Genomic DNA, 273,577 nt, shown 5'->3' with positions numbered 1-273,577 from the left:
ATCCCATCCCACTGCTGACACCAATGTAGCACTCTCGCATTCACATGGGTATGCGCCCTCGCCGCTGGTGCCTCAGGTCGGCCCCCCACTGCGGACTCGAACCCGGGCCTCCGGCGTTACTTAACAGGGACCCAGCCAGTTGAGCTAAAGGGAAATCTCCCATCATTACTAATTATGCAATATGTAATTATGCATTACAATATAAACTCCACACAGACAGCACCCCAGGTCCAGAATTCAAGCCAATGAGACAGCAATGCTAACCACTGCACCACCAGTCCGCCCTTTCAGATTAATTCAAACTCTATAAATGTTTTCAGTTCCTAAACGCACAATAAAGTACTTTAACTGCTTACACAAGTATATAAAGATATATCTCCAAACTTAAAAAAACACACATCTTGAAAAGGTTCCTATCGAGAAGAGTTCTAGTTCATTTAAGGATTCAATCTAGCACAGAGCTAAGATGGAATGAAAACTAGCAGGTATGTGTGTGGTTCCCAAGGAAACATGGCTGGGAGCCACTGGTACCATTATTTCTTCTAGTACTGCCTGCTAAATAAAGATTTTGTTTTTCTTTCAGTATCCTAGATCAGAACTCCTTAACTTCAAATCCGTGCCATTGAAGAATTTTGTGATTTTTGGTGAAATTTATGAATTTTTAGCAGTTGTGAGGCCCTGAGCAGGAACACCCTACAAGGTCTTTTTTTAAAAATAAGGTTATCGAAATGTTTTTCCAACAGGTCTCTGGGAACGATAACAGTAAAATAACACTGGAAGAAAAATAGAGCTTTTTCCATAGACAATAGGAAAATACTGTAGGTATAACACTGCCCTTCAGTCTGAGCTGTAAAGGAAAATAAGAGCAACAGTGTGGAGGTGGGGAAAAATATTAATTAGAAACAAGCTTTCACAGGAGGGGCAGATTCAATCTCTGTTGTCTAAAGGTTGGGCAATCTGACAGGGCTCCTCCTTGGATTTGATTCCATTTTAACACCATCTTCTTCCCTGCTTGGCACTCCATTTGTACTGTCTGGATCAGGATGCTCAGCTGATCCTTCTGTAGTGTGATTGCTGGTGTGCTGTTAACCAGCCTGTGATTAGTGTGCCACCACAAGCAAGGAGGAAGCATTGAAAAAGACCAATCTAAAGCATGGGAAAATACTACACCTCACCACACACATCCCCATGTGGCATCACACAGGGTTAGTCTAATTGCAGTGAAGTACTGAGTCGATTGGATGGGCCTCATGTTGAGTACTCTAAACCCTAAGTGGACCCAACCCTGATCCCTGCTTCTACTCATTTCTGTTTCACCTGAGTTTTGCATCTCCACTGATAATTGATTACTTTTCAGTAGTTTTGGTTAGATACCAGAATTAATGTGATACCAAAGTTCAGGGCTTAAATCCATTAATAATAATTGCTTACACTTATATAGCGCTTTTCTGGACACTCCACTCAAAGCGCTTTACAGGTAATGGGGATCCCCTCCACCACCACCAGTGTGTAGCCCCACCTGGATGCAACGGCAGCCATAGTGTGCCAGTGCTCTCCCCACGTACCAGCTCTCAGTGGGGAGGAGAGCAGAGTGATTAAGCCAGTTCAGAAATGGGGTTTATTAGGAGGCCATGATTGGTAAGGGCCTGGGGGATATTGGGGTTAATGCCCCTACTCTTTTCGAGAAACACCTTGGGAGTCAGTACCTCGGTTTTACGTCTCATCCGAAAGACGGCACCTATTTTACAGTATAGTGTCCCCATCACTATACTGGGGCATTAGGACCCCTATAGACCACAGGGTGAGTGCCCCCTGCTGGCCCCACTGAAACCTCTTCCAGCTGCAACCTGGTGTCTGTCTTTGTGGAATTAGAGTGTAGCAGTCTTTCCCTGCCACCCAAAGAAATGCTGGCTTGGACCGATTTGGCTTTCTCAGCTCTGGACTAGCATCCTGTCCAGGGGAAGAGCAGTTGTATAATCTCAGTCCCATCATGTACCTTATATTTCTGCAGTGGACAACCCACATTGAGTCTCTCTTAAGGAATGTACTTATAATGGATGAATGGAGAATTCTCCCAGACCAGCTGGTATGGTTTCTAGGATCTGAAGAAATTGTATTTTAAGTTCAAAATTTGAGATCAATACATACAGTATATTACTGGCATCAAGCTGTTGGCGAATAGAAACAGCTTGAACTCTATCAGGCTTCTACCTCCATAAAATAGTAGATATGCAATATAACAACTAAGAAAGAGACAAATTATTCAAACTTAATGATTTAAAATAGAGGTTGTGTAGTGAAATGCATACAGTTGGGTTTTGCAATTCTTGTGTACTATAGTGCGTTTGATGTATGGAACATTTTTTCTTTCTGTATTTGCTAGCTTTTGCATTTTGGCTTTTATTAACAAATTTTTAAGTTTGTTTTATGTATTATGCAAGTGGGTCTTGACTCAAAGGACTCCCAGCATGACCTGTTTGCACACTGTGGTTCATGTAAAATGTCGACCCCCCTTGTCAATATTTGGATATGCTTTTTCCCTATGAAGGAAATTTCTTAAACTTCCCCTGAGTGAGTTTTTCTGTGCCGGTTCAAGTTAGTTATTAAGCTAATAAGCAACCTTTGGAGGTGAGAGGTTTATAGTCCTGGCTGTCACTAAATTCAAGGTAGCACAATTGGAAGGCTTTTTTTTTATTTGAAAATTCCAGTGTTGTAGTGGAAATGGCTCTTGTGCCCAAGCAACTCTCCATCTGATCTGGTCTGCTTTAAATCCGGTGAGCTCTTGTGTTGCCAAGTGAATTTAAAGGACAGTCCTTAAAAAAATAAGAGGTCCAATTTCAGCTGTGATCGTCATAAGTTAAACAGAGAAGTCTAACTTGTTAATGGAAAAAAAATCCAGTGGCTTCAATGAGACGTTCGTTTTGAAATGTTGCACAAAGGGAAACAAAAGCTAAGTGAAAGGGAGCCCACAAGCCCCTTTTCACCCTGGGGAGGTAAGGAGGTTGTGTGCACCCTCAAACCACAGAGCCGGTCCTTGTGCTGTCATCCATGTGGAAGAAAACTGGATGAGTCTGTGAAGAAAGAAGGTAACTGCATGAAAGATGCTCTTGTCGAGTAGGCTTAGAGTCATGATTGATCTAGACCACCAAACTGGACTGTCCAGTACACTGTTGTCCTCTCTTATTGGAGCATCTCTGTATTTCCAGCCTTCTCACAGCTGGCTTTAAAAGGCTGAAAGGATTGTGTCTTTCACACTTGGGTCATGGTTGAGGACCTCCTGCGTGGAACACTTCACGTCCTTCAAAGTTTTTTCCAGTGTTTTCAGGGTATTGTCTCTGTTTTTTTTTTTTCTGAGGTGGGATACTTCTTAATATAATGCCAGTGGCAGTTTGTTGATAAAAAAAAATGCCGATCCCATAAAATCGATACAAGGGAAGAGGAAAAAAAAGGGAAAAGAGATCCGTGGTGGTTTGAAATAAACACGGCTTGTCACAGGAGTTAGCATTGCTGCCTCGCAGTGCTGGGGCCCTAGGGTACTGTCTGTGTGGAGTCTGTATGTTCTCCCTCGTTAACATGACTTGATTCCAGGTTCTCAGGTTTCCTCTCATGATCCAACTAACAGGTTAATTGACTTCTGGTTTACAAATGGCCTTCAGTATCAGTTTGTGTCTGTATATACCTCGTGATGGACTGGAGTCCCATCTAAGGTGCAACCTTCCTTGTGCCTGTTGCTCGATCTGGCCCCCCTGAGACCCGGAACTGAAAGGAGAGGTTCAAACGTGGTTGGGATGCTTATTCCACTCATCCATATTTTTAAAATTTGTAGCAATATAATCCGTGGTTCAGATCATCTGCTGGGCTTTTCTAGTTCTCTTCTTACATTTAATGGGAGCAAGGCTACACTACTCTCGATACTGTATATCTTTTAGATCAGGGAGGCTACTGCTTTTCTAAAAGGAGACAAATATGCTCTCCATTGGACCACCAAACTCCCCATCTTGCATCTTCTCCCTTACCTTGAATGATGTTATGTCAATTGCTGTATGCCAAGCATACTGTAATAAACACAATTCCTGTTTTGTTGTTCACTCTTTTCATTAACCTTCCATCTGCAATTATTCATACATATGCATTGCTAACAAAGCATATACAGTACATATACACATGATGAAATATATAATTGTCAGATTTTTGGATCATTAAAGTATATGCAGTTAAACAAGAGGTTGGATATTGTGTGTGCGTGCTTGTAACCCTTCATAGTCTCTAAGCAGATTCATTTTGAGTGGTTTTTTTTTAACATTGGATCCAATAGGGCTGTGTAGTGGTTCTGTGGCTAAGGATCTGCGCCTATGGCTGGAAGGTTGCTGGTTTAAATCCTGCAGCTGGCGGAGGAATCTTACTCCATTGGGCCCCTGAGCAAGGCCCTTAACCCCAACTCTAGGGGTGCCGTTTAAATGGCTGACCCTGCGCTCTGACCCCAAGCTTCTCTCTCACCACCTGTGTGTCTCATGGAGAGCAAGCTGGGGTATGCAAAAAGACAAACTCCTAATACAAGAACTTGTATATGGCCAATAAAGTGTGATTACTTGTAAAACATTCTCTATTTTAATTACTTGAAAGAGTTCTCTACTATTAATAAAAGATCAGTACTTCCATTTGCATTTGGAAATTTTGCTGTTCAAGTCTTGAATGAAAAATGTTAATACAACAAAAGAATTGATGCAAATATTTTGCAAGGATAAGTGTCTTATTTCTTTAGATTTTAAGAAATGATGTTATTAGCCAATAAATAATTGAAATAAAATAATGGGCTGCAGTTACAAAATCAAACATCAGAGAGAGGAAAATAGCTTCTTTTAACTAATATAAAAGTGCTCACTTAGGATGGGATAGGAGACGAAGAAACTTGGTGAAAAGCTTCTAATTGAGGTACTTCAAATTTTTGGATGCGTGACGGCAGTCATCCTTGTGAAATTTTATGGATATTTTATTTTGAACTTGTAATTCAGTTACTTCATATTTTTATTTATTGCAGTTATTGCAGATAGGCCAGGGTTTCTTTTGGATAATCACAATAGCTTTATAGAAAGTGCAAGACTCCTAAGAATAAAATAAATGCAGTAATGTATGCTAACTTCGACACCATTGAGTTGTGAAAGGAAAAGTTGAAAATGATTCAGTAGCATAAGCATTGTTAATAAAGATCAGGTTTTTCAGAACAAGAGTTGTAGTGATATAACAGAACTTTACTAACAGGCACGACTAAAATGTAGTTTTTTAATTACTAGGTATAGAAAAAAACAAAACCAACTTCCATGTAATAAACTCCAATTCAAACTACAGTTTTATAAAAATTATAAATCTTTCTCATACATTATAAACAAAAGCAGATGGAACTAAGAAAGATTAAAAACATCTGGATCTGAGTAAACAATTACAGAAATATGACAATATAAAAAAAATCAAAAAGAACTATTGGCATAGATACTGAAGATTTTTCTCTTTTGTCCTCCATGGAGGGGAATTTTAAATTAAAAATGTTGTAACTATTTTTGCCATTGAAGGATTATGCAAAGTAATTAACAAGTAAATGTTCCCAGAACACGATCTTGCCCCCTCCCAACTTTATCCGTGTTGTGTAGTCAGTTTAATTAGCAGCTGAAATCAAATGAGATGGAGTTTTAAATGTCCTTTGGGCATTCTTGTGCTTGGAAAAACAAGTAACACATACTGTAAAGGTAAAGAATCTGTCAGAACGTTTACAGTATCAATTTTCTATCCTACATTACACTTTCAATACATACAGTTAACATAATTATGTATAATATACATATTTATAATAAAGACATACTGTATAACAACTTCAATACCTTAAGAACAGAATGCACATGAGGAAGTACTAGTGTCTGATAACAAAATAAACTTTATTTTAACACACTTTTCAGTATACAAAGGCATTTTGATATTAATTGGGCTGTTTTTAACTGTATGTAGAGAGAAAGTTGACGAGGGCAGATATGCAACTGCTGACTTATTCTCTTTAGATGTATGCACTACTAAATACTTTTTTTGTATTTTTTTGGACTTGTGAAAATGTTTAGGATAATGCAGATGTACCTTGAGAGTCTTCACAGTATGAACAGTCAATTAAAAAAAGAAAGAAAAGGAAGTATTCATTTTTTCCAACCGGATAGAATTTAGCACAGAGGATGAATCATTAAAACATAAAAAATTAAAGTTTGTATCTTTTTTTTGCATAGTGCATCAATTTATCCTCAGAAAATCATCTTTTCAGAGGAAGTGTTTTCTGGATTTAGCACAACATGTTTCCAGATGCAATTAGATGATAGTTGCTTTAAGTTGAGATGTCTGTTAGTTATAATATGTATTAGTGTGGAGTTCTAGATTGGCATTTGACTCCCAATAAAGGTCTTTATTTAACACACAAGTTCATGAGGTCAAAATGTAATCTCACAGTGGTGCTCTCTTGTGTAGCAATACTGCAAACGACTCTGCACATCTTTTCAAGCTCCCCTCTCTCCATGCCAACCTAGCTTTTGCAACTGCATCCCTAGTTCATTCCTTGAAAGTGAGTGGGGTTCTGACAGCACCAATGAGCCTGGTGAGTTAAAGCCAAAGTATTAAGTTGTCTTTCCCCTTATATTTATCATTCTTAGAACTTGACTAGCTACCTTATTCAGAATATTATGATAACCTTTCTTATTTCTTTTAATCTACGGAACTAAGTGCTGAAATCTCCCTGGAAAGTCACAGCACTTTTCTTAATAGCAAAAAAAGAGAAAAGAATTCTGCTCTGCTACAGACTGGAGTCCTGTCAAGGTTGTATCCTGCCTTGTACCCACTGCTTGCTGGGTTGGGCTGCAGCTTCCTTGCCACCCTAAAATGGATGGATGAGTGGAGAAAGGAATTTTAAATTGGGTTGTTCAACTACCATCTTTGGTGGAATGTCTAAGGCTACTGAAGCAAACTAATGATTAACTCTATCAAATCAGTTTTTCCTAGGACCCAAGCCTAAAAAAACTACTGACAGAGCAAACATACCTATAGGGAGAATGGACAAGCAATACAAAAGGTTTCCCTTAAGAAAACTTGTATAATTTACAAGTGTTATTAATTTAAAGTCCTATTTAAATGTTCATCATGACACAAACTCTGAATCTAGGGTTTAAAACTAGGTTGCCACTCCTAGTACTTTCCATAAATGTAATGTTTGGGGCGAAAGTAATCTCTTCCTGATTACTGTGTGGTGTAGATGTAACTAGAATTACAGATTATCAAAAAAACATGCTTGCATTGTTTGTTGTGATGTCAAATTAATCTTTAAAAAAACAAAGCTTGAAAGAACCCTAGAAACCTAACCAAGTGACACATTTCAAAACAAACAGCAGCGCGAACAGAACCAAAGATCTCCGAGCATTTGTGCTTTTATTCCAGATAAAAAATAACAGCTGTTCTTCCTGCCCTTTTATCAGTCAAAATATTTTGTAGATGAAAGTAAAAGGAGAGAACACCCCCCCTACCTTTACCAACAGAAACAAAAATACCTAAAAAAAAGGAGAGAGGAGGGGAGGAACAGTTTCGGGAGAGAAATCTTCTCTAGGATGTTGAATCTTGTGAGCACTGACTGGTTGATATCATTGGATCATTTGTCTACCGAAAAGCAAGCAAAATTTGGTGCTTGAAAGATGAATAGTATCTTAAGAATTGGCATTGAAAAGGATCTGTGGGGGGGTTCAACAGCACAGTGTCTCCTGTCACATCCAAAAGCATGTGGTACAGTAAGTTACATAAAGTATGTATCGGATCGAGTCTAAGTGCATCTGTGTCCTAGATGGCCGTTGTGTACATTCTACTGTATGTGCAAGTATCAAAACGACAAACGGGTAAAATGTTAGAGGAAGAGCAAAGAAATTGTAACAGTCAGGACTCCCATCCAATTTGTTGTTTCCTCTATAACATATAAAGGAAACGGGGAGCAGACTGATTTATAGATGAGGGAAGAAAGTTGTACAGTGCAGTGGGTGACCACTGAAACAATTGGACCAGGCTCAATGGGGAAGATAAATTAGAGACCCATCGCACGTTGTAAGGTCTGAGTGGAGTCTGGAATTTCTACAATAGGAAGATGAAGAGAGAGAGCATATGTCCCTCAGATCCTGAAACAATTGCAGGCAACAACTGCATTATCATCAAAGATGTAAGAAAGAGTAGGGATATCCCTTGTACAGTAGGTCAGGGATGTGAAGAGATCCGAACCAGTCAGTAAGAAGAGGGCATTCCAGATAGTAGAAAGCTTATTTTGGGAAGCTGCCTTGATAGCCATTGATAAATATTTGTTTTTCTCCTTCAAAATGTCCTGTGAGTTTACAATTTCTGTGCCCATTTAAAGAGAGACAGGCCTGGCCTTGGGTGTAGAGCATAAACTTTTCCCCGGTGGTTTCTTTCATTTAACATCTCAAAGAACTACCTAAAAATGCCCATGCTAATGGCTGCTCGTCAATATAAAGATCACCTGAATAACTGACCACTTCACAGGCCTCTGTTATAATTCAGTTCTCCTAATTTCTAAACTGTAAAATCAATTTGGTGCAAGGGGACACGGGTCAGAGTGCGTTGCGGCCTTGAACACCTTCACATCAAGATTCATACACTGGATCATGCGGTGAAAGTCCAATAGTTAGCCAGGAAAGACTTAAACCTCTTACAAAGTTGGTGATTCTTTCGGAACACATACTGTATGGTGTTCACACATTGGCTTTTATAGAAAAAATTAACTAGTTTCATTTATTCAAGGTGTGACGGCTCATTTGTTATTGACTGCTGTGATCAATGAGGCGCAAAACCTTCATACCATAACCATTCTTCGTATCTGCCATACAGCATAAGCATTCCCCTGACTTCTCTCGGTAAAGCTGTTTTTCACACAATGTACAGCGCAGTTCATATGCTCAGTTAATTTGCCTCAGGCAGTCTCTTTTCCCTTTGAGGCACAATGAAGGGAAGCTCAAAGCCTTTAATTCCAGAATGACATAAGGAACATTTATCCAACCAGTGAAACCACATCTTCATTTACACATATTTTCCCTGTTTTTGTTACACAAGACTGCATTAAAATCAATAGAATAGAATCTTATTGACTCTATGCTCTTTGCATGTTTTTTTACTTTAGAACCCTAATCTGTTTAGATTGTGTAGGTTCATCTAGGTTCATCTAAGTTTCTCCACCTGAATGCTCTATTCAAAGTGTAATTCTACATCTCTATCTCTTCTTTTTTTCCTGTTTAACTTCAGGCTCGGTGCCCAGTAATGCTGTATTTGTCACCATAGTTCTGTTAGCCATGTGTCAGTGATTCGTGTCGCATGGTAACGCAGTAGCTTCTATCACTTGTATTTTGTTGCAGAATTTACTGTAGGTATAAGCCTGTAATTAACTATGGCTTCGATTGTTTTGTTTTTCCTTTCTGACTCGATTTCTACCTTATCTCCGAACTGCTTAAATATATCTCCTTCACATCATGTGGTGTGAGGTGAAATATACTGTATCTAGGTAAGTGGCAGCTTGAGTTAAGGTCATGTGGAGTTCCTGGTGTTGGGTAGATACCAAGATGAGGCACAAATTTCGGGACCGTTTGTAGTTTGTACAGTGGGTGGGGAATGGAAAATTTGCAAGCCTGAGTTGCTGCGTAGAGACTGTTACTAAGCTAACAGTTGATGGGAGAGGGTGGTGTTGGTAGCTCTGGTTAGGTATTGGACTTACTAGGATCCTAAAAACCTAATCAATATTTGTAGATCATATTTCTCAAGACAGGGAAAACCCAGCTGAGAATTGAGATCACAGATCAGCCACAGGTCATTAGTTTTCCTTGTGAGCACTGAGGAAAGTAGAAAACTGCATCCTCCCGTGTATATTTTTTAGCTGCAATGCAAACAACAGTGGGCAGCATGGAGGTACTGCTGTATGTATTGAGGCTTCACAGTGCTGGGGCCCTGGGTTCAATTCTTGGGGTGCTATCTGTGTGGAGTTTGCATGTTCTCCCTGTGTGTGCTTGGGTTTCCTCTGGGTGCTTTGATTTCCTCTCATAGTAGTGCAAAGCCAAAGAAAATTGGCCCCAGTGTGAGTGTGTGTGTGTGTATCTATGTGTATGTCTGTCTGTCTACCCTGTTGTGGACTGGTGTCCCATCCAGGGTGTACCCTGCCTTGTGTCTATTGTGTGCAGGGCTAGACTCCAGCTCCCTTTTGACCCTGTATTGGATAAAGAGGTTAGAAAATGGATGGGAAAACAACAGGAGGGTGATAAGAACCGCAGCTACACAAATGTGATAAAAAGACAGTTTTATTTCCTCCTTGAAAACTGTTATTTTACTTTTGCTTTTGCACCAGTGGAGGATGTTGATGAAACAGCCAGTGGACTGAAGCTGAAAACGCAGGCCGATATATTGTTAGAGGTTCCAAATCCCAAGCATAAGGACATAGTTGTGCTCTTCTCCCAGGTCACTGGGATTTTGGAGAATCTTTGGGCTATGTTTTTAAACATCGTATAGATATAATGCTGGACTATTTTGAATGCAGAGCCAAGCTGTAGTGTGGAAGGTCAGCCAGTTACATAACTGTAATGATCAGTTCTCAGCTGGAATTTCCATCATGTGGTTGTGTTCACGTTCACGTGAGAGAAGCAGGGAAGGGTGTCTTAAGACTTAGGAGACCAGTTTTTGTTTGGTTGACAAGGGTAAGGAATCGATCAAGCATGATGGATTCACAACTCCTGGCCTTCTAGAAAGAAAGAAGCAATAAAGATTTAAAGTTGGGGGAAAGAAAAACACCAACACAGCTGTAACTAGAAAAAGGGAGTCGGCTGTAGTATGATGAAGTGAAGACACAAAAAGAAAGTAATACTTTGTCTTAACAGGGAAACATCTTTAGATTCTAAGGTTTATCGTAATTCAAATCCTGCTACAACAAAATTCCTCATCAAATCCTGACATTGTTTGAGAAACCTTTGGATGTATTATTGAAGCTGTACTGTACATGTGATTTTTTTCACTACAGTGAGATTTCAGGACTTCCAGACTTTGTCAGAAAAATTGAAAGAGAATCTTCAGCTGTAACTGTTCCAACTGAAATTAAAATTATGTGGAACTGAAAAGTGTCTTTGACAATTTAAAATTAATCATATCCTTATATTGGCTCATTCTTAAATCATAAACATTGAAAAATTTTGACAAATGTCCCAGCATTGCTAATGAGCATTTTTGTGATAAATGAGAGAAATGAAAATGTAATCTTTTAACTGAAGCCACTTTATAACCCATATACCAGTATAAACACCTATCAGTTGATGACATTGACTTTAAATACTGTTATACTGTATGTGAAAGAGCTAGCACATTTGATTTATAGTCTCTTAAGGGGATACAATACAAGAACAATTTCTTAAGCATTGAAATAGACTTGTTTCTCAATTCAAGAAGTTGTTTCTTTCTATTCCTTTTACTGTATCTTATTAATACTTTGCAAAAAGCATGTTTACCAACTGAAACATGTGCAAGACGTTCAGCTAGCATGATTTGTAATGTTCCCAAAGGGTTTGTAATGTTCTGAGTGTATGTCCTGTCCTAGGTTTTGGCAAACAGCTGCTTATTAAAACACAAGCTGGCTTTGTAGTGTCTCTAATAGATCCCCTCTCCTTGGCCTCCAACACAAAGAGTCTAGTTTAATAAGTTGCACTCTTACTGTTTTCTTGAGAAGCTGTCATGCCCTTTCCAGGTCTTGAGGGGAGTTCAAGATGCATTTATACAGTAGTAGCATCTCGATTGCAATCTGTAAAATACAATGTAGAGCTCTTTGTATTTGTACCATATTAGCTCTGTGAGAAAACAGTACTTTTAACTATCTGGCAGGTACAGAATTTGTTGACGGTTATTTGGCAGTTTTGATAAAGGAGTGTAATTTGGGTAGTGTGATTATACTTATTTTCTGATACATTGGTTAAACTGTATTTCTTGCTGTAACGTGGCTTCAGAAATAGAACAAGTAATAGGTTTATTCCATGCTGAAAAAAGAAGAAAGAAAACGCAGCGTTTCGGCTGTGGAGCCTTCTTCAGGTGTGCAGACCTGAAGCATACCTGAAGAAGGCTGCAGAGCCGAAACGCTGTGTTTTCTTTCTTCTTTTTTTCAGATTGGAATAAACCTATTACTTGATCCTTTGCAACCTAAGCGTGCTGATGCAGCTACCCACCTGAACTACTTCAAAAAAGTTGCAAAATGGCTTTTAGTGGCAAAGGTAGTGTGCATACAGTATAACTAGGATTGCAAACATTTTTCTTTAAATTTCCTTTTTTGTTGTTGTTGATTGTTTTTATTGCAAAGACCCATGCTTGATCATAGTGCTGCTAACAATTCAGTAAAGTCAGAAAAATGCCATTTCTTTGTTGAACATGTCAGGCAAGCAAGACAATCATGCAGCAGGGGACTGAAGAGGTTGTTGCAGATTCCGCAATTGCTGGTTTTCCCAACCATCCACTCATTGGCAGACTTGTTCCTGGAAAACGTTCTCTCAAACCTGACTATCCTGCAATGTAGGGCACAATGAATTACTTAACCCTGTTCTGTCCATTTAGACCCCGCAAATAATTGGGTTCGTGTGTCTTCGGAAGGTACTGAGGAAAAGACAGGAGGACAACATGCAAATGTTGCAAGAATTTGCAAGACAGCAGTACAAACTACCATGCTACTGTCCCTCCCTTTTACTATATTCATTATTAAATGAGTATTTGTTGATTTGTTTTTTTTTTAAAGCTAATCTTGGTTTCCTGCCATTGGTGCATGAAATCCAGTACTAAGCAATGCTTATTGCTTCCACTTCCAAGTAAATAAATTCCGAACGGATGACCTTGTCGTGGAAAAAACAGACAAGCCAGACCTTCTGGAGTCAAGGGGGAAACGTTCGGATCTCCAGTCTCTCCTCCCACCCAACAGCGGGGGACAGAGAACTCCCTGGCAAAGGTCTGTGCCGACATCTCTCATTGCTGACGCTTCTCCATTGTAAATTTTGACAGATGTGTCGTGCGCCAGGACAAAATGTTTGACAAAAAAAACGTGAAATCCTAGAACACGATTTGTTTTTGGGGGGAGAACCTAGAACGTGAGCTCTGCATTTATCTTTTTTTCTTGCCATTTGAATCCTGTGTGTTGGGGAAAACGATCATTCGAACGCAAGCTTGCCAAAAGGCGCATGAAGGATTTGCCAGTGCCTCTATATCTTGCTCATCAGGAGCCACACACAGTGCTGTCGGATGTGGGCCCATTCTGGGGCAAGGACACTGTGCAAATCCTGTGGGGCATTCAAATATGCCATTGCTCACCAATTACATTTGATGATTACATGTTCTTTCTATTTTTTTTTCAAAAAATAACAAAAGGAAATAATACATAATGGCCAGCACTGGTATGTCATGAAGACATTTTGGAGCCACTGTAAATGTGCAGCGCTTTTAAAAATGCTGGCATGTTGGGGAAACAAAAGGTTGTCAAAAACATTTTCTTTCACAATGTTTAACAACACTTCATTCCAAAGAATACATCATTTTGCTTAATATCAAAATTTGACACTAGCACCACATTATATTTAACGAAATACTTAGTTTGACAAATATCAAGCTGACCAGAAATCTGATTAGACAGGATTCAAGTAACAAGAGGTTAGGCCTCACAGTTTTACGTTGCCAAACTATATTTCATTCTGAAGGTTATGAAAATGAAATTTCACTGAAGTGCCAGTTGCAGATTTCTGACTTAAATGCTACATGAACTGCACCTCTATGTACACATTGCTTTCTCAGAGGCTGTATTCTCCATCCTGCATTCACGCAGCAGTGTGAGAAATAATTACAGTATGACCCAGTGTTGCATGTTATAAATGCGATTAAAGTCAGTTCACCTGTATTCTGCCCAGTTATGTTGATCAAATATACAGTAGCTATTTATTGTAGCTTAGCATAAGGCAGTATAGTAGTTGGAGTGCCTAAGATTAGTTTTAACTATAATTTATACCAAATTTAAATGAATTACGTAGGCTTGCATTTACATTTCACTGTGTATTGAATGCTTTTCCTGAATCCTGTAACAACCGACAAGAATATCCTTACCTGGTCATGCACTGTAGGTACAGACTTTTCCGAATTATTGGGAGAACTTGTCTGAAAAAGTTACTCGGGTTAACAAGAGTTTCTCTGCGCAACCTCCCATTACTTTTATTAATGCTAAGAAATAAGAGAAAAAGCCATTTTTACTGTTAATGAAGGCCTCATACTGTTAAGGTGGATGTGTTTCTGTATTGTGCTCCTAACTGATGAGGTTATTTACAGGATCTTTAGCATCTAATGAAACAATCTCTGTGTACAGTATATGGCTTCAAATGAACAATTCTGACAGCCTAGGAGCTGGAAAAAAACTTTTTGTTTTTTGGTAGAACTCCTCAATATACACACATTTTGTGTGTTCAATATAGTATGCTGCTCAGATTCTTCATGCTGGTGAATCCTTTCCATCGCATGATCCCATCTGACTTGTCGATTCTCCATAATTACGCAGATTCCATGTCCAGATTTGTTAAGCTTTTTATCTTTTCAGTTTCAGCAAGTTCTGCATCGTTTCTTGACGTTAAAGATGAGATGCACTAATGTTGATGTCCTCTTTTTTGCTCCAGTGCTGGTGACAGCTTCTCCACGGTCGTTTTGTTGCTACCAGAAGTAAAACGAACTGTAGATGATGACTGTAGTGTGTTTTATTTTCCTGTAGGACTGGTTTTTCTGTTGTGTACGAGTAAACCTGTGGTTATCTCCCAAACAAGAACAAAGTAAAAATACATTCATCCCTGCTTTAACGTGCAGAAATATTTGGGGTGCTCGACCCCCTGCACGCACTTACACACAAGACCCACAAGGCTCATCACCCCTTCCGAAACCATCCTCGGTAGTGAGATTGCTCTTACTCAACTGGAAAACCAGGTCTCCAAAAAACAAGTGCAAAAGTTATCAAAAAGTCATCTATACTTTATTCGACTTTCTGACATTGATTTTTGTGAGGGGTGAAAGTTTCATCAATACCTCAGTATTGGTTACATTCTGTTAATGATGTTTTATAATGTTCTGTCTCAGCTCTCCCCCTTGTTTTTTCGTATCTTTAGTTACTGACAAATGTGCTACCACCAGAGAGAAAAGATGTCTTTGTCCAAAGAGTTGGAGTGTGGAACAAGCTACCAAGCCATGCTGTTATACACCTGTTTCTTTAAAAGAAGTTTCCTTGGCTCAATTAAAACCTCTTACTCCCAAATGGGCAAGATTGGCAGAATGGCCCCGTGACTATTTTACCTTTCTTGTGTCTACAGAACCAACTACAGAAAAACATAAGACGAAGCCACCAAGCAGATACAGGTAGTTCTGAGATGTCTTGTATATTAACAAGTTATTATGCGTGATGGAAGTGGGTTGTAGTGACTGGTGTACATGATGAACATCACAATGCTGGACATCACAATGCTGTACAATGCTGGACATTGTGTAAGGTGCTTGTATTAACTCTGAAGGGTAATTGGGAAGGATGAAGAGGTGCAAGGAGATCATGGGATGCACCTCTGGATTCCACTACGTTTTCCCAGAAGCAGCTTGGAAGCTTTGACTTCTTCTTGGCCTGTTCCTTCTCCCAATGTCCAATAAGAACACTGTGATTCTTAGTTACACTAGGATGACCTTTGATCTGTGTGGCACTGCTTGTTTCTTTTATCTTGTCTTTTATTCAGATTTCTGTGGCTGTCCGTGGATATTATTAAATTGCTTTACTGTTGCATCGTGGTGCCCTTTGAAGCTTTTGTTTTGCTGTGCCTAGGCTGTCAGAATTGTACATTTTGTTTTTGTTTTCTTCTTCAGTTCCTCCAAAGTTTACCTGATTAGGTCATCTGGGAGGATCACACAGCCCTCCTCCTGTGTGAGGCAGATTAACCTGTGAACTGGAAACCTCTCTGGTCTTGAAGGTGTCCAACTGCATAGTGCATATTCAGGAAATGCTTGCCTCTCTCGCGATCTTCATTTCCTCTGCTGCTTTCTTTTTTCCATATCTTCTGCTTGTGTGCGTGCCTCCTCGTCCTCTCTAGTATGGTCTGCTCCATGATCATGATGGAGATTTTGGGAGAATACACATGGTTTTCTGCAACTGATTGTGACACTTTAGAAAACGCTTGGCGTGCTGGGTCAGACTGAAAGTATTCATTTTGCTGGATGTTTCACTGTTCTTCCCTATGCCTGTATTTGCGATGACAGGAGAGCTACCCTCTTCCGTCCTGAGAGGCAGATATTGTTTCTGGGAGAAGATCACATATTTCAAAACTCTGTAATTGGGAGTAAATGAGAAAGAGAACCTTTAATTGGAAGTTGTTTCTCTATTGGTTTAGCCTGAAAAGAATGGAAGAATGTGTGTTCTACCACCACCAAGCAGAGAAAATGTATTTTCCATCCATTATATGCTTACCATTACAGTATTTATTGATGTTCCTTCAAAACTAGGATGAAATTTTTAGATTCATTTTTTTAATGATGTGCATGGGTCCATATTTTCCTATGAGGGCAACCTGCCCACACCATGAAAAATTAATTAGATGGGAAGTTTGACCACAGTTTGCCCAGAATAGAAAAAGAGGCCAGTCTTGTTTTAGTACTTGAGAAACACTATACTATGATTCCAGGTCCTTTTAAAAACAACGGAGTGATTTTGTGCTGTGTCAGTCTTTATAATTATTTCTGTTTGTCAGTCAATTCAACTGACAGTTGAGTGTGAGGGTTGAGGTAAGGATTGTGATCAGTAGCATTCCAATCGTCATAAGGTAGGCAACGAACCACTCTGAAAAATAGAGGGTGCAGAGAAAGAAATGGAGAAATTATTCTAAATTTCCCCCAGACTAACTGAATAGCTGGAAGAACATCAAGATCTTTCTAGATTTTCTATTTACTGTACCTGTAGGCTGCACCATGTTTTTTTGACTATGCTAAAGTTAAAAAAAATCTTACTTTTCATTAACATTTTTGTTTTACTGTAGTGTCAATGTAGGATTTATGGTATTAGCATTGATTCAATGAAGTTCTGTCGGCTTATGTCACCGAACCTTATAGGGGAATACCCTATTCAAAGGCTGTAACATACATTTTAAGTTAAAAATCTTAGAAAAATCTATAATTTCAAACTTTTATTTTGCTACAGTACGAAAAATGATTGTTGTTCTGAGCATCAAGGCTTAATTTTAAAAAAGGAATTTATGATGTCAAAGGTCCTAAAATAGCAAGATTGTAACCTGAGTTTTATTTACTCCATAAAACACTGATGTATGGGCATTACAGACTTCATTCTGAAGAATTTAAGGTTTTACGATTGCTTTTCTAATTCACCTTTTATGTTAGCTCTGAACACTGGTCTAAACACACAACAGACTGAGCAAGGTGGAAAGGAGGCAAGACTAATTAGGTGCAGTATTAGCAAGTAACAAACGTGCCCAGCTATTGCTGAAATTTTTGTTCTAGTATTTTCTATAAAAGAAAAACATTGATTGCTGAAGTAAGGACTTGAAACGTGAGGAAACTCGTGTCCTTTTTGATTACAAGTTATTTTGATTTTCATAGTTACCCTGGTTTTTAAAGAACATCGGCAGCAATAATTAGCAAGCTAATGACAAATTAGAAGATGCAGAAGACTCAGGAGGAGGTTTGTCTAACTGGAAGAGCATATATTGTTTTGCTCTGCGTGGGGGGGGGGAGAGATGCATTTTAAAATTAAGTAGTGTATTTTTTTTTATTCCCATGGATAACACATGCTAGAGGAAATTTCACCTCTCTTCCTTCTTAATCAGTGAAATTGTAGAACCGCTCATACCGATGGCAGTCACTCTCTGTGACTTCACTGTGCCAAAGCTGGGACTGTAGGTAGATAGATAATACTTGATTAATCCTGTAGGGAAATTGATGAGGCTTCACCGAATCCCCCGAACTAAAGAAACTTGGCTTGCCAACCACTGAAAACCATACAGGCAGGATAACGTGTGGCAAAAGAAAAAAACTAAAAAAGCACCACATTTCTCAGTTACTGTTATTGAATATCTCAATGTATTAAAAAAAAAAACTGTGATATTGCTCCGTGATTATTTATGCTCAAAGTTTAAAGGGTAAAACTTGACTGTAATTTGTATTTTGCTGGTTGCTAGCCAAGCGAATGTAAGATCATATCGGGGCCACGGTTTTGGTTTTTGTCATATATTATATATCCTGTCTGTTTTTTTAAAGAACCTTAGGCAGTCCTTTCCAGGCCTCTCAAACACTTGCCATTGACTCTACAGTAAATGACATTGTGCACAAAGAGACAGTGTCTGGTGGGGGGGAGAAGAAAAATTCTTGGCAAAGCTGTTGACGATGATCATCTGGGAATCTTCAGCAAATGACTGCATGGGATTCTTGGATGAGCATTTTGCAGCTTGGTTTCGATCATGTTTAGCAGCTCTAGTAAAAACAGACACCATGCTCTTCAATTTAAAAAAAAAGATTTTCTCCCTCAGTACTTCTGAGACGAGTACCGTCCGGCAAGTTATAGTATTGATTGCACTGTATAGGGATATGGCTGTATAGGGCTTTTACATACACAACAAATTCTTAATAAATTACAATCTGAAGTCCAGTCTTGGTTTCTTTTTTTTAGGACATGTTTCACAAGGTATACGCTAGTAATGTTAACTGGTTCCATTCTTCACCCCTCTGCTCTTCTTAATACCACCTTCCATGGTCTCCTCTATTGTTATTGTTGTAATTATAATTGTCCTATCTTGTGAAATCTTCTTATTTATTATTGTCATCCTGTAAAGCGCTTTGAGAAGCCACCTCTAAAGGTGCTATACAAAATAGTTTATTTTTATTATTAATGTTTGTACTTGGAACCATGGTGATGTTGTTTATAGACTGGCATAAAAAAAATGTTCCTGGGGAAACTTGATATCTCATACTGCATGTTTCTGCCTTAGCATTGTGATCTCTACTCCTTGATTGACTGGTACAAATGTCCTTCAGCATTCAGAGGCGACCAGATTACAAATGTTTAATGGGGGAAACTGCTTTTTATTCTCTTAGCTGAGCACAGTACTCCCTGCCGTTCTGCAATGCCTGAAAGGGACCCTCCCTGGATCATCAACCCATTCTGGGCTCAAATCATTTCAGTTTTCCACTGACAGTGGGGAAATCTACAAGGCAAGGTAACTCATTTCTGTGGTGTTCTTTTCTTTCATTCAGAACTTTATTGCATAAGCCATTTATAAATGCTTTACTTACCTATGCTGGTCAGGAAAAGAGGCAGGTTAGTTTTCAATTATCACAGCAGCCTCGGCATTCCTGTCAGTCTTTTTCCTTGCACAACCTTGATCGGCAATAGCTACCTCTCGTGACTCTCGGGGAAGTGTTCCGGTACAGCAGTTCGGGCAGGCTGCCGACTTCAAACTCCAGATGTGCCTGCAGAAAGTCTTCAATGTTGGAGCGCACCTGGTAAATAAAGAAGCTGGGGTGAGGATGGACAGGGGAAAGTGTGCTGGAACCTGCCATTGAAAGCACATTTTTCCTGTACATCAGGGGAGACATTTTGAGAGTAAGAGGGTAGGACACTGTTTTCACCAGGCCCTGGTGCTTTTCCTCTTGTTTTTATAAAGGTAAGATCACTTGATTGGCCAAATACAATTTCTTGCATTAGGAATTTGTCCTTTCGCGTACCCCAGCTTGCTCTCCATGAGGCACACGGGCACACAGACTGGGAGAGAGAAACTTGGGGTCAGAGTGCAGGGTCAGCCATTTCTACAGCGCCCCTGGAGCAGTTGGGGTTTAGGGCCTTGCTCAGGGGCCCAACAGAGTAGGATTCCTCTGCCGGATTCCTTCCAGCCACAGGCGCAGATCCTTGTATTGTATTATACAGTAATATTTCTAGTTCCGAATGCATTTTGCTTGTCATTGCTGATTATAAGCTCCAGAGCCCATAATGCCTTGAACTTGATGGGCTCGTCTACCTCTTTAATCCTCATCTCCACCTTCCGGTCACATTCCTGGCCCTTCTTCCTCTGCGGGATGATAAATCTGCTCCCGCCTGACTCCAGATGACGGAACTTTGGGAAATGCAAAGCGATCGGGGGAAAAACAAAACAAATAACTATACAGTACCTATGAGAATGCCAAAAAAAATTTTAAACAGAAAAACCTCTCCTTTTCCTTGTCATGCAGTAACAAAGACAGGCAAAGGACCGGGCCCATCATAGGGTTCTGTTTTATCTATGCCAAAGGTACATGTTTAATAGCCAAATACATCTGCTAGCATTTGTGTTAACTAGCATGTTACATGTATTCATACTTATATTTAAAAGGTGTCACCTTAGCACGTCATCTCTTATCTAAGTTCATTGAAACAGGGCAAACTTCAGGGAAAAGAAAAAGCTGTGATTTCCTTTTTATTTTGTCAAGCACATCTACAGCGGTGCATTGAGGCAAGATTCTCTTTGGAACTAGCAGGGGGTTCATCTTCAGTAAACCATCTTTGTTCTCACCTCCTGGTACAGTGTGTCTGTAATGTTATCAGACATCATCTAACTGTATCGTAAGAGCTGTGCACCCTGGTCATAGAAAATGTGGTACACGTACTGTATATCGTACATGATGTCATTTCAAGCAGGCTTCAAAATATAAATATAGTAACCCTTGAATAACATTGTGTAGTTGTGTACCATATCATTCCATGCATAGAAGCCAACATGGAATATAAATATGGTGACATTACACTGACATGGGGTCTGATAACTAACTGATACGGTCTACTGGATCAGTTCACTTGTGTTCCCCAGATTTCAGTTTCACTGTGAAGTTGAATTAATTGGCTAACGTTATGTATGCCCACTTATACTGTACAGAGAAGCGAGTTAATTAAGTGTTTTTCTTCCTGTATTTGTTTAATTTTCCCTTTGCTTCCTTAACACTTCCACCATGGAAAGCTGGGAATATGCCCCAGTCTTTGGACTTTCGGGCCGATGAAATCCAGATGAATGCTGGCTGCTGCTATTGGCTTCGTGGTCAGTCAGAGTGATCTGCTTGCTGTCAGCAGAGATCCCCTTGGCCTCACAGCCCGGGTCAGTCAGCTGGGCTTCAGGTAGAGAGGATGTGACCACTGGCTTCCTGGTTGCACGTGTTGGATAGAAAGTCCATCCTCAACTTCAGACTCTGATCCGGTCTGTGAAAGCCTAGGGAAGCAAACCAAGATGTGTCCCAGAAACACAGAAAAGGCAACTAGAAAGAGTTTCAAAATGAAGACGACGATTTTTTTTTTATGCGATAACTAACTAACCCAGTTCCACACAATGCTGTTTTCCCCTGGTTCTGGAAATGGGGTGGACTGTTTTAGCCTTAACAAGTCACAGAATGTGTCCTTAAAAAGGAGTTCTTCTTCATGTAACTGCTGGGCTTCAAAATGCAGTGCCTGCAGCTCCTCCCAGGACTTTCTTATATCTTTGTCACTCAGGCTCAGACAGGAGGCCAGCCCTTTGTCATCCAAGAATTTAATATTACTGGTTGTTCCAGGAGTTTGTCTCCATAACTGTCTCACATTTGGAGATGTTACATTATTTTTTTTTGCGTCAGTGTGACCATTAGTACTTTGTTTCATATTTCTTATTCCGAATCTTTTAACCTATACAGTATATTTGTTACAGAAAATATTCCAATGTAACAACAAGAAATATACTAAGTTTCAAAGAGCATTTAGCACTTTATACCCGTGTTTTCAGGAACATAAATGTAATCGATATCAAAATGGCATGTGTTGTTAACATTTTTATTAATTGGGCATTCACGACAAACTGTGATTCTCATCATTGATAGAGCTGACTGGACACAGGTGATGAGGCAATTTAACTTGTTCAATGTGAAACCTGGAGAAAAACCAAGGAAGAAAACACAGGAAGGAACCAATATGCACCCCACATCAGTGGAAACAGTCCTCTTTGGTGACACCTCATGTTTTTGTGAAAATGCAACCGAGATTTCCCATGAGCCTCTGATGGCTTTCTAAAATTGTCACAACTGTAATTCATGGGCTTCTTTTGATCCTCGGTACATTAATCAGACCCAAAGCAATCGCTTGCAGCTGGAAATGAAACTCGCCATAGACCATGAAGCTGAACTGCTTGTTGTAATTGGCTCCCCCAGTCTGGTGAGAGACAGAGCAGTGATATTCTCCGCTGAAGGCGGGCTCGGAGCCTGTGAAACCCATTTGTCCCTTTGGGGTTATCTCCAGACTGCCTGTGACTGAGGAAATGGTGGTGGAAAAAGAAATAAGAAAGAATTCAACCGAGACATTTCGCTCAGTTCTGAGGATCTTGTACTACCGTTTCATGAAAGATGCCAGGGTATACTCTTCCACAGTATGGCTAGATTTGTTCCAGACTCCTATAGCCTCGGCATTTGTAAACAAGAGCTTCCTTTTCTTAGTTTCAATTACATTTCCCTTTAGTTTGCCTTTTTGTCCATTTGCGTTTCATGGGGTGCTTCAGAAGTCCGTGGGCGTTGCCTTTATTAATACCTCGGAGGATTTTGAATACTTGGATTAGATCATCTTATACACGTCCCCTTTCAAGCCTAAAAATCTCTGTTTTTTCTAGCGTTTTCTGGTGGCTCTTCTCTGGAGTGATTCAAGAACACCGATAATTCTTTGTGCAATGTGGTGACCAGAGTGGCATTCTCGATGAGGTCTTTCTGGTGTATCAATCAATTCTGACATACAGCAAATGTCTTCACTCTTAACTATACTAGCCTGACATGTTGCTTACTTTATTATTCCTTCTCTGTATTGTCAAGATGTGTCGAGATATAAGTAGCCTCTTCAAGTTTGGTGATTCCAATCTTATAGTATAACTTATTATACAAACAGCCATATCACCCTGCAACTCACAACTGGTAACCCCCTGAAGCTAAGCGGGTGTGAGCCTGGTCGGTACCTGGATGGGAGACCTCCTGGGAAAAACTAAGGTTGCTGCTGGAAGAGGTGTTAGTGGGGCCAGCAGGGGGTGCTCACCCTGTAGTCCATGTGGATCCTAATGGCCCACTATAGTGACGGGGGCACTATACTGTAAACAGGCGCTGTCCTTCGGATGAGACGTAAAACCGAGGTCCTGACTCTCTGTGGTCATTAAAAATCCCAGGGTGTTTCTTGAAAAGAGTAGGGGTGTAACCCCAGTGTCCTGGCAAAAGTTCCCAGTGGCCCTTATCAATCATGGCCTCCTAATAATCCCCCTCTATGAATTGGCTACATTACTCTGCTCTCTTCCCCATTGATAGCTGATGTGTGGTGAGTGTTCTGGTGCACTATGGCTGCCACTGCATCATCCAGGTGGGGCTGCACATTGCTGGTGGTGGAGGGGAGTCCCCATTACCTATAAGGAGCTTTGAGTGGAGTGTCCAGAAAAGCACTATATAAGTGTAAGCAATTATTATTATTATTAAACCTTATAGTTTATAGTCCTTATAGTTTGTTTTCATTACCTGCATGTAACATTCTGAACTTACATTAAACATCAGTCTGGTGCCTGCCTGCTTTTAAGTTCTATCTAAATGTTTTTCAATCTTTGTAGCTTTTACAAAGTATGTGAATCAATTTTGCTATCGGCGGTGAATTTGACTAGTTAACTAACTATCCAAGAATCTTAATCATTGATATAAGTTACTGTAGGAAGAGCAGTGGTCCTTGTACAGATTCCTGTGGTGCCATGTTAAGCTGATGAGTTTTTAGTTTTCATACATGCTTTACCTTGGAAACAATTGGCGAATTAATCTTCTGAGGAGGAAAGGAGGAAATTATAACATGTCATATGCAAAGACGAACAAGATGTCACTTTACCCTCTAAAATTAAATTGTCTAACACACGATTCTCTGGTTTAGTTGTAATTAGGAATTCCATAGAAGTGAAACCTATAGGTCTATATATAGTAATTACTTGGTTTTAAGTACCCACATGGATGATGTGATGGCAGCCAAAGTGACCCAGTACTCTCACCACACACCAGCTATCAGTGGGGAGAAGAACAGAGTGATGAAGCCAGTTCAGAGATGACATGAGTCAAGACCTCAGTTTTACTTCTCATTTGAAGGGCAGTGCATTTTATTTTCGTACTATAGGGTCCTCATTACTATACTGTGGTATTAGGCCACACACAGGCCACAGGATGAGAGCGCCCCCTTCTGGTCCCACTGACACCACCTTAGCTTGGGGGTTTCTTGATTTAATACATTAATGCATAGTAAGAGCAATTCTACTTAGATCTACACTTTGATCAGTGGTTTTCAACAGCATGTGAAAAAGTCCTTTGCTGAAACATTGAATCCTCAAAATCACAGCACCACACCCTGCTGGTACAGCTATACAATTTAGAAATGGTACTGTGGCATTCTGTTGGACTGTTGACTTTCCACATGGGAGACAGTCAGGTATGTCAGCGATTGCTGACATTACTGGTATGCTCACTAGTCCATCTACACAAGGAGCTCTTTGTACTGCATCTAGATATGAAGTGTAGCAACAGCCTTTCCCATGCTAATATGCAGATCTAAGGCTTAGTTGTAAAGTTCAGAATATTAAATCCGAAAATGGTTTCAGATTTCAGAGAAAGCTTATTCTTTTGACCTAAGCAAGATGATATCTTTATTTTAACTAATACATAACTCTCAGAGCAATTCATTTAATGACATAAATGCCAGAAATGAAGTCTAATAGATGAGATCACTTTATTGGTCATATACAATTTCTTGTATTAGGAGTTTGTCTTTTCGCGTACCCTAGCTTGCCCTCCATGAGACGCACAGACAGGGAGAGACGCTTGGGGTCAGAGTGCAGGGTCAGCCGTTTATACAGTGCCCCTGCAGCAGCTGGGGTGAAGGGCCTTACTCAGGGGCCCAATGGAGTAGGATTCCTCTGTCAGCCATGGGATACGACCCGGCAACCTTCCAGCCACAGGCGCAGATCCTTAGCTACAGAGCCACCGCACCGCCCCAAAAGCTCCCTGTCTCCCTGTTGGGGAATCAAACCCCAGGCTCCCACATGACAGGCAGGGATCCTCACCACTATAATGCAATCAAGTATGAGCTGCAGCATGTTCAACAGTTCAAAGGTTAGTCGCTACCGGCAGTCATTTATGATTTATGAACATTAATTTTCTCGTTTACTCTACCTGTTCCGTACTCTTTGCCAAAGGTAACTTCCTTTAGGTCATGTAGACTCCTGTTTTCACTGAGAACATCTCCTTAGGAATTGCAATCATTAGTATCCTTTTTCCCAGTAGGAAAAAGGGGCTGGATTATGTCATCTGTAATTTATTGTTAATCCCTTGGTTATCTGTCCAGTTATTGTCATGATTGCTTTTACATTTTAAGTGCTGTAGCTGAAATCCAGTAGCTTGTGGATTGATTTCATTGTAAGAGGAAAAACGAGCTTCTTCCATTAAACAGGCCTGATTTGTTCTTGGGTTGGCTTTTTAGTAAGGACCTAAATTGCAGGACATGTCTCCCAACTAGTCGCACCTAGCACTGCTCTCTCCCAGCACTAGTTCCTATCCGGGGCATCCTTTGTGTGGAGTTTGCATGGTCTCCTTGTGATCATGAGTTTTCTCCAGGATCTCAGATTTCCTCCACCTGGTCCCAATATTGTCCGTCTGCATTAATTTGCATTTCTAAAATATGCCCATTGTGTGGATGTGCACACCCTGGGCTGGACTAGCAAACCTGAATGTACCTTGCCTTATGCTCATTATCAACCTGGTTTGGATCTACTTCACCATGACCCTAAACTGGACTGAACAGTTTCTAAAACTGGATGGATTAGCATCATAAAAAAAAACCCATGGTGCTCTCCTATTGTAATTTGAACACTGGTGTTTTATCTTGAGAAGAACAAAATACTATAGTCATACAGTGGATATCCCTTGGGAAGAACATGGATTTGAATTCCATACCACAAAAAGGCCATAGTTTTCTTTGGCACATATTTTTCTTTTCATACAATGCCATGATTTCCTGTAACTCTGTAATTCTAGGTGGTTCATAATTTCACGGAACCACCATTCGAAATCCATTGAAGTACAGTCATGTGTCTTTCTGTGTTATAATTTACATGCACATTGTAAGCTGTCCAGGCTCAAGCAAGAGAGAGTGGTTGAGGAAAAAAAGACCAGCAAGTTTTACATACTGTTTTAAGTACAACATATTGCAACACCAAAATGAAAAGAAATCCTTAAAAAACAGAGCAAACCTTTCCTTTTGTCTCCAGCTAAAATCGTTTTCAAACTTTTTTTAATTTTCAAAACATTTCAATTATGTTGTGCTAAATCACTTAAAACCTAAACTATGCTACATTTGCCATTTTAGTAACATTTAAAGTATTTTTTTTTGCAATATTTACAGTTAAGGAGTTTCATCTGAATGCTCAATGTCATAATATTATTTCGGTGATCTCAGCAATCATTGCGGATTGTTCCTCTGTGAGGTCAGGACCTCTGAATCCATGATGCATATTACATCATTCAGTCTTGTGGTTACCATAGACACAGATTTGGCCATCTCACTTAACAATTGGTAATTCCATTGCAGAATTAATTGGTAATAAAGCAAACGTTATTACATGTTTTTAAACAAAAATCTTTGTTTGTGAACTTTATAGAATAAAGTATTGTTGGAGATTGTGAATTTCTTTTAGACATATGTATAAATGTCTTTTTTGGATGGAAATCAACATACAGCTGCAATAAAAAACATTGCTGGTGGTTCTTGTTCTGCTATAAATGCTGAAATTCAGAATGTTAAGTGGAATTAGGATTTTAAAAATCTAAGTAAATAAGTTGTCTATAAAACTTTCGTTAGAAATATATAAAATCAAATTAGAAACTGAGGAATGCATCAAAATTAACTTTTGAAAACATTTGTTTCATTATCCAGACTTAATCTCCTGCTCATTTATTTTAGATTAACAAAAGATGCAAGACAAATGGCACAAAGTGAAATTAATTAGCAATTGTTTAAATTCGTTCTGTTTATTTAAAGCTTCAAAACAATTTAGTATTTAAAATTAATAGTTAAATTAAAGCAAAAATTCTAATCACCTTTGAAAACCGTAGTTTTCATTATCAGGATATTTATGCCTTCCGTTTTTACAGGTACACTGTCGTTGTTACAACTGCTTCACATTTATGGAAAGATCATTTAAAAAAGAAAAGTCTTTCCTCTCTCTCGTTTTTTTCTGACCAGTCACCGCTTTTAAAAGTGAGAAGACTGCAGTTTTTGAAAACTACACCGATGTTTGCTAAACAAAGCCTCTTGCAGAACTTCGGCAAGAATTTGATGTTCCACTTGAGCCTGTTGGTCCACAGTATTTTCTTCATAATTTAGAGTTGTACTCATTTGGCAAAATCGAATGGATGTAATTACAGTGGAGAGATTTTGCCCTCATATCATGTTTTTTTCATACTACGAATCATTTTTACTGCAAAGAAAAAAACTGTAATTCCCCTAGATGGCGACAAAGGTCCAGGAAAAATCAGCCTGGTTGCAGAAAACAATTGTAGATGCTTATTGACCTGCAACTGTACGGCAGAGGGCAGTACGTAAACGTATTGCGCGAAGGTTTACGCGAACACATCTTCATGAACTTCATGAACGCCAGGTAACGGAACTCAAATGCGTTCGCAAACTACAGAGATTTCTCCTCACAGCAGCTTCCAAACCACGAGAAATGAGAGCGTTATTTACCCAGTTTCATGATAACCTGGCTCTTCTTTTATGTGATATTAGCAAAGAAAAACAACTGGACTTTCTGTGCTTAACTGAAAGCTGGCACGGACAAAACGACTGGACTGCTGTTTAACCAGCTAGTCCCTCCTGGGTATGGTTTGTTTGTCTCTCAGGCAGAGGCGGGGGCATCATTGTTTTTTACAACCTTTTTTACCATTTACGTTCCATTACTATGCCTCCTCCCTCTTCTTTTGTGTGCCTTGTTTTAAACGTCTCTATCACCCCAATCTACTATCATTACCACGGATAAACTGATTTGTTTATAGCCCAACAAAGCCTTTTTAGGAGAGTATGCTGATTTATTCTTATTTTTCTGACTTAAGTTTAAAAGGATCCTTATTCTGGGGGACTTTAATATACACATTCACTCAAGGTCATCCAGTCTGGCTCAAGACTTCCTTTCTCTACTGGGATGTTTTGATGTCACTCCGTTTGTTTGTACCCATAAACATAACAAAGGACACCCTGGATTTAATCATTGCAAACATCTCTTTTATTTCCAATTGCCCTTCTCTTAATCTAGGCCCCTCTGAGCACCTAGCTATTCTCTTCAATCTGGAATAACCCGTTTCTAACACCTCCCTCTTAACACTCTGTAAATTTCCGCAACTGGCGATCCATTGATCAGCCAAGGTTGGCGAATTGTGTTCTGTCCTCCTTATCTTGTTTCTCATCCTCTGATCCTCTAGAGGACAAAATACAGTTCCTTGACCAGTGCTCTTGTATCTACCCTTAACACCTTTGCTCCTCTAAAAACTCGAAGCATCTCCTCCATATATAAAACTTTTTATTTTTTAAGTTTATTACCTACTCTCCTTTGAACTATCCATAAGAGCGCATACAGTAGTCGCCTTTCATTATCAACCAAATCGGATCTCTCTGAACATTCTCTCGGATTTATTAAAATATGATTTGATATGCTCTTTATTTTTTTTTACAATTATTTGAAATACACGTTTTATATGTTTGTTTCAAACAGCGCACACAGGCTTTCAATTTAGTCAATTAAAATTTTAACAGCTATTGTATAAGTCGTAGGTTACTGTATACTGCATGTTTCACATGTATATTAATTTGTATTTTCAATAATTTTAGTGGTGCACCGCTATATTCGTTGGAATCGCTTGCGATCGACAGTGTAGATTTTTTGCTTAATATTTCTTTAGAACACGTAAAATTGTAATTTCACACTGAAAGGGCGAAAGATAAAACAACGCAAGCTGACTTATCTCTTCATCATATTTAATTGTTCTCATTGGATTTTGGATATTGGATTTCGGTTCTTATTGACTGTGGTTCTGCTTCTTATCATCTTTCTGGTCGTGTATGTTTGCAACCCAAACTCACTGCATTTTAAAATGTAACGAAATGCGTTCTTTAAAAAAAAATGACTTCAGTGTAACCAGCGGTTTTTCCACGATCATACAAACTATTTTTAAGACATTTGGATATCTATTTTTTTTCTTGCTTGATTTGTATTGCTTGATGTCGCTTTTCCTCCCACAAATAAATAAATCATAAATGAAATAAAAGTCCAATATCCACGAAATGGAGCAACCTTATAATATTACTCATTTTAGTTGTTTTTGAACATTTTCCCGCTTCAGATAAATGTTTTCCTATTGATAAAGCTTTCCTCTTACCATTTCCTCATAACAAATAACTCAAATTGATCATGTGCATGTAGAGATGAAGCAGATAGAAGGGTATTGAAATATTCAAATTCGTAAGAGCTGTCGAAAAATAGCAAGGACAAGATGCTAGGATGCGGAAAGACAACGTTTTATTTTACAGGCGTGGATCTCGCATGATTTTATCGGCATCCCGGACTCACTGTCTGGGAGCGCATCCATTTACGAACGTTAGTCTTGTCCCACCCATAACACGTTCAATTGGATTTTCTCAGCTGAAAGTTTCACGGCGCTGACAATGGACTACCAATTTCCTCTGTGTTCTGGTCACTTAAAATTTTGACTTGCAATTAATGGCTGTTCCTATACGGTTTTCTTTCGCAATTAAAAAAAGAATTCCAAGACGATGCTAACGACGGCCTCCATCCTGGAAATTTGTATAGCTGAGTTGGCTCCAGTTTATAAATGACTGAAAAAAAAAATAGAAAAGGTCGTGACAAAATGAGACCAAAACCACGGGCAATAGATAGGCAACTGCTTTACTGGAGCCATCTGTTTATAAATTAGTTCTAGTTCTCCGCATTTAAAATCTATATTCATTCAAGGCATTTATGGAATGGGGGGTGTGTTCTTTTGTACAGTACATGGAAAATTCCAGAAGATAAAACGAAATGTTACACAAATCATCTAAAGTGTATCTTTGCAAAACTCATTCCCGTCTCCACACAGGACAAAACATGATTTTTTAAAATTAAATAATAGGCGCCCCGGCATGTCCCATATTAATATTGTGACAGATTCCGCCTAATTGATCAAGCTTAATTACAAAGTATCTTCTAAAAAATATCCACTAGAGGGCTACAAGCGCTAGAAATAAAGTATGTTGGAAGGTGAAAAGCCCTGTAAATAGGAAATGTTCAAATGGTGATCTAGTACAAGAAAGATTTGCTGCTGTGAAAGAGTTCTGTGACAGACGTTTTACAAGAATGGTTTCAGATGTCTTTCGGGAAATTTCTGGTGTGAGTGTGTGCTCTGGTGTGAGTGTGTGCCCTGTGATAAACTGGTATCCCGTCCACAGGGTGCCCTGCCTTGTGACCACTGCTTGCTGGGGTAGGCCCTGGCTCCCCCATGACCCTGAACTGGGTTTAATGGTTCGAAAATGGATGAATGACTTCTTCGAAGGCAGATCTAGGTTGAGCAAAACAGTGTGCAGAAACACAATGTTTGGTGGTCAGAAGACTGCAGTTTTTGGCCAGGTGGCGATAGCGTAATCCCATGTTTCAGAAAAGCGCAGGCAATCAATACTCAAAAAGTGGAATTTATTTTTTTGTGTGCCTTTACTGCATCTCCTCTAGTTGTTCTTGATGGAAATGGTGGTTCTATCCAGAATTTAAGGCCTTATCACCTAAATAATAGTTTTGTGGGATGAAATCACTGAAAAAAAAAAACTTTCAAAATTAATATCTTTCTACCTGTGTGTCTGAATTCTGATGGTACTGTATGGGTACTTGTCAATATTTTTTCACCTAAAAATGAAATGCTTCTCCTTAATCTCATAAGGCTAAGAGAAAAGAGACCGCTCTTATATCAATCTCCTATTATTGTACCTACCTTCCTATTGGTGAACTTTTTTTTCATTGTCATTTTTGTATCATATTTAATAGTTGTTGCTTGACATCTTTTAAGTGTATTACAAGCAGTAAAAAATCTCCCACAACCGTTCAGTTCAGTTCTAAAAGTGGCTTTTCTTTTCCCAGCTTGATTATAGCTTGCTAATTATTTCCAAAGCCAACTTTAAGCCACCAGCTGCTCTCTCTATGCTGAATGTAAACTGCTCTGCACATGTGCATATTGTTAATAAGTTAATTAGGGACTGCTTTCTATTAAAAGAGACAGTGAGTTCCTGACTCAAAATGCTCCAAACTGGATAGGAAACATGTCACAAGTTCAACTCCAGTCAATTTTGTCATTTTTACTTTTTTGATATTAAGGACATCTCAAGGGTTCTTTGTTGAGAAAAGTACGCAAGGTTTTTCGAGATGTGCATTCATGTAAAAAGTTCAAATTTTTCTTTTCAGCATGTGTTTCGGTTTGTTCTGCCAGCGATCACAACTTTACAATATGTGCTACACATCCTCACTGGCTGCTTCTGAAAATCGAGCCACTTCTCAGTAGGTTGAAATTATGCCAATTTGATGGTGAAACAAAATTGCAGACAATGAGATCCTCAACAGAGAAAATTTATCAGCCATAATGGTAATGATGGGACAGGTGCCGAGGGTTACAGGAGATAAATAAGACTTTATTGATCCTGAAGGGAAATTGATGCAAGTGCTTCTTTCTACAACAGAGCCCGCAACAGCATTTTTCTTAAACCTGAGATCGACTCCCCTGGTGGTCAGTGCAAATGGTAGATGAGTTGTGTCTGCAGAAAATGTGAAGGAAGCAAATAACATCTTGACAAGATGACACAATGATGCCACAAGGAACCAGATCCAAGAAGTGATAAGCAGAAATGATTTGTGGTGGGATAGCAGAGATTGAAACGCATTTGTGTCCAGCGAGGTAAAAACACATTCTCAGTGGGAACAGGAACTGGAAACAAATCAGATTAAAATCAACATATTGTACATTTTCCCTGTGGGCCCCCAAAAACACCCTTGGAAATTTACTGATTAAAACCTAACAATTAAAGCTATCAGAGCTATCATCATAAACCACAGTTAAAGACCAATTGTCGCCTATCAATTGTGATTTCGCCTGATTTGCACATCTGTAACAAAACTGTTGTCTTCCCACCCTGTGCTTCAATATCACTGCCCTCCTTACAGAAAGGTATACTACAAATAGTCTTGATTAGGAAAGACATTTTTTCCAATTTTGGAAAGAACCCCCATGCCCTCCATGAAAGAAATTCATTATTTTATCATTTTCCATCCTGATGTGGACCCTGGACAATTATTCTGCCATTTTTTCTGCTTCTCTCAAAATACATCAATGCAAGAAAAATAAAGTGACAAAAGTTGGGAGTCTCTGCATCACAGTACCAATTTGCTGCAGAAAAGAGTATATATGTACAGTTTAAAGTATAATGTATGCATAGTGTGTAATCTATAGTTCCCAAGCCTATTTTATGATTCTATATTGTATGTATAATGTGTAAGCTATAGTTCTTAGGCCTTTCATCACAGTGCTTGTACTGTATGTCGTATAATACAAGCAGGTTATTAATTGCCATTACTCCGGGTATTGTGAAAACCAGCATTGAGATGTTGACGAATAAAGGGACAAACTATATTTCGGAGGCTTTTTCTGCAAGGTTTTGTCCTGCATACGGATCATGTGTGTCCTCCTAGCGTGCGAGAGGATGCAGCCTGTCGTTGGCAGGCAGGACAGCATGAGGCAGAGCCTGTTGGATCCCAGCAGATGTGGATGACATCATGCCGAGCTGAAAGAGGGTGGTGACAGCGGGGAAGGAGGGCAGTGGATGGACGGTGCTTTTGTGAAGATCTAGTTCAGATGGTCAGAGAAGAGGATGGAGGGAGTTTATACCAGACAGAAACAATCAATGGCGACTGTGATTTCCCTAACACTGAGACCCTACTGGTACGATGAAGATATTAACAGTAAAAACAGCAGTAGTTATAATAATGGGAATTTTTAGAGGAGGCTTGACTGTAATGTACAAATGATTGAGAAAGAAAAGGGAGTGTTTTTTCGTATGCAAGTTTAAAATCTCTTCCAGGGTGTTTTGGATTAAAGTCTTTCTACAGATTTATATACTGTACAGTGATAAGATGATATGGTCTTTATAAAAACTGAAAAAGGATGTTTGTCCAAAAAAGCCCTAAAGCAAAATATGTTGTAAGCATTTCAACCTTGTGTTCAACACACTTCCTTGTCTCTTCTTAGATATATGCATTTCCTTTAGAACTTAAATAATACACAGCCAATCAGAGCTAGCATCCGGCTTGGTTTGTCTCCTTCAACCCCCCCAAAAAACATTTTCCTTTCATGAGGATTGCTTGGGATACATAATATTGAGGATAGTGGTAGGAAGCTTTTTGGGAAAAAACTCATTTAGAATAAATTTAGAATTTAGAATAAACAAACAGTTTGCACAGCCTGTGGGAATCTCCTACTGCAGCACAGCCAAATACATTATACTCACTGAAATGGTGAGTTTGAATGCTTGTGAGAGATCATGGGGAGTCATGTCAGTGCAATTGTTTTATGCTAGGAGACATGAGATACGTATAACACTTGCCACAGGTTTTTGAAACTATGCACTGCCTTCTATTTCAGAGATAATTTCTTCTCCCTTATGCATTTTTATTCATCTTCAGATTTACTTTGCTCAGCTGTCTTCTCTGCATTTTAAAGAAAACCTCCCACTTTGATTGCTCCCCCAATTCTCTTGTAAATTAAATTTTGGGGATTGGAAATGTACAGTATCTTCAGTCTTAAAGGTTGGGTACTTTCAAGTCCTAATGTCTGCTCCATTATTGTTTTAAGTTAGATTGCTAATGATGTATCACTGTGACAGAAAGATGGCAAATTAAACCTAAATCTAATTAAATTAGGGGTGGAGTGGTGGCACTGTGGCTAAGAATCTGCGCCTGTGCCAAGATCCTGGTTCAAATCCCGCAGCCGGCAGAGGAATCCTACTCCATTTGGCCCCTGAGCAAGGCCCTTTACTCCAGCTGCTCCAGGGGCGCCGTATAAATGGCTGACCCTGCACTCTGACCCCCAGCTTCTCTCTCCCTGTCTGTGTGTCTCAAGGAGAGCAAGCTGGGGTATGCGAAAAGACAAATTCCTAATGCAAGAAATTGTATATGGCCCATAAAGTGATCTTACAGTATCTCATCTGTGTTTCTCTGCCAAGCCAAAAAAAAAAAATCTTCCTCTATCTATTGTTGTTTTCTAGAGCTGTACTGTGGGTATGGATCCAGATTTACCTGCCTCTCTGCTTGATTTGTTTAGTTTTCAGGATGAGTTTTCCACGTCAGGTGAGAAGGTCGCTAATTAGAATGCATGCTTCATTTTTGCCTAAGACATGACATATTTGGCAAATGGTGATTTTATTTCTTGTATCCTTTGGCCTGAATACCATAGGGATCTGTAGCTTGAGTTTTTTCTTTGCTGCTTTCACATGATTGTTGCGAGTACTGTACAGTAGCGATTTAGGTTTAGGGTATTTTTGTGAAGTTACTTTTCTTATGACTTTTTCGCCCTTGAATCCCTTGTTTTGTGCAGCTGCATGTTGGCATGATTTTCTTTATCTTGTTTTTCACCTTTTTTAACGATTTAGCCTGTGCAAAACAATTGTGTACTCTTATTCAGAAATATTGTGTAGCTGTGTAACTTATGCTGCTTCCTCATCACAGTTCAGTCCTGTGTGTGTAGGATTTAGGTCTCATTAAACCAGAAACACAGCTGAGAGGGGCGGTTATATTGGATCAATTAAGACATTAACGAGCCGATTAAGCTCTTTAATAGCTAAATTGGAAAGAAGACACCAGTATTGGGTAACCTTTCTTTATTATTAAGGATATATAAGAGAAAAACATTATCAATTTTTCTAAATTTGCTTTTCACTGTAAGACACAAGATCCTAAATCTTTAAATTGGCTAAATAAGTTGGCTAAATATTGCTGTCTTTGTTTGTTACTTTTAGCAATATACAGTGCTTGGCTCCTTTATTGTAAAAATCCCATTATTCTGTTGGTGTACTGTATAATACACGTGAGATTTGTTAACACAACCTCAGTAGTTTGTGGTTTACTTAATTGGCCAATTATCCAATGTGAGCTCTACGGATATTGCAATGAATTTTAAAATCCATTTAAATTTTAACCTATTTATGTTCACATTTACTAGATTGCACTCATCCATCTAAACAGATATTGGTACCGAGGAGGATGGTAATTCAGAAGTTATGGTTTCCAAGTTGCCTTTACGTGACTCGGTAAGCGATACAGCAAAGTTAATTGTTGTAAAACTATTCATCGACAGCGAATGTTTGTGGTGGTCTGGAAGAAAATGAGTAGGTACAGTAATCTTATTGTATGTTTCCCTGTGCATAGCATGATTAATTATTTTTGAAGGGTCACATTAGGGGCAGAATATATTTGGTCAGGGCATAAATCCATTGATTGTTGCAACATGTGTCTGGCTAAGACGAGGGGAAGGGACAAAAAAAGGTGAAACTGAATAAGATCAACTTCAAATCTGTAGCTGGAAGGTTAGGCGGAGATGAGAAAATTGTGTATTGTCCATTAAAGAGAACAAAAGCCAAGTTAAAGAGGGTTCAAGTGGTAGAGAAAAAGATAACTAAATGAGCTATATTATGTGCAGTTCAAAACGAAGAAGGCATCTGTTTCAAAGAGATGGGAGAAGGTGTTAAATTGATCCAGTTAAGTGATGTAGCTACGGGTACACCAGAGATGTGTATCTCATACACTTGAAACACAAGTTTTTTACCTGCCCTGTATGTATTGTAAACTGTACCCTGTATGTAATTATAGTTAGTAAATTTAAAGAGTAGGTTGCCCATAGTTTGTCAGCAGCAGGAGATCAAAAGCATTATTCCACAAGAAAGATAAATATAAATAGGACACCCGAAGACACAGACACTCACAGACTCGCACCAGGGCCAGTTTTCCCCACCTATGAGTATGTCTTTGAGCTTTGGGAGCAAACTGGAGCACCTGGAGGAAATCCAGGCAAACTCAGGGAGAACATACAAGCTCCACACAGATAGCATCCTAGTGATTGACCCCAGGCACTGCAAGGCAGCAATGCTAAGGACTGTGCCACCGTACCACCCAATCCTAAAACATATTTTTCAAATATATTGCTACATTATATGCAGCTGCTGTATTTTGTTCAGCAGCTTTATCACCCTGTCAACCCCACTGAAGCTCAGCAGGTGTGAGCCTGGTCAGTACCTAGATGGGAGACCTCCTGGGGAAAAACTAAGGTTGCTGCTGGAAGAGATGTTGGTGGGACCAGTAGAGGGTGCTCACCCTGCAATCTGTGTGCGTCCTAATGCCCCAGTACACGGGGACACTATACTGTAAAAAGTCACAGTCCTCCGGATGAGATGTAAAACCAAGGTCCTGACTCTGTGGTCATTTAAATCCCAAAGTGTTTCTCAAAGAGTAGGGGTGTTACCCAGGCATCCTGGCCAAATTTCCCATTGGCCTTTACCAATCATTTGCACACCTGAAGAAGGCTCCACAGCCGAAACGTTGTGTTCTCTTTCTTCTTTTTTTCAGCATGGAATAAACCTATTACTTGTTCCTTTGCAGCCTACGCATGCTGACGCAGCTACTCACCTGAACTTTACCAATCACGGTCTCCTAATAAACCCCATCTCTGAACTGGCTTTATCACTCTGCTCTCCTCCCCACTGATAACTGATGTGTGTTGAGTGTAGTGGTGTACTATGGCTGCCGTCGTATCATTCAGGTAGGGCTGAACATTAGTGGTTGTGGAGAGGAGTCCCCATGACCTGTAAAGAGTGGAGTGTCCAGAAAACCGCTATATAAGTGTAAGGAATTATTATTAAAAATGAACTGATGCAGCTTTAGGTCATGATTAACTGCTTGGGCTTAGTAATAGATCAATTTCACACCCAGTGCCTTGGAATCCATAACTTTCTGGCACACAATGTAGAGCCTTTGTAGTGTAGCTTTCTTATCTCATCAATGAGCTGATAATGACCTGCGTAAAAAAAAATTTAGCATTAGCATGAGATTAACAAGTTTTCAGTAATAACCTTGCATCCCTCTCACCGAATTCACTTTTAAAAAATACCGGGTGTCAGCCTAATTCCTTGTACAGTTTTGAATTCCACATCCTTACCTGCTCCTGAAACTAAAGAGACGTAGTCTCTTTATTCTGCTTTTGTAAGTAGTCGTCTTAACCCTCTAAATGAGTCGAATACCTCTTCCTTTGATATACTGCATGTTTGTTTGTGGTACCCTAATTAAAGAACTGTACAGTATGTAGTATTCCTGATCTGTTTAGGGAACTGCAGTTTTTTATCCCTGCTAAGCATCCAAGTATCCTATTGTTTTTACTTTTTATTGCCTTTGTGCTTTCGCTTGAAGACCATGATGAACCTGCTAAATGCCCATGTTTATTATTGTATACATTCTTTTTCTGTGTACACATGGAAAATTTTCCCCTTCACTTTATTTAGCTTTAAGCAAAACACCACAGGTATTTATCTAAAAATTGCATTTGGCATGTATTTGTCCATTTCTCAAGCTTATCATTTTGTATTGTTTTAATATACTGTGTTATGTGAATGCAGTCATCTGATATAGCAAAGCAGCTCAGCTATTTTGACATCAGTACCCTGCTCTATTCAGCTTTTAACATTATCCAGGTTCTTCTTCTCTTTCAGTGTATAGGCTTAAATTCATTCCACTTCTGAATCCATTATTATATGTACAGAGTTGCTTGCCAGAGACAGTTTTTTCTGAAAACTCAAAAAGGAGGTCACTTTCACCAGCTTCACTAGACTTTAGCATGAACTCGACCTTTTAGATTGAGTTATCTTCCAAAACCATGAATTGTAGCTTATTGTAAAAAAATGTGAGGGTGTTCACAGGATGCAAGTATGACTTGCAGTAATTGGCAAAGAACTTACTGTATGTTGAAGTTCTGCTTCAGTTTGGTTCTTTAAAAACATTTTTTCGTCTTGTTCTTGGGATTCAGGTGTTAGTCTTTAAAATTTGAACGCCAATCATAAGTGAATGGTAATAAAATTAAGAATGTCAATGTTCACTGAAACTTTAATCCTGGGAAGCAGAGAAATTTTTATGGAAATGAGAAATTCTGAAGGCTTTGTGTTGCAAATTAGCTCAGTTAATCAAACGGCACAACACTCTGTTTTTAGGTCAGTGTTACAGTTCTGTGATTATAGAGCACACAAAACAGACCTGTACACAGCAATACAGTGAAACGGCTTTGCTTCCTTGTGCACAGGAGCTCTTACTGTAGTTTTGATAGCACGGCCTAGTTATGCAGTGTTCATTCCACTCTTCCCATGACAAGTTTTAAAACTGTACCCCTACTTGAAAAATACAATCTACTCAATTAAAAGGACAGTATCTTTCAAAATCTCCATGAAAACAAGAGCCTATTTTTCTTCAGTCTTGATTACTCTTGTCACCTTGTCAAAGCAAAGGTACTTTATAAAGCAAATATTTTTCACTTTTGTCTGTATTAGCATATGATTAAAAGGAATAGACATTGGCAGTCTAATACGATTTACCACCTACAGGACAAAAGAACTAAAGAGGTTCTCATTTCCTTGTTTTAGAGTTAAGATGTTATGCCTGGATAACTTTTTTAGTTGTAGTCCAATCAGGCAAATGCACTCCTTTATTTTAACCATCCGCTTGGCTTAGGAAATCAAGGTGTGTAATTCAAATTCCTTTACATTTCCATTTGATGCATCTACTGGCGATTTTTCATCTCATTATCCACACATACACACGCAAATTTCAATACCTCTCCAACAAAGAGGATTTTCACTCTGTGCCATATTATTGAAAGGACAGTTTAGTGTTGAAGTACCATTGAATCTTTGGAAGGGAATGTTTATCAAGTCATTTGTTGGGGTTTGTAAAAAATCCAGACATTAATACTGACAAAAGAAATGGAAACAGCAGATTGATGGATAGTGATAACTGCCACACCTGTACCATTCTTCTGATGCAGGATTTTAAAGGAACACGCCATTTTTCAGATGTATTGTGGGTAGATTCGGAACCTATTACTCAAGACAGACTTCCTAGATCTCCTGTAAGGTGATGGGGAATGACAATAGATATTTTATGAATCCTCAATTTGCCATAAACTAAAGTTCCGTAGAATGTTAAGAAAGCATTTGTAGATATTGGGGGTGGGGGGGAGCGGAATTGCTACTGTCAAGAGGAATGTGCAGGAGAAGGAACTAAAAGATATGTCGCATTTTTATGGACACTCCACTCAAAGAGCTTTACAGGTAATGGGGACTCTCCACCACAACCTACTGTATAAGCCTTTCAAGTTTTGAACAGGGAAAACTACGAGGGGACTACAAAAAGTCTGCTTTTTTTTACCATAAAAGTAAGACAAACTGTGATTAATACATGGGGTGGGGGGTTAAAGTTGTTTTCCCGTTTTCCCGAGTCAAACAGGGAATGGGATTGTCTTAGCTATCGGGAGAGGCCCTCAGCAGTCTTCAGATTTTCATCTGCGTCCGTTTCTGGCAGGGGGGAGGTGGAAGGCAGGAGCAAAAAAAGGCGAGTAAAACGTTTGGCGGCACACACCCTGGAGTCTTCCCCTAATTAGGTCAAAGGGAGGGAACACCGACAGGCCAGTGTGAACGCAAGAGCTGTATATTCTGGTTTTCATGGCCTTGGCTTGTAACAGTAGGGGCTCTTTCTTTACTTGGTTTTCAGTAGTGCAGACTCCTTGTACACTACATTAAAAACAGGCATGCACAGAAGCAGACTCCCTGTTTACTCTCTCATAAGGAATTGTTGAGGAGGGGGGGGGTTGATTGGAGGAGCTGAATGCCTGTTTCTGTGGCTCGACATAAAGGAAAGGTCAAAGAGGTCACCCGGCTTTTATTTCCAAGGACAAAGCCAGTTTTGTTATCATCACATTGCCATTAATTCTCCGCATATTCTCAGAATTTGTGTTAACGATTTTTTTCCCCCCAACACTGAATAATTTACACACGCACACAATGGTGTACAAAAACCATTCATTGTGCCGCTGACGGCAAACATTTTCATATGGCAAACTTTAAAACATACAAATAGTGCTATTCATGCTGCAATAGCACTTAAAAAGGGCAAGCTTTGGGTTTGGCATACAAAAGAAGATTTATTTTCCATGCTGTAATCCTGATTATTGAGCCTCATTGGGGTTTTTGTCTTCTGTTTTTCAGTTTCATTTTTGGATTAAGAGGATGGGTTTGCATCAGCTTTTTAAATGGCTTTTCAAAAGACAATGTTTAAGATTACAAGCTCTTCTACTGGTTCTGTGTTTGTTTAGAGGCCTAGTCAGACCTTACGGGCAGTTGAAGCATTACTAGGCTACCTAAAATGCCTAAACTTATCTCTGTTTTCTAAGCTTTTTTTTTCTCCTCACATGCTCCATGAAGCTATGTTTTGAACGATCAGGTCCGAGTGTCTTGTGCTTTGGCTTTTTGAGCAATCGTAGCTTGAGAGTCTTGTCTTGGTGCTTTGTTATTTCTCTGGAAAAGTAGAGGGTGATGACATTTCACAAAAAGAAGCTTTGTTTTGACGTTGTGTCCAGATGCAACAGTGTGGTGCGCGTGTATCAGAGGAAAACATTTGCTTCAGGACTCGAAAGAAAACACATTTAATTCCAACTTACCCTCCCAACAGGTTACTACAGTGATTTTGGACAGTATTTCTTGTTTTTCCACTGAATTACCATTCTTATATCATACCTTGTGTTAACTGTGGGTGTATTATGGCTGTTTTTACCTCATTTATTTTATTTTTACACGTTCCCTGCATTTATCATGATATCACTAAGCTTTCTTGAAATTTACCCTGCTTTTAAGTTGGTATATCACAGCAAGGAACATCAAGAAGGGTAACAAACAAAAAGAGTCTGTTCAAGCCATCAAGGCCTTCTGGCCAGTGGTCCAACGGTCTCATCCTTCCTCTTCTTGAAAGAAACCAAGGTATTGGCTTCAACCAAATGGCTGGCTGGGTAGCTTATTCCACACTCCCACAATCCTTTGGGTTAAGACGTGCTCTTTGTTCTCGGACTAAAATGCACTTCCACAGAGTTTCCGTTTGTGTTCTCTGGTTCATGTTTCACTGTTCATTTTGAAGAAGTCCTCGAGGTTAACTTTGTGGATGCCTTTGAGAGTTTTGAATGCTTTCTTCAGGCTTCCTTGTAGTCTTCTTTGTTCCAAAAAAAGGAACCAAACCAAGCAAGGCGTGGAGTGTACTATTTGCCATTCTGCCACACGGTATAATACAAATTGCCCTTATCCAGAAAGATCCTGCTCTGTCAAACAGTATTTCAGGTAAGGCAACTTGTTTATAACTTTACGACATTGTGTGGGGCTTTCTTTATCACTGTACCACTGCTCTTTAATAAAGACCAGCAACATTTCTTGGGAGCATGTAGAATTAAGGGGGCCAAGTTGACCCCAAATCAGTGTTCTCTGCTTGTACATCCAGCTAATCAACAGTACAATGTTAAGGATGATGACCAGAGAAAAATATACTTCTATTTCATCCAGAGGGGGAGCGTCACAGAGCATTCCACCCAGGTTATTTGGGTGGAGGGAGCTGCTGTGAGGTGAGAATACAATGAGCACTTAGCTGTACTGGACTGCATAAAATACAACCAACACACATCAGTAATTTGAGTTTTGAGTTAACTTAACCTACACTGGATATAAAAGGCAGTGTCAATCCAAAAAGAACTTAAATGAAAATGAGATCTCTGATAAGCTACTGTATTTCAGATTTTGCTAGCTGAACTTAGAGTAAAGCATTGTGAGACGGAAATATCGATGGTTAATTTGTCTGTGGAGCCGACACTTTTTTTAATGTCAATGCTAAAAAGCGCATGAGGAATATAAAAATAAACTTCTTGTTAAATCTAAACCCAATAAAAAGTGTATGTTTATACTTAAGTATATTTTTACAAGGAAAAGGGAATGAAAATACAACCACACTGGTGCATGCGAAGTCAGGAAACCTATAATAAATTACAGAAGCGTTCCAATCAGGAAATAGTGTAAATAAGCAATGACTTGGGTCTGATCTACTTTCATTGAGGAGGCTGCTTGTTTTGGCACGCAGCATACTAATTATTTGAGCAGCTATCACAGCGGCCTTTGAAAATGGCAAATGATTGTGGGGTTTATGGATTGTTCGTTATCTGTCACTGCTGTGAGATACATTTAAATCGGGATACATTCATGTGTGTGTCCTTTAGTTTCAAGGCAGCACCAGTTTTCTTTGATTTAAAATATCAAAAAAGACAGGGAAGACAACTGATTTACTAATTGACTTGACCTCAAAGAAAAAGAAGGTAGACAAGTGGAGTCTGGTAACCCCAGAAAAAGAGTTCCATACTTCATGGCTGTAAAAATGTTATATAGTAAGATTAATAATTTGAATTATGATTTATTAAGGGAACAGATGTCAACTAGTGTAACAGCTAATAAACAGCCCTGTACACCAAAATAAAATCCACTGCATTTAATATGAACGACAATGATATTAAGAATCTGATTAATTACACGACAGCACATGCAACGGAAAACTGCACAGTAAATTCCATTTGTGAACAATCTTTGAATTATCCACATAATTGTTCCTCCTTGCTAACGGTTGCTACTTATTTTTTAAACTGTCTGTTTCTACATTTACAGATGTTTTTCCCAAAATAGAATATTTGAGCACCTTTCTGTGAGGAAACAATATTGAGTATTTGTTCACGATGAAATGTCATCAAGTTTTGTAATCCTCATAACACAAGGTGATGCCTCATACGGTCTGCTGTACTCCATAATTTGTGTATTATCATCAGAAGGAATTTAACTATAGAAACTTTTTTGAGCTCACATAAAGTTACATATTGTGCATGTATATTTGTATGTATTCTGCTTTGCAATCAAAGATTTTTTATGTTCTGTTGAGTTAATGAATAAGGCCACGAGATGCTTTAAAGTAAGTTGAATTAGTTACGCTTGAACTCGCTGTGAATAATGCATGAGACTAATGAATTCATGGGGATATCTTGACGACACCAAATGTGTTTTCACATGAACTCTCCACGGATGAATAAGCAGAAGCCTGCAACTACTGCCTCTTACTTTACTGTAGTTCTGCTTAAATTATTTGCCCCTGTTACTTAAATACTGATGGGGCAACATGTTTCATGACGGCACAACGAACCATACATCATGCAAACGGTGAGCAAGACCTTCAAAATGGAAATAATGCCAAAACCAAGAAAATAAATTCTTTTTGAAGTGTTCTCCTGCTACGTTTTTGCCCAAGGAATATATTTTCAAAGTTCAAATCCTAGTTTTTGTTTTCCTTTTCAAACAATTCTATTTGCGGGTTTTCTCGATCTATCCTTTGTCTTTGTTTCTCATTGCCTCTTGAGGCACCTTTGAAATCCCTGTGATTAAAACTGCAACAAATACTGAACTAAATCTTGAATATCTCCATATAAATGAATCTTCAATAGACAAAAGTAAAATGATAACTCTACATTCTTCATCCACAAAACCTATTAATTCTGAATCTGTGCATTACATATTAGTGGTCAAATTCAAAGATTCCATGCAGTGCAAGCCTATAATTCCTTTGGTTTTGACAATAACTCATGGGAACATGATGAGACATAAAATGAGGGGTGCAAAAAATTGCAAATACCAAAATGCACGACAGTATGAGTTTTTATCTGAAAGCCGTGTGTATCATACATCTTTAAATGAATACATAATGAATAGTCATCTTAAGAAAGTGAACTTAAGATTGCAAAGGATGTAGTCGCATTATTTGACATTCTCAAGAAGGAAATTCCATTTTATTTGCCCTTTTGTACGTATGGGAAGATATATTCACCTGTGTGGCACTGAATCGTGCTTATGACCTTTTATTTCATGATAAATGGCTTAAGTGCATGAGAAAAGCTGTCTCCGTCTACTATACACAAGCGCCTACTATAAAGAAGTCAAGCGCTTTGTTTCCGACTGCAGAAAGGTAGGCCAGAGCCAGATGCACTGAACTCTGGGACACCGCCAGCCAGTGGCCATCTGTGCAGTGCCCTCGTGCTGAAGAAAGGCTGTCTGTGTGAGTCGTGGGAAAGGTAGAGAGAGGCAGGCTCACCAATGTGCGGCCATGAATTGAACTAATTGAAGATTATGCTTTAGAGTCCGCCATGCCTCACGGAGGGGATAATCCTTCATCAGCTGCCGTCTCTGCCAGTAATTGGAGTTTATTACGAGGAGGAATCCCCCCACAGAGCAGGAGAAACTGAGAGGCTCGCTGTTTAATTACCAACAGAGGAGTGACGCTAAAATACAAGGTGGGGAGGCTGTGAACGGAGGGTAGAGGGTCTCTGGAGGAAGAGTCGTCAAGGCACAAGCATGTAAAGGAAAAAAAAAAGGGCGATTTTGTTTGGGTTGTGGGCTCTGAGGCTTTTTTCGCATGTTGCAAGTTAGGGGACACGGGCTGTCGTGAATTGAATCTTTTCCGTTTTCCGCTTTGAATACAGTAAACTCCTCAGCGCAAAGAGGCTGTGATCTCCTGTTGTTGCATGCCGTTTCTGGTACCGCACAAATGTGCTGTGCTCGCATCCAGCCATTTTGGGCTGTTTTGTTTCCCCACAAGATGAGCAAGGTCCTGTATTTTTTTTTTCCATATCCTGGCAATTAGTCCTCTGAGGTTTACGTTCTTTACAAGCACTAGGTCACTTTTGGGTAGCTTTTCAATTCTTTAAGATGTTAACAGCTCATCATATGACTGTGTTCTGAGATATGGAACACAGAGTCCTATTACATCTATTTATTGTGTCAAGTGTTTTTTTTTACTTTTACACCTGTAGTAATACCCCCTTAAGTGGAAAGCGTACAAAATCCTTACAGCAGCTACTTTCAGACACTCACTGCACTGTATGCTAGTACATTCTAACTTTGCTTTTGGACTCGGACAGACATTATTTGCAGCTGGTCCTGCAGGCTGTACCCCACTATGGGTTACTAAGCAGGGTCTGGCCCTTTAACGCATTGTGTCTGAGAAATACAAGGGCCCTTTGAGTTGAAACTGAAACTGTCTTTAGAAGAGATGGGTTACAGAAAGATGATTTCCTAATCACAGACTTTGTCATGGGATTGGAGGAAGGTTAGTGGGAGTATTGGCAGCGACCAACAAAACCTTTTGATACACGAGTGCCACATTATTAGGCCAACGTTCTTAAATGAAATTCGTCCGGGAAGAGTGCGCCCAGAGCGATCTTGCCCCAAAACAATAATTGTTCCCGACGTCATTTCTCCAAGCTATAAAATGAGCAAATCCCTCTTCTTTTCACATTTTGTCTCCCACAGTCCTCTTCCAGAGTCACAGCCCAGTCCAGTGAAAATTTGAAAGAGGTTTATTTAGCTACAAAGAGACCGAAAGAATGATTCTCTCCCTATCTGATCTGCTTACCATTGTTCACAAGCATCCATTCATACTTTAAAACACCTCCTCTATGTACCCAACAGGTATTGGAGAAGCACTTATTTTAGGATCAATATATTTAGTGTTCACCTCTGATCCTTTCTATAGACGCCCATATATGCGAGAGAACAATATGCTTGTTCAGCCCGTCTTTCAGCTTGTCTGAGGCAACAACAGGTGTCTGTACGGCACGTCCTTCACACAACAAAATCTTGAACATGGGGCAGAACTTACAGTTACACGCAGAGAAATCCTATAGAGAAAACGTTACACCTCCTTTGTAGCTGTGCCTTGGTTCACTCGTCTGCATGAGGGTCCCAGTTTCCTCATTCTGTAGCCAGGGGTCAGGTGAGCTGGATAAGCCAACTGCACTAATACCTAATGTTCCAATAATCACCCTAAAGCCCCATCGAATTTCTGGGTGTTGTTAGTCCTAGTGAATTACAAAATAAGCGTACCAAACCCCTTGGACTGACAAAAGTTGAAGTTTCCTGTTCTGGTGACTAAGGTTAATAGTTGGATCGTGAGTCATAATGATTTCTTGTTTTTATCTCCCTACTGTGGAACCTATCTTCGGGGGGGGGGAGGCGAGTGTTTGTGTACACGCCAGCTGCTATATGGCAGGCTTCAGCCCAGGCTCTGGGGCTTCTGTCACTGAATCCGGCCTTCCTTCTGCTGTGACTTCTTGGATCCCACACAGCCGCTTGTCAAAGACGGCTCAGTCTGAAAACCGAGAAGGCCACTCGGAGAAAAGCAGCTTTGTTTCGGCAGCTATTTCAGTTGTATGGGGAGAGAAGAAAAAAAAAACGAAGACAGTGTCTAATTAGAAATTAGCATGCTTTGGTGTGAAAGGGAATCTCTCAAATGTCTGTTGTTGTGGGGACGGGAGTTCTAAATAAAGGTCTGGCAGAGCACGCAGCCTGTCGTCTGATGCTGTCGAAACAAACGACTGAAAGAGAAACTATACACCACAGGTGAAGGGAGGCAGCTCTGACAGAATAAAGACCTTAGTCTGTGGGATTTTATATGATGCTATATACTGTACTATATATCCTATATACTATATCCAAATGGAGATCTTTTTTTCTTTGAAATCTAGTAGTCTAATTCAGTAAGGTTTGAAATTGTAGTTTTTGTTGCTGAAACCTTAGTGTTTTTTTCAGCAATCTGGATTAGGCCCACTTGATTTGAAATCAGTGTGTGATTGTTTGGAGGCTGTGTTCTTATGGCAACAGCTCTTGCACCTATCAGGAGAGACCGACACAAGCAAATGCTTCTCTGATATTTTTCCACCCCCAGAAGTATGTGTTTTACATTATGCAAGCTCCAAAGCGCCCAACAGGGTAGTTAACTCCGACTGGAGGAGTAACACCTCCCTCGATGACATCACAAGCTTGCGGGTGTTCACTGTCACTGCTTTGTTAAAAAGTCAAGCCTGATGAGTCTCTGCACTGTTGTGTACTGGAGATTGGAGAATCCTGTTCCTAACTGGGGGGAGACCTGACTTAGACTTGGACTAGTAACATGGGGATCATAGGGCTTGATCTGTGCTCTACGTAATCAACTTTATTAGTTGAGCCACTGGGATCTTTAGGCTTTAGACTTGCATCTTTTGGAAGCTTTGTCCACAATCCACATGATTCTAGTCTGATATTCCGGTTAGAAAATATAGAAATGGAAGAAAACTAGTTCTACTAGTGTCATGTAAAATGTATTTAAAGAAAGTAGTTATTGCAATAAGCAAAAGGTTTTCAATACAAGCCATTATATTAAGTCATGTACCAAGGTCCTTTTCCCTCTAGGAGCTGTTTTTATTCCTTGCTATGCACCTTGAGTGATTTTAATTTTGATGTAACGAACTGTAATGCTGCTTTCAGGGCATGTTTTTGGTGAAGGACACAGGACTTGTGGGGAAGTAAGTAACAGAGGTTATGGGTCTCCACTTAGTTTTCCCATATACATGCCTCCACAGAAAAAGAGCAAAGAGTGAGGCTCTGGTTTGAGCTATAATTAAGATGTGGAGCATCTCCCCTTACCCATTTTTAGATAACCACAGTATTAGCGATTTTCTGCTGTATGTTTGTATATGTTACTGATGCCACAGTAAGCCAATCTGACATCTTTGTATGGATCACAGTAACAGTGGACAATGCGGTTTGGTTAAGACACATGACACATACTCTGTGGGGCTCTTGATGTTGACTTCCTCTGCACTGCTTATGCCAGCATTTCGGGAATTCCCAATCCCTCCAACATCTGCTGAAAAGGACACTGAGGCTGAGGCTTAAAATGACTGTTCTCAGAAAAGCCAGGCCTTGGATTTCTAAGTTAAAGGCAGAGGTCTCTCTATATATATGTATGTATAAACGTACGAAAACAAGGATCGGCACAGTGTTACTGAAACTGGGGACCATGTGTAATTTAATTAAACAGAAATGTGACAATACAAGAAATGCTTTATACTGTTTTTTTCTTTCAGAAAAGCCTAACTGAAAAGAGAGTGGTATTATACACTTAACCACACCATTTAATCAATGTTTAAAAAAAGGAACATGACACTTAGGAGGCAAATATGGCAGGTGTTTGATACTCCTGGCAGTAAAGCAACATCAATTATTAAGAAGCACTAATGGTAACAGGTGCATCCAGGACACTTGCCAGACATCGGAGACCTGTTAAACATTATGTAAACCCAGCAAGATGAATGAATAGTCACTGCCTTTAAAAGCTGTAGTCCAGGGTCAGGCAACTTTCTAGTGTAAGTCATCCTTAAAAACGTTCAGGTACTCTTCGACAATGGGATCTATAAGGAAATGAATTACTTGTTCTACAATCGTGAAGGTTTCTTACTTTTGCTGGAGTCTCATGGACAAAATAGTGAAGAATTGGAATAGGGTAGAGTGGGACAGCAACATTTGACGAAACAGGAGAATGAGACCATCACCGTTTCTTCGACAAGTTGCATGTCTCTTCCAAAGATAAGCTTGTGTGCGTGATTCCAGAATGTACAACAGCAAGGCGGGAACATGCTAAGGCATCTTTTGGCAAAGTTATGGATTTTGTGGCTAACTGGGAACAAGAGAAGAAGCAGGTGCTTGTAACAAGTCAGTCGTGCCTAGTGTATGGAGTCGGTTTGGTCATAATAGGGTCTGCTTTAGCTCTTAAAGAACTGGAGCTGTGGGATTAAATGGAAACGCTGTAGAGTGATATAATAAAGAGTTGCCATATGATCACTGGAAATGGTATTTCGGGGAAACGGCAATCTAACATAGGCAGCCAAGTCAACAACAAAACGCCATTCTGAGATGCCAGGTTTTTAGGTCACGCTTTCAATGAAGGAGAGTCAGCCATTCCAGGTCTTGTTCCAGTGTTTGTTTTTTAAACAAAGACCCCCCTTGGTTGGATATGATTTGTCACTGAAAGCTGAACTTGCCATCATGCTCCATCGATTGGGCTTAAGTGCATGGATCTCTTGATGTCCTTCTTAATAAATGGTTAACAGATGTAACATTGGTCCTCAGCACATTCAGAGAGGGACAAATACTGTTGGTTTTTTTTTAAAACATTCAACACTCATTTTATGAACCCTCACACACTCACACTGGAGCTTGTGAAAATATTCTGTTGACATCCTAGCTCCTGCTGGATGTTTTTCTTACTTATATTGCTACTCTACCCAGGTGGGGCTACACACTGGTGGTGGTGGAGGAGATCCCCATTACCTTTAAAGCGCTTTGAGTGGAGTGTCCAGAAAAGCGCTATATAAGTGTAAGCAATTATTATTATTATATATTTGTCCATCCATTTTCTGCCACCTAATTCAATACATGGTTGCAGCTGAACCAGAGCCCATCCTGGCAAGCAATGGGCACAAGGCAGGAAACATGCTGGATAGCACTCCAGTACATTGCAGGGCAGACTCACAGACCCAAACACTCACACCAGGGCCAGTTTTCCCAGAAGCAAATTAACCAACCAGTATGTCTTTGAACTGCGTGACGAAACCCATACAATCACAGGTTGAACATACAAACTCCACACAGACAGTTCCCTAGGTCCGAAAGTGAACGTAGGGCCTCAATACTGTGAGGCAGCAATGTTGACCACTGCATCACTGTTCCACTCCTGCTGTATTCATCTTTAAGTTAAATCTCATGTAACAAGTTGAATTTGGTCCTTGCTGCACGGCAAAATCTTAATTTCGCACAACTTTCAGAGGAAGGAAACTATTTTGGGTTTTGCTAGGATGTTACTATGTTCTGGCATTACAAAAAAAACAACAACAGCGTGAGAGATGCTCATCCAGTTGAGTCCAGCACAGTAAATGAAAGAAGGTTGATCCTTTTTAACGGGAAGTGGCAAGATTCTCTGTGGCACTATAAAATTAAAGGTCATCTCTTAGGATGTTCTTTGCCCATCCTCATGCTTCAAAGAACGAACATTTTCATACTCAAAGCAACCAAAGCCTAGGTCTCTGTAAGTGGTAAGTTGTATTTGTATATAAATATAAACGTGCCTCGAGCTCTAAATACCATTTTTAAAAAGATCTCTAATTATTTTGGCTATCCCACAATCCCAATTTTCCATCTAATTTGAAACCTTTGAATATATTCTCTGTTTTAGCTGTTGTTCAAAACTGAGGCAAAGTTTGCTTATCTACTCTTCGGTCCTTATTGTCCACCTAGAATTTTCATTTGACCTGATGAGTTTAGAGTTTGTTAGGGCCAGGACAGAGGTCAGTGAAGGGAAATAGTTGACCTCATGCTGATAGGCAATACATCTATAGACCATTGCTATGACATTTCCACATGAAATATTATAATTTTAATCTTGCTAATAATACCATGACCACCATTTATGTTCTGGTAAGTTTACAATGAAATGTGTGCTTCATGAGGAAAAAGACTATTCACTTACACATGCATATTTTAAGAACAGATGAAAATGAATTAAATTCACTAATCTGTACTTGACATCTCTTTTCTCACTTTCCGCTTTAACTTAGACATATTTAATTAGAGAGATGAAGTGCCATGGAGGCAGTTTCTATGTCTCCAATTCAAGATCCTAATGAAAGCGATAGAGGGAAGAAATACGTACAATAGTGATTGGCGTGACTCTCCTATCTGAGGGAATGGCAGTCCAGCTGTGAGGATTACTCTACCCAACCCCCCCCCCCCCATTCACTATTGTGAGGAATGAGCTAGGGAGCTGCTACAAGGGTGTAGATGGGGTGGCAGGTGGAATGCAATATAAACTCCATGAATTGAGACCTCTACAGTGGTCCAGGTAAAGGATTATCCTGTATTTTGTGGTGCTTCCATGTAAAGACCTCTTTTAAAAAGTACTTTGTTCTGACATTATGAGAAAAACAGGGTGAGATATTTGTTTTAGTTATTCGTACTACTGTTCTGTCAAAAGTCTTACTAATTTTACTAATGGAACAAATATATTGCTAAACAAATTCTATAAGGCAAGTGTGCAACCCAGAATTGCTCTGGCTAAAAACGGGTGGACTGCATAGAACAGTGGATTTTATTTTTACTTAGACTCAGCAATTGACTATTCCCTTGCTGGTATAATCTTTATCATCTTGTTATTCAGTAACAGGACTGACATCTGATTAGTTGGCGACTCCCAAAGCAGATAGGTTTGCATGACTTTCAGGATTTTACCAGGTGGGGGTCTTCAGGCAGGTTCTGTTCCTTTAAACTAGTGTTTCCATGATTAAGTGGTGGGTGGCACAGTTGTCAGCAATGCTGCCTTACAGCGCGGGGGCCCTGGATTCAATTTCAGACCTGTGGGGCTGTCTGGGTGGAGTTTCTAAGTTCGCCCCATGTTTGTGTGGGTTTCTGGGTGCTCTGGTTTCCTCCTGCAGTCTAAAGGCATACTGGTACTGCTTCTGAGGGAAACTGGCCCAGGTGTGTGTGTGCATGCCCAGCTGGCATCCCGTCCAGGGTGTACTCTGACTTGAGTCTGTTGCTTACTGGGATAGCTCCCCCACAACCCTGAATTGGTGAGAAAATGGACAGATGATTAAGTGTATTTCATCTTTGAACTAAATATAACATATAAATAACACAGTACAGTATTCTGATTCTGTGTAAAACTACACCTTCATGGGATCTGTCCCATTATCTGACAAATGTGTTATCTATCAATTAACAATCCCCAAAATTGATTCTTTCTTAAAATTAAAAAGTTCCTCTATCATCAGCGGGGGGCTGAGAAATTTCATTCTTGTTTTAGCTTTGTACTGGATGTTTGAATAAAGCAAGTAGGGCTCAATATATCAGGTAGCATCACGGCATCAGAGCCTTAAAAACAGTCGTATTGTCCCGACCTCTTTAAACAAAGAGCCTAACTCCAAAATGGAACTTTTCACGAAGGTGGGATGGATTGTGGTAGCTGATGAATGTACTGTCTGTGTGATGTTGTCTCTCTGTGAAGAAAACGCACAAGACAGTTTCCGTCCAAAACTATCGTCTGTGGTGCCATCTTATTTTTCAATTTAAATGAGAAACAGGACTCAATTTTACAATTTATTATACAAAGTCAACACAACAGATGAGCATGATGTTTGATGTGGTTTTTGTTACTGACTCTAAGCTCACATAAACAAACTGGCCCATTTGATCATTTCCAAGGCAAAACGTCACTTATCAAGGCACGAAAAGTGATAAGCATCATAGATGTAAATTGTATTACCAAAGTCAAGCTTTCTAACCCTGACAAACCACAGGGGGTCACTGCTGTGCACTAGGCAGAGAAACCTGAATCCATTTAACCCCAGTGGGCCTGGCTGTTCAAGCACAACATTAAAAACAGCCCTGATTTGAACCACCAGTTTCTGGAATGCCAAGAGCAGAAGGGTATACTGGCTGGTCCATTTAGGATCCCACAAAAAAAATTCTCAGCGGTAATGTTTTAGAATATTCAACAAAAACCTGAGCTTAATTGATTTCTGCATCATGTTACTAACGTTCTGAGGCTTCCTTACTATATTAATTCCGTACAGTACAGCTGCAGTAGGCTTGTTGGTAAGTCTATATCCACAGTCTCAAACAAACTGGTTCACCAAGGGTTTGAGATAAAGGAAATGTTATCAGTTTGAATCACTTTAGCTAGTGTCATACCCAAAGTCCTGGTGCACTATAAGCCTTTATACCTATTTCATGGCAGTGTGAATTTGCTCCTTCTTGAGACTGCAACAACGAGGTGAAGAGCCTAAAAGTACTGCAAAGTAAATTAGATAACGTTTGTTAAACTGTTTTGGAGAGGATAAAACAGTAGGAGTTTAATAGGAGGAATGCCGTCTCCAATTTCTGGTACCCTGAAAATCTTTACTAGTGACTGGGAAACAGGCTAATTTCTTTTTTGAATCTGTAGATGAAGAGTTGTACATCAGACGTCTCTGGCTTTTCTCTTGATGGTAATTTTCTTGTAACAGTTATGCTATAATTGCTTTATCTTAACATGACATTTCTTATACCCTTTATTGTATAATTCACAAATTATATTTTCAGCTACAGTATATTTTCCTGTTCTCTATATTTCACAGCTTTCTAGACATTTTTTTCCTGTAAATTCTTTAACGATTTTAGCTTAGCCATTATGTCACACCATTTGTGCACGAGTAAAAATGAAATTTATTTTTAAATTTACTGTATATTTTTTTGTAATTTTTAGCTATTCTTTTTTTTGCTTTTAACCTTATTGTACAATAAAAAATACAGCAGTTAAAATGTCACTTTCCTTGAAAAATGACACTGAGATATCGACAGACTGATCACTTAATTTATGCAATCATATCTCTCATTTTAGCAATATTGATCTTTTCCCAAAAATATATCTTGAACTTTCAAGCACACTGCTCTGTGGCAGTTTTTAAGCACTGCTGCTTAAACTCTCAGATCAAGTTTTTTTAGCATAACTCTTTTTATAAACAATTTTTATACTTATTCATGCAGGGTACATTTTTCAACAGATGACTGTTTCTAGTGGATCTTTATGAAGATTAATTTGGTATGAGAAGCCAATTTCATAATCTACAAACATAATTTATCTCTGTCCAGTAATGGCATATGTACTGTATACAGTACACAAAAATACTTGAAAATTAACTCAATTTAAAAATCACCACAATCCTTTAAAGGTCTTTTTATTTCTTGCAGAATTCATTTACTGTTGCTTTCAAAACATTTTAACACTTTCTAGCTCTCTTTTGCCTGTGTTGAGGTGGGATGGGCTCAGAGTCTTTGTCTAAATGCTAAATATAAAATAAATATCATACCGACACATTGTTGCAGAAGAATTGCAGTTGTCACAAAGAATTCACACAGAAGAATGTAAAAGCCAAAAAGAAACTGAGTTAATGGATGTGTTACACAATTTGATTGATACTGAGGTGTCAATGTACTGTATAACCACTATTCAGTACATTTAAAGTACCATACTATATTATTAACTGCTTTTCCCACTCTAGTGAAATACAGTATCTGAATAATGCTCTTCTCTGGACCTTTATAGTTAATTGCTAATATGTTTTATTTCTGCTGCACATCAGGTTGTAAAGAAACAACATGCTATTATTGCTACATATGAGAGGGCAGTTCTTTACACAAAAGTTTGTGGGAGTCTGAAACACACCACACACCCAACTTAGTGAAACAGATTCTTTCAATGCTTCTTTCAACAAACTGAATTTGTCTGGTTCTTCTGTATAAACGTTATTTTTGATGAAATACGTTATTGTAAACAGACGTTTATTTGAAAACCTCTGGACTTCCATGGTGTTGAAAGGTTGTCATGAAACAAGACAACTGTGGTCAGGCTCCTTATCACAGGCATGCCTCCTATATGCTGTACCAAGGCATAAAACCATTTTGTAAAGGAACTGGCGGGAGAACAGTCATAATGAGTAATAATGCTGCTACTGTATGTACACTGTACTGTGTGTCACTGCAAAACAAATAACTGCATTTGCAGATCAAGTTGTGGACCTTACATTATGCGTATCAGTGTAACAGAAAATGATCTTAGGGAAATGCGCATTTCTAGGAATTTTATAAGCAGAATAACACAGGTGTTGAAAACTGAGATTAAATATCAGTATTGACTGTTTATGGTTATTTGACTTCCATAGCGATCCGGATATTAAAAAAAAAACTTGCGTTAACAATAAAAAAAGACCGTTGAGAGCAGAAGATAATGTTAGGATTCCGGTGTTCCATCAGTGCGTTTATCATGGTTCAATATTTTAGTAAAACCACATTTTTACAATGCATCCACCATCTTTTGATATTGTGATACTGTACATTGCATTATTATTTCTAATTTACTGTCTTCTGAAAGTATTACGTATGGGAGGGTGCAAATAAGTCCACTATAGAAAATAAAATGTCGTCAGCGAAGCATGTTCGAAATAAATGATTATCTCCAAACTCCGAATATGAACCGGATTAAACAGGCGGTAATGAAATATCAAAACCACTGTGAAGTACAAAACTGAAAAACGAGGTCTCGCAGAGCGAGTATAGAACAAGTCCAGACCTGATATCACCCGAAGCACTTGGAGGTGTGTAGCTCATCAAGAAAACCGTCCGAGTCACAGAAACGGAGAACACGTTTTGTGATGTGCGCACTCCTCGAAATATGAAATAGGCCGGTAAACAACAGGTGCAACGTGCTACAATACATTGTGGGTAGACAAATAAGGATAGGTGTGGTATTGCTTTGTTATGCAACTTTCGTCTGGGAAGCAATATGATAACTTACTAACCAGTGAAACAAAAAAAAAATATTGTAGACATCGAGTCCAAGCAAGACTACTTTAAAATGCAGGGAGGAATTAAAAAAAAAAAAACACGTCGCAGTATTAAGACCACTTCAGGTTACTGAAATGCGCAGACAAAGGTTACATTTGCGTCTAATCAACCTGAGCATCCAAAGCATATTCAAATGCCTGAACTTCAAAGTTCGCCGTTTGCATCGATTTGCCCCTGCAAACGTCTTCTTGCGACTGCAGCGGAGCTCTCTCGTGTCGGGTCGGACTTGAAAAGTCGTTTTCAGGAAACTGAACTTGTCGGGCACGACACACGGCTGTTTTCTGTTACATATTTCAGTGTTCTACAAATAACAGTAAAGGATTCACTTAAAAAAAAAATAACGGCGACAACAGGGGAAAAAAAAAAATGTTTTATTTTTCCGGCAAATACACGCTGGATTTGAATGTACTGCAAAGCAAACTTATTTTATTCATGCGCCACAGAAGTTACTGTCCACTATCGGGTAAAACCTTACATTCGCCTTCATCATGGCTGGTGTTGCAACAGCGAATATGACCGCGCTGGTATCCCCTACTCGAGTGATATTCTGTTTTAAAATGATAACTCGCTGGTTTTAGGTTTTGACAAGCGGAGGCAGCCTGGCGCTCGTTAATGGGCTTATTGTGACTCGCCGTTCACCTTATTTGAACTTTTCTAATCTTCCACAGATACGGCAGATAGCCTAGTCTGGCGGGTGAAGCCGTCGGTGCCGCGGCGATAGACTAAAAGCTATTCTTAGCAGGAGGAGGGCAAAAAAAAAACTTGACCTCCAGACAGAAAGACTTTCGTTGTTCGTTGATGTTCGGTTCACCGTCAGCCAGCGAGAGCTTGGAGGGGAGCGGGGGGAGGCTACAGATACTGTAGTCGCTCTCTCTCTCTCTTTCTCCTTGTGACCGCGCTGTTTTCAGCTAACAAAAGTAACCGAGGGACATGAACGGGCTGCAAAAGAATGACAAGACTGCACTGTCCGAAGACCCGGGCGGACACCGGTTCAGGGTTTAATGATCACTCATCTTGAACTTGGAATTAATCAGCGCAGGATTCAGATGCGTGTTTTTTTTTTATTGCTGTTGTTGTTTTGCTTGTTCTTCTGTACTGTACAAATCAAGATCATTGCTTCCGCCCAACATTGGAATTACTTTTAAAGTAAGTTTTATATATATTTTTTAAAAAAAGTAAAAGCTAGGTAAAAGCTCAATCTTTTCATTTCAACTAGGGCAAAAATAGGAAATGAGTAATAGCGATGGTCAGGAAAACCAAATTCAAATGTCTGTTAGGTTAAATGAGAAGATAGTCCCTTCGTGAAATTATATGTGATATATTTTCTATGAATACGAAGCATTAAGCCATCTTTTAGAATTTATGATAAAGTAGCTTTGTTTTCAAAATATGTACTGGTTATAATAATAAGGAACTACAGAAAACGAAAACATTTCACGTTGCTATGCATTTTTGCTCCTACAAAATGTGCATTTGCTAAATGCTTGTGCACGGCTGTTTATAAAAAGCTGACCTAGTTTACCTTCTTGAATTATGTAATTATAATTTATTTTCGACTGGCAAAGGGCAACATCATTATTTTTGAAAAGAGACCGTCAAACCAAACAGTTGTGAGTGTTTTAAAAATATTTCCTGCTGCATATGAAAACAAACAAAAAAAAATAAAAATACGCTTTAAAATATTGTTAGATTGTAGTGTAGATTTAAATGCTTTGCACTGACCCATTTCAATAGTCGCTCATGAGCAGAGCCAGTGTTGAGCTTTGTAGGTCAGGTGATTATTTAATATGCAGTGAGACTGAATGTTTAGAACGATTTCTTAATTTTCTCCTGATGAAACGTAGACTGTATAAGAAGGTCTAATAAAAACATTTACACTGCAGCGTGTACTGTAGTTAAAAAAAATGACAATACTATTAGTAAAATCTGAGGTAGCGTTTAAGGTGTTTTTCCTTTAAGCGAAATGCTTGAACTGCAGTGAGAGGTAAATATGTTTTGCTTTCTGTCCAAAAAACTTTAATCAAGATTTAAAAACCTGGTATCAAATTTTTCTGAGAATTGTTTTCTTTTTATTTAAGATTACGTCTTTAATTACACGTCATTTAAGAGCGCTTAATAATAAAACAAGAAAAAGACAAAGCAATTCAGCTAGAACATATATTTATAATATTTAAAATGGAGTATTTTACCGCATGCTGTGCTTTTATTATTATTAGTTTTAAGGTGTGTCTTGTTTTCTTATTTCCTTTCAAACGAAATCACTATGCAGTAGGTTAATAAGTGACGAAACTAACCCGAAACCATAGGTTTGGAATTAAAGTATTTGCGCTAACAACTTTAAACACAACGTCTATTTAGTAGTTTAATTTTTTAAGACCCCCAAGGTTGAGCAGGCCATACACTGAACAGAGTGGTGCATTATTATTATTATTATTATTATTATTATTATTATTATTATTATTATTATTATTGTAGCTTTGTTTGCTTATTTTTTATATTAGTTAGCATAAAATAAATCCTACATACTTGTAAAATATTCAGTGAAGTTCTGATGTCACCTGTTGTTTGCCTCCCACAGCAGAGGTTATTGGAGACAAAAAGTCATGACTACTTTGAGACTGCTTTGCCCTTTTGTGATCTGTGTGGATATGATACCAGACCGTACTCCACTCTGTGTACAGGTAAGTTAATTCTGATCATTGTTAATTATCACATGTCATATTTCAGCTCCGATACCTTTTTAAATGCGTTAATTTTTTAAATGGAAAATATCTAGCTTGAAAATTATTGGAATGAAGATTATTTATTATTCAAGGGGTTGTCGGGCTGTCAGACGTTCCTCTGCTTGTGGCCAATTATTTTGATGCAAAACTTTTCTTATTACGTGTTTGGCAATGATTAATTGTAATGAACTGCTTCATTCATTGTTATGAATTCATTATGAACCACTTCATCCTATTCAGGGTCACTGGGGAGCAGGTTCCTCACACAGCAAGCAACGGGCACAAGGCAGGATACATCCTGGACAGAACGCCAGTCCATCACAGGACATACCCAGACACAGACACACACACACTCCAGAGCCAATTTCCCCAGAAACCAATTAACCTACCAGCACGTCTTTAGACTTTGGGAGGCACCTGGAGAACCCAGCAAAAACCCACACAAATCTGGGGAGAACATGCAAACTCCACACAGACAGGACCCCAGGTCTGGAATTGAACCCGGGCCCACAGCACTGCGAGGCAGCAGTGCCAACCACTGTGTCACTGTGTTGCCCTATTCCAGAAAATCTTTTAATTATTTTTGGATGCACAATATACATTCTGTAACCATGATAATGTATCAAAATATGCCTTTTTGTGTTGCATTATTTTTACACAGCCAGTGTTTAAAAAAGTTTAAGATTGTGGATCAGAGGATGACGTAATAATACAATTTGTAAATCATTGGTGTATTTTAAGGTATTGAGGGATTTTTAAATGCAGATGTTCTGGGGGATATTGAACATAAATCAATACTAGAATTGAAATTCTTATTCAAACTGCGCTCTCAACACAATCGCAGACAAGACCACACAATGTAGACAGTACATTTCCACATCATAAATAATAACCAGAACAATAAATATGTAGTAGAGAACAATAAATATGTGGTAGTGGAAATAAAAAAAACATGGTGGTGTGTGCAAAAAGAACATATTGCAGAGGTGCACTAATAGCATATATAAGCATATAATAATAATAATTGCTCACACTTGTATAGCGCTTTTCTGGGCACTCCACTCAAAGTGCTGTACAGGTCATGGGGAATCCCACTACCACCACCAATGTGCAGCATCCACCTAGATGATGCGACGGCAGCCATAGTGCGCCAGAAGGCTCACCACACATCAGCTGTCAGTGGGGAGGAGAGCAGAATAATGAAGCCAATTCATAGATATATGATGTATATAAACAGGCAATTGAAAAGTAATTAGCTCAAACTAATCAAATGATTAGGATACCGTATGTCAGGGGAGACCCATGACCCCTGTCACTGAAAGCAATGCATCTCTCCCTGCTGCTTTCTTCCCTAATTCAGCCTTATGCATCTACTGTACTCTGAGATCACGCCTTATAAATAGCAGCGACCAGGTTCGCATGTGTACACTCGTGCATTGCTGTCTCTGCGCAGAGCCCGGTTTCAGGGGCCAGAAGTAGAGACAGTCTTGCAATGAGACATGACGTCCGAATCTGAGGCGCTGACGCAGCCCCTGGAGGCTCAGCAGATGCTTTTACATCACGGGCAGGTAATGCTGATCCTATATTGTATATCTCTGGCTGTGTCCTTGGCGTCCATAAACGTCTCCAGTCTTTTGCTGCATGCCTTTCTGCGTCACTCGGTCACAGAGAAAAACCTCCCTGTTGTCACTGTAATCTCTGTCCACCTTGTAGGGAAAAAACAGCCTCATGAGGTGCAGGATCTATGACTTTCTCAGAGTGGTCTTTCTTCCTTGAAACAAAATATGCAAAGTGTGTCAAGCCTAGACAGAACTCTTAGACATTGTCTGGGCGTACGCCCAGTTATTGCTTCTTCTTTTCCAGTTCCTTATGGAGTCAATAAGGATCTCTTTACGTTACAGATCCTTGAAGTTTTTTTTTTACTGTGCAGTTATTGGGAACTGGGTTTTAATCAAAATCTTTAATTCCGTGGTTGATAGCTTTGCTCACTTTAAAGACACAATCTACTGAACAAAATGTGACTTTGTTACACTTCAAAGTACCTTTTCTCTATTCTGTATACCTGTCCTGGCAGGCGATAGACTCAAGGTGTGATTTACTGGATGTGTCGCCAATTCGTCACAGGACATACACGGACACAAACACACTTATACCTAGGGCCAGTTTTCCCAGATGTCAGATAGCCTACTGCTATGTCTTTAGACTATGGGACGAACCTGGCGAACACCCAAACGCGAGGAGATCATGCAGACCTCACACTGATAGCACCCTGGGGATTAAACCCAGGGCCCTAGTGCTGTATCACAGCAATGCTAACCACTGTGCCACCGTGCTGCCCTATAAAAAGAAAATCTTATCTTTTAATTCATTCTGAATGCACAGTATATACTGTATACTGTAGATGGATGTTTGCCCGCTATACCCTCTAGCATGTTTCCATAACAACAGGTTTTTCCGGGACAGGGCTGTTAGCCTTGTGTCCAACCTCCATCATGGAGGACCAGGCGCCCGACGTGGGACACGAACCCTAAGATTATGGGTCTCTCACTCCACCAACAGAGCTAGCCAGGGTGCGTATACTGTAGAAGTACTACATATTTAGAAGACTAATCCAATATGCAAACTGGATTTTTGAAATATCTACCAAATACACCTGACAGAGGGGGAGGAACTGCTTTGTTTTTAAAGCATCTCCATATGCATGTCACTCACGTCTGCCAGCTCTTCACAGGGTCATGGATAGCCCTGTGATAAGGTGATATAGCTCCTTGAGCCACCACTTGGGCATGGTCATCAATGAAACCCTGTGTTTAGAGAGCTTCCTTTGGTCACCAGTAGGCATAAAACATCATGGTGCACTCCTCACCAGTGTCACTCTACAACAATGACCCTTGTGCACTCTCGCACTTTGAGGAGCTAGGTTTGGAAATGAAACCCCACCCACCTGACAATCGGCATCTCCTCCTGTTGGATTTTCATGCTTGGCCCAATGCACCAAGCTATCCAAGGAGGGAATTTTGTCTCGGGTCTCATGTGGCATAGCAGGAATGGCCCAGGGAGCAAACACCATGAATTTTATTACCAGTCCATCCGTAACTTTGGAAAGGGGTTACAGAAATATGAGCCGGGTCCTGAGGAATATGTTGAAATAAAGACTGTTCTCCATCTGTGAAGCATACTTAGTAAATTATCCCCAAATCCCCTTCACTTATTGACTTACCCTCGTAAGTAACAGATGTAAAACTTGGTATTTATGTGTAGAAATATGGGTAGTGTTAAGCTCTGTTTTGCTCATGACACTTGGCAACTAATAGGTAACTGCTGTCCAGTCCTTTTATTGATTTTCAGTTCTGTTACCTACAGTACCTGAAGACCTGACAAGGGACTATTAATAGCAGAGTTGAATAAAACATGGTAGTGTCGGTTATGTCACTACTGTAAGAGTAAAGGATTGATTCAGATGTGTAAAATTTTCCTTGATTTTTGTACGATATTTTTGTTTGATGGACTAATTTACCTTAGTTTATTAAATCCTTAACTGGGTGGTATTAGGGCATTTATAGATTAGTTTGCCTTTCAGATCCAAAAAATACAATCACAGAGCCTATCAACCATTTATATTTTGCTCCAGAAATGTTGGGAGAGCTACCGTATGTGATGGAGATTTCTTTCTGTTAATTAATTGCAAGTTTGAGCAGGTGGCCTATCTTGCAAAACACTTGTCCTTGAAAATGTGTCTGTGGTGTTGATTGGGATGCAATATGGGATAATATACTGAGCATCAGAAGAAACATATCACTTATAACTGCAACAAGTTCACAAATATTTAGAATATTGACAAACCCTTTTCTAGGAAGTGCAGTAACATTTTAATTGAACGGATATGGCACCGTTACATTCATGTAGCTTATAACCCTTTGTCATCAACAGCAGGTCTAGTGTGAAAGTCACAGGATAGCCATTGAGGGAAGCTATACAGTATATCTGAAACATATGCTTTGCATCTGGTTGCAGATGCTGTGTTTGAGGAATTCTGTCCCGTGTTTCTTATAGAGCATGGGCAAGTACTGTATATGCCTGGTCTGTGAGTCACACAGGCCACAAGTCACCCCAGATGCTAGTCCCAAGGATGTTCAGTGGGGTTCAGGTCTGCTGAGTAGGGGCATCCATGTCATAACTATCGTATCGTCTCTCAAGAATCCATTGTAAGGTGGGCAGTGTGAGAACAAGCTTTTAGCTTCTGGAAGACTGTCATGCCAGAATGAGCCCACAGGTCTTGGAATACTGCAGGGTAGTCCAGTCGGGCTGCTCTCCATCGGTACAAATGGAATTTCTGTAGAGACTAGACACCCCTGATCAGACCGATACACTTGGACCTCCCCATTGATTGGTTGGACTGTTGTGCAAAACAAGCCGCTCTGTATTCTGTATATGCGCATCACATTCACTGATGTCCATCAGCGTGATCTACACGCTAGAGAGAGGTGTAGGTGACATAACTTAGTCCATCCTCCAAGTTATCAATTACACAAAAGCATGGTTCTTTTCATAAGAGAGGTACATTTCTTTCCTTATTTGACATTCAGATTATTTGAGATAATTATTAAATTAGATTTAGAGCTCATGCACTGATCAAAATGAAACTAAGAGCATTTAATCAGTATCCAAAGTCCTTATATATTTTTTTATCTACAAGCATCAAGATTATGCAAGATAATATCTCAAACATAATCAGATATAAGAATAGCTTTCCGTTTGGTTTGGAGTTCTACCACACTGTTAGCTAATGTCAGCATCATGTCACAGGCTTTTGCACCATTCAGCAAAAAGCATGTTTTGTCTGGGAAGAGACACCGCTTTTTTTAGGCACCAATAAATAAAAAGCATTACTGAACCCACTGCAATTTAACACAGCTGGAAAAACAAACATTTGCTATGCTGTACATTATTATAGTGTAAAGGATGCAAGACATCCCAGTGCAGTTCAGCGAAGGCTTGAAAGGAGTTTTATTTTGTGATGGAAAATGCCATTTTCTGGAGCACCCCAAACAAGAACACACACAGAATGTATCCTCTCTGGGTCTGAATCCAAGCAACTCTGCAGGAAGGTTGATCGTCAGAGTACAGCTCCGATCAACCTCTGCTTTTACCAAGTGTGGGTGTGTAGAAGTGACCATTGTGTGTTCATTAGAACTGTACAAGTTACTTTCACAGAAAGGCTGCTTCTGATGATATCATCCCCGCCTTTCAGTAATTCCTGAAATCGCGCATGACAGCTGATGTCTGTTATTAAAAAGTCCAGGGTCAGGCATGAACCCTGGGCAGGTCAGTGTACTACAGCAGGGAAGTTCATATGATCAGGAATTCATGGGATCAAGCCTCCCCCCATGTCAAGTTTGTCCCTCTGTGGCATTGCTTTCAAGTGGGAAAGGCAAAAAACGGTCCGATTGGATTTGCAGTCGCACGTGTTCCCTTGAGTAGAGGAATTCTTATTAGCGCTGATCTCCTGCTACATACACAAGTAACAACTAGTAGAGAGGAGCAGAGGAGTTTAAGAATTTGCATGGCAATATGGCAATAATTGCGCTGATCTCTCGGGACATACACAGTACAGCAGACAACACTATGCAATGTAGACACCACATTACAAAAATAATAAATAATAACAACAGGAACAATAAATATGTTGTAGGACAATAAATATGTACTGCAGTAGTGAGAAAAAAAAAACATTAGACCATGCAAAATGTGCATAATGCAGATGTGTATTGAGTCTGAGGCATTGCAGTTAGCTGTTGAGGATGTGTACTGCAGTAGGATAGAAGCTGGATTTAAGAGAGAGGTACATTGTGCTGAATCCACCAGAGATCCACCTAGGTAGGTGAGGTGATCCACTTGCGTGCTGAGAAGGCACACCCAAATTTGAAAGTGAATATGGCAGTAATTGGCCACCGCATCAGAAATGTACATTTGATTCGTTGTTCGGAACTCCTGTGCCAATCGCTGAAACGTAGAAGCAGAATTTGAAAACGGAGCCACCCAGAGCAAACAATGAATCAGAATCTTGGAGGACTCCTTTCTGCTGAAAATATGTTTGTAATGCCACTTGTTGTGTGTTGTCTTTTCAGTATCAGTTTATCCAGTCACTTTCCTGAGGCAAGGTGTTGGGGCTTTTCAGGAGTGCCCCAACTACTAAAAAGCTTTTCAATTTGGCTCCAAATGGTAAAGATGTTATAAAAGAAGCAGTGTTGCTACAAAGCACTGCACACTACTGCATCGAAAAAACAGTAGGACTTTGCATATTTAAAAAAAAAAGACCTTGTTTAAGTGCCCTTAAAAATGCATGCAGTATATGCGTTTTCTCTATTTTTTAATCATAGGTTCTCTGCGTTATTGATATTGAATGTTGAAAATATCTTTTTTTTTTTTAGTTTTGTTTGAGGTTGATTTTGAGACTGTTTGGATTTGAAACTTTAATTTCACAGCTACCTCATCAGCCTCGTGGATTTTTCCATCCATTCCCACTTTTTTGTTTTCCCTTCTGTTACCTGTTGACGTTTTTTTCAGCAACATTCTGGAACGTCCGATTGTATTTCATGGACACCGAGCGTAATTGAGCTACGGATGTTGTTGCCACTTCAGGAAACCTGGGATGTTTTTGCAACCGGTGAATAGGCATTCTCTAGTTGTGAATGGCACAGAAAAAGGAAGGGTGACTAAATACCTTCTCCAGTCAACATGACCTTGTAGAGGTAGTTAGACAAAAACATTTTTGATTATTTCTTCTTGAATGGGAATATTTCTCAATGAGGAATATTGCATCAGATTAGAAGGAATGATGCTTGAGAAATTAAATGTGACAAAGCCAACTATTATTTAGGCTATTTTATTGTAAAGCGATCCGTGTTGTCTGATGTAAACCAGGTTTAGCAAAGCATTTGATCAGGATTCTCGAAATCATTGTTCTAGCAAGAGGGATGAGGATGTTTAGGATGTTGATAAAAAGAAAGGCTTTAGCATGTAAAAGCTGAGGAGAATAGAAAAAGCCATCACACCTAACAGTTAACAGTCACTGTTAAAAAAAAACAACTTGTGTGTTTTGTTCCGAAAGTTGTGTAAAGAGCATATTTTTCCAGGAAACTCTTCAAATAAATTTTGTCTCTAGCACATGCATTGATTTAATCAAAACCACTACAGATTTCACAACATTAAAAGATAGAAAACTAGGGTTATGGTTAGAGAATTAGTAAACCCTGAGCCCTTAAAATCATTAGTAGATGTACTACTAGAACTACAGATAGAATGACATTTCAGAGTTTCTTTGACATTTTCTTTTTCACATATTTAGTGTTTGTAATACATGGCCTTTATGACCACAAAGAGAAACACTATCAAAAGTTCCAATGTGAGTCCAGCTGTGTTGCTGAAATGATCTTAAAGCGACCATCTTTGTTAAATTCAATGTCAATACAACTTCAAACCCTAACCCCACAACTAAAAGTCTTTGTGAGCAATAGTTTTCTATCATGTCATTCTCAAACAACAGCTGTATTCTTATTTAAAAAGTGAATTAAATTCTAGGGGGCAGAAATATGGCTTCCTTGCCACGATGTTGCGAATACTGTTTAGCAATGAGCTTGTAATGTGCCTAGAAATTGTTTGTAGCTCATATTTAGCCTTTAGTGACATCAGATAGGCCACATCCCAGAGCAGTACTCCTAAAAATGCACCTTCAGTACATGTGAAGGAGGAATATTACAGGTAAATAAAATGTTGAGCAACTGGAGGATTATGCATAGCAGAATATTTTTACATAATTTGCTTTTAAAGAAAGTCACATACTTACAGTCTGCCGTAGTATTTAGTGATATTTTACTGTTGACTTTTTTTTTGTTTTCTGTCAAAACTTTACTCCATAAAGTGTAAAAAAAATTATTTAGGCAATTTATATGGGGGGGGGAGTATTGCTGTGAGAGTTAAACATTCTCAAAATTGATAGGTTGCACGTTAAAGCTTCCATTGCAGACTCTGCTCTCGTACCCTTGAGAGCAGAGAGGGTGGTCCGGTGACTCTGTGGCTAAGGATATGCGCCAGTGGCTGGAAAGTCGTGGGCGACAGAGGAATCCTACTCCGTTTGGCCCCTGAGCAAGTACCCCAACTGCTCCAGGGGCGCCATATAAATGGCTGACCCTGCGCTCTGACCCCAAGCTTCTCTCCCTGTCTGTGTGTCTCATGGAGAGCAAGTTCCTAATACCAGAAATTGTATATGGCCAATAAAGTGATCTTATTTTGAGTGAGCTGCGTTACCTACCGAAACCAGGATAAACTCTGGCTTTGGTATAAATCACTGCCATTTAGTAGGAATCATTGGAATTATTTTGGTATCAACCAACAAAACAGTATAAGGATGGGAATGCTGATTGACTGGCGTCCCGTCCAGGGTGTATCCTGCCCTAAACCCATTGCTTGCTAGGCTAGGCACCAGTTCCAACGTGACCCTAAGTTGGATGAAAAGGTCAGAAAGTGGATGGATGTACTGTACGTACAGTAGACGTACAAGGCCTGCTGATCACAGCTTTAAAAGCAGACTGACAAAAAGTGGATATTGAAAGCAGAGAATCTTGGTCATAAAGTATGCGTTGACCTGAATGCTACAGATTCAAGTTCAGGTTGAGACACTGGCTGAAATCCGAAATATTTACACTGCTCCTGCCTGTCTCAGGATGAGCCTAGATCCTCAGAAACTGCAATGAGAAACATTCTCATTTTCTGAGTGCTTTGCACTTGTAAGATTCAGGCTTTTGGAGGAGAGTAACTGTAGTTTCAAGTCTGTGAGAGGGATGTTTTCTCATTCGTGCTGGTAATCATGGGAACTGTAGTTTTGTTTTTATTTTATCGGTGAACAAGTAAAGCTTAAAATAAGAAAAGCAGCAAACATGTCCATTCCTGCATGTCTATTGGTTACTCATGTTATGTTTGCTTAGCCTTTTCAGTGCAGGTATGGCATTTTCAATAATTCATCCCACACAAACACACCTGCGATTTTAATAGGTTATTGTTGATGGTTTGTAATGGAGGTAACTATGGAATAACTCATGTTTGTATTTCATGCTCATGCTTATAAAACCTTCTAGTATGCATTTTATAAAATAAGATTCATAAAATACTGTCATAGATTTCCATGTTTCAAAGCAGTGCCCTTTTAGTTTAATAATTTGATTGTCCCGAAAAGATTTTCACACATTATTCAGTACAAGTGTTTAATTTTTTTTTAATTATGTAACCAGATCACTTATTCAAGGTCTTACATTGTGTATGTATAGTTTCTCGAGTAGATGCAAAGTCTTAATCTAGTCTTATGTCAGACATCAGTGTTAATGTTGATGGGAGTTTTACAGTAGCACTACTGATAGTGTTTTTACGTCCATAGTGTGCATACTAGCTTTGGATTGCTGCCTTCTAGTTATATTTTTACTAAAGGTGAAGTTTTCTGTTTAGAAATTTGTTTTAGAACACAGCGGTAAGTACAGTATATACTTAAGATGATCTATCGGAGACAATGGAATAAAATGTCTCTTCAGGTCTTGACCAAAATATTCCTGCTGGTGCCCTATTATGTTAGTTTTACTTTTTTTTAAACAAAATTAACAGCTCTCCTGTCCTTATGCATTAACACTACGTAATGATAAAATTATTTCAGCTTTTCTCTTATGTGTTTACTTGTGCATTTCCTCATTTATTGTGAACTCCACCTATTATATACAGTATCTATCACTTTGCATGATGAGCAGAACAGTCTTGTTGTAGTTTTGTAAAAGTACTTTTCATCTTGTAATATCCAAGTGAGTGTAAGGTGAAAGTCAAAATGAAACGGTTTATTAGAAACAGAGCTTATCAGTTTCAACTCATACAGTGGATTAGAAACAGAAACAGAGCTTATCAGTTTCAACTCATACAAAGTGAGAAGCAGTTACATTATTATTCTCTAATGGTAGTGTTTTGCGTCTTTAAATAAGCAATATTTCACCAACATGATAACATCTCAGCCATGCTCAGTCACTTTAGACAGACCCTGGAAGAAGGTGAATTTAGTTCTGTGACTCGAGCAAGGAAAACAATGACGTGAGATCTGCGTTTGAAAAAATGTGCAATTAGAAATATTTTGACTGGCTTTTTGCTTTTGTTTCTTATGTTTGTTATAGCAATAATAAACACATTTTTTTAAAGAAAGTGTTCTGGGGTATTAGAAATGTACATGCCTGTAAGGATCAGATGAAAAGCATCTAGATTCAGATTATATAATGCTGGGGACCCCAAATCCATTTTTTAAACAAGAGTCCAGTAGGTTTTGTAAGGCTCTTTCTGTGGTTAAATTTGTTTAGATAATAAGACAATTAATTAAAGCTTAATTGGACTAATCTGATACTTCAGGACAGATCTGTGGCTGTTCATGTTTCTAGGAAACCTACAACATTTACTGGATCGTTACCTTTGAGATGCAGACTTGTGGAGGCCCAATGTAAAAGTAAATATCCAAATGAATATAGAATAATGGGGGCGGTACAGTAGCACAGGCATTAGCAGTGCTGGGGCCCTGGGTTCCATTCCAGGCTTGAGGTACTGTCTGTGTGGAGTTTGCATGCTCTCCCTGTGTTCATGTGGGTTTCCTTCAGGCTCTCCCGTTTCCTCTCACACTCCTGCTAGCAGGTTAATTGGCTTCTGGGAAATTTGGCCCTGCTGCAAGTGTGTGTGAGTCTTTGTCTTTGTGTGCCCTTTGTGGTGTCCTGCTTGCCTGGTGCCCATTGCTTGCTGGGATAGGCTCCGGCTCCTCCACAGCCCTGAACTGGAGGAAGTTGTTAGAAAAAGGATGGATGTTTGTTTTCTGTCATTTCTTTCCTTTCGTTTTTTTTTCATTTCTAATATTTGTCATAAAATATACAAGTGGTTGGCTCCTCTCATGTGTTTGTTCACCTGATATGAAACAACACCTGATATGACAGTCCTATGAGATCGGCAGTTTATGTATGAAGGACCATTTTGTCCTATAGGTTTTTTTCAATTTATTAGCTTCTGTTCGGATGTTTCTTTTTGTAATGTTGGCTTTGGGAAGTATTACCACATTGCCATCTAAAATATACAGCACCTTCCAAAAACTATTCAGTGAAGTCTGATTTTTTTGAATTGCATATGGTATTGACACTTTTCTGAAGAGGGTATTTATAGTTCAAACATGAATGCTCAGCCTGCATTTTTCTATGGGTGAAAGGAGTTAAATGTCAAAGACAAATGGCAAAGTAAAATGAAGGCAGACAGGGTAAAAGAAGTAATTCAGCTTGGAAGCATACTGCAAATGTTATTAGTGGGTTTCTTTTCCACCACAAGAACTGTTTATGACTTGACCTGAGTACCCGAGGAAAACTAATAGTCAATGACCATTGTAATGAGCACTTTGAAGATCTATTCTATCAGGAATCCACTGTCAGCAGTAGTATATTCAGTTCTATCCCACAACACCCAATTAGAGACCAGCTTGAAACTCTACCAGTACTTAAGGAGGAGATGAAAGACAACACACAGATGAAGAACCACATAGCCGCCAAAGCTGATGGAATTCCCACTGAATTTATTAACATAATGGACAGGACGAATAACACTACCCCTCCACACTGTCATCACACAGATCTGGAATGAAGATGTAATTCAAAATTATTTCAAGGAGTCCACGATGTGGACAAACGTGGTGAAAGGGGACAAATGTGACTGGGGCAATTCCCGACAGACCTCTCTGCTGTCCCGTCACTGGCAAGGCAAGAATCCCAAGTACTGTTACTGTCTTATTCTTCTCACGGGTGAACCTCTCCCACTATCCCAAGACTGCTGTGGAGTGGTGACACTGTGGCTACGGATCTGCACCTGTGGTTGGAAGGTTGCCGGTTCAAATCCCACGGCCGGCAGAGGAATCCTACTCTGTTGGGCCCCTGAGCAAGGCCCTTAACCCCAGCTGCTCCAGGGGCGCTATACAATGGCTGACCCTGCGCTCTGACCCCCAGCTTCTCACACTGACTGTGTGTCTGATGGAGAGCAAGCTGGGGTATGCGAAAAGATGAATTCCTAATGCAAGAAATTGTAAATGGCTAATAAAGTGATCTTATCTTATTAAAGAAGGTTCTTTTCTCCCAGCTGAACCAAGAAAATTGCATCGGAGAGAGTGAGAAGAAGCATTTCGAAGACATGGTGAAAGCAAAAATGAAGACCTGACGATTTTGCAGAGCCACATCCTGGGAGCTGATGTCCCTTGACAGAACCAGATGAAAGAAGGATATCCGGAGAGGAGCCTAGGATTTTGAGACCCAAAGAAGTGAGAATGAAAAATGTAAGAAAAGTGTTTATTTGTCCATACCACAAATGACTGTCTGTTCATGTACAGCTCCAGTCCATTTAGACTGATTGGTACTTGACTTGATACCTCGATACACCTGTTCAACTCCCCACAGAGTCTGTAGATTCCTTATCGACCTTATCAGCCATCTTTGTGTTCATGCAAAAATCATCTTTTTCACTTAAATATCTTCGCTGGTTGCCCAAAAAGAGCCATATTCAGTTCAGTTTCTTGTTACTGACGTTTAAGACTGTAAATAATCTGGCTCCATCATCTCCATCATCATCTCTGAACTCTTCCATGTTTGCACCCCTTCTCTTAGGCTCTGGTCAGTTGAGTTAGATCTCTTTGCTCATGGAATGTGATTCATGGAACTCCTAAATGGCACAGTACCTACAGAACCTCTGGTGACACAAGTGTTAATGAACCGATTGATTTATTAGTTCGATTTTTTGCACTTTGATCACATACTGACGACTAATTCGGTCTTTTAAGGATGTGATGACTCATTGTGAGGTTTGTCCAAAGCACAAAATGCTAATTAGTGGGTCTTATGTCCGATTGAGCAGTGTTTTGCATTAACATAATATTAACCCCATTGTTTTAGTGTAGTTTCATTTTTTCATGCCACCAACCAATACAAGATGGTTTTCACGGGAAGCATGCTAAGGAAATAATGGTGTCAGCTTTAACTGTAATGCTAAATGCTGCCACAATTTTAACAATTTCATAATGATAACAGCAGTAACGTTATGTAGAGTAATATGACAATTCATCCCAAAGTATTTCTGGAGAAAGTGCAGTACTGTACATGTGAGCAATTTCTCATCACCCCTTAAGAACGTACTTCAACGAAAATGAGTTTTTTTCCCTCTGTAGTTACTTGGTTTTGCAAGGGTGTGAAACATTGTTTTTTATTAATATAAAGCCTTTCCATATATGGTGTCAAATCTCACATTCAGAGTACTGTATATATAATACATTTTTAGTTTGTAGCTATAATTTATAGTAAGCCTTAAACCTTTTTGTAATATTCTATATATACACAATAACAGTGTTTTACGTATATCTTTTTGCTTGTTTTGTGAGTATTGATAGCACAAATGGTGCTTCATTCTGTTTTAATCCAATACCATCATAAATGTAACTCCATACTGGAAGGCTACAACACGATACAGTCAATAAGCGTGATATTAGCAAAACTTGATTAGCTCACTTCATTTAGCATTAAATAGAATTTCATACAAGGGTGAAATTAATTCATTTCTATGTTTGAAAGACAAAACAGAATTGTGGGAGGGGTGTAGTTCCTGGAACAAGCTACCCAGCCACATCATTGAAGCCAGTATACTGTCCTCCTTTAAAAATCAGTTGGATGAGATCATCCCAACAGGACAGAAGGACTTCTTCTTTACACAAAGGGTGGTGGGAGTGTGGAACAAGCTCCCTGGCCATTTTGCTGAAGCCAATACACAAGCTTCAACTAAAAATCAATTGGGTAAACTCTTCCCAATAGGACTGGAGAGGCGTCTTAACACAAATGATGGTGGAATGTGGAACAGGATGTTGTTAGTGCCAAAAAAGGCTGGATGAAATTAACCTTGGGTCAATTATTTGTTAACTACCAAATGGGCCAAATACCTTCTTCTTGCTTGTAACCATTGTCATGTTTTTATAAAACAGATGCTTTTTGTTGTTATTTTCAGGGAGAATAATACCAAATAGCCTGTAAAGCCCATGGAAATCTGTATACTGAGCTTCTCTAAACAGGAAATCCAATTATTAATGAAATATGCTAGAACAAAGTGTGTATATTTTATAATAAATAAAGGTGTAAAAAATAAATGAATGGTAAAATTACTTGGGGACTTTGTCTCACCAACAATATGGCTAAAGTACATACAGAAAAGAAAGAAAAAGATGTCACCATCTACTGCTTTATATAGTCTAAAAGTACATAATCTTCAAGGGGTATTCATTCATTCCTGTTTTGTTTTCTGCAGGATGTGTCATTGTAGTATACAGCATGTGTGTCAGATGAAGTTTTTATCATTACGTTGAATCTCGACTGTAGTAAAGGATCACAGATCTACTGGGTTTATTTTCTCCACTGTTTTGTAATCAAGAACGTTCATCTTTGGAAATCACCCAGCTAGTAGTTTTTTTTATTTTTTCATGATCAATATAAACAAATAATATATACAGCATTCATAAAATGTCTGTGCCCCTCCTTTCATGTTTGAGGCAATAGGTGTGCAATAGTGTTCAGTCTGTGCATTAATCTTTGTGAGAACATTACCCTGAAAAAAGGATAACATTGTGACTGTAGTATTTTCCTCATTGTATTTTAAACAAATTTCAATTTTAAATGTTTACATTTTGGATCATTTTGAGAAGATAAAACTCCTCAAAGGAAGTGGCTGAATATTGTACTGTCATGTCAGACCTTTTAAATTTGTTTTGGAAAATTTGTCTTCAGTTTCAATCCTTGAGATTTCAACTTCCATCGGTTGTACATTTCTGTATGGAACGTGGTATTTTCAAAGAAAGGAGTGGACTATTTGGCTGTGGGTTGATACAGATACTGTTCGTGTCAGTTGGTGATGGAACAATGGCGTTCATATTACATAAAGTACTGTAATATGTGTCATATCCATTTTTGATTTTCTCCAGAGACTGTAAGCTAAATGTATGGTTGTGTGTGTATGTATACATAATGCTCTATATATACTGTATGACCTAATTTCACAAGAAGCAAAGAATCACTAATGAAGACTTTCTGCTTTTGTAGCTGCTTTGCGCTTTGTCTGTTTCCTTACAGAGAGTGACAGAAAGCCCATGAAGTTCATTTCAGGACAGGGAAATGCTTTTCTTTCCAGCGTGAATCATTTTGGAAAAATGAGCCTCTGGACTGAATTGCCCTGCATTTTGGCATGTTTCTCTATACTGCTTTATTGTCTATTTTGGCTGAACTCACAGTTCTGTGCTCCCTGCCAAGAAAACTTCAGGTCCTTTAAAGATACAGCAAGCAAAGCCAGTTCCTGAGTCAACCACGTCCTGCGAGCAAATAAAATAAATCTCTATAGAGTTCTGCCATTCCTTCCTGTTCAATTTTAGATTCCAGAGGGAACTGAGCTGTTTTTCAGCATTCACAAAAGCATACACTTTTTTTTAAGTTGATGGGTAGCTGGAAGTATGCTTTTTATGTCTTTTAGGTGTTCGTATTTAACGCAGTGAATATTAGCCTTGCCCCTGCCTTGTTCAGTGTTGTTTTTAGCCTCCTTGTTTGATAAGTAAACAAATTTTCCACACAGTCTGGAGTTCAACAGACATCCTGTGCCAAGAAACCTCAGGCTATCTGCTCATGCCCATAACAGTCTAGCTGTTTTGCAAACAAATCTCGGCAGTTCACTTGGGTCCCTTGAACAAAACAAATGTCCCTTTCACTCAGGCAGTAATATGCAGTGTCTTTATGCAAGTCAGTCTTAGTTTCCAACACATAATGCTGCCATTTCCATGAGTGTAGTGTCTTTTTTTATGAAAAGTTTTGGATTAGAAGGTGATGGGTTCAAGCTGCAGCTGGGATCTACTGGAGCCTTGACGCAAGTCTGAAATAAGTCAGCCCTAGGATGGCAACCGGCCTAATTATAATGACTGATTGCCTCTAGGTTGGCACTTTGATCAGCCTGTGAACAATAAATGGGGAAAATAGAGCGCACTGATTGGCTGCCTTTCTGCTTCAGACTGAGAGAAGCAGCCCTCGTGATCTGATTAGCTGAGCCAAGACAGCAGGAGAATGGTTGCATTGGACTAACTCTGACCAGACAATATCTTGTGCGGTTGTCAGTGATGTCAGAAGGAAATGGCATTTCTAAGCAGGCTGAGTGCCAAAACAGACATTTGTGTTAGCCTGAGACAGCCTCCACCTGCAAGGCTTGTGTCGGGTTTTTTTTTATGTGGCCTGTCACAATTCCTCACTTGCTAATGGAAGTGTCTGCATCCAAAATATTTTTTTTTGCCTGCATCCAATATCTTAAAGATGCACATGGAAAATCTAGCTTAGCGGTAATGTTAAAGGTCAGAGCCCTGAAATCTTTCACGTGCCCAACGATACCTGAATCGTTTTGACACCGTTGGCTAACTGACGGGCACTGAAATATGGGTGACTGTGTGTATTGTCTTTGGGACAACAGTGTTCATTCTCTGATTGACAAAATCATTTTAAATTTATGAGACCTACTGTGCGGTGTCTTTCCCACCAGTGTTATGTCACAGGTGTCAGTGTCCTTGGTGTCTTTCTTGTCGATGTGCTGTGGGGCGCTCAGACAGCATACAAGTAAAATTCTGAGCTGGTGCACGAGGGAACAAACAAACGAGTTCAAAAAGTGTCAACCTTATTTTATCACTAAATAATGTTTTAAGTGTTGTTATGGTTTTACCTCATTAGTATAATGGCAAATATCCTTATCTGTCACATGGGAGAATGAGGGTGATTTCTTGAGTTTTAAGAGGTTAACGCCAGTCCAAACTGGGATCTTGTAAGTTCACATTTTGGTGCGTACCACAAGGATGGCCTAATTTGGACCACAAAAGGTATTGAATTAATTGAGATTCAGATATATTTGGTCCTTTAGCCAAGTTGTAAATAACTGAATAGGAGTGTGACCTATGATGGCACCCGTGAGTATCAATAAGGTGGGTAGGTTTTGTAGTAAGATGGAAACATTTTCAAAGCCAACTGTGCTGAGAAAGCAAAAATACAAAGTCTGTGATGAAGAGAAAGGCAGCTTAGCAACTCGGCCTTAAACAAGAGAACAGGTTTGAGTCGGTAAACAAACTGATCACCGTGGGCACAAAGACGAACCCTAAACCCTGCTTCTGGCTCCCCCTAATAGGAAAGACAAGTCTCCATTTTAGCCTGGGCAGGGTGAGAGTCTGTAGCCTCACACAAGATGGCGGGTGCCAGACACTTTGGATGGGCAAAACGATGATATCGCATGACATAATAGTACAAAGGAGGTATTTTAGGTGCAATGGCAACAACAATACAGCAATCAATGAAATGTCATTACACAGGTGGGTTTATGCATGTAATTGTAATTGCATATGTAATACTAGCAGAATTAGCAGGAAATGCTAATTAGTGGGTCTTATGTCCGATTGAGCAATGTTTTGCATTAACGTAATATTAACCCCGTTGTTTTAGTGTAGTTTCATTTTTTCATGCCACCAATCAGTACAAGATGGTTTTCACGGGAAGCATGCTAAGGGAATAATGGTGTCAGCTTTAACTGCAGTGCTAAATGCTGCCACAATTTCTACTGCTGCTTTTCATAATGATAACAGTAGTAAAATTATTTAGAGTAATACTCTATGACTATTCATCCCAAAATATTTTTTGAGAAAATACAGTACTGTACATGTGAGCAATTTCTCATCACCCCTTTAGAACTTACTTCAGCAACAATGAGATTTTTTACCCTATGTAGTTACTTGGTTTTGCAAGGGTGTGAGACATTGTTTTTTTAATCAATAATATAATATTCCATATTTGGCGTCAAATCTCTCATTCAGATTATATATTAAACTTTTACTTTGTAGCTAAAATTTATAGCAAGCCTTAAACCTTTTTTAGTATTTTATATATACACAATTACATAGTGTTTTACGTATATCTTTTTGCTTTTTTTGTGAGTATTGATAGCACAAATGCTGCTTCATTCTGTTTTGATCCAAAACCATCATAAATGTAACTCCATACTGGAAGGCTACAACACGATACAGTCAATAAGCGTGATATTAGCAATACTTGATTAGCTCACTTCATTGAGCATTAAGTAGAGTTTCATACTAGGGTGAAATTAATTCATTTCTATGTTGAAAGACAAAACAGAATTGTGGGAGGGGTGTAGTTCCTGGAACAAGCTACCCAGCCACATCATTGAAGCCAGTATACTGTCCTCCTTTAAAAATCAGTTGGATGAGATCATCCCAACAGGACAGAAGGACTTCTTTACACAAAGGGTGGTGGGAGTGTGGAACAAGCTCCCTGGCCATTTTGCTGAGGACAATACACAGGCTTCCACTAAAAATCAATTGGATGAGCTCTTCCCAATAGGACTGGAGAGGCGTCTTAACACAAATTATGGCGGAATGTGGAACAGGATGTTGTTGGTGCCAAACAAGGCTGGATGAAATTAACCTTGGGTCAATTATTTGTTAACTACCAAATGGGCCAAATACCCTCTTCTTGCTTGTAACCGTTCTCCTGTTTTTATAAAACAGATGCTTTTTGTAGTTATTCTATTCTCAGGGAGAATAATATCGAATAGACTGTAAAGCACCTGAAAATCTGCATACTGAGCTTCTCTAAACAGGAAATCAAATTATTAATTAAATGTGCTAGATCAAAGTGTGTATATTTTATAATAAATGAATGGTGAAATTACTTGGGGTAATTAAGGTGCATCGAAAGACGTTGCTGGTGCTAAAAGACAAGAGGTTGTGGGATGAAGACAGGGTTAGTCCTCATAACAAGGAGAACTAGCAAACACTATCCATTCTTGAATTCGAACAAAATCTTAATTTCCTTGGCCACCTGTACGAATGCCTCAAAGGTGACATTCAGTGGAGACAAGAACGCAATGTTATAGGCAGGCTGGTTCCTCAGAATAAACAGTGAAACATGAACCAAAGGGCACGAGTGGAAACTGTGAAGGTGTATTTAAAACTAAGAAGAAGAGGCACTTTGTGCAAAGAGTTATGGGTGAAACCAGGTATGCAACCATAGTGCTAAGGTTGACACCATCACTTTTCTCAAGAAACAGCTGGACAAGTTCACTGGTACAGATGGCTACGAAAAACTCCTAACAGTGAGCAAGGAGGTCCAAATTTCCTTCTCTCATTTGCCAAGTCTGTATTTTATTTATTTGACTGAACACGTTACATTTGAACTCATTTACAAACCTAGGTGTTTTATTGGTTTTATTACTTAATTTTTTTAAATTCAGGTAAAGTAACTTTTTCAACGGTACCAGTCCAAAATCCTGACCATTGCGCCATACTGCTGTCCTGTTAAATTATTTAAAAGAGATCTCAGAAATTCCAGCCTGTTCGGTTGAGTTTAAGTCTGTCACTGTTTCTAGATTCTCATCCTACACTTTCTTCCAGAATCACCGCAACCAGGCTCAACAGCTTAGTTGGAGAACTTGTTACAGATACTTGAAGTTGTCATTTTGAGGCCAAACAACACCTTTTCTTAATTTCTGCTTTGGGTCAGAAAGTTAAATTAGATGATGAACAGAATGTTTAAGTGAGAAATCACTGACAGACTTTTTTTGGAATATCTTTTTTTGAAAGTAAAAGCTTCATGTTTTGGTTTCCATATTAAAATGTGAAAAGGTGGACCAAAGACATCACACCAACTTGTTGCATTCTCTGACTCCCAACTTTAATTTATTGTGTTTATTTTCAGTCATGTCGTATCGTTTAAACATATTTTGATCTGATTCCTTCCCTTCATTGAACTAATTAAAGAATGCTTCCTTCTACTTTTATATCTTGATTGTTTCTCATTCAGATTCATTTTCAATTGAAAGAAAATCAAGTAGCTTTAAGGAATTATATTAATTGCTCCTCTTTAATCCTGCTTTGATATGCCTGTCATTCTTGCAGAAACCAGATTTTATCCAGGGATGGGAAAGATTGAGATTATATCAAGATGTATATTACCTCTTATTCCCAAAATAAATATCTCTTTGCTGGCAATTGTAGCACCATCCTATCATATAGAAATCTGATTCACTATTCCTGGCTTGGGTGAATTTTGAATAGACTCCTGCTGTTGTATATGACATCATAACGTTTGTTTATAAAGCGCCTTTCCAAATGCAAGGATGCTGTACATCATGAATAAAGGGAAAGACAAAGACAAAGTAAATGAAGGAAACAAAAAAACACAAAACAAGAGCATACAGATTTTTACAAATTGATTGTATTCGATCAGATGTAGACCTTTGTGAACAGGTAAGTTTTAAGATTAGGTTTGAAGAGAGTGAAAGAAGTTGTCTCCTGTAAAGTTCGAGGAAGTTCAACACTGCAGCAGCGACAAAAAAGGCACAGCCACCAAAAGTCTGTGATTTAGACCTGGAGACAATGAGTAGAGAACCGGCCTCAACATTGGCGCCTACAAGGGAACTTGTAAACATGGAGGAGTTTAGAGATATCTGATCAAGCCAGATTGTTTAGAGCCTTGTAAGTCAGTAACAGGATCTCGTATTGAATGTGGAATAGCTGAAAGACAGGATAACATCAGGAATAGCCACTGGGCTGTAAATAAAATGGTCACTTGTAAACCCCCCATCCATAGTAATACCGTAGGGTGACCAGCGCTGGACTCACAACAGTTTTGCAAACATTTTGCAAACATTAAAATATGCAGGCGTCTATGATGCCTGATATTGCTTGCGTCAACCATCTTTTCCTCCAAGCCCCAGACTCTCTCTGTTACGCATTCCACTCGTGCCGCTCTCCCTTCTCGCATTCCCACGCACACACCCGGTAAGACAAGCTCACGCCGCAAGTAACGCCAATCACCTTCTCTTCCGTCTCTATTTTAGTTCTCCTTTTTCCTCACTTCCCCGCTCACTATTGCGGATTCTCCTAGAGCTCCCTAGTGCGCGGTTTACTTCTGGTTTGTCTCAGGTTTTCGAATTCCTAGTCTGTCTTTCGTTTACTCTTTCGTCTTGTGATTTGGATTGCTGCTTCCCCGTTTACGCCTCCGTGTTTCGACCGTCTCGCCTGCTTCCCGGATTGGATTTTTGCCTAGTGATTTGGATTGTTGCCTCCTGTTCGCCACCCTGTGTACCGACTTACTCACCTGCCTCCTGGTTTACGTTTTTGCCTTGCGATTCTGCTCAGTGCTTTCTCCACTCCAGAGTCCTGCATAGGATCCTATTGCTCTAGCAGCCCACTCTAACAGAATAGTGAGCCGACATGGATCCAGCGGACCAGAACTCCACTGCCACCTTTTTGCAACAGCAGTCCCACGCCCTTCTGCAACTGACTTCTGCTGTTCAACGCCTAGTGGACCACACCACCCGGCCGCCACCCCCTCCAGTGGCACCTGTGCCTGTCCCACCCCTGGTGGCTGCTGCTGCTTGCCCCTTGCCCCCTCCCACCCCGGAGAAATTTGAGGGTGACCCAGCAAAGCTCCAGAGCTTTTTAACCCAGTGCTGGATGGCCTTCCACCTTCGGCCAGACTGTTTTCCCACCGACAGAGAGAAGATTGCCTTCTTGGTCTCCCACCTCTCCGGTCGCGCCCTGGACTGGGCTACCTCCCTCCTTGCTCAGAATCTCCCCGTGACTGCTGATGTCAACCAGCCGCTGCTGCCATGCAGTCCATTTTTGGTCAGCTCCACTCCCACCACATTGCCATCTCCCGTCTCACCTCTCTCACTCAGGGTTCCCGTTCGTTCCAAGAATATGCCACGGAATTCCGCCTCCTGGCCTCCCAAGTTCCCTGGAATGAAGAGGCTCTTATTCACCAGTTCTGCCAGGGCTTGTCTTCTGCTTTACAGGACCACCTCACATATCTTCCATTGGACTTTCCCTCCTTACAGCACCTCATCTCCCGTCTGGCTGAAATTGACATCAGGCTCCAAGAACAACGTGCCCGGCTCCCTCCCCCTCCTGCCACCCCCCGCCCGACCACCTTCTCCAGGCTGTCTTCTGAGGAGCGACGCCGCCGTTTCTCCCAGGGTTGTTGCCTTTATTGCGGGGCTGCTGACCATCTCCGAGCTTCATGCCCTCTCTGCCCCCCCCGCACTTCCCTGCCCTCTGTCAAGGTCGGTATTCTTTCCCCTGCTGCCCCTTCTGGCCTCTTTTTGCCTGCTCTGGTTTCTGGGGATGGTTTCAAAGAATCTCTTCTGGCTTTTGTTGATTCAGGCGCAGAAGAAAACTTCCTAGACTCCGGACTCGCCACCACTTGGAATATTCCTCGCGTCCCTGTTTCTCCCCCTATTCGCCTTCTCACCCTGGACGGATCCCCTCTCACTCTTGTGGAATGGCAAACTATTCCCCTCACTCTCCGCATTGGTGCCCTCCACTCTGAGAGCATCCAGTTCCTACTCCTCCACTCTCCCTCCCACCCCCTGGTTCTCGGATACCCTTGGCTGAAGATGCACAACCCCCATTTTCACTGGTCCAACAGTGAACTACTCGCCTGGGGACCCAATTGTCATCATCGCTGTCTGCAGTTGCCTCTCAGATGCTCCTCTGTGCACCTCGCCCAGGAGGACACCAGCGGAATCCCTTCTGTATATTCGGACCTGCACCTCGCCTTCAGCAAGCAAAGAGCGCTCTCCTTGCCGCCACACCGTTCCTCCGATTGCGCCATTGACCTACTGCCTGGAACCCTCCCTCCGAGAGGACGTATCTACCCTTTGTCGATTAATGAATCTGACGCCCTGGAGTCCTACATCCGTGATTCCTTGGAATCTGGTTTCATTCGCCCGTCTACTTCTCCGGCCTGTGCAGGTTTCTTTTTTGTCGAGAAGAAGGACGGATCCCTGCGGCCCTGCATCGATTATAGAGGTCTTAATGAGATCACCATCAAGAACCGGTATCCCCTTCCACTCATTAACTCTGCACTGGAATCTCTTCAGGGAGCCTCCGTCTTCACCAAACTTGACCTACGGGGTGCCTACAACCTCATTCGCATCCGTGAAGGTGACGAGTGGAAGACTGCCTTCATTACTACTCTGGGTCATTATGAATATCAGGTCATGCCCTTCGGCCTGGCTAATGCTCCTGCTGTATTCCAGGGTTTTATGAACGACATTTTTAGGGACATCATTCAGAAGTATGTTTTGGTTTACCTCGATGATATTTTAATTTTTTCTCCCAACATGGATGATCATGTCCTTCATGTCCGCGAAGTACTCACCCGACTCATCAACAACCGTCTCTATGCCAAGTTGGAGAAGTGTACTTTCCATGCGTCCAGGATCCACTTTCTAGGATACATAATTTCCTCTCTGGGCGTCGAGATGGACCCTGCTAAGGTCTCTTCTGTCTTGGACTGGCCCACACCCAAGAACCTGAAACAAGTGCAGCGTTTCCTAGGCTTTGCCAACTTTTATCGCCGTTTCATCCGAAACTTTAGTTCTGTTGTAGCACCCATCACATCCCTTACTCGTAAAGGCCCTGGACAGGGAAGGTGGACCCCAGAGGCTGATCGGGCCTTTCGTCGTCTCAAGCAGAACTTTTCCTCAGCCCCAGTTCTCCGTCACCCCGATCCCTCTCTTCCGTTTGTGCTCGAGGTCGATGCCTCCGCTCTTGGGGTCGGCGCCATTTTATCTCAACGCCATGGTCCGAAGGGCACGCTCCATCCGTGCGCTTTTTTTTCAAGACGCCTATCCCCTGCTGAGATGAATTACGATGTTGGGAACAGGGAACTTTTGGCCATCAAGCTTGCCTTGGAGGAGTGGAGACACTGGCTGGAGGGGGCCCTCCATCCCTTTACTATCCTCACTGACCACAAGAACTTGGCCTACCTGCAATCTGCTAAACGCCTCAACCCCCGCCAGGCTAGGTGGTCCCTGTTCTTCTCCAGGTTTCGTTTTTTCATTACCTATACTCCTGGCTCCAAGAATATCAAAGCTGATGCCCTGTCCCGCATTCACGACCCCTTGGACTCCGAAGACCCGCCAGCGCCTATTGTGCCGCCTGACAGGTTTCTCGCAGCTGTACGTTGGGACATCGAAGACAAAGTGAGACGGGCTCTCCAGAACCTCACTGTCCCTCCCCAGTGCCCCCCAGACCGCCTCTTTGTTCCTGATGCAGTGCGCTCCGCAGTTCTTCAATGGGGCCATGACTCCCGCTTCGCTGCTCACTCTGGCACTCGTCGTACCATCGAATTCATTTCCAGGGACTTCTGGTGGCCTTCTCTTAGATCTGACGTAACAGAATACGTACGAGCCTGTCCCACCTGTGCTAGGAGCAAGACCCCTCGACAGAAGAAGGCGGGTCTATTACAACCTCTTCCTATTCCTTCAAGGCCTTGGTCTCATCTCTCGGTCGACTTCCTGACAGATCTCCCAAACAGCCACGGTAAAACGACTATCATGGTGGTCATCGACCGTTTCTCTAAAGCTGCGCATTTTGTTCCTCTTCCAGCCCTCCCATCAGCGCGGGAAATGGCGGACCTTTTTGTCCAACATGTTTTCCGCCTCCATGGCATTCCCAAGGATATTGTTTCTGACAGGGGCCCGCAGTTTATATCTAAGTTTTGGAAGGCTTTCTGTCAGACCTTAGGGGCATCCTCCTCCCTCACTTCTGGTTACCACCCCGAAGCCAATGGTCAGGCGGAGAGGATTAACCAGGACCTGCTGACTTACCTCAGGTCCTATGTCTCTGCCGCCCACGATAACTGGGCTTCCCTCCTCCCCTGGGCTGAATATGCCCATAATTCTCTCTATACCTCCTCCACGAATATGTCTCCGTTCCTCTGTTCACTGGGCTATCAACCATCGCTCTTCCCCGACACTATTCCCGATTCTGATGTCCCCGCTGTTCGGGCATATTTTTCTTCCCTCCCGGAACTCTGGAAAAAGGCCAGGACTGCTCTGCTCAAGACCTTTAGGAGACAGAAACTTTCTGCTGATAGACAGCGACGTCCCTTTCCCCGTCTACGTCGAGGCCAATTCGTCTGGTTGTCGTCCAAGAATATTCCACTCCAGCAACCTTCCCGCAAGCTGGGTCCTCGCTTCATTGGCCCCTTCAGAATTCTATCCCGTGTTACCCCTGTTTCTTACCGCCTCGCCCTCCCCCCCACCCTCAGGATTCACCCCACCTTCCATGTTTCCCTCTTGAAGCCCTACCACAGATCCCCACTCTCTGCTCGGCAACCTCGCCCACCTCCTCCCCGACTGATGGATGGAGTTCCCACCTATACGGTGAATAAGATTTTGGACACCCGATGGCGTAGAGGGATCCGCCAGTTTTTGATTGACTGGGAGGGTTATGGCCCAGAGGAACGTTCCTGGGTTTCTGAAGTGGATATCCTGGACCGAAACCTTATTCGAGATTTCCTTCACACCCATCCCGCGCCGGTTATCCGGTCGTCAGGAGCCGACCCTGTGGGGGGGGGTACTGTTACGCATTCCACTCGTGCCGCTCTCCCTTCTCGCATTCCCACGCACACACCCGGTAAGACAAGCTCACGCCGCAAGTAACGCCAATCACCTTCTCTTCCGTCTCTATTTTAGTTCTCCTTTTTCCTCACTTCCCCACTCACTATTGCGGATTCTCCTAGAGCTCCCTAGTGCGCGGTTTACTTCTGGTTTGTCTCAGGTTTTCGAATTCCTAGTCTGTCTTTCGTTTACTCTTTCGTCTTGTGATTTGGATTGCTGCTTCCCCGTTTACGCCTCCGTGTTTCGACCGTCTCGCCTGCTTCCCGGATTGGATTTTTGCCTAGTGATTTGGATTGTTGCCTCCTGTTCGCCACCCTGTGTACCGACTTACTCACCTGCCTCCTGGTTTACGTTTTTGCCTTGCGATTCTGCTCAGTGCTTTCTCCACTCCAGAGTCCTGCATAGGATCCTATTGCTCTAGCAGCCCACTCTAACACTCTCGGAGTTAATAACTCTACACGTCTGTTATCAGGGACAGCTCAACTTGTGTTTTGCCCCTTTTTCCCTTCCACTTGCGTGTCTTGTTCTTGATTCCTTCACCTATAGTGACAGTACTGGAAAACGGAGTTGGAATCCAGGCTGAAAGATACACACGGTGAGTTTCAAGTGCAACGCATGATGTTTGTTAGATTTACACAGGGCCGTTTCCAGTTGGATGTCACTAGTGCATCCTCCCCTATTGATGTCAGGAACTATTGGAGTTCATTCTGCTTTATTTACAGCACATTAGTCTCTTGAAGATGCTTCCTGCTAAGAAATACATTGTGGATGTACTTCAGATAAAGTGTATTACCTTTACTCAGCATGTACTTTCTGTCCTGAAGCACAGTAGTGCTCTGCTGGGTTGCAATATCACATTGACTCTGGCTCTAGCCTTCTTGTTTTTTTTTACCATTATGGTAACCAGCAGTCTAAGGTTTATGGCTTTGGAGGAGGCTATGTAGTTATGGCAGGCCGAGTAAGGTTACTAGTGCCTTTTTCAGGAAAGGTTTTAGTTCAATAAAGGATAGCAGCAGAAAAAAGCCCAACAAATATGACGTGTATCAAGTGTTTTATTTCAGATGGTTCTGCCTGCATAAAGTTAGGAATTTGAATTTCGGGACCTCTTGAAATCTGAAATGATTCCTTTAAATTAGATCCAAGGATGGGTGCTCTCATGCAGACCTTGCTGACGTGACTGCTAATGGAGTTTACAACAGAAATGTGTGGGAGGAAAGTTAAATCATATTGTGGTCTGCTCTCCTACATCCGTTCAGATCCATTTTCTGACCACTTTATCTAGTACAGGCGCGTGGGGGAGCACGCAAGCAACAGACGGAAGGCAGGGTACACCCTGGATGGGACGCCAGTCCATCACGGGGCAGACACAGACTCACACACACTCACACCAGGGCCAATTTTCCCCTAAGTCTATTAGTCTACTAGTATGAGTACAAAGTACTAGTACTTTGGACTGAGGGAGGTTACCAGAGGAAACCCAAAAGAATATGGGGAGAACATCCAAACTCTATAATAATAATAATGATGATATTTGCTAACGCTTATATAGCGCTTTTCGGGACAGTCCACTCAGAGCGCTTTACAGGTAGTGGGGACTCTCCTCCACCACCAATGTGTAGCCCCACCTGGATGATGCAACGGCAGCCTTAGTGTGCCAGTATGCTCACCACACATCAGTGAGGAGGAGAGCATAGTGATGAAGCCAATTCATAGATGGGAATTATTAGAAGGCCATGATTGGTAAGGGCCAATGGGAAATTGGCCCCTACTCTAATTACCATAGAGAATCAGGACCTCGAATTACCATAGAGAATCAGGACCTCGGTTTTATGTCTCATCCGAAAGACAGCGGCTGTTTTATAGTATAGTGTCCCCGTCACTATACTCGGGCATTAGGACCCACACAGACCGCAGGGTGAGCACACCCTGCTGGCCCCACTAACACCTCTTCTAGCAGCAACCTTAGTTTTTCCCTTGAGGTCTCCCATTCAGGTACTGACCAGGCTTCTGAGCTTCAGTGGGTTGACAGTGTATTAATAGTATACCAAGAAACAAATCCAGTGTCCCAGCACTGTGCCTCCTGGGTTTACTACATATAGAGTGTACAGTTTATACAGTATATCTTATCCTCTGGATGTCCCTTTTAGACATTCTCGCACACCTCTCTGACACCCCTTGTACACCCTTGAAGCAGCTCCTTGGCTCATTCCTAGCAAAAGTGGAGGGGTGCCTCATCCTCGCTGAGGCAAGGAAATGACAAATAACCTCTAATACATATCCCCATTGCGTTCGTTAAGACCCAACCCAAGTAGTGAATTTGCGTATTGGCCTTGGGATCTCATCGGTCTCTTTCTTGAAGGATCGAAGGGAATCCGTTTCAGTTGCATGGCTGGGTAGCTTATGTTTTTACACCTGAATTAAAGTCCCTTCGAAGCCTCCTTGTTCAATTAACAATTCCAATAAAAACATTCCTCGAAAGGGGAATATAATTTTAAATGTTATGGAGCATATTTGTGATGGAACGTTTATTTAAGAGCATAAGGTCATAACACAGTTGTATTTAGCAGGTATTCTCAGAAAACCAAAAGCAACAAAATATTTACAATTCAGTGATGGAAATTAAATTTGGCCAATGTGACAAGCAGTTACATGCACTGTCTGTCGCATTAGAAGTTTTACAGAAATACGTTTTTACAGAAAGTGAAATGTAAGTCATAAAACAATGGCAGTGCTGTATTTCCCTGGAATTTGAACTTCTGAGGTCTTACAACAGAGCAACCTTGCCTTAAAATTTAAGTCAAATGCATATATTTTTTTTGCTTTAAGGTTTTATAAAAAAACAGCAAGATTTAAGATGGCTTTTGTTCTTAACACTAACTTGAAAATTCTTCTTTGGAAGGGTATTAATAACAAATATTCTTAATGCATAAAACATATGCTGGCTTAACTTATATAGGAGCTGTTAAAAACAGTTATAACAAACAGAACCCACTTAGGGAGAGGGAAATGCCAAATTTTCTAAAAATTGACTGCTGGCTTGTACACGCATATCAGACTTGGATGCAGATATCCTGTTACAAAACAAGCAAACAATAATGACATTAATTTAAGCTTACTGTTGCTGATGCATTTTACACTAATATACGCTTTGTCTATTCTATAACTTGGTTTAGTGTGTTTTATTTCGTATTTGTGGTTTTTATTTCAGCGTGATAACTTAAATGTCAAACCCATGTTGTTGTTTTCTTATTTTAGCGTTTCCTAGCAATAAGGACAGCGACCTTTTAGGAGGAGGAAAACTAGCAGGAAAAAAAAGTTTTTTGGGGAAAACAGTTTTAAACTGTTTTCAGTGTTACGTTGTGCATTAATGATTTCTTCAAGTAATTGTTTTTTTAATGTCTTTGCAATGCAGAAGTTCTTTCTGATGTTGTGGTATGAAATGATCAAAGTGATCACAGAATAGAAACAGAAATGTATTTTGCTAAAGCTTATGGTCAATAAACCCGCTGGTCTTCACAGGAGATGGAAACAAGTCGTTACAAAACCAAACTTGTTTTAAAGACAAGTTTCTGTTTGCGTGATCTTGAACATTTAATTCATAGACTTTTGAATTCGTCGATTCAAAGAAAACACCTTTCCTTTTAAGCCTGGAATATCCCAGGCTGGGACTATATCATTTGACTATCAGTAGAGTAATCGGTTTGTGTGGACAAGACAGGAACACAGTGGAGGAATAAAGACTTTTATTGGGTAGTGAAGAATGACTCACCAAATGCCACTGCTCAGCAATGCATATTGAGCCTTTAACATTACAGCACTTTAATCACAATATAATCAGCTCACGAGTGCCGTTAAATAGAAAACATGTTTACGGGGTCATTAATTGTGTTACAGGGGTCAAACATACACACAGAGTATTTTCAGTTGCAGTTTATAAGATCACTTTATTAGCCATTGACAATTTCTTGCATTAGGAATTTGTCTTTTCGCATACCCCAGCTTGCTTTCCATGAGACACAGACAGGGAGAGAAGCTTGGGGTCAGAGCGCAGGGTCAGCCATTGTACAGCGCCCCTGGAGCAGTTGGGGTGAAGGGCCTTGCTCAGGAGCCCAACGGAGTAGGATTCCTCTGCCGGCTGCGGGATTTGAACTGGCAACCTTCCAGCCACAGGCGCAGATCCTGAGCCACAAAGCCCCCGCTCCGCCCCTTATCGTCACAAAGAATCCAGCTGTGTCTCGGCACTGTAGGCAGGTGAATTGTTTTGTGAATTCGTCTGGGTCCTGTGCAGGCCTCATTTGTCTGTTGCTTTCTGGTGCTGTTGAGTGACGAGTTTGGCATGTATCTTTAGTAGACCTTTCTAAAAGAAATGTAATGCAGTTATAGAATATTGTTTTTATTTGGAACTGAGAATTTCTCCTGTAGAATCCAGCATAGAGCTAGAAAACGTCAGCTCAAATTTAAAAAAAAAACAGCTAATTTGGTAAACGCTTCAGGTGACTTAAGCAACATTACTGATTGTAATCTTATAGTTGTATTGTTTGCTGATACTGCAGAGACTGTTGTATGAAGTTGGCTTAGGGGTGCTTTATTCTGAAAGGAGCTAAATGATTGAAAGATGAATTAAATCATGTTTGGTATTGATTTTACATTTTGTTACTGTATTAATTATGAGATATCTGTATATCAGTTCGGTGGAGTGGATACATCAGTGCAGTTTGGTGAAGATACTGTACAGAGCAAAGAGTACAAATGAACAAGAAACAAAATTGTCAGGGACAAAGTATGAAGGTAACATTTTTGTAGATGGCACTTCTCCCCTGGGTTCAATTTCAGGGGTGCTGTCTGTGTGGAGTTTGCATGTTCTCCCTGTGTTCACATGGGTTTTCTCCCACAGTTTAAATACTTTTAGGTTAACTGGCCTCTGGGGGAATTGGTCCTTGGTATGTGAGTGTGGCGTCTCATTCAGGGTGTACCTTGTTTGGCACCAGTTGTTTGCTGGGATAGATAGACTCTGGCTCTTCCGCAACCCTGTTTGGATAAAGCTGTTAGAGAATGGATGGACTTAGTGGGTGTCATAGGGAAAAAACAAAAACTGGAAGAAGCAAAACGAGCAGAGCTGGGAAAACACAAGCAGAGCTGTGTTCAAACCGAATGCACAGAAAATGGATATTCTTCGAAGGCAGGCTGATTCTGCTGACTGTTTATTCACTCCAGTTCCTTCAGGCAGTGTGTGCTCTGTAGTTAAGAGCTACCTGAGAGTCGACAGCCAACCCTTTCTCCTAGAAAAAGAAAGCTTTATCAATTATTAATCATGACTAAACAAGCATCACTCAAGTTACAGTGAAATGTTTTGATGTTGAGCTTCTGGTCTCCTCTGAACACCACTGCTTACTTAATGTAGTTCTCTATTGAGCCTCTGTTACAGTGATTTTTTTTCAGACTTATTAAAGGCAACATTCTGGCCTGATGCTCTACACAACACATATATTTATATATCTGGAAGCCTCTAGTGTTAAAACAGAGTTTTGGTAATACTAAACATATTTTGACTCCACATGATATTTACTTGTTAATTTATATGCTTATATAAATTATATGCTATATGCTAGAGAGCATTATAGCAATTGTATGCTATATGCTACATGCAAAACATGCTTCAGTGAAATGTATGCTTAAAAATTTAAATTGTGGATTTAAATTTGAATTAACACTAAAAATACAAGTTGAGAAGTTATTTGAAATCTCACAGTTGTGTGTGTCTTTGAATATACTGCCAAGACGACAAAAAGTGATAGTCCATCAGACAGTGACACAAAATAGAGCACATATAGGGACCTTTGTGTTTCCCAGACTCTGTATTCTGGAAGTTACTGGACTGTGCAGTGTCAGTGTGTTCTCCTGGTTCCTGTGCTGTTTGGGGTTCTGGAACAACCTACTCAGCTATGTTATTGAAAAAGATTCCCTGACTCCTATCAAAAACCAGCTGGATGAGATTCTACAGTCACTTAGCAAAAAAAGACCAAACAAGGTAGATAGGCCAAATTGCCTTCTCTTCTTTGTAACCTTCTTTATGTTCTTAGTACAGTAAGTACTTTATATTTCGGGGTTAGAAAGATTCAGCATTGATGAGTTCATTAAAACCCACAGTAAAAGTAAAACGGACACAATAACTTGTAAAATCTCCAATTTACATCACAAAATAGACAATTTCCAGCTATGCGCAGTGCCATGTTCTGTGATTCAGAAAATTCAGAACAAGATTTTCGGTGAGGTGAAGCGGCCCTGTTTCACTGTAAACAATGTATGAATCCAACTCTCTTACTCCAATAGAAATATTGCTCTAGACTTCTTAACTTGTTAACTCCACATGCACAACACTTTGGAAACTTTCTGCTGCCGAACATGTACATTTTCGCTCATAAATCACATTACATCAGTCATTACAGTGACTAGTGAGCAGGAAGGGCCGCTTCATGTCACAAAGATTTCTGTACAGTCAATGAATTTATTGTTACAGACGTTTAATAACCTGTCAAAAAATTGAGACTGCAGTTCCCCTTAATTGTTAGTTCACCTGGGAAGCAGATTTGTTGTAAAGCTCTGTAGGATCCTGGGTGGAGATAAGGAGTATAGTTTATAGGTGTTGTTGAATTAAGACTGTAAAACTGGAATCATTTGGAAATCATCTCGCACTAAAATTTGTTCACACTGGACCACAGCAGCAGGGTTTTCAAACTCCCATCTCAATTTTTCCAGATTACTTTTAATAATAATAAACTTTATTTTATATAGCGCCTTTAAAGGTGGCTTCTCAAAGCGCTTTACAGGATGACAACAACAATAAATAAGAAGAATACACAAGATACAATATAAAGAGGAGACCGTGGATGGTGGTACTAAGAAAAGCTGAGGGGTGAAGAATGGAACCAGTTAAGTAAAGGTTTTTCTGAAAAAGAGGTTTTTGAGTCTGGATTTGAAGGAGTTTAGAGAAGGTGACTTTCTGATATCCTTTGGGAGAGAGTTCCAGAGCTTGGGGGCATAACAGGAGAAGGGCCTGTCACCCATACAATGTAGACGGGCTTGGGGGACAGTAAGGAGGGCAGAATTAGAAGAGCGAAGGTTGCGAGGTGGGAAATAGGGTGATAATAGTTCAGACAGGTACTGAGATGCCAAGCCATGCAGAGCCTTATAGGTGAGCATTAGGATTTTTTGTAGACAAATGGAAGCAGCCTGTAGCATATCAAGTGTTTACCCATCAACAGCAAGGTCTTCAAGCAACCTGTGAAAAGCAAGGTGTGCTGGAGATTGATCTGTGAGGTAAGCAACAGAAATTATTTACTAACCATACCCTACCACATATGAACTGCTCCCAGCCATCTCGGTAGCCTCCAAATTTCTGTCCAAAAAGACCCCCTAAAATATTTGCAGACAGCAACAGTGGTACAGCAAGGCTTTGATTATGTTAGCAGTAGCACCCGCAGTTGTGAAGAATTGTTTGGTTTTTTGAAAGGGAGAATTCGTATTAGCGCAAATATTGTCTCAGAAATCTCAGCAGTCTCCAGGTTTCTTTTCCATAAATTAACCACTTCTGCCACTGATGGAGAAAAATAAATACAAAAAGCCAGTCCATTTGTTTTAGTCACGGTCACAGCTTATATCAGGGCCTGTATATAGACTACCTTGCCTGCCCAGGGGATGCCATAGGAAACCCAGGGTCATATTATTGTTGCAAGTCCTGGAAAGAGATGAGGTTTTTCCCATTCAAAATATCTATTTAGAACATAAATTCTTGGTCACTCCGATATGTGACATATGATATGATATCTGTTTTTTTTTTCAGAAAAGTACAAATGCATGTTAAAATTGCATTACTTATTATTTGTGCATTACTAATCTGACTTGGACAACTTTATTTACATGGGTACGTTGTTCTGTAACTTGTTTTTGCACCTGTTTTCCTTGTCTGTTTCTGTAATGTCAGTGCAGGAAGATGATATAATCAATCAGAGGTGAATGCAGATACTCAGTGGGCTTCAAGTTGATTTGATCATAGATAAGGAAACATTCAAATGAGCAAGTGTTTCTGGGAGACACTGTGAAACACATCCACTTAGTAGTGCTTTCTTATTGACAGTAATGGAGATGTGATATGTTACAAACCCCTTTTTCGGATGTTGCTCGTTATAATTTAAGAAATGTTTCGGATTTAAATGTCACACAAGGTTGTTGTTGTGTGATTGGGTTATAGTATTGCCTTAGAGATTATATTGTGCAAATTCACACATGTTGAGAGTCCTGAGAGTTTGGGGCATATTACATATTATACAGAGATCTACCATAATATTGTAATTATTTTTCAATGGTTTGACCTAGTTTGTCCAGATACTTCATCTCCTTTGTCTAAAGTGCTGTTCTTTTGGTTGTGCCATTCTTTATTCAACACTCAAACCTCTTCTTTGCTTGCTGTTAAGGTCACCTATTCAGTATAAGAAATGTAGACATGGAAGTGCAGTGTTGTATGCTGGTGTTCTTATTTATAAGCATGTGGTTATGATCAGCAGTGATTTGAATTAAAAGATGTCTGCTGGTGTTCTAAGCAAGAAATATACATGTTGACTTGGTACCCTACATCTGATACACAAACATCCTTATGGTCCATAACAATGTTTTCCTTCTAGCTACAGTATGTATCACATTAATTATGATCTGTCCATCCAATTTTTAAACCCCTTAATCAAATTCAGGGTCAGAGTGGAGCTGGAACCTATCCCAGCAAACAATGGGTACAAGGCAGGGTACACCCTGGATGGGATGCCAGTCCATTGCTGGGCACAGAGGGAAGCTCACTCTCAAAACAGAACTACCCCTATGACTTGGAAGGAAACAGGAACACCCAGAGGAAACCCACATAACATTAAGACATTAATGTTTATTATTACTCTATAATTGCTCTCTCAAACCCTCAGTCCTTAGTGGTGTGCTACCTGAAACATTCTTAACCTTCATAAGATATTGCACAGTGCATTGGATATGACAAAGAAATCTGCAGATTGCTTTTTGTACTACATGCTCGAATATCCCCAAACGTAATGCTCATGGAGATGGGTTCTTATCAAAAGTCGAACCCTTTTTGGTGGAAAAATAATTATCAAGGTAGTGGAAACAATCACAGAGTTTTCAGTCTTTCATTCCTGCAAAACAGTTCAACACAAAAAGTAACACAATACAGAGAGGTCCTGAATAAACGAATAAATGGCCACCTTTTCCAACCCCTTAGGTACATATTGACAGCATACTGTACGTGTTTTAAGAGGAGTTTGTAGGTTGAAATTCTGCTGGTTTTTCTTTCATCCTTTTTAATGATTAAATCCAGACCGGTTTATTATTAACACCTGACCCTTTCCTGAGCAAGGGACGTGTCCCAACGTGCACGCTGTTTATGTCATGAAAGACTGGGCCTTTGTAGACTCACCTGTTCTGAGAAACTCCACGTCACACTTTGCATATATTGTGCAATTCCTGTACTACGCAGAATGTATGATATTATCTTGTTAGGTTAGAGTGTGTGCGATTTTAGAAACGCGGTTATATTTGCAAAACAGGGAATTCTTATGATTTACAGGGAAAGGTTGTTTGCCTTAGACCAACTGGTTTAAAACTGGTGATAACAACCACCTGTGCTTGAGAATAGCTCACTGGTGGCAAACAATGTACTTGGACTCTCTTTCCCTCTCAGTGTTTGCCCTGTGACCCAGACACCACCTGTCTGGTGCCATAGTTACGGAGACAGCTTTTGTAGAGAAGGTTTCATGGCCTTAAGGCAACAGCTTTATTCTGTCCAAGGATCTTTTCCAACCTCATCACAGAACTGGACATTCTCTGTAGCCGAATATGGTAAATTGCAGTGTTTCACATATGATAAATTAACAAAAAACCTAAAAGATGTCACAAGCCATAAAGCTTCTAAATTGTGATGGACTGAATTTCTGACTGTCAGACTGAAGCCGTTTCATGCATGGGGATTATTAGGAGGCCATGGTTGGTAAAGGCCAGAGGGAAATCTGGCCAGGACACTGGCATACCACCCCTACTCTTTTCGAGAAACACCCTGGGATTTCTAATGACCACAGAGTCAAAACCTCAGTTTTACATCTATGGAGGACAGTGCCATTTTTTACAGTATGGTGTCCCCATCACTATATTGGGCATTAGGATCCACACAGACTGCAGGGTGAGTGCCCCCTAATGGCCCCACTAACACCTCTTCCAGCAGCAACCTTAGTTTTTCCCAGGAGGTCACCCATCCAGGTGCTGGCCAGGCTCACACCTGCTTAGTTTCAGTGGGAGATAGATCGACAGTCCATTCCAAGGTGCACGCAGACACAAACAGACATGCACACACTCACACAAGTCAAATAACCTACCAGCATGTCTTTGGACGCTGGGAGAAAACTAGAGCCCCCAGAGGAAACCCACGCAAACCCAGCGAGGACATGCAAACTCCACACACAGCACACCAGGGACTGAACCAAGCACTCCAAGGCAGAAATACTAAGCACTAAACCACTGTGCTGCACATTTTCCTTGAAATGTTTATTGGCTTTTTACTCAGGGGAAGAATAGCCATCCACAGTTATTGAATTTATTGCATTCTTTGAAGGCAAAAAAGCTTGCATCTGTTTTGTCATTCTTTACAAGCATGGCTTTGTGGTTATTGCTGATGTAGAACAAAGGCACTCCCCTGAGAACCTCACTAGGTTTGTCACGGACCAAAGAAATGAATGCTGTACCCCAACAAATCTCTTGCTGGAGAACATCTTCCCATTTCAAATGACACCTTATGTTCTTGTGAAGTTCTGAAGTCACTCCTGTTTTCGTGCTTGAATTCTAATCTCTCCACTCCCTTTCAACATTGTGCGAGACTGAGGAATCTTGATTTCCTTATTTAAAACTACTTTCAGAGTGAACAGATGATGCTTGTCCGGCATTTGATTGCTTTGTTGAGCAGCTTCCTGAGAACAGAGAAATTTCCCAAATGTATTTCGCTGTATTTTTATGAAATCTTAAAGGAACCAGAACCAGAAAGTTAAATATTTGTTAGCAACTGCCCAAAACATCTGCATTTATTCAATGAAAGTGTTGAGCAGTAATATTTTTTTTTTATTAACCTGTGGCTCAAAAACAACTTTTAACTAAAGTATGGATAAATAAAAACTAGATTGTTTTATGGCAATTAAGTTCTCAATGTGTACTGTACAAGTGATTCTTCATAAAAGGGCTGTATCTTAAGTCTTCTACCTGAAATCAGCTTGTTTCTGGCTCAACAGGCCACATCTTATGTTGGAGTTCATTGATCTGATCATATCTTATTTATATCTTATCTTTTTAAGGGATGAAGATAACACCATGTGCCGCACTGCGCTAATTACTTTTTAAAAAAAAGGTTCCCAGAAACCCTTTCATAAACAGAAAAATCTTTTTTCATTACTTCTTATGGGAAACAATTACGATCCATTCCGGACCCCAAAAATGTCACCCTTTTATTTTGTTTTACCACAAAATGACAAAAGAAACGGTAATAACTAACATTCATGCTGTGGTTTGTGTTTTAGTAATAAAAAACACTGCTTACCCAGTTAGACATCATAAATCATACCTGAGTACAGGACACTGGTGTACTGTACATTAACCACGTCATTTGCTTTTTCTGTAATTACACACACTCTAACAATTTTTGATTTTCTTAACATCTTTAGGGTCCGTGATGTAGTCTTAACCAAAGTAAGAACGCACACAATAGTGAACAATGCACGAGGCATGATGCGGTGAGCTCTATGAAGCTTGTCACTTTGTATTCTAGCTCTCACCCACAATACTGTAGTTATTGGAATGTGATGCATACACTCGATATGAAAGGAGCTGTATGACGCCTTCCACTTTATTTATTTATTTTTTAACGTGAAGGACATTTTTCTTCGTATTGCTTCTTCTCAGTTTCGGAGTTGGCTTTCGTTATTCGTAATGTGTGTAGCAACTCACGTGTTTGGTAGTGTAGAACTTTCCTTAAAAGAACTGTTGTAAAAAGAAGACTGGGTGTATCCTGAGAGGCATAAGGTATTAATACAATTTTACAGTGCGTTGCCAAGCTTCAGCATTTTAAAAAGGTCCAAAGGCATTGTGTGAGATTTACAACAGCTTTCCAGTTGAATAGTCATTGGAATATTTGGTGTGTTACTCTACGTTTAATAATAATAATAATAATAATAATAATAATAACTACTTACACTTATATAGCGCTTTTCTGGACCCTCCACTCAGAGCTCTTTACAGGTAAAGGGGTCTCCCCTCCACCACCACCAATGTGTAGCCTCCACCTAGATAATGCAATGGCAGCCTATTGTACCACAACACTTACCACACATCAGCTATTAGTGGGGAGGAGAGCGGAGTGTTGAAGCCAGTTCAGAGGTGAGGATTATTTGGAGGCCATGATTGGTAAAGGCCAAGGGGAAATTTGGCCAAGACGCCGGGGTGACACCCCTACTCTATTTGAGAAATGCCCTGCGATTTTTAATGACCACAGAGTCAAGACTTCAGTTTTACGTCTCATCCGAAGGACAGCGCCTTTTTACAATATAGCGTCCCCGTCACTATACTGGGGCAATAGGACCCACTAACACCTCTTCCAGCAGCAACCTTAGTTTTTCCAAGGAGGTCTCCCATCCAGGTACTGGCCAGGCTCACACCTGCTTAGCTTCAGTAAGTTGCCAGTTGTGAGTTTCAGGGTGATATGGCAAGCTGGCTGTACTTTTGTTATGGAACAGAAACAGCAGAGCCCTGGAACAACATCATGGTCCACTTCACCTGATCTGCAAGCTAGCAGTAGCATTGAAGCTTGGAGGGAAAAGAAAGCTCAGTTTTCCTAATGTGGAGTCAACTAACTTTCTCTTCTTACTTCTTACAGCTCTTACAAGTTTTTCAACTCTTCTGCGTTTGATTCATGAACAACAGGAGCACTTGTAGAATAGGTTTTATATGAAGGAAGTTATGTGTTGTCTGTGAGGTCTGTGTTGGTTCAGAGACCTATGGGATGATTTGTCTGAGTCTAAAATGTTGGCATAATAATATTTTGATAAACAAGGGGTGCACTCACTCCAAGAAAATGCACAGAATGTGAAAATACCTAATAATTTGTTTGATTTGTAATCCATTGAACCTGATTTGTTTTTCCAAAGCAGCGGCCTATAATGAAAATATCATTGTTCCTACAGTCGTGATGGTAGTCCCATTGTAAAACAGGCCTGTTTGAGCTAAAAAAAATAAACATTTAATAGTTTAAAAGATTACCTCAGACATGCCCTCAGGCTTTAGAATTGAAATAGATTGCATTTTTGTCAATGAAGAAGTAATATAGCAGATACTGTTGGTTCCTTCAGTATACTTACTTGCCATCGCCCACTTATAAAAACAGCTCATACAGAGTCCAAAACAATCCACAACAAGTACGAATGTAGGTTGTTGCAGGGTTTTTGCATTCGTCAAAGGTTTTTGTGTGCATGTGTCACACAATAGGAAAAGTAGCTTCTTTTAACATTTCCAAAAGAACATTTGAAATGTTAGCAATAATGGCAGCTGCGACAACAGGCACTGTTTCTCAGAAATGATTTTCTTCTTTTTTTTTTGTTTGTTTACAGACGCCCAAGTCTGTGGAGGACATTGGGGAGTAGATGTCTGCTCCTGGCCATCCAGGTGAGAGGTAATTGCTGACGAACACCGCTGGTACAATTTCCGGGCAGGGATCACACACCCTTTCCTCTCCCAGCAGGCTAGCGGACTGCAGCTTGTTAAAATCCCATTACCATGCCAGTTAATCTGTCAGTGAGGAGTGTGGCGTTTCACAGTGCTTCAGGGGAAACTGTACGTGCAGTTTGTGTGTTACCTCTGGAGGTAGCAGTCAGCTCCAGTTTATTTTTAGCATGGTTAGAGGCCTTGTGATAAAGCCCACACGGATTTGATGATGTGGATTCCATTCTGGAAAAACTCTACAGTTATTTTACTTCAGCCGACGTTTTTGTTTTGGTGCAGAGCATTAGCTTCAGAAATTACAGGTTTACAGTCAGATACGTTCTGTTAATATCACCAGGTGTGTTTTAGTTGGCCCAGAAAAGACTATTAATTGAATACTACAGACGAAGTACTATATAGTATAAACATGTGTGCATTCCAAGCAGCTTTGACACATTCCTTCTTCTGAGTTTCTTCCCTCTTGCATTTATTATATATTTATTTGTTTGATCAACACTTATTTTAATTATACCGGACATCGTGAGTCCTTGGAACTGCAAGATTCTCAGCATGAAAAGTCAAATATAGCAAGTGTGTGTATTCTTTGTTTGCTGTTTGGCGACATGTTTATTCGTCTTCAGTGTCAAAATCTTTAGTATGAATTCTGGGTCAGAGGTGAAGGTGGACTTTCGAAATCACTGTTTAGTTGTTACGACTGGATGTTTGCTTGCATAAAAAATGTGTGATACCAATCCCTTTCAATCTCATAAAGTATGGCATCGAAGAAAAACAGTTAATATAAATAAAATAAGATGTAGTTCTAGAGTTTGTTGCAATAATAATGTGATATAAAAGCTATTATTCATAATGTACATTATTTATAATGTTCATTATTTGTAATAAACTCTTAGAATGATAGTTTAATAATTTATGGTTGTATTATCTATTTTGTAATGCCTTTATCAGACCTTCAAAATGTTGTTTAAAAACAAGGAATCTGAAAGCATTATTTTAATTTCAAGATTCAAGTCTTTTTTTAACTATAACAATATTGTATTTCCATTTAGCTAAAGATGACATAGCAGATCATTAATGAATCATTAAACGCTCACTCTAAGGGGCCAAAGTCCAAAGAGCACTCCTGTTAATTACTTTTACTGTGCATTTACAATTTCATATTGAATTGGTTTTGTTCCCAGCTGGTACAAAATAATGGCTAGAATACCTGTACATACAGTAGGCATCAAGAGACTGACCAGTTGTTGGTTTTTTTGCACATTTCTGAGCTTTTAGAAGTGAAATATTTTTATGAGATCTTTGTTAGCAATATAACCATGTTCACGGTGTGCTTGGAATAATTTTTCATGTAAAAAAATTTACTACAATTCGATAATGTTCAGATGGAGGTGTTTGATGGTTTAAGAACTGCTGACCTTCTCCTCAGTGTACATGTTCTCTAGTCTTGACTGAATGCACAAATACGGTCTCCGTCCTCAATGGCTGTAAACATCCACTGACTTTTTTTCTGTGAACAAGTGGATAGATGCATCTTTTCTATTATAATCTGTTCCACTTTTCTCTTGATTTCTTGCAGGTGTTTTAAAAATTTGTTCTGAGGTATCTGGTACTTGAAACAACCTTTCCATTAAGATGTGTCGTAGATTTTAGCCTTCTGTTGAAGCGATAGTGATATTTATATCGGGTGCTGTCTCAGCAGGCAGAGTTAGACATTGCCAATTTTCAGTGCTGTTCTTGCAGTGATTTCCATTGTGCTGCGCCCATTGTGGAAACTATTAAGTTATATTTTTGGAGTTTACCATTTAAAAAATAAAAAATAATCGATTATAAAAATATTAAAATTAGTGTCAAGTGTTATTAGTGTTGAGTGTATTATGAATGTATAACTTGTACAGCACGATGATAGTAAAATCAACAGTACATCAAATCTAAAAAAAAAATACAAAACAGATTTCGCTTAATACTAGGGAAGAAAGAACAAAAACAAATACAAAAACAGAAAAAAACTTTGGCTGCATGGCTAAAATTTAATTGGCTAAATTAGAATGGTTTGATTCAAATTTGAAGTTGTAGCAGCAGCAGAAAATACCGATGCCAACTTGATGATTAAAGCCGTCAAGACAGAGTCGCTGTCTCCATCTCATTGCATGAATGTGTTTTAGAAGCTCATATTTAAAATGAAGAAGGCTAGAAGTGGGAGACGTAACCTGTAGGTCCTTTAACATTACAAACACTAATAATACCACAGAGAAAGTGAGTGGATTGTAAATGTGAGTGAAACATAGATTTGTTTATATATAACCTACTGGACATAATATATCCATCCATCTTCTTAACAATTTTATCCAGTCCCGGGTCACAGAGGAGACAGAGCCTAACCTGGCAAGGAAAACCAATCCATCACAGAGCACACACAGACACTCACACCAGGCCCAGGCCATCACAGGGCACACACAGACACAGGCACAAAAACACACTCACGTCAGGGCCAGTTTTCTCAGAAGGCAGTTAACCTACCACTACGTCTTTTTACTATGCAAGGAAACTGGAGCAGGCAGAGAAAACCCACACAAATCCAGAAAGAACATGCAAACTCCACACAGGCAGTGCCCCAGGAATTGAACCCAGGGCCCCAGCACTGTGAGGCAGCAATGCTGACCACTGCATCACAATGCCACACTTCATATTTACAGTATACTACATAAGAATATTTTTTCATTTCTTTATTTAAAATAAGTAGTGTTCAAAATGTGAGTGCACAGTACCTCCTAAGATGCATTGTACCCAGATTTAGCTGTAAATGAATTTGATTTCATAGCCAACTGAAATAAACAGAGAACTCACAGAAACAGGCATAGAATAATTATTGTAAGACACAAACAGTAGAGTTATATTACGTGGACAGCCATATGCAGCATGTGCTGAAGAATAATTCTGTAATACTAATTATCTCCAAAAATACTGTACATCAAGGTAAAAAACTGACTGTGTTTATGACTGATCAGGCAAACAAATTAGCCTACATTTTTATTTTTAGGTTTCTTAGTCTTATTTTCCCTTTATATTTTGCTCATCATTACTTCTCAAATTATGGGCAGAAAGGCTGGAACATTAAGGAAAACTAATTTAGGAAAATATCCAGCAAAGAGAACAGCTCCCAATCTGTTAATTTTTTTACTGTTACAGTATTACTCCTTTTGTTCCTGTAACTATAGTACCTACAGTATAACTCGAATTTAGTTTCATCTTAAGAGTAAATAAAATTCTTCTTTTTGGTGTAACATCACACATGAAGGGCACATTGTTCTGAAATTTCCACTTACTCAGTATTGCATTTTAGGACAGAGAAAAAAAAACAATTTCAGCTCTCACGACCACTTTAGTTGACCACTACAGAAAAATTGTCTTATCTAGTACATAATGTACATACAGCAAGTAGTGTGTGAACATAATAGTGCTTTAGCAAAATGAAGATACATATTCAGTTTTAAAAATAAGTCTGTGCAGTTTCAAGTGTAAATGCAGGCATTGTTGGCGTGAATGCTTCTAATTGATGATTAAAGCCGTCGGTAAAGAGTTGCAAAATTTCCCCATAGGAACTGGTTTGCAAAGACGATGAAAAGCAGGAAACCGATACAATCCAGGTCAAGGTTGAGGTTGCTCAGTGCAAATGTGAACGCTGCAAAATGTGAAAATATGCACTGTATCGTGTGATACGATAGATTCTACAGTCTATTACTGAATTGATATTGTGATGGTCTTTTCTTTCATCAGAGACAGTTTGCTACTTTTTTCATTCCCTTGCTAACTGTAACTGAAAGTGGTCTAACAAAAGACAAGGAAGTCTACTTTTTGTATTTGTTGTGTACATAAATGAAAATATGGAAAATTGTGAGTATAGGATATCATAAAGACAAAATACACACTTTCTCTCGATATACTGTACAAATGTTCCAATGTTCCAACAGTCTGTACTTTGATTTAGATAACAAAGAGAAGACTCTGTCTTTTGGTAGGTTATGGCAATATTAATAATAGGATCTATCCATCCATGCATACATTTTTTACTGCTTTGTCCAATACAGGGAGTCAGTCCCAGCAAGCAATGACCACATAGGCAGGGTACACCCTGGATGGGATGCCAGTCCATCACAGGAAACACAAAGACACAAACACACACTCACACCAGGGTTAATTTTCCAGTTAACTTACCAGCCTGTATTTGGATTGTGGGAGGAAAATGGAGCCCCTGGAAGAAAACCCTTACAAACACAGGGAGAACATGCAAACTCCACACAGACAGCACCCCCAGGAATTCAATCAAGGCAGCAACGCTAACCACTGTGCCACAGTGGCACCAGTTATAGTATCCTCCACTTCCTCATTCAGGTTACACAACTTGCGCTTGTGAACTGTTGTCTTCAGTTCATACTAGAAATCCTCTTTCAGATTGAAGTTTAGCGACTGATGCTCGAGAACTTTGTTTTCACACACCCTAATTTGGAGGAAGATTTGGTGGTGGTCTGTTATGTGACCAAACATGAGCTTCTTAGCAGATGGAACCAGGTTTTTGGAAGAAAAAGGGCTATATGCTTTGGAATCCATCCGTTCATCAGTTACTTGTGTTCATTACAAGGGGCATCAGGATAGGAAGATCATTTTTTTCCCCCTGACGAGACATTTGTTTAAAACATTTGTGTGCTTCCTTCCTGTCAGGGCGACAGCCACCTCATTAGTCTTGAAATTCTGGATGATAGACATCTCGGTCAAATCTTGGAAGCTTTATGGATTATTACAGCTTTGGATAAAATGGTCGAACGATTATAACTTTATCTATTAACTTTCCTCTCAATGACATGAGTGTTCCAAGTCTTTTATAAAGATTTTGAGCCCTTGTGAAACTGACCAGTGTCTAAAAAATATTAGAGGATTGGATTTTCAGCATTTTTCTTTTGACACGTTTACAGGGTGTGAATGAATGTAAGTGTTTAGTTTTAAAATGTGTACATTAGTTTTTTAATCAGACATGTTTTTGATACAGTTATGACGAGCACTGATCATCTTAACCTTTCAATGTTTTTTATAACAAATGCTGAGTGCACTCTATTTTCTATCTCCTAAAACCAGTTACATTGTCTGAAGGGTATGAACAATTTCGGAGCCACTAATTCAGGTTTACTCATTTAAAAGGTTGAGGGGAGAATTGCACTGCGATTCTCAAAAATGTGGAGATGGCTGAATGAGGCCTTTTCTATTCTTTCAGAAAGTGGCATAGACTTTCATAATATAAATTACTGCTTTTACAGTGTTATCAGTCACGCACAAACTGTATGATGTGATTAACTAAAAGGCCTTCAGAGAGTGGAATATTTTTATAATTAATGTCTCAAAAGTCTACACAATTTAGGAAAACAATAATATTATGCAGCAATGTTCCACAAAGTATTAATGTAAGGAAATGTTTCATATGTGAGATCTTAGTTATTTAGTGCTGAGTACCATATCCTAGAAGAATATCATGAAGATGTGCATTTCTAATACAGTACCAAATTTCTGTTACAATATTAAGATATTATGATATAATATATTTTATATAATACAATATTATAATATTTCCACTCCACATATACTGTATTAATGTCTACCTGAGTTTTAGGAGAGTACGGTGCTCTAAAAGCATCTAAAGGTTTGAATATTAAAAGCAGTTAATATTTACTTTGGTATATTTTTCTATGCCAATGTGCTTTAATATCCACGCAAGAAAAATGTGGCAACATTCTTGAAGAATGTGCTGTCGTTTATTGTGCTAAAAAGACAAATGAGATCTAAATTGAAGGAGTACTTATTCCTTTCTTTAAACTTCTGACCAGATCGTTTCATTTATATCTGAAACTGTTCTAGCAACGGGAAGGAGAAACTTTTCAAAAAGCTGAACGGAGGTTCAGTCTCGTCTTAGTTTTGTTAAAAAATTTAGTTTCTGGGCTTTAAGTTTGAAGACATCTGTGCATATCTCTTGCTGTTCCAGATGTCTTGTTTGTGTATCACACAATGTTTTTTAGTTTAGTTTTAGGAAATAAAATAAAAAATTATCCCCATTCATTATATTGAATACTTTTTGTGAAAATGGGCATTAAATAATAGTATAATATATGGAATGCTGTTATACTGTATATAAGAAGTATAGATTTTTTTATAAATTATCCTTACAAGGAGGTATTATTGTTAAGGGAGACTAATTTATACATTTAATAATTAGTTTAGTGTCACAACATAATCATTCAATATTCTTGACAAAAAAAACTTGTATTTATTACAATACACACATTTCCTTATTTTACAGAAATGTAGCAAATTTCCATTTGGAAAAAATGAGAACTTTCCTAAATGTACCTACTGTACATGACATTACATTTTACTTCTGAAGAAATTCCAATGCATGTTGTTCTGTGTAAAGAACAGCAAGATGTCAAACATCAGATATCATATGCAGTAAATAATTATTGGATCACTTCAAATGTATTGATATTTCATTATTTAGCAGGCATCCAATAAAATTTCCAGGAAATCACAATTTGTACGATTTCACCAAAAGGAACAGTTACAGTACATAATATCATAGCATATACTGTACTGAATAGTTTTTTCATTAAATGTTCTGTAATATAATACATGACAATAGTTTCTCATTTTAGATTAATTCAAAGCTAGAAATTCCTGTATCTCAAATTGTTTAATTCAAATATTTAGAATGCTCACCATCTTTTGTAGAATTTTATCTGGACACATTCTCACGTACTGTATCTGGTTTACATTGGATTTTTTTTAGGTTTTAATCTGACACATTATGGAGTATGTAAAAGTTCCAGTGCATTTTATGAAACGTGGCCAGGTGTGCTTATATAGGTGTCCATCATACAGTTTTAAATGGGTGACATGCGAATTGTATTATTATTTATTGTATTAAATTTTCAGGTTTTATTTACCTGCGCCAAAAATACAGTGAACTGTTCATTTATATATCCAAATAGCTGTTGCTAGCCAAATTAGCAATATAGAATTTAAATATATAAATTACACAGTGGTGTTATAGTGTATCTGACCTCTTCAGTAAATCCTGCAGGGTGAAACAGCATAGTTGGTGTAGAACTGGCAGGAATAGAGCAAACCCGTATCTGTTTGAAACTGTAGTTATCGTCTGAAATTCTGTTATTATCTTAGGGAAGCTGACGAAGCTTTTCTGATGTCACACAAAGCACTAACAGACTGAAAGTGAGAAAAGCAGAAGTACTGTATTATAAGTATTATCATTTGTACTTTCCTGATGCACAATCAGAAAGAAAATCAGGACACCAATCGAACAATTTTTTCTCTCTGCCCTTTGTGTACGTCTTTAGATTGAATCAAATCCGCGGTTCCGGGAGCATTAATTATGAGCCCGATTTAGAAAACAAAAATAATATATATTACATTTAAGCTTTTTGAAAATTTAATGATAGCCATAAGCCATCAGGTGGCACCAGAAGCAGTATCATTTATTCCGAGTGGTCAAGTAAGCAATCCTCTTTGCAAGCGCATGATTGAAAGAGGCTCGCAGTGGCATTTCTCGAAAATACAAAGTTCTTCACATTTATCTGCTGTACTGCCGTTCTGCAATTAGGGTGTTTTTATAGTTTATTTATACCGCTTCTAAAACATTTTTTACATTAATTTGTGTTTTGCTTTTTAATATTTTACAAAAATGTTTTCATATTGCAGGTTTAATGATTCATATACATTAAAAATAGTTAATATAAAATGTAACTTGATCTTGCCTCTCTATATTATATTATATTTCCATTCAGGATGTATCCTACTTTGTGCCCGTTGCTTGCTAGGATAGGCTCCGGCTCTCCCATGACCCTGAATTGGACAAAAGCGCTTGGAAAATTGATGGACATATTGATCTTTGCTTTTTGTACTGGGTTCCCTGAAAATTTTGGTGGCCAGGGCATCTTTCAGTATGTTGCTGACTTTCACTAGAAAAATATCAATTTGGTGAATACGGATTAAGGTTTTTCTGACATATCTCTGACAAATGAGCTACTACGTAAAGTAACTAAACCTACCCTGACTGCTGCATCTGATTTATTCAAAACAATTTTTTTTTCCTCTTTTTTTTTGTTAAAAATGAGCAACACATTTCTATCTTATTTAAGTCTTTAATCACAGTTTGAAAGCTGCTTTTCAAATGTTTCCGTTCGTGATGCTTTTTGCTATTGCAGGCATGGTAGTGGGTGTAACCGTGCCATATGCGCAGTGCAATTAATTGGTTTTCATGTACTGTAAGTCTTGATTGTTCCCGACCAAAGATCTGCTAGTTTTGCTTTTCACATCAAGTCGGTGGTATTTGGTCTGATCTAACATCAGGATTCTTTGATCCCCGATTAGGGTGAAGCACTCTGAGTTCAAGGATCGAGCGGAGGTAATTCATGTCAGGTTATTTATACTAACAATGCGAAACTTCAAGGGGACGCAGAGTTAGAACCTGTGATCACAGATCTGTGGTCAAGTTATTTTAAAGGGGACTCGGTTTCACTTACAGTATTTCTTCTGTTTTGGAATTGAACATAAGAAATGCAGTAACAGAGGGGATGTCAGTGTCTTCTATAATGTTAAAGGAGGGAACAACATTAGCACCTCATTTAAATGAAAAGAATGGTGGAAATCATTGTCTGTCTTTAACAATTTTCATCTCCTCTTTCTTTTTTTAATGGCTCTCCCAGTTCCCAAAAAGAACTTTATTTTACTGATTTAATTCTATACTCCCTAAATAACATTGTCCATTTCAAGTTGTTATATACTACATATGTCACTTTAAACATTTCATTTTGGTACATTTTGAGGGATGAGATAACTTCATTTTTTTAAATAAGTTGTTTCTAACTAAATGTTTGAATGTTTCGAGAGACAACTGCTGTTAAAAGCAGTGAATTGTGTGACACATACCGACACTGCATGTTAACCAAAAAATCACACTAAAATCTCTTTCCAATAAAAATTTCCTTTGAAAAAAAAAATTCAAAGGAAATTTCAAAATTTCCTTTGAAATTTTGCTCTGTTTTTTTTCTAAACCTGGGATCAACAGCTTAGCTAGGAGATAACATTTTATACTAACACTGTAAGTTTTATTTTTAGAAAACAGGGCTCATCTGAATTGATTTCCGTGAAGTTATTTTATCTGGAGGAGTAATTCTATTCGCATTTGTGCATCTCTGATGAAGTGTCTCTTTTAGTATTCTACTCCTTATTTTGTACCAGCCGTTACAACTGTAATGGTATACAATAGCTGTAGTGAAGACTCACAAACTTTGATTTCCATTTTGCTGTTATGACACAGATCATTTCCTACCCACATGAAACAACGCAAGCAGTGCAGTCCGTTTTAAACTTAGTTTTCGACCAAGTCTCCACACTAGTGTTGCCAGTTATTTCAGGTTAAAAATAGAGCTTTGAGAGTTGTTGCACAGAGAAAATAAAAGTCTAAAACCACAGGGACACTTTTTTCAAGCAGCCCCAAATAAGAAATAGATCTCTTTATTTTCCCGTGGAAGAAAAAAAAAGAAATTGTGTCATTTCAGTATTAAAAAAAAAAGTGAGGTGTGTTTTTGGATTTCTCCAGTTTTTCGTGGATATGGACGTTGCTAAGTGCGATGGAAACTGAGGCCCTGCATTTGTTCCGGAACAATCAGCAATAATATTTCGTTCTTCCTTAATTGCCTTGAGTGTGCAGGAAGATGTGCAAGGGTGTTAAATGTCTTTTTAATGAGTTGAAATACAGAAAATCATCCATTTTTTATTAGACAAATTGCTGGGCAATGAATCTATCTTTCAGGCGGCACAGATGAAGTTCATATGTCTCAGTGATGAGCGAATTGTTAGCTAGATGTGAAGAAAGAGCTCTGACTCATTAACTGGTCTGATAAATCTTAAGCGCCAACTATAAAAAAATACTGTCCTTGCCAAGTCGGCCATGTTTTTATTTTGTTGCTTTTATACTTGTTTTTAACACTTTACCATGTAGCGTAGATGCATAGGTTCAAATCACCCTTAACCCTTTTTTGGGTGCCGGTTGTCATTTATACAAACCTAGCAGAGCTTGTTAGCTTGTTTTTCAATTGCAGTTCTTTTGAAATATTTTTAATTTAAAATAGTTTCGGGCTGTGGCTGTGCTGTCTAACTCTTCAACAAAACAGGTCTGTATTCTGTTTTCATAAAATGATATGTGTGATATACGGATTTAACCTAAGCGGGGACCCCTGGTCTTGTTAGATAATTTACTTATATCAAAGTATAAGTCATTTTCTCTCAAGGTACACAAGTATACCTCAAAGTTATACAGGTGTGTAGTTCACGAGTATACTGAGAGTTACCAGAGGATATAAATAATTCTGTTGCAATGTGTATTTTGGTAGCTACCACAGCAGTATTAAAGAAATTAATGATTCCTGTGTAAGAGTAAAAATTTGGGTCTGTCATGTTACCTCAAGGCTGCTGGAGGTACAGTAGCAGTCATTTTATTTTTTTGTTGCTGTTGCTCTCTAATCATTTTTCTGTTTCGCTCATTTGTATTTCATCATTTAGAAACAATACAAAAAAAGCAAAGACTGAGATGTGCAGAGAAATACCCATCTTAAAGAATTAATTATGAGAATGTACAAACATACAAATACATACCTGGTTTTGTGCTGTTTTTCCAAGTCAAGTCTGATGCCAAGTCTCTTTTCTCTTATGTACAATAGCTATCATAAAATCATCGTCTACTCAGTAGTTTATATTTCATATACTGTATGCTATTGCCTTCTTTACAGTGAATAGTCCTCGGGCACTTTACTAAAATATGTAAAATATTCTTCGTTTTCAGATTTTTGTGCTATTATCTTGTTAGGTTGTTAAAACCTGAATTTAGTTTGTGTTAATTTGTGTTAACTGTGCAATGTTCTGTTACTTTTGCGGCCTACTTATCCTAATTTAAATGCAAGCAAAAACAATATACAGTACGATCACTGTTTTACTCTTTTTTTTAAATGTGTCTTTATGAAAGCTCATAGTTATTTTTTTTACGTTTTAATAACAGTTTTCTTTATATGTCCTTTTTTTTCTTTCATTAAAACGTTACACGCTACAAAGCTGATTGGTACTGTTATTTTTTTTTTAAGTAGTAAACGTCACAGGAAGGAAAATGCAGCTCTTGGAAAAGAGATGTGGCTTCGCTGACCATGCAGTTCTGGAGATAGGTCTTTTGATACTGGGCCACTGTGATGCTTTGATACAGTGTTATAACTCCTGTAGACATGATGCTTAATGAGTCTCCTTTGACTGCACGCTTTAGATTAGATTGTTTCTGCAGAAGCAGATGCCTAGTACCCTCATCGGTATTTATAGGTTGGTTTGGATAAAAGCATCTTATAAATAAAAAATATGACTAATTAATACTGTTTATTTTCAAGTACTTCTAGATTTTTTGCACTCCTTTTCCTGAGAAAAGGTCAGTATTTTCTGTTTGACATTTTAGCTCTCAGAGGGAGAAGGTTACTTTTCAAGTTCGATTACCACATGGTTACTATCAAAAAATGCAGAGGTCTGAAATTTTAGATTTTGTAGGGTAGCCGAATATGACCAAAGCCCTTTAGAAAGGAGTTTTAAAAAGGGGTGCTTTTTCAGATTGGAAGCCCAAGAAAATGTCAACGCTTGGGCTCTCGTCTTATTTTGGAGGATGCATTCATAGTCTTCATCAGCTACTTTAGAATGTTTCAGTGAGCTTCGGTGACTAAGCAGTGGCAAAACTGGGAGATAATGCAAATGTAAAAGAAAAATCTGATGATTCTCAGTATCCTGTGAGAAGCTAGAGACTAACCGACAAGCAGCGGGGCAAAACACAGGATACACCCTGGGCGGGCCACTACTCCATCACGGCGCCCACACACAGACACAGACAAACATGCTCACACCGGGACCAATTAACCTAGCAGAATGGCAAACGTGGGGAGAACATGCAAACTCCACACAGAAAGCACCCCAGTTTCAAATTCATTCTGGTATTGAACCCAGGGCCTCAGTGTTGTGAGGCAGCAGTGCTAACTACTGCTCGACCGTGCCACCCTAATCTCCAAAGCAGTCATTTTAGCTTCAGGACACACTGGTACAGTACAGTATTTGAGGAGCAATTATGTAAAACTGAGAACCTGTTACAGCGCCCTTAGTCAAAGATCTTTGACATCTATGATACAGCATGTGCAACAGCACTCCAGTCATGGTTTAGTAGATATCAGTGGAAATGAGTTCCTCATGTGACTTAAGCAGGTGTTCTCCAGATGTTGCAGTGTGGACCATGTGACACTTTTCAGATTTCGTCTTCCATTCAGAGTAATGAGAAACCAAGTCAAAGACCTCTGGGCATTCCTGGTTAGAGTTTCGGAAGCAAGAATTGCAGAAATCTGAACAAAATGGATTAACTGGAATCTGGATAAAGAAAATGCCTTTTGCATCTTGGGTCTGTACTCTGTCCTCCTCTTAAGTCTTGGTGTAATATGTGTTTTCCCTCTCCTCTCATTTTCGAAAGAAAGTGCTTCTTTCCAAAAATGTGGGATGCTGTATAGACTCATGAAAAATGTACCAATTACACACAACGTGTAAAAAAAATGCATCAGAATAACCTGACTGTAAAAGCCTGTCTTTTTTTTTCCAGTATTGAAGACAGAATCATAGCAACCAGACACACAGGTGACATGATATTATAAGTTATCTGCAGTATAACCAGCATCCAAAAAGTTAATGTTATAGCTTACAACACTGGAGCGGTAATCTTCTCTTGGTGAAATCTGCACTTCAGTGTGCTTGAAGATTCTTAACCATCACTTAAGTTGTTTCAGTATGTCCAAATACTGTTTCAGTATGAAGGGATGACAGCCATTTGCAGTATAAATGTGATAGATGTACAGTGAGTCACTCATACATAGAATATGAGAGGTATGTTTATGACATTGAGTTTGAATATCATTGACTTTCGCCAGCTAGGTAAATAATATCCATGTGGCAAAGGAAAATTCTTTACAGCATTATGGAGTTCAGATGACTCCATTATTAACATGTTTTTACATGTGTGTATTGATTGGCAAGCCTCCAGTGTTCCCAGCCCACATTTAAGCAGTTGTTTTTATTAAAGGAAGTCACAATACATTGTATAGTTCTAGTAATATACTCCAATGGAATTAGGCCTAGAGGAAGGAAGGACATTTTTCAGAGAAGGAAGTTTTGATATTGTATGTCATGTCATAGATGATATCTTGATGCTCCTGCAGAAAAATTTGAAGGGAGCATGAAGACAGGCCTACAGCTAAACAGACACGAAAATTTGGCGTGTTAAGAAAACAGGGTAACCTGGATAACAGAATGCATGTTTCCAGGATTGTATTTCACTGGGTAGTCACACTGAAATTTGGTCACGCTAATCTCTTTTGCAGGTGCGACACAGCCCAGAAAGGCAATAGCTACTTACGCGGTCCAAAATGCTCTTTAAAAACAGCATTTACTGTACGTTTCACCTCAGCCTGTATTTAAACCATTATATATATTTACATATGCTGGTGGTAGGGGATTTACTATTTCCTTTAACAGCTGAACATAAACACTGCAGAAGTAATTACATATCTTTTCAGGAGTCAAAAACGTTTAAATAGGTTTAGTGTTTGAATACAAAAGACAGTGATTGCCACCCTATTCTAATTTAGGATATCATTTTGTCAGAGTAATAGCCTATGAAGAGCACACAGGTCGCCACATGGTTACAGTCTTTAAGAATCACAGAGGTAGAAGATGGAGCCAAAGAACACCCCTGCAGCAGACTTTTATATTTTTTACAAATAAATTAAATTGTTGCACTTTCATTCACAAAAAGTCTTAAAAACCTAGAATTTGGCTGTCTCTAGTCTTATCTAATTGCATCTCCGACATAAAAACATGCATGAGTCAAAAATTCCTTCAACTAAACTGTGACAACACTGAGGTCATGCTCATTGGCACCCCCATCAAGTTTGTAAAGCCAGTGCTGTAACTCTATCTGTGGATGGCACTATGCTTGAGCTTCAGTCTGAATTGAAAAACGTGGGGTTGATATTTGATTCAGGCTTGACATTCGACCCACATGTGCAACATATTGTCAAAACACCTGCTGTTCACCTCAGAAACATTGCTAGATTACATCCTATGTTATCGCTAACTGTGGCTGGAAAGCTGATCAACACATTTTTTCTTCTCCCACATTGACTTCTGTAACGATCTGCTTGCTGGGGTTTCTAAATCCACATTGAACAAACTCCAGTATGCCCAAAATTTGGCCGCCAGAATTCTGACCAGGTCTAGTGCAAGTGATCGCATTACTCCTAGCCTGGAGTCTTGCACTGGCTTCCTGTCAAGTTTCGTGTCAACTTCTCACTTATAAGGCTCGGCATGGCTTGACACCTCAATACTTGTCAGAGCTACTATCATCCTCCTCCCAACATCGCAACCTTCGCTCTTCTAATTCTGGTCTCCTGTCTGTCCCCCAAGCCCGTCTACACTCTATGGGTGACAGGGTCTTCTCCTGTTATGTCCCAGTGTAGGGACGGGTGTAGACGGGCTTGGGGGACAGACAGGAGACCAGAATTAGAAGAGCGAAGGTTGCGATGTGGGGAGTGAAAGCAAAGTAGTTTCACCTCGATATGTTGATGGAAATGGATCAGGCACAGGTACTGCCTCTTGTACTAACACTGGGTTCCCAGAGCATGGAGATACTCAAAGTTGTTTACTTTAAGTTGAGTTTCTTTAGAGTTCCAAACAATGCAGTAATCATCCATCCATTCATTTTCTAACTGTTTCATCCAGTTCCGGGTCACGGGGGAGCGGGGGAGCCGGGGAGTCGGAGCCTATCCCAGCAAGCAATAGGTGTATACTCCGGGCCGGTTTTCCCAGAAGTCAGTTCACCCCCCAGCATGTTTGTGGATTGTGGCGGGAACTGGAGCACCTGGAGGAAACCCACACAAGCACAGAGAAACATACAAACTCCACACATACAGCACTCCAGGTCCTGGAGTGGACCCAGGGCCCTGCACTACAAGACAGCAGTGCTAATCTGTGTACTGTGCCCTGTACACGTATAATACAGTATAATGTATGAGGCTAGTAAAACACTGAGATTAAAATATACTCAAATATTTTGTCTAGACGTTAAAGCACAAAGTAAGTTGTGGGCAGTAGCTTTGTTCCGCTTTGATGGATGTAGTACAGTAGGTCCAGTGTGGATACAAAAAAGATGTTCACTTTGCTTCACTGTATTAATTCTTAAAGTGAACTCAAGTTTCTTTTTCTCCCATTCGTCCATCAACTCCCATTTCTTCTGTTTTACACAGTGCTCCCCTTTCTGTTTTTCCACTTAAAAGAAGTGTGGAGATATTGCTGTTGCGCCCTTAAAATAACATATCAGGCATGCTGTTCATTCCCCCCCACCCTGAACATTTGAGACCTCTTCCTTTACACCACCAAATGATGTAATCCAACTGCCCCTGTGCTAGGATTCCACTAGGGGGCGCTCCCCTCCCCCCCCCCCTAGTTTTTCTGTTTTATTTTTGGATTGCAGCTTGTACACTGACTGTCTGCAACATTCTGTCCATGCCCACACCCGGGTTCTAGAGATGCAGATTCTTTTTGATTGCTGTAAAGGAGATTGATTGTCTTTTTGTGTGCCCCAGAAGGGGACACCAACAATTTTTAACCTGAGCTCTGATGCCTCTGAGGTAGGAGGCCCGTGCTGGTGGGTCCTCTTTGAAAGGGTCACGCGTGGGAGCCATCCTTTATTTGTCATGGTATGAGCTTCACAGTGCCCAAAGGGAAAGTTGGCTGAAGCACTGGCACAGTGCTCACAGGTACAGAGAGAGGGGGGAGAGGTGACAGCAAGGCAAAGGACTAGTTTTGTAGTTTTATACTACCAATATGTGGTTTTTCCATAAACTTTGGTTTACAGATATTGGTTTTAATGAAGCATATCATCAGCAATGGGCACAAGGCAGGGTACACCCTGGACAGGACACCAGTCCATCACAGGACACACACAGATACACTCACAGCAGAGTAAATTTTCCCAGAAGCCCATTACCCTACCAGCATGTCTTTGGACTAGGGGAAGAAAAGGGAGCACCCATAGGAAACTAGAAAGAACGTGCAAACTTCATACAAATAGCACCCCAGGAATTGAACCCAAGGTCCCGTTGCTGAGAGGCAGCAGAGCTAACCACTGCTACACTGTGCTGCATATTAATAAATGGTTAGAAAAATATATTGACTCAAAATATACAAGGCTGTGAAATAGAGTAAAATATAACTAGTACACTATTAAATATTAAGTTATTTAAAATAAAGCGTTACACCAGTTTTTGCAAAATAATTTGAGCAAGGCACTTTGTGTTTTTGACTTGTATGTATATGTATATTGATTTCCTGAAATCCCCAAATAAGAGTATATATTTAGACATTCGTATCTCTTCTTCCTGGTAACCTGGGGGGTACTTGTTCCCAAATAGGAAGGCAGTGATGACACATCGTTATTTTTAATGCTTCCAATTTCTGTTTTTGATGTAATAGTGCTGATTCTCATTAAACACTCACGGAAGATGGTTATGTTTCCGGAATAAGGAAGACATTTGTTGCACAGGCTGTGGACTGTTTTTGGGGTTTCGCATAAACCTCTCAAATATCAAAAGGAAAAATAATAATAATGTGAATGTTCAGCTCCCACAATGCCATAATTGTTAACTTACCTGATTAAAGGGAGATGATAAGTTCAATGGCTTGACGAGCTGAAGAATCAGAGGATTCATGAGAACAGCGGAAGAACTGAATTCAGAGCTTCCATTTGCAGGGGAAACCATATTAATGAACAAGGCATGGCTGTCAGTAGTAATCAAAATAAAGAATAAAATAGAAAATAATTATTGACAAATAAATTTGGTGTTAGCTGACTTAAGCATACCCAACCGAAAAGACATACAGTACATTGAGCTGTGCCAAGACTTGACCCAGTGACAGGGCGCAACATGTTTTCCAAATAAGTTCCTTAGGTGAGTCACTCAGGAAGCCTGACCTTTTCAGTGTTTTATGCATTATGTAGAAAACAGCATGGCTTTTTAAATAAAGATAAAAAGCCCGGGCAGTTGATACTGTCCCTTGACGGGAAATGATGAACAGTCGCACAGATCTCTCTAAACCCCCCACCTGTTGTGTTCAGTAGCTTGGCAACATTTTTTGGTCTCAGATAAAGATTCTAGGACACATCGTGATCATCCGTGCTCACTCTCTTACCCCTGTGATGTACAGTAATTTGTTTTCCTCACAAAGTACAGAAAAACTCTTTGGACTGCATTTTGAGTAGAATGCTGATGTTCATGTTGTTCAAGTCCAAGTCATGTTGTACAAGTGGTTACAGCACTGAAATGTAACGGGTTCCTTTAGCTACTAGTTTTCCTTGAATATGAAACATTTGCAAAAACAGCCAGATAGCTAGATATGGGTCTGTATTTAAGGCAGCGACAATAGTTGTGCATTTTTATATGTACAAGTTCATTGGTTTTAATTACAAAATGTTATGGAGACTCACAGATGCACCACAAAACGCTGTCTAGTTGTTTTGTATCTTAAATTCCCAGACATATTTGTTACATATATCAAGTCTGTGGGGTTTGTCCTGAGCTATCGTGTGTACACTTAAAGGTGTAAGAGTCTGATGGTCTTCTTAAATGTAGGGCTGTCAGGCAGTGCTTCAGTAGAGTTTATTTCTGTGTTTGACTCTGGGGCTGTGTGTTGCAATTAATTGGCGTCTCCAGCTGGTTGTGAGAATGATGAAGAGTTCCATCTTGTGTCGAGTGTGCATCGTAACAGTTAACACAGGGAGCAAAACCAGGCCTTTGCTGAGGATGCTGGGTAGTTTGGCTGCCAGACAAATTGCCTGCTAACTTACAGAGAGGATCTGAGAAACTCGGGACCGTTGAAAATAAAATCCGAAAATGGAAAAGAGAAACTCGAGGAGGGAGTGAGGAAAGGACCGAAAAAAAAGACATCAAAGCCAAATAAAACACAAATGAAGTTTAGCTGTCTAAAAAAATAATAAAATTAAATCAAGTGAACAATCTATCTTAGAAATAAAAGCTCACAGTCAACAAATGCTGTCGTATTTAAAGTAAAAAGTCACATTAGTTTAAGTTATTTAATGTAGATTTGCTATTGATTGGTTTATATAATTGTTATAATTGAAGTTAATAATACTACAGAACAGTGGCAAAAATTATATTTTATTTTATATTAGACTTTTTTTTCTGTCTGAAATAGATCTCCAATGCCATAACAAGTTTATACATTTGCAAATATCTAACCTTTTATTTGCTTATTATTATTAAATGTTCACAACCAGAGTTAGAAGTTTTTGTCTCTTTTATTTTGATTTTTATCTTTATTTTCCTTTTTTCAATCTTGTTTAAAATTCCTTTTATTGTTCATTTGGTCAGTGCACGGGGCCCCCTCGTTGGGATTTTAAAAGAACTTTCATTGCGCTAGAGAAATGTTTGCTCCCCTTTTTCCAATTGTAAAGTCATCAAACCTTAAAGTGGCTGAAGTGTTGATATTTATTTTTCTCTGGAACATAGTTTGGTGGGAAAAAAGCCCAACAACTTTGAAATCCATCCTGTCAGTCTTGTGAAATAGTAAAAAGGCCTGACTGAGACAAATTGGGCCTAAATATTTGTAGTAAAAGAGGCCATAGATAATGTGGTGAGTCCACATTAAAACGGAGATTGAATTAAAATGGTTAAACGAGGCCGGCTGTTGCTATGAGTTTGCGTAAGGAGCTACGTTAGCATGCGAGCAGCAAAGGAGCTAGAGGAGTTAACTCCGTGCTGATGCAAAAAGGAGAAAAAAAATACGTCAATGTTTCAGTTTTGGCGCCTACTCAGAGAAATGGCCACCTTAAAAAGTATCCATAGTTTCAAATGTTCATTTGTTTTTACTTTTCAGCATGACATTCACCTCTGCTTGGTCCTTGGCTGTCAATTGTACTGTTCCTGAAAGAAAGAAAGCAACACTGAAATGCTATAGTTTCGTGGCGCAGTAAACTGATCAATCTGAAGTCTAATGGGAGGTTTCATTTCTGCAAGGTGTGCTTTATACAGTATCTCTGGAAAAAAAATCATAATCCAGGCCCCACTTTAAGAAGTTACTTTGTTCGTTATCGTGCTTGAATTATACTGTGAATTGTTTTCATGCTTCGAGCAGAATGTTAACATGAATGCTCATTTCTCATATGTAATCATTCTCGTATACTATATTATTACTTATGTAAAGGTTTAAATAAATGTTGGCAAGAACTAAATATAAAAGTTCTACATGGAGGTCTTGGGGATAATGTGCCATGTTAATAAACACAGAAGTGTGATCACTTGATAGTACTTTAGTATTTTTCTGGTTAGTTCATTTTTTCTAGAATTTTTGATTCCCAGATTTTTGCCCTTACATTTTTTTTGCAGCAGTCAGATTTTTAGAATTTATTCTGAAGGGACCGTAATCATTCCTGATTATATTTTGAAAATGAAAGGACACGTTTTCTTTCTTTGTTGATGATGAGAACGTTTTGTTTTAGACATTGTGTTAAATTGTGTGATTTAAGATCTACAAACGCCTCTTTCGTTATTAGCAGAGGGTCTGCAAATGGTTTTGAGCAACTGTGGTTTTATCGTGCTTTACATTTTAATTCAGTTTCTTACTAATCACATGATTCATGGATTAGAATATTGAAAAAGGATTTCAATTTTCAATTTTTCACTCCATGTTGTTTGGGGTGCTGTGCAGTACAAATCGGTAAAAGTAGTAAAAACAATTACAGTAGGTGCACAGCCTTTCTACTCTAAAATAATGTATTATTAGCACATCACATCAAGTGGAAGTGATGAGTGTGTTCCTAGTCGGTGTTGTTACAATACTTTCACCAAGTTAGAACTCACCAAATCTCATTTGTTAAAACAAAAAGCTGAAAATGACGTTTACATTTATATGTGTACGTAGACATCATTTAGACATGCCGAGAGGCATTAAAAATACAATAAATGAATATTGAAGCCTTTAATGCCTTTGGTATAATTTGATATATGTCTCTCAATCTCTGTTTTTTTTTTATATCTAAGATATGTAGAGTACGAGTAGTGTGTGATTATGCTGATGTCAGTGGTTCCTTTTTTTTACCAGACAATTATCCGTTACCATTTTACCATCTGTTTTTACCAGAAATAATCAATTTTTTACCTAATAATTTATCCTTAACTTTCAGTTCAAATGAATATATACAGTAAGCATATATATATATATGAGGTTACAATGCTGAATGAAAAAAATTAATAGTAATGGGAAATAAGACAGCTGAAGCTGGGACAAGTACTAAGCAGTTATGCATACTTTCACAGATACCAGCGAAACTGCACTGTGGTTCATCTACTGTGTCTTGTTTGATCTTGACAGTATATTTTAAACACATTTTACGAGCAGGGCTTCTCCTTCATTTTGATTTAATGAGATTAAGATGTACAGTATCTCCCTCATACTGATCCAGACGTGAAGTTTTGTCCCTGTATTTGCTCAACTGTTGCAAAAGCATCCTGCGTCATTTCTGCAGATTAGAAAGGATCTAAGTATAACACTTTACAGCCGTCAGCACATTTCGACACCTTTAAATTTCTATTGCAATTTAACTAATATTTATATTGGGGATTCAATTGACCTTTGACATCCACGTCAGCGTCATTAAAAACACAACAAATGTTATTGATTGCGGTTCTGATTTACTAGCTGTTTGAATGTTTCTCAGTATATGCAATGTGGACATGCATACAGGTAAATGTCAAATGCAGTTTTGTTTTTTTAGAATTTTATTTATATCGGGGAATGTTCTAGTTTTAACATAACAGAGATCTGCAGGTTTTTGCATTCTTAAAGAGTTTCTAATGATAATATAGATTACAATGTTGTAAATGTGATGGCACTCTAATGTGGATATGGTGATGATATTTTTTTTGTTTACTGTTTTTGTTCAGTGTTTTATGAAGGGCTTAGTACTTGGACATTAAAAATTCTTGCTTTCAAGATTGAAGATTTTTCAAATTTATTCTCTCGTATTTTTTTATTAACCCCTTCATGTATAAGAGCTCCAAGTGTTGAATAAAGGTAAATCAGCGAGGAAAAAAAAGTGAATATTTTCTTGCCTCTTTTGAGAGGGTAGCGCTACTATACAATTCTGCTTACACTATTTCCGCACATGCACAAATCATCTCCTGAAATATTTTAAAGTTTCTCTTACTCGTGCTATTTATTTCTTTTAGGAACGAATTTTATTCTCAATTGTATTTACAGGAGTTGCACTATAGGGCACCTCCATGATTGCCACGTTTCACTGCAGAATCATTTTAGCATTTATGGCTGCATTGTGATTACTACAGGTAACATGTGCAAGCAGTCTCTTACTGCAGTGAAATGTTTTTCATTCTGTCCCAAAAGCTTTCATGAATATAAAAACAATCCTCATAAAAAATGCTGTTCAACGTTCAAGAACACTGCAGATTATCTGTGGTTAACAGGTAGAATGCCTTGGAAAAGACTGACTTGAGAGACATTTTTCTGCTTTCCCCGGTTTCAACTCCAGTTTGCGTTGGCAGAGAAAGGACGTGGCTGAAGTATCTTCCCCTGGAAGCGCCTGAAGGTTAAAATAATATTTTTAAAGGCGGTCTGCACTAAAACCCGCGCGCACCAAAAACGGGATCCATCACTGGGCCTGTAAAGTGAAAGGACTTTACTCTTCCCTACAGAAATGTGGGGGGGGGCTGCCTGTGAAGAAGTCTGGTTTTCAAATACAGCATGGAGATGGCGGTGGTGGTGGGGTGCAATTGGGCTGGAGGAGGAGAATGCCGTGAAAGTTATGGGGAAATGGAGAGAATGCAGCCGATTAGACGTGTTTAATTAAAGCCACAGAGAAGAATAAATAAAAGTTGATTGTGACTCTCCTGCGAGACTGGTAGAGCGCTAGTCTCACCCCTCTGTTGCCTCTCAGACATTGTGCCATTGAAGCCCAGACTGTATATTCACCGAGCTTTGGGCAGTAGAGTATTGTTGGCGGGGGCTAATTTGAATACCCTTTAGTATTTTGTGTGAGCAAGTCACCGCTATTTGCATTTGTTCCAGTCACAAAGGTTTGCAGGTCAATTGAGGCAGGCTGGAAAAATCCAACATACCAAAGAACGTTTTTTTTTCCTCCCCCCTCTATGGTTGTCAGGGACCTCATTGTGTGCAACCCCGCTATTTCCCGCCCCCCCCCGTCTCACCCTCTCTCTCTCTGTGTCTCCCGGTCTTGAATATATGGCGGCACAGGCTGAAATACCTTTGTTTGTGTCTCTGCGTGCCAGCTGGGGTTAAGATGGTCTGTGTGCCAACTTTTCATTATAGGCCCTGCTTAGAGTGGACTGCCAGGCAGTCTGTGGGGAAGCAAAAGCTTGCATAGAATAGCAAACCAGGGGACGACTTAGAACTAACGTGGGTAATCATTTTAATTATCAGACCCACTTTGTGCTTTTTTTATTGCTGCATGTGTACCTGAACCGTCCCATCTCTCTGTCAGTGTGTTTCACGGAGTTTAGACTCGCGCTCTTTTGCACACAGATCCCGAACACAGGCGGGTGTCATTTACGAAATAGGTTGCTGCAGGAGAATAATCTCAGGGATTCTTTTTTATTTTCTTGAAAGTTTCCCCCCTCCCAGACGGATGTTTCAGATTTTGCAGTATGTGTCCCAATGGCACGACAAGTCAGATTAAAACGTAGCCCTTTTGTGTTTCAGCAGAAGCGCAATCGGGATCGTTTGGGGAACAACTTGCTGGCCGTACAGTTTTTTTTTCAGCTGGTGCTTTTTCAGAAAATAATCTGTTTTTAAAAGGGTTTTTTTTTCTACCAATAGTAACAATGTGACACTTCATTTGTTTTTCCAGCAAAAGTGATACTGCATTCAGAGAGGGTAATAAAAGTAACAGATTTGGGGTAAGAGAGAGACGTTGCAGATTTATGTTGACTGATTCGTTGTGGTTTAAATGAAGAAGGAATGTTTGTGCTTAAAAGCCAATTAAAAGTTTTCAGCCCCATTTATTTTGCTGCATTTCAGCTGGTAAATTGCGCTGTGATGGAGCAGGATCATATTTTTCCATTTCCTTTGTTTAGATATTGTTTGCTAATGTTATCTTGTGCTCGAAAGCAGCCCTTACAATTCTGTGGAGGTCAGAGTTGGTAATAGTGCAGTGAGAGTTTTTGTTTGCTTTACAGATTTTTAACTCTGTTGACTCTTTGAAGTCAAGTCACTTTCAAGAGAATTACTCATCTTTCATGTCGCACCACCCAAGCTTATAACTCGTGGCAACCCGTATAACTTGTATTTATGCGGTAATAGCACTGTAGTGTGAAAATGTTTCTGTAAATATGCCTTTGTAGCTTATTTTATGTAGATTGTTGTTTATGTTGTTTCCATGTGTTCGCATGTTTTATACTGTAGCTCTGCGAGCAACTTAAACAACAGTGAAAGTTCAAGCCTGTTTGTTTTTCACCAGGGGCTGATACTGAAATTTGTCCTTACATGACCTAAAGTGAAATCAGTGTATGTCAGAGGAGAAGGGAGCGCATTGAGCAGTCTCGTGATACAGGCAATCAAATCTGAGTACAATATACAGTAGGAATGGCGAAACATCATTGTAAAGCTTTGCGCTTGGATGTTTTTTTTCCTTATTTGTTGCAATCTATTATAAGAAAAAATAAGGCAGTTGCTTTTTTAGAAAACAAACAAAGGCATATATAACAACACAGCATTTTCTGAAATATTATCAATTATAGAGTGGCTTTGTCCAGGACTAATGAGTTTTTTTTTTAAAGTCACGGTTCTAACAATATCTGTCTGCCAGTGCATCTGCACAAATAGATGAGGTATAGAATTAGACAGCAGTGGAAACTATGAACCTGCATGAACATGGGAGACACATTAAAATAACCGTAAAGACTGGAAGATTTATTAGTTGTTGAACACGTGCGTAAACAAAAATGTAGGGTGATTTTGAAGGAGAAAAAAAATAAAACAGGAACTTGGCTGTTGAAGCAGCAGGGCTTCAGTGGACTTAAGCCATGGAATGAAATCTCTGTTCAACCAACGAAACAATAACTCATAAGGTAGGATTTTTCAAAAGCTACAAGAGAGATTCTGTAAATGTCCTGGACAACATCCCGATGATGAGATGATTTTTTTTTCTAAAGGAGGGATAATTCTACATATCTGCTGTAAGGTAAGGTGCCGAGCAGGCCTACTTTCATAGGGTAGTGTACATATTTGCAGGTTTAAAAGCGGAAATTAATAGTAGAAAAATACTAAAGCTTTCTGCTGAGAATTAATTATACCGAGTGGTATTTTTGTTTTACAAATTTAAGCTTCACGAGCATAGACAGCAGTTCGACACCAGCATGTAAGCCAATAGAATTTCTGCAATTGCAAATCAACCGACTTCAGTTCTCTTGGGGGAAAAAAATGCTACGGACAGTTGCTGCCTAGAAACTGCTTTCTCAGTTTCAGTGCCCTCAAAGTTTCTTGCGTACTGTAGAATAATAAATAAGCGCATAATAGGATAGATATCAACAGGGCAGCCAAAGCAGCAAAAATATATTTGCGTGTTGTGATATGAACTAATGCCAGACACTAAATGTTAATTAAGTCTTAATTTGTGAATACCTCTGTCCATGCATGTTGTTAGAATGTGCAATGCTTGATAAAGATTGAAATTTCATGATTTTTACTTTGGTGTTTTTGTGTTATGTTAACAATTAAATCAATTTTAACTGAAAAAAACATAACGTACTTACCCCTTATTTTGCATTTCAATTATTTGCATATTTCAATAATTACACAATGCCATTCATAGCATACTGAATAATTGGCTCATTTAAATTTTATAAGACAGGCCCAGAGTTGGAGAGCTTAGCTTTAAGACTTCATTTTAAGCCTAAGACACATATTTCTCACCCTTAAATTTAATTACACACTCTGATGAAATCGCCGGTGCTGAATTTTCAAATGGCAAAAAAAAACACTCAGATATCTCCCCTGCAGTGACAGCTCTGGATCAAGCTAAACAATAAATCGCATATTGTGAGATATATTGTGTCCTCACACACCCTTCACAAACCTGAAAAAAGGGTAGGAGCTACTGATAGCTGAAGCTCCTAAATAAATAATTATCCAAAATTAAGCCTTTCAAGGCCATTCAGAAGGAAAACATTTAGTGCCCCCTTGCACAGCTGTAGAAATCTCAGATACTGGGTAGGATGTGTTTTACAGTAGGTCTTATACATAGTATACTGTAAAAGTAGCAGTCTTACAATGAAAGTATTCATTCATTTCATTGTACAGTATACCAGTCAAGTATGATTAAGTTCCAAAGGTGACTCATAAAGCAGATCCACACACACACTCTGACAGGTTAGGCGCATTGATCATGGTGAGGTCTCTTCAATACTCTCACTTTGTTTCCTTGTTCTGACATCTTTGGGTCTCAAAGTTTTGGGCTCTGTTCCAGATGATGCTTTCTCCATTTTGTTTCTTCAAGGCCCATAATCTCCTAGAAATTGATATTTGTGTTATTTGTCAACATGTTTACTTTCACCATATCTTTATCTGTCATCCCTTTTGGTGCGATTGCCTTAGCTAAGTTAGAAAGCATAGAGTCTGTTGTCATCCAGGTAGCATGACCAACTAAAATATCTAAAATAGCTGTCAAAGCATGGACTGCAGCTTTATCGGTGTCCTGGAGTTTGACGATTGAAAATCAGAATGGTTTTAGTTTTGGGACAGGAGTTGTTAGAGGGTGAGTAATTTATCATCAGCAGCAGAAGTAAGCTGCATTTCAAGTGCGGACTTGCCTGTTGTGAAATGAAACCTGGCACTCACAAATATTGAAAATGGAGTTGTGGTGATGTCGCACCTTAATTTGACTTTTTTTAATGACTTCAAAGTGCTCTTTAGTGGATCCATTAGCGAGGAGTACTGCATGTATATCGCCGAGAAGCAGGCAAAGAATGCCGACAAATGTTGGAGGCCATCCGTATTTCAGCTGGACCTTCCAGAGTACCTCACGATTGTCAGACTCGAAATGTCAAATCAGCAGTCCAAACCGCCATGCTCTAAAACGCTGCTCCTTTTGAGAGTTTGAATCCCCACTTGGCTTTTGGATGTAATTCTTCAGCCAGAGTAATGAGACCATTCTGGGAAAGTTTTATGGGTTTGCACGTGTGAAAACATAGAATCAGTATTTAATTTCCACAGGTAGATTTGTCCCTTTTCTTGAAGATGAGTATGAAGAACCTTTCCAAATCATTTTTTTTTGGGGGGGATGGTGTTTTTGGGAGATTTAATAATCTATTCTGGATTGAACAGATCTTCAAAATGCTCCTTTTCAACAAGCCTTGACTACCTTACTACATATCAGTCCTTGCATAACTAAAGAAACCACAAGAATCGCCTGTGTCTTCAAGATGATGAATTTAATTAACCTTAGCTATTCACCACTATTAATTTTTCTTGTCACAAGATCCACCCATGCTTTTGCTTGAAGTTTGGGCTATTCTGCCATGATCATCACACCTTGTGCCTGTGATTCGGTAAATTCATTGAAACACCTTGCCATTTTCAAACTGAATCTGGTGTATCCTGATCTGAGATCCAAGTGTCTTTGTGTTGATGTGTTGATGCCTCTGCAGATGGTATAAAGACTTTAAATCTGGTCTTGTGTGAAAGTTTATGAGCCTTTTCTCTCTTACAAATTCAAGAAGCTGATTGTGGGAGACAGAATGATAAACCTATCTGAACAGATAAGATTGCGATTGGAACATCAAGCCTGAGCTATTGTTATTTATCAAGTGTTGTAGACCTGTTTTGAGCACGGATGTTTTGTGTTTGTTTTTCTAGCTAAAAGGTGAGGAGAAGGTGATGCTCTCAGCAATTGCTGGTGAGAAGGAAGCCGATGAAGTTCACAATTCCAGCACCTTCTTTTATTTAACATACAGTAACTCACCTGGCTGGCTCAGAGACCAGCAGCTGGGCTGTAAGGACAAGGTAGACAGAATCTTCACTCTCTTCCACAAGGAATGAGAGAGTGAACAATGGTGAGGATGAGGAAGGGGTGTGAAAAACCTGTGCAAAAGGGGTTCTCAGCGATGGAGAGATTTATAGGCAGGAGAGCGGAAGTGGGCAAGATTAAAACTTGATCTTCTGAACCCCTTTTTAAAAAAATTTTTTTTGCATTTATCTTATGTTGTTTCAAAACTATATATCTCATCATAAAACGTATATACTATAACATTTTTGCTGTTATGGACATTTCATCCCACAATTAGCCACATAAGTAGAAAATATTAGTTAACATGCATATCTGTATATATCTATAGTAAAGCTGTATACTTTTGTTCCTGATTCTGTCAAAAAAAAAGATATTGGTTGGCCATGTACTGTATGTGAGACTGCCAGTTTTGTGAAAATAGTGCTTCTTTAAAAATATCTTCTTCCTAAGCTGTACTGTACTCCGCAGAAGGAAGCTTTTAACTATTTCTTCTAGGGTGGGGGGTTGCAATTGCAGTGTACAATGACATTTGAACTGTGAAGTTGCAAAAGAAAAACAAAATACAGTCAATAATTGTTTACTTTATTTTGAAATTCCCTACGGAAATGGTGCCTTCTTTAAAAAAGGCATTGGGCAAGAGAGTGGTGAGTTATTAATACATTTAGGTATGTAATTCTAGTTTTTGTACTTTTGTATTTTATTTTTTTGTGACAATAATTTTAATGTGACAACGTTCAATTTAAAATTATTTTTTTTATCCTCTATGTTTTTGACAAGTACACACTGTCAAGTTACATTAAGCTTCAAAGCTGCCTAGATCACAAAAGGGATTTTTGCTTTAGCGGTGATTGTTTTATGCTGGGGAGTCAAATATCAAGAACTGGGTTGTTCCCTATTGTGTTTCCAAAAAGGCAGTCTCAATACATGTGGCCCTGCAGTGCAGAGATGGTCATACGTTGGGAGAAATTCTTGAAAGTGGACCACAAAGACTTTGACAATATAAAGAACTTACTGTTTGATAGCTATTTTAATCTAGGTGCATGTTAGCAAATGGAATGCCAAGACATCAGCTTAGTCAATACTGCGATCTTAAAGCGCTACCCTCTATGATAATGAATGCCTCATTTATTAGGATAAAAAGAATGCAATTTGCATTTGTTCAAATGTTTGGTTTCAGCAGTCCAAACCACAGAAAAGAGCATTGTTAACAATTAAAATCTAACAGAAAAAAAACAGGTGCCTGTTTATCATACATAGGCTTTGTACTATTTGAACTAGGGCCTGTTTTTGTACTGTACAAGACACAGTAATACCAGTAAAACACTGGTATTTGAATCTGAAGGCCTTGTACTAATTTGCTTATTTTAAACTGTAGCTATCAAGAACATGTGGGTGCTTAGCAATTTAAAATATCTCATCTTTTAAATATAACCGCTTAGCTGCAAATATTTTTTTTTGTAATGTATTTCAAGCTTTTGATATAATCTCTTTCTGACGTTCTGACAAAGGTTAAACTGTGAATTTCACTGTGAATAAATTGTTTTTTTGAGGCAAATCCACAACCGCACAAAATGCAAAGCTAATTCATTTACAATCAACACTTTAAATGAGACGATCCCCACTTTGTCAGACCGTGAAGAAAACACTTGCTGCTGTCAGGTCATCTCAAACAAAACGTTCGTCGGCAACTTGAAAAGACGAATGTTGTGTTGTTACACAGTCTATGCAGCAAAAATAAGAATGTCCCAAAGTGAAAATCCTAATCATAACATATTGCATATATTTAGAAAATGTGATTTACCATCAACCCACTAAAAAACATACAACAGTTGTTTCTTTAGCATTTCTGTAAACATGCACATACAAAAAAACGATAGTACTGTACATAGCTGGTTTATATAATCATCTCAGCACAGAGTTGTAATTCGTTTCATTGATGTCAGCAGTGGATGAGCTTTACTTTCAGAGATCAGGCAGAACTATAGCTTCTAGAGACAATCTTTGGTGGAAAGAAAATGTTTTCTGCAAAAACTAATGCTGTCAGTAGCATCAGAACAAATCCTATACTATAGAGAGGGCTAATCGTAGATGATTCTTGGGCAGAATAGTACGTTCTTATAAAGCTTTGAATGCAAAGAAAGGTAAAAATGGTTGTCCTGTTTCTGTTGGGAGTTCTTCAGCAATCTAATACATGCTTTTTTGTAATTTTTGAGCACCTGATAATGGCTTCTGATTTTCTCGAATTGAATTTCAGACATTCCAGAAATTGAAGTGCGTGTATACTGTGTGGAAGATGAAGGTGTAGGGGAATCTCGCCACGAGAGTAATCACAATGCATGGGCCTAACAGTATCAGCCCTGGAAAAAAAGGAAGTTTGTGAAATGTGTGCTCGGAAATCCAGTGGCTTTTAGATTTAGCTTTATCGTGGTGAGGGTTTCAGCCAGGCTGCCACTGGGAGTGGGAATACACTCTGCTCTGCTGATATGATGCACCAGCCTGCAACGCTGACAACTGTACTGTTCAAGAACATACTGTACAGGCAGCTAGATAGAGATGAACCAAAATGTGTGCTAATTCCAGCCTGGGGCATAAGGCCTCCTGTGAAAATTTTCATAGCAGCAGAGTTTGATTGGTGGGGAAAAAAAATTACTGAACAGAGCAAGAAGTGCAGTTATTGACGAAATCCCAATAATTTCATGCGGATTCATGTCACTGTTTGCCAATCACTGCCAGCTGTCAAGCAGGCTATCGGGCACGTTTTTAAAGAGGCCCCGATATTTATTTCCGCCCCCCCCCTCACACGGGTTTTGGCCCGTTAAGAATCCAAACAGAAATCTGCAGCTTCTTTTACCAGCACCGACCTGATGGTATTCTCTGAGAAGGGCTTCTCGGGCCGTAGACAGAGGGCATGGGATCTGTGTCTCTCATGTGTGAAATTCTGTGCACGAAGGAGCCTCCTTATCTAGACACGGCCAAAATAAAGGAGCCTTTTGTTACAGGCGGTGTGTGCGCACATGACTGTTCTCATTTCAACCAACCCCCCCCACCCCCCCCCCACCAGACATTGTTTTCCAATGGACGAAACCATTTTAAACAAGAAAACAAAAAACAAAGCAGACCCAGCATATTCTACCTTTTATCTGGGACTGCATTACAGCAGTCATAATGTGGCTGCATGGTCATATTTTCTCTCTCTCTCTCCGTTTGTCCTTGACAGATCCGAGACTTGCCAGGCAAGGCTGGCATCTGGCCAGTGTCTCGCTCGATAAGAAAAAGGGCAAGGGCATAGACGGAATCGCTAACAAAATACCACTCATTCAGCTCCGCGATCCTAGACTTCTGCACACACACATGCGCGCGAAAAAATCTACTCTCCTGTGGAAGAACTCCTCCCTGCCCTTCAGCCATTGGTGCTGTGGAAGGGAAGAAGAAAGGTAATGGTTTGTCCTCACTACAGTACATGGCAGAAAAAAAAAAAAACAACAAAATAAAAACGGGCACCTCCAGTGTGCTGATTTAGGTTTTTTTTTCCCAGAAACATTTTACTCCTCAGTAACTGAAACAGCAACCCTGGAAGGAGAAAAGATTTCTTACGTGATAAATGACAGAGAGGCAGAGTTCTCCTGTTTATTTTTAAATTGGTGGCAGTATGCCAGGTTGGCACTGTGTCTTAGTTGACAGATATTGTGTGAGGGGCTGGGGGTAGACAGAGGCGTGGTGGGAGCCTGTCAGGCACAAGGGCTTTATTCTGCTGTCCTCAGCTTTTTCTATAAAAGGCAGAGGCTTCTCAGGGGGAATTCAAACCAAATGCCAATTTTTTTTTTTGAAAATGCAAAAACACAAGAAGCCCCAAATGGATACATATATGCAAACGCATAATGAAGTCTAGAGTAGAAAATTGTTTGTTTTTTTCCTAGAAGGACTGAGAATGCCGCTTCCCCCCCCAACCCCCCTTTTTATTTTGAAGACGACGTTGGTTTGGTCATTGTTTGGTGGGTCTTAAAGAGAAGTGTCAAATAAAGCGACTGAAAACATTTAGCTGGTAATGTATCCAGGGAGTTCAGTGCTGTACGCGACTAACACAATCTGTGACCCAAACTACTCGATATGATCTGGTTTTTCGTGAATGTGCGCGTGGTCAGATTTGCTTTTCTTTTTTTGCTGTCATCTGAGGAAAAGCTTTATGAGGTCTGCGTGTCGAGAGATGTAGTTTTCTCCCAGTGTTGTGCATGTTTATCTTGTGTGACAGAGGGCATTAGACTTTACATCTTCAAACCGTTGAGTTTGTGGTGTCCAGGTCTTCTTTGACATTGGAATAAATATTGGACGTACTGTTGCTCCTTGTTACTTTTCACTCAATCGGTGTTTTAAAACTCTCACTTTTGATGATTTTACTCGTTTCAACCTTAGATTTCCACCTGCTTATGGTACTGTTCCTTTAGCATATACAGTATGTTTAACAGAGTGTACAGTATGTAGATCTTAACAAAACCATTACGTTTTTCTCTGTTAGGGAATAATACTTAAAATAGTCTGGACTGATGCAAAAAGAGTGGTTTTACTATTTTGTGTGTCCTGCTAGGCCCTCTGGAAATCCTACGTATAGGTAGAGTGAATAATCAAATTAGCCTGGGAATTTTCTCATTTTTTAATATTGCCATTAATTTTACTGTATATCTAGACACCCAACAGGCAATGTGCAGAATTATATATATATGTTATTTTTGGTTCATATTGCCGGTAAGGTTAGAATTATATTTCCGAGTATAAAAATTATATGTTGGTTCTTGATTTTTGGAGTGTTTGTTGTTTTTGTGCCATGCTTTTGTATGCACAAAGAAATAATGCTGCCAATCGAGTTGATAAACCAATGTAAGGGTCTTGTAAAGTCAAACTTACTGTCAGATTACTCCCCTTTGCAATATGCAGCTAAATAAGGATGCAGCTTCTTATTGAACTGAAAAACATTCACATTCCTCAGTCTTGTTCAACTTCTGTGGAAAAACACAGACAACATTGTACGGTATATTGGGATGGATATTAACCTTCTGTTTTGCTACATTTAACTCCATGTTCCTCATAAGCAGTGTTTGAGTATTTAGTTTCAAGTCTATGAGTTTCCCGGAAGCCCCCCCCCCCTGCCTCTAAGAGGTCACTTTTAGTACAGTTTCCTCATTTTATGTATTTTTGCTACAGCTATTATCCAAAGCAACTTAGATTTGCACCCGTTAGACTGTTATTTTACTGGAGCAATCTTCAGTCAAGTATTTTGCTCAAACGTTCAACTGCAGTATTTCAAATGCATTTGAGGGGATTCACAACCTTACCTTTAGGAGTCCAAAGTCCTAAAAATCATTCTGCATTCTGTGTCTAAATTCTGCCTTTTTAACAAATTGTGAATCTGTGTTGTATTGAGTTCTGTGACTTGCGGGAAATAATTTAGTAAGGAAGATGTGCATTCCTCTTCTCCTGTTCCTGCAAGATGCATAACGATGCATGATCCCCAAAGAGATATAAGAACACATCTCTAGCTGTAACATTCCACCATCTATGATAGGGTGAACTTTTTTACCTGTCATTTTTATCAAATAAGTTAACTTGGATTTCTGCCTTAGAAAAAAACAATACATTTCAACCATGTTAGTCTTTAGCCATGTCCATTAATACCTTTTTTATTTTTTCTTGGTTGTTGTTGATCTCCTTGCTTTTGAAGCAATGTTGCAGGTTAAGCCTAGGTTCTATATGTACTGTACTTTGTTGTTAGTCCAGGCTTTTTGTGTGTCTTTCAAAGATATTGCCTTATTGTATTTGTTTAAAGATGGTTTACTAGTTTTCCTGAATAGGGAAAGGCAGTTGTCAACCAATTCTGTCTTTTTGTGCATTCTTCATAATTAAGTGGTTCTACTATAAGCTTAGCCTTTTGTATGAGACTTGATGTTTTTTTTCCAAGTAATGTAAAAAGCGGTCTCTTTAATCTAATCCATTTTGAATGTATATGGCTTGCTGTTCACACCATCTTCTTGGCTTGGTATAAACCAAAATAGTGATCATTTGTCACTATTAATTTGACACTAAAACAGATAATTAATGGTTTGTGTCAAAGAGTACCTATCCATTTCATAACCATGATTGTAGAGGAAAGTTACTTCATTGTTTAAATACTGTTTATGTATGTTGAAGACTTCTTCAATGTAGTTTTGTTAGATATCTTTTTGCTGGTGTACTTTAATTTATGAAGATGAGTAAGTGTCTAAAACTTTTAATAGTTTAGGCAGGATGACTTTTTTTTTGTTGTTCTTGTTGTAAGATGAATGGAACACTTTTACACTCTTGAGGTAGTTTCGTTTGATTTAGAAAAGTACCCAAGTAAAGGATTTCCATGTGAATTAATGGGTCTGTATTCTTGTCTGATGGAGCTCCAGACTGCTCTTGGTCATTTCTCCCGTCGCCTTCTGTAATATGTCTGATTGTTGCAGCTTAGACAATTGTTTCCTGCCTCCAGGTGTTTTTTTTTAAAGATTAATAAACCTGCAGCAGTCTGTATCATCTTCTGTTTTTCCACCTCCCAGTCTAGCCTGAATTAGAGTCTAGCAGGTAGGTGGAGAGCTGATTTCAAAATGGCTGCCACATTTCACTCCAGAGGTATTAGTTAACCGGAACACATTTATTGCTCGCTCTATTAAGAGACAATAATGTGACTCCAGATTTGCATGTAAAATACAAAGTAGCAACTGTATGCATTTAGTCATAGAAAACTTGCATGGCTTGATCCAAAGAAGCTTCATTAGTACACTTTTTGTTTCCTATCTGTTAAGTCACAGTAATTTAGACGGGGCTGAGCAGAGCACAGAAAAAAGCTTTTTTTCTTCAAAGAGCAGTTTCCTGTATGTACTGTAGCTCTGCACATCAGTCTTGCACGTTGGTGTCAGAGACTTGTGATCTGAGCTTTTTATTAAACGGCTGTTCCTTCTTTGTGTGTGGAAGTTTATAAAATATCGGGGTCTCGGTTTTGTTAGTCTGCATTTCCTGGAGAGTTGAAGCTGATGCTTTTCTCCATGCTGAAGGGGCAGCTAGCTCTTGCACCAAACAGGTGGGGCAGTGCTTTAAAAAAAAACTGCCACAGGCTTGGAAAATCTGATCCTTTCCCAGAGGTTTGTGACTTCAGGACAGCCGTTGAAAATCTTGTTTGATGTACAGTAATATCCTGATGTCATTGTAAGAGGTTGTGGTGAGGAATTCCTGACTTTCCATGTAGATTACAGATTCCAGGAAAACCTTCGTACTGGTGCTGTAAATTCATGTGTTAGTCGCTTATGAAAGGTAGAAGTTTTCCGGGTTGCGTTCCGTTACTAAACTAGTGCCTGTCTTCGTCACCACGGGGATCTGAACCCAACTCCTTTTCGGTCGGCCACGGCCAGCTCTCTTCTGAACGGCGCTCGCCCATCTCTGAGGACTGCTGTTCACGTGAAACCCTTCTCCTCTTCGGCCTTTGAAGTTCTCGTTTGAATATTTACACCAACTTCCACCACGTTCTCCTCCCATAATGGCTCCACCCACATGAAAGGATATGAATAGGGAACAAATAAACTGCTTATAAGTGACCCTTGTTAGTGAATAATTGCTTGGCTATCGACAAATGTCAGATAGTCATTTACACATATTTCTTTAACAGCTTCTTCTTTAATGACAGTTTTTGTTATGAAGTTGTAAATTAAGATTTGCACTCCATAGTTAATCAAATAAAATCTATACTACCTAATTTTCAAATTATACAGTACATACATTCAAAAACTTCTAATAATAATAAATAATATAATAATAATATTAATAATAAATATATGGGCAGAACGATGGTGTGGTGGTTAGCATATTGGCTGTTCCATTTTGGATGAGTGGAGTTGTGCTACAGTTTGGTTTCCTCCCACAGTTCAAAGACAGGTTCACTGGTGATTTTTGAAAGCTGGAGGTGGGATTTGTTTTTGAACCTATGTTCCTGGAAGTATTTGGGCATCCATGACAGTGGTTTAGCCCATTGAGCTATGTTGGTTATTTGGTATGTTAGTTGGCATCAGGAAAAACTGGCCCTGGGGTGAGTGTGTGCGTGTCTCTGTCTATGATGGACTAGCGTCCTGTCCAGGGTGTATCCTGCCTCGCACCTGTTGCTTGCCTGGATGGGCACTGACTCCCCCACACCATTGTACTCGATAAAGTTGTTAAATAATGAATGTATGGAGTTAGTTCCTTCCCAGTACTGGGCAGTCTTAACGTTGCTGAACTTCTGAGGTCTGACAAGGTGGTACAAGAATTACTATTATTAGTAATATAGTAGTAACAATAACCGTGTGATAAGCGTATCTGTGGCGTTTCTGAAGAATGTTATTCATTTTGTTTAATACAAATTAATAGAGATCATCCAAATCCAGGCATAAAAGTGTGTTTATCAGGGATGTGGTGGTTGACTCTCCCAAACACTGCCCCTTGCTGTTTGGTGGCCATAATTGAAAATATGTCAATTAGGCAACAACAACAATAACTGCTGTTAAACAGTTTTGCTCAAACCACTGATTGTCTTCTTTGTAGCAAGAACACTGAGTTGATAAGTGTCGCTGATGATTTGACCCTCGAACCTGCGTAAAAGTGAGATTAGCACATGGCTACATTTCAAGGAGTAATTTGTTCCTCTACATGTAACATGCAATAATTGACAGAGCTTTTCTTTTACTCTTCTGCATTAAATGATTGGGTGTCCATCACTGAAGTGGAGGACGTTTAGCAGTATAGGAGTTCACATGTTTTCATAAGTGTAAGTGTCAGAATAATGTTAGTAAAGATGTTAAATCACATGAGCTGGAACTGGATATTAACAAAGGTCGTTTATTCTAAAACAGATTTCAATACTTGATGGGAGAAATCTCTTAAACCTCAAATAGAAATGGCAAAACCTAACATGTACAGTAAGCACTTCTCTGGGCTGTGAGTGCCTCTTAATTTCAGTGAACTCATACATTTAAATGTTCTCCAGGTTCCGAGTTACCATTGCTATTTATAAAGGCTTTATAATTCCAAGGTAACAAACATGACTCAGTCATGAACAAACCAAGAATAAACTGTTTGGTACTGTCAAGTTTTTCTTTGGGCTGCATGATTTCTAGAAAAACATTACTATATTTTGTGTTGAATGTTCTTGAGTATGGGCCCTAGTATATATTCTCTTTGGATGATACCACTGTCTTGGTGAATTTTTCCTGGGCTTTATGTTTATAACATGGTCATCTGAAATGGGATTAAAAATACATCAGATTTTTAAATTTCCAGCTAAAGCTGTTGCACGGGTTTTTTTTTGTCATTTGACATGCCTGTAAACTTACCTTTGACCGATCGTGTTCTCCACTTAAAGACACTTAAACCCTGCTAATTAGGAAACAACACAAGCTGTCTTTCACTTCACTTAACAGTTGCTGAGTGTGCTGTCTCATCAGTCCCTCAGACAGACTCTATATGAGACACTGATCACTAATCTCAATCTCTGTTTAATTTCCAGTTCAGTCCTGTGTTTGTGACGTGTACTATATGTGGGTACACATTTATGAGATTTATGTTTTAACAATATTCTTTTGGCCAGAGTAGAGATGTATAATCATGTGCAGCAATCACAGGTATATATTTAAATAATTATGGTAAATAATGATAAATAAACCTCTTCAGCTGAGAGGGAAGTGATGTCAAATAAACATTAAAAAAGTGGAAGTAGTCAACCACTGAGAAAATGACCTGGGGTAAAAACAAATGAACCATTTGCAGGGGACTGAATTTCACTGACTGTATGTAGCAATTCTGAAATTACCTGTTAACACAGTGAAATTAAGTCCCGTGTGATACTCTTTTACTGTGCCTCCAGTGGATTTTTTTTGTTTTATTCCTGCACATTTATTTTTGGTACTAGTTGATAAACAAATCTAATTACAAATATTCATATAGCCATAGGTAACTGTCTTCTTCAGTGTTCACATTAAACTACAGAGAACATTAAACTTTGTGTTGCGTTATGAGCTGTTTTAAAAGTTGCGTGATTTTAAAGCAGATGAGGAGGGCGAGAATTGGACTGCCCCAAACCAAACGGTATGTTCAGAGAGGTTACCGCTCAAATTAATGTCTACACGGTGTCGAGGTGCACTACAATTTTCTATATCTAGGCGTGTGCACAAAAAGAAAAAACATTTTGAGAACGCTGTGAAGTTGTGATTGTATTTATCTGTTTTCATGTATTTGGTATTTTATTTTAAAAAGAACAGTAGAATAAGCATCAGTTTCTTACAAATGGTAAGCAGCATTTCAGATAGGCAAACAGTTTCAGTTAGGATGCTTTTAACCAAATGCCTAATAGTGTAGGTCTTGTTGTTGCATAATTTTGTCTTAAGTAAATTAACAGCCATTGAAGTTGTATTTTGGGAAGCAATCCTATAATTAGGTGAGATCAAGCAGGACGATTGACCTGGGTCCCTGCCTTATGGGGTGTCCCATTACAGTGTTCCCTAATATCAGAGAGATAACTCTTCAAAGATGTGCTGTACAAAGAGTTGGTGGAGAAGTTGTGATAGGGCCACAATGAGCATCTGTAGGCAGACAACGAGAAAAAAGCAGGTCAGCATCCCAGAATGATCCCTTCGGACGTGAGACTCACTGTAAGAAATGCGAGATTTTTTCCATTTAAAAATTTGTATAGATAAGTGAAAATCATTACCTTGTAAAGGAACACATTTAGATCTGCAAATGGATATTTTGCACAGTACAGCTGTTTGACACTCGTCTCGTTTTTGAGCGCATGCTAGAGTGTTGAGCTACACATTGGTCCTACAGTACATTGGACACAGACAAGGAAACATAGCCATGTCTATATCGTAATTTTCTGGTTCTGGAGCAGACAGAGTGGAGTAAAATAGATTGATCATAGTTGAGCTTGATATGGGATTTATTATTTAATATGAAAAGTATTTTAGTAAGAATATAGTTTCAGTCGGGTGGCATGGTAGCCCCGTGGTCAGCATTGCTACCTTACAGCGCTGGGGCTCTGAGTTCAATTCCTGGGGTGCTGTCTGTGTGGAGTTTGTATGTTCTCTTTGTGCACATGTGGGTATTCACAGGGTAATCCTGTTTTCTCCCACAGTCCAAAGACATACTGATAGGTTAAGGGCTTCTGGGAAGATTGGCCCTGGCCTGAGTGTGTGCAAGTCCGTGAGTGTTTCCTGCACTGGACTGGTGTCCCATCCACGGTGTACCCCACCTTGTGCCTGTTACTTGCCAGGCAATTTGGAAGGGAGCTCTGGCTCCCTTCCGAATTGGATGAAGTGGTTAGAAAATGGATAGAGGGACTGTTTCAGATTTTGTTAGTTAAATGAATCTTGAGTTTTTAGCCAACATCAGTTGTGGAGGAAAGAGGAGAAAAGTAGAGACGAGGGATAAAAATGCTTCTATCCCACCATGGCACAAAGAAGACGTGCTTCTGAAAAGCGGCTCTGTTTCCAAACCTAAGCTTTGGTGTCCTTTCGACTGCACCCCTCATCGTCCTAACAGTATTGAGAGTTTAAAGTTACTGAAGAGCGGGTTCCGATCAGCATTGTCATATGAGCACCCGAGCGATCTGGTAGAGATTTTGGTTGAACACAAAATCTGTCTGAAGTTGGAGCACTCTGACATCTGACATTCGATGCCTGAATGAACACGTCATGTTGGGGATTTGATTATGTCTCATGTTTTGCAAGTACATCGCCTTTTAGATGATATGTAGCATCTACAGCAGTGGCAGTCATTTTACTTAGCAGAAGTGGGTGGACAGTTGGGCACAGCTTAGTTTCTACCCAAGTCACCAGCAAGGTTAATAATGGCTCTGGTGCCCAGAGCTGAGGAGGAGCTCAAAATGGCGACGCACAGACAGTGGGCAGACATCTTAGATCCTTCACTGAATGACCTGTAAACAATAAAATAACATAATGTATGTTATAAATTCCTCATTGCCTATCAGTTCCTAAAAAAAAGGAGCTAAACGTCCCCTGAGAGACATTACTGTGGATTTGTTAAAGCAACTGAACGTCTCTTTTGGTACTGAGAGAAAAGCTTGTCGATCTTCAGAGGAGCTGACGGGGCTGTCAGACGCAGGAGATCAATGAGGAATAACGTTAGCCGGGTTAAAGTTGTGTGTCCTCGCTTTATTTTCAGGAAAAAAATGGACTACCAGTCCAGATTTCATCTTGGCGAAATGAAGCAGGTCCACAGCTCTAAACCTGCTGAAGCAAGCGGTAGATTTACCGATAATATTAGAAGCACAAGATAGAAGAGAAAAGGCAGAATGCTGGTATTGCGGAGATGCAGTTTTCCCTAAGATATCACTCCTTTTTTTTGGTAGAAAAAGGACTTACTATGTCTTGGTTTAGATGCCACGCTGAACCGTATAATAAGTTTGCTTCAAAAAGTGCCAGGAGAAATATAATGGGGTAGTTAGTCACAGTTTGTATTCGGCCTGGGTCCAAAACGAAGACTGTGGAGCTGACATTGGATAGGCTCACTTTTTTTTGTGCAGCCTGCTTGGCAGTTACTGTTATCCAGCAGAATCCCAGGGAGTAAAAAAATAAGCCAGGTGAGTTTTACATCTGAATTTCTGTCTTATTCTCCGAAAAATAAATGTCTCAGCAAATTCCTGCAAGGCCCACGACCCCATCTCTTTACAGCATCAAAGAAATATAATCATTTAATACATTTATCATGATGGATTTTTTTCCAGGCCTGCTTATGGACGGTTCATTGATATCTATAGTGTGTTTTTGTGTTGTGAACCTTATAATGTTAGTACAGTATGGAAAAAATGTAAGGTACATTTTTTAATAGTTTTTTTTTATGGACCCCTTCACATTAACTGCTGTTAAAATGTGTCCTGTGAGGGAAAGGCACATTGTAGTTTTACTTTGGGGCAACGTTCGATAATTGGTGGTGCTGAATTGGACTGTATTTCAAACATTAGTCACATTTGAAAAGGACTTCATCTAAACACAGAACCAGCAGTAAACAGCATTCGACACAATCCACTTAAAAATTCAAACAGATACACTTCGGTTTATATTAACAGTTCAATAAGTGTACAGCATATGTACTCTTTATATATATAAAATGGCATACAGAAAATTTTTAATTTTTAACCTTGATTATATATTTTGTAATGCAGAAAAGCCTTGGGACTAAAAATGAATGAACTGAGAATTGACCATGGTTTTCATATTAGTGTGCGTCTGTTTTCTAGTCTTCTGAACTACTCTTTCTTTTAATGTGTGTATATGTAGCAGGAATAAAGAAAGGTTTCATTACTAAAGCTCCTCTTTTTTTAAAAGCTTTTTTAAAAACCAATGCTTTCATACTTCCAGTTACAGTTTTGTAAAAAAATCACCCCTTGACTGGTAACGCATAAATAGAAATAAGCTGTGACAATAAAAGGCAGGGACTTTAATCTTTTTTTTTTCCAAAAAGAAAAATAATTATTCAAAGCAGTAGCCGCAAAAAGGAAAAAAACACACACCATTTCCATAAACATGTTAATTAACATGTTTTCATTGAAATACCTGTATTTAGGAGTGATGTCTGTTATTTGAAATTGTACAAATAGAGATAAAAATAAAAGAGTTGTAATAGAAATATTGATGCTTTTTTTTCATTGTATTTCATAACTTGGGTGTGCTAATAGAAGTGAACAGTAGGTTTTTCCACATTAAAACTGTTCAGACAAATTGGTTGTAGAACATTAATAATCATCATAAATGCTGAAGGTTTTAGCTTTTCAAATTAATCATATTTCTTTACATTTCTCTACAAAATCCTTACTTCTTTTGTGAGGTGTAATTTTTAAAGAAAGGCTGGGCCACATTAAAACTGGAATCATAAAATGCAATGCTTTCATTTTTTCGATTTCAAAAGGCAATAAGTCACAAAGTATTGCGGCCATTAGAGAACAAATGTAAGAAATCTTACTTTAAATCTTACTTTATGGAATATTACTTAAAATTGTTGTCATGTTGTTCTAGTTATAATTGCTGAAAATAAATGCTGTAATTGCTATTCATGATTTATTAAAAAAGAAATGTTCTTTTACATTCTGGGGAAAAAAAACTGTAGCAAGAGTTGATTTTCAGCTATAAAAACAATTTGAGTTGGACTGTTTTTCTGTGTTCTGTCAAGCACAAAAAGACAAGTTTCTGTTTTTTGTACAAGTGGGTTTTTACGGATATGTGTTATAAATTTGTATTTAACAAAACGCATTAATCGGAAAGTTCATTTGGAAGAAAGCTTAGATAAATCCAGACATGTTCTCTGTGCTGTCAAGTTATATCACCTGGTTAGCAAGTATTAAAACTAATTTTTTTTTTTAGTCGAACTCCTTCTGAATTAATCTGTTGGAATGCGTTTATACTGAGAAATATTTAGAAGAAAATATCTGACGTAATTTTAGTCTGGAGTGGAGTGAAAGATATGTATTTTTTTTTTAATGGAGGGTCTACATTTTGAATGGGTGTGTCAGCCCACCTTGCTGGCAATAGAAAAGGTATTTGTACATTTTTGTTTTTCATATTTCAAAATAAGTAATGCACCAGCAGTCTTTTTAGGGAAACTTCTTCTGTGTTTGAGCTCGCTTGGGTAATAACCACAGTCTGACCAAATAAAGGTGAGCTGACATCGAAGTCCTTGTTTTTGTGGTCTTACAGACAAGGAGCAGTTCTTGGTGAATGTCTACCGAAGATGTTTTGGAGGGAAAAGTGAATATTAAAAATGGTGTGATTTGTATTTAGTGTAAAGCCAGTGAAAAAAAAAATAAAGGTTTTATTTTGCAAGATTTTTAGCTTGCAATGTTATTATAGTTTTTTAGGGGAAAAAAAGTCCAAAGTGAAAACCTTTTTTTTTACCACATAAGGATTTTTACATAGCATATACTGTATACGCCCCAATTACTGGGGTACTTTTGGAATGATATCAGTATAACAGAATTGTTTTCCTTGTAGGCAGTTTTGAAAATTGTTAAAATTGCTGGGCTAATGACTTTTTTATTATTCTTACTTTTAGTATCAATATCACATATACTGCCCATGAATTAAATTATTTCATCATATATGAATTACAGTCTACATATTTCAACAGTTTGAAATACCTAAAGTACATTCTGAGTGAAAATTTAATTATCACCATCTTTATTAAATTGACCTCATTTTACATTTTGGTTTAAACCTCAACTTAAGTAAATCCTTCAGTCCGTTCTCAAAATTGTGTTGTGTATATAGTAGACATACTTGTGTGTACTTGTAAGATAAAGCTGATTTACATGTAGAAATTAAACCAAATAAGTCTCACTGAATTTCTTAATTTCTGCCAATTTACTTTCAGGACTGAATATTTAATTTAATACTTACCTTATTTATAATACCCATTATAAATTATTTTTTTTAAGATTTTGAAAGAAAATATTTTAGTTTGCAAATGGATCTTAGCTTAAATAAAATTGGTATTTAAATCCAAAGGAAGAGGCTGTTCTGTATCATGATATAATAATCCCGAATTGTTGAATCCTACAGTTCAACACCGTGAAACAAGATTTGCCGTGTGTTGTGTTGTTTGCTTTGAGGAAAATCTTCCCAGCCTAAGTAGTGTTGATTTTTTTTACATTCTTTTTTAACCACTCCACACACTGTGTGACTTGTGTACTTCCTTATTGTGAGCTAGATAAATAATTCAATCACAATGTTGTAGAATCATTGTGGAACAAGATATCTGACTTCTGTTTCATCAGTATTTTTTTGTGGTGTTATTTGCTTACAGAAATACAGCCTTGGTCTGTTGTCTCCACGGCTGTGTTTTTGTGAAAGTGCCGTAAATTATATCAGAATTGGTAAGAAGGATTTTAGGACTTTTACTCCGGTGACACAGGACACAAGGTGGTGTTACTGTAGTCTGGTTGTGACATGCTCACAGAATTTTAAATTATACAATATTTTTGAGGGGCATACTGTTTGTGAAAAGGATAATTTGAAGTTTTTGGTATGAGGAATAGTAATCAGTATAATATTACTGTTTGAAGTGTGAAAAAGACACATAATAGAACTGGACAACAATATTTTATTTTTACTTTGAATTAGGAAAAAGATCTTTGAAATTTAACACTGTTCTATGAGGATCCACGTATTAAAAAAAGCAGTACAATTTTAATATGATAAAATATAATTTTGTCCAAGGTGTAATCTGGGTTCTGAAATCTCAGTATTAGAGTAGTTCTTCTGGGCAGAACCTTTACAATTTGGGTTGCATTTGCAAGTTATTTATTTAACTTTTATTACTTGGTTGTTGTGTAATGTTCAGTGACTTTTTTTCTTCATTCAAAGTTGTTCTTTTCCTCCAGTTTAAACGTTTCAAGGGACTGGAACTTAAGGAAAACAATTTTATAACACTTCTCTACTGCTTTGGGATTTTTTTAGTTTAGTTCATTTTACTCTTTTGCCTTTTTTTTGCCTGCTTTTTGTTAAAGAAATACATGGTGGTGTGAAATAAATTCTGAAAATACTTAATGTTTTTCTTTTTAAATATTGCTGTTTTAAAAGTTTGGTTTTTTGTTTGGTTTTGTTTTGTTTTACACCAGTCCAAATAAGACTACTAATAAGAAATCCTTAAAATTCGTAAGGGCATGAGCTAATCTGTTTAGATATTGTTCCAATCTTATCTTTTTTTACCTTCCCAAAATGTGAAAAGCAGAAATTAAGCACTTCTGCGTCTTCAAAGGCACGGTGAGGTTGTATCATACCTTAGAAATTGAAACATTTAATATAGTACTGTATATATCAGTTGTAAAATAATTTGATTTGTTTTAGGGGGTTAGAATATTGACAGGATTTTTTAAATGTTCCTAAAATGTACGTGTTCTTTCAATTTGGGTGTTAGTTAATTATTCTGTGTGTTTTTATGTCATTCATATGTCATTTGCAATGTCTTTTTAATAGACTGGTGCAAATTTAGTGAACTCGACACAAAATGAAATTATGGCATCTATAAGTAAAATTGGACAACTTGCAATTATTTTAGAATGATTTTTGTACATAATGTACTGTATATGCTTGTTAATGTCTCCTGCTCGTCTATATTTGACGTCTGCTTGTACCGAAAAGTGCCTGAAATACAGCTTAAGCAGGAAGTCTTACTGCATGCATATTTGTTGTCCTTTATTTTAAATTTAATATGTGGATGATGCCACATTCAGTTGCAAAGATAGTTTGCCTGGTGGAGGATGTCCAAGCAGAATTCTACAAGGCAGATAGAGTTCAAACCTCAATTGATTGAATTTTGCAGAGAATGTGAAGAGGTATAACCTTATGTACACCACTAAATATACATGTAAAATATAAATATAAAATATACAGTATGTGCAACACAAAACATAAAATATAAATATAGAAAAAATGTGTTTAACCAGATGGTTGTAATTATATATGATATCTGTTTTTCAAAAAACATTAATTGACATTAAACATTCACTTTCATTTTCTACCCAATAATGTTCTCGATGGGCTATATATTTGTTGACTTCTGTAAAAAAAAAAGTGCATAAATACTTAACAATATTACACTTGGCGAATGGCGTTGCTTGTATCTGTACAGGGCTTTTTGATTTTGACTTTGACAATTCGGTGTTCAATTAAGTATGTACTTTACTTTGCAGTACTTGTTAAAAAATAAAGCCTGGGTTCCGGTGCTTATTGAAAGTGCGCCTTCCAGAAATATTAAAAGAGGAAACAAATATTCGCATTGGTAAATTTGCTCTCTGATAAATTGATTCTGATATTTCGACTTGATATGTGCAAAATCATCAGAAGTAAAAAAAAAGCATTCATTTTTAAAATGATAAGCTATTTATAATGTAAAGAAAGCGAAATCTTTTTTTGGTTCCCTGAAGTTGTGCGCAGTGCCACGTTCTAGTTACTCTTTAATAATCAGTGACAATCTTAAAGGCTGCAGGTCTGACTAGTCCTCCATTTTGTGATTTGAACTCATGTACACCCCCATTTTATATGATAGAAAGGTAGAGTCATCAAAATGCCTGGGCCAAAAAAAAAAAAAAAGAAGCTGCTCGTTTTTCCTTTCGCACTTTATATTTGTTTACAATTTACATTGTCAAATTTAAATAATTGTGATTTTGCATTTAATTGTCAGGTATTATATAAATATGCATTTTGGGAAAGGTGGGGCATAATTATTTCTATAGTTCTATTAGTGATTAGCTTAGTTTGGATGTCATTATCCTCGTTATAGCATTTTATAGGTGAGCCAGTTATAGGATGAAAAAGTAAGGGAGGCAATGCTGTATTTTAGCTCTAATTCTTCAGTGTCATCTGCAGATGCCTGTTGGGGTAATTGTGATTCCGTTAGTGTGCTCATTTGCTTGATGAATTCAAGGCGTTTATTGAGTTTCTCAGGCACAAACACTAATATTTGCCTCAGCAATTGTTTGTTGATTTCTCCACACTCGATTTACAGGTAACTCGTACACAAACAGGGGGTTTCAAATATCTGTCTTTGCCGTCAGAGAATGTTGTCTTTCCCGAATATGGAGGTCTGTTTGGGCTCTGTCCCTGAAGAAACAGCACATTGGACTAAAATGCCATACCTTGTGTGCTGAATCTGCGATGCCATTAATTTTGCTAAAAATGAACAACAAACCTTTAAAAACAAAATCTATTGCATTTCACTGTTTGTGGCTGTGTGCTCCTCTCCTCGAAAACTGCTTTAAATTGACTGCAGATGTTGCATATTAAAGTCGTCAGTAAAATTAAACAATCAATAATTTGACTATTTGACAATTTTCCAGGATGTGCTGTTACAGCGGTTTGATTTTATGTGCGCAACAAATCAAAAACTACAGAAGCAATGGGGGTGTTCTAATAAATTTGCACTCTACTGTGTTTTTCAGTCTAGGTATATATATATAAAAAAACTGCCCTTCGTAAGCATGTGTTCAAACTGCATATTTTCCTCATTCTATTTAAGTTAATAAAATGGTCTTAAGCTGCTGCAAAGCCTAATAGTTGGTGGAGCGACGTCTAGGAGCAGTAAAGAGGTCACAGATGTTAATAAGGAGTGATGTACGACACTCTGAGTGACATCCCTAGGGGGATAACCTTTAATCCGTATTAGTTAATGTATTAATAATCTCTACCTACTCAAAGCAAACAGTGCAGTGTCTTTCAATGGGGTCAGCTTACTCCCTGTGTAACACTTTTGACCTAGGGTCATGGCCTTTGTTCCCTTCTCAATGGGGAGTGCCCTCAGAGGTCCCAGATGAAATAGAGAAGTTGTTCAGACACGTGCGTCTCAGAGAAGACCACCGCACACCCCCTGTGGCAGGGGGTCCTTAACTTGGAAACAGGAGAAAAAAAAGCCCTCTTTTCATTTTCTGCTCTTCCTAAGTAGCAGGGGTTGTTGTTTTTTTTTTCTCGCCCTCCGAGGTTAGCTGACACATTGCCTTCCTACGGCTTTTAAGATCAGCTCCGTGACCTTGGAAATATCTCGGCTTTCAAGAGCCTGAGTCTGTAAGCTGGTGGGAGTCAGGTCTTCACCTGGTAAGGCTCAGAGCTTCATTCGGGGCTCGCGCTACGCTAACGAAGGCCTCTTTGAACGTCGCCCCTGTTATCTTTGTTTTTAAATTTATGTAACGCCATCATTTGGATGTAAAGCTACATATTAAACACTGCCACCCTTTTTTAAAAGCTGATTTCAATATCAGCCAGCCAAACAGTATTGATAGCCAGGAGACCACTTTAGCTGCCTGAGAATCTGAATCTGAACTCCCTTCTGTTGTTTGAAGAGCTTAAAAATGGTTAAGTAGCTCCCTTGTTTGAAAAAAATAAACCTCTTTTCCCCTACAACTGTCCTGCTTTCTTTGAATTATCATCTTAACGTGGATCACATTTTCGGCTGCATTTCAACGTTATCTAAAAAATATAACAGAGTATCCATTAGGTGCTGCAATCCAGGCAAAGTTCTTCTCGGAAAATGAACATCAAATTAATTTGTAAATTATTCATTGTTCCTATTTATCTCTCTGTTTTTACTGTTATGGGGGAGCTGCCGTTAGTTTAAAGCAAAAGATTTAGTCATTAATGCAAAAAAAGCTCTCACTGCATTTTTTAAAGGTCTGCAGTCGAAAAGGGCTTTTGTTGTTGGCATTCAGCCTGTGCTTCTTGTGGATGAATCTCTTAGTTTTGGTTCACACTAATTTGACCTCTAAAATGGACTCGTTCTTTCTTCCTCTCAGTCAAAAACATTTATAATTTAAAGTTTTTTTTTTATTTATATCGTAGCATGTGTGTGTAAAAGAAATTGCCTTCCTGGAAGGTGTGCAATTTAGATACAATTTAAATTTGTTTCATTCTTTTACCATTTTTTTTGTTGGTTTTGTTTTGAACTTTTCATTAATTTGATTGATTTAAAAAAATGTATCTTAATCGGAACAAAAATATTTCACCATGAAAACACAGTGGTTGTTCATGATTGCTTTTATTTTGTAGAATTCCAATAAATGTGTTATAATGTATATCTTGCTTACTAAAACTGGATTAGGGTTTTGCTATACATGCTTAGATTATATTTACAGAACAAAATAGAATTTAAACAGGGAAATGAACCTTAAACTTTAATCAGCAGCCATTCTCATTTTGTTGGTTTTCAACTTCTAAAAAGATTATATTTATGAGGAAAAAAAAATCAGACACAAATTATTCTTCCTGGTGCTCTTTCAGACATCACTGTAAAATGATTTTGAGAAATAACTATGCACAACATACTGTGCTGTTTCATAATAAAGACATGTCTTCATAAGCAAAAGATACAGTAAGTAAATAAGAAAGATTTAATAAGCTGCTCTTATGAAATATATCGAGGATTTGGCTCAATGAGAACTTTTGAAGAGTATAAAGTTTTTTTCAGCATTTATTGAAATATAATAAAAAACAGCTGTATTCGTGCCTTTCCTTGTTTGCCAGTGCTTAATAATAAGTCAGGAAATTATGTTTTGAATAAAATGCTAAAATACATAAACTATTCTTCTTATTTATTAAACGATTTGGGATATCCTTATTTTGCAAATGCGAGGTTTACGTGTGAGGCATTAAGAAAATTCGTGGCATTCCATTTTGTGTAGATAGGACACATAATCTACTTGAGAAAGCAGAATACGTGCTTATTACTGTAAATGAATCCACAGACACAGCACAGAAAGCATTTGTGAGAACTTAGCTTAATGGTGTATGTTTGTAAACCGACAAAGAGGTTTGTTTTCCTACCTCCTTATGATAATTCACGTTTAGAAAAGAAATATTTAAAAAATAGAATTCCATCATATGAAATGGGATTAATATGCTTGCTATCCAGTTTGTCTGATAGATCGAAGCAGCCATTTTGTCTCAGCTATTTACCAAGATGTCTTATTTGTTAATGCAGATTGAAGACGTGTATTTTAAAATGTGTTTGATAATTTAATACATCTGTATAAAGTAATAGCAGTGACAGCAATTCTAGTAATCTATATAGACAGTCTATATGTAGGTACTCTGATGTATTTAAATGTTGATACACATATCCGTATGAATAGATGTATTTGTACTGTATGTGTGTGCCTACAAAGCTTTAACTTCTAAAATCCTTCTAATTGTTTTTGGTTTACTTCTTTTGTAGTGTGTTCAAAGTTTTGTTTTTAGTTAATATTCTAATTTCCCAGTCAGACGGGCGCACAAAAATGTATTATCCGGGGGATCTGACTTTGTTTCAGAGCTGCCTACTTCCCTAAAAAGCAAAATGTATTTTTTTTCTGAAAGTACCACTTGTGTTATTTGGCTAAACAAGTTTCAGAGCCTGTGACTGTTTTTGCTGCCCAGTACTTGTCTTTCTGTTACACGTACGTATTTTATCCTACTTTTCTTTAATCTTTTTTTAACTTAACTGAAAATGTGTGCCGTAGCAGTATAGTTAAGTATTCTAGCTCGTGTATACAGGATATATTACACAGAGCTTCAACTTCACTGCCCTGTAGCAGTGTTAAAGACATTAGTTTTAACAATGCAAAAAGCTTAACATTAATAACACTCTTAAATTTGTAGATAATCCGCGCAGAGGCACGCAGAGCTATCTGAACTCAGAGATGAGGCAATATAGAAGCACAAACTGTTGAGAGTTGGCAGTGAACCCAGAAGCTTGAGTGTATCCTTAAATGAACTTTCTTAAATGTACAGAGGAGCAGGCTTGCCAATGCAATAGATCGGAGTTAGAGATTATACAGTATGCAACTGAGGAACTTTCTGGAGTTCAGAAAAAATCCTGCCATGTCTCTCAAAAGGCCACTTGTGAAAATGTACCTGTGCAAATGCATGGATATTTTTCTGATGCATCTAAACCTGTTTAAACACATACGTATTTCTGTATGTATATATGTTTTTGATTACATCAGTGGATTTTTCAATTGGTTAGAAAACATGGCGAGATGTGACGTCGAATCATTCTGCCTAGGAAGGGCTTCCAGTAGAAGCCAAAGCAAGCTCACCAATAAATTCTGTTGCTAAGAGAGATTGTTATAAAAAAAGGATGTTTTCGGTTTCTGTCTCTTTTATTCTTTTTTTCCTTTCTTTTTTTTTGCGTCGGCTGTGGAGGGGAGGCTTTCTGCTTTTGCAAAACGCAAGAGGTCCTCGAGGGAGTTCTTAAATTTAATTTGGCGTCCGGATTGATTCGTTTTAAGTGACAACGCAAGGCTAACCAGCTCAATGGCAGACACGCAGGACGAATCCAAGGTAGCCTGGAGAACAGTCTTAGCAGGGAGCAGACCAGCATGCACAGGGTGGATTTTGTACTCCGTTCATGCAAGCACTGCAGATATAATATGCGTGCAAGGTCTTGAGTGAGCAGCAGCCATATTAAGATGATCTGCACGAACACTTTAATGACACACGATTCCTTTCTAGAAACAGAGACAAAGAAAAGTTTAGAAGGAAAGAGCTTCCCCACCTGGTGTTTTGCATGCTGTCCTTCATCGTCCTGTGCTGCTCTCACTGTGCACAGCGTTTACAACAGAACAGAAGTGAATGAAATAAGCTTGTCAGCATAGTCCACACACAGCAGATAGATTAAAGAAAAATACTTTTGTTTTGTTTTATTCCTTGCTGCTTCGGGCAGGCAAAAAAAAAAGTTTGTACTGCTTAGCCTAGCCTACCGGTTTTTGGAACCAGAGCCAAAAGAGGCAGGAAACTGTTTTACAATAGCGTTACAGTAGTCTGCCACAAATGGAAAAAGCCAAATGTTGGTCGCGGAGAAGCGAGACAGGGAGAGAGAGAGAGGGAGAGGGAGAGGGGGGTAAAAACAGAGAAAATATGTACCAGTAGAGACAATTGAGCAACTCTTTGCTGTACTGCACGACAGCTTGCATTCTTGGGCATACAATGTGTGAACGCGGGGAAAAATAAGACCTGGAACTGCTTTTGGTAACCAGTACCGTGACTTTTGGCATGAGTCCTTGAGGGTAAAGGGTGTGTGCATGGGGCAGAGGGGAGTTAAGGGGGTAGGGGGTGAGTGGAGGCAGACAAACTTGTAAGCATTGCGAGATTATTTGACCCCAAACTTTTCAGACAGCTTTTAATGTTTGCAATCCAAACTCTCGACTTTGGCCAGGTGGATCCTAGGTGTCCTTTGTACTGTCCTTCCTCGCCGTCTTTTGACTCCTGCCTGGTTGTGCTGCGTCTCTCGCCCGCGCTGGCTGAGCGGCTGGAGTTCTTTTTTTTTTTTGTGTGTGTGTGTGCATTCTCAATCAAATTGCAATCATGGCAGCTGTTTTTCTTCCAGCACAGCAGTTGAGCTGTCTCGCCCAAATGCTTATCAGCTTTTGACTCTTTGCCAGCAGAGCTGTGAGGGCCAAAGCAGTTTTAACTCGTGAGAGCTGCTGGTTGGGGGCTGCTTGTTCTCCTGCAACAAGGCGAAAAAACAAAAAAGGCAGTTCTTTCTCGCGTGTTTTTCCATTCCCCCCCGTAGTCCCCATTTGAGGTGCTAAAGGACAATTTTGTGTTGTGTTTTCCCCTTGTCTCAGAGGGTACAGTTCCCACACAGTATAGGTTGAATGGATGAGTTAACAGACTGTGAGGACTGGGGGGAAAACATTTTAAAAACTCCCTTTTTTTCCTCCCCCTTTTGTCCCTTCTCCCATTTTGCTAACGAACTCCTGAAATACACAAGCTGTAGCAGCAGGAATCTGAAGAGTGCTTACTTGAGAATTCCTTCAGTCGGTTTCTGTTTTTTTTTTCCTTCTTGCCCTTCTCCTTCCTCCTGCTACCTAGGTATGGAGTAGTAGCATGGCGCGAGTACCAGCACTGAGTCTGCGCCACCCAGGGGGAGTGGTATACTCCATTTCTCCCACCTCCCTGCTCACCCCCCTCCCCTCTCTCTCTCTCTCAAGTGCAAGCACAATTCCTTGCTGTGTGGATGTGTGTGATGAAAAAGCCACTCGCTCACACACTCTGCCATGCCTCCTGTTTCATCATCAGCTGAGCTCCTCTCCCGAACACACACTCTCCTCCTCTCCTCTCTCTCTCAACAGTCAGCCCCAGCCGCTCGAAAGAGGGAGATTGGAGCTCTGCGGGGGAAAAAAAAAAGGACAAAAAAAAAGTGGCTCTGCTATTTCTACTGCAAGGGCCACCCCTTTAGACAGCCTGTGCCAGAGAAGGAGTTTTTCTTTTTTTACTACTAAATGGATTTTAACCCTCTGCCTGCAACGAGCTGCACACCAGCACAAAACAGCCTTGCAACAAGTTGGTTTTTGTTGTTTCGGATTTTTGTTGATGCCGATCTCTTTTTTTTCCGCCTTTTCCCTCTCTTCTGGTGGTGCTGTCGTTGGCCTTTTTAAGACGTTTTCCGAAAGCGGCGCAACTTTTTTTCCAGGGTGGGGGTGTGTGTGTGTGTGTGTTTGGGGGTGGCGGCGATGGTGGTAGGGCGCACTCATCCGGAGATTTTTTGGTCTATTTTTTTTTGGGGGGGGGAGGGGGCGGCTTCCCGCTTTTTCTTCTTCTGCGCATCGTGTCGTTGCCTGGATGGACTTTTCTACCTCGAACCGTTTTCCGCCCACCACCCCCCACCCCACATGCCCCACCACCCCTCCGCCCCTGCCACACGCCCTCGCCGTTCGCAACCTTTCATGGGTATCGACCATGGCAACGCGTTTTTGCTGCCCGGGAAAAAAAAATGGCTGTGTTTTCTGAGCGTGCTGCACATCTGCGGGTAAAGACGGCGTGCCATTTGTAAGTGCCAGTGGGTCTATTGCAAGTATCGCGCCCCTCTCTCTCTCTCTCTTTCTCCCTCTCTTTTTCTGTGTGTGCGTCTCTCTCCTGCTCTCTCTAGTTCGTTGGCTCTTTCTCCTGACAAGGGGAGTGCGAGGGCTGTGCTGTGGTGGAGCTCTTTCTGGGACAGGTGCCAACTTCAAACAAAAGACATAAAAAAGGCAATGAGTGAAAAATGCGTCGATTGAATTTTAAGGGGGGGGGGGGGAGAGAGAGAGAGGAGGGGGCGTGGGGGGGGGAAATGTTGCCCAGAGAAGTGCAAAAAAAAAAGTGACGTGCAGTGATCGTGCATGTTCAGCTGGCCTGCTTCTGGAGTTTGGGATTTTTTTTTTTTAGTTGCAGAATTATTTCAGAGAAGAATGAAAGAGCGGCCTGAATAGTTTCTGCTCTTCTGTAGTGAAGGTATTTGAGTTGGGAAGGGCGAGGGGGGTGGAAGGCGGGAGAGGGAGGCGCGGGGGGGGGGTTCCTTTTTCAGACTATTGAATAATTCATAGGCCCAGCACTGAGGCCGGACTGGAAAGTGTTATTAGCATGCATCAGACATGCTGTTTGTCTGTTTGCTAACATTCTTCATTCAAAGACTTGTTAACTACCAGACGGGCTTAACACGCGCCTTCCAGCCACCCTCACGGCCCCCTATTGTTGTGAGCCCTGCCAAACCAGGGGCTGGGATGGCAGGGGTGCATGCGGCTGGGGCTGGTTGCTAGGTAGGGATTGCCTTGCGATTCTTAGGCCTGCCTCCACCACTGTATAACAGTGCTAGCCGACTGCCTTCTTCTCCTCTTCAGCAGCAGAGCTTCGGATCCTGAAAAGTGTGAGGGGGTCGGTGGTGGTGGTGGTGGGGGGTGGGCGCAAAAAAAAACAGCCTTTTTTTTTAGATCGTCTCTCAGTCCAGCGCCCGCCTGGCTGGAGGCCGCCTCTGTCAGATTCAGGTGAGCGACACGTTCGGGGGGCATTTTTCTCCTTGGGGCTCATTTGGCGTGTGCGTTTTTTTTATTTTATTCCGGCTGTTCGCAGGATGCCTTCCCGAGCGCCGCCGCTGCTCCTTTCCTCTCCGGGGGCTGGACCTGTGCATGGAAACGTTAAAAAAAAAAAGAGAGAAAAGTTTTATTTGTCAGTTGGAGGGCATGAAAAGAAAACGTGTGTGTGTGTCCCCTGCGATCTAGGGTTCCTGGATACGACAGCACGACGACAAATTGTTTCCTTCTTGCTTTAGTGTTAAGCCGTCTTTGATTTTACTCAAGTTATTTTTCCCCTGTTTAATAGCCACTAAACTTTGCCTTAATGATTTAGGGGGATATTGGCGATGCCGAACTCCCTTCATGGCTTTTATTTGCCTTGGGAAGTTTTAGGGACAGTGCCAGTCTGTTTTTCTGCAATATCGTGGTGTCTTGTTTGAATGCCACTTTTTTTTTGTTTTTGGATGGCTGTCCAAGAGCCACAAATTAAGTGACTGATCACTTAAGAATTTATTTCATAACGGCAGTCTACGTGAAAAAAAAAAATAGCTGTCTGAATGCAGATGTTAGAGCAAATGAATTCTGGAATTAATCATTTCATCAAGGCACAATGTACGTAAGGCAATTTTCAATTAAACTAGGTTATCAATAAAACTCCATAAAACTAGGTTATCATTTGTGAAGATAGTCTCAGGCTGTGTTTGTACTTGCGTGCACGGATTTATGTGAACGTTTGAGTGCAGATATGAAAACATAGATGCCGTATTAACATTTACAGAAAGGAGAAAAATAAATGCCTCCTTACCGAGAGAAAAACGCTCTCCGTTTGTTTTAGAAATGTTTTGTTTCAGAGGTTTTTTTATATGATCTTACGATTGATTCCCAGGTTTTTTTTCCCAATTTCGTGAACATCTTTTTTTATATATTAGGCACTGGGAAAAAAAATGAACATTGGAACTGAATTTGCTAACAGCCTAACAGCAGTGTGCTAATGTGAGCATGTTCCCTTTGACTGGTGTCAGGTCCCGAATCTGCTGTCTGCTAAACAAAATCGTGCAAAAAGAACTGATTTGCTTTCTGTTTTCATTTCACAACAGGGTTCACACATAAAACTTTTAAATGCAACAGTACTGTTTTACAAAACAAACCCGCAGAAAATGATTTTGCTAATGCTCACAAAAAAATAGCTAGTATTATGTTGTGCAACAAAAAAATCCATCATACAACATTACAATGTTAAGAAAAAAATAAATTAGCAGAACTATAACACATCACCTGGTACTAGACAAACTAACTGAAATGTTGTTAAAAAATTAATATTGATTTCATCGTCATAAGAAATGATGACACTTAATTATGGACGTGAAATTTCTTAAATGTTCACAGATTTTATTCGACAGTTTTAACAATGTTCAGTCTATTTGAATTTGATCGATTCCCTGATCTGTTTTCTCCTATATTCCGATGGTGCAGTGAGTCATTGTTTTTATGCTGTCTTGCAACACAAGAGGCTAATTTTTTTCAAAGGGGTTGAATTCCAGGCTTTGCACTGTTATGTTAACATGAAAAGATTTCCAATGTAGAATATTTTTCCAACAGCACCGGAGTTCTGTGGGATTTTTTGTTCTCTCACAAATCGAAATAGGGCTACATGGTTTGCACAAAGAAATATCCTACCGTAACTGTATCAAGTGTCATGCATGTGAGTGTTTTAATTTTTGAATGATATTTTTTGCCCTCACCACAAAGTACCACATTCAGTTTGTTTTTTTGTTTTTTACGGGCGTTTTTTTATCTGCATTCCACATTTTGTTTCTGTTTCTTCTGTTTTGCCATGGCGAAAAGACAAACGCCAATGCAAACGTAAGCTGAACTATTCCAGATAGAATTTTTTCCTAGTGGGGGGCGTGTGCGCCTTTCGGGGGGTGGGGTGGGTACCGTGTATATTTCTAATTGCTTTCATTTCGCAGAGTAGGTTCAAACGTTTGAATCGGTGCGTGGAAAAGCAGTTGCGCCTTGGATGATTCCTGGACTGGCATGATGCTTATCGTGCACGGGACTCGAAATAAGGTACAATAGCATGGGAGGTGACAGAAGAGGAAATGTGGGTGTGCATGTGCAATCACTGGAAGCACAAATTGGAAGGACAGATAGGTAGAAGTTAGCGCTGCTTAAACCCCCAACCCCTCCTCTGTGGTGGGTGTGTTATCCGTAGAGGAGACTAAGGCAGTCGGGACCGAGCAGGCTCTGGTGGGGATTCAGCCGCCTCCCTCACCAAGGCTGAGGATGTCTGCAGAGCCGTCACACTCTCCTTCCACGTGACTCCCGCTCGTACGATCCCTCGGAGGCCCCGCCCATCCCCGCTCCCACCCGACTCGCTCACCGCCGCCGCCGCCGCCACCACCACCACACACACCACACCCGTACGTTGTCATGTGCTGGCACATTGGACTTGGGGTTCAGCCCTGCTTCCACTCGCCTGCCAAGGGTGCAGGGGCCCCCTACCGATCGCCGGCTGCCGCCGGTGAGCTCCGTTCCCTCGTGCGGCCTGAAAACCCGCGACTTCTCTCAGCCACGAGGCTCATCCGCCGCCGATCGCCTTAAAAATGCGGCAAGGCCCTCCTGAAAATAGCAGGTCGTCACCAGAGGCGTTTACTTCTAAATATTCGCAAACTAAATTCGTACGGGAGACATCCTGGCTTAGCTCACGGTTTTATAGGAACTTTCCTGTTTTCTTGGCGGTGTCGTTGAATATCACGACACGGCTGCCGTTGCCGATCGCTGTCATCACAGCGTAGTAATGGATAGATGAGCTCACCTGCTTCTTTCATGAGTCCAAGGGGCTTTGTTTCCATTCATATCTGCAAATGTGGATATTTAGACTTTTGCAAAAAACCTTTCTCGACGCCTGCAGTTTTCCAGCACCTTTAAAACTCCGGTGTTTAATGTTTGCATTTGCAAGTATTAAAATGCCCCAAAATAAATTTGACAGCCAGTAAATGTTAACTGTAGATTGTCCCTTTTCCGCCTTATATTTTAATAATTTAAAACATGGAGGTTTTGACTCGGGAGTTAATGTTTCACATTACATGTTTTGGAGTTGTAGAGGGGCTTTCTGGCTCGAGGTGCTATTCTTATTTCTAGGGCCTGTCTGTATTTTCTAACTGATAATATTGGGAATTGAACCATTTTGCACTGACGCTTACAAATACACAAACTGAGTATATTTATTCAGTTTTTCCTTCCTTCTCTTGCTTCAGAGTGCAATGGTATATTGAAAGACAGGAGCTCAAACTAAAATTACAGTGTGCACTTATTTGCATTTTCACATTTATTTATTACATTGTAAGGTATTTGACCCTTTTCAATGTCATGGTATTTTGGGAGGGTATAGTTAGAGGCACTATGTGTTAAACTTAATTTTTTTCCTTTCGTCTGAAATGCGGGGAACCACACTAAAAGGCCTGACTTAAAAATATCCCTACGCGATAGAGAGGAGCTGAATGAAGTACTGAAACAAAAGACTTGGCTGCCATTGAATTTGTGGGAAAATCTATTAGCATTTGTTTGTTTTATAAGTCTTTAAGGCAGGACTGCGTTACAAGCCAGTGGCTCACTAGACTATAATTTTTCATTTATATTTTAAAGTAATTAAACTGCAGGTTTGTTTTCATATACAGTGTTTATCACTTCTCAAAAGTAGAAATGCAGTTCTGTTTATGTATTTTTTTTCTTGCCTTTGGGAGCATCACCACCCTGCTGAATTTTGTCAAATGCAACAAAACAGGGTGAAATTGGTCCAACCCAAAATCAATTTTTTTTAATGTTCTGCACCAGATTTTTCCTAAATTCTGGTTAATTCTGGATTTTTATAAATTCTATTTATTAAAAAATGTCATATTAGATGTGAATAGATTGAGAAAATTCAAAACTTGCTCCACTCTGTGGTTACGGGTATATTGTAGGATTAAAAAAAAAAGGTTTTAAAAATAAATGTATTGTCCAGTGCTTTTCGCTGTGTTGTGACTATTTCAAGAACAAAGTTTAAAAAAGGTGCCATGAAAGGGAAATATGCTCTTTGTCCCCTTTTTTTTAAAGAGGTGATATGTTCTGAATTATTCTCATATTTTAAAAATAGTTCTAGATCTTGAATTTTGCATTTATGTCCACAGTGCAGATTTATACATTTCAAATTGCGTAAAGCATTTATCTTAGCAAGACAACTGTATGTATAATATATATTGACTACCTTTAGCCAAAATACTTTTTAATAAAAAAAGATACATGCAGTTCAGATTTTTTAATGTCTTTAGTGAGATGTACTTGGTATGCAGTGTGATGTTTTATCAGTCACAGACCTTAAATTACGTTATGCATTTTTGAAGGAAGAAGCATTTTTCAGATTCTCAAGTTTAAAATATAGTGTGGTGGGCATCTGAAATATACGTATGACTCTGTTGCATTCTAGATCGTAGTAAGCAAAAGGAGAACAGATGTTTTTTTTAACCATTGGCAAACAATTGCATTGATCAGTAGTCACAGACTCAAAATGTAATTTGTTACCTTTTCTGTGAATTGTAGATGACTTTCTTCATAACTATTTCCTGGAAAGTATAGCAAGAAACTTTTTTTTCCTGTTTTCATATATACTGTGTGAGTGTGTGTCTGTGTGAATGGTTTAACTTGTCACACACTAAGCTGAAACATTACAATGGAGCTCTGCTTTAACATGAAAAATAGATATTTCAGACATATTATTATTCTTAATTCTTTAAACAGGGCTTAAAAACATTTTTCTAAAGAAATATTTCCTTGTATTTGATCGGACTCAGGAAAGGAACAGGGCTTTTAAAAGTGTTATCATTGTAACAGTTATAGCAAAATACAGAACAAAATACATTAGTAGAAATATTGTACAGTATATTTAGTGCCCGGTATTGAGGCAGTAAACACAAATAGAGAGGCCAGGAAGGAAAACAGTGTATCTGCGTTGCAGTTTCAGCTGAAGACTATGAAGGTCAGATTACCATTTGTGGACTAAATGATAAGTCAACAGTTTTTGTCATGGAAAGGATTATACATGAATTCAGACGGTTATCTCTCTATTACATTTAATTACCCCCTTTCTGTGGTTAACCCACCATAAGTATTTTTTAAATTCTGTATTGCTTTTAATTAAAAATATTTGTCTTTTAAATAATAGTACTTATCTGACTTTTGATATATTAATGACAACAGACAATATTTGTATATTAATAAATGTGATGAATTGGGCAATGTTTTACACAATATGATCTAATATATTGGCATCCCAAATAAGTTGCTAATTTATTTAATTTATGGAAACCCTAGTATACTGTTGATTTTTTTTCCTGAGGTTTGATTTTTCAAAAATAAATTGTCATATAGTTTATATCCTTAACCTCCATGATTTTAATTTATTTTAATCAGAGTTGTTCCCTAAAGAAAAGTGCTTTAGACTTGGTTTTAGTAATACAGAGAATTATGTTGTGCCTTTAGGTTTATATAAATTTAAGATTTAAGGTAATTTGTAAGAGTTCTAGGATTCATCTGGACTTTTCATTTTGGCTTTGGTGCAGTTGCTCATTAATAGAATTTTAATAAAATGTGGTAAACACCTTTATTTTCACCCCAATTTTTGTTTGTGCTGTTCCTGCATGTTGTAGCAGTGCATGTATAGAAATTCGTTTAATGTTAGGTGATCATGTCCGTGCTCAAATATTGTGTCCTGCAGGTGGGTTTTGCCCAATTAAACAGGCCTGATGCAAGACAAGTCTGTCTTCTTTAACATTAAGGAGGGATTTAAAAAGCTTTCGTAACTACATTACCCAAAATCTTAGCATTTCTTAATGTGACTTTGTGGCATTCGTAATATTTCACGAGTGTTTGATGGTTTTGATATCTATGAAAAGTATGTATTGCAAACAGGGTAAACTCAACTGGGTTTCCTAGCATAAGGCACTGTAGTTATATACTGCAGCTACAATTCTGTGGAAATGTTTCAATGTTTTTTTTAAAACGAAACAGTAGTTTAAACAACTGGTGAACAGCAGGTGAGGGTTTTTTTCAGACTGCGATCTGTCATTTAGAATGATCACGCAGAAATTACAAGCAACGTCTGAACACTCTCAGTCCCATTTAAATATATATATATTAAAAAAAATGTTGGTTTGAAAGTACTGAACAAGGAACCCATCAAACATGGCTTTTATTATTTTACCATACAATCTTAGAATATTTTTGTAATCAGGAGGTAAGAAGAATCTGGTCATTTGCTTTGGTAAAAGACTAATACTGTACTTCTGTAACACAGTCATCAGAATAATATTGTCATTATTATTATTCATACTGTTATTTAAAAATACACTTTTTTAAATAAGTTTTAAATAGTTAAGAGCCACTCACCACATATTTACTATTAAACAGTATTACATTTTTTAAGCATGTTAAAGGTTTGCTTAAACAAAAGTCTACTGATGTTTGTTGTTAGCAGTAGCTGTAGTGCTGCTTCTACAAGACAGCAATTTGATGAAGTGACCTCTGTTAACTAGCTTTCAGCTTTAAATGAGAGATAAACAGATGGAAATATTTAACAATTACATTTTCACTTAACACTGCGATGGTAACATGCCTTCCGTTTTTGATTATTTATTTCTTATATAAACTGGAATTTGTCTATACCGACCAGCATGAAAAATGCCAGACTAGACTGATCATGGCTGATTGCTTTTCATCTCAGCATAGCAAATAGCATGGACCACAGGAGCTCTTGAGGCAATTTCTAATGCAGATTTTGATAGTATTTGCACAGCCCAGGTCCTGCCTCTGTCTGGAGTCTTTTTTACACTGGTCCAGGATTAGTTCTGTACAGCCCCGCCGCGCACCGAAATGAGCCCGGAGCCTCCATTTCAAAGAAAGGATGGCTTTGCAACCAGTTGATTCATCACACGGAACAAAATCGGCATTTTAGGCTGTGCATTTTGTTTGTGTGTTGTATTTGCAGGCATGGTTGAACAGTGGAAGACTTTGTGCTGAGATCTTCAACAGCCGCTTCCTATGTGATAAACAGTCCAAGTGTTTTCACCTGGTCTTCCATTTTAAGTCCATCAGTTTTCTCCTGCTTCCGGCCTGAGGCCTTGCTCTATTGCAGTACTGTTATTTAACTTTCTCGTGCCTAGTACAGTTGGGGTGTATTTTTATGAAATTACAAGGGAATTTGCTAATGGGCGAATATACTGGAAAGGGTATTTGAGGGATAGAATAAAGATTGTGAACGAACTGGCCTCTTTAGTTTTGCTTGGTAGTAAAATGGCTGGTCACTTCTCATTTCCAAATGTTTGAGGACCTGCGCCGGCTCTTTTTCTAAATAGCCCTGGCCATGGTATTTGATGGGTGAGGTTTTTGCCATTTGTCGCAGTAATGTAAAAATGACATTTCTTTATATTTGAACAGTGCAAGGGAGAACAATGTCTGACTTTAAGATTTGCCAGTGTCGAGATAAGTAGTCCATCTGCTTATACTGGGCATAACAAGGCATGTGAAATTACTTAAAACTCTCCATATCCTTAGATAAAATACTGCAGTGTAAGAAGTTTTATAATTCTATCACTGTGCATTAGTTACATAAGGGTTGATCAACAGTAGAACAAATCACTAGCCAATTTTATCTGATTGTTGCTTAGAAAAGGGCAGTGTATCAGTTTATTCCAGAATCGGCTGTATTCTACAAATAAGACGCCTATTACAACAAACAAACAATTCTGTTTATACTGCATAACAGTTTCTAAAGCCATACAAGGATGGAAACACACACATATTTCTAGATGCTCAGCATTATGGCTTTGAGAAGCATAAGAGTGTCGGTGTAGGATAGGAGCACCCTATGTTTGTATAGCACAGGTGTTAATGACCAATTAACATCTGTCAGCTCTTGAATTTGTATGTTCTACTCAGACTGTATGTAGTGCCATGAATCACCACAAGCAGCCAAATACGCATTCAGTGCATTGTCTGAAAGAGTGTGAATTAAGACCAAAAATCCATATTGGGTTAGAAGGAATCTTTGAAGTAATGCTTTTGTGTTAAGTAGCTTCTGAGAAAACGGTGTGAGTGCATGTTTGTGTCTGTGTGCGCCCTGTGATGGACTGGCGTCTCATCCATGGTGTACCCTGCCTTGTGCCCGTTGTTTGCCAGGATAAACTCCGGCTCCCTCATGACCCTGCATGGGACAAAGCAGTTCGAAAACGGATGGGTGCTATGGGTTTCGACAACGTGGCTGAGTAGCTTCCGTTAACGAAAACCCCAGAGGTTCGAATTACATTTCGCCCTTTGGGCAGACCAAAAAAGGAAACAAAAATACGATTTCGAATTTAAGCTGTGGCAGTTTGTTTGTTTTTTCACTATCGTTCAATGGGTTTCTCCCAAAAGACAGTTAATTGACACCATGAACGGATTTAAATATAGCCGTGGCGCTTGTGAAGTGCAGGACTGCTAGTACATAATAAAAATTGACTAAATTACATGATTTTACTCACACAGTAATTCTAACAGATGTATTCTAATTCTAGACAGCCATTAAGTCAAAGTGAAATCTCTGTTCTTACTCCTAACCCTACTGGTTTAAAACCTTTACACAGAAAAGGCTGGTACACGCAGTTCTGACTGTGGACAGAGATGGAACAAAGCAGTGTATCAATAGATCAGCCTAATGCCACAGCTTTGCATAGAATTAAAAATGACTTCCACTCACAGGGCAAAAAAGTGTTACAATATAATGTTCTTGTACTGAGAAGTATATTTCTGAGGACACTGGTGGTGTTTTTTTTTTTTTTAGTTCAGACGTACATGGGATGGCATACTCAAGGTACCATGTTGTTAAGCAGTACATTTTTTAAACAAAGGAGTGCCGGAGTTTCAATTCTTAAGTGACTAAGAGGATCCTTGAGCCTGTGTACTGTACATGAAGCAAGATGCCTTCTGGAGACAGACGTTCCAGATTGCTCATAAGTATTATATGCCTATCAGTTGTGTCTATCAGTTGTAGTTAATATATATTCTGTAGTGCCATTGTGGTCTGAGAGGGCACCATAATTTGGGTTAGCAAAATACCTGCAGGACTCTTGATGGGTTTGCGAGACTAAGAAAAACAACGATGAAGAAAGATGAGTACAATCGGTTGACCTAAGACACCTGACCTTTCTGTCCACCAAGGACTGACAGAATAGCCCAAAAATGAAACATCAGCTTCAAGTACATCAACATTGTGATGCCATCTAAACAAACAGACCTTCAGAGAAATTGGTGTTCTTACTGTAAACGTTTCCAACATTTTCCATCCTGGCACAGGGTGATTTTTGTTCCAACACTTTGTGGACCGAACGACAAACTAACAATTGCGGACCGTAATTCAAACCAAAGGTGAACTGTGGAAAGTGATTGTGCAGATTTTGTCCGTGCATTATAATCATTTTGCTAAAATATCATTATAATTGTTTTGTGACTTTTGTGATGGCTCGTGATTTTTCATGCCTTTTATATATTTAAGATTCATATTTTGCACAGTTCAGAACTGCTGTCTTAGTGTGCCAGTATATATATACACACACACCAGGTGTTAAATTTGCCTTTTTGTTGTTTTTCAGGTGGATTTACAATTTTTCCTAAAGGAATTTCTCGTGCTGCACTGAACGTTGATGAAGGTACAGAACAATTCTCCTTTCATATCTTGATATTTGACAAGTGAGCAGTTAGGTTCAGAGGCAAAACATTTTTTGAGCCGGGACCAAGTATGAAAGTATGTTGCAGTGTTAGGAAGTCTGCACTCAAGAGGCGGTGAATGAGCGGTCTAAATTTTTCTTGTAAAGTGCAATAAGAAATACAGAAAATGTTTTAAGTCCTATATCTCATTAATTTCTGTAAAAGTCTTTCTGTTCCCAGTTCAGTCTTAAATTGGGTTGAGTGTCTGACTGGTGAATTTCTTGTTACTGTAAAAACCTTACAAAACAGCTGTCCTTCTGCCAGTCAATGTGTAGGATGTCAACTGCTGTTAAACAGATTCATTTTGATTTTTCAGATCCTTTCTTTATAAGGGATTATTCACAGTTCTTTTCATTTAAAAAATATCCCAGGGCTGTTTTATAGTGTGTGTTTTTTTAAATTGATGTTTATCTTTTTTTTTCATTTGATCATGTCGGCATCAACACTGCAACTGAAGCTTTTTGTGCAGGTTTTTTTTTCCTTTTTAAAGTAATTGATTTCGTGTTAAGATGGTAGCCCTTCCACTCCACTCATTCATTCACTCTGTTGACTCTTCGCATTCCGAGTGTTGTTTAACAGATTTTCATTAAGCCGTTTTAAAAAATGAACGCCCTTTTTTTCCTTGGTTTGAGTCATGAGTTTTTGCTGCAGACGAAAGCACATGAAGTTGTACATGTGTTACCAACCCTTCCCACTATCCTCTGTACAAGCACTTGCAGTTTTTGTACTGCACAGTTGTGTGCTGTGGCCCGCTCAGACCTTTCACCATTTTTTGTGAATTCTCTCTCAGACTCTGACACAACACAGCCTCTTTGACAATTTGGATCCTTTTTATTAATATACATTTTTAAATATTTAAATTAGTACTGTTTATGGTAATAAATCCATTCTTTAGTATGTGCTCTGTCCTAACTTTCCTTTGCTATTATTAATATATGTACTATCTTGGGTCTCCTATCGCTAGTTATTATGTTTAATGCGAAAACAATTTTGTTTCCGTTAATTTTCACCTAAAAAAGGACTTGTGAGGAACATTTGTAAAAGGAGGAGCTGGTATTCTGTATTTTGGTCTAGGCCTTCCTCATTGTTGTTTATTTTATTGGAAGCACTCCTGACCATAACTATCTGCGAGCAGTGTTCTGACCTTTCAACTCTGTATTCCTTTGTTTCTTGAGTTGTATGGGTGGCGCAGAAGACAAACCCCCACACAGACTGCAGGCTCGCCTGTCGCATGGCTTTGCTTTAATACAAATAAAGGGCCTTTGTTTTGGCAGAAACAAACCATCCATCCATCCATTTTCTAACAGCTTTATCCAATTAGGGGTCGTGGGAGAGCCATGCCGATCCCACCAGGCAGCAGGCACTAGGCAGGATACACCCTGGATGGGATGCCAGTCCATCGCAGGGCACAGTCACAGACGCAAACACCAGGGCCAATTTTTCCTGGAAAACCAGTTAACCTACCAGTAGGTTTTTGGACTGTGGGAGGAAACCGGAGCACCCATGTTAACCCATGCAAACACTGGGAGAACATGCAAACTCCACACAGACAGCACCCCAGGTCTGGAATGGAACCCAGGGCTCCTGCGCTGAGAGGCAGCAATGCTCACCATACCGCCCTCCCAAAAGAGCAAATTATTATCTATAAAAAATAACCATTAACGAAGGAACAAGAAGTGCCCAAGATACAATATTTCAGTTTCCAAAAGGCTTTAAATTATATTTGTAGAACTGATTTGTTTCATGATCCCAGAGGCTGGCTTGAAAAGTATTTTCTTCCTCCAAAAGAAATGCTGCAGATAGAAGCAGACAAATTGATTGGTTTCCCTTATATGCAGTATATGCTCAGTATATAATATTTGTTACTGTTTTCATGTGCACTGACAGTGATATAATTTTTTTATTTTATTTTTCTTATCACACTTATGAAGAAATACTCGATTTACCTTTATCATTCTGATAAGTTGGAATAATTTTTTTTTTGTTGTTGTTGTTATTTGCATTATATGTGACAAACCCGAAAGCCAAAGTCTGAAGTTGTCTTAGATGGTGAAACAGATCTGAAATAGTATTTGAAACACAAAATCCAGGTCTTGGGTACTTTAGGACTTTAAAAATGTTTTATAATTATACAACATTGAGTTGCATTTACATCTTTAAAAAACATGTCCCATAAATCCTTAAAAGTACTACATTACACAAAAATGTGGTTAAACACACACAATTTCTGCACAATGGTGAGTGATTAAAAGTAGTTTTAAGTGCGACTATTTTTTATTATTGGTTATTTTATATATTGAAATATATTATTGCTGAAATTCATGTTTATTTTTGGACAAAGATTTGTAGATTGATGAGCTGATTATACCTAATTGTAGATGAACTGAAAATATCCTCATATCCACAGATTCGTAAAGAATGGGGCTGGAAAAACTTTGAATGAAAAAAATAGCGAGAAATATCAGGAAAAATATTTTGGGTCTTAAGATATGCATGCAGGTATTTTTTTCCAAACTTTCCAGACCTGTTTTAAATAATTTTATAGTATTATTAAAAGCGAGCATTTCATACTCTATTTCTGCTAATGTTTGGATTCCATTGCCAGACACAAAAAGAGTAAAATATATTTTTGTGGGGCATACATTTTTTTTTTTAGTGTTATTGAATATTTTTATGGAGATCGAATAGTTATTAATAATACTAGTGGTTAGAAACTGAAATGTTGTTGTGCAAATAAACAATGAAACCTAAACTTGGGAAATCCATTTTCATCCTATATGTAACCCGAAAAACAGTGGCCACTGTGGTCGTTTGGTTTTACTGCTAGTTTAGGTTCGTTTATTCCATTCAGGATTTGGTCAAGTTGAGATAAACCAAACCATGTGCAAAATATCCCAGAAGAAACCTGACAGAGCCGCATGTGGAATCAATAACTCAGAAGCTGCTGATCACTGTGATTTTATGAACGTCTCACTTGTAAACTTTTTGGGGGTTATCAGCTGTGTCATCTTTTGCTTTTGAGGTATTTTCGTTCATTAAATATTTGAATAGCAGCAGAGGGCTCTGCTTTTATGGAGCTGAAAAGCATGTGCAGGTTAGACGTGGAATTTTAGAGCTTTTTATGTCCCTGTTCCTCCCATGACTACTATATCTATTCTTTGTTCCCCCCCTTACAATCAGTGTGTTAAAGCAGGGCTTTTAAGGTGTGATGAATTGTAGAAATCTGAAGTGGAACCAAGATTAACTGATTTTATATTTAAAACCGTTCCTCAGCGTACAGGACTGTCAGAATCCCAACCCCTCTCCCTACCCATCAGAACTACAGAGGCCTATTTTGAACTTTTCAGCCCGAACAGAATGGTACAGTAAGAGTGTGCTGGTGTACTTCTGTGTGTGAAGTGATTGAGGATGGCGCGAGATTGAGTTTTTTCCTTTTTGGGAGCTGAGGAAAATAAAAGAAACTTGCTTTCCAACAATGTATTTTTTTTTTAAGTTTAATGCGAGCCAAGCTTAAAATAATGAGCAGAACTATCAGGGTGATCGCCGTACAGCAGCTGTGACAGGCAGGATTGTGTTGGTTAACATTTATTGTCTTTTCCACCCGGAGAAGAGAGAGTCAGCTTCGCTCGTCCATAATATTGGATAATTGGCCACCAGATTCACTAAATTCAAACAGCATTTTTCGTCTTGGGTTCCATAACAGTGTGTAGATACAGTAGGTCATGTATGGCCTGTGAGGAATCGCAGTGAAAGACAGAAGAAGCTTTAATAGGAAAGATTCTGTTCTACTGAGAGTATTGTTTTTTTTGTCTTTAATTATATAGTGTGTTTGCTCTGTTTTTTCTTGCTAGTATTTTCCTAACAAAGAACCACACTGAATAAATATGTCTTGTCAGCATGAGCCTTGGAATGTTCCTAGTTTACTGCAGTCCATTTTTTAAGTCTTCTAGGTGAGACGTTGGTCGCTGGTCAGATTGTGAATGCCCAAAGTGGGATTCGACCGTGGCACAGGGGGGTACTTGGAGTGCCGTTGCGTCTTTTAAAGGTCACAAATGTTGTTAGGACGTCGACACCACACTGTCATATCTGTTGCTGTAGGAGGTCATTGGTTTGGAATGCCTGGTCTAGAGGGAATGGCGCCATCTACTGGTCCACTAATATAACATCCAGTAGCAGTCTGATTTTCTTCTCTCATTTCAGCACCGTCAATACTAGGGGTACTGAGCAGCTGAGAGCATCAGACTTCAGGGTGGGGTAGTTTGCTAGAAGTTTGGCAGGGTGATATCAAGTTGAAGACTTTCCTTTGCTATTTGAACAGTGTGCACAGCCGGCACACAGCTTCATTGAGTATTCAACAGACAGTTGCGTTTACTCTAATGTAGTTTTTATAGGAGTTCCAACAGTGTAGCATCAACAAATTACTTTATCTGTGGAAAAAGACATCTGCGATCCACTAATTTATATATGATTTATATTCCCAGACAATCTAAAGGAACAGCTTTATTAAAAAAACAAACTCTTCCCTTCAGTTAACACATTTTTAGACAAATTGAATTTATAACCGTCTCACGGAACACAATCAGACCAAATAAACAACTTGCTTGGAAGAGACACCTGTTTAATCTGGAACTGCACATTGCACATACAGAATCTGTCTGAGTTAAAACCCAATGGTTCTGCCTTTTCCTAGGACAGACAACAGCGTGCTCATGCATATTGTATGGACAGAGCCATAAGTCTGCAGTCCACCCGTGTCATGTTAAAAGAGACAGTTTTGAGGTATATCGCAGTCCAAGCAGTCACTATGTACTACAGAAAAAGTGCTCACAGAAGCTTAAGTAAATCACATTACCGGATATATCCCCTTATCTTCCAGAATAGGTAACTGTATACTGCAGGGTATCAGTTGGTTTTTGTTCATTCTACTCTTGTGAAGTATAGAATTAGGTAAATGTTTTGGAGGAGTAAGAATATAAACTCACTTTACAGACTAGTATTTGCACCCACAAGAAATAAATGTATCATCCCTGTGTAGTGAAACACAAAAGCAGGGATATCCTTTATATCCAAGTTGTCCTTGGATCACCACTTACTGATAAGCTGATGTGCGTCTTTATTATCTGAGTGTTATTCTTTAGAAGACACTTAATAAAACAACTTAGAAGTACAGGTATGATGATCACGGTATGTGACTGTGTTTTGGTGGTAGTTTCTTTTTCAATATCCTGGAAATGTACATCTATGAGACAGAAAAATGATTTAAAACAAAAAAACAATATATTGTTTAAACCTGTTTCAACAAACAAACCCTTAACGAGTTTACTTGCAGTGCAGCGTGATTTGGATTGTCTCCATGCTTTTTTTAATTCACCCTTCCATATGAAAGACAATATTTCGTTGTTCATTGATGGTTACTATCATACAACAAGTTTTGATGTGTTGCAATGGGGACTTTTCAATGCAGCAACCCTGAAAACCATTATAAAAGAGTATCCGTGGCTAAAGGAAAATTGGGCGTTTATATCCCATGTGTTGCTTCACTGTATACGCAGTATAAAAATTATTTAATACCCCTTGATAATGAAGGAACATACCCTGAGTTGTAGAGAAGTGATAAGTATTGCTATGCTCCATGTGAGTGCAGTTCTTTCAGAGTTTTGAGGATAGAGGTGGAACTAGGGTTGAGAACCAAATGTTCTCGCTGTCCCCCTTTTTTCTCATCTTAATTTAGTCAGTTTTGGGGGGGTAACTTTGGTGAGGGAGACACATATCCGTGAACCTTTGAACAAATCCATATGCAAGCCACCGCTTGTATATGTTAGATGAACTTATGACTCAGGCTTGTGGCAGGGTGGCGGAGTGGCGAACATTGCTACTGTACCTCGCAGCTCTGGGGCCCTGGGGTGCTGTCTGTGTGGAGTTTGCATGTTCTCATCATGGTGGTGTGGGTTCCCTCTAGGTGCACTGTTTTCCTCCCACAATCCAAAGACATGCTGGTAGGTCAACTGGCTTCTGTAAAATTGGCCCTGGTGAATTGTGTCCTATAATGGACTGGTGTCCTGTCCAGGGTGTATTCTGCCTTACGCACAATGCTCTTCCGGTTCACTGTGACCCTGGATTGGGGAAGCAGTCATGTGTATTTCAAGACATTAGTAGGAATGTTGCACTACTTGAGTTACAGTATGTGTTTTTTTTTCCAGTGCTAAAGCAATGTTTTAGCCTGTGGTTGTGCGCGACCACCTTATAATCTCTCCCCCCTGCCCACCGTCCTCTTGAGTTAACCGGGAACGTGTCAGTGTCATAAATGAAAGTAGTTCAACTGTGACATTTCAGCTGACACCCTAACGCCATCCTCAAATAAAGAAAGGTTCTTTAGCGAAAGACAAAACTTTAAGTGACCTTTTTGACACCCGATCAGTTCTGTCACCTGGGAATTGGTTTGGTTTGCTTTGTGGCCCAGAACATACGAGCAGAGAGAGGTGGGAATTATTTTGTTGCATTGAAGACAGGTGAAAGTGCAATTGTATAGCAGATTTATGTTGTCAAGCTTTATAAAACTTTGAGTTGTGTGGCCTCCACTAGCCAAGAATTCTCCTTAGCCTTTGTGACTAAATGAGCCCATGGATACTACAGGAACTACAGTACCTTTGTTTTAGTGACACTCCTTTTCAGACTATATTATTGCTTTATACTTAAAGATTTTGGATTAGCCGTACAGTAAATGCCAACAGCAGTTTTTAAGATGTGTTTATGAGTAGTGTATCGACTTCATAAGCTCTTCCTTATGCAATGTTTGGACTTTTCGTCACCCATTGTATCTGCTAACCTGTTTTGTGATACAACTTCATAGAGAGAGAGGCATGTGTACTCGGATAAGAAACCAGAAAAGTAAGTGATTACATGATTGCCTAAATGAATTGCAATAATAGCAATGTTCATAATAATCCTACTTGACAATTCGACTCTTTCTGCTTGTAGGTGCCTTTTTATTGTTGTTATGATCTCATTCAGTGTAGAGAAGTGGTTCATTTGTATTTTTCCACGGCAAAATACAGTATACTAATTTTAACAAACAGGAGAATAAGATGATGTGATGCTGGGGAGGAATCAGCTTTTTTTTTAAATATAGGAAAAATAGGATTTTCTGTGTACTGTTTACTACTGTAGGGGTATCCCAAATTTCTTTAAGCATTTTTTGTTCCAGTTCTTTTCGTAATGTAGTGTCGCTGGAGAAAACAGCCCCCAAATTGTCATGAGATATCCCTTTATCTCTGAACTGAGGATGCTTCAGTCCTTTATGTTCAAACCATAAAAAGACAGTAGCATGTCTACCGCAGAGCTACAGAACCTTGGTGTCGTGGATAGTTCAGCACAGTGGGTTTCTCATTTAGAAATATGATTTTCTGTCACTTACAAAACAGAGCTATAGTATATATATATAGCTATATATGCTGATTGTTAAAAAAATATATATAAAGGTACAAGTGTACCAAGCCTTGAATTACAACTCAGGGTCTCTGTAAAATAATGTGTAATCCACCTGCCCAGAGAGCAGTTTAGTGTTCTTTATTTAATCTTTTTATCCTCAATTAAAATGTCTGCTAGAGCACATACAGTAGCTGCCTGATGCTAGCACATGAACATTAAGAGAAGACGCTCTGTAAAGTAATCACACCATGAGTTGCCTGGTTGTCTTCTATTAATCTACTCCCTAATCTCTGCATCTACTGTAATTTAGGGTTGCGGGGGAGCCACAGCCTATCCCATCATGCAATGGGCACAAGGTGCACAACCTGGATGGGATGCAAGTATATCTAAGGGCAGACACACAGACACAGATGTGCGCATGCTCACACCAGAGCCAGTTTTTCCCGGAAGGCGATTAACCTACCCGCATGTCTTTGGACTGTGGAAGGAAACTGGAGCACCTGGAGGAAACTCACTCAAGCATGGCAAGAACATGCACACTCCACATAGACAGCACTCCAGGTCCAGCATTGAACCTAGAACCCCAGTGCCACAAGGGGGCAACGCTAACCACTCCGCTACTGTGCCACCCCTTTTGGAATTCGGTATTAACAAACAAAATTGTGACATAGGCACACACTACACATAGTGCAGTGCAGAATGGGATTATTCTCTCGTTATGTTGCATTTTAAAAAATTATGCTTTGACACTTCGGCCTTGGTGAATGGTGAGAGGACGCGCAGAGTTTCCAAATTCAGTGCAGGGTGAAGTAAGGAAACAGTACTTTGTTTAACACTATGTTTTATTTTTAGTTTCCATGACATCTAGGGAGAAAATTACTATTTAAGAATGGATTTCGATAAGAAATTCAAACTCTAGTTTACTGCCCTTTAAATTTTTATGTGTAAAATCTTTGAGTGATTTGTTTTGTATGTGACGTTGTATTTGCTTATTATATAGTTAGCGTAGATAATCAACATACAAAAGAAAGACAAATCAGTTCTGTGTCAATTGTCAGATTGACTGAAGTAAAAGTGTTTTTTTTTATATCATAGACTTCTTGTTATCCTCCTTGCACTTTCTATATGCATCAGGCATCACAGAAAATAATTAAATGTTCCAGTCAAGAACATTTCTCAGAATTCAGCATGAAGGCAGAATAATTTTTTTCACTGAAGCTGCAGAAAACTGCTGGAGTACTATGGACGCAGTAGTGTTAATGCTTTCTAGCCTAAGCAAATAAGAAGTTAGGCAAGATCTGGTCAGTGCTTAGATGAGAAACTTTAAGCAGGCAGTGTTTCCAAATTCTGGACCTGAGGTAATCCTATGTCTTGTGGTTCTTGTTGCAGCTGAGCTGTTGATTAGTTAAACATATTGAACTCTTAATTGAGCCAACTGTTTGATTTTTTTTTTTACTGTTTACTCAGGTTTTAGTTTCAGAAATCATTTCCATGATGTGTATCGTTTCCACAAAACTAGCAAATGGATCTCAATTTGAACTTGGCTTAAGATCGTCTCTTTCTCTCAACTTCTTTAAAACAACTAATTTGGCACTCAGTTAGTGATTGGTGATGATTAAGCTCTCGCATAAGCTGTGTGTGGCTTAGACCCATTGTTTAAATTCCACCTAGAAAAAATAAACCCAGATAAGGCCAATTCTGGAACTTAGCGTCTGGATCCGGGTAAATGCTGATTTCTAAGCTTCTCTTTACTTTTCGAGGGCTGAAACTGATTTTCAAAAGTAAACCGTTAAATTAAAGATTCAATAAGCTCAATTAATCAAGAGGTTAGTTGGAGCAAAAACTAGAAAGCACAGCGGTATCCCAGGACCCCAGGATCCCGGATTGTTGTGTCAGTGGCGTGTATTGGAACAGTAAGTGTCACTCTTTCCCCCCATGGGTCCAGAATTTCCACACCCATGCGCTGGTGTTGTGACCACAGGACACGGCTCTAGGAGGTGCATTCCTTTGGATGATCCTTTAAACTGGTCGTTACAGATCCCGTAACCCTTTTTTGGACGTAAGTGTAAGGTGGTTAACTTCTACTCTGGGCGATGTCCAATCACGGATATGTTTTCCTTTTAATTCTGCTGGTGAAGGAATGTCACATCACACAGTGTAGAACGGATCCCCTCCTATTAGCTAAACACTTTAAGATCCATCCGAATGAACAAGCCATCCATCTTCTAACCTCTTGATCCAATTCAAGGTCTCAGGGGAGTCAGAGCCTATCCTAAGAAGCACACAGGTACAAAGGAACAAGTAAAGGTTTATTCCATGCTGAGCACGGGCGAAAAGAAACAATATTTCAGCCATGGAGCCTTCTTTGGGTGTGTCAAGGCAGGGTACACCCTGGACAGGACACCAGTCGATCACAAGGCACACACAGAGGCAGACAGACACAGGCATGCACACACATACCGGGGCCAATTTTCCTAGATGCTAGCTAGCCTACTAGTAGTCTTTGAACTGTGGGAGGAAACAGGAGCACCCAGAAGAAACTCACATAAACTTGGGGGGAACATGCAAACTCCACACAGACAACACCCCAGGAATTGAACCCAGGGAGCATGCTCAGTGAGGTAGCCATGCTAACCACTGTGCTACCATGCCTTTAAGAGGAACAGCACTATATAAATGCAAACAGTTATTAAAAAGTGTTGAAAATCATGATCACAGGTCCGGAAACTTGAGCGTTATCAAGTTCACGTTTAAAAAAGGTACATAAAATTGTAATACTCTACCAGATTAGAAACCCACAGTCTGGTTTTGTCTACAAGTTCCATTCTTGATGTTTCTCAACAGCGGTACTTGTGAACTGCAGCTGTCTGTTTTAATATCAATGTGTAAACACTTGCACGCTTGAAAGATCGGCATGAATGTAAGAAAAGTGATCTACTGTTTAAATAAGATATCAAAATGAAATTTTTCTAACTTGAATCTGTTTCATTTTAATGTTACATTGGCTCAACCAATTGCTTTTTAAATTTTAATTCTGACTTTGTTTTTATAGTGATAGTCATATAGCGTACATGCCTGCTTGCTCAAGTTACATAAACAAATTTGGATAACTAAGTGACACACCATAAATGTAACTGTCCTGTAGCATTATTCCTAAGTACGTTGTTCATTCTGTAAGTCTGTCAACGGTTGTTCCCTTTCATGGTGAGCACTATCGCAAAAAGTACCCCACGATTACATTCAGTGTTTGAGCTTTTTTTCACAGCTCAACCCAAATTAGTTTTTGTTGACAGGGAACTCTCGTGTGAATGCCTGAGGCTATTTGCATACAACACCCTAAGTTTCAGACCTGAGCATTTATGGAATTCATCTTCCTTAAACTATTATATGGAGAGGTTAGGGAGGTATAGCTCTGTTCCTCTGTGGACACCTTATGTAGTTTAATTGGTGAAATGGCAGTCCTTGCTGGAATGCAGGATGGCACCAGTATCTCATGCAAAACAGGCTGAACTATTATACTGTGGGTTTCCACAGGAACCAATGTAGTGTCTCCATGTTTCATGCACTGTATTTCAGAGTGCCCCTGCTATTAGCTACCTACCGATTGACTTCGTTATGCAAACCTCGTTATGCTGGACGTTTGACTGTGTATCGTGATACAGTCTATTTGCACTTATCTTAATTTCACCTTTATATCAAATGATCGAATCACAGTACGTTTTGTGTTTTTTTTGGTTTTAACAAGGTTTGATCTTGATCTTGGTTTGAACATTTAATTTCTTTTATGGTTAAATGTTATATTAAATTGTTGAATGTAACAATCTTATCTTTGAAGTTTGTAGGTTCACTTCTGTTCAGGCAGCCAAAGTTCTGCTTGTTTTTTTTCTTTTGCCATCTGCAGGAATAACCAGAAATATATCTTTACTTCGATCTATCATCATCATCCAATAAGAGCACCACTGTCATTTAAGTGTTTTTTTTCTTGATGGGAGAAGGTTTACAGTATAGTTAAAGAGTTGTTCTATTTGCATAAAATGAGAGCAGCACCAGGTATAAAGAAGAACAGTCTCATTCTTTGCAGTTGAAACAATGACGGGAGACAGATTGTAGGGATTTATGTAGGAAAGATGGCAGATCATCCATTTCAGGAGAAACGCTGAGAAACATGGGAATAGTTTTGATTAGGGAAGATTATATGAACTGTATTATCTTAGATTCATGTTGTGTTAAATGTTGTCAAGTCTTTTATCTGCCTCCAGAGCAAAGTTCCCATAATAAAGGAATTAAGGAGGAAAGAGAGGACTGAGGAGCAGAGAGGCAGAAATGACGAGAAAGGTGCAAGAGTCACTGTCTGAGACTAATATAATAATTCCCCTACTCAATTATTATTGCCAAAAAAAGACATAGTTTCACAATGATGAAGCAGAACGTTTAGAAACGTTGTGTTTCTTTTCTTCTCTTTTCATCATGCAATAAACCGTTTCTTGTTCCTTTGCAGCCTACGCATGCTGGCGCAGCTCCCTACTTAAAATAGTTTCACAATGATTGTTGTAAAATGCTCAAATATAGTTATAGCGCATGTAAGTGGTGTCTATATATATATTGAAGATACATAAACATATTCATATCTGTTTATTAGAATATTTAAGCACTAAAGTTGACAAATGCCTTGTAAGTGTAATGAAATAACTTTCTAAATAACTTGAAATAACTATTTTATGGGGCAAGATCTGCACAGGCTGAGATTGGGCTGGCTAAAATGAGAGGGTTAAATGGATTTAACAGATGGGTAAAGTGTAATGAAGCCTGAGTGCATTTGCAAACGAGTGCATTTGCAAACAAAAACCTACTGCAAAACTTTCTGTAACTGTGGCTTGTTATGGATTTAGTATATTAATGTTAGTGTTAGCACTAGAGAAGCAGCAGTAAGTGTAAAGTCCAGCAGAGCGCACTGCCAGTGGAGTCCTGCAAAAAAAATAGTTACCAGAAAAGGGGAAAAATACTTAGTCAGGGTTACCTCCACTGAGGGTGATTAGTAACACTTGACATCCTTATTGTGTATTCCATCCATCTGCTTTCCAACACCTCCATCCAATTCAGGGTCACAGGGGGAGCCAGAATCTATCCCAGCAAGCAACAGGAGCAAGGCAGGGTACACCCTGGGCAGGACATCAGTCCATCGCAGGGCACAGACATAGAAGCAAATTAACCTACCAGCATGTCTTTGGAGTGTAGGAAAATAAAACCTGGAGCACCCAGAGGAAACCCCACGTGAACACTGGGAGAACATGCAAACTCCACACAGACAGCAATGGAATTGAATCCAGGCTCACCAATTTTGTGAGATAGCAGTGCTAACTTCTGCACCGCCCTGCTGTGCTCACTGTGTATGCTGTGGAAATATTTTTACATAGACCGTAGCAAAAGAACTGAAAAATAGAAGACTTAAAGCAAGGTGAAACTAAAAAAAAAAACTCAAACTATTTGTACAAGGCTGAAAATATGTCAGTCTGCTGTTTAGCTGCTTTTGATAAAAAGTGATACTCAAGGCCATGGCTTTTACTACTATTTTTTATGTAAACGTTTATTTAACCAAACAAGTCAATTGGAAGCAAATTCTCATTTACATTAACAGACTGGCCGAGAGGCTACTTACAGCAGCAAGATGGTAGGACAGAACAATTAACAGAAGAGCTTGTAAGCTTCAGTTTAAATTACAAAAGCAAAACAAGCTCTCATTAAATAATGAAACCTGCCTGTGTCTTTCCAAATATTCAATATATTCATGTACTGTACACGGGTTTATATACTGCTCATGAGAGTACATAAAGAAAGTTAAACATTCCATCTGTAAAGTACAGCAGCTTAAATTAAATGCAGACATGCCTGAATTTATGAATTGTTATGTTAACAAGTTAACAAATGTTTAAAACAAATTCGTTTGGGTTTTTTTTATCACAACTAAAGTGCCTTCCAATAAAGAAACACACCCTAGACTTTCATTCTTTTTTTATCCATTATTTACATTTTACGCAGTTCCTTGGCCTTGTTTAGCACTGGGCAAATTGATGTTACATATGGGTCACTGTATGGAAAGGTTCATAAAAAGGGGTTAACTTTTTGTCAGCCAGGGCTGTGAAATAGAGCTAGATAAGACTTTATTGATCCCGAGTATAACACAGTATATTAATGCAGTGTCAAAAAAGTACATTAGTGCAGCATGTTGTCCATAGACAAGCAGATGAAGGGCGAGCAGGCCTAGCCTAGGGCAGCGTTATACAGTACACCCTGACAGCCACCGGGAGGAAGGACCTGCAGAAACGTTCCCTTGAACACCGTAGCTGGAGCAGTCCGTGTCTAAAAGTGCTCTGCTGCCCAGTAACAGTCCCATGAAGCGGATGAGAGTCGTTGTTAATGATGGCTGTGAGCTTGGTCAGCATTCTCCTCTCTGCCACCACCTCTAGAGGGTCAAGGCTCAGCCCCAACACAGAGCCAGCCTTCTTGAGGAGTTTATTGAGTCATTTATTTATTGAGCAATTGTGAATTGGTTTACATAAATTTAAGTAAATGATTAGTTTCAATAAATTATCAATCCCTAAATTAATATTTGGGATTTAAAATGGTGCTACTCTGAGTTTCAGCCATTACATTTCCAGATTTGCTATATGAAGGAGTAAAGAAGTTAAATCCTCTGGATCTCTGTAATCACGCCGTTCGTGTGAGAGAAACCCCATTTCAAAATATAACCCCCGGCTGGTGTCCCCCTTTTTTTTTAAACTGACACACGGATTCATTGTGGAGTAATTCTGTAATTCTAACCTTGTAAATAGAAACACTTTTGAAAACCGCACTGTAGGGCAACAGGTTCATCCAGCTTTTTCCAGTCATCATGCAAAAGGGTGTGACAGATTACGAATAAATTCAATCACAGAATTGCTGTCAATGAGAATAAAGCAGCTTGGTCACGTTGGTTTCACACATTAAGTGAAGAGTTTACTAGCTGGCACTGAGACCCCAGTTTAGCTTGGCATTTTCATTATTTTTCCTCGAAGGCTAAGGTACGGCGTCTTATGGGCCTTTTTCAATTAAGATCATAGGAGCTGAAAAAGGAGGTTATTGTGGACATTTAAAGGAGAGTGAACGAATGTAGAAGCAATGTAACTTTAACCTGAGGACACAAGTAGAAATTGCAATGAAACGCATCTGAGAGTAAAAAATATGACGTACCTTTTTTACACAGAAGCATGTGTTTGGAACTAACCTCTCTGCGGTGCTGTTAAGAGTTTTATTTTCATGTGAAGGCTGTAGTTTCTTGGATCACAAGGTACAAACATTCAAACAAGGTGGGTCGTAACCTTTCTTATATATTTTTTAAGGTATTTAGGCAAATGCTTAGTTCTGCTAACCAATTAAAGTCCCGTATTGAATGCAGTCCAAATCACCCCTCTGGCTCTGCAGGCTTCATTTTGATAAATGCTGTTCTTAACCAGAGGAAAACTCTTCACAACTTTGCGCTTTAACAAATATGGCCTTTTAAACTGTATACAGTCAGCTTGTTGACTAAAAATGGATCCTCCCATTGTAGTGTTAATTACATTGATCGGTACATGTTTGGCAGTAAGGTTTTTGATAGCTTATTAGATGTAGTCCAGGGTAACATGGTCTAACCTAGGTGACTCCCTTACCAGATTCAAGGGAGGTGGGGGAGGTGTCCCACTGATGAATCTGGTAACTGTGTTGGCATGGTTATTGTCAAATAAACCATCAAACACCTTTATCTGCAGTGTCTGGGTGTAGGCAGTGCTTGCAAAACCAGTTTAGTCTGCAGGTGGGCATGTACAGTAAGTGAAAAATAGAGGCCTTACTGGACACTGACCACAAGAAATGCCACTGTTATTACTTTATCCCCTGCAAGTGAATAAATGTATAGGTGCCGTGCCCAGTCACAGAGAGCAAGAAGCACATTACCCTTGTGACTATCCCATGGCAAAGCAATTCCTTCTGTATTTTTTGTGTTTGTTTGTTCTTTCTTTCGGACTGGGCACACAGGTTGTGTGGCAATGCACTGCGTCCGAAACGTAGCTCGGTGTGTGGAGAGGAGTGGCAGAAATCGAAGTCTAGCTTAACTCGAAAGGGGTTGAATCTTCACTTCATGAAGATGGTCTTTCCCTTTTTCAATACTTTCCAGACAATCTACTCAAGCCTTTTGTAGTGAGCACCTCTGTTGCACCCTCCACACAGATAAGGACCCCAAAAATAGGACTGAGGGGACCCACAGCTCCAAGGCAATCATGCCATACTTAAACCTAAACCTATACTGTATATGTTATTGTTAAAATCTGAAACTGGGGATGTCAAAAAGGCCAAACTGTACAAGGAATTTCACATATTTGCGTGAATATTTGAAGATGTGGGGTCTCTCGCCGCTGGAAAAATAGATCTGGTTGGCTGTTAAACGATGCTGGTGGTGTTGTGTCCTCATTCCCACTGTTGGTATCATACGAATTGTCTTTGTATCATTTATATAGAACTTTCAACTGTTATCATCCAGGGCTCCAGGAGACAAGACAATGTCAGCTTGGAATGTTGCTGTTGACACAGTTAAAACCTCATTGCAATGGGTTTCTATAGTAACTGTATGCCTTACTGAAGTATTTTTTAGTCGAAACTCATAGGGAGTTGGAGGTGGTGATGGAAGGGAGGGTTTTCTTTTTTTTCTTGCAAAATTTAAAGTAAAATGTGTTCATGAAACCTACTTAGCTTTAGAACCGACTCGGAAACACTTGAAATGCATTGATGATTTTCAAACAAATAAAGCTTTTCGATGTAAACAGGATTCCTTGCTGCACAGTGTTGCGGAGCTGACTTGAAACAGACTGTCTTTTTCAGAAATATGTTACTTGACCCTTTATTTGGAAAGCAGTGGCACCTGTCGCAGTCTACTTAAAATCCAGAACCTAATCTAGCTGATATTTATCGAACACTTGTGCCTTTGCATTTCGCTGCAGTATGTTTAAGTGGAAATCTTGTACATTACATAGTTGGGAAGAAACAGAAGGAAAATGGAAAAAGTGTTCGTAAGCCTTGAAATGCCGGATTCGTTGGGAATTAGGGACAGCGGATGAATTTATGGATGGAAAATCTTTAGAGTCACCATTTTGAAGATTTATATAACTTCTTGTCTTTCCATGTTGGCCCGCAAGACATGAGGGAGTTTACAGCCTGGTTTTCTCTGAAGTTATTAGGTAGATTCATAGCAGTTGACAGATTTGGCAGAGGTACCTACCTTCAGGCGTGACTATAGCAACATTAACCCCAACTCTCCCTGGTTTGACTTCATTTCACAAGTTCTGTGCCTGTCATTAAGATGAAAAATGCTGTATCACCACCGTTTTTCTTTCAGCCACTATTTCTTTCTGTTTGTATGATATCATACTTTATCTTATCAATGAATGTTGATTTTCTGATACTACCTACATACTGTAAAAAAATATATAGAATTGAAACTCAGGATTCTTAGCACAGATCCCTTGCAGAGAAAAACATTTTTTCGCCATTTGCTTTCTTTCTCATCTCCCTCTGGTTCTTAACGTCAATCAAACATTGATGGAAATGTCCGTAATTGTTGTAATTGTTGCAGGAGCTTGTGAACGGAATTAAGTTTCATAAAGCAATGTGTTGCCGCTGAGCAAAACTCCTTAATTTGACAGCTGCCATGTTTAGCAGAGAAGACACTGCAGTGATTCACAGTGTAGCTCTCTGATCTAAACCCTTATGAGTGATTTCTATTTCTGCGACCAGTAATCAAGAAGGCGTTTAAGTGACCATGTGTTGGGATTGCGCTGTAAACCAATGTACAGTAATTATTCCTGAAATCATGTAATGTGTACTTACTTCTTGCTTCAGATTACTTTAGATTGCGTTCTTATGCTTAACAGATGAGAGATTTAACGTTTCTTAATTAAAGATGGCCAAAAGAGAGTGTTGTTGTGATTTACAATGCTAAGTCTCTATACCGATAAGAAAATATTTAGCACCAAATATTAGGGTGCATAACTTGTAATTTGTACAGTTTTAGCTGTTCTCTTTTTGCAATTTTGTGTCAGCAGTGCCCAATCGCTTTGTTTTTACATAAAGTGTGTACTCTGTGTTGCAAACTCCAAACATTCCACATGATCATTTACATTAAGGTCTGTTCTTTGGTCAAGACCAAGCAAGTTACTGCCATGTTTGAATGTTTTCTCTTTTCTGCTGGCTGTCCCGACACATGTGTGTTGCAGCAGCACATTGTAGATGGTAGGATTTTGTCGAAGGGGCGGCACACTGGCGCTGTGGCTAGCATTGTTGCCTCACAGCCCTGGGGCCCTGGGTTCACTTTCTGACCAGGGGTGCTGTCTGTGTGGAGTTTGCATGTTCTCGCCAGGTTCTCACGAGTTTCCTCCAGGTGCCTCGGTTTCCTCTCGCAGCACAAAGACATAGTGGTAGGTTAATTGGCTTCTCGGCAGATTTTGTCTGTCTAGCCTGTGATACATAGGTGTCTCATCCAGCACGTACCCCTCCTTGCTCCCATTGCCTGCTGGGATAGGCTCTGGCTCCCCCGTGACCCTTAATTGGATGAAGCGGTTAGAAAATGGATGATTGGTGGTACCTTGACCACTAAAGCCGTTCTTATAAAGCTACAGGAAAAGGGTGACTTTTTAAGTCTTTTATTTCCCTCACGTGTGCTGCTTGGTTCCTTGTTCATACGTTTTACTCAGGAGCTACCATGTAATTTCCAAATCATGCGGGCCAACCATTCTCCCGCAGCCCGACTTCTTTCTGCGCTTATCTTTTATTCGTTGAAGGCGATGTCGTTTCGGGTCCCTCAGAACCTTCTCTTCTTCCCTCAAAAGTGCGTGTTTCCCACATGCGTAGCATGACTGCGCGAATACGGGCGCTGCTTCAAGTAAGTCAGCGGGGGTGTCGTCCCCCTCCTTCTGAAACATCCCCTGCTCTGCTCCCGCTTCCTGCTCTCCGACGGGAGGCTCACAAAATGGCTACCACCTTCCTTCCAGCTCCCTGCGTCCATTTTGTGTGTCTCCGTCGGAGCTGTCAGGTAGGAGAATAAGAATAGGGTGGGTGAAGCCGACAGGGGTGAGGAGGGGAGGCTGAGTGAGACGGTTGTTGTGGCGGGGGGGACAGTGGGACAGAATCTGGCTTTTCTTATTTAGAGGCTTAATTGTTGCCGACTGACTGCATACAAACAAGCAGCTTTGCAGCGCCTGGACCTGTTCCCAAGATCCTTTGCTCAAAGCGCTGACCTTGGGTGTGCGCCATAAACTGTTCTTTTCCATTGGCGCAAAATGAGCTGGCAGGGCTGCAGCTGCACAGACAACCCCCCACACCCACCCTCGTACGCCCAACCCCCCCCCCCAGAAACAGAACCTGCTTACAGTGCAGAAGAATCAGAACTTCCTTCGACAGGCAACAGCCCCACGGTTTTGGAATACAGCACATGCCAAACATTTGACTGCGAGGCATATGGTACATAGACCAGTGACCCACCCTCTCTTCCTCCGTGCTGGAAGCAGTGCGTGGAGCAGACTTGTGTTACCATCAGGGCCCTGCAGAAAATTGTCAACCGTCCGGTATCTTGCTGTGGTCATGCCATTCTCACTTTCAAAGATACTGAACCTTTTTCACTTTTACTGCGGACATAAAGTAAAAAAAAGCTTAAAGTGTGAGACTAAATTCTTAGATCGTGCCGTTGTATCTATCTCTTGTCTCTATTTAAGCGTTTTTTGTGTACTAATACACATCTACCAAGAGGTGGGAAAAACCGTATGAAAGACTACATGGATTTTCTTTTATTTAAAAAAAAATGTATTTTGAAATAACAGAGACCAGCTCTGGCATCTCGAATGTCTGTTTGCTTACAGTTACGCAGAACAGATGGCAAAACTACATGACCACATGGCACACACACCTACACACACATATTGAATACAGGCACCCAAAGGCCTTCACTTGAACACACAGAGAAGTTATGCAAACTCTCCATAATCAACAGAAAATGTGTGCACAGGTAGATGAAATAGACAACTATATTTGCTTATAATAATGTGATGTTTGTTTATCCTCTTTTTCAAAATGTAATAGCCCAAAATGTTTAGGTCTTTTTCTAGCTGCTAGTTTTGTGGCAATCCTCACCAAGCACGCTAAAAACAGTACTGTGGAGATGACTGAGAACTCAACTTCATACGTAGACGTAGGGTCAAGTTAAGATGTGCATAACAGTGTTGTCAAACCATGTTCTGTAGCTGTAATAAGATCTAAAACTGTCTTGTCTGTATGAGAGTGATACAGTTGTATGTTTCAGTCACTGTTCTGGAACATTTGAGATTAAATGTGTACCAGATTCTTAGGCTCTATTTAGTCAGATAACTGCCATCTTTTTTAAGGCCGCAAAAGCACAAATGCAGACATCAAAATAGAGGGTGAGTTGGACTTGAGGAGTAACAGAAAGCCTTTAGTATACTCTAAATTGGAAATGGAAAGAGCAATGAAACAAACTTAGAAAGTGTCCCATCAGAAATAATGAAGAAACATCCATCCCAGTTCAGAAATTAACAATATTCTTCTCCTTATTATTTCAGGGGCTTCACCAGCTATGAATGGCTCCAGGATTATGATGTTGAGGTGGAAGATGAACCTGTTGAGTGGTGTTGCTCTTCAGCCAGGCCTTTTTGTCCCATATTCCCAAGAGAGGCCACCATTAGCCCAGCCTGGTGAGTATAAGATCACTTTATTGGTAATGTACAATTTTTTGCATTAGGAATTTGTCTTTTCGCATACCCCACCTTGCTCTCCATGAGAGACACAGAGAGGGAGAGAGACGCTTGGGGTCAGAGCACAGGGTCAGCCATTTATGCAGCACCCCTGGAGCAATTGGGGTTAAGGGCCTTGCTCAGGGGCACAACAGAGTAGGATTCCTTTTCCGGCTGCGGGATTTGAACCGACAAATTTCCAGCCACAGGCGCAGATCCTTAGCCACAGAGCCACCGCTCCGCCCATGAACATGAACATCACTGTCCATTCCATACAAACCTGGCCCAGAAACAGCAGGTACAAAGAATTCACTCTGGAACCTTTGAGCAGCTTCACTGACTATGAAAGTTTTGAGACCAGTTTGACCATCTACAATAAGCCCCTCCAGACTCCGACTCAATATGCACTTTTTCCATGGTCTACCATGTTTTTTTTTCTTTCACTTCTTCGTATTTGTTGTTCCAGTTGTTATTATTTATGATGTTTTTATGTACTGTCTACATTGTGTGGTGGTGTCTGTTGTACTGTCCCGAGAGATCAGCGCAAATAAAAATTCCAATGTACATGTACAGTACATATGGCAAAAAACTCCTCTACTCTACCCCACATACTGTATAATTTTACCATCACATGTTGTGCTATCAGAGACTAGAGTCCATAAATGATGATTAGCAGGTGCTCTTCCCATTTGGAATGTTTTTGACCGTCTGTATTGTCAGCTGAGAGAAGGATAAAACGATTCTGCGATCCAGGTTTATTTAAATTGGTTTTGTGTGCAGTACTTTGTAATGACAATAGACAGTTTAAAATTGATTAATTTTTTAATGGTAGCCATTGCTGCTTTCCGCCATGATTGACAGTTAAAAAGGTGCATTGGTACAATATACATATAATATATAAATGGCGTACTCCTAATTATTGCATACATTTATCTTATTTATCATTGAAGCATTAATAGGAATTTATAGGACTCAAAGGAACCATTTATTTTTTATGCCTCATATTTTTTTACTTTGTTGGTGTTTGCAAAATGTCTTTCCCTTTCACAAGTGCAAACTATGTGCTTAAAACATCATACTAATACAGTGACCTCCAGATTTGCTCATACCCCAGATGAAATAGGAACAAAAGCTTCAGACTGTATAACAGGAAGCTTTACAGGTTGGGTAATGTGTCTTGCTTAAAAACAAAAGTCTATAATAGTACCAGACAGTCAGCTTTATTCAAACTTCTAAGCGTTCCTGTTCAGAAAATCCATCAAAAACAAATTTACAGTAACTTTTTGGAAGTGCAACGGAAGCTTCCAGAACTATAGAGAAGCCTCCACAGGTTTCCTGTTTTCCTGGGATATAGTAAGTAGGATGATGCACAGTATATCTTCTGTAGTAGTATGCATCACCATGGTGAAGGTCAGAGAGCTCTCCAAAGACTGCAGTGGTTGTTGTTGATCCACCAGGGAGCTGGAGCCTACCTCAGCCAGCAATGAGCACAAGGCAGGACACACCCTGGACAGGACAACAGGCCATCACAGGACACGCATAGAGACACTGACAGGCACACACTCACAGCAGGGTCAAGTTTGCAGAATCCAGCTAACCTACCAATATGTTTTTGGACTTTGGGAGCCAACCAAACCACCTTTAGGCAACACACATGAACCCTGGGGAGAACATACAAACTCCACACAGACAGCACCCCAGACATTAAACCCAGGGCACAAGCTCTGCAAGGCAAATATGCTGACCACTGCAACACCTTTACTCTGTGTAATTCTCTTTCAATTACAAGTGTATTTTTTTTTTGTCAGAAAGACACATTATCCAACCTGTAAATCTTTCTGTTGTGTGATTATTCTGTTTCCCATTTCAGTGGGGGAGTGAGGTGAAGCAGGGAATAAAATCTGTTGGGCTTTTCGACATGTATTAGTTCAAATTCCACATTCCCTCCGGTGGATATCACAGTTATGATGCTGTTACAGTTCTGTTATGATGTTGTCTCCAGTTCCTGGCAGGGTATTCTGTGGAGGGCTGACAGACACATGTGTTGTAGCAGTGAAGAAATGTGTCAAATGTGCCCAAAACCAGCTTCCAGAGGTTTCCTTCTCACACGTACAGGTGAAAGCAAATCAAGAGGAAGGAGATTGTATTAGACTGTGGGCTGACCTGCTGTCTTCTGCCTGAAACAGTAGGTCAAGATGCTAGGTCAGGATGAAACTGTACTATTGAGCGGCGATAACCAATGTGTCCATTATCTGCTTTTACTTAAGTTTCCCATTCCACCTCATGGACACGAAATTGCATGTGCCAGAGATAGGAAATTTCAGACACAGTTCATTTCTCTTTCATTCCTGAACCTGCTGGGTGCTATAGTTATTTTCCAAGCCACTGGGTTTCCTAGGTATAGTATACAAGGACTATTGCATTTAAATACTAATAGTAATAAGGAGTCAGGCATTTGCGTCCCTAATGCCTTCAAAGGTAAATTAATTTCACACTGATATGTGTGCAGACGCACTCAGTCATTCTTGTGCCAAGTCTTGAGTGTTCAGACACTCAACTTCAAAAAGTCAGTCCTCCATAATAACAATAAACTTGTTAGGTGCTGTTGCAGGCCCACTGTGTGTAATAAAGAACTGGAGTCACTCTTTACTTCTCATCTCTTAAACAGTACAGTAAGTTGGATTCAGCAGCCACAGCGTACAAAGACTATGATTGCTGAAAATGTTCCCTTTCTGTAATGCCAGCACATCCTGAAGAAGACAATGATAAACAAATTAGCCACTGTAATATTTCTAAATGAGAATATCCGCACCTTTTTGGCACCAGATTGGTCATGTCTAAATCGCACACTGTCTATATTCGTTAAAAAGTGCTGTTGCTGTTTTTTGTCTTTGAGAACCTTTGGTTTATTTTCCAATGAGAAGGTCTCTGTGTGTGATGGTTCACCTAAACGCAGTCATTTTATTCTAAGTTCTAAGACCTTACAGTCCCTGTATACAAAATGTATTGTGCAGTTCTTTTCAACACTCAAATACAGTGCAGTGATCTTCTTTTAGATGGAGGATGTTCTGTTTCTCTTAATGACACCACTGAAACTCCATAGCAGTGCTTAGCTATCCTTTTAGTGATACTTCTAGTTAGCAGGATTCCAACCAGCGATCTCATTGCTGTGTGTTATACGTAGATATACTTATTAGTTCATATTTATCTTTATTCAGCAGGTAGGATGAAGTAATACTTATTGACAAAGCACTGGTCATCTTTTCCACAGCCAGGTTATGAGGTGGACAGGAGACTTTCATGCAGCGTTGTGTAAGCCAATATCTATTCTCTGTTTTACGAAATAGGTGCAAGACATTCATTGGATTATTTGTAGAATTGAGATAAGGGAGGAAAATAAGAGAAAATAGTCTACAAAACGGTCCACTTCTTGCGAATTCAGGGAATTATTACTTTTCTCTGGCATGTCTATATTTTTTGCTTCCAGTGTCAAAGAAATGTGGTGAATGAATTTACTGAGTTTTTGATGTTCGCATAAAAATGTCTAGACTAAGGAACAAAGCCACTGTGCTGAGTAGTCTTACCCCTCACTGCAAGCCTTTCTCTGAATATTTCAGGGTAGTTGTCGTACGTCTGCATATAGTTTTAGTTCAACTACATGAAACAATGTGCACTCTTAATGCAACATACTGTAGATGTGCTGCTGGGGTGGCAAATATTAAGGATTCAAAGTAGAACATGCCTTCAGCTAGAATTGAAAAGATTTGCTGCCAAAATGGATCACCGGGATTACTGAACGAATTGTAAAGAATAATCATGGAAGAATGCTCCGGTTGTACAGGAATTATTTGACGATGTTTGCTTGGTTCTCACTCGGAGACTGCGGGATTTCGGTCACCTTAATATTGTATGTCAGCTAGTAATGGATCTTCCTGGGAGTGTTTGGGAGGTGACGGGAAGCACAGTGAGAAGTCTCTCCCTCTCGGGGCCTGCCCATCTGACCGGCAAAGCTCTCTGCCATCTTGTTCTGGATTTTTTGCTCAAGTGCTCTTGCGTCCTGATAAGAGTTTCGGCCCACTTTGGGTTCCTATCCCCTTCATAATTTAAAGAGTCCTCTAACATTTCATTTTGGGTGGAACAGCTTTTTTTTCTGAAGTAAGATTTTAATATTTTTGCCTTTTTTTTGGGGGGTGGGGGGAATGAATTGATCACACTGTCAGGCTTGCCGTGAAACTCCTTCGATTTTTCATTTTAGTATTGCTCTGGATTATTTTTTAGTGATGGAAAGCTCGACACAACCATATCACAAATGTAAACCTAATGGATTAAATGTGGCTGGTGCTATTTTTCTAAAGCTGGATCAATTGATCGCACACTATATATTCCATAATATATTATTTAATACGGGTCAATGTTTCTGCATTAAAGCCTTCATTAGGATATGCACACTATAATATACTGTATGCGCTCTATGAGTGTATACTGTAGAATGTGTCCAGTTGATTCTGTTATGTTATTGTTTTTTTTCTCTGTACAGCATTTTCTTAACATTTTGGTAATCTTTTCTTTCACAGTGTTTTTCTGCCACACGTTGTACCTGTTGACTTCTTGTAGCAAGCTGAAATATGAAAAGCCTCCTAGCTACTGTACGTCATACTAACTGAATAAGACTGTCATAAATTAGAATCCCTTCTGACTCCAATGTAGTGTCCTCTGTCAGTGCAGGGTGAGGATGCTATACTGATTATTCTGACTTGCATAAATATGCATCATTAATGTCATGACTGGCCACCTATTTAAAAACACAGTTTTTACTCACATGCTCGTTTCTGTGAGCTGTCTCATACACTCTGTCTGATTCTGTTTCATCCACTAAATGGGAGAAACGCAGTTCTATGTCAGTGGTCTACTGAAATTTGAGCCATGTTGTTTTAAACTCACAGTTAAACTTTGTGGAAACAACACGGAAGGGCATTTAAAACCGAGAACAGAAGACATCTCTTTACCCCAAGGGCGGTGGGAGGGTGGGACAACCTGCCCAGCCATGTTGTTGAAGCCAATACCCAGGCTTCTCTCAAGACACAGCTGGATAGGATCCTCCAGTCAGGACAGGAACCTCTTCTTTACACAGAGGGTGGTGGGAGTGTGGAACAAGCTGCCCAACTGTGTTGTTGAAGCTGATGAGCTGTCTCCTTTCAAGATACAGTCGGATAAGATCCTCACACCAGCTGTTAACTATCAAATAGGCCAGATGGGCTGAATGGGCTCACTGTAGGTTCTTAACTCAGAGATCTAAATTTTGTAACACCTTAAGTAACCTTTCACCTGTATGGGTGTGCAGAGAGGAACAAATTATGTCAATGACATAGTGAGGATCATCTTACAACAAGCCAATTATTTTTTTTATTGCTAAATGCAAAAGGTGTAGCTACTGCAACATTTCGCTTTGGCTGCTCATGTATAGTTTACTGTAAATAGTTGGGATCACGTTTTTGAAAATTGTGAATTAAATGTGAATTAAACGTTGCCGAACAACAAGCGTTCTTCTCAGCACAGCTAAGCTGTGCTAATTGCAGTCCAAGTTGTAATAGCAAAAACACTAATGGAGGCTTTGAGTAAATTATTGATGTTCTTAACATACGTGTACTGTAACTCTTCATTGTGTCCAAGATAAAGAAGGCAATTGAACAGCGATGAAAAGTACATTAAACAAGGAATGTTTTCATTGTCGGTACAGTGCTCTCACTAAATCAACTGTGCATTTTGTGTATATCCAAAACTTTTTTTTAGAGCCAGTGCAGTTTTCCTCTTAATAATTGATGCGTTGGCGCCTTTTCCCTGTGAGGCTTAAGGCACAGAAGAAGGTACTGCTGTCTCAGCCTCATTAAGTAAAACAACGCACTTAGGAAAACGACTGGTTAAATGGATAAGGAAGCAAATTTAGCAGCCCCCACATAACCCTCCCCCTGTCCTCCAAAAAGAAAATTAAAAACAAAAGTGACATGGTATTAAGTCAGATGGATGTGAATTAAAGATTGCTTAACCACAAGTCTGGCTTCATCTCACCCAAAGTAAGCTGAACTAATGATAAGTTGTTCTAATGATAAAAAGAAGAACAGAGTCATGGAGGCTTTTAGTAAATTGTTAATAATCCTAGCATACATCATTGTAAATTCTAATTGCGGCTGCGATTTTTTTAAGATTGCAGACTGAATGCAGAACTTGTTTTGAGATGCATGGTTGGCTAAGTTTATCTCAAAGGAAGCTGAAGGGAAATTAATCTGTGAGCGCGGAATGGCATGTTGATCACATCGCCAAAGGAGGGTCCTTTTCTGAGCCCCAGACAGCAAAGAGGCAGATCAGTTCAGAGGTTAAAATGAGGTCGCCCCGTCTGACTTTGACCAAAATATCCACAGACCTTGTTACCAGGCGGTGTAAAGAACAGGACCTTGTTAGCGCTGGCCGAGATATAAATAGATGCTCATGCCTGTGAGTTAACCCAGCTGAGAAGCTCTGCTTCCCTTTTTAAACGGTGTGCGTATCTGTCTAGAATTCCTGCTGCACGTCTGCAGGACGGCGCGGTACGCTGGCTGGTGTTGGTGATGTGTGAAGGAAGAGTTAAATATAGGAGACCCCAGCTGAAGCACGCAGTGCGCTGGTGCAAATTACATGACGGAAAGCATATCGGAACCCCTTCTCTCCATGTCTCACAGGACACGTTTTTGTGGCCGGCGGCCACTTTTAAAACAGAGCAAGAAACAGGAACTGGGGAACGTAAGATAAGCGGAGTCGAGCCCAAAATCTGATCCAGCCACTTCTCCAAGGACGAGTGTCGGCTTCGACCACTGGCCGTTGCAGACGCGTTGTGCCATTTTACACCAAAAAAAATGCAAAATTGTACACCTTACAGCTTTTTGCGAGCTTGTAAAAAAAAAAAAAGAAGTGTGTAGATCCTAAACGCACCTCATCTTAAATTGAGCTGGAATCTTACAAATGCTGAAAGAATTTGAAACTGTCAGCTGCCCTGACATGATCCAGTTTTTCCAGGTCTGCCCATAACAGTTCTAATATTTTCATATGTGCATGATGCACATTGGTTTATAGCTTAGATGCGGTACAAAATGTATGAGGTTTAGAGCAGCACTTCAGTTTCTGAGCATTATTGTTGTTGTTTTAATGGGAGTCAAGAATGTCTCAGGGGTTGTAAAGTAGTCTGTTCTCAGAATTTCTGACACCATCTGTTCTGTTTAGTCATTTACAGAAGCTGCTAATAAGCCATTGAATACTGTATCCAATTTTCAAAATAATATATATATATAACTGCTGGTTGATGTGTAACATTGTCATTATGGGAATGTTTTTAGCAGCCTACTTCTTAGCGGATTGGAAATCTATGAAAGACTGACCAAACACTCTCTTTTTGACTTTGTTTTTAAAGAGTTTTGAGGATGAAGGCTTGGACTGTAGCTTTCCAAGGATTGCCATGACAACAGCCAGGAGCTTTTGCAGTAATAAGGTAGGAATACCTTTCAATGACAGCGCATGTTGAAATGAACTCAAATACATAATGCTTCCATAAAGGAGAAAGAAGATCTCTATGAAGTATAATTATTTATATATACATCCAAAATCTCCTGTTAACAGTCTCACCCAAAATGTCTCCCTCCTGCCAACCTACTACTAATAAGGAAACGTTTTCACAAACTACAGTTGCTCGCAAAAGAATCTCTCCACCTGGTCTCCTTTTGTTAAATTACTATTGATTGTTTAGTTAGAACATGCTCAAAGGAGACATTTTTGTGGGAGAAAGCAGTTCAATGTCGCCAAAAACTGCCAAGAAAAATCAAACAAGAACATGGGGCTTGAGGAACAACATTGTTCCTCAAGGAAACTGAAATCGGGGGAGATAATGTAGATAATGTGGCCTTAAAATAATGCATAAAATTTTAATGTGACGTTGTCGTTCCTTCAATTGCTCTATTAAAAGCAACTTCAGCCCATATTGGGAGGTCCCTTGTCGGCTTCTCTTTCTGCTGTAGCTACGAATGCTTCTTTCAGTCAGGCAGCTGGATTCGCATGTTTTCTTATTAATCACACTTACCACAATTGTCTTGCTCACCTTTATAAGGAGCTGACAAATCTTGTGGTCTACCACACTCAGGCCTGTTCCCAGGAGCAACTCACGGCCCAAACCACAGCCCCTTGCCTGTCACCCCTTTAAAAAAAACCACAAGTGTGCCAGATTTATTGTAGTACTGTCAGCAGATACTGCTGGCCAGCCCAGAGCTTGTCAGTTAAGCATAGGTCTTAGCAAAGGCTGTGAGGTATCAGCTTTTAACAGAGATTTCTCTTTCCCTCACCGCGTTGCCTGCATGATAAATAGATTCATAATATATTGCATACAGCTTGCAGCTGTTGGTATATAAAGCTATTAATTATACAGTGTTTTTATTACAAAACCAAGGTGGAAAATATTGTAACAATTTGTTTTTTCCAAATTAATGTGAGGCTGTTGAGTTGCGTTTCTTTCTGGAGAAGTACAAAAAAAGTGTTTAATCAGTTCGCTTGAATGCCATATTTGAAGCAGCTGTGTCATAGTTCTTATATTTTTCTTGCAGCGGAAGTGAAGCTTGCGGCTGTAAAGTCAGTTTTCATTTTCTAGATATAAAATGAATAGCGCCAAAAAGAGTTTTGCCAGAACAGTCAAGAGCGCATTTTTATGTTTGTTTGTTTTGTTTATATTTCAGGTCACCATCTACATGACTTGACTGAACGCGCTCAGGTTTGTTTTTGTCCGAGTCAAGTCGTTTGCTCCAGGAATGTCGCTTCAAAACGTTCCTGTCCTGGATTTTTCGATCCCGCTAGACCGCGGCTCAGTTCAAAACGTCTGCTCCCGAGGAGGTATTGCCAAGCTGTGGCATGTTTTTGTTTCTTAATCGCTCTAAATACCATTTTACCGTTGTTGAGCCACCAGAAGCTTTTTTATCTGTCAGTTGTACCTGCCTCACAGGTACAACAAATAGTCAGAACCGCTGTTAGTTAAAGTTGCATTGCAGTAAATCCCCCCCCCCAAAAAAAAAATAGGTGCATCATTATATGGGGATAAACTTTACAAGCTCCTGTCAGGAGGAAAGAATGCTTCTGTCAGCATGCTGGGAGATAACTTAATTTCTCTGCGACATCCACCTATGGGAGCTTTAAGCAATGATCCCATTAATAATGTAAAAAGAGAATCAAGCACTCCATTGAGTACTAACAATAGATCTGCCTTCTGCCTTACACCCAGCCTCCTGCTAGAACTAGATCTGCTAAATGTTTCAGCAGATGCGGACTCAAACAGTAAGTCTGGGTGTTCTCGACTTGTCGGGTGCGATAGGGTTACGCCTAGCAGTGAGAGTGGAAGAGTAGGGGTTACAACAGTGCTCGTCTTTGCCTGGACCTGCGCAAGAGGCCAAACTGCCTGTCCTTGTGGAAGTTAGTCGGCGTTAAAATATTTAAAAAAAAACATTTTTGGAGCGCTCAGACGGAGCCGTGCTTGGAATGGAATGGTTCGTTTTTATGCTTTATTTACTACACGAGTTCATTAAGAACGGATTCTCATTTAGGAATGTTAACCTGGGTAGCACCTGTACAGCGACAGATTTACTGGATACATCTCAGTGAAGTTCCTTGCTCAGACATACTGTACACCGGCGGTGGTCTAACTGGGATTCAATCCCAGAATCCTGTGGTCCGAATCCCAGAATCCCAGATTCAGGACCACTACTCATCACATTTTGCAGTGAGCGATGAATGAGCGTGATTTTTTTTTTTTCATTTAAAAGTTAAAAAGCCTGCTTGTTAATTAAAGCATTGTCTTTTCTCCTTTACCATGCTTGATATCTGCAAAGACATTTGCAGTAATTGCACAGAAACATGTATACAGAAGCTAATGTGCTAACCCTATACAAAAGGGCTAATGGAAATTAAAATGGGATTTTTTTTCACGACCAAAATGTTCTTTTGTGTCAGCAGCACAAAATAAAAATGTCTTGAGTTTTTGCAAGTGGCTTAGTTAAAAACCTGAATCATTTTCCAGTGTTAATGCATCCCTGTAATCATTAGTGGACGAGAAGCACATATTCGAAGGTGCTCATCGCTTTACTGCATTTCAAATCTTCGGTAAAAAGCATGAAAAAAAGACCATCTGATTTCCCAGGCTCTTAGAAGCAAACATAAAAAAGAACATACTGTAAGAAACGTTTCAAAAACAAAGTTTCACTCAGCCCATCTAGATCATTTCGTTGTACGTAGCCTATTAATCCTGGGATCTCATCCAGGTATTTCTTAAAGGCAGCGGGGTTATCAGCTCTTAACAAGATGGCATGGTTACTTGTCCGAAGCTCCTATAACTCAAAGTGTAAAACGAAAAAAGTGCAGACTGTTCTCGGTTTTAAGCTTGTTCTCCCTAAGTTTTCCTCTCATGTCCTCTGCTTCGTGTTTTGCTGCTGAAACTTGTTGAGGCATTCATCTTCAGTTGAGAAACTGCATGCAGTGACGTATGTAGCCTGGACTTGGTGTAAGACAGCAGACAATGCTCACAGAGCAGAATAGTTCCACCTGCTTGCTTTGGCTCTCCACGGGTTCAGGGATTTAAATGAATATTGGACTTCTGGATTTTTGCAACTGTTTTCAATTTTTTCCAATAAGCAGACTTTAGGAAGGCAAGGAAGTGCAATGGTCAGCATTGTTTCTTCGCAGCACTGGGGCCCTGGGTTCAATTCCCGGAGTCCTGTCTGTGAGGAGTTTGCATGTTCTGCTCGTGTTCTTGTGGGTTTCCTCTTGGTGCTCTGGTTTCCTCCTGCAGTCCAAAGACATACTAGTAGGCTAAGTGTATTCTGGGCAAATTGGTCCTGGTGTGAGTGTGTGTGCGTCTACCCTGTGATGGACTGGCGTCCTGTCCAGAGTGTACCCTGCCTTGCACCCATTGCTTGCTGGGACAGACTCCGGCTCCCACAAGACCCTCTTTTGGATAAAGCGGTTAGATCATGGATGGATTCTTGTAATTAACTATAAATCTCTTAAGCTTATTAAAATGCTATTTCATTAAAATGCAACTATTATTGTCCTAATCGACTTTTTTTTTTAAAAATGAAGTGTTGATGACCGCTGAAAAGCAACATTAACAGTGTGATTCGCTAGACAATTACAGATATGACAGATAATTCCATTAATAAATTGAAAAGTTCCCAAATTAAGGACATATCATTGCATTAAGAAATTAGGAAAACACACAGAGTGTAACCTGTATAAATTGACTTCCAGGATCAGTTTGGTCACAGTTTAACTGGTTTAGGTCCAAGGTCTGAAAATTAACATTTTAAGGTTCAGTCAAGGATTTTAGTAGAAAACTCAAAAGACATTGTAGTCCCAAGAACCAGAGTTAGGAAGCCCTGGCCTTAAAAAATAATGACGAGATTGATGTCCTCAACATGGGTTTTAGCTCGTTTTGTGTGTCACATTTGGTTACTCTTTTTTGCTTGGGTCTTTAGACTTGTCGTTTGTAAGTGCAGAGAGTCCCGAAGCTCCTGTGTTGTGGACAGCTTATCCAGGATGTGCTGAGGAGCAGGCAAGTTATCTGGAAACCAGTGCTCTCCTGCTTCCAGATACCTCCGAGCTTGCAGATGACGGCCGACTTTGGCGAAGCGCTGGAATAATAAAAGACTTTCTCGCTTTCGCGGCCTGCAAGTACTTAGTTCTTTTCGTGTAAGTGCGCAGATGAGACTCATTAAGAGCAGAAGTGAAACACCACACATGTGGCCGAAGAGCTCAAGGTGCGTGGGTATTGTCTTGTGTAATGCAGCTCTGGGGGGCCGCTTGTGTCCTCTTCGGTGAGTTTGTTGCCGGCGCGTTTTGCCTGTCAGTCATTTTCCACAGGGGGGCCCCACGCTTGGATTAACGTCCCCTCCATCACAAGCAACCGGGTGGCCCCTTTCGTGGAGAGAGAGGGAGAAAAAAAAAGCTTTCAAAAGGAGAAGCCCCCACCCACACACCTCATCCCTTTTTTTAAAATTCAGAAAGAAACAGCTGATGTACAAATGGAAAACAGATCCCGCGAATGTAGCCTTTCGTGTCAGAGAAGCTGCTGCTGTTTTCCCACAGGACCTTCAGCTGAAGGAAAACAAAAAAAAAACTTGGGTCAGCATCTCCTTTTACAAAGCATTGGAAGAGTATGCTTCCTTGAAGTCTAAAAGTATAAAAGCAGAATGTTATCTTATGGTACATTTATACAGTAGAATAGGTTAGAACTAGATAAAAATTAGTTTGAAATCAGTTAGAAAATGGATGGATGGATAACAACAGATTCACAATTAAGGAATCGCTCTCAAAGCTGTCTGGAAGGAATTACACTACAGTATATGCTGTAGTTCAGTTAGATCCTCTAACAGAATAATGAACGCAAAATATATAATTAACTTCTCAAAGTCCCTCGGAAATATGACTACATTTATTTAAGAAACAATTATATAGTTATAATAAAATAGTAAAAAGTTGAGCAAAGTGTTGTACTTTTCTGTTTCTTTCCAATGCTTAATTAAAGTTTAAATAAACACAACAAAAGCAAGCAACAACAATAATAAAACATTTGCATATATTTAATGTCCATCGATGTTTATACTTGAAAAAGCTTGTGCAGAACTTATATTCTACGAACACGCATTAAAACATGAGATCTACTGGTGCATTACAGGTATTTAATATCGTGTCTCAAAAGGCAAGGATTGTTAACAAAATCTTTAGCAAATGTAAGATTTAAAAGTCAACAGACTTATGAAGTGTGCCGTTATAATCCAGTCCCTTTGCTGTATTTTAACTTCTGCTGCCTTGGCATACTCAAAATATCAGTTCTTCTGGAAATAAATCTTTTGAATCCATTGTACTGTATGTACTGTAAATTACAGTTTAAATTGGGCTGGCTTTCCCAATTAAATTCCCTTCATGTGGAGTTTCAATATAATAACATTGTGATTAGATTTTGTATTTGGACCAACTGAATACAGCACACATGCGGTCATTGTCACATTTCCAGGGATGTAAAGTGTGGATTTGTGATGTACAGGGATCTTATACAATTAAACTTCCTTTTTTTCTGGTTTCCTGTTAGCATGATGTTGGGCTTAGTGGCAGACATCTCACTTTAGAGATTTTGTTGCCAGCACATTACTACTGGAGTCTTTATTTCCTAATAACAATCTTTTTACTTCACATTATTAGGTTAAATGGTACGATGTTGTCCATTGCATCTTTTTTAGATGGTAACTGAAATGTTTGCTAATTATAATAGTGCCTGTTTTGTTTCCCTGTTGCAGGTGCAGGTGGAAATTTAACTGTCCAGAGAACCTGGCAGAAAGATAAGCTTCGCCTTAATGTGGTTTCTGCTCCATACTTAATTTTGAGTTGAAGAGACTTGTAACTTTTTTTTTACCGTTACAAATGTAGAAGACAGAGTCTGTGTTTCTTCTCTGGTAGGAGAAAAAAAAACAAAGGCTACTGGATTTTGGGGGGGGTCTTTTCCCCTCCTGTCTTGCTTCGCATTCAACTCCGTGGTGACCATCGTGTCTTCCTGTCAGGAAGTGGGCATTGAAGTTCAAGCCTGATCTGACTGCTGATCAGAAAAAGACTGTCCTTTGGGGTGAGGTAGTAGGTTGTATAGTTTTGGGGTTACACCCTTCCTGTCAGATAACTATACAATCTACTGTCTTTCCTGAAGTGGCTGTAATTTCAGCGCTGGAAGAAGATACCCTCTAAGTGGACCTCTTGGTGTCATGAAATAATAAATGATAAGAACATGTGAGCAGTGTCGATACCTTGTTGTGAGAAGGTCAAGGCTCATCTTGTTTTATAGCCCATGTCTATGTTTAACCACTCGTGCGGAGATCGGTTTGTCTTCATGATTGCTGTTTTGTTTTATCTGCTATATCAAGATGTAGAAGATCCAACTGCGATATCAGCGGAAAGACACTAGCCCGTCTCGTTGCATCATTTTCCACCCAATGGCACAGTCCTGTCTGACCCTGATCTAGCTGATGTTCTCACAGGCTGAGGTAGTAGGTTGTGTGGTTTCAGGGTAGTGATTTTGCCCCTTCAGGAGATAACTATACAACCTACTGCCTTCCCTGAAGGGCAGCAATACAGCACTGGAGACAAGAATGTATTGACCTCAGGTCTTCAGTTTTCAGCCCTTCCAGAAAACAGAACCTTCCAAAAACATGCCTAACTTTTTTGTGTACACCAGAGCATCATTGAGGTTGGTAAAGGTTTTTTTTATACATTCAGATTAGAATCGTCTAATTTAAGAAAGACCAGTAGAGAAGTCATAAAGTGATGTTAATAAGCTTCATTATTCTTTTATTTAGAGAGTAAGAAAGTTCAGTTTATACTTAGTTAATGTTGCTATCTAGTTCACAGCATTGCTCATCGTCTAGAGCTGCTCTTTTGCTTACTTGTATATTGCAGGACGTAAATACAGTATATAATAAACAGAACTGCTGCTCAATGGTTTTTGTTTCATTTTTTTTCCATTTCTTCTTTACTTTGTTACTCTCATTTCATTTTTTTCCCCCATTCACCACATTACTTGACAGTACTGGTGTAAAAATAAAGGAGTTTCACAACTTAAAGCAGCACTCGGAGAATAGGATTTTTAACAGAATATAGGAAATCTGCACAGTAAAACCATATTTTGCCAAGTGCATATTAAATATGTCATAGAATTACTACCCTTCCAAGATGATGTAGAAGTAACCTTTGTAAAATCATAAAATAAATAGTTAAAAAAAGTAACACCTTTATGCAGTGGTATTTGCTATAGGCCAGCCATTTTTGTGGTGCAGTCAAAACTAATACTGTATATTAACTTAAATAAAAATATAAAATGTTACCAAACACCTTATGGTGAATGCAAACTTATTACTAACAGTTTGTGTTGTTCTTAAATAGTTTGTGTTGAACTTAAAAATACGCAGCTACTTTTATCTGCCTTAACTATTACCCAAACACACATTTTGCAGGATAATTCAGTGTTTCATTGTTACTATATGTAGCATTTGTACTTTCAGAAATGGTAAATGTTTGTATGTTCTAAGGAGGTAACTAGTTTAAATCTTAATTTGAAGAACACCGTTATCTCTATTTCAAGACATTCTCTTAACACCAGATTGTGCTCTTCAAAATAAAGAGCAGGAATCTATGATTTATGTGCCAGTAGCTACAGTTTGTGAAAATACTGCTACTGTGTTCACTTTTACTGAAATACGCCTATTGTGAGGGGAAAAAAAAGCTTTGGGAAAGAAAGGTTTTAATGTTGGATACACATGGATAAGAGGGAAACTCAAGACTGACAACTGTTCTAAATATTTGCCATATTAAATGTACTTTAATGGAGATCTATATTAAAAGGAATATTCCACTTAAATGCTAATCATTGCCTCTAAAATCAAGAGAACACGTATAGTAGATGGCAGTGACTTTAAAGTTTGGTTTTATCGCTGTAACACTGGCTGCTTTTTATTGTACAGCTGTATTTTTATGCATTTTGCCTAATGCTCTGGTACTGTGCCTGCGTGGACTCAGTTGTTCGGAGACCAGGGATTCATTATTCAAGTTCGTATAACTGTGGCAACAGTCATTTTCTTCAGCTCCTGTGGACTTTCTAGTTCTCTTTCCAGAACGAGTTGTTGTTGGAACGTCAGATTGCTTGCTTGCTTGGAAGCTTCTGTTCCAGGCCAAGACAACAGCAGGGGAGCCACAGAGAGTGTGTAAACAATAAGACAACGCTGCAAATAAGAACTTAAATTGCATGAAGCGACAAATCCTGTATAAGAAACAGAAAAGGGGCAAGGAGGCCTCTCAATCCCTCCTGCTCATCTGGGTGCTAGTAGCTTATTAATGAGAAGGCCTGACCGAACTGCTTCTCGAAGGGTTCTATCAAATCTGTCGTGCTGCTGTATGGTGAAGAGAAAGAGCTGGCAATTTAAATTTATTACTTGTGTTATACTGGAAGGCTCTTGCAGAACCATATCATAATCCCTGTCTTCAGCTGTGTTGTCTAAAATCAAGAGGACAGGTCAAGTAGATGGTAATGACTTTAAAGATCATTATTATCATCTCATTTCCCAAAAGCACACCAGATAGGATCAGCTTCTCCAGATCTAAATTTGCGGATCCATTATGACCATTATTATCGATGTATAATACAACCAAGTGTGTATGTGTGGCTCATTAGCAGTCTCATTTCTAGGCAATCTGAGGTTTCCTTCCAGAGGAACTAGTTACTTTTATTAACCTTTATTTTATATAGTGGCTTTCATTGTACATCATCTCAATAAGCTACCGTATATAAAAAAAATAAAAATCAAAGACGGATATACACAAATTCATCAGATCTGAAAAGGTAGAACATGAAAGTGAGTTTAAGATGGGGAACTGAGCACTGGCTGACTGGAGAGATCTGGTACGGGCTGGGACATAAACCAAAGGCTCCTAGTCGCCCCATATTGTAAACTGAAAGAAGACCAGAATCTCTCCAGAATCTGGAAAGCGCAAAAAAATTTTATATGGGGTTAACAGTTTGCGTACTTAGGCAGGAGCCAAAGATTTCAAGCCCTTCAAGATGAGCCACGATCTAAATCTTATTCTGAAATCCACGGAGACCCAGGGCAAGAAAGCTACTGTAGGAGATACTGTACATGCTTATGCGTATTGGCTAAAAGGCTAGTTCTCTTGGGTTCCAAGCATGCTGCAACTTGTTGGGACTATGTTTGGGTGCACCTGCATTTATTGTACTAAATTACAAGCGCTATATTAGCTTTTCTCCATCTGACTGGAATGGATGTGTATGGACACGCTCCATGTTCTATAGATGAAAAGAAGACACCTTCACAACACTAAAAACAAGTTTCAGACATACAGAAATCACCCCTCAGTACTTGCACTGATTCAAGGACTATAAATGGCCAAAGTAAGGATGACATATTACCAACAAAATATACTGCACATAACATTGTACTTAACATCAAGCATTACCTTGAAGATGATCATTCTAGACAGATCTATATGCTTATATTGAAATTATTCAACTCAGAGCTCCACCATACTAATAACTAGCATATATCAAGAATCTAAAGAGAAAAACACTAATGTGCACATGTAAAAGAATAAATATATCTAAAAAAAGAATATAGACGCACACAAGAAATCCCACTCTTGAGCGGAATAGATGTGATTGAGCAGATCTTCTGTTGATGGCAGTGATGGGTTAGTCCCAAAGATGTTATGTTGGAATGGCTCAGTGGTGCAGTGGATGGCATTGCTGATGTGCAGGTCAGAGGCCCTGGGTTCAGTTCCTGGGGTGCTATCCATGTGGAGTTTTTACATTCTCCATGTATTGAAAAAACATAGTAGAAGGAAAATTGGCCATGTGTGCCCTGCAGTGGACTGATGTTCTGTCCAGGTTGGATCCCGCCTTGTGCCCATTGCTCGCTGGGATAGACCCCAGCTCCCCCAGACCTTGAGCTGGAAGAAGCAGTTAAAAAATTGGATGGATGTTTCCATTGGACAGAAAAGATGGCCAGAGCAAGATGGATGTCAACATTGTGCTCTCGAAGTCATGCTTTTGTGAATCTACTGTCGTCCTGTCCGGTCTTCCATTGTCCTGCGGGAGTGTCAGAACACCTCCAGAACTTCTGGAGGGGGCTTGCAGAAATAGAAAACTGAAATTCACCTGAGCAGTAACCAATCTCTGAAGCCCCGACTCAAAGAGAGAAAAGGACTGTGATACATCTGTCCCTGTTTTTGTTTCATTGTACCCTTTAAAAATCCCATGAATGCTAAAATACTAAATCTAATGCAGCTGGAGAGTAAGTGTCGTGGCAATGGAAAATGCTCCGTTCCCTATGGGAAACCAGTTGTGAAACTCCTGAATCCTAAACATTTCCATGTGTCCTCGTAGTCTTTGGCGATCTCCAGCAAAGACTCGTTTTCTAAAAGCCTGGAGCAATTATTAATTTGCGGGGGTGTCCTGCCAGAGGGTAGAGGTTGCACTGCTGTCTGTGCAGGTCTTGTGTACTTTAAATCGTGCACATCACTTAAACAACCAGTAGGCAGTGTTCACATTGCATCTACGGTGCTGGAGAGCTGAGAGTGAATTCAGAAAACTAGCCTCTCGGGCTCCTGTTTTGAAATTTATGGATGGAGGCACACGACAAAGTATCACACAGGCCATTGTGTTTCAACGGTATTAAGAAGAATGTCTTCAATAATAATAATTGCTAACACTTATATAGCGCTTTTTCTGGACACTCCACTCAAAGCGTATTACAGGTAATGAGGACTCCCCTCGACCACCACCAAGGCAGCATCCACCTTGATGATGCGACGCCAGCCATAGTGTGCCAGAACCCTCACCACACATCAGCTATCAGTGGGGAGGAGAACATAGTGATGTAGCCAATTTATAGATGGGGAAAAGCAAGACCACATTTCATCTGGCTTCCCCCAAAGTGGATTTTTATGTCAATTCCATGTGTTACAGATGGAATATGGTAGACCTCTATATTCAAAAGCATTAAAGTCTTCAAATGTACATTCTCTGAGTGGAATTTCTCAACATGAGGCTGCCCTGCACTGTGAAGGGAGTTGTCACTCAATATGAAAATGACAAGATCTTGTAGTTATGACATATTTCCAGATTACCCAGAATGAGTGGAAAAGGGGAAATAGCTCACCGCAACACATCCTTGAGAGCCATCATAAAATTACTCCAAAGAATGAAATAACAAATGGGAAATAGAAAATTCCATGTGGTTTGAAGTGGTAAACTGGAACGTTCATTGTCAAACAGGTTTGAGAAGCAGCTGCAGGACAGAAATTCTTCAGTGCATAACTTGTTTACTGAAATCAATATCAGGTAATCCTGGATTTGTGGCAATTAGAGTTTGTGAAACCATAACTTAATTCAGTAGGCACAGTCATTTCTCAAGTAATACTCAAGTTGAGGTGGAGTGTGTTTACCTGTGAGAAGGTAAGTAGTTCCTCGAGGATATCATGGTTTATTATAATGGTCATGAATTTCATAGACAGCAAGAAGGTAATTCAGGCTTTTATATACAGTGACCCGGACTACCTGAATTTAAAAATCTCACAGCTGCACTCCGTGCAATCATTTCTATCTGTGACGCTGTGGGCAGGTCAGGATGATGAGAAAACTTGAGGAGAGTCCTACAATTTCAAAGGAAAGTGGTAATCCAAAGGGTAAAATTGGACGCCCCAGTTCATTTCATTTCAAAATTCATTTCAGCCCGTTGATGACATCCGTGCGATCTAATTCTGGGTGTTTGAACATTTTTTAACTTATCTGATTAACTGAAGGACTCAAACCTAAAGTCTTTGTGTTTTAGGTCAGAAGTTGGCTCCTTTGAACAAAATTCTAGGTGGCATTCTGAGGGGGGTTTTGTTTCTTCAACCCCAAGCAAAATAAATCACACAAACTCCCACACTTGCTTTAAGCGTTCTTGTAGGAAATTAGTGTAGGATAGTAAAGTACTAAACCGAGGGGTCTGACAGTCACTTACTTCTGATGGGCTGAATGCCCTGTTCTGGCCTTTTATTGATTTTAAATTTGCAGGCCATAGTGAACTGAGACTACACACTACTCTATTAATGGTATATTCCTGCATCTGCTTTTTGGGCCGATTTAGCCCCTGAAACATGGTTTTAGTGTTCAACCGCTTGGGCAGAGTCAAATTGTAATGTCACACTTCCTCTTCCTTGTGTATCAGAGCTACCCGGCTGAACAGGGCATTATGCTCATCTATTCCAACTCCCCTTCCTTCACCCCAACATCATCTCTGCAGCTGCTTCCCTGGCTCATTACTTACAGATGAGGGGGAGGTTGTGACAGAGCTGATCTCTGACCAGTGCTGTCAGTTCTATAGCCAGGTGAGTTAAAGCCAAAGCAGTAAGCCTGCTGCTGCCCCCTTATGTTTTTCAGCTCATTTCGATCATTATTAGAATCTGCCCCAAGAACTGAAATTTTAGTTCTGCCGCTCCAGGTGAGATTCGGTCTGGACTTTCTCAGCCTGAAACCCGCCACAGCTTGCAAGTGTCTTTACCATTAATAACAAAGAATGAAACGCTGGGTGAACGCGGCTTCAATGAAGTCCAGAGTCGTGCTAGTTCTAGCTCAACATCAACCATTTTGCAGAGAAGTAAGCCACTCGCTGACAAGAATAACTTTTGGGTGTTTGAACTCGCTAGAAATTACTTACAAATTGGGGGTTATGAATAATTATGTTGACTAAACCGCTTGGTCAAATCTTGATTTTCACAATTTTCACCCCTCATTTGTAAAATAAATTTAAAACTATTTTATACGTTTTGTTGTTTACATAATTTACATGGGTTTTTTTGGAAATCAGTATAAAGTTTTTCAAGCTCTTGCCCACGAGGAAAAAATATCTGCATGCAAATACAGTTCAGTTAGAGAGATAATTTTGGAAACTTTTTTTTTCCCCAAAAACTAGGTAACACTGAATAAATATTCATCCTGGTGTAGCTGTGACTATGCACAACGGTCCATGAAGAAACCAATAGCTTAGAAAACAAAACACACACAGAATTCTGAATTGGAAAATGCCAAAAAGTGTTTTCATGACAAATAAACTCAAATAAAAACTTTTCTTTGAATCGCTCTGTTAACACGTCAATTACATTACTAGACCGTCCTTCCCAGCAGTCTCTCTGTTAATCCTCTGTGCACTTTTATCTCAGTCAAAACAAGTTTGGAGCGCCATCTTTTGTTCACTTTGGCATACAGCAGAATTGCTAATCTTTTGAACACCCTGAGAACTCAATTATGGCACTATTTTGAGAATGTCTGTTTTTAGCTAAATGGTGTGTAACAAATATTTGGTGAAGATAAAAAGGTGCGAGGTGCTATAATAGAGTCTATAATTCTTATTTATTGAAAGATATCCATTAAAGCTGAGACTACTTTAATACAAAACAAAAAATGGGACATAGCTAGTCTACAAAAAACGCATGGTTGCTAAAGAAAGCTTGCTTTCTCGACCAATTCAACCCAACTGCAGTGCCCAACCTTCAAATACCGAATTAAGCCTATTGCCACACATTGTAGAACTTGAATTTCTTAACTTTAAATTACATCTGTCACTCCTGGTGTGACTATTTAAAAGTAATTAGAGGTCCTACAGCGGCCCCTCGTGGGTGTTAGGCTATACTGCAAGCCAGATTTTCAAACGTGAAAAACAGAACTAATGTCACATACTGTATGTCAAAAAATGCGGTCTTTTTTGTGAGTACTTTGAAACCATATCCTCACACGTTTTGATCATTCTTCAACACAAACACCTTCAGGTACTGAGTAACAGGTATTCAAGTTTGTTTACTTATTTGGTCAACCCTAATCTGGCATCGTCCTTCACTGACAAAAATATGTCTTCTCTGCCCGTCGATGGTCATCTCATCTGCCTGACGAGTCTTGCAGCAAGGATATTATCTTGAAATGTTGCTATATTTATTAATCTCTTCAAATTAAATAGAAAGTAAGATAGTAAGAAAAACCAGCAACTACCATCACATACAGGTAGCCTTCATCAAAATTAGCAATACACAAGATTCTTTTAAATAAATTTCCCCTGTACTCTACTACCTTTATAGCAAACTGAGTTTTTTTTTTCTGGAATTATCTCTTGTGCTCTTACAACTGGAGGCTGAAGCTGTAATTCCTGTTCTACTGTTTATCACTAATAACCCACACAGACCCTTCCAGTTCTTCCAGTAGTTTTGTTTGATCATTTTACTTGTGGTTTGTATATCCTTCTGTTTATATAATGTCATTTCCTTGACGTTTTTCATAAATATTCAGTTTTTCAGAACGTATTTACAATTTACTGATGCACAGTAAAAAGCAAGTGGTTTATCAATCAATAGTGATAGAAGTGAACAATGTAATAATTACCCAGGCACACAGATAAAGAACATTAAAATCACATAATTTATTCTGCTGTTTTATTATATTGCCTTACAATATGAAAATCTGTATGCTAACTATTTTCACTTTTTGTGAAATAAAGTTTTGATTGTTGTGAGAGATTGTTGTGAGAAAATAAAATGTATGCACTTAAGCTTGATTGTAGATTGAGACCCTACAGTAAATATTCAGGTAGAATGATACTGTAGGTCTTACTGTAACAGTTATGTGAAAGGTGAAAGAACTTCATTTACCTGGAATCTAGGTAATTCTTGTATTGGTTAATGATTTTATTACAAGTGAGACATAGGACTATTGCTTTTTTGGGAAACACAAACTCATTGCATTTTTTAGGAATGCGAAGAACTGTAAAGAACGCCACAATTTTACAAATGACCATCCACAAAATGCCCCTCACCTTCAAGAATTACTAGGAAGTAACAGTTCAAGAAGTTACGTACATTCTGTAAATCCCAATATATGTTGCAGAGTCTGTGAAAAGTCAATGAATTTATATTAGCAACTACGTGTAATTCTAACCTGCTGAACGCTATTTTTGTTGTAACTTAAATACATTGCTAATTTAATCACAGCACAATCCAATTCTTATTCTCCTGCCTTTGGTACAACACGCGGTCTCACACAAAACACATTTTACCTTGTGCTTCTTTGCTAAACTTAAATGGGGAATTCACTCCACAAGCCAAGCTCCCTGACAGCCATTGAGCTGCTGTAAGATTAAAAGGTGTCAGCGGTAAGCAAAGTGTTATGCACACACATGGACTTAAACAGGTTAAGCTTTAAGGAAATCTAATAGAACATTTATTCCTGATATTTATCCATTCTTATTAAGAAGAGATGCCTATTCCTGGTAAGGGTCACAACAACAGTTCGGAACAGACAAGGAAGCAGGACTACACCCTGAATGTGATGGAAGTTCATTATAGGGAAGGAATAATTTTTGTCCCACAAAATTGAACATATTAAAGCTGACCCTACACTTGAAGAATGTACACTCTAAGCGGAATCAACGGTATTCACACTTCTCTAGCAGAATATTCAAGAATTGTATGTTTTGTAAAAATGACCTGTAAACTCCAACGTAATGTTTTTTTCAGCTTATACTGTAGATCACTCACATCAACAGCCCAGTGTCATTTCAGTTTCTCTGAAAAAAACAACAACACTATTACTTTTTATTCGGATTATTGCTTGTTAACTTAATGATATTTTTGAATGATGTTAAATGATGGATATACACTACCGTTTGCATAAAGGACCAGTGGAGATGATGAGCTTGTTTTCCCTATGCGAGGTATGAGATAACAAAACGAATTCTTTGGGTTTTAAAGGCTTTGTTTATAAAGCTCTGACTCTTGCATTTGATTTGGCTTTAGGTTAAGTGGGTATCTACTTACTCGCAGCTCTCAGTGGCTACACAATCCTTTCCCACCTTCTGTTCTCCGTTTAGAACAATCCTTTTTTCACGAACCGCACGAAGGCATACAGGCGCTCCCGCATTTCCAGGAGATTTACTCTCCCTAAACACCCACTCACCAATTAACTCCTCACTATTTAAACCCTCACACGTCTCTATTCCCCACAAATGATTACTACTCTCCCGGTATTCGACTCTTCGCTCACGTCCTGGACTACGACGTCGCCTCCCGTTTTAGTACTTTGCCACCTCGGTACCTTCCTGGCTTTTGAGTCCAAAATGACGACTTCGTCCCTCGATTTGGCACCGAACCACAAGAGACTACCAGTATAGCCACGCACAGGGTCCTCCCTTCCGCTGTCGGGTGCTACGTGACCCCATTTGTTGATGCACACGTGAATCTGCTGAACCCTTTAATTGCCCCTTAATTAACACCAGCCAGCCAGCGAGTGCATTGAGGCATGTTTAGTGAGGTGTTTGCAATCAGGAACTTTGGTTTTAACCCGCCTGGCTGAGATCCAGCCCCCTGGTCACAGGACAGGAGGCTGGGGACCTCCATGCAGAGCAAGAATTTCAAGAAGGGGCTGCTGTGAAGGTGAAGGAGAAACCCAGAAAGATGAATATGAGAACAAAAAGCTCATTATGGTATTTATACTGGGGTTTGTTCAGGACGTGACATCATGAACCATTCTTAGTCATTAGACACATGATGCTTGCATTCCGGAATTAGTATGTGCTTAATATACTGTGTGTATACAGTGTATATATATATAGGAAAAAAACAGGAAACTGAATGCAATAAAAGGAATATGGGGAATTTTCTTGTGTGTGTTATCATGGTTTTGCGACATTCTGGCTGCAGTGTGAGGCATGAGGCACAGCTATTTGAAAGCAAATAAAACAAAAGGTACATTGTAGAGATCTTTTAATGATAGTCCAGGGGTGGCCCAGAGTCTATCCTGGACTATCCTGTTTCCTGACATGTGCTGTCTGTGTGGAGTTCGCATGTTCTCCCTGGGTTTGTGTGGGTCTCCCCTGGGTGCTCTGGTTTGCTTCTACAATCCAAAGACATACTGGCAGGTTAATTCGCTTCTGGGAAAATTGGTCCTGGTTTGAGTTGCGTGCGTGTCCTGTGATGGACTGGCGATCTGTTGGTACTCTGCCTCGGCCCATTGCATGCTGGGATAGACTCCAGATCCCCCGCAACTCATTACTGGATAAAGAGGTTAAAAAATGGATGGGTGGACGTTATGTGAAAAGAATATTACCTAAAAAAAACCTGCTTTACCATTGTGAACTTGGCATCTCAGCATCAGCTGAAATCTGAAATAACTATTGGTGCTGTCACAGGCGTGTCATTGTGAAATTATACTTTGTTTTAATGTTGGAACAGAATGTTTAGTAGTTAGGCTTATCCTTGAAAAGTGTTTACTGTTCAATGTACTATGAAGGTTAAAACCTGTGCCTTTGGTGAGGTCACTTCCTCTAAATCCTAGACTTATTTCAGGACTTGCAGCTGAGAGTCTGTCCTGATTCAACAGTCAAAACTGACTTAGCATGCTGCAGTACTCACCTGTTCTTTAACCATCTGACAGACATCGTTATAAGGGCAAGATTGTCACAAATGCTGTTCATATAACATCAAATATTTAATGTTATGTTATTTACTCGTTTGCAGTTTTACCTGGCTGCTTTTGGTGTTGTTTGTCTGATGTCTGCTCCAAGCACAGGAGAGTTTAACGGCCACCCAGAGCACAACTGGCAAATTCCAACTGTGATTATTGTCATTTTTCTGAGAACAAATAGTAATACCATAACGTCAAAAGTCTCATGATTACATTCCTGTAATTCTACAAAAGGACTCTGCAGAATCACGATGATATTTTACCCACCTTTACCATTGATTACACAATTATTATTTTTTTGCCGTTGGACTGTTACCATCAGTACATCAGTGCTGCACCTCAATAAGAAAGCCAAATGGAGTCGTCACATCAGTTAATTTCGTAACAGACCTCTGTTGAACGGTAAATCTGCTGGTATCCAGACGAAGAATTGTGTAATACTTTGCAAATTCAAAAAAATGGGCAGCGACCTCATTTGAAATTTGGACAGAACTTGGAGAGGTGCTCTTTTATTTGTATAAAAGTTTCTGGTTAAATGCTGTAGGACGTAAAAACCTAATTGTGGTGGTTATTGTAATAGAAAATTGAATGGACGCCATGGCAAGTGAAACTTTTGTTTCAAAGATTTTTATAATTCTGAAAGCTACTGTTTTTTTTTAAATTATAACAGTTGTAGAAGGATCAGCCTGCCTGTTTTTTTTTTTTTTAATTCCATTAATGGACGGGAATTAACTGGAGGGCATTGCAGACTGTGTGGTTTTTTTTTTGCTTTTCATTTTAGGAACCGTTTAGGAAACAGTTAAAAAACCAAAGTGACACGGTTACGTTCCCTGAAAAGAGAATGGATAACTCTCCCCTGGATAACTCACAAACAGCCCCACTACACGGCCAATTAAAAAACAACGATTTTGATTTAAACCTCGCAATATTTGCAGAAGACGAACGCCTATGGCCCACAAAAAAATAATTAATCTACTGGGCTCATGGTTTACTAGTTGTGGCTGGGCTGTTTTCTGTTTTAAATAAATCTACAGTATGAAGCTTGCTACAGATTTTAAGCTTCTTTTCAATCTTAACTTTAATGTTTATTCTGTAGAAACTGTGTAGAACATGAGATTATTTGGTTTGTTTGCATACAGTACATGGTTATACTTTAAGTATTGGTGTAATAATAATCGCTTACACTTATTCCGCTTTTCTGGACACTCCATTACCTCCACTTTACAGGTAGGACTCCCTCCACCACCACCAATGTGCAGCCCCACCTGGATGATGCGCCAGAATGCTCACCTAATGTAGCCAATTCATAGATGGGGATTATTAGGAGGCCATGATTGGTAAAGGCCAATGGGAAATTAGGCCAGGACGCCGGGGTTACACCCCTACTCTTTTCGAGAAACACCCTGGGATTTTTAATGACCACAGAGAGTCAGGACCTCAGTTTTTTACGTCTCATCTGAAGGACGGTGCCTGTTTACAGCATTAGGACCCACATGGACTGCAGGGTGAGCACCCCCTGCTGGCCCCACTAACACCTCTTCCAGCAGCAACCTTAGTTTTTCCCAGGAGGTTCCCATCCAGATACTGACCAGGCTCACACCTGCTTAGCTTTAGTGGGTTACCAGTTGTGAGTTGCAGGGTGATATAATAATAATAATAATAATTGCTTACACTTATATAGTGCTTTTCTGGACACTCCACTCAAAGCGCTTTCCAGGTAATGGACACTCCCCTTCACCACCACCAATGTTCAGCATCCACCTGGATGATGCGACGGCAGCCATAGTGCGCCAGAAAGCTCACCACACATCAGCTATCCGTGGGGAAGAGAGCAGAGTAATGTAGCCAATTCATAGATGGGGATTATTAGGAGGCCATGATTGGTAAGGACCAATGGGAAATTTGGCCAGGACACCAGGGTTACACCCCTACTCTTTTCGAGAAACGCCCTGGTATTTTTAATGACCACAGAGAGTCAGACCTCTGTTTTACGTCTCATCCGAAGGACGGCGCCTGTTTACAGTATAGTGTCCCCGTCACTATACTGGGGCATTAGGACCCACATAGACCACAGGGTGAGCTCCCCCTGCTGGCCCCACTAACACCTCTCCCAGCAGCAACCTTAGTTTTTCCCAGGAGGTCTCCCATCCAGGTACTGACCAGGCTCACGCCTGCTTAGCTTCAGTGGGTATGGCTGCTGGTGTACTAAGAAGGGCTCTGTTAATTTGTACCAAACCGTTTTCAGTCAACCATCGTGTTAATTTTTAATTAGCTATATCCATTTAGGCAGGTATCCAGATTTTTTAAAATCAATTTAATTCATAAGGAAGCGTCTTATGCCAAACATCAGACAGGTTACGATACAGTCATCTTGAACTTGAACTTGAACTTAATTGCCATATGTTACCGGTACTGGTACAATGGAATTCTTACTTGCAGAAAGTCTCTCGATTGTAAAACAAGTGTAAAAAACAAAACAAAGTGCAAACAGTGCATCAAGACAATGTACAAACAAACAAACAGACAATGTGCAAGTAAACATGTAGACAGTTTGAATGTAAACAATACAGACGTGTAAACAATGACTGGAGATGTGCAACAGATAAGAAATCATAAAGAGGTAGATGGTGATGGTGTACTGTAGGTGTGGTCCGAGGGGGATGGCTAAATGTGTTCGCCAGTCTCACTGCTTGTGGATTGAAGCTATTGAAGAATCTAGTGGTAAGTGTCCGTATGCTCTTATATCTCTTGCCTGAGGGCAGTGGGGTGAAGAGCTCATGCCCGGGGTGGTGACTGTCCTCTGTGATGGCCAGAATTCTACCACGGCAGCGGTCCTCATAGAGCTGTTTAATCTCGGTGAGACCGCAGCCGATGATCTTCTGGGCCATATTGACCATTCTCTGCAGTGCCTTTCTTTCTCGCGAAGAGGTGTTGCCATACCACACGGTGATCCCGTTGGTGAGGATGCTCTCGATGGTGCAGCGGTAGAAGTTCACCAACACATGTATTGGCATCCCCCATCGCTTGAGGCATGCTCACAGTCCAGGTTAGATCTTTAGAGATGTGAATTCCCAAAAACCTAAAGCTGGTGACTGTTTCCACTTCCGTTCCATCAATACTGAGTAGGCTGTGAGTGTATGGCTTGTGTCTCCGAAACTCCACTATTAGCTCTTTCGTTTTCTTTATGTTCAAGTCCAGGTTATTGCTATGACACCACCTAAGCAGCTGTACAACTTCATTCCTGTAAGTGGACTCATCATCATCACTGATCAGTCCTATTATAGTGGTGTCATGTGCAAACTTAATGATGCGGTTGTTGCTGTGTCTTGCTGTGCAGTCGTGAGTGAATAGGGAGTACAACCTTGGACTCAGACAGCAGCCTTGTGGGGTTCCAGTGCTCAGGGTGAGTGGTGTTGATGTTTTATTGCCTATCCGCACCAGCTGTGGTCTCTCGATAAGAAAGTCCAGAAGCCAGTTGCAGACAGAGTTGCACAGACCTAATCCCATGAGCTTTGTCACCAGTTGACTGGGTATGATAATATTGAATGCTGAACTGTAGTCCACAAACAGCATTCTCACGTACGAGTTCTTAGTGTCCAGGTGTTCCAAGGCTGTCTGCAGAGCCAGGGAGACAGCATCATCCACTGATCTGTTGTTCTGGTAGGCGAACTGCAAGGGGTCCAGGGACTCTGTGATGGAGGAGTTGATGTGTGACAACACCAGCTTCTCCAGGCATTTCATCACCACAGATGTTAATGCTACTGGGCGGTAATCATTCAGGCATGTCACTTTTTTCTTTTTGGGGGTTGGAACGATAGTGTTTTTTTTAAAGCAGGTGGGGACCATGGACTGTGACAGGGAGGAGTTAAAGATCTGCATTTGTTTTCCTAAATGAATGCACTCTCTTTTGTAAGTAGATAAAACATTCATGTAGAAAAATAACATTACTATGTATATTCTATTTATTTTTTATTTTTTTTGGGGGGGGTGAACTTCGTTAAGTGATTAAAAAAAACGACAATTCAACGTGCACCCCTCTTCAAGCCGAGGGTCTGCTACCGTGCTGTTTCAGGACAGCGGCAGCAATGCCCGATTGTAACCAGCAGTAGGAGCAACAAGGCAAGCTGTTTGAATTTCGGTGTCTGGGGGGGTAGGGGTTAGCCGGCGCAATTCCGCCGGCCAGCCGCGCAATGCGATTCGCCGAGGCCATAGGTGTGTCGGGAGGTGTGTGGGCATGGTGGCTTAGCACATGTCAGTCATGTCGTCATTTCCTGCGGTAGACGTGGGGGAGGCACTGCTGTCTGGCTGCGCCTACTGTGGGATTTTGACAGTGGCCGTGCTTTCGTAAAGAGGCAGGCAAATACGTGCCTGAAAAGCCCGGTTTGTGTTTTTTTTTTCTTTCGCTTTGCTGTTTGGCGGATCGGAGCCCTGACACCTTTCGTCCCTCCGCGGCGGCTGGCGAGGCAAATGGCGGCTTCTGCAAGGGCACCTGATGACAAGGTGAAACGATTTTGTTTTTTTTTTTTCTTTTTGTAGGCAAAAAAAGTTCAAGGGACTTCTTGCCAGCACAACGTCCCCCCTCACTCGGCGTGCAGTAACTCAGCTGCCCGTCGTTGAAATTGCACGTTGTTGCAAAGTCTTGTTTTTGGAAGTTTTGTGCTTCTTATGAGAGACTCGGCTTTTCTTTTCACAACTCCCGTGTACCATTGATTAGTCTCCTAAATTGACCCCATGCATAGTTGTGATATTATATGCGCAAAGTTGAAAATCACACAACACCCGTATACCATGTCTAAACCCTCGCAGATGTCATTCTGTTTCTGGATGGAGCATGCGTGCGCATATGACGAATAGCAACGAGCTGCAGGCAACTATACAGGTTGTTTTCCGTCCTTTACATGCTAGTTATGTATCTATGCATGCGGATCTAATAACTATATGCTGTAGGAGAACTAATCACTTCCTTCGTGCTTTTTTTAGCTGCGCTTTCAGTTGCGGGTGATGCGATGAACATTACTGACAAGTTGATAGAGAAGAATGCAGTTCAAGTCCTCCGTGTTTACTTCAAGCGCAGGGTTTATTCTGTAGCTATTTCGTGACAATTATACCGTGTAGGCAGAGGATTGATCATGACCTGCAACATATTCTTTGCTCAGAAACGTGTATTTAGCAGTGCAGTCGTGTACCAATTGTCTCTACACAACGCGAGTTGAACAGGAGTTTAATCAGTTTAGTAGCCTAGCATTGAACTTCGACTCTACGTAGAGCAAAGGTAGGGTTGGAGACGGGAAACAGGAGTCATAAAAAGTAATTTTAAGAATATTCTAATGTAATGATAAAATAATTACATGTTTTTAACCCCTATGTTCATATATATTTGACGAGTCTTTTAAACGTAAACTTTTCATTTCACTTTTTGAAAGTTCTGCTATCAACACGATACCTGTGCACTTACTCGGTAAATAGCGAAATTGGTTAATTGGTGCAATTCAACGTTTTAATAAACGCCGTTTAAAATTGAGAGGCCAGTCCTCTCGAAGAGCGATGGAGGGTAGGTTGTTAACCGGTCACTGCTGGTGTCTTAATTCACCGCCGAATTAAATAAACGAAATACCCGGTCCTCAACATTTCATCGATGTAGCGGATTAGGTACAGCTGTCATGGGATTTTACAAGCTTTCGCAATGCCTCCTTAAGCCTAAAACGCAATTTTGGCTGCCTTGCAGGCCACTGTTGCGCACAATGGAGTTGTCCTGTGCAAAGAGAAATCCTTCCTCTTAACTCCATAGTCTCCGAGTAAAATGTCACTCGGGCAAATCAGGACTATGTTCTCAAAATCAGAGCCGGTATCCAGCCGCTGTGTCATAATCAATTACGGGAGCGTGTCTCGAACTGAAAAGTGGAAAGGGTGCTTTGCAACGCATAATCTCGTTTACTTGTAAAATTGGTGGGGTTACAGTAGCTGGGACATGTAACAGCGCTCGCTTTTCTGTCCTATGATAATAAAAAAAACACGCAGCCCAAATACAGTAACTTGGTAACCACCACCAGCAGCTAAATGTCTGGCTACAGTATTTTACTGGGGTTAGCAAACGTTTCGGACGATGTCGGCTGTGAAATTACCTCAATAGGTCGAGGCTCTGATTTATTTAAATTTATTGTCGTGTCTCTGTTCTTTATTTTTCATCTGCGCGGAGAAACGTTTTTATCGAGACTGCGGTAATTCATCGGGCAGGTGAAGGGTATTTCATTAAACAAGTTGGTTTCCATGTTATATATCGCTGGTTGTGTGCGTGGTTTCATTTTTACGATTATCGCCTTCTCTTTGGAGAGCTTGTTTTTCCACTTCATTTTTGGTCCGTTGAATTTCTAAGTGCTACCCTGTGAATGCCCTTGTGGAGGAAGGGATATTTGAGGAATATTTTCATGATGGATGAGGCAGTGCGCCAACTGTTGTTTTATGACAAAGTCCAATTCATACTGATGTAAAAGTAACAGTTTGTGAACAATCTTACTAGTGTCTTTTTGCAGGCTTTCTGTAAATGGTGGGTACAGTGATTTTGCTCCCTTTGTGAACAGTTTCATTTGAGGCCCGTTTCACCCTTGAAATATGCACAAAGTTTTGTTTTGGTGAAATCTTAACATGACGTGAGCTCACAAGAAATACATTTTGATACCCATGCTTCACAGTCAATAAGTGAAACAATATATCATTCTATACCTAAATATTTAGGGAGGTAGCCAAGCTGACAAAAAACTTAAGTAATACAGTAATATTTACCTTCACACATATATGGCGATTATGCTGAATTTTATTCCCACTTGCTGTGTTTAATACAGCCAGTAAATTTTGAGAAATTCTAAATCTATAAACTATGAGAAAATTGTATCACATTGAATACCTATTTAAATAGGGTTGTCTTGCTAAAAATACAGATCAAAGTCAAAATACTGGATCAAGCAGTTGAAGAAAATTGTATGCCAATAAAGACTTATTTAAATTAACTGAGTCGTGGCTGTCTATTATTATTATCAGATGCACATATCCCATAGAATGTGTGATATATCAAATTATATATGAAGTGCACATTAAAAGAAAAAATATCAAACACAGTATGAAAAGCTAATATCAATGCATCATTGAAAACAAAGCAGTGAGGTTTAGTGGACATGCAATGCTTGTGCAGTGCAAAACAGGGAAAACTAATGTCCTCTGCATGGAAAACAGCAAGGAGGAGACATTGATTACAGTAAAGAAGGAGCCTCTTTGAGCAGGAGGGCAGAGCAGTGAGCATCAGCCTGTGGTGAGACGTTTAACGACCGCATGAAAGGGATCACATGTGCTGTCGAAAACGGATTCCTCTTGAGGAGGAGCCTGCATGGGGCTGAGTGGTTCTGATTGTTCTTGTGGTTCTGAGGCCCCAGGAGGAGGATAGAAAGAGTTAGCCTGGGGGAGGAGGAGAGGATAGAGGGTGGTCGTGGAGACAGAATGAGGCAGAGTGGTTAAGACAGTGATGGGCAAGAACGGATGTTGTCAAATTGATTTTTTTAGCTCTAGGGAGCCATTTGGGGGGACAGGAGTTAAGATAAGAGATGACTTTATTAGCCATATACAATTTCTTGCATTAGGAATTTATCTTTTTGGCGCCCCTGGAGCAGTTGGAGTTAAGGGCCTTGCTCAGTAGGATTCAGTAGGATTCCTTTGCCGGCCATGGGATACGAACCGGCAGCCTTCCAGGCTCTGCCGCAGATCCTTAGCCACAGTGCCACTGCTCCGCCCAGTTATTGTGTGGCCTGAGAGAAGCGAGGTATAGAAAAGACCAGGTGAGCCGTAGAGTTCTGAATGAGCTGAAGAGGGCAAAAAAATAGCTGGTCCAGGAGACGAGTCCCTTCTGGACCAGAGCAATTCACTCCCGATGGGTCTCCTGGCCAGAGCTGTTTCTTCCTCTTCAACTCAACCAGGGTCTACAAGCTGTGTAGACAAGTTAGCGAAGAAGGGTAAGAAGTAATGGGAATGTGATAGGAATAGGATAGAGGAGGGAGTCAAGATTGACAGAGAATTTTTTGGCGGAGGTGGAAGAGAAAAGTCAATTCAGGAGGGATAAAGATGGAGCGGTTGGCAGAAGGGGAGGAAGAAGGAGGGCAGGTTGAGAGAGTTTCATTTTTAGGTGATGGTAGTGCGGTCAGTTTCTCCAAGCTCGGATTGGGGAGAGAGAGAGGTTTTAATATAGGAGGAGACGGGCATCAGAAGGAGGAAAGGAGCAGAGGATCTGAGCATCGTTTCCAAAACGTTGGAATGAAAAACCTGTTAGGAGATCAGAGGTACTAGGAGGCAGGTGTTAGGAGAGAACTGCAGGGGACCCAGCACTGTGCCTTGAGGAACACCAGTAGAGAGTGAGTGCAGTGGAACTAGCTGTGAGCAGCACCAGAGGTTCCCAGACCAGCAAGACGGAAGAGTGCATGGATCCATCCATCAAAGGTGACAGAGGTCAAGGAGCATTAAGACAGGTGAGAGGGAAGCAGAACGATAAATTAACTTTATTTTTATGGAGCTCCTTTAAAGGTGGCTTCTCAGAGCATTTTACAGAACAAAAAAAACGAGGTGAGGGCAGAGAGTAGATGGGGGTGTATGGAATACAGGAGGAAAGCAAAGAGGCCCACAGAACTGATTAAATAAAAGACCTTCCAAAAAAGATGGGTTTGAGTCTGGATTTAACGAGGCTCGTGGTAGGTAACTCTCTGATATCCTTGGGAACAGAGTTCCGGAGCTTAGGGGCATAGCAAAAGAATCTCCTGTCACCCATAGAGTGTAGACAGGCCTGGGGGGCACAGACAGGAGACTAGAATTTTTGGAGGAAAGGACAATGCCAACTGAGAGAAGTGCACTTTCAGTAGTGCTGGAGTGTGTTGAATAAAAGCCAGCCGATAGCTGAGAGACCTAGGTGGAGAATTGGCAGTGTACCGGTTAGAGGGTGGATTTTTCAAAGGGGTGGTGCATAGTCAAAATGCGTGAAGCTTACGTTATGCAGCTTTTGTAATACTTAAACCCTTATCGCATCCACATTTCGTTAATGAGACACATCTGTGGTTCACGGCATGGCCTTGTGACATCAAGTGTGGTTTGAACTGTTAAGCTAATGGTATTGTACAAAGTGCAGTATTGATCTTGCATTGCCAGTACTGCTTAGGTGGAGCAGTGGGATTTTTACTTGTTTGTTTCTTGGGTGTCTGCTCTGTGACTGATTACCCACACCTCTTTGACATTTCATTTGTCCTCTCTCTCCTTTGGCAGCAGTCTATAACTCCTTCCTGTTGCTATTGTTCTAGATATCTTTCACCTATGGAAATTACAGGTCATTACATTTTGCTGTAGAAATGCGGATGATACTGTATAGAACTAGCAGGCTTTGTCAGTCTAAGTTAATCGTCCTTTGTTTTGCCTGCAGGAATTACTTACAGAAGTCATTTTTAAGTAAAAATATGTTAATTTGCATTTCCTGTGCTTTAGTAATTTTGATTCATACATACTGTATCAGTAGGGGGGTGGCATGGTGGTGCAGTTGTTAGCACTGCTGCCTCAGCACTGGGCTTTAGTTCCTGGGGTGCTATATGCATGGTGTTTATGTGTTCTGTCTACATTTGTGTGGGTTTCCTCCATGTGCTCTCTCCTACAGTCCCAAGACATGTTAGCGGGTTAATTGGCTTCTGGAAAAAATGGCTTTGGTGTGAATGGGTATGTCTGTGTTTTGCCCTGCAATGGACTGGTGTCCCATCCAGGGTGTATCCTGCCTTGTGCCCAATGCTTGCTGGGATAGGCTCTGGCTCCCCCACAGCCCTGTACTGAATAAAGCAGTTAGAGAATGGATGGGTGGAGAAATTTCCAAGATATGATGTAAGATACACCTTCTATTTACGGACTGTAACAATGATTTTGAAGTTTTCATAAGCGATTTGGAGATAATTTACCAACTGAAAATTGCCTGCCTTTTAAAATACTTTACATTATATATACTTTTACAATCAAGCGTCTTAGACTATATGTAAAGTGGCTATTAAAGCAATTTTTGTTTGGTGATTATTTTTCCCAATATTGAAACAATGAATTGAACAAGCGAACCTCATAGCAGGGGTTCTTTTTAATGTTACAGTATCTAACTATGTTCTTATGGTCATATAAGACCATACATTGTGATCATGTATTTATGACCACAATATACTGTATGTCCTAATTATTTAAGTCCTTTGGACTGAGGAGAGCCCTGGCAGCTTTCTTATTGAGCAGATTGCTAGGCTCAGAGAGTTATTTTCTGATCCCAGTGTTTTAAATGTAAAAATTAAAGAGTGAAAAACTCTTCTGCATGTTTCAATCTCACTGTATGCATACAGTATAAACCATAGCTTTAATGATTGATGGCTTTTGCTCTAGGTCTGTTGTTTTTCAGCCTCTATTTGTGCTCTCAGTCTCTACTGTCTGTACTGACTTCTAAGTAATAGTTTTTCATCAACAGGGGATACCCCAGCAATGTTATTGACAGGGCCCTTGCCCGAGCCAAAAACACCCCTCGGACCATCAACTCAATCAGGAACTCCCGTAACAACCACATTCTGTTGGTGCTTCCCTACCACCCCAACACACTTCTTGTCCCCAGGACTATTAATGACAACTTTTCCATCCTACAAGATGATCCCTCCATTGGGGCGCTCTTTTCTGACCGCCCCATCATCTCATATCGCTGACCACCTAATCTGCATAACCTTCTTGTTCACAGCTCACTTGACCTCCCTCAACAACCATCCACACCAGGCACTTTCCCCTGCAACAGAGCTTGCTGTATCATCTGCAAGTATACATCTAACACTGCACTCATTCAAGGCCCCTCAGGACCATTCCGGATCACCCAGATGGCATCTTGTACCTCCAGCAACTTTATTTCCTATATCTCTTGCAGTAAATGCCCAGCCATCTACATTGGAGAAACAGGAAGGAGACTCGGAAACCGCTTCAGAGAACATGTTAGGGCTGTGAAGATTAAAGATCTCTCCAAGCCCATTGTTTCTTATTTGTACCTCTGACGGCCATGACCACTCTAATCTCTCATCTGTGTTCTCAAAGATTGTTTTCCGAACTCATACCTCAGAAAGACTGCAGTAACCAAACTTATCCTGCAGCTAGGATCACACCTTCCCCCTTCTCTTAACAACAAACTACTTTTCTTCTAAATTCTCTCTATACGTTGTCAGTTTAATTTCACACCTCTCTACACCTATTCTGACTTTGCATCTCTTGATTGGCCTCTCTTTCTGTCCGCTGCTCCTGCCTCTCGCTCCTCCTCTCTCCCAGCTTTTGTTCTCCCGCTACATTACCTTTGCCTACTGCCCTGTCTTTCTCACACCCGAAGAAGGCTCCACGGCCGAAACGTTGTGTTTTCTTTCTTCTTTTTTTCAGCATGGAATAAACTTACTTGTTCCTTTGCACCCAGGAATTAAGCCTGTTGAAAGGTTTATAGAGTGTTTTACTCGCAATACATTTGTCTAAACCCACCTGACTGAGGGCCAGCCCCCTAGTCACAGGACGAGGAGTCTGGGACCCCCGTGCGGAAGTGAGGAGTGACCAAGGGGCAGCTGCCACTTACTCTCTTTCTCACACCTGAAGAGGGCTTCACGGCTGAAATATTGTGTTTTCTTTCTTCTTTTTTTCAGCATGGAATAAGCCTATTACCTGTTTCTTTGCAGCCTACGCATGCTGATGCAGCTACCCGCCTGAACTTATAAATGGCTTTGATTGACCTTATCTATTTCATTGAGGGTTTTATGAAGTCCCTCTTTACATATCTTTATTTTAGGGATTTAGTTGTCTTCACCTGTCATCACAAGATACCTGCTTAGTTCTGGGATTGGACTAGTTGATCTTGTTCGTTCTGTCCTTTCTCCGTGACACAAATGTCTTTTTTTTTTTGTGAGTGAAGTGACTGGAACCGAGTAATTTTAATTACGATGTCACCATTGACTACAAAATTTCAGTAACCGGCCTGTCAATTTATGAAGTCTAAATTTCACACAGCTGTGTTCTGTTTTGAGTCATTTAGTCCCTTCTGTATGTTGTCTAGACGCTGTTGCCTTGTAACCCAGTGGAATGTGAAGGCCTTGTAACATCGGGTGACTTCTTGTGCTAATGAACGCATCTGGAATTATCTTCAGGTTTAAAATGTATGATTTAAAGGGGACATACAGTAGCCCTTGTTGTATAGGACTGTTACACAATTCAGAGTTTTTTAGGGGAGAACTTGCTGTTTGTTGAGTGTTTTGCTTTGTGATCTTTTTTCTTTAGGTGCATTTCAGCATTTTAAAAAGAGATTAGCACCTCAGTTCAAGTTTATTGTCATTATACTCATATAGCAATGAGTATGTAGCAAATAAAGGATAGAAAATTATGGGGAGTGAGCTTTTTGACATGTGAGGTAGAGGTAGATTTCAATGTGCGTTTGAGTTTTTGGTAAGAAAGAAGGCACTGTGAGGTTCAGATCGTAGGTGAGAGAGGCTGGGAGTTTAATAGTTTGATAGCGCAGGGGTAAAAACTGTCTCTGAGACTGGTAGTCCGGGCCCGAATGCTACCGTTTTCCAGATGGTAGAGGGTCAAACAGTCTGTAGCTGGGGTGTGTGGGGTCTTTGATGATGCTTAGAGCTTTCCTCGAGCACCGTCTGTCATAGCCATGTTTCAGTAAAAATAAAAGCGCAGCATTCTTTAATTTTTCGTTGTGTGGAGAGTCTCAGTCTGAGATCATCGAGTTTGTTGTCGAGGGATCGGACATTGGCGAGTAAAATGGTTGGTAAAGGATGTTTGTTCGGTTCGGTCTTTAGTCTTGTTTGTAGCCCAGCTCGCTTACCGCATTTCCATTTTCATTCACATCGTTTGCGATGCTTCCTGGCTTGGTTACCTTGTTCAGGTGATACTATGGTTCCAGGCCTTGTCGGAGAACTCCGTGTGAGCTGATGCAGTCCAGATCTTCTAGACTAAGTGATAGTCCTGCGGACTATCTTGTTCCGATGTCTGAAAGTGTTTGTGGATCATAAGTTATGTGCATGAAGATTGGGGAGAGGGAAACTGAGGACTAGGAACAATAACAATAGAAAAGAACAAAGAAAAAAAAAGCAATGATAAAAAGATCTGTTTAAGAGAGCTCGCTGGGCTGCTCAGCCATCTAGAGTTATAATGTATACTGTACATTTGAGGTTCATGCTTTCACTTTGGTTGTAGGTGAATTTGAAACCTCAGAGTGGGACTATTCTTACATTAAGCAGCACGAAGAGAGGCAGTTTTTAGTGAAACAGGATTTTCAGGTTTAGAAATAATGTGTTTTCACTGGAGCTCAGATTGTCTCCAAGTTTCTATTGTGGCGTCTACAAGGGCTGAAAAAGGCACATTACTTGAATATCTCCCTGCAGATCGGTAATCAGCTTTTAACATTAAAACAAGCTTTGCTTGCCTTTTTCAAAACTATTCCAGTAATTAACCTTGAAGATCACTGGAAAATAGCCTGTAACTGTGGCTTTTGAAGTGTAATTGCTCTTATCTGAATTTTTAAGACCACACAAAGGTATACTATAAATTAGTTGTTAAAATATGATGTTGTAAATAACAGCTCAGGTGCAGTTTTCAGCTTCATATTCTTATTTGTGTTGAAAAACAGAAGTAGTAGTACCTACAAATTTTAAAAATATTGCCACATAGTGTTTTTTTTTTCCTGATTAATGCGTTTACTTTTTCCAAATGCCTTTGGGCATTGACTCCTATATGTTGTGCAAAACTCCCCTTCTTGGCTTAGAAAAACAGTCCTCGTCCTTTTGCTACTGAACTTTGGACACTTGCATAACATTTTAGTTACAAATTCCACAGAAGTTCAGATCAGCAAAAAGGAATACCCCATTATTCAGATTACTGTCCCCTGGCTAGGTGCCAATATATTATAACATTTAGAAACTCATATGGCATCAAGACATACTTTGATGAACACACTTCAGCACTGGACAAGAACAATATACTTTGAGACACATCACCTAGATCTCAAAGCAACTCTCCTGCCCATTGTGTGTTGCTGGATTGCTGCAGGTATAAATCCAATAATCTCTGTATGTAATCGAAAGCCTTCTGTTGGTTATCCTGTTGTTCACCGAATGTATTGTGCGTTTTAAAATTAGTGTCTCATTAATGTATCTCAACAAAACAGCATAACAAGTTCTACTTTATATTTTTTTAAAACCAAAGTTGTTTTCAGGTTTGCAAATGTTCTGAAATTGAAGGTACAGCTTAAAGCTCAGCAGTGGTGTTATCAAGCATTTAAAGGAATGCTGTCCGCAGAGTGGCACTGGTGCTTATGCGTGTGCTGGTATGCAAACGCAGTATGTCAGGTGAAGGAAACCAGTGCAGTCTCCTTAAACAGAAGAACCCCACTCCTCTCAATTGCTTGCCCGTTTCCAACAGCTTAACTGAAGCAGCACTACAGTAAATGAAAAAGTAAAGGGTACACATAATTCAAGCCGTAGTTACTGGAACATCCGCTGTGCTTCCTGGATACAGGGAAAAGGGTCACCTGATTCTTCTCACCTCAGACATAGAGAGAGGTTGCTTTTGTTTTGTCTAACGGTAGAAAGAGTAGTTTCTTATGCAATAAAAAAATGCTATTAAAACAATAAGCTGCCTGCTGTTCATTCTTTCACTTACAGTACTTAAATGCTGTTTTTTTTGCCATCTTCGTAACTAGATAAATGGTTTAATGGAAAAGTATTGTTTAAGACCCAGAGTGCAATGAATTAGGACCCCTTATTGATGAAAGCATAGGTAACTAAACATAGTTAATGGACATTGACCTTGTTTGTACTGAGAAGGTCTGTAGTTCAGATAAATAAATGAATGAATGAAGCCGATGGCTTTCATCCAAGATGACTTGCGTTCATAATAGTCAATAAACAATGTAACGCTTTAGAAATGCAAATAAAACAATTTGAACGCAAATGCTGAAACCTATCCAGTATAAACGAACCAGCCCTAAGGTGTACTGTTATTACTCGAGGGGTTTTCCAGACGTGTCAGAGTGATGCTTACGGTATATGCAGGATGGTGGCTGTGTCCTGTCTTTTTTTTAAATCAGGACATGTACAGACACTTGCCCTTGTTTTTCCTGTGCGGTAGGCTCATAACACGACGTATTGTGGCAGATCATTGGTTCTCAAGCAAAGCACTCTTCTGGTTATTTTTTACTGACTTGTGTGGGGTACTGTAAAGACGCCCTCCCCAGACAAAAAAAAAAATGACGCTGCATGTACTGTATAAGCAATTTGTATATCGGGTTCATGCAGCATTAAAGCCTGTATATGACTGAAGAAAGCGCTGTTACTGTAAATAAAATTGGTTTTTCGATGCTGGCAGAAGTTTGAGAAGGAGGAAGAGCTGGCGGTAGCGCAGCGCGGTTCCCGGTCTGTGTGACTTTTTTTCCGATCATGTGGAATTACTTCATTCCTCCAGTTTTTCCCCCCCTTGCGCTAGAAATAACGTTGGGATTTTTGCCGTTTTCCACTGCCCGCCGTTCCTTCGAATTGCCTTCCCAGATTCAGGCTGCTCAGACCCTTTCTCGTCATACAGATGCGGGGGATGAGAGACTGTCGACTTTCCCACCCCCCCTTCCTCTTCAGAAATGTGTAGGCTGTGCTTCGCTGGGAGGTTAGGACCATCGACGGGCTGTCCCAGTGCCGGAACAGCAACAGATAATTACTGAGCCTTTGCTATTCGTATAGAGAGAACCGCTGCTTTCGTAAAACTCTTCCCCTTTTCTTGCACCTGGATCAAATCTTACACGTTTGAGGCTTTTTTTAATTTTCCACTCATCTCCCAACTGCGAATTATGAACAGCCATAGACTTTCAGCGGTTTTAATACTGTAGCTGTGTACAGTATGTGGTCAATACTCGTTATACACTGGCTTTTCCAAAGGTTAGCATTTTTGCATTCTGCTCAAGTGTCTTAAGTGTAGTTTGGTGTTCGATCATCTTTCCTTCAAATCACCTCGATTGTTTTGATAATATCCCTCGATTTTATTTCAGTGTGCTCAAAGAATATTTGAATATTCCGGCTGTTTTCTGGCTGGCCTTCTAGAAAATAGTCCTTCCTAAATGTTGTTGTCCTGTACTTTTTTCACATAAGTGTTTTGATCCTGTGCTTGTAGTATGAGTTATACATGAAGTGACTGCAAAGGGAAATGTGAATCCACAGTGTACACCGCTTATCAATTACACATTTATCTATTCTATTTTTTTCTGTATAAAGAATGAAAAAACAATAGTATAAAAAAGCACATCAATTTCTAGTGAATTATTTGCCATTTTGTGTTAAGCAGGCAGCCCTGTACAAATAGTGTAACTGAGCTTTCTAGATGTTAAAGTGGAATAAGTGATATCCATGACATGTGATAGGTAAATTTGGTGGATCAGCTGCTACAAAACGTTGTATTGGCTGCTCATGCACAGAGCCTTACAAAAGTACCACACACCAGCTCTCAGTGGGGAGGAGAGCAGAGTGATGTAGCCAGTTCAGAGATGGGGATTATTAGGAGGCCAGGAGGAAAATTTGGCCAGGATACTGGGGTAACACCACGACTCTTTTCGAATATCACCCTGGGATTTTTAACGACCACAGCAAATCAATACCTCGATTTGACATCTCATCCATAGGATGGTATATTGTCCCCAGCACTCTACTGGGGCCTAAGGACCCACACAGGTTGAGCGCCCCCTACTGGTCCCACTAACACCTTTTCCATCAGCAACCTTTTGTCCCAGGGTCATATAGCTGCTTTGCTTTAACACAACAATATGTGTGTATCTGTGACATGTAGTGCAGACCTGTTTTCTTGCACTGGCCTGTATTCCACTGGTTCTTCCCTGAGCAGAACTCCTAGTGTTGAATCACATAATTCAAGCACTGATGCTTTAACTGTACACAATATACTGCACCAGCCTGTTCTAGCAAAGTATAGTCGTCTTGCTTAACTGAACAATACCCTAGGTAACCCCAGGCATCTTGATGTAATCATTCCCTGGAAGCCAGCCTCCTCCAGACCCAAAATAAATCTACAAAAGCTACCCATGGGACTCCCAATTCAACTCTCAGCATGACCACCTTTTCATATTATGTGGGATCTTCTTTTTCCCAACTGAATCACTGCCAGTTGTGAGTTCCAAGGCGATGTGTCTCAGATGGGCTTCGTTGTTTGTACAGCATTAATATCCTGGCTCCTGCACAAGTTCCCCCTGTATGGGTGAGTGGCAGTAAAGCAGCCCTTACTGAAAATGGTTTATTTTGAATATCCTTTGAAACTGGCTGCAGTCGTGGGGCAGAAGGAACTTCGTGTTCCAGATAGAAAGCGTTCTGCTTTGTGCAAGATCAACACTGGACATATCCTGGAACAGCCCGGGGAAAGTCCTGACTTTGTAAATGCATGCCGAGACTTTGACGATTGCAGTTCATCCATTATCCCCAAATAACCTGTCAAAGCTAGCGATTTGGCCCAAATGATTCTATCCCACTGTGCAAAGCTGGGATTAACCAATCTAAAAATAGTGACGGCAATACTATAATTGTTGCCAGAAATGCTTTCACCAAGCATTGGGGGCTGGCTACTTATGCAATCAGTAAATTGCACTTTGTATGTCTTATTTGCATGTTTTGCTGACATTAACCCTCCACCACATACAGCAAGGTACATCTTAATTATTACAGTTTAGAATAAAAACATCTAATCTGTAAAACATATACATGGTTTCTAATTCATTAAAAGCTCTTGTGTCATTGTTGTAGGTATGTTTGATCTTTTATACAAGTAGTGAATACGTTTTCCAAGCTAATTTGTTAGAATACCTTGCACTTGCATTGTCTTGATCAGGTTTTTGAAGATTCCAGTGATTGTGATTCAAAGATTGCGAAACAACAAACGCGGTTTCTTATTACATCAACTAAGCTGCACTAATCACAAAGTAAAAACGCACTAAGGGATGCTTTGAGTAAGTTGTTGAAGCTCATATCTTACGTATATTGCAGCTCTTTGGATCGCTAGTTTTAAAAATGTTAAGCAATCCACTTTCAGATGATCTTACTGTATGATAGCTGTTGATGTAGAGGTGGTATAAACATTTGATGGGGAGAACTATACAGAACTATATCCATACTGTATGCGATAGAAGACGATATGTCAAATATCATGAGCGTTTACTGTTTTCAGTGCGTTTTGTGGTTTTATAACTTCTTATTAGAATTCTTTGTATTTAATTTGAGCTCTCTACGGCAAGTCAGTTTAAGTCATCTTAACAATAGTCAAACCTCTCAGCTGAGAACTTCATAACACTGCCTTTTGAAAGCCTTGAGCATGGCTTTAAGCTGACATTGAAAGGTTTTCTTTGAAAGACCAGGGGAGCTTGGAAAATTGGGCTGCAGATGCTAAAACTGGGAAATGCTCATGCTTGAGAAATCGGGGCGTACTGCTGGTGCTGCCTTTTCGTTCACAGCTTAAGACATACATTTATTTGCTTTTCCTGAAATTTCCCTCCAGGGAGAAGCCAAGTGCAAGCTCTGTCCATTTTGGCAGAAACCAGCAACAGCTGTCTTGTGTGGGTGTGCGCATGTCTGTGTTCTTGTGAGCTAGGTTGAAAAAATGCTGTTTGTGTAATTTTTATAATTAGAGGCCTTGTTTCAGGCCGTTCTGATGTTCTTGGAAGTAGGACAGAACGAGGCAGGGAGGAACTGTCACCACAGCCTATGCCTGGATATTGACCATAAGGCTGCTAATAATTAATACTGTCGATTTTAATACTAAAATACTAATGAATAAAGAACTGAAATCTGAATCCTCTAAAATGTTCAGCTATTGAGCAGAAACAGGATTTGATTAAAATAGTTCCTAACTCATCATTGTGTCAATATTTGCAGAAGAGGCCATTGGGTCAGTTAACCTAAATGTTCACCTGAATGTATTTGATATTTTTTCAAACTTTTCTGTTTTTCTTTACTCTGAGATCCTGGCACTAAGCTTGCAGTCGATCTTTTGTTGTTCTGTTGGATCCCAATCGATCCTTCTTTTATATCCTGTTCAGGGACTGGAACTTAGTGACAATTTTATGAGAAACATGATCCAATACCAATTGTAAATACTTAAGATCATGATAAGGAAGCAGAGTATTTTAGGAAATGTCAGTCCAAAACCCGTTTTTTTTCTCACAAAGATGTTTTTGCTTTACAGTTTTCTTGCTTAAATAATCTAAATACAGTATATTGTAAGACATGTTTACCTGCGTATCCATATATAATCTTTTATTCAGACTTTCATGAATATCTGATTACATTTTTACATTTGAAATAGATGAGAATATAGACCAACCTATGGGGGTTTACAGTCTTTTCTTTAGCATCATTGGCAGGAGTGTGAATTAATTGCTTGGGACATTTGAAAGGCATTTGTTCGATGGGTTCAAATCCAAAGTGGAGATGATGCTGTTGGAATTGGCTCTGATTGCTCCAACAAATAGATCTCAAAACTCAAAAGAAATACGTGAGAGCAGATTGGTAAATTCATAAAGATACCTACAAGACATCGACTGAATTCTGTGAATATTGTAGGATCTTTTAGGATCCTTTGCAGGCTCTTAGATGCACTTGTAGGATCATGCAGGGTCTTGTGCAGTGCGGTGGCTCTGTGGCTCAGGATCTGCACCTGTGGCTGGAAGGTTGCCGGTTTGTATCCCATGGCTGACAGAGGAATCCTACTCCGTTGGGCCCCTGAGCGAGGCCCTTCACCCCAACTGGTCCAGGGACGCCATATAAATGGCTGACCCTGTGCTCTGACCCCCAGCTTCTCTCCCTGTCTGTGTGTCTCATGGAGAGCAAGCTGGGGTCTGTGAAAAAGACAAATTCCTAATACAAGAAATTGAATATGGCCAATAAAGTGATCTTATCTTATCTCGTGCAGTATTCTTTGAAAATATTCTGCCTGGGGATTTAGAAGGAGGGCAGCACAGTGGTGTGGTGGTCAGCATAACTGCTGAGGCCCTGGGTTTAATTCCTGGGATGCTTTCTGTGTGGAGTTTGCATGTTCTTATTCGGTTTGCACGGGTTTCCTCTGGGAGCTCCGGTTACCTTGTGCAATGCAAAGACCAGCTGGTGGGTTAATTGGCTTCTGGGAAAATTGACCCTGGTGTACGTCTTTGTCTTTGTCTGTGTCTGTGTGTGCCCTATGATGGCCTGGCGTCCTGTCCAGGGTGTATCCTGCCTTGCGCCCGTTGCTTGCCAGTTTAGTCTTCGACTCATCTGCAAGCCTTAATTGGATAAAGCAATTATAGTATGCACAGACGGATTGATGAGATCCTTGAATATCTATTGGTAACCAAACAATAAGGGCAAATAGCCACCTCCTGTAACCTTTCTTACGATCATGTTCTGTATAGTAATTGTGGAACATTATGCCTTTTGTGATCACTAGAAATTTTTCACATGTTCGGTTAGTAAGGCAGTGCTGGCAGTGTAAGTGTTCTGACTGCTTTAAGGTAGTGTTTGACAGGACAAGGAGTATTAAAACTGGAAGAAAAATAAATTATGTGAGGCCCAAATTTGCTACTGTGCTCATTGAAGAGCACAATGTAGACATATAATTCACAACTATGAGTTGAAATAATGTACATTACAGATATTTATAAGTAATGAATCTGAGGGAACTCATCTCACATGCTGGCTGTATTTAGTTACAGCGTGCCAATCAATGCATGGGAGCTGGATATGTTACCCAAGATTTCACTCCATGACTAAGAGTTTGGAAAGAACAGATTTTCTTCCAGAAATTATCTAAGTAAATATATATATGTGTATGTGTTCAGGCTAATTTGGAAATGTAGTTGCTGCTTTTGCCAAGTTTGAGCAAAGGATAGATATTGAAACCTCCATCGTATCTGCTGTTTAGGCAGGACTGTAGCTGCTTTTTTTTTTAAAGTACCAGACAACTCATGCGTTCCATGAAGAAAATATCGTTTATAGAGTTCTGGATGGTGCCGTTATAAAAACTGCACATGAAATCTAGGGTTGTAAGAACATGGATGCTTTTTGCTTTGGCCTTTAATCTAATTTTCTGATGGTTAATTATCTCCATATGATTTAAGTGTTAGATTCAGTAAATGGTAGGTCTCCTACATTAGACCTTAGTAATATCTCCATCCATCCACCCATTTTCTGACCGCTTTAACCAACACAGGGTCGTGGGGGAGCTGGAGCCTATCCCAGCAAGCAACGGGCACAAGGCTGGATACACCCCGGGTGGTATGCCAGTCCATCACAGGGCACAAACACACAGCAGGGCCAATTTACCCAGAATTAACCTACCAGCATGTGTTTGGACTGTGGGAGGAAACCAGAGCACCTGGAAGAATGCTATGCAAACATGGGGAGAACATGCAAACTCCACCAAGACAGCCCCCCCATGCCTCATTTCACCTTCACATTTTACACAGAAATGAATTTTCATTACTTATCAAAATAAATGTTAAAGAAAACCTTTTTAGGTTTTATTCATACGTCTCATACTTAGATTTGGATTAATTTCGGCTTGTTTATTTTGTCCACATCAAGCCGTAGAGGTAGTGGCCAGTTAATAAACAATTTTTATGAAGATAATGCAAAGTTAACAGGATTTAGTGCATTTCTTCTCCTATAGGTGTGGATGATGAGTGGTCTCTGGCATGTAATTACTTACAGTGCAATCTGTGTAATTGTCATCAATATCATTTTTTTTCTGAGCTTTTGTCCTCATGATCAATTATTTGGATTCATCAGGCTCCACATTTGTTCATATCTTTGATACAATGTAAGTATTTGTAATATAATAATTTGTGCATTTAGTATTTAGATAAATAAATGGAATTGTAGTGCTGACACTATTGGATATCATAAATAATTGTAGATTTTTCTAAATCATGTTCAGATTTATTCACACCGGATTATTTCTTCAGAAATGCTGGAAATTGTGAATCTCTTTTGTCTGTGGTATGATTTAGACTGAAAGGAAAAGTTTATGATTGAAATAATGTAATCTCTTCTGTCGGGTATCGAGGAGGTGTGTCTGTTTTGGATCCTCATATCCCAGAGGCCTTGTAAGAACGGAGCAGTGGAATGATTGATTGAAGGATATTACATTGAATTACTTGGTTCTGTCTTCCAAAAAGCTAGTACTTGGGAAAACACTGGACGTCCCAGAAGATTAATGATATGAAGCACATACCCAACTCCACTGCTAAATCTCAATGGAATATAAAATCAGTGTTCTAGATTGGTATTCACAATATCCAGAAGTCTTTCCAAGTGAATGTCAGTGCTGTGAACTTTACAAATAAGCTGACAAGTACAAGCTGTATAACAGAAAGTATCTGGAGAAACTCTGTATAGAGCACAGATTAGAAAAGCCTGAATCTATTAAATGTTAACGGAAAGTGACTTCCTTAGGTTGTCAAAGTCAACTAAAGATAAATGAAACACATATTGCTGGAGTGTAAATAATTTTGTTTTTATTTGACAAAAATCAGTTTAGGCAGATTTGTTTTTGCAACGTGCAGTACTGGTAATTGCGGTTGGTCATCAGTTATGTTGTTTCAAGCGCATTAAACAATTTGGAGCCACTTGGAGGTCTAATTCATATAAACCCATCAGTTTTTAGTTATTATAAGAGATGCGTATTTTTGAATATGGTGTTCTTCTAAATGATCAAATGTGGTTTTATAAACGATTAAAAAAATATTCACAACATCTGCATTTGTTCTTGAATTTCATGACAATCTCTGAGTGGTGCTTTAGTTTCAGTCGGGTAAAATTACTGTTCCCTCTGGGCAGCTGTTTCTTTGAACAGCTTCTGGGAAGTAGGTTAGAAGGGGGAGTAAATTTGTGTCACCTGAAGTTCTGAAGCCCGTATGCGTCACACTTCATTGCTGAAAAATCGCAAGTCTGAATTCCACACACTTCTCAAAATGTGTTCAGTAATTCAGCACTTGAATTACACTGGAACAGCATATCAGGTGAAAACCTAACGTTAGCGATGATCTTAAAGGAATGAGATCTTACCCTTTCTTGCTGTGCATTTTAATGTAATTTCTCTTTTTATACGGTTTGTGTACTGCACAGCATGTAAAAAGTTGGATAGCACTTATTTTGCAAGGAGAAATAACTGAGCTGTTCTGTTCTGGTTTTATCATTATTGTTCAGCTTAAGCTGGAGCAGTTTTTTTTTCCATTTAATGGATTTCTAAACAACAAAGATGAAAGAGAGCCTTGATGCTGTTGATATTAAGTAGCCGTCTGATCTGGTATAATGATAAATGGATGAGGCCATTCTCTACTTTATTTTATTGACCTTTTGTAGGGGGATTGGTGCACTGTCCTAGCACAGTACGATGCTGAATGAGATGTATAATGGAAGAGGCAGAGTGTGCAGGGTGCAGGATGTGAGTTTTTGCATTCCAGCTGTTTTTAAAAGATTTTCATCTAAAGGAACATTTAGTTGACTTCACCCTGGAATAACTCAGGGATGGTGGACAATTCACCAGACTGATTTGAGCACACTCAATTGAGGTAGAGAACTTTTGAATCTCAGTCTTTGCTCAACATTTTTGTCTAGCACACAAAATTTGCTTCAGACTAAATTGTCATGAGTTCATTGAAACTTTTGGGGGAAAAGCCAGTGTCTTTCTTGACAGATTTGTGAGTGCTTCTTGTGAAAATTTTACAAATGTGCTTCTAGGAACTACAGAGAACGGCCACTATTTCTGTTCAATTAAGAGTTTTGTTCCCATTCTCTGAGCAAAATCTTTCCTTTTTTTCCCCAAAGCCTATCAGAATTCGTTTTTTATTTCACAGTTGCAAGAAATGGCACTTTATTTCTCCTAGTGACAGGAGATCCTGACTAACTGCCACTGAAAGGTACCCTAAGATTTCCGAAATACAAAAACGTTTTGTAAAGAACATCTCTCTCATTTCTTTTTTTGCACTTTTCGTTCACATAGTTTAGAGTTGCACCGAACTGAACAGCCCCCAGTTCCTGACTGGGGGTGGTGAAAGATTCTAATGGTTTGTGCAGAAGAGTCTGTCTGGTTCAAGCTGTGAGTTGCGACTGGCTTCTTGCATCTCAGATCATCTCAAACAACAGTCTGAGAGGTAGCACACGCGGGCAGAAGCAGTTCTTCAGAAATGGCCTTTTAGCATGGCCGGTCACCCCTGGCCCTGGAGGCCTGCTGTGACTAATTAATGGCCTTTTTTAATTACTTGTTCCTCTGTTTCCTGTAAAACCTGGAGTACTGCAACCCTCTAGGACCAGGAGTGAATGAATATAAGACCTACAGTACAGCATCCAGCTCTACAACTCTGTTTCCTCTCCTTTTTCAGCTTTACGTTATGTGAAGTACTTTATGGGAAGAAATTATACTCATCATTTCTAAACAGATCAAATTGATTTATGTGCCAAAATGTGAAAGAAATGGTTAAAATAACCCATAATCTTCCAGCACTCCATGTTTAGTGATTCTTCCAATGGTTTTGATTATGCGCTGGTTGGTTGTAAAACGATGGTTCTTTTAAGGTCAAGATTTAAAAAAAAATGTTAAGGCTCGCTCAGCTCATGACAAACTGAAGACTCTTCATGTTCAGGCGACGCAGGAATAAGCCTGGAAAAAAAGCAAACAAAAATTCCACTTCAGTTTCCGTTGTAGTGGAGAGACTCTTCCGTCAGATTAAAAATATCCTGAGGCACATCGGGACTTGCCTGAATGATGTGTTTCAACTTCATACCAAACTGAAGTCATAGTTCTTCTTTCTCTACACGTACAGATGAGAGGAGATGGCAACAGGGTGACGTGTTGGTTGGCACTTATCAGGTGCTTGGATATCCTTCCACCTTCCAGAGACAGGCTGGCTACAGTAGGTTCATTGTCACCTCTGAATTGTGACTGTGTGCGCATGTCCTTCAGTAGACTGGTGTCCAGTCCAGGTCGTGGCTAAACCTTGTGTCCTGTTCTTCATGGGCAGACTCTGGGATGCTGAGACATTTTTGAAAGATCTGTATCACCTTGCATTTCCACACAGAAATCATGTGTATACTGTATAGCAGTTTAAAGCTAGCAGCCATATCACCCTGCACCTTACAACTAGCAACCCACCGAAGCTCAGCAGGTACCTGGATGGGAGACCTTCTGGGGAAAACCTAAGTTGCTGCTGGAAGAGGTGTTAGTGGAGCCAGCAGGGGGCGCTCACCCTGCAGTCCATGTGGGTCCTAATGCCCCAGTATAGTGACGGGGACACTATATTGTAAAAAGACGCCGTGCATCAGATGAGATGTAAAACTGAGGTCCTGACTCTCCGTGACATTAAAAATCCCAGGGCATTTCTCGAAAAGAGTAGGGGTGTAACCCCAGTGTCCTGGCCAAATTTCCCATTGGCCTTTACCAATCATGGCCTCCTTCCTATCCCCATCTATGAATTGGCTGCCGTTGCATCATCCAGGTGGGGCTGAACATGGGTGGCATTAGTGGGATTCCCCATTACCTGTAAAGCGCTTTGAGTGGAGTGTCCAGAAAAGAGCTATATAAGTGTAAGCAATTATTATTATTATTATTATTATTATTATTATTATTATTATTATTCATGTCACTTCATGTATAATCTGGATTCTTCTTACTGTTAAACCCATCCCCAAGTCCTTTCACAGACTTTATGATAGCATCAAGACAGCTGTTGTTCCATCTTCTGTTTCCATTGCTTATGGCTTCCTTAGTTGTCTGTTAAAGTTGCCTGTGATAGACCTGCCCTCGTCATCCAGTTTTCTTTTTTTACTTGGGGGGGGGGGGGGCACAATTGGACCACCTCCTCAATTAATACTGGCTGTCTGGAGTTTTTGATCAGTTGTGTCGCCAACCTATTTATACTGTATGTCTCTCTCGCACTGTGTTTCTCCTCCCCTGAACTGTGCTGTCGCTGCAGTCCGTGGTATGATACCTCGTAGTTTAGAATCTTTTTTCTTCCCTTTCTTTTTACTTGGTCTGGCCCCCCAAATAACACGTCCATTGATGCAAGTCTCTAGTAGGCGGTATAGTGGCCCAGTGGTCAGCATTGCAGCCTCAGAACCCTGGGGCCCCGAGTTCAATTCCTGGGGTGCTGTCTGTGTGGAGTTTGTATATTCTTCCAGTGATAACGTTTAAGGTAGGCTGATTGGCTTCCGTAAAAAACAAATAAATCTTTGACCTGGTGTGACTGTGTGCTTATTTGTGTCCAGGGTGTATCCTGCCATGTGCCCATTGCTTGCTGGGATATACCCAATTGCAAGCCTGTACTGCATAAAGCAAAAAGAAAATAGATGGATGGAAGTCTCTATTAGCAAAACTTACATGAACAGATTCATCATAGGTGCTGCTAATTAATTGCACTCCTTGAGGTTCACAGAACGCACTGACTTCACTGCAGACTTTTTGTATAATTTCACCAGGGACACTCTTGTTAACACCCCTGCTCTTTCAAATCGTACCATGGGATCTTTAATGACCAAGTAGGCAGGGCAGCAGTTTTTAACATCTCCTACAAAAGACAGTCCCTCCTACAACACAGTGTCCCTTGTCACCATATTGAGGTTCGGAAATTCTGGTATGGATGGACAGAGCGCCACCTGCTGGTCCACCAGCACCACTTACAGCAGCCACCTGTCATCTCCTACCCCAGTACTCACCAGGCCCAGCCATCCTTAGCTTCCTGAGATCTGATCAGCTCTCACTAGGCGATGATAAGCCTTGCTGTCAAACTCTTGTGAGTACTGTCGGTCTTCAAATGTGAGAAAGGTAAAATAACCTTTTTTTTTCTGAGCCTGCCTTTCTGTGGGTATGCATAGAAAAAAAAACTCTTCAAAAAGGGCTGCTGTCTGCTTTTTTATACACTCCTCCCCCTCGTGAGCCCACCACTCCACATTTAGCACATGGCAAATACGAAACAGCAGCAGTGTATCTGTTTCTGGTGTAAAGACTTGTCAGTACTGTATTACACATCATTTATAGGACTGACATATTAAGCTGTAGCTTGTGTGGAGTGGAGAATGATGCCCGATTGGTTGAAACGTTTTTCCATTTCAGAAGAACACAGATGACTGAGAATCTTGATCTTGCAAGAAGAAATAAAAGCTATCCAAGAAGGTGCATGTACCCAGAAAGGTAACACTGTAGTTGACTGTTAAAGACAATGAATTTATACTCCACTAATCCTATTCATAAAGCTGGGCACCCTATCGCCTTATCTCTTTCAAAGCTCCTAGACTAATACGGAGTTTGTACTTTGGTCAGTTACCACAGTAATTAAGCCTATCAGTGACCTGTGTATCAGTGCAGGATGATAAGATCCACTCTGTGTTTGCACAGTGGGAATGTAAATTTAACTGTACAGAGGAAAACCTAAAAACAGCAAACAGGCCGAATGATTTCCTAATTTGTGTTGGGTGGCATGAGCCTGGAACTTATGCAACATCTGCAGTCTAGGCCTGTTGTGCAATATAATGGCTTTTCCATTATTAAAACTCTTGCCATCTGGTCCTATGGAATTTGTTTATTTAATCATTATGGGATATGACGATTATTATGGAATATACGCATTTTCAAATTGTGATTAAAGTTAAACGTTTGCTGCTATGTCAGGTGTTCATCATTCTGATTTTACAACTCTGTGCGATTGTGAATCTGTTTAAGTGCAGGTTTGTAAGGAGCCCAGTTTTAAAGTTGCAGAAAACACAGTTTGATTTTTTAGTGCATAACTGAAACTTTTTTTTGGGGGGGTTAGGAATTTGATGTGAACAGTTATTCACCCAAATCACGTAAGGATGAAACCATCAAAATATTATACACACAGCTAGGGTTTTTGTGTAAATAACAGCTGTAATAGTTTTTTTTTTCCATTTGCATTATCATGGTTTGACAGGGAAGTAGGGTTTGGCTTGAGGTTAAGGTCATGACTTGGTTGACGCAAACCTTATCTCGATAACTGCAGCTGGACGAATAGACTTTGTAATATATTGAATTTGAATTTGTTTTTGAATGGAGGAGAGGTTAAAGTACTGGCAATAGTTAAGGTATAGTTATTTTCAAAACTGATAGTTTTATTTGATTACATCTGGAAAACTGCAGTTCACAGCACTATTATGCTACTGTGCTTTTTATAATTCTTATACAGTATTATTAATATAATCTAGTTTATTTAGGCATTCTTCTTTTGAAGAGCACCGAAAAGTTTTTTTTTTTGTCAAAAAGAATGGAACATTGAAAATAGTAAAAGAATATCTTGATTAAAAGGGTTTAAAAAAATAAATGCTGCTGTTTACTTTTTTATGGTGTGAGATGGGTAGAATCTTAAACTGGCCCAGAAGGTAGTTTTCCCTGGAAGGTAATTGTGGGCAAATTGCCTAATTTATTTACTATTGAGTGTGCAGTTTGCCAAAAGTTTCTAAGACACTGCCTTCAACACAATTTGCTAATCGTCTATTCAGGATAGTCCAAGCAGGACTTTGGAGATATCGACGACTCAGCCTGAGAAAGGAATTACTTAAATCCTCAGACAGGGCAAAATCGACATGATGTTTTTAACCCATGGATTCTTAGTTTTAAATAAAAGAGTTGATTGTTGGCACTTGATTATCTCTATTTGCATGTAATGTACCTTTTTTCGTTTGGAAGATTTTACCTTTGAGTCAGGAGCCTGACATATCTTCTGTGTCTGTCAATACAGGCACAGAATCTGGGGAAACTATGTAAACGCCAAAATTCAAGGAAGTGATGCACAAGGAAGAAATGCACATAATTGCTGGGGTGTCTGACCAAAGTACAAATTCTGTATTATTCACGGAGCGTTAAAAGAGCTAAGGGAATGGTACACCCTGTGCTGTAAATTTGATTATTCAGTTCTGTAGTTATTTCCTTCAGTATGTATCGTTGTAAAATACCTATTTTAGAAAAAATGCACTGTTATGCTTTAACCATTGGACAGTGGCGTATTCATATATTTACTTCACAACACTTCAAAAGTTTGTGAACTCTATAAACACAGAGGCGGGAAGAGAGAACATTATTGCTTATTCTTCTTCAATGATATTTGTGTCAGTAATTTTTCTATTGGCATTCCTGAACAAACAATAGTCTCCCCTCTTAAATTGACTGGTCTGTAGTCTGTCGTCTATAGTGTGTTCTCCTTTCAGTAGTATCGCTCTACAACAGGAAGGAGTGCCGGTGTCATCTGTTGATGCTTAAAACTTTGTGAGAAACTTTCGTATTCACTCCCAAAATATGAGCAGTGCTTCAAGTGTGTACATTAGCTTAGCGTTGGTCACTCAATTCATACGCTCCCTAGCAATGTCTAATACATTTTTTCATGTTGTTTTTCTTTTGTACCTACCTCTTCGGGGTAACCTGTTGGGTCTTTGTATCTTGGCACGCAGTGATAGCTCCCGTGCTCATATGGGCAGTATTTGGTGCGTCAGAGGAGTCTATCAGTGGCTCATTCCTGGTTGGAGGTGTGGTATGTTCATTGCTGATGTCAGGTGAGAAGTCACAGCCCTGACTGTTTGGTCAGGATCCAAGACTGCCCTGCCTCACCTTACCCAGCCCGGTCCTGGTTACCCAAACTACATCCTGCATTTATAATCAGTCCCTTGGCGGACACTTTTACCCAAGGCTTTTTACAATTGCAGCCGGTTAAAATGAGTGAATATTGCAGCAATGTAAACCACAGAATAAAACCACAGAAAAGCCTGAGCACAGCATAAAGTGCTGGAGTGACGCATGGTGGTAAGGAGCTTCAGTGCTGCTTTAACAGACAGGAAGTTGTGACGTAAGAGCACAGATTCTTACCGAGAATTAGCTATGGGCTTTTGGGGTAAGGTACGAATATATCCCGAACTGCTGCGTTTTCTGTGTGTTCTGGAAGATGGCAAGCTGAGTTCTCAGTTCGGATGATATCAGATGGGTTGCTATAGTACAAAAATAGGTTCCTGGTTTGTAGTTGCAGTATCTTACTGTAATATTGGCATTGCCACTTTAAGATTGTTTTTAAGATCACTTTATTAGCCATATACAATTTCTTGCATTAGGAAATTGTCTTTTTGCTGACCCCAGCTTGTTCTCCGTGAGACACACAGACAGGGAGAGAAGCTTGGGGTCAGTGCGCCGTTTATACGGCACCCCTGGAGCAGTTGGGGGTTAAGGGATTTGCTCAGGGGCCCAACGGAGTAGGATTCCTCTGCCGGCCATGTGATTTGAACCAGCAACCTTTCAACCACAGGCACGTTAATTTTTGATTCATTTAATTCATTAATGTTTGGGATTCCAGACGCCTTTCAGCATGTTGCAATCACCCATATTCTTAAAAGACAGATCAGAGGCAATAGATATGTGCTTTCTTATATTGTTTCCTCAGTTGAAGGATGGGAATTTAAAGAAGGGAGTGACCCACACTTATTAGTTCTGCCCCTACCTGAATGCTATCAGAGTACCCGAGGTGCATGAGTCAGTGTTATAAATTGATAACTCTTGTGTAAAAAAAACTTCTCTGATGAGTATTGCTGTTTCATCAGGGTGGTGCAGTGGCTCTGTGGCTCAGGATCTGCACCTGTGGCTGGAAGGTTGCGGGTTCGTATCCCGTGGTCGGCAGAGGAATCCTACTCCACTGGGCTCCTTAACCCCAACTGCTCCAGGGGCGCCGTATAAATGGCTGACCCTGTGCTCTGACCCCAAGCTTCTCTCCCTGTCTGTGTGTCTCATGGAGAGCAAGCTGGGGTCTGCAAAAAGACAAATTCCTAATGCAAAAAATTGTATATGGCTAATAAAGTGATCTTTAAAAAAATCTTAAAGTGTCAATGCCAATATTACAGTAACATACTGCAACTCCAAGACTGCACATTTTTTCCTACAGAACTGTTCAAGCCCAGTCACATTGCAAGGGCAACATAGATGGGCAGAAACCTTCAACCTGTTAAAAAGGTGTGAAAATAACATTTGTTAGGTTTTCTTGATTTTCTGCTTGTCGTATTTGTTGGAATGCTTTGCTGTTTATATGGGAGGTACAGGTTATCCCAGTGTGCAGTAAATGAGCGTCTTGGTGTTAGCATTACAGTAGAAATTACAGTTGGGAATACATAATTATAACCCGGGTGTTGTGACCAGTCCCACTTTCAGTTTTGCTCTGCTTCATTCCTTTTTTAAAGCAAAGACTGTCTGAGCAAGTATAGCAAGATAAAGCTGGAGATCACACAGCAAAGATGAACATTTAAAAAAAAAAGACGGGATTTTGAATCCTCATGGACTCATCGGCGGTTCCACTGTAAATCTAATAGGTCTCTTATTCCAAACCACAGGATGCTGCGCGTGTCGATTGAAGAAAAAGACAAAAAAGTACGATCTAAAATTAAAAAAATTACACAAGAGCATACAGGCTCATATAGATAGAATGTAGGGCAGTCAGCTAAAGACCTTAGTAAAAAGGTAAGTTTTGAGTTTAGATTTGAAGAGAGGCTGAGAATTGGTTTGAGGAAGGGTATTCCTTGATAAAGGAGCAACAACAGACAAAACGTCCCAGATTTAGTCCTCGGTACACTGAGCAAACGACCAACCTCAACTGGGGGCCTAGGAGAGGGAGTGTACAGTGAAGTTCTTACTCGGACACTCTCAGACACGTTCTCTTTTTGTTTTTATGTTTTATAAAACACGACACTTTGGTTATTCCATTACACACATATATATAATATTTAATGATAGTTTTTACCAAAATGAATGAAGACCAAACAATGTAGTACTGTAAATAATCATTAAATTTAATATTCTTCAGGGGTGGACTGTTAGCACAACTTAACAAGACAATAAGTGAGAAGATTAGCATTCATTATTGGCTTAAGACCGACAGTTTTTAAAACCAAGAATAAAAAGGTTCCTAGTTAAAATAATTTGTCTGTAAATGATAATTACATTTAAAATAATTGACCAGGATATGTACATGCTAATGAAATATGAATTGAAAAATCGAATTCTTTGTGGGAGTTGGAATCTTGTGCAAACAAAATTTAAGTAAGATCTCTAAACAATTCACAATTAATTCTCAGAGGAGAACTGGCAAGTCCCAACTACAAGCACAAGGAGTGAAACCATTCCATGATTTATAGGGAGACCTTTTAGTTCATTAGTACGTGTGTTTGGTTTTATCCAAAGTCCACTAGGGGGTTAAAAAACTACGTTGCTCTAAAAAGAGGTAGATATGAAACTACATCATCCATCTTCAAAGTGCTTCTTCCAGCTTAGGATTTCAGAGTCTATCCTATCAAGCAACATGTACATGGCAGGCTACACCCTGGATGGGACGTCAGTCCATCACACACACAGACACACTCGGGCCAATTTTCCCACAAGCCAATCAAAATCAGAATGTTTTTTGGACTATGGGAGGAAACTGGAGCATCTGGGGGGGGGGGGACATGCAAACTCCACACAGACAGCACCCAAGGTCTGGAATTGAACCCAGGATCCCAGTGCTGCAAGGCAGCAATGCATATCACTGTGTCAGGGTGCCATCCCTACATCATACAGAGAGAGGAAAACGTGGGGATAAAAGGAGCAGGATGGTAGTTAACACTACGCTGCTTGATATAGGAAGAGTAATTTAACAGTGCGGTACAAGCTCATTGCTTAAATCTCATTGTCAGGTATGGCTGTTGGCTTGGACTGAGAGTTCATGGCGTCCTCACAGTGCACTGTCAGTGACCTTGTAGAGTTAAACGTTAGTTTTTCATGTTCAGTGGACACCTGCTTTGTTACATATGGCATGTAGGACAGAATGACCTCTCAGACATAGACTTTGCTTGTTTGAATGAACCGAATCGTCTTTCTCTGCGCTTTGTAGGTGGCTGTAGCTCGGAAAAGCGGATCTTAAACCTTTGAACCTTTGCTGTGGGACTTATCTGCTTCTGTTTAAAGGACACAGTTTAAATACAGGGATACTGGTGGGGGAACCGTTTGCTGTTGGTTTTATCTGTTTTTCTATGAGGGTCAAGGCTCACGACTTAAAAACACTGTCTGATCTTCTGCCCTTACACAAAATATATTATGGTCATTTTTTTTCCCCTGAAAATACAATCTTTCATACTGTACCATTTTTGAAGGGCTTTTGAAATGAAGTTCCATTTTGGCAGTTAACTTGTAGTGCTTCACTAAGGAATTCTTCACCATGTGAGAATTCAGTTCTGTATTTCTGGAGAGTGCTGGTGTAAAACTGCTGCTGAAAATATGCCGAAATGCATTTGCCAAAAAGGTTTTTGAACATGAATTTGTAAATTAAGCACAAGAAGACTAATCTTTATAGATCATCAAGCCGGCTTAATGAATCGAATACTAAGAAATAAGCTTTGCTTGCAAAATTCTCAAAAGAATTTGGCATTCTTGTGCTCCTACAATAAAATATTATTTTGCCTAATGAAGTGACTTGGTATGCTGTTCGTTCTAAAAATATTTTAAAACTCAATAAGGAAAGCAGAGACCTTCCCCTCCCAAAGTGAATTACTGGTGGGTTCTCTCACGCAAAGCAGGTCCTAAAGGCACACTGTTAATCTGCATACTGATGAGTTTCCAAAAGCTACTGTGGGTGCTTTGTCTGTCAGAGCCTTATCTCATAAAGCCTCATCTGTCCACAACTGTATGATAGCCACACTGGTCAGGCACTGGTTTGTCCAGGAACTCTTGGTCAAAGAGTTCATAGTTAGTGACCCTGGAAATTCTGCTGTTACTGCGGACAGGGAGAAATCGTGAAAGAAGGCACAGAGGAGAAAACAACGCGGTTCTGAAAAATATAGCGGGGGCTCATCAGCTTTTCCAGTAAGGCCTCGCTTTAAAATTGACACAGTGGTTTTGCTTGGTAAAAATCTTTATTCGCCACTTTTCTGAAGGGCATTGGAAAACCTATAACGGTGTAATGGCTTGGCAATATACTGTAGATGTAAAATGAGAAATATCTGTGTTTACAGTAAATATATATATAAACACACACAGTGGACTAATGTTCCACTTTGGAAAATTAGTTTTTGGGATTAACAAGAAGTGCAGCTGCTTTTGAAATGGAACTAGCTGGTTTGAAAGTTGCTCTACAAATCTGTTCAGAACTGGTAGCTCTTACTACTAATGACGGACTCCAAATGACACTGGGTGACCGTTTAACCTTACACCTCCTTAGTTTTGATCATATGGATTTTGGGTATTGCTTACGGCATCGTTTGTACTGTTATGGCAACAAGTATTGGAGAGTATCTGATCTTCCATTTTCAGTTTTCACCAGAGGTGCTGACAGGGACAGCTGGAGAGCTAAAAAAGAAGAAATATTGTCTCAGGGTGTGTGATAGACCAGGGAGTGACAGTAAGATGTATGATACTGGAGAATAGATCTGCCCTTCATTTTCTAAATTGCACTGTAGGAAATGTACAGTACAAGGTTGCAGGGGAGCAATGGGTATAAGGCAGGGTACACCCTGGACAGGACGCCAGTCCATTGCAAGGGGGACACACACTCACACCAGTGCGAATTTTCCCAAAAGCCAGTGAACTTATCAGTTTGTTTTTGGAGTGTGGGAGGAAACCCATGTGAATAAGGGGAGAACATGCAAACTTAATTAATTAATTGCACTTATATAGCGCTTTTCTGGACACTCCACTCACCACCACCAATGTGCAGCCCCACCTGGATGATGCGATGGCAGCCATACTGCGCCAGAAAGCTCGCCACACACCAGCTCTCAGTGGGGAGGAGAACAGAGTAATGAAACCAGTTCATAGATGGGGATTATTTGGAGGCCATGGTTGGTAAGGGCCAATGGGAAATTTGGCCAGGATGCCGGGTTTACACTCCTACTCTTTTCGAGAAACGCCCACAGAGAGTCAGGACCTCAGTTTTACATCTCATCCAAAGGACGGCGCCTGTTTACAGTATTGTGTCCCCGTCACTATACTGGGGCATTAGGACCCACATGGACCGCAGGGTGAGCGCCCCCTGCTGGGCCCACTAACACCTCTTCCAGCAGCAACCTCAGCTTTCCCAGGAGTCTCCCCTCCATGTACTGACCAGGCTCACACCTGCTGAGCTTCAGTGGGGGTTGCCAGTTGTGGGTTGCAGAGTGATATGGCTTCTGGCCATAAGATGGCACTCCTGGGGTTTGAACCCAGGGGCCCTGTGCTTCAAGGCAGAAATCCCAACCACTGTGCCATCATGCCGCCCAGTTATTCCCCCTTTTGTTGAAAAACGATATACAGTTGTAGTTTTTATTGATGCTTTATTACTCGTGATTAGCTCTTCTTTAAATGAGACTATTTTAGTGCTGGGCTCCAATTGTGCCGATTTCTGTGGCAAGATGAAAGAACTGTTTGTACACTTGGGTGTTATGTCTCAATGGAATTCTCGGTCTTCTAAATTGATCTTCAGTATAAAACTACCCAGCAATTTTCTATTTGACCACGAAGCTGGCGTTTTTCAAAATAATCAACCATTCATGTCAAATTAAGCAGGTGGTGTTTTACGTGAAGTAACTTTCCGAATCCTAGAATTTGGTACTGAAATCCGAATACATCCCCAAGAAACAACATTCCCGTAATTGAAGAAAGTACTTTTTTAAATCGATTTAATATGCTGGAAGAGATTTGCAGCACTAGAAATAGTGATCTGTGAGTGTTTACTGACTTGGGCCTCTCCTTCACTGCAGGGAAGCCCTGCTAGGCATTTTCCCCAGGGGTCTGGTGTTCTTTGTAATACTTCATTTTGGCTGTACTGATAGTAGGCCTTTCTCTGCTGCAGTTAAGGTGGAGAAGCAGAAGTTCTATTGTACGGTTGGTTGAAGACCTCGGTAGAATTAAGTGTAGTAATGCAGACAGAATCGCTGAAAAACAAAAAACTTACATTCACTCTGCATCTAATGTCCCGAGCTGGTTTCATGACTCCCAAAGCTAACATCTGCTTCTGTATTAGGGCAGCTATTGTAGATCTGATGTCCTCATCCTTGTGCTTCGTGTTAGCCAAGTTTCAAGCTCTTAGCATTATTTTCTCCTGCCGTATTTGTGCCTTCTCACAGAAATGTACACCCTGAGCGTGTTGCCTTTTGCCTTTATTGTCTGAACGAGCATCGGAGACACTGTGGTGCAGTTAGTGTTGTCTGGCAGTGCGACAACGTTTGGGGAAAATCATTCTCTGGATTAGCGTTTCCCTCTTGTTTCTTGTTTTTGTTTTTCAACCAAGTGAGTGAGTTGAGAGCAAGTTTGCATTTCCAAAACCCATCTGGAGGCGCATTAAGCCAAGCAATCCGAGTGAAAATCCTCTGCCGTCTGCCGGGATTTGAATCCAAGATTCTCCCATTCCAGCCACTAGTCCACGATGGCACCAATTTCATAGCTCTTTGATATACTTTTTAAGATGGAATACTAAAGTTTGTATTGTGGCTACACCGGTATAGATGCTTGCCCGAGGGCAGGCTGAGCTCTGTGATCGCGGGTTTGAGCCTGGATCAGTTCAGTTCAGTTTATTGTCATATGCACAAGTGCAATGAAATGCGGATCATGTGACTGGGAATCGGCAAATTGTGCCACAAAGGGCAGGGAGAAATCGATTATGGTTTTCTTGGCTCACTGTGATTCATTGATCCAAGCAGCACCCATGGGCGTATGGTACTATTGCTGAGAAAGGCACCCCTCTCTCGGTTTGCAGAACCTACAGTATGCCTAACGGGGAGCAAGTCAGAGGAGTGAGCTTGTGTTTACACTTCAGAATTCCCCTGTGTACTGTATTTGTCCGAAACCCAGTATGTAGATAGTACAGATTTTGCGGTCACACATGACTTTATCATCTCAAGCCACAAGCCACATCACTACGTATGGTTAGATTGCACACAGATAATTATGGTAGTCGATTTTGTGTTTTCTGTCAGTACAGTTAATTCTAGTTTGATTATGATAGTGCTTTCGCTGTTTGTCCGTGTGATCTTCAAACATGAGCAATTACAGTGGTATGCAACAGTCGGTGCACCCCTGGTCAAATTGCCTGTTTCATAGAATCTCTAAGTGTAAAGACACAACCTCTGCTGGGGACAAACTTGCACATGACACATTTCTGCATATAGTAATGCACAATTACTAATTTACGGAATTTAATGAAACAGTGAACGTGGATGTGCAAAAGTTACGTCAGCACTTAGTGACACCTCCTTTAGTAGAAATCAAAGCCTCCAAACATTTCTTGCAAAGAGCTAAGAGTCTTTCTGTTCTTGCTTTAGGAATGTTTTCCCACTCTTCCTTGCAGAACTCTTAACACTCAGAAAAGGTCTTCTTGAGTGCACTGCGTGTTTGAGATCTCCCCACAGACATTTGGCCACAACCAGCATACCAATGATAATTGTGCATTACAATGTGCAGAAATATGTCATGTTTAAGTTTGTACCCTGCAGAAGTTGTTAAATTCTTTTCACTTAGAGATTCTATGAAACATGCAATTTGACCGAGGGTGCCCAAACCTTTGCATACCACTGTAACACATTAGCTAAGAGCTCGTGTAATGCGCTTATTTCCGCAAGCAGTCACCTCCAGTACTACTATTCTCTATCACCTATTATACCATGCAGCAAACAGCACCACCTCTGATCTCATCCTCTGTATTCCAGAGTGCTGTTGGCCTTCTGCGTACTGTATTTTTAAGTATAACAGAGTTCTTAAAGAATGCATTCTTTTTTATGTACTGTCTGACATAACTGGACTTTTTGATTGATAATTGACCACAGGATTAGTTCAATGTCCGTAACTCTCACTTGGTGGCAGACCTCCGTGTTCCATCACAAGGGGTCTGGTCTCTTCTGTATATGGGTTAGGGTGAGATGATGAGAAAGGTTGCAAATGAGAGGAGGCCATTTAGTTCATCTAAGCCCATTTGCTAGTTAGTAGTTAGCTGATACAAGATTCTTTTCTGCTGGTTTCTTAAAAGATGCCATATTATCAACATGGAGGGGTAGCTTGTTCCACACTCCCACAACCCTTTGAGTAAAGAAGTGCCTCTTCTTTGCAGTTTAAGATGCAGTTGTGTCCTCTGGTTCGTGTTTCACTGTTCGTTCAGAGGAAACCCACTGGGATGGCCTTTGAGGATTTTGAATTCTTGTTTCAGGTTCCCTCCTCTTCTTCTCTGTTTAACATAAAAAAAGTTCTTTTTCTCCAACGTGTCTGTGTGGGAATTTCCCTGTATCACCAGCATGTTTCTGGCTGCTTCTCTCTCAGAGCAGCAGTATCTTGTCTATAATAAGGTGAACAAAACTTGACACAATAAGATAAATGAGTCCTTAACTAGTGTGGTGTACAATTTTAGCTTAACATGATATGACAATAGCCAGAGTGCACCTGTACTCTCACTGCACACCAGCTGTCAGTAGGGAGGACAGCAGAGTGATGAAGCCAGTTCAGAGATGGGGATTAGGATTAGGAAGCCATGATTGGTATAGGCCAGGGGGAAATTTGGTCAGGACACTAAGGTTAACACACTTTTTGAGAAATGAATTGACCAGAAAGAGTTATGACCTCAGTTTTTCGTCTCATCCGAAAGACATAGTGTCCCCATCACTATACTGGGGCATTAGGACCCACACAGACCACAGGGTGAGCACCCCCTATTGGTCCTGCTAACACCTCTTCCAGCAGCAACCTTAGTTTTCCTAGGAGTCTCTCATCCAGGTACTGGCCAGGCTCACACCCTGCTGAGCTTCAGTGGGGCTGCCAGCTGGGAGCTGCAGGGTGATACAGCTCCTGGCAAATTCCAGATGAAGGCCACTCCCAGGACTCCGCCTATGCAGGGTTCAAATTATATCTTGTACCTACATCACTGTGATGGTGTCATGCATATTTCACAGTATGTGACTGATGTGCTGCCTGTTGTGACTGGTGTTACAGTGCCACTGGGCTCCCAGTTGCTCATGCTTAGCGACAGCTGCTGAATACGTTTGCTGGTGGGACTCACTGCAGCCATCTTATGCATTTGGGTGAAGACATAGATCTCAGATAAGAGCTGGTAGCATTCATTCACTGGAATTTTCCCAAAGTAAGGAGGTGTGGTTGATTTAAGTTTTACTTTTTTCCTTTGTCTTAAGAACATATTTAGTTAGCTCCCTTTTCACACCTGTCCTTCCTTTATGTGTTCACTTTGTGTGTGTTTTTTCGTATTTTGGCAAACAAGTTCCAGTTTATAAAAGTGCAGATTCCAAAAGCGGAGCTGGTTTTGGTCCATGCTTTGGGAAAAATTACATACATTTTCTTTCGGCTTGCCGTCTCCCTTAGCTGTTGTGCCACGTTTTGGAGGTTTTGTAAGGGCAATAAACGCGCAGACGCGTTTGTGTTCTGACCCGGTCTTTTCCAGTTTATTTTGGGTTCCTTGAGGCTGCGTTTGAAAGTAAGGCAGATCTCCAGCTGCCGGCTCCAAGTTGCAAATGTCGCAAGTAGAGATCTAAATTACAACCTCCCTTCGTACACCGGGAGGACAGCCAGCAACAACAGCCACAGTGCAACACACAGTATCGTCTCCCGGGGAAGTTTCACCTGGCTGTGTCCCATAAAATAAAGGAGCTCTTAGTCTGTCTATGGCACAGTTAAAACAGAAAGATAAAGGCAATAATGAATGTAGTATCATTATTTTTATACACACTGTCCCTTGTCCTTCAGTTTTGAGGTGTTTTTTTGCCATGGCCATGGGAAGGCTAAATAATTTTAGTTCTGTTAGATTGCAGGACATAAGGTTAATGATGAACCTTCACGCGAGATGAAATTAACCCTTTGAGACAGTCTTGAGACTTGTAAGTACTAGGTTCATTAACATTGTGATTTATATTAAAAGGATATAATAGAAGACTGAAACAACTGCTATGACAGTTTGCCCAAAATGTGGAACACCAGAATTAGTCTTTTTTTACTGTTTAAAGTTTCAGTTCTGAAAGGCGTTGAATTTACTGTATTCTCTTTTTATGAAGTACATGCTGTGATGCATTTGGGGCATAGGAAAAAATTGTCGGTCTAAATCTGTTACCTCTCTAGAAGGTACAGTAAGTTCTTACATTTAAAAAAAAAATAACTTCTGAAATAATACCACAGCCACAAAGCATGAAGGCAAATGAAATATATGCAAAAGTCTAAGTATACTGTATTATATATATACTGTATATACATATGCATGTTAACTAACAATATCACAAGCCTAAAAATCTCTACTGTGTTTCTCACCTTTTATCACTACCGATTTAATTGATTAGAGGTAGTTTTAGTTTTAGGACTAAAATTCTATGAGTTTGACAAAATAGTTGATCAAATGACATTTTTTATTTAATGATAAACATTTGAGCAGTTCATTGCATTTAGCTTTCCAAGGTAACTGTTTAATAAAATGTACAGTATATGGTGCACAGTTATTCTAGTGTAGCTATATTTATCTGCTTTGCCTGCAAATTGCTGGAATGTGTAACACAACACGTTAGTTTGATAACGTAAAGTAATTAAGACCTTGACGTTCAGCCCCAGGCGTGCTGCCATGAAGCCTTGTTAGTTATGAGGCTGAAATATCATATTTCTCATTACAAGCTTTGTGCATTGTCTCTTGGCTTAATGCAGTGTTTTCATTTATGAGCTACAGGAGAAACAAGGGTTTTGGGAGACAGTAGCTGGTCACAGTGCAGGGCAGCAGTGTGGAGTGGTAATTAACACACTAGATACTGTACAGTACTGTATGTAACTGGAAGTCAAGTTACCATTATTGGCAAAATAGAATAACCTGCACATTTCCTTTTCTTGTTATTGTGAAGCCCAGGTAGTGGAAAGACAACCTAGTGGAATATTATTGATTGCAACAAGCCAATAGCTGTGTTGTCTGTGAGTACTGTATATGCCTTTTTAGGGAATTTTTTCTGCCATTTGTATTAGATCTGATCTCTGTGTTTTTCCTGTCGAGAAATTTTATCCTACAGCTTCATGTCTTGATAACTGCTGAGAGTGGGTTTAAAAGAGGTAGAGGAAAGCAAACAGGGAAGATTGAAGAATTTAGAGGAGTGTTTTACTCTGACAAAGTTAAAAGGACTAAACTGTTTTACTCTTGAGCAGTGAGGACTAAAGGTGACCTGATTCAAGCATACAAAACCTTCAAAGAGGTTTTGGCCCAGATCAGCACAGTGGGCTTCTTCAGAATCAACAGAGAAACATGAGCCAGATGGAGGCACATCGTTATGCAAAGAGTTGCAGGCAAACAGCACAAGATTTAAATATCTTGACGTTAGCACACACACTAGCTGATGGTGGTGAGCGTTCTGGCGCACTATGGCTGCCGTCGCATCATCCAGGTGGATACTGCACATTGGTGGTGGTGGAGGGGAGTCCCCATTACCTGTAAAGCGCTTTGAGTGGAGTGTCCAGAAAAGCGCTATATAAGTGTAAGCAATTATTATTATTATTATTATTATTATTGACCATGGCACGTTCCTCTGGCCTTCTGCCAGCACGTACCACTGGCCTTTTAAAGCACGGACCACTAAACTTCTACCCTACTGCAGTCCCCGTCCTCAACAGCTAACTCCAATGCCTCTGAACTCAATACACACCTGCACTGTGGTCATCCGTGTTTTTTCCCCACTACTACAATTTATTGTTCTCCACAACATATTTCTTGTTCTAGTTTTTATCATTTATGATGTTGTAACGTACTGTCTACATTGTGTGGAGTTGTCTGTTGTACTGTGTACTGTACATCCCCAAGAGATCAACGCGAATAAGAATTCCAATGTGCAGTACATGTACATATGACAATAAACTCCTCTGCTTCTGCTGTTTCTGTCAACAGGAAGTCTGATTTGCTTCATAGGAAGTCGTCACTTAGCTACATAAGCTGTGTTCCTGCGAAGATGCAAAGATATATCCATGAAACCTGCTAGGCTCTGGCTCTGGAAGAGTACAGTGGGGTGCCTGTGCAAAGCAGCGAAGTTGACGTTGGTGCTTTCTCTCCACAGGCCGATGCCTGATCCCACGGGAGGCCTGGTCCGCCGTCATGGTAGACATGCAGAGCCAATACAGCCCCCCCTCCCCCCTGGGCGAGCCGGTCCTGGGCAGTCCTCTGTGCAGCGACTTCATGCAGGGTGTGGAGGACCTCCAGGACATCTCGCAGTCCATCGAGGACGATGCCCTGAGCTCCTTCGACGTGCCGGAATGCCAGTCCTCAGGAAACGGCTCGGGGTCTGAGAGCTCCACCGGTCTAGGTACTGCACAAAGTCGACACTGTTTCCTTTTTTTCTCAAAGACTTGAAATGAACCAATTTTTTCCCTTAAATTCACACACAGCATCAGTTGTGTATCCAAGACGAAAGCTCATTATCAAAAGTCCTTAAGATGTGTTTGTCTTCAGTTAAGTTGACGGCGTTTGTTATTTTATCGTATTTACCGTCTTGTGTAGTTATTTTTATGTTCCAGTCTCTTTGCTCGAGAGTCCTTAACTGAGTGGGTAAACAAGACCCTAGTTCCATCGTATCACTGGATAATTGCTGAAGCATCGTTCATTTGTACAGTCAAGCATGTTCGGGTTTTATCGCTTTGTGATTAGCAACATGCTCACATATTAGAAAATAAAACAGAGGTATTTATGGGGCATTTAAACCTGCCATGCTCTTTTGGCTTCTAGTCGCTTAATGGCAGTCCCATCAAGTTGTTTCTAAAAGGATCTTGCAGAGATGGCTTCAAAATTATAATGAGGACGTTTCCCCCCCCCCCCGTGTGAAACAGGCTTGCAATTTTAAATCAACACGTCTTTTCTGTCACAGGATCAGTGTCAGGAAGGTCCACTCATTACCTTTTCAGACTAGGAGACTTTTTCAGGGAGTGATGAAAGATCATGTCTGCTGGATGGAATTCATTTGCAGTTCTAGAAACAGTCAGCAAGATAGTCATGATCAATGTGGAATCCAATTAAGGCCATAGAATGCTCCATGGGGAAAAACAATTTCAGTCCTGTCCATGCACACTTTGAGCCCATAAAGACCAGCTCAAAATATTGCCACTGGAAAAGGTTGTAGAAGAAGGCAGTGATGCTGCTTATCTCATCTGCCAAACTATTTCATGGGTCAAGCATTGCCTGATCTCAAAGTTTCTATGTGCTTAATAGGATGCAGAAAGTTTTTTCTGGTTCTGAAGGTTCATTTCCAAGGTTCATCTCGTGAAGTGTCAAAGACAATGACTCATGACAATCACCGGGTTATTTTTGGTGACCAAGTCATTCCAACCCTCTGAATTCCCCACTGAGGAAAAGTGGGAATTGAGGATCTGGCGTTTCTGACAGCTGAGTTTTATTTTTGTTCGTGTCTAATCCAGGAATACTCAAGGCTCCCACGTGTCCTGGAAAAACTGCAAAATCGCTAACATCTTATCCAGACCAGACAAAATCATGGAAAATGAAGCATAAATGTCCTGAAAAAGTCTTAGCCAATAATGACAAACGTATACTTACATATTTCCTGCACCATACAGTGGGTCCCTTGGTGCTGACACAGTAGTTAAAGACTTTTGATTTAGTCAGAACATCTGAAAACTGTAAAATACTATATAGAAAAGGAAGAATGTGTTGTAACTGCAGCATGTTATGGAGAAATCTTCTGGTTATCTTGGAAAAGTCAAAACATCATTGCGTGACCCTGATTCCAGAAAATTAACAAGTCTTGCTAGTTTCTGGGATTTTATTCTTCTTCTTTCTGACAGAGCAGGGAAAAACATGTTATAATGCATGGAATAAGTGTGAAACGTAGAATGTGATTGGTAAAGGAGTTTGATCTCTTTTGAAAATCCTTGAAGGAGTCACATATAGTTAGGTATGAGCAATGAAGGTGGAACTTTGAACTTTCACTTTTTTCTCTTTATTGGGAGTCTGTGTTTTTAATTTTAGTGAAACCAGTGTTGTGCTTTGTGCTGTTGAATTCATCCAGCTAGTACATTAAAACAGTCTTTAACTAATGTGATATACAGTATAAAGCTAGCTCACTTTTAAACTTGATTTTACTCCATTACAAGGATAAATTCACCTTTTAATAATGGGAGAAATCTTTGGAGTTTTTCATATCTATTGCACATAGAAAATATTGTTTTAAAATGCCATTGAAAAACGGGTGTTTTGGCACCCTTTCCTCTGTAATGATTGGCCTTTGAACACAGGAAAGCTTATTAATGACGGTAGAGCATTTGACATAATATGTTTTTTTTGTAGTTAAGTTAGGATTGCATGTCTGGGTTGATTATGGAAGACAAGATCATTGCCCACATAATATTTAACTTCTCTTTTGAGAATATCCATCTAGCCATTTTCTAAGTGCTTCTTCCATTCCATCTTGGCAAGCAGTGGGCACAAGGCAGGGTACAACTTAGATAGGACACCAGTCCGTCACAGGGCACACACTGATGCAAACACACACACACTAACACCAGTTTTTGCCAGAAGACATGTAGCCTACCAGCATTTCTTTGGACTTTGAGAGCACCCAGAGGAGACCCAGAAAAACTCGGGGAGAACATGCAAACTCCACCCAGATAGCACTCCAGTTCTGGAATCAAGCGCAGAGCCCCAGCTCTGCAGGGCAGCAGTGTTAACCACTGTGCCATGGTGCTCCCCTATGAGAATATCATTGAACAATATAACATTTTCATTTCTTCTGCTGTGTCAAAGCTTGAAGTAGACAAAATATGATCAGCGGTGTGGTGTGAGACACCGGAGATAAACAGCTGTTGGGTCTCAGTTTGACTGGATTCTGGACTGGGGCATACAGTAATTGCTATCCCTGAATTGACTGTATGCATCTCCGTGCGTGTATATGTATGCCCTACAATATGTATGGCATCCAATCCAGGTTGTAGTTCTGCACTTTGTGGCTCCACAATAAGCTCCACATTGTTTTGATTATTTATGGTACCTGAAAGTTTCAGGTTGTTGCACAAAGCTAAGGTATGCGTATACGTGATCTGACAACTGGAATCAATTTCCTGTCGTTAAACTCTGTTTATTTTTAAGTTTAAAAATAAACTTAAAAATGTATTAAAAATTTAAGTTTATTTAAAAAGTTATTAAAAATTTATGTACACCTACATTTGTGGAGCACATGTATTTGTCTCTCTCTTTTTTTTACCCCCAATTTGATCAATCCTGCTTTATAGCTATTCATATGAAGGAGGAAAGTCTGTACCTTCTCCCTTACGTGTCCTCTGTCAGAACAACTTGCCATTTGTGACACTGCGCCTCCCTCCATAGTATCGACAGGAGAGCTGACATTAATCTGGGCTAACAGGTCTCAGCTTGTACTCTGGGGTTAAATCAATAAGTGTGCAGTTACCGCTTCTGAGCAGTAAGGCGTGCTGTACGAATCTCTCCTGAAAATGAGGTTTTTGATGGCCCGTCTGGGAATTGGAGCCGTCTTTGGAGGTCAACTGACCAATGGCGGTGGTGTCGTTGTCTGGCTCGAGACGAAAAACGCTGGGCGGCCAAAGTTTCTCACCGTTGCTTTTCAGATGTGCTGACACCCGCCTCCAGCCCCTCCTCGGGGGTTTTCGGGGCTGTGGCGGGCCAGGACGAGCTCTCCTCCTCCGCCCTCAACCTGGAGTGCCGGGTGTGTGGAGATCGGGCCTCTGGATATCATTACGGAGTTCATGCCTGCGAAGGCTGCAAGGTGAGTGAGGGCACCTGTGCACAACTACACTGAACACTCTGTACCCTGAACATGTGCAATAGCAGTACCAGCATTTCTGTTCTATATTTCTGCACAGTGTGAATATTTCTACTTCAATGTGTGGACTTTATTACTGTTTATCTCTTACTTGCTCTTGTACAATTTTGTATTTCTTTTATACTATTGTATGCTCATAATACAGCCACACTTTGAGGTAGCCTCGGAGAATTAATTAATTACATAAAATACAAAAAAAACAAAAGATCATTTGTTAGGCAGTCTGGTAGACCCTGTTCTATCTTATTTGGTACAGTACCTGTTGGAAGTATAAGTCTTTAACTTCAAACTGGGGAGACCAATCCATTATTTTGCTTTCTGTTAAAGATGAGTGCTACAGTACCTCTTTTTTTAAAGAGCAGATGAAATAAATTAGGTATGAGCCTGGTTTGTCTTTCAGAAGGTTAAGCTGCACCTATGTAACCCAAAGACATTGTTTTCTCCTGCATAGTGACAGCAACAGGGCATCCCTATGACTTAAATTAGTAAGACTGCACCTTCATGATAACCATAATGCTGTATGTATATATACATACAGGGGTGATCTGTCCTGTTTTGAAAAGTCTAGGAGATGGATTTTCTCAGAAACTGGTGACCTGTCCCCTGCTGCTTTTAAAACAAAACACCAAAGTCTGTCCCTATGGAGCAAGAAAATTGCTTTTGATGACCATGCCGGTGACCCAGGGGTGGTCTTGCCTGGTTTCACGAGCTCTGTGGTCACGCTCACTGCTGCAGGCACATGGACTCATTCACAAAGGCTCTGCTGCCACCACTCCGACCTGTCAGACAGCCCAGAGCCAATAGCTACTCGCTGTGAATGAGCTCCCCTCTGGAATCTGTGTGTCCTTATTTCAACTTGGTGCTTCACACTGAGACCAGAACTGTAAATCAGCTTTGAGCCGCTGTTGTAAGCACATGGCAACAATAAGACAGCTCGATTTAGCAGCTTTACTTGCACTAATCCGTTTCGTAATAATGGAAACATTTCTGGATGATAATGCTGGATGTGTTCTGAAGCAATCTTTATTTCGTTTCCTCCCCTCCCCCCCCATCTATAGCTGGCATAGGTTGACTGTTGCTATTTCAGTTGTTTTAAGCAATGCCTTTAAAAAGTAATAATATAAAGAGCTGAAAATTGAGACCTAAAATAAAATTCTAGCTTTGCTAGCAATTTGGGTGAATTACAAGTGCGACTTACAATGGTGTTAACACAGACTGACAGTGAATCCACTACAAAGCTACTGTATAATACACAGCATTAATTTTTATTATTTCTACAATAGCCAAAAGTCTTGCAACAAATATTCTGCTGACAAAAGTCAAATGTCTGGAGCAGTGATCCTTACATCTGTTGGAATCTTCCTTGTACTTTCATGACTTTGTGAGTTCGGTTCTTGACTTGTTTCGAGATTGTCTCTCGTTCCAACCTGCAAGGAAAGCAGCAGTATATACACATGGATATTTATAAAAACCTGGAATAATTGGAAATGTAAACCCATTTTTTAAAAATATCCTTTACCTGGCAGACAGCAAAAACTTGGCCTGGTCTAAATGTTAGGCCTCGTTTGAAATTTAAAATTGACCTTGTTTTTATTTTTAAAAAAAGAAATAAAGCATCCTCTGGATTTAAAGACTTAAGGTGTTTTTAACATTAATAGTGAAGTATTTTAGAGTGCTTTTAATGATGAAATAACATAACAAAATGTGCCCTACAATTAAAATTAAATTAACTACAAAACAGCAAACGTTTTTCTTATTCAACTGGCCTAATTAATGGCACACTTAAATCAGAATCTTTTATCGAAATCTTAACCTTAATAGTGACTATTTTGTTTTGAAAATAAGTAAGGAATCCTTCACTTTTAGTGAGCTCAAAGCATCAGTTTCAGGTGTGTGTGAAGGATTTAATAACATCAATTGGTAAAAGATTTTGGGATCATTCGTATTTTCCTGCGCAAAATTAGAAAAATAAGCATATTTTGGTTTTTTTACAGCTTCATTGTATTTCATTAAGAGCTAGTTTTGAATTTCATAGTCAATTACAGCTGGAATGGCCCCTCCAGATGTAGCACATAATAGAGGTGTCAGCTGGCAATAGAAATGTGAAGCCAATTTTACTTAAGCAGCAGCCATAGAGTGCAGTCACTCTGCAACTCACAACTGGCAGCCCCACTGAAGCTCAGCAGGGGTGAGCCTGGTCAGTACCTGGATGGGAGACCTCCTGGGAAAAACTGAGGTTGCTGCTGGAAGAGGTGTTAGTGGGGCCAGCAGGGAGCACTCAACCAGCGGTTTGTGTGGGTCCTAATGCTCCAGTATAGTGATCGGGACACTATGGTGTAAACAGGTGTCGTCCTTCGGATGAGACGTAAAACTGAGGTCCTGACTGTCTGTGGTCATTAAAAACCCCAGGGTGTTTCTCGAAAAGAGTAGTGGTGTTATCCCGGTGTCCTGGCCAAATTTCCCATTGGCACTTACCAATCATGGCCTCCTAATAATCCCCATCTATGAATTGGCTTCATTACTCTGCTCTCCTCCCCACTGAGAGCTGGTGTATACTAAGTCGCACTATGGCTGCCGTCACATCATCCAAGTGGGGCTACACATTGGTGGTGGTGGAGGAGAGTCCCCATTACCTGTAAAGCGCTTTGAGTGGAGTGTCCAAAAAAGCGCTATATAAGTGTAAGCAATTATTATTATAATTATTACTTTGTAGTAAGACGCTTATACTGTGAGATCCCATACAATAATCAGAATTGTGTATTCAGTATGCCATTATTCGGCCTGGGTTGAGACTGAAACCTGTGACTGAAGGAACTTAAATTGCCCCCAAGCACAAGTTTTCCTTTTTGGTATGAGATTAGATTTTGTTTTTACCATCGTTTCGTTTTTTTTTCAGGGCTTCTTCCGAAGGACGATCCGTCTGAAACTGGAATATGACAAATGTGAACGGAACTGTAAAATCCAGAAGAAGAACCGCAACAAGTGCCAATACTGCCGATTCCAGAAGTGCCTGTTCGTGGGAATGTCTCACAACGGTAAGACGGGATGCACGTTCTGGGATCGCTGTCGCTGGGGATCGGGAAGACACCGGGGATGTAAACGTTCAAGGGGAACAGCTGTCCCAGTTTCTCTGTCTGGTTATTAAATCTCCAGTTAAAAAAAAAATAATTGACAATTGACAATTAACAAATTCCTAACTAAGCACAAAATTGTGAACTTTGTGGAAGTAACGTATGGTCTCCAGTTTGTCGCAAACCCCTGGTCTCGCCACAGTCGAGAGGGAGAGTTTGCGAGAATTGTGATCTGAAGCTGCCCTTCCTGCTCACTAGTCCCTGTACTGACTGATGTACTGTGATGGACGAGTGAATAAGTACAGGTTGTGCAGCAGACATTTCACCGCAGGAATGTTCCAACATGGTCTGCATGCAGAGTTAGCAAGTAAGTAGTATTTTTTGACAAAACCACCTCACAATTAAGAGCAATACTTCTATTGGATTAAAAGAGATGTATTCACAAGCCTGCTTCTTTACAATGTAATAAGGCCGCTTCACATCACTAGAAGTTTTGTTGGCTCACTCTGAATCGCAGAATATGGAGCTGTGCATACCTGGAAATTTAGTATTTTTTGGGATGTAAATTGGAGGTTTTACAAGTTACTGTGCAGATTTTACTTTTATTGTGGTCTGAAATGCTGATACTTTCTAACCCCGAACTATCGAAATAGCATTGCAGTTCCCCTTTAAAGTGCAGTGCGGAACTCATCAATCAGAAAGGAAAGTATTTACCATGAGCCCAGGTTTTGATTTTGTATTGCACTTGTTTCACCTCTGTGTGTCTCAGAACGGGCAGTGAACCCCAAACTATCGAAATAGCATTGCAGTTCCCCTTTAAAGTGCAGTGCGGAACTCATCAATCAGAAAGGAAAGTATTTACCATGAGCCCAGGTTTTGATTTTGTATTGCACTTGTTTCACCTCTGTGTGTCTCAGAACGGGCAGTGAGATGAGTTCCGCACTAAACTCTTCCTTCTCTAAACTCCTTCAAATCCAGACTCAAAACCCTCTTCTTTAGAAGAGCCTTTACTGAACTGGTTCCATTCTTCACCCCTTTGCTTTTCTTAGTACCACCATCCACGGTCTCCTCTGTATATTGTAATTGTGTTTTATCTTGTGTATTCTTCTTATTTATTGTTGTTGTCATCCTGTAAAGCGCTTTGAGAAGCCATCTTTAAAGGCGCTATATAAAATAAAGTTTATTATTATTATTGTAGTTCACATTGCTTAAACTGGCACTTACAGTACTTGGTACTACAGTATGACATCCCACCTTTGATTTCTCACAAAGTATGCAAATTGCGTGGCCTTTCAGAATAGCAAGTCTGTCACTTATTTGTGCTTTGCATACTAAGTGCTGGGAGCACGGTTAGCACAATGGTTAGCAGGCCTGGGTGCGCTGTTTGTAAACGTGATATAGGAGAGTGAGGTGCCTGGAGATCTGTTGTTGAAACAGTCACTGAAATACCTAGGGTCTTAGGCCGGTGGCCATGTGATGTGCTGTATTTATCATGTGCTGTATTTATATAGCAGGAGCGCACGCTGTGAGGTCACAGGGAGAAGGCTACGGCGCTTTTCAATCAGGTGACAAGAGCACAGGCGCGAAGGTCATCTTACAAACGGCAGGCGAACTCAAAGACCCCTCTCCCGGGCTCTTTTTCCTCGCCCTCCGCGTTTATGAGCACTGTGGCAGCAGCTCCTGCAGCACTGTCCAACCGATACGGCTTTCAAAAAGCAATAGTACGCCCTGAATGAAGATGTCGTTCAAATGCTCTGGCGTCTTGTGCAAATTATGAAAGCGAAGCGTTGACGTCGGGAGGTTTGCAGGCTTGGGGTTCACACGCCCTCTGCTGGCAGAATCAGATATTCTAGATAAGAGACTATCATTCCACATTCTTACAAATATTCAGTCCTTCTCATTTTCTTATTCATATTGAATTTCATATTCTTTTTTAATTTACTTTATCCGTTTTTGCTGTTGTTTTAACCATTTAAAAATATTCACTCCATTCCAATTAAGTGCTTTGTGAAGTCTGAAAGAGCGAAAGTCTATGACAGGAAGCCAAACCAGAAGGGTTCGTAATAAATGTTTCGAACAACGTGATGTTTTCATGCACTACATTCGAACTTTTCCCAATATATTATTTGCTTTCTCCTTCTGTTTGTGAGGTGTCAAAACATGACACCAGAAGCTTATCGATAGTGCTTATGTTCTCCACTTTTGTCTCTGTTGGAGTTGCTGCAATCGTAAATTAAAGTGAGCACGAACTTTGTAGTCCTTAGAAAATAACAGTGTGGGTTGTCCAGGGTGCTGTGGTCAGACATGATGATTACACAGCAGAGCTTCAGCACGATCTCATAAAATCAGGAAGTAAGGCAGACCTAATGCATTTCCTCATGAAGATGCTCAAAAGTTTCAGCCACTTGAAATTAAGCATTTCTCTTAAAAGAAAGGAGCACAAGGTGTCAAGGAAATTTAGATCACCAGCCTTGTAGAAAGCCCTCACAAAATCAAAGATCAGAGCTGTGATTTTATGGTATACCCTAGACTGGAATACATTATCTGACTCTTTCTCTCTTGATGGAGTTGTGTTATTTAAACAGAACTGGTTATTTAGCTAGCCATAGCCAGCAGCCATATCACCCTGCAACTCACAACTGGCAACCTACTGAAGCTAAGCAGGTGTGAGCCTGGTCAGTACCTGGATGGGAGACCTCCTGGGAAAACTAAGGTTGCTGCTGGAAGTGGTGTTAGTTGGGCCAGCAGGGGGCGCTCACCCTGCGGTCCACGTGGGTCCTAATGTCCCAGTATAGTGACGGTGGCACTATTCTGTAAACAGGCGCTGTCCTTCGGATGAGATGTAAAACCGAGGTCCTGACTCTCTCTGGTCATTAAAAATCCCAGGGCGTTTCTCGAAAAGAGTAGGGGTGTAACCCTGGTGTCCTTGCCAAATTTCCCATTGGCCCTTAATGGCCCTTCCTAATAATCCTCATCTATGAACTGGCTTCATTACTCTGCTCTCCTCCCCACTGATAGCTGATGTGTGGTGAGTGTTCTGGTGCACTATGGCTGCTGTCGCTATGGCGGCTGCTGCACATTGGTGGTGGTTGTGGGAGTCCCCATTACCTGTAAAGAGCTTTCAGTGGAGTGTCCAGAAAAGCCCTATATAAGTGTAAGCAATTATTATTATTTGTTGTTTTGATTGCATTGCCTTTCTGTTTCACACCAGATTTCTATAAACCCAGAAATCTGGGTAAACTATGCTGGTAAAATGGCAAGAAAACAGCTGTTTAAAAAGAGCAAAGCAATTGCTCTCATCTGAAGTATTCATGAGACCTCGGTGAACCAGAAAACTAAGCATGTTGGGGGCCCTTTTGTGTAGTTGTGTGATTGTACAAGAGTGTTTAAATCTCTTGAAAAAGGAAAGTAGAGTTTAAAAATGAACACCAGTGGTACATTCCCCTTAAAGCACATTCATAGTCTGTTGCATGGACTCTGGACATTTTGCCAGATGGTTGTTTTAGCATACAGGACAGCAGAACGCAGAAGAGTCTTTACCTATTCATGCTGAACTCTCATAAATATCCTAACAGAATTACTTATATAAATATCTACAAATTTATTAAATGGCATAAATGGCATTGCCTTTAAAGACTGCCGAAAAGGCCAGTGAAATTGTGAAGCAGTTTGGAAAGTTGAACATTTTAAGTGTAAGCACCGAAAAAGAGTCAAGACCAAATACTTCTCTTTCATTCAGGTTTTGGTTTAGTTCTTTTTTTGTGTCTAGATATGGAACCTGTACTGAAAGGAGTGAGGGCTTTTAAATACTGAAGCACTTATCAAGCACAATTGTCGAAACTGTAAAATGAATAATTTCAGTTCCAGCCCTTCTGATGCTGCCCACCATACACGCAATCGGAAAACAAATATCCCAAACAAGGAGTTAGTAAACATATCCGATAGCTTCTGTCTCAGCTCAATGTAAAGCAGTCAAATGAAAAGAGACCAATAGGTTCTTCTTATCCAAAGGCTCCTAGTTAAAGCCCTGTGATATAGTGTATGTATTGTCTCTAACAGCTTTATTTAAACCCTTATTTTTGGGATGGGCAAAGGAATGCAGTAATATTTAGTAAAGGTAATAAATAAATGAGCATAAAACGTTCGGAATGATGAGTAGCTATTAAGACTCAGATGATGGGAGAAGAAATATCAACAGGATAAATAACCAAACAGTTCTTGGCACCAGAGTGTCATGCTGTTCATGCTGATTTATAACACTCGTGTTCCTGAAATCAAAATGACAGGTGGCTAACCAAACTAGAGCAATAATTCCATGGTGTGCCCTGTCACAACGTTACAATGGGACGAGCTGTGCCCTGTCTATTATAATGCACCGCAGTACTCTTTCCTCCCTTGTGTTTTTCAAAGATTGGTTCAGCATGAGTGAATGCTCAGGGAAAAAGTTATAATAATAAGAAGAAACTTTATTTTATATAGCGCCTTTAAAGGTGGCTTCTCAAAGCGCTTTACAGGATGACAACCATAAATAAAAAGAATACACAAGATAAAACACAATTACAATATATAGAGGAGACCGTGGATGGTGGTACTAGGAAAAGCAGAGGGGTGAAGAATGGAACCAGTTAAGTAAAGGTTCTTCTAAAGAAGAAGGTTTTGAGTCTGGATTTGAAGGAGTTTAGAGAAGGTGACTCTCTGATATCCTCGGGGAGAGAGTTCCAGAGCTTCCAGAGCAAAGATTTCCTTCCTGCCCGTTCCGCTCTGCAAAAACCGAATGCCTGGCCCCCTGTGCGTCATGGGACCTTTAATACCCCATAGGTCTAAACTTTGCCCCCACTTTTGTTTTTTGTTTTTGTACTTTCAAAATTGCCAATTGTTGTGAAGTAATGGCTACCGCTGTCAGTAATCCATTATGAAACCAAATTCTCATTTTCTCCGATCGCCTGGCCTGGAGGCTCTTGCTACTTTTCCGAAGAAAACAAAGCAGCGAAAGAAAAGAAAAAAAATCTCGATAACATCGCGCCTTCGAGCGACAGGCAGGAGTTCAACAGTGCGGCTCAAATGCCCTCAGATAGAAAGGAGGATGGTTCCAACTTGCTCTGCTGATTGTTCCAGTTTCACTGGTTTCAGCAAAACTGAAATGACCCCCCACCTGGGGTGCAAATTTAACTTTGATGAATGCAATGTGAGGCGGCACAGTGCTGCAGGGGTCAGCATTGCTTCCTTGCAGCGCTGGGGGCCCCGGGTTCAATTCCAGACCTGAAGTGCTGTCTGTGTGGAGTCTGCATGTTCTTCCCTAGTTCGTGTGGGTTTCCTCAGGGCGCTCCGGTTCCCTCCCACAGTCCAAAGACATGCTGAGAGGTTAAATGGCTTCTGGGAAAATTAGCCCAGGTGTGAGTGTGTGTGTCTGCCCTGTGATGGACTGGCAGCCTGTCCAAAGTCTATCCCTGCCTTGTGCCCGTTGCTTGCTGGGATAGGCTCTGGCTCCCCAGTGACCCTGTACTGGATTAAGTGGCTAGAAAATAGATGGACGGTGATCTCTAAAAATGCAGAATTTGTCTCTCTGAGTTGTATGTTCAGACGGATATAGGGCAGTAACTCCATTCAAACTGGAAGCAATTTGTTTCGTGAGTTTTAGTCCAACAAGGTAGACGTTTTGTTTGTGTGGCAATTGTTTTTGTTTTTCTATTAGTGGATTTTATTATTATGAGAGATTATATCCGATGGTTCAATCTAACGGTGGGTGTGATGATTGCATACTAGCATGTTTTGTGTTAGAGCTCTATTTGAAGGGATAAATAATGATAAATGATGGCGTTTATTGAATCCAATATGTAAACTGCTTTGTGCAAACGGACATTGTGTGAAACCTCTTTCTTCAACTTGTCCTTTAACTGTCCCCTTGCGTCCATTGTGTAGATAAGAGAAGCCTAAGAAAAACTGTTTGACTGACCTTTTCTATTTTTAGTTCATCTTAATTCATTAAGTGAGGAATCCCTGCTGAACTTGTCTGAAACCAGTCTGAGGTTGATTTTAAAATGTCTCTGTTCTGTGTTTATGCTAGCCTATCTTAATCAACATCTCAACACTGGAGTATTGTACTGTATATTTGCACGTCTTGACTGATCAGGTTGTTCTGCCATATTTTGACTGCATACACCTTGGGGCCATGAAAGTCCAGAATAACAACTACTCATTGTTTCTACTATGAGTTTAAGAAGGCAGTGAACCGCCTGCAGGCTCTGTCAGGACATTTTTTTTACAGAAGAAACAGTTTAAATTTGTTTTTATGAGGAGCACCAAGAAAAATAAAATTGGGAAAATCAAGCAGCCCCAAACTATAAGATACAGTACCTATTTAAAATCTGATTATTTACCCCAGTGATGGAAGACCCAATTACCCAGATGAACATTTAGAATATTTAGTTAGAATATTTCTGTTAGTGTTTTTTGCCACTTGGTTTTGCAAAAAAGCAAGCAGAACACCTGTTGTTTTCTGTGCTAGTACTGAGAAGATGACTTTGTTAATAAAGACAGATTTGAACATGGGGAGAACATGCAAACTCCACACAGACAGAACCTGCAGGTCTGGAATTGAACCCAGTGCCACAAACCTGCGAAGTAGCAATGCTAAACACTGTTTTTATGGTGCTGCCAGAAAATCTGATTATTTTCACAGTCAGATTTGTTTGCATAAAGCACGAAGAGTATCGTAGGTTTCCTCTGACCTGTTCAGCAACTCTACGGTGCTGAGAAGTTTATTTTTCTTATTATTCTTGTGGGTATCCATAAGTAATGAATTGGCCCAAGGATCGTATCCAGACATTTCATGAAAAAACCTCAGGACGTAGTTCAATAACATGGCTGGGGTAGCGTGTTCCACACTCCCACCTCTCTTGTGGTAAAGAAACGCAACCTTTGCTCAGTTTTAAATGCACTTCCACAAAGTTTCCACATGAGTCCTCTGGCTTGTGTGTCACTATTCATTCTGCCGGGCTTGCCAAGCTCTTTGAGAACTTTGGATACTCCCCTTCCCTCAGAAGGTCTCAGTTCTTTCAGCAATATCTTCAGGATTTTAGCAAAAGCAATTTGCATAATATCTGAAATGCATCTGTTTTGCTCTTTTCTGGAGTGATTACAGAGCAATAATCTCTTTTCCGTAATGTGGTGACTAGAATTGTACAACGTATTCTAAATGAGGCCTTACTAGTTTAATACACCAGTTATATGATCTGTATACACCTGGTAATACCATTGTACCACCCTGGCTGTCTCACTGTGTGTAAGAAATTGCTTATAATCATTGGATGCATCCGAGCACTGGGTGTCACCAGTGAGTGCTGCTCTTAAGCCTTAGACACTGAAGAGGTAACCAACATTGGCTGCGTTCTTTTTCATTCTCATCCGGAGAAAGGCCCGTTGCCCAGGGCAACTCCGGTTTGAGCCCGTTGTTCCGTTGTTGTGTTCCCTGCAGCCATCCGGTTTGGGAGGATGCCGCAGTCCGAGAAGATGAAGCTCAAGGCGGAGATTCTGACGGGGGAACGGGAGACGGAGAACGCCCAGCTAGCCGACCAGAAGACCCTCGCCAAGCAGATCTACGAGGCCTACCTGAAGAACTTCAACATGAACAAGTCGAAGGCGAGAGTCATTCTGACTGGCAAGGCCAGTACGCCGGTAAGAGGCCGCAGCAGTAGTTTTGAAATTGTATTATGAGCCAGGAGCCATATCACCCTGCAGCTCACCACTGGCAGCCCCGCTGGAGCATGGCAGGTGTGAGCCTGGCCAGTACCTGGATGGGAGAAAAGGTATTAGAGGGGCCAGCAGGGGGTGCTCACCCTGCAGTCCATGTGGGTCCTAATGCCCCAGTATAGTGACAGGGACACTATACTGTAAAAAGGCGTCATCCTTCGGATGAGACGTAAAACCGAGGTCCTGACTTTCTGTGGTCATTAAAAATAATAAATAATTGCTTACACTTATACTGAGTGGACACTCTACTCAAAGCAATTTACAGGTAATGGGGAATCCCACTACCGCCACCAATTTTCAGCCCCACCTGGATGATACAAGGGCAGCCATAGTGGGACTCACCAAACACCAGCTCCCTGCTGTGGGGCATTAGGACCCACAAAGACCGCAGGGTGAGAGCCCCCTACTGGCCCCACTAAACCTCTTCAGGCAGAAACTTTAGTTCTTCCCAAGTGGTCTCCCATCCAGGTACTGACCTGCTGAGCTTCAGTGGGGCTGCCAGCTGTGAATTACAGGGTGACAAGGCTGCTGGCTATATCAGAAAGTGAGCTGTTGCTTTTGGCTTACAAACATCTATCTCTAAACTCTATCTCAGATAGCAGTTGTTCTTAAAACATAAGCTACCGTGAAAGGAGTAACAAAAGAACTAAATTATATAATGTATATCATAGAACCATGTAGATACTCAAATCACAAAAAAATCAGGTCAAAGATGCTAATCTGAAAAATTAATTTCGGATCTTGTTCTAACATACTAGGTGAATGTGCTTTCTGTTTCAACCTTCTTGGTTCTGTGCATCATTCTGACAGCCAGAAGGATAGATTCCAATACCGCAATGTCGGTGCTTTAAATGATCGTGTGGCATTTGCTTGTCTTGATGATACCATAAAACTTGGCTTCCCCAGGATGGAAAGGAAGAACCACATCAACCTCTCCACCAAATGCAACTGAGAAACTTTTAGCAGTGTCATAGTAAAGTTAATTTTAAGCATACAGACATTAAAGACTGTGCAACAGCCAGTATTAATAGAAACTGAGTGTATTGCGTAAGTCTTTTAACGGGGTAGTTAGCCCAATATTTAGCCAGCAGCCATATCACTCTGCAACTCACAACTGGCAACCCACTGAAGCACAGCAGGTGTGAGCCTGGTCAGTACCTGGAGGGGAGACTCCTGGGAAAAACTATGTTGCTGCTGGAAGAGGTGTTAGTGGGGCCAGCAGGGAGTGCTCACCCTGTGGTCTGTGTGGGTCCTCATGCCCCAGAATAGTGACGGGGACACTGGACTGTAAACAGGCCCCGTCCTTCGGATGAGACGTAAAACCGAGGTCCTGACTCTCTGTGGTCATTAAAAATCCCAGGGCGTTTCTCGTAAAGAGTAGGGGTGTTACCCCACTGTCCTGGCCATATTTCCCATTGGCCCTTACCAATCATGGCCTCCACATAATCCCCATCTATGAATTGGCTTCATCACTCTGCTCTCCTCCCCACTGATAGCTGATGTGTGGTGAGCGTTCTGGCGCACTATGGCTGCCGTCGCATCATCCAGGTGGATGCTGCACATTGGTGGTGGGGGAGGGGATCCCCATTACCTGTAAAGCGCTTTGAGTGGAGTGTCCAGAAAAGTGCTATATAAGTGAAAGCAATTATTATTATTATTATTATTATTATTATTATTTATGGTCTTCCGCATGTGATACCATTATTGGAAGTGAAAGTCAGTGTTGGTGTTTGGTGGATTCACTGCTCCGTTCACTTTGCTGTAGTTTCCACTGTCACCTGCACAGTTCTTACAATTTTGGTCCATGAGGATAAATGGTTCCATTCCACATTGGTTGAAAAAGTGGTTTTGCTCAAAAAAGGGAAAGTGTTTTTAATTAATATGATCGTGTCTACAATCTATGATGGGGAACAGTAAATCTGAGAAGCCGTTAATGGGGTTTCAGTGCTTCAAATCCTTCCACTTCTGTTGGAAAATGAAAGCAAACTATTAATGGTTTTCTCGTGCTCCTCTTTTCACATTTGTATCCGAGTTGTTGTCTGTGACACTGGTTCAGGAATAGACCAAACAATCCTAGAAGCACTTGTTTATTTTAGATCTGCCCTTCTCAGATCAGACTGAAAGCAAGCCCTCTCTGTGGTTGGTGTTTGAAAGGGGAGAAAGTCACATTTTGTGGAACATTGCCAAATGTGCACAACATTGAAATAATTATTAACACAAACAGGACATAGGTTACAACTTATTCCAGCAGTGTACGTTTGCTAATTGTTCGCTCAGTGAGTGTTGAGTGATTTAAATGCTGTTATAATCAACGTGTCAGACTGATTGCAGATAAGAAGAAGCTTGAAGGAGGCCAGGCCATTCCTTTTACTAGACTGCTGCTGATTAAAGAGGAGAGAGAAATGAGAAAATCCCATTATGGGGGCTCCTTAATGTGTTAATTTTTGCTTGATTGTGCTTGAAGAAATGCTCAAATACAAGAACTGTATATGCTGACTAATGACACCATTTCTTTCTGTGCATTTTTGAACTTGTATCGAATTCATCCATTCCAGTTGTGCTGGTCTAAGGTGTTTAATTCAGATAAAATAGCAGTAAGAGCACTGCATTTTGAACTGTCAGTTTCTTATGGATGTTCGTCATGTGTGAAATGAGATGCCTTTGGACTGTGGGAGGAGACTGGAGCACCCCCAAGAACCCCACACAAATGCTGTTAGAACATGCAAACTCCTCACAGATAGCACCCCATGTCTGGAATAGAACCCCAGACCTGCGAGGCAGCAATGCTGACTGTGCCACCGTTGCTAGAGTCTGACTTGAAAAAGATATCCAACTGGTAAAAAGCATGCTTTTCTCAAGTTCCACCATGAGACAACTTACAGTAGCTCCCTGAAGTCAGCAAAAGTGATCATGCCCTCTCTTTTCCATAGGTTCAACACCTTTCAGGACAGTTATATATACATATTTCATCAGTATAATTTTAGAACAAGATACCATTATACATGCCCCATTCTGCCATGTACAGTACATTTCATGAACCTCAAGTTAAAAAAATAAATCAAAGCAGAGGGAAAGAAATAAAAACGATTACAGAACATTCAGACACGATACTCATTACACAACAACAAAAACCAGCACCCCAAACATGAATGTGTATTTTTAGTATGTTTTGTTGGAAAGTTTAGGCTTTCTTGGGACAAATGTGGTTTTCAGCCTTCAGCCTGAAATTAGTTCCCCGCTTAAAAGGGTCCTAGAAGTGTGATTCATTCCATGTCCCAAGAATTCCAAGCCGTTTTAAACTTAGTAGAAATAATTCATTCACATGATTTTTGGTTTTCTAGCTAGTTTTCAATGTACAAAAAAAACAGAGAAGACTGCATATTCCCAGAAAGGAAGAGGAAGATCCTCATAACAAACAACGAGAGAATAGTAGTTCACCCACAGTGTTTGTGTGAGTTTCCTCTGGGTGCTCCAGTCTCCTCCCACAGTCCAAAGGCATACTGCACTGCTGGTTAGCACTGCTGCAGGCTCTGGGTTCAATTCCTGGGTGCTGTCTGTGTGGAGTTTGCATGTTGTTTGCGGCTATTTCCTCTGGTTGCTCTGGTTTCCTCCCAAAGTCCAAAGACATGCTGGTTGGTTAATTGGCTTCTAGGATAACTGGCCCTGGTGTGAGTGTGTGTGTGCTCTGTGATGGACTGATGTTTTCGTCCAGGGTGTACCCTGGACTCTGGAAAATAGTACATGCAGAACAGAAATAAAGTTACTTTGACTTGTTGCATATTCTAGCAGAGATGAAAAATGTTTGAGCTTTCAAATAGATGTAGAAAGCAACATGAAACTGATCAATGAGGTGATTCACTTCGTGTATCGTGAAATTTCCTTTTGTCCAAATAATCACCAGGAAAATAAGTATTCCCAAATTATTTGTCCGTATTAATAGACAAACGTTTTTCCCATGGTTAAAACAAGCACCTTTCTTAACAGTCAATCACTTTTTACTATTGTGTGTGTTTATAGTCTGAACACTGTTTTCTTGTCATCATTTTTCTCCTCAGCTTTGTTATTCCTGGTATAGCAGTAAGTTGTTGTTTGATTGTTTCTTTTAAAATCCTTTAGTTTTGTTTATTTATTTTATCACACATAATCTGTTTGACTTGAGACTTATAGACGTTCTTGGTTTAGTAAATAAAGATGCTGTTTATATTGGGAATTTAAATAGCACCATCTGCTGGATAGAGATGTACTTGCAGCCATTTACATCGCAAAAGACAGCTTTTATTTCCTTACTTCTATATACTAATATATAAAACACCAACATACCAAACAATATTAAAAATCAAAGCTACAATTTTGGATGTCTTGGTTACCTCACTTTACTGAGAAGACCCTTTTACAAGTTACACATTTTAGAAATCCTAATCCACTGTCGACTGTAAAATTTTGTGAAATGTGAACATTTTGAAAATAAAGAATGAGAAAAATACAGCCATGATAAGTGTGCTGCTTGTTGGTTGGTTAAATCACTGAGTAGGACCTAAAAAGCTAAAAACAGTTTATTATAAATATATATATATGTATTTTCTGCTTCTGAAGGTGGTAAAGCCACATCAGTTTTTTTTCTGAAAAAGCAACTATTCATTACTAGCACAAGACATACAGTAAGTATTTTATCATAAGTCCTATGATATCATGATATTGTATTATTAGTATTGTCACATGCATAGTCATAGGATTAGTATTGTCAAATGTTGTGAGTATTTTTTTAATCATATGTTTAATCACCTGTATTTCAAATGCTTAATATTTTATGTTGATTTAAAGAAAATAATGCATAAATAAATGCTGTAAGGTTTAATATAGATAAACTGAGAAAGGCTTTAGGTTAGAAAGACCAGACTGACAATGGACAAACACATTCCTGTTTGCATTGTGCTCTAAAATCCAGGCCTCATTTTGTAGGCTGACAAAATTGATCTGAAATTAAGGTGATGGCACAGTGGTTAGCACTGCTGCAGGCTCTGGGTTCAATTCCTGGGTGCTGTCTGTGTGGAGTTTGCATGTTTTTTGCATCGCTTTAAAATAGTTTACAAGAAGATACTGGATTAGCAATTGGTACTGATTTACTGCAGTGAATATTCTAAAGGCATATTTCACCCAGGTTTTTACAATGGAAGAAATCAGTATCTGCCTCTAGTTGTGAGTGTGTGTGTCTGTGTTTGTATCTGTCTGCCCTGTGATGGACTGGCGTCCTGCCCAGGGTGTACCTTGCCTTGTGCCTGTTACTTGCTGGGATAGGCTCCAGCTCCCCCGTGACCCTGAATTCGAAGAAGCCGTTAGAAAATGGATAGATGGATGTTGGGTGATCTGTCCTCTTGATCCCTGTGTTTCTTTCATTCTTGACCCTTTTCTCGAACCGGCAGCCCTTCGTGATTCACGACATGGACACCCTCCGGCTGGCGGAGAAGACTCTGGTGGCCAAGATGGTGGGCAACAACGGCATCCAGAACAAGGAGGTGGAGGTGCGCATCTTCCACTGCTGCCAGTGCACCTCTGTGGAGACCGTGACGGAGCTCACCGAGTTCGCCAAGTCCGTGCCCGGGTTCGTGGGCCTGGACCTCAACGACCAGGTCACCCTGCTCAAGTACGGGGTCTACGAGGCCATGTTCGCCATGCTGGCCTCCAGCATGAACAAGGACGGCCTGCTGGTTGCCTACGGCAATGGCTTCATCACGCGCGAGTTCCTGAAGAGCCTGCGCAAGCCCTTCAGCGACATGATGGAGCCCAAGTTCGAGTTTGCCATGAAGTTCAACGCACTGGAGCTGGATGACAGCGACCTGGCGCTCTTTGTTGCTGCTATTATCTGCTGTGGAGGTAAAAGGCCTACTGTAATCGTCTTAAGAAACAAAAAAGAACTTTTATCTTTGCTTATGACATTCACTTTTATTTTCTAGGCTCACGGGCAACAAGGTGCCTAAGTGGTTAGCTTTGGGGTAGCTCAGTGGTAGCAGTCCTTGGGACCTGGGGTACCATCTGTGTGGAGTTTGTATGCTCTTTCTGTGTTTGTGTAGGTTTTGTCTGGAAAAAGTTTCCTATCACAGTCCAAAGCCATACTGGTTGGTTAATTGGCTTCAGGGGAAATCAGTCCTGGTGTGAATGTGTGTTTGTGTCTGTGTGTGTGCCCTGTGATGGACTGGTGTACTGTCCAGGGTGTACCCTGCCTTTTGCACATTGCTTGCTGGGATAGGCTCTGGCTCTCCCGCAGCCCTTTACTGAAAAAAGCTGTTTGAAAATGGATGGATGGATTCTAGTTAAAGCTTTTTAAAGCTACTGTATGAACACACATGGGGAAGAATGCTATGCAGATTAATTTATTCCAGATTTACCTCTGTTGTAGCAATCTAGCAAAGCTTTTTTCCACATCAACCTAAGGTATGAAAGAAAGTTAGATTTTGGTTGTCCTGACAAGTGAAATTGTCATCCAACATCTTTATGTTCACAGAGGTGTTTCTAGAACTGTAACTCTTCTTGTACAATGTAGAAGAAATACCATTCAGAATCTCTTTGAATAAAGAAATCATAACGGACTCAACATCTAGCTGCTATGAGCTCAGAATAGATGTCGCTATAATAAAATTTACTGAATAAATTTAATAGCAATTACATTTGAATTGCACTCAATTTTCATACAATTACTTTGACTACAAGGCCTTACTTTGATACTTATTGTTCAGATAATCTATATCAGTGAAATTATCTGTGGAAAGCCAAAGTTTAAGTAGCAAAAAGTAATTTTTTTCTGTCTGTACCTCTTCTGCTGACATTCCTGTTAAAGAATTTAAAGAATTGCTTGCAAACTCTCAACATGGTAAGATACAGCTTTTCTAACCATATCCTTAGTGTCTGCATGCTCCTTGCTTTACAGACCTTGTCTTTTTTAGGATATTTATCATTTTGCAGTCCTTGAGCTCATATTCTGAAATTGAAATTTTAATGTGTACACAATGCATTGAAAAGCTGTATTATACAGTAGTATTACCGTTAAATAGACTTACTATTGAGACTGTTTAATAAATAGCAACACGGAGTTATTTAGAGAACATGAACCTTTCTTCATGTATAAATGATAAGTGTTTCTGATAACCCAGTGTTTTGTACTGTATTAGGTGAAGAACTGCAAAAAACAGTCACTTTTCTGAAATGAAAACTTTTCTATTAACCTCCAGAGTTAATATGTTCATCTCATTGCAAAAAACAACATAAATATTTGTCCCTTTGCAGTCGCCAGTAATCTAAATTGGCTCCCACTCTTTGGCAACTTAGAGCGCCTCATCCACCGTTAGATTGTTATGTGGGCCCCAAACTGCAGCATCCCACTTCAATGTGCACTCTTCCCCCTGCTGTGGAGAGATGGAAGTAGCAATTGCTTGAAACATCAATGATCCCACATGTTAAGATGTCCCACTGCTAAGGTCCTGGTGATTGTTCATTAGGAAAAAAACTCTGTTTTTGTTTTTTCCATCCAATTCCTTACCGCTTCACTCAATTCAGGGTCACAGGGGACCTAGAGCCTATCCCAACAAGCAGCGGGCACAAGGCAGGTTACACCCTGGACGGGACACCAGTCCATCATAGGGCAGACACCGACACACACACACACCAGGGCCAGTTTCCCCAGAAGCCAGTTAACCTACCAGTATGTCTTTGGACTGTAGGAGGAAACCTGAGCACCTGGAGGAAACCCATGTGAACACAGGGGAACATGCAAACTCCACACAGACAGCCCCCCCAGGTCTAGAATTGAGCCCAGGGCCCCCCAGCGTTGCGAGGTAGCAGTGCTAACCATTGCACCATCTTCTGTTTTTTTTTAACTTTATTCTGTCCAAAATAAACTGTCCTCAGCCGGTTTTACTTTTTCTTTAAACCACTGCTCCGTGTTTGCAGACCGGCCTGGCCTGGTGAACGTGGGCCACATCGAGAAGATGCAGGAGAGGATCGTGCAGGTGCTCCGCCTCCACCTGCAGTCCAACCACCCCGACGACGCCTTCCTTTTCCCCAAGCTGCTGCAGAAGCTGGCCGACCTCCGGCAGCTGGTGACCGAGCACGCCCAGCTCGTCCAGGAGATCAAGAAGACCGAGGACACCTCGCTGCACCCGCTGCTGCAGGAGATCTACAGGGACATGTACTGACCCCCACCCCACCCCCGCGCCAGAACTCGAACCCGACTCCCCCGTCCTCCCACCAAACGTCCGGCAGCAATAAAGAACACAAACCGCGACGAGCTCTGTGCAGCCACGTCGTTTTTCTGCACTGGCTCTTTCTGGAACCTGGTAAAAAACTATTAAAATGCCCTCGTTTCATTTCATTTTAAGCCCTCCTTTTATAAAGAGTAAATGCCCCACCTTCGTTGCAGTCTGCGTTTAGAGAATAGCAATTCTTCGCTGTGTTTTTTTTCTTTAACGTTTCGCAACTCCGGCTTAAAAGCTTCTCCCCTGCCTGGTTTCGGAGCACGCTGCGTGTGGTGTAGGGCACAATACTGTTAAAACGAGCTGTCAAAATGTATGTACAATTGCCAGAAAAGTCAGGACATTCTTTGTTTTCTAGTTGACCACCCCGAGCCTCCTCCAAACGGGCATATAAAAGTATTTGTAAACTTAATTATCAGTTTTAATTGCGCATCACGCAGAGCTTCCTTTTAGCATTTAGCAGCTCTTTCTCACACTTTGAAGTCATTCTCTTGTCGTTCTCTCTGAAAGGTTGTTGGGGTAACATTACGAGCTTCCCTCCGTTTTCCATCTCAGTTTCTGTAGTGTAGCTGCGATTCTGCTCTTCCATTGCCTTGCATTACGTTTTACTTTATTTCTGTTGGTTACAATAGGATAGCAATGTGCCATTTTGTGGCTAGGCTGCATGTATTACAGTGTGGCTTCATTTTAACTCGTCCGTTTTTATTACATAATATCGGCCGCTTGAGGCTTCTCGTTTTAAAAATATGCTGCACACACTACCGAATCTTTGGTACTTGAAACATCTGATTTTTTTTTTTATGGGAAAGCAAAACAACAAACCATATATACTGACAAAATACAAGAGTGGAAAAACAAAGGTTGCTCAAAACCTAATGTAATGTACTGTAGAGCTTTCTGCAACAGAAACAAATCCTGAATTCTTATGGTACAAAAAAATCCTGCCTGTGAGCATTCACAAGCAAAATCGACTTAAGGTCCTAACCTTCTCTTTAGCATTCTATGCCTTTTTCTTGAACTTCCAGACTAGAAATATTTTCTAAATGCTTTGCATTTGTGTATACCACACAAAATGAATCCACTGCTTTTATTATTCCACTATTTTCTTTAGCGTGTACTATAATACAGCGGGAAGTTTTTTTTTTTGTAGAGAGTGCTTTTGTGGGCTGCTCTTTTTAAACTGGCCCACATTTTAATGTCGGGAATGTCTACCACGTGGAGCACAGTTCTGTCTGTACCTGTCATTTCATCATCACTACACAGGGTTGGACAGGTCTGCTTTAATTCTATCTATTCATTCTGCTAGAATCTGAAAACGGCTTGCGTTGTGGACACCTCATGTTTGTGCAGCAAGGCAAAAGGCAAAAAAAAAGATACTCCACATGTGCATCAGTGTAACAGACTTCTTAAGCTCTTACAGGACGTACTCTCTCTGCGCATTTCAGATGTGCAAAATAGAAGGCCAGATTTTTTTGTAGGATTTTCTTTCGTACGAAGCCTAGAATGTTCAAACTATTCATTATGTCGTGTGCACAGCAGTCACTGTTTAGAAATACTGTGGAAAAGTTTGAAATTCACGAAGCAGACAATCAGTTTATTTTGGGGAGTATCCACTGGTGGATCTTAAAGAGCAACTCCCCTGCTGCCTACTTCAGCTTTCAGTGTTAGGTATCATTTCCTGACGCTGTTATTCTTGACTCTGCTGTTTGCTTAGCGATCGCTTTGCTCGCCTGTATGTTTCGAAAAACTTCTCGAGAAGCTTGAACCTGCTCCTCTTATCTTTGCTCATCCTTAGTGCAGCGATGTTTTGCCTCGAGTTAGAGCTTTCTGCTGTCAAAAAAGAATGAGTCAAAGTACGGTAACATAGAACGTTATTCAAGGTTAAAACTTGCAGTGAACAGAATTCCCATTATGTGTGAAATTAGCACCATCGTCTCTATTGACATGTGCAATTCTAATACTAATATAATCTGGCTGGCAGCTCACAATTTTGGAAAGACTGAGAAAATGTAAGAAATCAATTAGCTAGTTCTCCACGTTCATAGATAAGACTAAACTGATTGTGTATACTACAGTATATACAGCAGCCTTTATACAGAGCTTAGAAGTCTCATGATAGTCACTAAACTGCTATTGAAAATGATATAAGCCTTTAAAAAAACAATTTGGCTTCCACTTGAACTACATGAGATGTACGCAGATTTGGCACCTCTGGCACACAAACTCACTGTCAAGTTGAATGGTTTCTATTGGCTGCTGGATTGAAGTTTTTATTTAATCCG

At 39.9% G+C, this 273,577-nt stretch overlaps 1 protein-coding gene and 1 long non-coding RNA gene across 6 annotated transcripts; both read left to right on the top strand.

The window, feature by feature from the left end:
* The first annotated feature begins 56,187 nt into the window (after positions 1 to 56,187).
* Positions 56,188 to 195,818, top strand: LOC107078085 (uncharacterized). 5 transcript variants are annotated; one of them, XR_011190037.1, is made up of 9 exons: positions 56,188 to 56,749; positions 58,182 to 58,284; positions 70,507 to 70,699; positions 97,593 to 97,654; positions 160,934 to 160,990; positions 181,112 to 181,243; positions 188,721 to 188,798; positions 190,030 to 190,183; positions 192,814 to 195,818. It is a non-coding gene; the product is annotated as an uncharacterized lncRNA (long non-coding RNA). The 5 variants fall into 5 exon arrangements; XR_011190035.1 differs by having other exon boundaries at positions 97,593 to 97,647; positions 190,030 to 195,818; XR_011190034.1 differs by having other exon boundaries at positions 190,030 to 195,818.
* Positions 195,819 to 210,652: 14,834 nt separating this feature from the next.
* Positions 210,653 to 271,323, top strand: pparab (peroxisome proliferator-activated receptor alpha b). The gene is made up of 7 exons (XM_069192040.1): positions 210,653 to 210,875; positions 248,489 to 248,734; positions 252,018 to 252,175; positions 255,129 to 255,267; positions 262,778 to 262,977; positions 268,473 to 268,923; positions 270,994 to 271,323. Exons 2-7 carry the CDS (start codon positions 248,527 to 248,529, stop codon positions 271,236 to 271,238), a joined length of 1,401 nt encoding a protein of 466 aa, XP_069048141.1. The 5' UTR covers positions 210,653 to 210,875; positions 248,489 to 248,526; the 3' UTR covers positions 271,239 to 271,323.
* Positions 271,324 to 273,577: the final 2,254 nt, after the last annotated feature.

This window comes from Lepisosteus oculatus, chromosome 7 (genome assembly GCF_040954835.1).
Source record: "Lepisosteus oculatus isolate fLepOcu1 chromosome 7, fLepOcu1.hap2, whole genome shotgun sequence".
Taxonomy (NCBI): Eukaryota; Metazoa; Chordata; class Actinopteri; order Semionotiformes; family Lepisosteidae; genus Lepisosteus; species Lepisosteus oculatus.
The sequence above is the reverse complement of the archived record's forward strand: the minus strand, read 5'-3'. Positions and strand labels throughout refer to the sequence as shown.

Coding starts and splice junctions, on each gene's coding strand:
- pparab (XM_069192040.1), top strand. CDS start 248,527: ATGGTAGACATGCAGAGCCAATACAGCCCCCCCTCCCCCCTGGGCGAG. Junction 255,268..262,777: donor CGTGGGAATGTCTCACAACG/GTAAGACGGGAT, acceptor TGTTCCCTGCAG/CCATCCGGTTTGGGAGGATG. Junction 268,924..270,993: donor TGCTATTATCTGCTGTGGAG/GTAAAAGGCCTA, acceptor CCGTGTTTGCAG/ACCGGCCTGGCCTGGTGAAC.